Genomic DNA, 288,358 nt, shown 5'->3' on the forward strand with positions numbered 1-288,358 from the left:
GTACACAGAAAGAACACTTTAGGAGCCTGGCACGATCCGCATGCATCCTTTGACTGCTTACTTCTCCTGTATGTACAGAGGCATAGACAGGGCTGTTTTATTCTAGAACCTTCTTCTCAAAAGATATTTTGATTGCCAACTCTGGTGGTCAGACTTTTAAAAATATCATTTTATTAGGGGCTCATACAACTCTTATCACAATCCATACATACATCAATTGTGAAAGCACATTTGTACATTCATTACCCTCATCGTTCTCAAAACATTTGCTCTCCACTAAGCCCCTGGCATCAGCGCCTCATTTTTCCCCTCCTTCCCCTCTCCCCCCTCCCTCATGAGCCCTTGATAATTAATAAATTTTTTTTTTTTGGTCACATCTTGCACTGTCCAATGTCTCCCTTCCTGGTGGTTAGATTTTATGTCAACTTGATGACACCTGTGTGGAGGTGGGGGTGGGATCTACCCTGTCCATCAGGTGGTAGCTAAGCTGGAGATGCCTTCTGGGGGTGTGACCTTTTTCATAAGAGAGTTGGTGCGAACCTCTTTCTCTTGCCCTTCACCTTCCTGCTTACTCGGATTCTGCATCGGCCTCCAGGAGGGGACCGTTTGGGCCACCGACCCCGGGAGCTCTTGGTATCCTGCATGCTCCCATGGACCTTGGATCCAGGTGACTCTGTGCCCACCAGCTTGCGATCTCCCTACTTCTCGCTTTACCTATCTGCTTCAACACTGGAACGTGTCCAGGGTTAGTTAACTGTTTCTGTATGTTGGTATTTCATCTCTCTCCTTTTCAGAAATGGAATATTTCTGATTAATTAATAATCTTCCTTATGTTTGCATTTCCCCCTGTCTTCTCGCTCACATTAAAACACATTAAAAATTTTAATATTAACTAAATGCCCTATTTGTTTCCTTGATTTCTGTAATTTGTTCCCAAGCCCTAGGTTTAAAGCTGTCCTTGACCCCTGAACTTGTACTGAGTTCCCATGGTCACTTCATCAGCTTGGCTCCCCAGCACTATCTGTGAAACATTCCTAGAATTGCTTCTTGCTGAAACCAAAACCCTTGTACACACCTTCCTCTGTACTTATCTGGACAGTTCCAATTTTTCCATTTATGGTCCACAGAATTCCCTATTGTCTGAAGGTCTACCAATGAAAATCTCCTGTCTGTTCCTCATCCAAGAAGGACAGACATCACTTCCTTGGTTGTTGTCACTGCCTGGTTCCTTTGGGGACTTCTCTGGGCACTTCTTCCGCCTTCTAATCTGGTACTGGTCTTCAAGGAACTGCATTCGAATGCAGGGTCGTATGTGGAGACTCGAGGTTTTTTTGTTTGTTTGTTTAGTTTAGTTTTGCATCAGGTTGGAGTTCCCCTAACTTCTCTATAACTATAAAGCAAAGATGTAAAATGCTTGGCGTATGTCCAACTTTGTAGGGCAGCTGTAAAGATGAATGAATCTATATCCAGACAAAAGAATTTATGATTATGGGTCTGTCTTAGCAGTGCTATAATTTCACTGGTGATGGTAATGGATTCATAATAACATAAGGAAATCTATTAACGGGCAGGGAAGCTCAAGAAAGCTCAGCTTTCATATCCTGATCTTGAAGGGCTCGCTCCCTTCTCAGAGCCTGTACTAGAATTCTTAATGAATTGTCTAACTGCCTGGTGAGTAATGTTCCCTTCCTGTTTTCTACGGGTCTGCGTTGTCCTTGGCGAGATGATAAGACTCTTGGGAACAGGATCCTCGCTTATCTTTCTCCCAGACCTCTGCAGTCCTACCTCCAGGGGAGTCACCTGAGAAGCCTAAATGCCTCTTTGTTAGTGTCAATATCATTTCATCCTTTGAATTCCCAATTCCTAGCGAATATAAGAAGGCTCTACGGCTTCTAACAAGACTCCAAAGTTAAATAATAATATTAATACTAAGTCCGATGCCTTCTAAAAAATACCCCTGAAAAAGAAATCGCTCCAAGCCCTGGATACAGGCTAACCTCTGACCTTCCCTGCCCACTCACAATATAATTTCCCAGCAGGCCTTCCTGTTCGAATCCCACGCTCAGGAGTTGATGCCCACCAGGAACACAGTTCTCTTTAGGTCACCAATACTTCCTGGCTACATTCCCCTCCGACCTCCACACAGATGTCTGCCCAACTCTGAACATCTTGCCTTCTCAGAGACACTGGCTCGCTCTCTCAGTGGCAGTGGGTTTGTTTGGGGGGTGTTTAAGCACATGGTGGAACGTGACACCATCATGATCCACCTGCACCACCCATGATCCACCTACTCCAGCCTCTGGGGAGAGTCGCTCCAGTGCATCACTCGGCATGAGGTCAGGAATGTGAGCTCTGCCAATCCCCCCTCTGTCCCAAGGTTTCCGAGCAGCCAATTCACCAAGAGTCAGGATATATTAGGCTTCTTTGTTTTGGCAACTCGCTTTGGAAAATTGGACTTCGCTTCCTTGTGAATGGTGGAGGGACCAACTCTTTATCCTGTCTGACCCCGGTCTATTAGAGAAGACGGTTTGCCTCAGCTTGTGAAAAGCATTTTTCTTCCATTTCTTCCTTTCAAAGCATGCTGGGTCATTTTCATGAGAAGCACTTAATAAAAACTAAATGGTACCTTAAGACCGTTCATGCCACCGACATCCTGACAGGGACTGGAAGTGCCGACCGGCCCAGGAGCTAATTACCCTATACATTTCCTCTTCTTCCCTGTGTTGGAGGTGAAATCAAATTTGAAAGATTAAAATCTTTGCAAGATTGCAGTATATGATAATTGTTAAGCTCTGTAGTTACATGCTCAATAGCTCCTAACTAAGTGCAAGGAATTACAGAGTGATTTGTGTCTGTAAGATAAATTCCAAGAATTCTGCTTTTTTTTTTTTTTTTTACAAAAGGCAAGGAAGTGGAGGTGGCAGAATAACAGATGGGCTGGTAGAGTAAGTCATTGTGAATTTCAGGCAAAGGGGATTTAGGAGGCTGGGCATTAACGGACAGGCCAAGTCCCAGAATGCCTTCCTCAGCGTTTCTCTGGTGGTATTTAACTTTGCTCATCTCAAAGCACTGCTCCTGGTTCTTGCAGAAATGTGGGCGAGTTTGAGAATGCTCTGCTGAGTGAAATACATGTTATAAAAGGATAATTATGGTACGATACCACTTATATGAAATAGGCAAAGAGAGAGAGAACAAATGTTATCTGAGGCTCCCAGGGTGTACAGAACGGGGACAGGAGACGCTTGGCTGAGTGGGCACTGCACCTGTGTTTCATGGTGGTGGCATCATCTGGGATGGGCACCCCCTAAATGAGCATCACCAATGTCATTCAGCTGCACGTGCCAAAATAAAGAAAAGTGGGGCTAGCAAATGTCTGACTACCTATGTGTCTGAAACCACAGTGAAACCACTTTTTCAGAATGAGAAACCACAGCTCAAGTACATAAAGTTAACTACGGAGCATTTGGCTATAGCTGTGCTAGGCTGCTAGCCTAAGGGTTGGTGGTTCGAACACCCTCGGTGGCTCCGTGAAGAAAGACCTCGCTGTTGAGAATGTGGGTCAGAGCAGAGACCCAAAGCCCACCTGTAGACAAGGGGACATCCCCTCACAAAGGGGTCACAGGGAGGGGCTGAGTCAACCAGGGCGCAGTAAAGCACCAATGAAACGCACAATACTCCTTTGGTTCCTTGAGGCTTCCCACCACCCACTAGCATGACCCCAGCCCTGCCTTTCATTTCAGGTGAGGCCGGAGCATATACACAGGTACAGATAAGAACTCAGGACACACGGAATCCAAGAACAGGGATGAGATTAGCGATGCCAGAGGGGTAGGGGAAGGTAGGGACCAGAGGATAAGAAGGGGGGAACTGATCACAATAATCAACACATCACCACCACCCCCTCCAGGGGGACAAACAATAGAAACCATGGGGGAAGGGAGACAGCGGTCAGTGTGAGATATGAAAATAATAATAATAATTTATCAAGGGGTCACGAGGGTGGGGAGTGGAGAGGGAGGGAAAAAGGAGGAGCTAATACCAAGGGCTCAATAGAACATAAATGTCTAGAAAATAATGATGACAACATATTACAAATATGCTTGATACAGTTGATGCATGGATTGTAATAAGAGTTTTAAGAGCCCCCAATAAAATGATCTTTTGATAATCTTTTTTTTAAGAGAGTCCTGGTGTCCGCTGAGATCACAGTTAGGAAACCCCCCTGGAGCAGTTTGACTTGGTAACAGATGAGTCACCAAGAGCCAGGAGTCACCGGGAGGATTCGAGACCTTGAGGTCGCTAGCAACAAAGACCACTGCACCAACACTTTAGAATCAACCAAATCCCATACTTAGCCAATACAGAGGGGCCCACCAAAGGACGTGCCCCTCCCTTTCAAACACAAAAAGTCAAGTCTAATCATCTAAGGTGGGCCCGATCCAACCCATGGCATTTTTAATCGCCTCACAGGCATGTGAAAGATGGTCACTGAATAAGGAAGACCGAAGAAGAACCCATGTGTTTGAACTGGGGTGCTGGCAGTGAGCAGGGAAGGCTCCACGGACTGTCAAAGGGACAGACAGGTCTGTCTCACAAGAGGTCTGACCAGCGTGCTCCTTAGAGGCCAGGGTGGCGGGACTTGGTCTGACTGCTTTGCGCAGGCTGCCAGGGGAGGCGAGCCCCTGGAGAAGAACGCCATGCTTAGGAAAGGGGAGGGGCCACAATAAAGAGGAAAGCCCTCAAGGAGATGGCGTGAGGCCGTGGCTGTAACAAGGGGCCCCAGCGTGCGGACAGTGGGGGGATGCGCACGACGGGCAGAGCTTTGTTCCGTCGTGAAGAGGGTGCCTATGGGGCGGCACCGACGCCAGGACACCTAACAGCAGCAATCATCTGCAGCTCAGTACGGGAGCAAGAATATAAGAACACCAACTAACAACCAAAGAAATGAGATGGCATATTTTATACAAAATAATTCCTTTTTTTTTTTTAAGAGAGATAGAAAGTAAAAGAGCATTCTGCAGTTTCACTTCCGATTTCAACCCTTTGGTTTTCGGCCAAGAGTCCTTCCTCTGCCTGCCTAGATCACACCGGAAAATGCATTCCTTAAGCAAATGTTTGTTCCGCACCCAATACATACCGGGCTCCTGTTCTTGGCACCGATGACGTGATGATAAATAAGACAGACAAGGTCTCTGCTCTTGTGGAGTCCACAGGACAGCAGGAAAGGCAAGTTTAGACATAAGTACTGGTAGAGTCCCCGGAAGGAGAAAGGAGAGCATGAAGGCGGTCCAAGGAAGCAGCGCTGAAGCTGAGACCCTAAGGATAGCCAGCCGTGCTGTCGGTAAATGCCACCAAATCAGTTCCAGTTCATTGCAACCACCTGCCTGGCCCACGAGCCACACACTGCCCAGCCCTACACTCTCCACAACTGTTCGGTTTGAGCCCATGATGGCAGTCCCTGTGCCGATCTGACTCACTGAGGGGCGCCTCTGTTTTTGCTGAGCATCTATGGAACCAAGCATGAGATCCCTTCCAGGGAGCAGTGTCTCCCAATGACAAACCTGCCCAAAGTACCTGGGGCAGAGTCTTGCCATCCTCCTTTCTAAGGCCTATGCTGGATGCACTTCATCTGAGACAAATTTGTTTTTCTGGCAGTCCATGCTAAAGATCTTTGCCAACACCTTAATTTGAATGCATCCATTCTTCTTTGCTCTGCTTCATTCATCAGCCAGCTTCCACGTGCATATGGGGCGGTTGAAGACACCAGGGCTTGAGTCAGTTCACCTGAGTCCTAAAGTGCGACCCTGGATCTTGGACACTGAATCGTTTGGGGAAGCAGATTCGTCCATATGCACTGCCTCAGCCAGCACTCTATTCTGTTGGGACTCAACGCATGTTCATTGGCTCATTTTCAGAAGTAGATCACCCGGCCATTCTCTGTTCTGTCTTATCCTGGAAGTTCTGCTCAAAACACTCCACCTGAGTTGATCCCACTGGTTTTCTAAATACCAAGTTAACATAGCTTCCAGAATGATAACGTATACAAGCCACCACTAAACAACAACAACAAAATCCCTCACTCACAGCGACCCTATAGGGCAGGGTAGAACTGTCCCGGTGAGTTTCAGAGACTGTAACTCTATGGGAGTAGAAAGCCTCCTCTTCTTCCCATCGAGCAGCTGGCGGTTTTGAACTGCCGACCCAATGGTTAGAAGCTCAGATCACAAACACTACACCACCAGGGCTCCTTGCAGACTTTGGACGTCTGTTCAGGAGAGACCAGTTCCTGGAGCAGGATATCAGACTTGGTAAAATAGAGGGACACGGAGGAGAGGAAGGCCCTCAACCAGATGGACTGACACGGTGGCTGCAGCAACAGGCTCCCGCACAGCGCCGGTGCAACGGCTGTGCTGCCACATCACTGGCCAGTCTTCTCCCCGTGACACTTGGGGCTTCTGTGAGCACCTTTCAGGCACCGGGGTTCTTCCATGGTAGTGGAAGTGACCTACCTAACTGGTCACGGGCATAATGCGTGTAAAGGTTCCCCAAAACGTACACTCCTGTTGTATTTTCAGGTATCGTACAATGCACACTCTCACTGACAATACAAGGAAGTATTCAAGGCAACTTCACCAGCTCGGGGTGGTCTCTTTCCGTCCTAACTTGTTAGGCTACCAAAAAAAAAAGTTATCTTGTTCTCATTTGTATTCCTATGATGTTGCTCATTTTCCATATGCTTTAATCGTTTTGTTTCCTCTTTGATATATTGCCTAAGTATTAGCAATTTTGGTCCATTTTCAATTAGCCCATTCCTTGTTATCAAAAAATAATTTCTCAATATTTGCCTTAAATTTTGTCAGCATACTGGAGCTTTTACTCTCTCGGTGTGAATGCTGGCCTGTGACCACAGCGTAGGTAATGCAACTTTCGTCGATACTATTTAAACACAATTGACTTTTTGGTTGCCAGTTAACTCAACGACTCTGAGGCTGATCCAAATATGACTTTTTACTGGGTAGCATGTATTCTCTGATGTATAGTCTTCTACATGAGACTTCTAGCTGGCTTCCCCAATGCAGTGGGGCTATCAACTGAACCAGGCACATTAACCTGAGGCTCCTCGCGTGGGCTCCTGTGCTAAGCTCTGAGGCCCAAACTCTATTTTGAATCAAAAGCAGCCTCTGCATGCATCAGAATACAGCCTGTCATTCTTCATAATGCTCCGCTGTAACCCGAGAAAACCCATCAGTGAGCAGTTTTAGAGAAGAATGTGATTTTGCTTACTGAACAATTCTGCTTCCTTGAACAGGCAAACCACTGGGAGATTTTGATAAGTTGCTTAAGTTGTTGAATGCAAAAAAGATGGTCTGATATGTAAGCCCTCACCCCATTCCCAGTAAAAAAAGGTTTCTTTTAAAAAAAGAATTTTGCTTACTTAAGAATACATACTGCTCACAAAAAACGAGCACCCAACAATTCTCAGAACAAATGCCTACTTAAGCTAAACCTTCGAACAATGCCTGAAGTGTCTCCAGATGGTTTCATAGCCAGATGTAAACCCCCCTCGGAACCCACCTTCTCTTGTCGGTGCTGAAGGACCGCTAACGAGACTAAGACAGTGCATTAATGAGAGAACTTGTCTGCAGCCATCCACTCTCACAGAGCCGTGTTGAAACAAGACCTGTTTCGAATAAACCAGTGCGTGGATGAACTGGATCCCAATTCTGCCATCTAGTTGACTCTGACTCACTGTGACCCTTTAGGATAAAGGAACACTGCCCCGGTGGGCTTCTGAGGTTACATATATTGATGGGAAATAACGTCTCATCTTTTTCCCCAAGAACAGTTGGTGGTTCAAATCACAGACATTGCAGTGAGCAGCCCAAGACTAAGCCACCAGGGCCACTCTTAACTCTAGCAGCAATATTCTAGCTAATAACTCTAGTAGCTAGGACACAGATAGATAGATAGATAGATAGATAGATAGATAGATAGATAGATAGATAGATATTCACAACATGGGCTGAGACAAAAATGGAGATAACGTTTGATTTCCTCCCCCCCCCCCCCCCAAGAAGCCCTTGTGGTGTGGTGAGTGACGCACTGTATTGTTAACAGCCGGGCAGTCATTCAACTCTATCGGCCACTGTGGGAGAAAGAAGAGGCTGTCTGTTCCTGTAGAGATCCGTGGCTTCGGAAATCCAAAGGGACCTTTTTAATCTGCTCCATTGGGTCACTCAGCAGTGGGTTTGTTTCAGTCTGGAGTCAATAAAAGAGGTGGGGGTCAGAGATGTTTCCTGATATAGGAGATTGACAGGCAGGCCAGTTAGATCCAGGGCCAGGGGGAAGGGGAACAATGGAAGGGATTCCTAGCAGCCAAGAGAGGCGAAGACACATTTCCCTTATCAATACATTTCCAGCCCAACGGGATGGGGAGGGCGGGGAAGGTCTGGGCTGTGAGTAGTAGGATGTGTCCCACACCCACCCATGAAGGAACTGACCCTGGGGGTGACAGGAAGAACACAGCCAGGGTCCTGGCCAGGCCACAGAGACACAGCTTAAACTTGGGGTGTAGGCACACCATCTGTAAAGGGGGGGTGTGCCCTACAAAAACTAGTGAATGGTAGAAGGTCTGCCAGAAGGCCATCAAATTACCGAAGTTTCATCTCCCGTCTGCATGATCGTATGAGATATTATTCTTTAATAAACTCACTCATCCCGTTCAAACATTCTTTCTCTCTCTTCTCAGAATATTTTCTTGCAAGCGAGACAAAAGCCCAGCAAGGAGGGAGGGGCCTGAAGCATCCAGCTCCCTCCAGTAACAATATTCATATCCGCAAAAGCACAAGGAATCAAGGCTAGGTGTAAAATTGAGATATTGATGAAGAAGAACCTTTTCTCTTCATCAAGCAAACACGTGGCTTAATTTAAATAATCATCAGAATAGCAACACCTGGGAAAGTCACACTCTCATCTTGATTTCCCTGCGGACAAGGTTTTAGAATCCCTCTTTGGAATTGCCCTCAGAAGTAGCTCGGGAGCCTCTTTGGCTCTGACCCCAAATGACATTCCTTGGTTGGTCAAGACTCGGGTCCCCCTGTTTGGGCTGAGAGCGGACTTTGGGAGGGTCCAGCGAGACAGCTGCTCTCACCGTGGACTCAGGCAGACAGGCAATCCATCTCCAACACTCCAGCTTCCATGGGCAAAACGACCAAGCCAAGTTCAGAAGCTGTTTGGGACCGTGCGGTCTCCTTGGGGTCTGGAGAGGGCGTCAGAAAGTGCCCACTTTGGAGGAGTTCCAGTTCAGCTGCTCCGTGAGCTGTCTTGCTCACGTTGGCTGTGATGGCCCATCTTCTGGAAGAGACTTTTGAAAAACCCATTTGGAGCCAGGCGGCGTGATCCTTGGCGTGTAGCCTGATTCGTGTGTCAAAATGTACATTTGTTCGGAAATCCCTAAGATGCTCATTTTCTGAGGTGGGATCGGCATGGAGATTGATTATTCATTTAAAAAGCACTCCTGGGCATCTTCGCCACAGCCAACTAATGTCTCTGGAAGATCAATAATTTTTCACTCTAATCACAAGCAGCAGCCCAGTGCTTCAGAAGAGCCATCAGTGAACCATTAAGACAGAAGCCAGCTGTTTTCTGGTAATGCCGCCAAGAGGGGACCGAATCTAACAGTAAGAAATGTGGTGGTGGAAGGGGCGGTAATGGGGAATATTCATAAACAAATGACTAACACATATGTTTGGCATTCAGGTGGGCAGATAAAAGACATTCATCTCCATAGCATCTCCTCTTCTGAGTGCAAATTGCTTCAGACTCAGGTGGTCCCGGCATTTTGAAACTCCTCCAGCAAAAGGAACCCTCTCTGGTGGCAGTACCTTTGTGGCAGAAGCACTTTCAAGTGAGATGCTGCCATGACAAGAAGCTCAACTCACAGCGGAGGCATGCCTTTCCCGGTTTCAACTTGGCCCTGCTTTTGTCTGACTATCTTTGGCATCACCTCGGGAGTGCCTCCCTCTGCTCTCCACTTTCCCTATTCTTGGTTCTGAGAGGGTCTCATCACTGCGGGCAGGTGGGCTACTCCCACCGCGTTTTTGAGAGCCTGCAGTCTGTGATGTTGGGGGAGGAGTCCATGGCGTCGGGGCCCACGGATGCCGTCCCTGGTTGGTGCCAATGGCTCACACACCCCACTACTAACGGAAGGACTGGTAGTTCACATCCACCCCAAGATGCCGCAGAAGAAAAGCCTGATGATCTACTTTGGAACAATCAGGCACTGAAAGCCCGTGGAGTCCTTCTACCCTGATGCCCATGGGGCCGCCGCCAGCTGGAGTGAGCAGCAACTGGTGCACCATTTATTCACCCCAGGTTATGCATTGGACCTGTAGTGTAGTGGTAATGCACTGGGCTCCGATCCGCACGGTCGACCGTTCTAAACCACCAACAGCTTCTTGGGAGAAACGTTGAGTTTTCTACTTCTGTACAGTCACAGTCTCAGAAACCCCACAGGGTTTCTGAACAGGGTTCTGAACCAGGATAAACTTGTTGGCAGTCAGTTTGGTTTACATTAGGCTGCAAACCTCAGTGTCAGCACTTCAAAACCACCAGCTGCTCTGTGGGTCCAGGATGAGGCTTTCTGCTCTCATGGGGATTTACAGCCTTGGAAACAGGGGCAGTCCTACTGTATCCACAAGGCGGCTTAGAAATCAGATTAGAGTCGATGGCTGTGAGTTTACTGACCATGCGCTCTGGTGGTACTTTGGCCTAGCCATATTGGGCTGCTAATTACAAGATTGGGGGTGTAAGCCCACCACAATTTCTCAGCAGGAGAAAGATGAGGCTGTCTGCTCTTGTAAAGAATTAGCGCCTTGGAAACCCTATATAGATAGGGTCATGATGAATCGGAATCAATTTAATGAGAGTGGGTTTTCAGTGGGCTTGCTGATAGAGGCTTGACCTCTATTAAGGTTTCCATGAATCAGATGGCAACTAACAATTCTCGCTCAAAAAAAATATTTAAACTCCATCCCCATCCAGTCAGTTCTGAATCATAGTGCCTCTATACCAACTGTATAGAATAGAACATCACACACGTTTTTGAAGCACACTGCCTGTCACATCTCCCTCCACAGAGTGGCTGGTGGGTTTGAACTGCTGACCCTTGTATTATTAGTAACCAAGTGTTTTGCCACTGGGCCTACAACTCAGGGTTCCTACAACTCCTAGTAACACTGGTCAAATGAAGCTCTTATGAAATCAACCACCCCCCTACGCATTTCAGCAGATAGGTTAAATGTCTTTCCCCCAACAATCTACTATCTTCTGAAATCTGAGCTCCATGTGACTCCAGCTTGGCGGGAAGATGAGCAGACCCAATGAATAAATGAGGGCCCAAGAAACACACAGGCAGCCCATGCCAGCCATTAGTTAGTGCGGGAGGTAGTCATCAATAACCCAGATGTGATTTGGTAACCTAGTTGGGGTTTAAACACCTGAAGTAGAGCAAGCAGTCAACGGTCCAGTCATGGGATCCCAGGTGTAGCTTGGGTTTTGACTGTGTGGGCAGGTGACCAAGCAGGCTGTGTAATCGGGACTATTATTGTTAAGTGCCTTCAAGTCGTTCCAATTCATATGACGTACATACAACAGAAACAAAGCACGGGTCAGCCCTACGTCATCCTCCCCATCATTGCTATTTGAGCACATTGCTCAGCCTCTGTGCCACGCAGCTTCTGAGGACCTTCCTCGGTTTCCTCTGAGCTCGCTAAGTGTGATGTCCATCTCCAGGGGCAGATCCCTCCTCATGGAAAGTCCGAAGTAGGAAAGCCAAATTCTCCTTCTCCTCGCGTGTCAGGATCATTCGAGGTACGTTTCTTCTAAGGCAGTGTGTTAGTTCTTCTTGATATTTCCACTGGCACCATAAGCCAAAGGCATCCGTGCTTCTTCCGTCTCCCTTGTTCACTGAGCAGCGTAAAAGGGCTCTGAAATGTCATGGCCTGGTCAGGCACACCTTAGTCCTCAAAGTGACAGCCTTGCTCTTCAACACATATGCTTACAAATATATACTTGAAAGATATCTTCTCTTCTCTTTGGGAAGAGAAAACTGTACTGTTTAGAAGGTAGACAAAAGTAGAGTGGGGAGCTCGGTTCTCCAAGGAAGTGTCCAAGGAGGCGTGTGAGCATATTTTGGCTCTCCCACTGCTTGGAGGTATCACTAGCATCAGTGGGTGGGGCCAGGAGCGGTACACCCATTGCAAAGTGTAGGCTGTGGCGCTCTGACAAAGAATTAACCCTACCCCACCCAAATTTCACATGTCTAGACAATTACACAAATCTGATGTAATCATCTGAGTTAATATCCAACTCCACTGGACATTTAAATTCAGAGTCCTCTTTCACAGTTTTAATAAACATTGAAACTTGAAGACTGCAATTGCTAGGTGTCGATTCTTTACTTAGGGATTTTTCCGAGAATTGTTCACCCTTTCAGAAAATCACTAATGACAACCGCTCCATGCAGAGGTGGGTGAGTACGAATACACTTACACGAACACTCTCGTTTCAAAATGTCAACTAGAAAGATGTGTCCACACGATTGCATTGAATATGGCTTTACTTCTTTCAACCCCAAACTTATTCGTGAACACCTGCGAGGGAGTGACCTGCTTAATGTGGTTCTTCTCGTCACAGTCTTTGTCACTGTCACCCAACGACTGAGTGGGACCCTGAAAATAGGGGACGTGAAACTATAACCTTGGGACCGGCCTGTGTTGCCATCTACCGGCTAGCAAATGAGCCGTCTCAGAAGCAGGAAGGGAGATCTCGTTGTCGTCAAGAAAGAAGAACCAAGAGTGGAGCATGTCCTTTGAGGCTGGGTCCTGAACCTCGTCGTTCCTGTAGAGAGGGCTGTGCCACAGAGCAAGGGAGGGGAAGCAAGGGCAGGAGCTGGAACACGGGCGGAGCGCCGAGCTTCCCAGCCCTTGGAGCAAGTAAATCGGATTACTCTGCGCACTTAGGTGGTGACCCGCTGGAGCTAGAGCCCAGTGCCTTTAGCCTGAGACTTCAGGCAGAGCAGAGTACTCTTGGGGCATTTTGGGGCAGTGCTAAGGGCGCTCTGTAACCCTGCCCAGCAGCATAGAGAGGTCAAGGAGAGACCACGTGGCGGAGAGGCTGAGGACCAGAAAGAAGCTTGCCTGCAAGCATGGCTGAGAAGAGATGCGCTGGACCAAGGAGCTGTATACTGAACATTCATGATCCCAATCTGTAACCTGATAGCTTCCCTACTAACTGCCACACTCATGAAGGTGGCCTGCGAGCTCTGCGTGGCCACTGCAATGGGTTATCAGAGCCAGCCGAGAAGGAGAGTGCATGCGAAGGACAGTCGGTGTCAGAATTGATCAAGGAGGGAAAAGGGTGTCATCATTCTGAGCTCTGCCTCCAGCAGTCACCCTTGGGCTGGTGTTGAGTTGGATTCTCCTTCCCCTCCTAAAGCCATGGGCGGTCCATGTGGCCTCCATCCTACCGCTACCGCGGCTCCTCGCACCGTCGCTTGGTTTAGCCTCAAGCTAACGTGGAGTGCTCTTATCCTATTACTTCTCATCTTATTAATTTTGTTCTATTTTTCTGTATTACACTTTGTGCTGGACCCTCTGGTGCCCTCACAGGACTTGCACTTGAGGGTGGAAGCCCTTGTTGCCTGTTTGCTGGGAGAGGTGCCCACTGTGACAGCTTGCAGAGCCCCCTCCCACCCAGACCACCTCAGCCACCGCTCCAACTCTCTTCTAAGATTCTGCTTCCAGGCTCCTTGCTGTGGACAAACTGGTCCCTGAGGCCCCACAGGGGAGAGGAATAAGGCTCTGATTAGCAGTCCGACAAGGGGGTTGCCAATAGTTGCTAACCTAAAGATTGGCAGTGTGTTTCCGAGGAAGAAAGGCCTGACCAACAGCTTCCACCAAGATGGCTATTGTTGCGATTGCACTGGGCCTCCCTCATGGCACCACCAGGGATGCCAGAGTAGAACTGAGCTCCGTGGAGTTTTCAAAAGCACATCACCAAGCCCATCATCCAGGGCATCTCTCGGTGGGCTCTGTATCATCAACCTTTCAGCCAGTAGCTGAGCGATGAAACCTGCGCATGACCCATGTAGATGTTAGTCAAGAAAGCGCAGTGGAACCGTTGTGCTCTCTAACACATGGAGTCTCCGGGAGCCGGGTGTCTATCTGAAGGCAGCTGACTGCACCGGCAGGCACTATGCCGTACGCACACCCAGCTCCAGAACCCCAGCGGGATCTGCGAGGCCTGCTGAGATTGCACGGCAGGAATGTCCAGCTTCTCCCTTTGCTCCATGCTGCTGGCCCCCCTCCCTCACCAGGGTGGCTCCTGGGAATATGACCTATAAACTTCCCGCCCGCTGACACCACCTTAGCCCATTTCCTGGGCAGCCTGCCCTGTGACTTCGAGCAAGATACTGGATTTTGGACACTGGGTATTAGATGATCTAGCTACTTAAATTGAGGATGACAAATTTAGGTGGGAGGGGCATGTGGTGCTGGTGAAGAATACTGAAAGTCCCGTGGACTGCCAAGAGGAAAAAGCAAATCTGTCTCCGTAGAAGTACGGCCAGAATGCCCCTTAGAGGAAAGACTAACGAGGCTTCATCTCCCGTACTTTGGACATGTTATCAGAGGAGACCAGTCTCTCGAGAAGGACATCATCTGGGTAAAGAAGAGGGGCAGCGAAAGAGCGGGAGGCCCTCAGCGAGATGGACTGACACCATGGCCGCATGGGCGTGAGGGTAGCACAAGCCCGGGCAGCATTCTGTGCTGTGGAACCTCGGAGTGCTGAGTCAGAACCAACTCGCCAGCACCCAGCAACGACCAAGGGGGTGGCAGGAAATATCTGGCATGAAAAGAGGCCCTCAGGTGGGAAACAGCTGGGGACTTCCTCAGAAAGTTGAACCTTGAACTACTCTGTCACCCTGCCACCCCAGTCCCAGGCCTATATCCAGAGGGAGTAAGCACAGAACCCTACACATCAGGGGTCCCGGAGGCACTCTTCCCCACAGCCAAAAAGTGGAGGCAACCACCGTGTTCATCAGCAAACGACCGGGGGAAACAAAATGTGGGCTCTGCATACCATGCATGGTGAAGTACTATGACTTTGGGGGGGAGGGGTCCTCTGTCCCTATCTCTGTAACTCCCACCAAAAAAATTCCATAGGACCTGTGTTAGTCCGGGTGGACTAGAGAAACGAATTCATAGATGCTCTTATTTGTATAAGGAAGAGCTTTATATAAAAGAGTAATTGTATATTAAGAAAGCATCCCAGCCCAGTCCACATCAAGTACATAAATCTGATATTAGCCCCTATGTCTGATACCAGTCTATACATTTTTCTTCAGGCTCACCCAACACATGCAATGACAGTGAGTGCAGGAAGATCACAGGTCAGAGGGTAGAGAGTCTTATGGATCCAGTGGTGGTGGAAGCATCTTGGCACTGGCATGGTTCTCGATGTGGCTCCTCCAGCTCCAAGGCTATGGCTGCCATCAGCATAGCTCCATGTGGCTTGTCAACAGAATGTCTCACAAGAGTGTATCTGGCCTCCAGTGAGCTATTTATCTCCTTCGTGCCTCCAAATAAGGTCATCAAACTGCGACCTGATTAACAGGCTGGATGCCACCCCTTCACAAGTTGACAGATTATGTAACTGCCGCACAGTCTGGCCAACAGGGTGTGTGAAACACTAGTGGAAGGGATTGGTCAGTTTTGCCCTGGGTATGTACGTGAGTCATCTGAGAAGCAGGAAGATGAGAAGCCCCTGACTATCAAGAAAGAAGAGCTACCAGCAAAGTGTGTGTGAGATCACTGTCGGAAGTGGTGGGAGCAGCAGAGGCTGAAGCACCAAGTTCATGAGCCAGAGCAAAGAAGCTGCACTGAGACCACGATCCAGAGCGGAGGAGCCTCTGAATGCTGATACCGTGAGGCAGGGCAGAGGGGTGGCACCAAGATTATGGGGCAGAGCAACAGGCTCTCTGGCCCATGGCACAAGGCAGAAGTCAAGGAATCACACAACTGAGAGTCCAAGAACCAGAACGAGGCATGCCTACCTGCATGACTGAGAGGAAATGTTGCAGATGAACAAACTAGATCCTTAACGTTGTGTAACCTGTTCACTCCCCCAAGGAGCCAGATCATCGCTGAGTATTGTCTGTGAGCTTTGTGTGGCCACTGCAATGAATTAGTGAACCCAGCAGAGAAGGGGAGTGCTATGGGAGGATTAACGGGGCATTAACCATTTGTACCACCTGGTGACACAGTGGTGACACTCTGGACTGTTGGCCCCAAGGTCAGCCATTCTAAACCACCAGCTGCTCTGCAGGAGACCGGCGAGGCTTTCTACTCCCGTAAAGAGTGAGTCTCAGAAATCCACAGGGGCAGTTCAACCCTGACATATAGGGTCACCATACATCAGCATTGACCCGATGGCAGTGAGTGAGTGAGTGAGTGAGTGAGTGAGTGGAGGTGGTGGTGACAGCCAGTGAACTGGGTGCTCTAGTCAGTGTCCTCCTCCTTCAGAGCTTCTCCTTCAGGGCAGGAGCATGGCTGGACCTAGACAGGGCCATAATTAACCCAGACTCCAAATGACACCTTAGGCCTCTGTTTTCCACACACTTGGGCAAAATAAGGGGCCCTGTGCAGCATCACTGCGCATCGACACTTTTTGTCCAGGTCCCGCCCACCAGCTAATGTCCCCTTTGGTGAGTGATAGGGGGGCCATGTGCCTCAGCCGAGCAAAACCAGCAGTGTAGCTACTATTTCTTCTAAGAGACAGCATGATCTCACATCAAAATATCCAGGAACACCCTCTAGCTCTCTTTGAAAAAACATTGAAACCCAACCCGTGCCCATACTACAGGTTCATCGTGCCCTGGACAGGCTTCCCAAGACTGTTGTTCTACACCAGGAGCCGCCAGTCTCATCTCTCTTCCAAGGAGCAGCAGGTAGGTTTGAACCACTGACCTTGCAGTTAGCAGCCCAAGGCCTAAGCCACAGTGCAACCAGGGCTTCTCTGAGAGACACTTAGGTGGCCAATAGGAGAATAAACTGGCTTAAGAACACCAGGCAGTTATTAAATATGAGGTTTATTTGTTTTTGTATTTTTAATCATTTTATTGGGGGCTCATACAACTTTTATCACAATCCATACATCCCTCCATTGTGTCAAGCACATTTATACATTTGTTGCCATTATCATTCTCAAAACATTTGGTTTCTGCTTGAGCCCTTGATATCAGCTCCTCATTTCTACCCTCCCTCTCCCCTCTCCTTCCCTCATGAACCCCTGATAATTTATAATTTATTATTTTGTCATATCTTACACTGCCCGATGTCTCCCTTCGCCCACTTTTCTGTTGTCCATCCCCTGGGGGGAGGAGGTTATATGTAGATCCTTATAATCAGTTCCCCTTTCTACCCCACCCTCCCTCCAGTAAACCTGAGGTTTTGTGGGCGAAATACAGTTTTCATTTAAGTCTTTAAGTCACAGCTCTATTTTAAAGTGTCCATTGAAAAAAGCTGTACAAGACTGGAGCAGAGCTGAAGCCTCTGTGGATGTATGCCTAAGTATGTGTGCACGTGTGTTTGTGTACATGTACACATGTATATGTGTGCTTATGTGTTTGAGTGCACATGTGACTACATGCTTTGTATGTGTGTGTGTGAGCGCATGTGTGTGCTCTGTGTGTGCTCAGTGGCCTACAAAGGAGCAGAGGAGGAGAATCTAAAAGCCAGGAGAGAGACAACAAAAGTCAGACCCAAAAACTTGGCCACAATTGCTGATCCTTTGATCGAACCTTCTGACTCAAACCCAACCCATCACCCCCCAGCCCTTTCCTACTCACGGTGACCGGAGACGACACCAGAGAATTGCCCTGTGGGGTTCCGAGACTGGACTGCTTGTCCTTACTCACCCAGTGCACCTCTTTATGGGAGTCGAAGGCCCAGGCTGACTGCCTCAGACTGGCTGGCGGTTTGGAGCCAGGCTGCGGTTAGCAGTCCAACGTGCAGCCACTGCGCCACCAAGGAGCCTTCGCCGTCTGGACCGAGAAGAACTGAAAAACGCCTTCAAAGGGCTTTGAACCACTGGTTTGGAGCGGCCTGCGTTTCTGACTCCGCTGCTCCAGACCAATAGCTCACACCCCTTCAAAGGTGCTTCATTTCTCCTCTACCCATCAAAGAGTCCTTTATACTCATTAAATCCGAGTGAGGATGAAGGGCCTGGCCCTGGCACTCATCTCAGAGCCTTGGATGAGGCAAATGGTTAACCTGCCTGGCCGCTAACTGAAGGGCGGAAGGTTCGAGTCTATGCAGAGGTGCATGAAAGGCCTGTCAAGCAGCTGCGGAAACATCAGCCAGCGAAACCCCTGGGCGCACAGGTCTGCTGCGGCGTACGTGGGTCACCATGAGTCAGAACCAGCGCCTGGCAGCTGCGAGGGGGTTGGTTCATCTGCTTGCTTGCTTGCTCTTCTTGCTTCCCTCCCGCCTTCCTCTCTTGCTCTTTCTTCCTTTCAAGTCCATTCGCTCCATTCAAATCCATAGCTGATGTCCTAATCCCACGCCCCTGACAGACAGCACAGTCCAGGGCCTGAGCTTGAACCCATGCCCCTGCTGCTGGCATTCTGCCCCGGGCTGTCTGGGTATTCCAGCACTGTCTAGCCCCCAGGTTTCTCCCGCAACTCCACCTGGCACCCTGGGATGCCGCTCAGAGCTTCACCAGCGCTCTTCTCCTCAGGGTGTGGTGGTGACGAGGCTGTACTGTTTTTCAGGTATGGAGACATTCCAGATTAGAGACACCGTCCTTCACTGCCCACCTGATGCTTCCAGTGGTGGGGTGTTATGTAATTGCAAGCCAGGAGAAGAAGAGGAAGCCAGGTGTCCCAACAGCAAGAATGCCCTTGACCTTCTTCACACGATGCAGAGCCTGGCTTCATGTCAGAGAAGCCTTTATCCCCAGGAGGGGCAACACCAGGTTGAGAAAGATGTTTTCACTCTCTAAACTTTCCGTTCACCAGTAAGCCGATGTGTGCACTTTCTGGTCCACAGGCACTGTGTTCTAGGTTCTTCTAGCAGGTGGCCCACATCGCTGGTTACGGTGCCAAGTGTAAGTTCTGAGAGCGTCCCTGTGCCTTTATACTAATGTTGCTTTTAGAGTCGGGGAGGCTAGGCCAAGTCCACCAGTAAACCTGGGCAAGTGCTTTGCATTTCCATTTTCTTACTGAGGCCGCCTCTTCTTTCCTCACAATCGCCACACTATCCTGCTGCCCCAGTGCATCAGCCCCTAACTGAACATGCTCCCTGGTGATTGGCAGAGATGCCAGCACATGGCTTTGAGAGGTGCAGCAGTGCCAGGCCTACAAGCCCCAAAGATGGTGCCAAGTGCATTGCCAAGGTAGCATGAGGGGTGATCTGGAGACTTGAAGTCTTCGCCAACAGACCCGCCTTCTGTAAAATCATGCTCCTGGGAGATGGTACTGAGAAGTAGGGCCCCTCCCCCAGTCAACAAAGACACTTCTCTAGTTCCATCCATTGAGATACATTTGAAGTCTTGAGCCTACAGACCCCACACCGGCAAAGAGCCCAAACCCCAAACCAAACCAAACCAAACTCACTGCCATTGGGTCAATTCGGACTCACGTGACCGTCTGGGTAGGTGAGAGCTCCCCCAGAGGGTCCTGAGACTGTACTCTTCACAGGGGTAGAAGGCCTCAGCTTTCTTCTGAGGAGTGGCTGGTGGCTTTGAATTACTGACCTTGCAGATCGCAGGCCAACATGGAACCACTATGCCACCACGGCTCCTAAAGAAACTAGAGGAGGCAGTTAAAAGGGAAGCACGGGCATCGACTAGGCAGCCTGAATCACGCAGGCGGAAAGAATCCAGGAAAGAATGACTGCCTTTGGGTGGATGTGTCTGGTGATCACGGTGAAATAGCAACTTGGCCACGGGGCCTACATCCACCCAAAGCCCGGAGGTAGAACCACTTCCCAGAGGAAACTAAAACAAGATAAGAAAATGTTCACATGGAAAGAACTCGGAGACACGTGAAAAGAAAAAGACGCCTTGCTTATGGGTGAGTATATTATGGTTGGTAATATACTTTCTTCACTTAGTGATGAAATGGACTGGTGCTGAGAATTTAAGCAAGTATGACATGGTGGATAAACTGAACTTGGAGAGTTATGGCGGGTACTTCGCCTGTTCCATGGAAAGACTGTCCCAAGTTGTAAACAAAACAATTTTTAAAAATTTGCTCAGAAACATGTTTTTCTTAAAGGTGGGGACTGACTCTAATTGTGCAGGGACATCCATGAGTACATTAAGAACACCGTGTGATAGTTAAGATTTTGCCTCAACTTGTGTGGATCAGGATTCTCAGTGGTGTGGTGATTACTCCCTAGTAATCGCCCATTACATGGTCTTAACACAATGTAATCACTCTATTCAGGTGGGATGCAGTGCTCTTACTCATATCACAGCCTGATCAAATCCATTGGATGGAAGTTTCCTCAGGGCTGTGGCCTCATCAGTGGACGCTGTGGGAAAGCTTGCTTGCTTTTTACTAGAACTGGATCTTGCATCTAGCGTGTCATCAGACCTCCGGTTCTTTGGACTTGAGTCAACAGCCTGTCGTCTTGCACGCTGACCCTGAGAACCAGCAGCAGCCTGCCATCACCTGGATGCTTGCCTCTGGAGGCACAACCTGCTGCCTTCTTGCCAGTCTTGGGTTCATTAATCCCCCACAGTCATTCGAGTCAGGAGAAGCCTCCAGCCTCACATCTGACTCATGGACTTGGAACAAGGAGAGGAAAATACTTTTTTTAAGTAGTTAAAACTAAAATAGATAAATAAATAGGAGAAGAAATTCTAGTTCTGAATCCCAAACATAAGGGGGAACAAGGGAAATAATTGCATTTTAAAGCCCCTCCTTAGATATGTATAGTAGAATCACTTCAATCAGACCTCTACTGCCTTTAAACGGTGGAAAATTAGTTTTCCAAAGAGCCAATCCTTGAGTGGCACAGTATAGAGACATAGACCGGAGGAAGCGTATCACCACAACCCTCAAAGGGTAGCACACACAGTTTACACTCAGTTTCTAACCTAAAGGCTGACAGTCCGAGCCTACCCAGGGCACCGTGGAAGAAAAGCAATCCGCCCGGCCCCCAGCTTCCCGAGACTCGAGCCCAGAGCACCCTCTCAGACAGCTCTGCTATGTGACTGTGGAGTTGCCATGCGTGCAGATTGGCTTCCAGGCAATGGATTTCGATTCTCTGTTCCCTTCACCACCATCCATCCCCTTTCTAGCACACGCACACATGTGCAAGCACACACACATGCACGCATAGTTGACATCAACTAGCAAGTTGATTTTTTTATTAATGTTTCAATAAATACAGTTTTACTCACAGCACTATCAACTGAACAACCCAGTTACTCAGAAATCTCCGTTTGGGTTTTTAACAAAGAAAAAGACGTTTGAAATTATTTTTACGAAGCTGAAAGGCGAAAACCTCCCCAGCCAACTTTTTCTGGATTCAAAACAAAATAAATTTCTAAAAATTGTATTATTTGGAGGAGGTGCCAAGGCAGGCTGTGGGAGGAGCCATCTCCCGCCCCGCCCCTCTGCCTATTTAGGGCCCCGGGGGCGTGACCGCCGAGGAGCCACCCTGGGCCAACCTGGAGCCGCTACCCTGTAACCGCCCGAGGTCTCTTCTCTCCAGGGACGGTGAAGTCAGGCCAGGCCTCCTTTAACCCTCCTCCAGGATGAACCAAACGGACAAGGCTCTCAGTGGGAGCCAGCGCTCTCAGTCTTCTCCATGGGACGTCCATTCCATCAACCCCGCTCAGCTCGTGGCCAGGATCGAACCCTATGAAGGAAGGGAAAGGAGGGCATAACCGCCGTTAGGAGGACTCTCTGTTTGTCACTTTTGACCTCTTATGGGTGACGTTACTGCGGATAATAGAGTTGAATGTGAACGGAGGCATTGGAAACACACTGGAGAAGGAAGTCGTGCACTATGACTACTGCTCTTCGCATTTTGAGATATAGCTTGGCAGGTTTGGGATTTAAAGTTTTACTTCCTGCCTATGCTGTGTGTGTGCAGCCTGCGCCATCGGTGGGCGATGGCGCTGATGACTGCAGTGACCACTGCCTTTTTCTTAGCAAAAGCCCTCCTCCCAAAGCTTTTCTCAGGGGCGGGGGCTTTGGCTATGTGCCGCCCATCATTTCATTCATCCTCGCAGCTGCATCGAGACCTGGTTCCTGGGTTTCAAAGTGTTCCCTTAAGAAGCCGACGAAGAAAACAGCCTCCTGATAGTTCACGATGCCTCCGAGAGGGCAGCACTTCTACCTGGTGGTCTCTCTGATGGTCAGTTTTATTCCCATCCTGAGTCGGAAGCAGGATCTGATGAAGAAGCTGAAGAAAAGCAAGACCGTGAGAAGCCCCTTGATCTATGAGAGGCACCTTTTGCTCAATGTGAAAATCCCTCCTGGAAGTCTGCAGCTGGGGGGCTCTCTCAGGACAGTTGAAGGGGCGACATCCCCCTGCTGACTTGGTTGGACGACTCATGGAGAACTTATTTATGGTAATACCTCACAGGCGTTTAGTAGCCTGCCTGGGGCTCGTAAGATCGCTTGATGACCCCTTGAGTGTCCAGTGAGAATGAGTCTGATCTGTTCGTGGAATCGGTGCAGAAAAATCGTGTGCCATGCTCCTAATCCAAACATTTCTTCATATATCAACAGAACGTGTTTTCAGTAACTGAGGCACCTTTGTGTTCCGATTCACAGAATGGAATCTTAGTTTTAGGTCTCAGCCTTATTCTATATTTCTTCTTTTCACACCCTGTAGTTCCCTGTGTTTTAACTCATGCACTCTGTGTGCAGTTTTAAAACATTAATAAATCTGCCCTATGAAAATGGTTACTTTTTTCTGTTTTACCTCATGTAACTGACCTAAAGTGTTACAATTATAGATATTTCAAAGGGAACAAGAGGGACTGTGAATCAATGTAAGGTGTTACTTGACATTTTATACTATTTTATCACAAAACACTGTCTTTCTCTTCTTTTGGACCCACACTCTGAAACTGCTGTTTTTCCTTTGTGTTTGGCTAATTGTAATTAAAATGAACCAACTCATATTGTGAACATTTTTCCAAACATGGAAGCTTTGCAACATGCTTGTTCGTTTTCCTCATCTTTCATTCTGGCGGTCAGTAAAGACTTCGATGTGTAAAAAAAAGTGTATAATTCATCATCTGTCACCTCTCCTTCAATCAGATTCAAAGACTGAGTTAGCACCGAGACACGCGGCCACCAGGAATTCCATTTTCCATCTTCAAGAACATGTCAGCCTGATGAAGGACAACAACTCTGATTCGGTGCCACGGGCAGCTCTGACTTATCACTGTCACCGAAGGGGCTCTAGATGGAAGCCACTTCAGAACTCTCAAATTGCAAATAATTTCATGAGATGGAGAGGCCTCAGACTTCTGGGGTGTGTGTTTGTTTTTTATTGGGGGTTCACATCCTTCCATCCATTGTGTCAAGCACATCTGTACACTTGTTGACCTCATCATTCTCAAAACATTTGCTTTCTACTCGAGCCCTTGGTATCAGCGCCTCGTTTCTTCTCCTTCCCTCATTCCTGTAAATGACTCCCACAGACAAAGAGAAGCTTGAAATCAGTGTGCCAGCTTCTTCGTGAGCTTTTACTGTCACCACAGAGACAGGCTGCGAGTCAGGACCGAGGGCCAGCTAGGATTCCTAGAATGGTCACCAGACCTAACCCTATAGCAACAGGTTCTCATCCTGTGGGTTGCGACCCCTTTGGGGGGTCGACAATGACCCTTTCACAGGGGTCGCCCAATTCATAACAGTAGAAAAATTACAGTTATGAAATAGCAACAAAAATAATTTTGTGGTTGGGGGTCACCAGAACATATGAAAGGGTCCCTGGTAACAGGGAGTCTTGGATTTCTTATGAAGAGCAGGGTCCCAGGTGCTGGTCTGGTCAAACCTGCAGGAGCACTGAACCAGAGTTCTCATAGACTGAACCTCACTCACTGCCATCGAGCCATGCCCACGATCGTCACCCTATTACACTTACCGGTGTCATTAGAAAATAAGTCCCAAACCCCGATGTCCTTGTTTGGAATAAGGTCCTTCAAGATGTTAACAGCTAGGTTACCATGAGACCATTGCAGCACAGACCATGCCCTAGCCCCCTCTAACTGGGCTCCTTAAAAGAAAGGAGGACAGAGCCACCAGAGGTTTGCACTGGGAGGAGTATCTACAAGCCAAGGAATGCCTGAGGCAACCTTACACTCCCGGGATAAGAAAGCCGCTTCCCCTGGAGCAGGGATGGGGCATCCTTTGTCCTGCCAAGGGCATGTAGGGATTTAGAACATCATTCAGGGCCTTCCAAACCTTTCAACTTAAAAATTAGCCAGCTCTATTTGATCAAACGAGTCATTAACTCAGCCTTAATGTCACGGCAAGGAGCCCTGGTAGCTTAGTGGTTACGCACTGGGCTGCCAACCGCAAGGTCAGCAGTTCAAAACCACCAGCTGCTCTGTGGGAGAAAGACAGGGCTTTTCTAGGCCTGTAGGATTACGGTCTCAGAAACTCACAGAGGCAGTTCTACCCTGCCCTTTAGGGCCACTAAGAGCCGGCATCTACTCCGTGGCATGAGTCCTGGTGGTGTAGTGGGTTATACATCGGGCTGCTAACCACAAGGTCAGCAGTTTGAAACCACCAACCCGTTCATGGGAGAACGATTTGAGGCCTTCTACTCCCATAAAGAGTAATTGTCTTGGAAACCCACAGGGGCTGTTCTGCTCTGTCCAACAGGGTTGCTTATGAGTCAGAATCTACTCAGTGCCCATGAGGTTTTTTTATGGTTCAAATTTGCTCAGGAAGCCTCATGGCATTGCCTGCCAGTGTTGGCCAGCTAACGGAAAGGTCTGTAGCTCAAATCTACCATCCACTCCTCTGGAGAAAGATGAGGCTGTGTCCTCCTATAGAGAGAGATTGACAGCTTCAGCAACACTGGGTAATTGCAGTGGCTCTCAACCTTCCTCATGCCAGGACCCTTTCATACAGTTCCTCGTGTTGTGGTGACCCTCCCCCCCCCCAAACCATAACATTCGTTTCATTGCTACTTCACAACTGTAATTTTGCTACTATTAGGAATCTGGTGACCTGTGAAAGGGTCATTCAACCCCAAAGGGGTTCAGACCCACAGGTTAAGAACCGCTTCTGTATAGGGTCACTGGGAGCCAGAATCAACTCGATGGCAATGGATTTGGTTTGAGTTTCAGTCCAAGGTTGATCAAGGAGTTTCCAGGCAACACAGCTGCAGCCTGCAGCACCAACAGCATTAAGCTTTCGGGGTCGGTGTGTGGTCTTCTGCAAGGCCTTGCCCTCTGGTCAGCTTCCAATACTGCACACAAAAATAGAAAACTGACCTTGAAGAGAGACCTGCTAGCGGCCAGGATGTCCCATCAAAGGGAGGGAGGTCTTGGCACGGGGAGTCCCTCAGCACATGGCACCCCCAGCAGGTGGGGAAGCACGGACTGTCCGAGAAAGGACAGAGACGCTCGGTGGGCTGGGAGTCTCTACCACAGCACTGCTCCAGGGCTGCCGCAGCGGCACTCGGCACTCGGCATGGAGAAGAGCACGTCTGAGCAACAAGGAAGAAACATGACGGTTTTGTTTGTGTCTCACTCTGGCACTACCTGAAGCTGTGCCGCAGGCAGCCTGTCACAAGGGAAGAGGGGGACGAACGGGTGGTGCGGGCTGCTGCTCTTCGACAGTGTTCTGACTGGCTGCTAGCCCGTGGAAGGGGCAGACTCAGGAAGAGTTTTGCCCAGGTGACTAGTAACAAAATGGAGGCAGCACCTGTTAGGGCCCTGAAGAGAAGCGCCAAGTTGCCATGAATTGTTAGACGCTGAGAAGCTCTGAAAATCCTGCCCACAAGGGCAGCCTGGTTGTGAACAGAGCAGTCATATAACCGTCCTCCAGCAGCTTGTGCCAAATGCCGCAAAGCCTTCAGAAACAGCCGGCATCGCCCCAAAGAGAAGCCGGAAGTGACGACATGATCCCTCTGAAAGTGGGGTGTAAGAGCCAGCCATGTGGAGGGGGAGGGGGGTGGCTCTCGCCTCTCTTTAAAAACAAATCTGGACTCTCTCTCTCTCTCTCTCTCTCTCTCTCTCACACACACACACACACACACACACACACACATTCTCTCACTCACTCTCACTCTCTCTCCCACTCACTCACTCTCTCACTCACTCACTCTCTCACTCACTCTCCCACTCACTCTCACACTCTCTCACTCGCTCTCCCACTCACTCACTCCCTCACTCATTCACTCACTCTCTCACTCACTGTCTCACTCACTCTCTCGCTCTCCCACTCACTCTCACACTCTCTCTCATTCGCTCTCCCACTCACTCCCTCACTCATTCACTCACTCTCTCACTCACTGTCTCACTCACTCTCCCACTCACTCTCTCTCCCACTCACTCTCACTCTCACTCACTCCCTCACACTCCCACTCTCTCTCTCACTCACTCTCCCATTCACTCACTCTCTCACTCACTCACTCACTCACTCTCTCACTCACTCACTCACTCACTCTCTCACTCTCCCACTCTCTCTCACTCACTCTCCCACTTTCTCACTCTCTCTCACTCTCACTAACTCACTCACTCACCCACTCACTCACTCACTCACTCACTCACTCTCTCCCACTCACTCTCACTCACTGACTCACTCACTCAAAAAGAAACACCTGTCCTCACCTAGGCCTGCTCCTGCCTTGCTCATGCATGGCGTCGCGAGGCCAGAGGGCACGCTGATACACAGGCAACTGATTTGCCATTGTAACTGGGTGAGGCGGTACCCTCCAAGAGGCACATACAAAGATGGGATATGAGGAGGAGAGGCTGGAGAAAAAGAGACCCCTGGCAAGAGAACTAAAGCAGGCAGGCAGAGTGTTTAGACAGCAATACAGGTCTGAGCCCGGGCAGGAGAAGGGGGAGGCTAGAGAGCACATTCTAAACACCCATGCAATCCTCCAGGTGCTGCTGGGACGCATGTGTGGGGCCCGAGCTGCTCCGTCGACTCTGCCCCTTGCCCTTCCCTTCCTGGCAGTGCCACCATTTATAGAAACCAGTTTCTATGCCCATCAAAGACTCTCTGACTTCTATGGCCCGTCTGTGAGTATTCACGGGGCAGGCTGGTCCCAGGGAGATGGGAAGGGGCAGGTCTTTCCTCTCTTTGCTTCTGACTCTTCCCCGAGCTTCCCACGGAGAGAGAAAGCGTCTGCCTGGTCGGGCAGCCCTTCGCACCCCGAGGAGTGCCCTGCTGCTGGTTCTGAGTTAAGTGCCATGAGTCACTGTGCATGGCTTTGTCAGCCACCGTCTTGTAGCTCCCACAAAGTGACTGGCTGGGCCACACCCTTGCCAGGGAGTGGCTGACTGAATATGCCAATAGTAAACTAAATGGTGTAGTGCATGGTCCATCTGGGGTAGTGGTTGGCTTTGCCGTCATGCTTGGTTTATACAGGGGCAGTCCCGCCAAGGATCGGGGCTACCTAGCCATCAAGAAGAGCCTGGCAGAGAACACAGGTTTCAGAGCCCCAGGTCCCTGTGCTGAGAACCCGCTGGACCAGCAGAGAAAGCTGTCACACTGAAGATGGAGAGGCAGCTGCTCCGGTTTGCTGCCCCACAGAGAGGATTGATTGTCTTCAGGCAGAGGGCTACTAACGGAGATGGGATAAGCCCCAAACAAAACCAGACTATCTGCCTGTCTGAGATGTGGTCTATCTGTATGTGCAATGTGGACCCACGAAAACCAGTCGATCCTGACTCCTAGTTGACCCTATAGGGCAGGGAAGCACTGCCCCTGTGGGTTTCCAAGATGCTAACTCTTTATAGGAATGCAAAGCCTCATCCTTCTTCTCAAAGAGCAGCAAGTGGTTTCAAACCACTAACCTTTGGGTTAGCAGCCCAAGGCATAACCAACTCAACCGCCAGTGCTCCTGGCGTAAGCATGGCTACGGATACTCCACTGTTGCTATTTATCATTTACTTTGTACAAATAAATGTCGTGGCTTTCACTTTGCTACCACTGTGTGTGTGTGTGTTGTGTCGGGCTGGAGCACAGATAACCAAAGCACCCATAGACTGGTGGATGCCAATGGGTGCAAGCGTCTCCCGCCTACTGGTTTGAGGTGTAGCCTGTCTGCATGTGCAATGTAGACCCAGGAAAACCAAATCCATTGCCATAGGGTCTGCTCCGATTCACAGTGATCCTGATTGGGAGACTGGAAACCTTCTCAGGAACAGACAGCCTTGTCTCTCTCCCAAGGAGCAGCTGGTGGGTATCGACTGCCAACCTTGTGGTCAGCAGCTGCGTGTCTTGTCCATCACTGGGCCACCATGGCCCCTTTGCAATGCAGATGGAGAGAAACAAAACAAGGCAGCGCCTCCAAGGTTCTCAGAAGCCCAGCGGGAGAAACCACACCCACCGCAGGTTTTCAGCATCCAAAACAAAAGCACAACCTACTTCTATCAAGTCAATGCCAACTCATCTAGCAAAGGCACCCAAACTTAAAGGGGCCACTTTTTCGGGCGGGGGGAATTACTCAGTGCCTCCCCACCCCTCCCTAGCCATTAAAACCTTCTGGACCATAGTCCATGCTCCAGGATCAAGTGTTGTTGTGAGATGCCATTGGGTCCATCCCAATCCCTGCCTCTTCCCATGAGTCTTAGAGGGTAGGAGAAGTGGGACTGCCTTTCTGCAGATTGAACAGGCGTCCTCCTCACAGCCTCTCACTGCCCAAGCCAGAAGGCAAAACTGAACTAAAAATCAAGCTCACTGCCATTGAGATGGTGCCGACTCACCGCAGCCCTGGAGGACTGGGTAGAACTCGCTCGTTCCCCTGCCCAGAAGAGTGACTGGTGTTTCCAATTGCTGGCCTTGTGGTTAGCAGCCCAAGAAAGAGTAACCACTAAGCCACGAGTGCTCCTCCTACTGCCATCCAAGTTCAATGTCCTGCTTCCTCCCAGCTATCTGGTGTCAGCTCAAGTAGAACTTTGGAAAACGCCACTCTTCTTCCAAAATGGTTTGGTTTCACTCCCATGGACATTTCTACATTTTCACCCGTGATTATTATCTACCCTGATGGTTTTTAAAATGTATTATCTCTCCAGCAGATAAACAAATGGATGTTAAACATTGGAATTACTCGTCTCCAATAAACATTTGTAACTCAAGCAAACAAAAAACTCACTGCCATCGAGATGTTGCCAACTCAAAGCGACCCTGCAGGACAGGGTAAAACTGCACCCTGTGAGTTTCTGAGACTGTAACTCAGCGGTTCTCAACCTGTGGGTTGAGACCCCTTTGGGGGTCAAAGGACCCTTTCACAGGGTCGCCTGATTGATAGCAGTAGCAAAATTAGTTACGAAGTAGCAACAAAAGTAATTGTATCGTTGGGGGGGCGGGTCACTGCAACAAAGATGAACTATATGAAAGGGCTGCGGCATGAGGAAGGTTGAGCGCCACTACTGTAGCTCTTCAGAGGAGTAGAAAGATCTGTCTTTCTCCTGAGGAGCCGCTGGTAGTTTTGAACTAAAGACCTTGTGGTTAGCAGCCCGACTCATAACCAGCACGCCACCAGGACCGAAATACAGACTGCCATTCACTTCTGGGCAAGTTCGTTCTAACAGTGCGAGTTGTGCGTTGGTTTCTTGGAATGTGGGGTGCAAATCCACCCAGCAGCAAGCATATAATTGGTGGCTACATTTTCTGGTTAGCCGACTTGACCCATTTTCCCAAGCCTGCATTGGTGCCGGCTTGACTCTGGAACCTGGGAGGAGGAGGAGAAAAATGTCTTTTCTGCCCCAGGACAGGAAACCCCGCTGGGTAACATTCTGGGGTAAAATTGGCTACTCCCACCCCATCCTGGGTGTCTCCTCTCTCCTACAGATCTCTTACGTAGGCACCAGGGCGCTGGAGCCCCACTCAGGCAAGGACCCCTCCCACAGGCACAGCCCTCTGGCAGCGTCAGGACTGACCGTGCAATACCCCTGACTTTTAGATCACCTTGATTGGCATGCATGTGTGAATGACTAATTGACTCCACAACCTAGCTCTGATATTTCCATTTTAGCCAAGGGGCACTGGTTGATCCCCTCTTCCCACCTGTCTCCTAAAGGTGACCTGTTCACCAAGGGTAAAATGCAGGGCCGACTAAAATGAGGGGACCGGACCATGAGGGGTGGATTCCAAAGCCACAACCTTGGGCTCAAAGTTCCAAAGGCCCTGAGCGGGGCGTAAGACTGCGGTGAGTGCTGCTTAGTTACACTCGGGGACCCAGGGGTTGGATCAGTAGCGCAAAACAAAGGGGATGGAGGGTCCCGGACAATCCCTCTTCCCTTGGGAACACTCATTATCTCAGTATTCCAAGACGCATGCTCTCCAAATCCTGGAAGCATTGCTTTGGCCAGAATGTCTGTGGGTGGGTGAGTGGGGCAAAGGCATTGACAATTTAAAGGTCAACGATGGTTCAGTTCCAGGTCCCTGGTAGGTTGCAAATGGTTTTGTGCCCAGTTACTGAACAGGAGGTTGGCAGTCCCAGTCAGAAGAAAGAGCTGGTGGTCTATTCCTACAAAACAAACTTCTTGCCAGTTGGGTTTGGTCCCAGCTCTCAGTGACCCACCATTCGGGGCAGAGTAGAACTGCCCCATGGGAACTCCAAGGGTGCCATCTCATAGAAGCAGAATGCGGGTGGATCTTCAGCGTGGTGAGTTCCTAGCACACAACTGTCGGTTGGCAGCGGAGCGTGAACCCACTGTGCGATTGACATCTACTCTGACCACGCGGTAGTCACTCTGGGTCGGAACCAACTCTACAGCCACGAGTTGTACAAGTAAAAGCCTCAGAACAGAGGCAGTTCTGCTCTCACTTCACAGGCGCTGCTGGTCTGTTCCCACCAAGAGATTGGTGTGGTTTCTTTGATGGTTGCAGTGCTAGGCTATTTTCTGGGGAGGGGAGCCCCCCAAACCAAACTCGCTTCTATTGAGTCGGTATTGACCCATAGCCACCCTAAAAGACAATGTAGAAGTGCTTCTTGTTTCTGAGACTAATTATAGTCAGGAGTAGAAAACACTGTCTTTCTCCCAGGGAGCGACTGGCTGGTGGTTTCAAACTGCCAACCTTTAGGATTAGAGCCCAATGCATAACCGAGACATCACCAGGCCTCCTGGGGAGAGGAGAGCGACTAAGAAAACCTCTCTGTTCTTCTCAAACTCACTGTCAGCGAGTCACTGCTGACTCATAGTCACACACACACACACACACACACACACACACACAGTTTCGGAAACTGTAACTACAGGAAGAGAAAGCCCAGCGCTGCTTTCTCCCAAGGAGCTACTGGTGGTTTTGAACTGCCAACCATGAGGAGCGCAGCCCAACACGTAACGGTGACACCACCAGGGCCTCCATTTTTCTAGGCTATCCATTAAACACTCACAGCACCATCAGAGGAGTGGGTGTAAAGTCACTTGACATAGCAAAACAAACCATGGGATAGCACAAGGACAGGATTAGAACGATACTTGGCTGGAAGTTCCCACTGCCTTTTCCTCTACCACAGCCCCCCATCTTTGCAGAGATAAAGATTATGGTTACCAAGGAAACAGGACCAGGGAGACGGAAAGTTTGTCTCATTTGCTTGCCTCCAAACTCTTCAAGCAAGCTGGCTGCCAGCAGAGCTGGGTGAGCGAGGTTAGAGTCGATTTATAATTGACTTAGTCAAATTGCTTTTAATTCAGAGTCACGCCTCGTGTCCCTCCCCACCACCCCTCTGCCACCAAAAGGTGGGTCTTCCACCTGGTTGTCCAGTGCCTGACAAATAACAGGGCTTCAACGTTCATTGTCTACGATTAAACTCAAATACAGGACAGATGGCTTGTCTGAGTATGTGTCAGACAGGCAAAGCACTTAAGATTTGTGACAGGCGAGGCCAGGAATGAGCTGCTAAGTTTGTGTATGTATTCATCCATGTGCACTGTGGAAATGGCTGTGAACCTCAGGGCGGGGCGAGCGTTTTGGCCACGGTGTCCCTACATAAAGCGACTGCTCTCCTCTGGGCAAGCCAGGTGCCCTAAGCCCAACGCCAGGAACTCGAAGCCCATTTTTCTCAAGCTGTAGGTAGGTGTCGTGTACGTCTCATCTGACTCAGACATTCAGGACGCAGACAGCATCTTTTGGGAAGAAACCCAGCTTGTCCCAGACGCGCAACATTGGCTCTGGCCACATTTTGTACGAAGCTCTGTATTTGAAAGATTCCATTCTGTTGTCAGACAAGCAGTTGCCAATGACCATTTTACACACAGGACGGTCGACAGAGCAGTAGACTGTACAACCCAATGAAGAGTCGTCAAGTGTGACTACCATCACCCCAATTCATTTTGAAATTTCCCTCCAACCTTAACCCCAGAAACGCCTTTTCAAAGAGCAGGATGAGTCCGTTTGCTTCCTGACTCCTCGTCTCCGGGGAGTGGGGCTCACCAAGCACTCACACTCCTTCTCCAACTAAAAAAACTCACTGCCCTAGAGGCGATTCTGACTCGCAGTGACCCTGTAGAACTGCCTCTGTGGGTTTCCGAGACAGTCCCTCTTTGGGGAGTAGAAAGCCTCTTTCTCCCTTGGACCGGCTCATGGTTTCTAACCGGTCCTTGTGGTTAGAAGCCCAACACACAGCTGCTAGGGCCACCAAGACACTTTTTCATATCGCCTCCCAAGTCAAACTGTCCTGAACACAGCGATCCAGGCAGCCCTGGATTCCCAGCCAAGCTCAGCCCGTGACTCACCTTCGACCACATTCCTGAATCAAGAGGAAGCACTCAGAGGCTGTGCCTTGAGAGCCAGTCTCCCCCACCCTCTCGGACAAGTTATGCAATCTCCACGTGCAAAGGGGGTGTCAAGCGGCTGGCCGTCCTCCTAGCCTAGTACCACTAAGAGGATGGGTGGGGATGTTTGCTGTTCTTGTCAGGGGCCAGCCGGTGGTCGGTTCGCAACCATAGGGACCCTGTGCAAAACCAGGGTAAACTCTTTCATCTGTTTGATAATTCACCAGCTGCCGTTGAGTTGATTGCATGCAACACCACGTGCGTCTTTATAGGGATTTGTTTTAATGACTTGTCTTTCAGAAGCCGGTTGGTTACCAGGTCTTTCTCCTGAGGTGCCTCTGGGCACACTCGAACTGCCACCCTTCCTTCCCTTCAGCTGCCAAACACGTGACCTGTCTGCACTATCCAGGGACTGCTTGATTTTGACAGATCTTCTGATGGAAGAAGCCCAGAACCAAAACCAAATGCACTACCACGGAGTTGATGCTGTGGGTTTCCAAGACTGTAACTATTTAGCGGGAGTAGAAAGCCCAGTCTTTCTCCTGTGGAGCTGCTGGTGGTTTTGAACTGCTGACCCTAGACCATGTGGGTCGCAGGCTAATGCATAACGCGTATACCTCTGGGACTCCCGATGGAAGAAGTACCACAAATGCGAAGGATTACTTAAATAAAATGGCTTCAAAGCACATCCTTAGCACAACCCCCAGTCTGTTCCACTGCCACTGAGTCCATTCTGACGCATGGTGACTCTGCTGGACAGAGAGTAGAACTGTTCCCGAGGATTCCGGAGGCCATACATCTATCTCTTTGGGAGCAGACTGCCTCATCTTTGTCCCCCAGAGCAGCTGGTGGATTTGAAAGGTTGGAAGGTTATGGAGAGAGGGGGTGGTCTCCACCGAATGCCTCTGCTAAACAAATATTAGCTGCCATGACACCACAAAGTGGGGTTAAAGGAATCAGGAGCACATTAGACACCGATGGGGACAATCCAAAGCATACCATGCTCAAACCCAGGTCACCTAGACACAGGTGAAGGTCAACCTGGACACACATGCTCTAGGTACAAGCATTACACCATACGTGCACCTGAACTGAGCCACTCAAGATGGGCCAATGCCTTCCACCACACCTCCCACCCCAAGTGGGGATAGGGAGAGGAGGAGATGACTAGCAGAAACTGGGGGGCTGGCCTCTTTCAGGTCAGAGGGGGGGGCACTTCCTGTTTGCTTCCCCCGCATGCTTGAACCCTCTCCCTATTTCAGTTCCGCCGCTCCTCTTTGGTTCTGTGGGCTCCTCTACCTGGACTTTTCTGACGTGGCTTCCCGTGCTCGTCCAAAGAAGCCATTGTTGGTCACCAACTCTCCCGTGCCCCACCCCACCCCACCCCCGCCATGTGGCTTTGCACGTTCCAGGGACAGCAAAACTCCCCTTTCTCTCATAAAAGTTCCTTGGATTTACAAAAGTGCTTCTGCTATGGGAATTCTTTCAGTGTCAAGAAGCAAAAACCGGGGAAAACCAGCCCAGAAACCTAACAGATACAATCCATAGTCACTAACCTTGTGGTTAACAGCCCCAATGTCACTTCCCAGGTCGCCAGTCTCCCTTCTCTATTTTCCTTGGTGCTGTTAGGTTCCAACTCATCCCGACCTTGACCCTGAGCACAATGGAAGGAAACACGGTCCAGGGGTGCAAATGACTCACAACTGCTCTATTTGAATGCTTTGTCCCAGCCTATGGGTGGATCCCTCTCATCAGTGACCCTCTACTCTATCCAGCACGATGTCCTTCCCACGGAGTGGTTCTCCTGAAAATACGTTCAAAGTACATGAGATGGGCTCGCCTTCCTGGATTCTAAGGAGCATTCTGGTTCTACGTCTTCCAAGAGGGAGTGCTCTGCTCTCTGGCCGCCCACACTACTGTTAATACTCTTCGCCAACACCATAATTCAAATGCACCAATTCTGTGCCTTTACGGGAGTCATTGAGTAGCTGAGACTACGATTTAAAACAACCGTTGAACTCCCTGCTATAACTGGGTGGTTGCCTAAGATCTCTTGCCCTATTTTTTTCTCACTTAAAAAAACACAAACTCATCACTTTTTAAAATTTAATCATCTTATTGGGGGTTCATACAACTCTTATCACATTCCATATACCGTATATACTCGAGTATAAGCTGACCCAAATACCAGCGGAGGCACCTAATTTTACCACAAAAACTGCATAAAATGTGCTGAAAAACTCGGCTTATACTCGAGTATACATGGCATACATCCATTGTGTCAAGCACATTTGTTGCCATCATCATTCTCAAAACATTTGCTTTCTACTTGAGCCTTGGTGTCAGCTCATTTTACTCCCTCCCTCCCCTCATGAACCCTTGACCATTTATAAATTATTATTACTTTGTCATATCTTACACTATCCGACATCTCCCTTCACCCACTTTTCTGTTGTCCATCCCCCAGGAAGGAAGTTATATGTAGATCCTTGTAGTCGGTTCCCCCTTGTCATCCCACCCTCCCGGTATCACCACTCTCACCACTGGTCCTGGAGGGATCATCTGTCCTGGATTCTCTGTGACAAAACCATCATTGTTTTGGCCAACAGAGGGCCCAGTTAAAACTACTTCCCCTCCCACTCCCCCTGGCCCTAGTGGTGCTGCCCATTCAGTTTTGGATTGCGAACCACAAAGTGGAGGGCTCAAACCCACTGGCTGCTCCCTGGGAGAAAGATGAGGCTGTCCTGCTCCCATGAAGATATGCGACGTTGTAAACTTTTCATAGCGTCTGAGTCAGAATCAACTCAACCGCAGGGGGGTTGGGTGACGACCTAGTTATGGTCAACCAGCAAGAAATTATAGACTCCCAAGTGGGGTCTTTAGAAAAACGATTGCTGTCCTAAGAAGGACGTGTTTCAAATGGCAAATGCCTCTTCCCATGTATGTCTCTATCTTTGCTGTTTGGGGACTCTATCGCGACCACCTTAAATCATGAGGAGCAAGGCCCTCTGCCCAGGATGGCTAAGCAGAGACCCTGATGGTCTTTTAGGATGCTGTGCCAGTCCTGGGCTGCTGACCTCAAGACATTTCCACAGATCGGAAGCAGGCAAAGTAACACAGCCAGTTTCACATGATCTTTGCTATTATCTGAATGAACAGTAGGCATCTAAAAGGCCTTCTCTGTGCCGCAGTGGTTAAGTGTTCAGCTGTGAACCAAAAGGAAGGCTATTCAAACCCCCACTCCTCCCCAGAGGAGAAAGAGGAGGCAATCCACTTCTTTAGATTACAGCCTTGGAAGCCCTGTGGGTCAGCTTCACTCAGCCCTGTAGGGGCACTGAGAGTTGAAAGCAACTCCCCAGCAATGGATGGTAGGTTTTTTTTATGCTGACCTAAGAATCCCTGAATGCTGTTAAATCCTTGGAGTGGTTTGAGCCCCCCGGCAGCTCTGCAGGTGAAAGATGTGGCTAGTCTGTCTCTAGATTCACAGCCTTGGACACCCAGCGGGGCAGTTTTATTTACTGTCTTAGGGTACCCGTCAGTCGGACATAATGTTTTGGGGTGTTTTATCTATATATATATATTGAGACAGACACACAACCACCAGAGAACAGAAAGTTACCTCTGTGTAAATTATCCCCCAGCTTCTGAAGATGACCGAGCTTTTCTAAGAGTGGAAGCAGCCCATGTGTTGACCCTAACAGCATTCCCTCCTTCTCGATCCGTAATGTCAGCCAGATTTTCACGTGGAATTGGAGGACAAAGACACTTGTTCCCAAAGGCTTGGCTACGGACCAGCCTCGGCCAGTATGGAGCACGGTAAAAATGGAGGCATCTGCTCCGGCATCTTGTCAAAGTCCAAAGGCTGTAATTGCATTCTGCCGACGTGTGAGCTGTCCCAGAGTTCTCATTAGGTAGCGTTCACTCGTTTGGCTCCACATCGCTCTGCTTGTTCAAACACTGGGGGGCTCTGGGCGAGCGTGGAAGGACCATCTCGTGGACACTGGAAGCCGCTAACTGCAGGTGGAGGCGGGGCCTCCATCTGGGCTGACACTGAGGCTGCGCAGTCTGCACCCAATTTGGAAGCAGCTTACCTGAGTGTACACACCTGAGGGGTTAAACTCGTGCTCAGTGCCCTGATAGGGAAATCATGTGCATCTATCTCCACTTGAAGTGATTTTGAATGTTACTGGCTGAAAAGGATCTTACTGCAGCTGCACGAGGAATACAAACCTTACATTTCTTCTTATGCAGAGTATGGGGTCTGGTGACGTGAAATCTTCACTGAAAGATAATTGTGAGTTTTTAAACTGGTCTCTCCACGAAATTCTAAACTTGTTGGTAACCCATCAGTGAATCGCTTTCCTTTGCTTAATACCTTAACAAGGTATGAGGGTGGGACAGGAGAGCCCTTTTTCCTATTTTTCATTTACCTTGGAAAAGCTGTTCAGCTGCATGGTGAAACACTGAGACAACATTGGAAACACCCTCCTCCTCCATAACTAGAAAGGTCACGCGTGTTCTGTCCCTGAAACCAAGTCATACGCAAATAAAGACACGAACCGCACAAACTGCTAAGAGAAAACCTCTAATAATTTATTGACCTTCAGTTTCACATTGTGAAAAAAAAAAGTAACAGTTTTACAAAACTTCAAAAATGTAGTAGTAGCAAACAAGTACATATGAACAGACGCTTTTACTTCAAGACATATACAGAGTTCTGTCTGCAGGCCCACATCCTCACTCGCCTGGGGAGGCGATTCATTCAGCTCGAATCACTCTTATTCAGACAGGTGTCAAGCCGGAGAAAGGGGCTGCGCAGCTCCGCCACAAGTGGAAGGCTGCCCTTTGTTAGCCGTTTCTACAGCAACCAGCCCACAAAATAAGAAGAACCTTCTCGGTCTTAAGCCCAAGTTTTTTTGTGTGTGCACTGTGCTGTGAATTGTATTTGCTTCAAAGTCGGGGCCGTTTCACAGGGTGAGAACGGTCAAGTAGTGAGCCCAAATGCCTACATCAATTCAAAGAGCCAGCAGTCCAGAAAGTTCCCTGCAGGCTGGGGGCCCACCCTTAGCGGGGCTCCCTTGGCTCGCACGCCGTCATTAATAAGAGGATTCAAGGGCAGACCACAACTCTGGAACAGCTGCAGGAAATCCATCCTGCTTTCAGAAGCCAGCAGCGAGACACACACACACATGCACACATTTCTGCCAATTTGCATCATAAACTACAGAGCCCGGGCTGCTACAATATCAAGACACAGACCAACGCTCGCCTGCGAGGAGAGCCATTTGCATTGCCGGTGCACATTGAATCTGCTGGGAAAGCACGATTCTTTTCTTCCAATGGCTCATTTATTTTGGTCCAAGGCTCACCCGCGTATATTCATGGCATGGGCAGACAGTGTGATTCATGTACATTATCCAGAAGTCTGCAGGTGGAGAGGACTGGGAAGGATTTATCTGCCATTAGGCAATGCGCGTGCACACACACACACACACACACATTTATCTGCCATTAGGCAATGCGCGTGCATACACACACACACAATTAAAAAGGTGGTTATCAGCCTTAAAGTCTATTTTCTAAGCTACAGGGAACGTGAGAAACACTGACAGAAGCGGTGCGAGTGGCAAACCTGGGTCTCCCCCCACACCTCTGGGGAAGCACGATTTGGGTCTAACACTAACACGTATCACAGCACATGGTTTAGTAAACAAGCGCTCAAACCAGCAAAGAATGTATTCACAACCCGCTCCCAATGGGACCGGAAAAACACCTCTCCACGGGGGCAATCGCTTACAACTCTTTGGTGGCTCAGGGCCCAAAGTGTCACCTTTTATGGGCCAAAGTGTTCTCGGAGAAGTGTTCTCGGAGGCTTACCTCGGGGTGACTATTGCGTGGATGCTGGGCCGAGGGGACTATTGTCTGAGAGGACTCCTGATACTTGCTGGATGGCACGGAGAAGCTATGGAACAAAGGGTCCAGGAACAAGGGAATCTCGCCAATGTATTAATTTGCATCTGCGGTATTTCCATTCCACAACCCTGCCCCACCCTAGCCTTAACAGTGGTCATGGCGAAGCATTCTGACAAGGCAATAAATAGATAAATAAATAAACTTTGGACGATGCCTGCCTCTGCCCGTGCCCTATACACAGAACTACTTGACAAGGACTTCCAGGACTTCAGGATCTTGCTAAGAACAAAAGCAAAAAGTAAAGCAGTTTGGTCTTTTCCAAATTTCTGTGGCTGAGTTGGAATGGGGTGAGTGAGGAGGGAGGGAGGGCGGTGGGCAGACATGGATCTCCCCTCACCCCACCGTCCGGCCATCAGCATAACCACACTTCGGGAACCCCCACTGACCGTTGATGCGTAGGAAAACTGACCTCGCGAGAGTATCCTGTTCGCTACCTTTCATGTCATCCAAATTCCCTTCTTACAATTTTTCCTTGTCTTTGACATTTTGAAACAAACCCACCCAGCCCCCGCCCCCATCCCATCCCACCCTCCAGTTATACTCCCAATTGTAACTTGCTGACTTCTCATCTCCGTGCAGCTATGCACACCCCGACAGCCACAAAATGTGCAAAACATACAACCATTCACACACGTCTGTACACGTGAAGACAACTGTGGCATTGTTTCAGCATGCAACCATCAAACAATAAATAGCTAAATCTAGAACAACTTGAACAGCCAAGGAAAAGTTTAGTCACTTATAAATAGGAAAAAATTTTTTTAAAAGTCTACTAATAATCTCCCCATAGTTCGAGAACTTTCCCGGGGAATACAACCCCTTAGAGATGAAGGGAGAGTCCAAGAGGTCCTCTTCTCCAGCCAGCTCCCCTCCTGGTCCCTGGGCTGGCCAGTGGGGCTCCTCTGAATCCCAGCAGCCTCCCAGCAGCAGCTGGTGCAGAGGCTTCAAGCCCCGCTCTGCAGAGGTTGACAACCATCTCGAATTTTACACATTAACGGCGGAGCCCGTGGAAATCCAATGCTGAATATGGTACAGCAAGGGGAAAGCTCCAGCTTCTCGCTCCCTTTGAGGGGCTGATTAACGCTGACATTAATCCACAATTACAAGACAAGGACTAGATCACAGGTTCATTCATTCATATTTAAACCATGTGCTGCTCGCATGGGAAACCCCCCACCCCCCACCCCACCCTCCCCTCTTCCTTCATGTCCAGCGAGAGCATTTACAAGGTGCAGCCGACTCTATTCACGTTGTCTCACAACTGCGTTTCCCTTGTTTTCTCTTCATTAAATTCAGCTTCTCCAAAGCAGAAATCTCATGGGGTCTTCTTATGTTGACAGAGAGCTGAAACAGAATTTAAAAGAAGATAAAGGTTTTTATTAGCAGCCTCAAAAATAAAAATTAAAAAAAAAACCCAAATACTTTTTTTTTTTGGTTTTTAAAAAAAATTAAATTCAGAGTGGGATATATGGCATGCCCATGAATGTATACATGTGTGTGTGTATGTGTGTGTGGTAGTATGTATGTGCACAGGGTTGGTTCCCTAAGAATAGGACTTTCACTGCTGTTCCACACACCCATGTGCCCCAGGCCAGGCCTCTGTCCAGCTCAGCGCTGGACCAGTTGTCCTAGTCAGGGCCCTATATTCCCAAGGATGATGTGCTCTCGATGGCTAACCATGGGGCCAACATCCAATGATCACTTGAGAGTTCAAATTCATGGCCGCTGAGCCAATTCTGACTCAGTGACCCTAGGGGGGAAAGTAGAACTAATTGTAGGTTTCCCATTCCTGTGCAAGCCCTGTTAGGCCCAGTGTGCTATAAAGCAGGCTCCAGATGACATGGATTTGCCATACAGAAGGCAGATAGGCTAACCCCCCCGCACCCCAACTTAAATGCAGCTGTTATTGTTGATGGCCGCACTCACTCTGGAGTCCTATCACGTGACATAGAAGTTTATTCTCCAAAGGCATCAGCCCACCCTTGGGTGATACCAATGTGACAATATGACCATGCCCTTCTCTGCAGCGTCTCCCGACATGGGAGTGTGAACATGAGTACTGAAAGTATCTCCTCAATCCCAGGTGGCTTTTAATCTGATCTCACTCAGTGCTGACTCACAGTGATATGCTTGTGGGTTTCTGAGACTCTGTTTGCGGGAGTAGAGAGCCCAGGGTCTTTTTCGCCTTGGGAGCTACTGTTGGTTTTGAACTGCCAGCCATGCTGATGGCAGCCCAACTCAACCACTACACCACCCGGCCTGCCTCTCCATAGAAAAGGTTATTTTGCGGAGGCCTTTTGTCTTTTAAAACATCTCCTCTTATCCATTTGGGAAGCACCTTGACTAGCTTTAATTTAAGAATCTGTATCCCTGAGCAAAAAAAAAAAAAAAGATAATGGAAACAAGGGAAGGCATTGGGAGGTTTGAGAAGTTGTTGAGTTAAAAAAAAAAAAAAAGACCATCCGCTTTGTAAATCTAATTCATCATATAACATTAAACAAACAACCAGAAAAAAGCTGTATCCCTTTGGTTATAACCCTAGGTTAAACAAAGGGACTTTGGGAGGGGCGACTCATTCCTTGCACTAAATTCTTCTGGCTAGAGTGTATTCACAAGTCTGATTCATTCCATTAGCTTCCCCAGTTCATAACCACGATTCAAGCTTCCAAGAAGTCCCTTAGACTCCTGTCATCTCTCCCACTCTTCCGGCTCCGGTAATGTACGAATCTACAAATCAACAGGGCGCCTAAGGAACATCCTAGGTGACAGGAAAGTCCAAGGGGTAGTGTATTCAAATGGAAAAAGGGACATCCAAAAGGATTTCATTTGCACAAAGCAGATGAGGGGCCTGTGCTGGCAGGTTGGGGCCACACAGAGCCAAAAAGGAGGATAATCAAAACCAATTTCCTTCCAGCCCCTCCTACCCACTGATAAAGCAGCAGGAGGCAGTTAGTGCCTCCTTGGGGGATGGGCTGTGAGACCTAGGAAAATTTGGGGTTGACACTGGATTAATTGGGCTAGCACATACGATTGGAGAGCTGGGGGGGGGGGGGGGAGGCGGGGCAGAAGTGCAGGCTGGGAGGTTTCTGCAGCCCAAACCGGCACCTTCCTTTTAGATGCCATTCCACCAGCTTCAATGTTTTAACACTATCTCCCACGTAGTAAACTTCAGATATTTACACCGACATCCTCCCTTAGTATGGCTTTGATCAAATACTTCCACCGCCCTTTAAAAAGCAGGGAAGTCTCGTCTGTCAAATTCCCAGTGGGTGGACTTTGGGCCCTCTTATGGGCAGCACCGTGGATGGAGAGGATGCCGGTTCACATACAACCTAGCACTTTATTTGGTCTGTGTCTCAAGGACCGGAAGTGTGTGCTTAGGCGCAAATGCCCAGGATGGGTTGAATTCAATTGTTTGCAAACATACTCAGGGGTCAAAAATGAAGTACAGAGGGGGCAGGTTGAAATATATGTTTATAGAGACACCTTGGTAGAGTACTGGTTATGCATGGGGCGGCTAACTGCAAAGGCAACACTTTGAAACCACCAGGCAGGGGCTCCTGGGGAAAAAGCTGGGCCTTCCAACTCCCACAAAGAGTGAAGAGACTTGGAAACGCACAAAGGCACATGAAAACCCTGTCCTACAGGGTCACTATGAATCTGCATTGATTTGATGGTAGTGAAGTGACCGGCCAAGAATATACTATACTAGACAAGTATACAGGGGTCAGAGGAGTCTGGTCTTCCCACCACAAACAGGACTGGTTCTACTGCTCCAGGACTGGACTGGCCAAGCTCGAAATTAGAGGAAGAAAACAAGAGTGTTGAATATTTAACATGTGCCAGGCACTGAAGTTGGTATCCCCACCCCCATTTGGCCAATTCTAGGACCCCTTGTGAGGTAGGTCAGCTGGCCCCAGTCAGCAGTTCAATCCCACCAGCCACTTGATGAACTTTCTGCTCCAGTCACCAACTTGATGGGAACTAACCCTGGCACCTAACATCAATGATGACAACACTAAAGATTTACAGCTTCCAAAAACTCACAGGGGCAGCTCTCCTCTGCCCGAGGGCTGCTGTGGGTCAGAATCAACTCTATGGCACTTTTAGTTGTCTATTTCTCATCTATTCTACCCAAGTCGGAATTAGTTGGACAGATCTTTGAGGAACTATGGTTGGCCCAAGCCACTCATGAGAAGATAAAATGATCTGAAGTTCATAAAGGTCCAGAGTCCACAGTTCAAAACTACAGCCCACTGGCGTCCTCTCTCCTTGCTGTCCCTATTCCCTCTTTTACTCCAAGGATGCCAGCTGGTCTACCAGCTACTATTTGAATGTGTCCGCCACCCTCACGGGCAATTTTTATGGCTTTCCTGTGCAAATAAGTAGTCTATGCTGGCCCAGCACCTGACTCGGTGTGCTGTTAATTGAGGCTTTCACCTAGGCGGTTCTTTTAACCTGCTTTAGTGTTGAATCATGCATTCATATCGCAAATGAAATAACCACTTTCAGAGCAATTGTTTACTTAGGATTATGTAGATACCAGTGAGGCTGCAAAAACCAGTTTGGTGTGTGACGGCTGTTGGCCCAGTCACTCCCCCAGAGGATGTGTCTGACTGCTCTCGCTCCTTGGAAGGGGATTTTCGGTCCAAGAAAACATTTGCTAACTGTAATAGGCTGGAGGAGAGATCACTGAAGACCTGGGGGAAGGGGGGGTGAAGGGGGGCGAAACAGATTAAGATTAAAATGGAAAGCAAAGCCCATTGTAATGGTGTTTTATAATGAGCTGTGAGTGAGGAGGCAAGGGAAGATAAATGAGAGGAAACCCCTTTCTGTTTAGGCTAACTACCCAGAGATTTCCTTCACTCCCCCTTGGAAGTCTCCTTCAGAGGTGTCAGGAGCCGGGGCGCAGGTTTATTGGGGTGCTAACCACCAAGTCAGTAGTTTGAAACCACTAGCCACTATGTAGAATAAAGACGAGGTGAGGCTTTCTATTCCTGCAAAGGTGTAATCTCAGAAACCCACAGAGACAGTCCAATCTTGTCCTACAAGGTCACTGAGTCAGGATGAACTCAAGGGTAATGAGTTTGGTTTGGGGTTTACAAAGTTGCAAGTGTGTCTTCACGGTGGTCCTCCAAACTGAAGGGGGGTTTTATTTCCTCCTGTCACTGCCAGCTGCCAGACCATGAATCCCCCAAACAAACCACAACTGGGCTGTGTGCTCTGGCCCTCTATTTCCCGGTTTAAGTGTTCCCTGGGGCAGATCCCCAGGACACCAAGCAGCAGCGGGTCTGTCCCAGAGAAGCGTGGCTGGTGGACAACAGTGAACTCTACAGGCCTATGCACTATTGGAGCCCAGAGTATGATATCCAGGTGCCTAAGACAACCATTTTGAACGCAGATATATGGCACAGACAGAGCAGCCCAACTTTTGTTAGCCCCAACAATGAGGTCCGCCAGACTCATTAACGCTGAAAGGCTGCAGTAGTTCGGGCCGGTTAGGCGGCCCTGGCAGACAAATGTAGACTAGGCAGGTACAACCTTTAATAAGCCCCCACCTAGACTATACTCTCAGGTTCACAAACAACCAAAAGAGGGCTGGTTTTCCCCACCCTGCCCCAAGAAAAAATCATTAACAATAAGTTAATGAATGAGGGTGAATAATTATGGGATCAATTTAAAGCATTCCGTGGTTTAAATCCTACTTCATTCTAACAAGAACACCCGAGGAGAGGGAGGGGCAGCAAACAGTTAAGCATTTGCCTACCAACTAGAAGGCTGGTGGTTTGAATCTACCCAGAGTATGGGTACCTTGGAAGAAAGGCCTGAGAATCTATTTCCCAAAGATCACAGCTTTGGAGAAAAAAAAACGCTGAAATGCATGTTCTCTCCATGCGTCTGTCCCTCCACAGGCAACTGTGTGTGTTTTGTTTTTGTTTTCCATTCCAAAAGCGATTGGAAAGGCTTAATTTAAATATTAACACAGCACCTCCTGGTATAACATGGGCAGGAAGCCTAAGTTAATTTTTTTTAAATGGCAGTGTGGCATGATGGTCCAATACTTATCTTCTGGAGCCAGACTGCCAGGGTTCAATTCTTACCAATTTTGCCTCTTAGTAAGCTCTTCACCCTCGGGCAATGGGCTTAATCTCTGTGGGCTCCAGGGCTTTTTTACCCACAGGACATGGAGGGTAATCATCTCTCACAAGGTGTTGGTGGGGCTCAAATGGGAGGATGCGAACATTTGGCCCACTGCCAGGTTCCCAGTGAACACTGGTCACATTTCACTGGGATCACCTGAGTCTTTAAAAAAAAAAAAAAAAAAGGCTAATGCTTTTGACCCTCCACAGCCCGAACAAAACCATGTGTGGTAAAGGCACCTTTGGGAGAACCTAAGGGCTGGGAGAGTTGGCTCCCCCATCGCCCCCCTTACGTTATGGAGGAATAGGGACTACAACTGTGGTTAGCAGAAGCCCCTCAGTTCTGGTGTGCAAGATGTTTTTATTTTTAATGTTGTATTTGAAATAGGGAGGGGTTTGCATGCCTGATCATGTTTGTATTCATCAACTTAAATCAACCCTGCTCTCTCCCCTCCCCCATTCCTTTTGCCCGCCCTGTCGCTCTTTTAGGATATGGTCTCCCCTGGTGGTGTACCGGTTAAGCATTGGGCTGCGATCCCCAAGGCCAGCCGCAGGAAAAAGAAGAGGCTTTCTACTCCAGGGCAATTCTCCCCTGCCCTACAGAGTTCCTCAAGAGTCGGCATGGGCAGGGTAGCAGTGAGTTCGGTTTGGGTTCTGGTGCAAGAAGGTCGTTTGCTTTTCCAGTTTGGGCAGCGCTGCCACACCAAAGGCTACCTACCGCCACACAACCGCTGTATTCATCAGGTACACCCTGCGACCTCGGTCAAGAGACTCACCTCAGCTGCCTCCGGGTGCTTAGGATGGCAGGTGTTTCCAGGTGCTGACAAACGCGGTGGGGATGAGCGAGTAGGGAACGGTGGTGATGCTGTTCCACACATCCAACGTGGGATCGTAGCAGTCCAGCGTCTTGCACCGCTGGATGCCGAAGTAGCCTCCCACCACGTACAGCTTGTTCCCAGAGGCGACTGCGTGACAGCTCATGCGCTTGGCCGTCACATCGCCCACCTTGGTCCACTGGTACGTCTCACTATTGAACTTGTAAGCAGAGCAGGCGGAGAACTCGGTGTCCCCGCCCATGATAAAGATCTGGTTGCCTAGCACGGCCGCCGCCGTGTAACGCCAGGGCTGGGGGCAGGTGGCTGGCACCGTCCACCTGTTTTCACACTGGTCGTAGCACTGAACCTTGGGGAGCTTGTCGTGGCTGACACTGGTGCCTCCGAACGCAAACAGCTTGAGTTTGGCGCTCACCACGGCGGCGTTGCTGACGCCTTCTCGGAGCGGGGCCACCATGGTCCACTTGTTGGTCGTGGGATCATACTGCTCGACTTGCTTGAGTGAGACCGAAGGGGAGGCGGGCAGGCAGCCGGTGGCGGCCGTGTGCCCCCCGACCACATAGAGGCAGTGCTTGAGTTCGGCCGAGCCGTGGCCGAACCTGGCCACCAGCATGGGGGCGGCTTTGGACCACTCCTCATGCAGGGTATCGTACACCCAGACATCTTTCGAGACCCCATTCTCGGAGCCCCGCCCCCCGGTGATGTACACCTTGCAGCCTATGGCGCATGCGCTGAACTCTTTCCTGGGGCTGGGGATGTCGGCCTTGGGGATGATTTCCTTGGCCTTCTGGTCGACCAGGTAGAGTTTGTCACACATGAACGTCTGGCCGCCCAGCAGGAAGAGGGCGTGGCCGGTCTTGCGGGGGCGGGCACAGAGGCTGGTGACCACGCCATCGTTCTGCAGGATCTTCAGTTTGCACCGGATGGCCTCCTCCACGATCTCCTTGCTCTTCCGCTGCTTGGTGATGAGCTCCTCCATAGCCACGTTCTCCATGAGGTAGATGGCGGGCAGGAGCGCCAGGCGCACGGTCTGCAGCAGCTCCGGCAGGTGGCAGGAGCGCTTCTTCAGGTCGTAGCTGATCCAGTTCATGGCGGACTCGTACACGAGCCTTTCGTCCTCCGTCTCCAGCTCTTCGCTGGACAGGAGCTGCACCACCATGTCCTGGGGCAGCTGCAGGAAGTCTTCGTTCTTCCGGATGGTCTGGAAGTGGCTGAGGCACATGCGCCAGGAGAGCTCGTACAGCTTGGTGCACTGGTGCGCGTCGGACAGCAGCAGCATGCCCAGGCAGTTGGTGGGGTGCAGGTTCCTCTCCAGGAACTCGGCGCACGCGTCCCGGATATCCTGGAACTCCAGCATGTCGCCGGCCTCCAGGAGCGACTCGGCGTTCTCCTCGTTGATGATGACCCGTGAGGAGTAGGCGTAGTCGAGCAGCAGCTCCAGCACCTCGGGGTGGATGGAGTTGTCGAAGTTGACCTCGCTGTCCTGGCTCTCTTTCAGGCCGCCGCTGAACATGGCTTCGAAGTAGCGGCTGCACGCGGCCAGCACGGCCCGGTGGCAGGGGAAGGTCCGGTTCCCCGCGTGGAGGAGCACATCGGTGAAGAGGCGCTGCTGGCGGAGAAGGTTCAAGTGCGTGAGGACGCTGTCGGCGTAGGAGGTCTTATGGAACAGGTAGATGTTAATGGAGCCGGTGCTGGCCCTGGACTTGCGGTTCTCGTGCACACTGACTGACATTTTGTTTCCACGACTAAAGAGAAAGGAAACAAAAAAAGAAACCGTGAACGGGATTGCTGGCTGACGGACTGTCGCTTGGGATAGCAGAACAAAAGGAACCGGCCTTTGCGACCAGGGCAACACCACAACCCTTTGCAGTCCTTCGCCCAGCAGACCTACTGTCCTGAAGAGGAGATGACAGTGACCTAAGAGAAAAGGCGTTCATTGGGACACTGATAAGCTATCTGAATTATACCCTACTATTGAAAGAAAGAAAAAGAACAAATGAAAGGAAGAAAAATCACTGCTCTTAGAGAGAAAGAAAGAAAAGAAATAAAAGAAATAAAAAGAAAGCAGGTTCATCTTGGAAAACCTGATTGCCAGCTTTCGGGATCCTGAAGCCAGTGAGAATAAGTCAGCAAAAGCCATGTGAAGCAAGGTCTCCCTTCCCTTCTCACACCTCCCATCCTGGGCCAGCTGTTTCACTGCAGGTCACCTGCAATGCCAGGCCTCCTGCTCTCATAATGCCAGGATGGGCACCTGCTTTCATGCCCTGTGCAACATAAAGCCATGTGTAAAACAAACACCTACTAATTAATTCCATTAAGAATTCCTTTGGTAAGTGCCAGCCTCCCCGGGTGTTCAGTCAATGGGAAATGGGAGGTTAAAATCACAGGTTTAGGCCACTTCAGCAAGGATCCAGACCTTCCTTCGGATGTTAGGTCATCTCTAACCTGACAGCTTTACCACCCCGGGGTTTTGGAAGCACCCATAATATAAATGTTACCATATATAGGCCAGCAGGCTTTGGTTTAAAAACAAACGAGTAGATTGTGGCCACAATCCCCCACTGATTTTTCTTTCAGAATGAGGATCAGGGCACAAAAGGCGGTGGGGGGGGGGGCGGTTGGAGTAGCATACTAATGGGTACTGTTTTTCTATTCTCCGGGCTTTCTTCCCATTCTTGGAAAGCTAGTTGCAAGAACAAAGGAGCCATGCACCCATTCCTTTGGATTAAATAGTGCATCACCAGGGATCTCTTTGCATACCTGCAAATGCTGACACCTGCGCAGAGAAGTTTAAAACTGGAGTGCTGCTTGCTTCAAGCTCTTGCTCCCTCTCTCACACACAAACACACACAAAATATTTTGCCAAATATATGTTACGTCCGGGCCCAGCCACAACTGATTTCTGGACTAAGGTGATCTCTTCAGAAACTCAAGTGAAATGACAGCCAGAATGCTAAAGCTATCTTTGGACTTGCTTCAGTAAAGAAATTAGGGGATAAAACCACAAGAGGAAGCTCCCCTGCCTTTCCCTCAATCTTCAAAACTTGAATCATTCCTTCCTGTTGTTCCACAGGAATAAAGCCCCCAAGCGTCTGCCTGTCAAAGGAAGTTGTTTATCCCAGGAGGGGAAGCTGTATGGATACAGTATCTGTTCCAACCCCCCTCACAGCAGAGCTGAAACTGATGGCCTCAGTGTTTCCTTCGGCATCCGGTTATTTACTGTCTAATGTCTATTCTAGACATGTTAATACATGCAAATGAATTATTAACCACAAACTCATGCGCTTCCAATACTAAGTGGTGCCTCTCTGGGCCAGCCTTAGAGACTGAGGAGAACAACAAAGGCGTGGGAGGGAGCTGCTGGTCTTTGACACACGGTCACATACCATTAGGTAATGCAATTTGTTTTCTTTTTCTTTTTAGAATGTATCTTCTGGTCTAGGGTAAATACCGCTTAGTGGAAGACAGTAAACAAGAACATCCCTTGTCTCTGGTGTCTGGAAAACTTCTAGACAGAGCACCTGAGTCTGCTTTAGTCTTCACAACAACTTGGGATATGAGGAAAAAAGATGAGCAGTCAACCAGGACCCTCCCACATCTCAGAGGCTCCCCTGCCCAGTTCAGTTCAATCCTCATTTGATGGTTCTGGACCATGTAAATGGATGCACCAGGCTTCCAAAGTGGTAGGATATGCATTAGCAGCTAGGATGTGCTGCCTGGATAGCTGTCATTTTGATGAATCCATTCAACTGGAGATACTTTGAGACAGATGTTAGCCTCCATCCCAAAATGGTGTAAAAATGTGCCCATATCTCATCCAGAAACTTACAGAAATCAATGGACAAGAGTAGCTATGCAAGGCTGATGCGTGCAAGGCAATGTCAAGGCTGCATCCCCCAGGCAGGTGGAGAGCTAGTGCGCGCTCACAGACAAATGGGTTTTACAGCGGCTACCAGATGAGCCAAGTACCAAAGTGCTTGCAGACGGAGTGAGCACCAGCACACACTGAGTCCAGCACACAGGAGGGTTTTTCCCTTTGTTTGTTTTGGGGGAGGAGGGTGGTGGTGAGAACCACCATCACAATCAGAACAAACACTTCAGAAAAAGAGTTTACAAGACTTTAGAAATCAGAACTCTGCAACACCCTGCATCCTGAGCCCCTGCATCTATGAACCCAGGTCAGAACGTCAAGGCCTAGCCTGCCATCTGGGGTACCACCCAGTCAATGGGGCAGCGGGGCCACTATGGTGCTTAAAATGTAAGGTCAGTGCGCAGACAGACCCCAGGGAAGACTACATGCTTTCTGGTGTAGCATGATGAACATATGAGCAGTCACATACACCACACACCTTCAACATTTAAAAAAAATCATCATTCTGGCACTTTTTAAGCCCCTAGAAAAATAACATTTACATGCCAAGGAAGTGGCCAAGAAAGCGCACACATATATTTAACCCGCAGAGGATGGAGCAACGGGTGCTATTATCATCAAGTGTCGGGAACTTCACCTCCCTGCAGGTTTCCTTGCACACGCCCTCTGCCTCCAACACTGAGTGTGGTGCCCACACATCCCCTCGGTACTGAATTCAAAGGAGAAGCTAGACATATCTTCACAGGCGCTTCTGTGGATAAAGATGCCACCCGATGAAGAGCGTGCCAACCACTCGAGCCATTTTCCCACAGAGTTCTATGTAACTCGGCAGGCAACACCGAACTGGATGTGGTCCAGGGTCAGCGTGTCACCCCAGCCTGCCTACCAGTTCCCATCCTTTGCAATTGAAGCACGTTACGCTCAAGGCCAAGTTCTTGCACCAGGATGGAGGTGGTTTGTTGTTTACTTTTCAGGAACCAGTTCTCATCCATTCCTTACCGGCATTTCACCGGTCAAAACGTGCCAGCACGTGGCCCCAACTCTTCTCCGAGCCGGGTAGGGAATGAGGTGGCACCCACCCTGAGCGCCCGGCCCCGGAGCCTGCGCGGAGCGAGGCAGCCACCCCGCCGGGAGGCACGGCCGGTCGTCCTCCCCTCGTAGCCGGCCGGGATGCCAGCCCTGCGCCCCCACCCCCCGCGACGCCCTCGGGAGGGCAGCGGCGGGCACCCCGGCTGGGCTCCGGGCGCGCGCTCCCCCAGCGGGCACACGCCTCGCGAACACACCCCCGCCTGCCCGGCCGCCGCGCGGGCAACAGGTCGGGCGCCGCGCGGAGGAACTTACAGCGGCGGCGACTGGCCTCCGTCCGGCTGGTTCTGGTGTCAGTGACCGGGCAGGGACGCGCCGGCGCGGGCGGCGCAGCCCGGGGAGCGGCCGCGACGGCGAGGGAGAGGGCAGCGCCGGGGGCCGGCCCCCGCTCGGGTCGCCTGGGCCGCACGGTCCCCACGCCGCGGACCTGCGGCTCGGCGCCCACAGCGAGTCTCGGGGGAGAGCAGGAGAGCGGCGCCGAGCGAGCTGCAGCCGCCGCCGGGCAGGAGGCGGGCCGCGCGGCCGGGGGAGGGCGCTGGGCAGCGCCGTGCGCGCCGGCAGCCGCCTGGCGTCTGGGCTCGGCCTCGGCGGCGCCGCGGGATCCGACCGGTCGGGCTGCCGGAGCGGAGTGCGGCTCGCCGCCGCGCGCGCCCGCTTATAAGCGGCCGGGCCGGGCGGGGGGGCGGGGAGGGGGCGGGGGCCCGGCGAGCGACACCTCCCGCGAGGGGAGGAAGCGCTTCAGTGCCGCCGGCGGCGGCGGCGGCGGGGCCGAGCGGGTCGGGGGAGTTCCGCCGGAGAGGAAGTGAGGCGGGGGCGGGGGCGGGGGCCGGCGTCCGAGGGGAGCCAGACAAAGCGCCAACCCGCGCGACCGCGAACAAAACGCGTGTTCTCGGGAGCCCAGTGTCTGTCCCTCGGGCCCCGCGGGCGGAGGCTGCTGCCCGCGGCCCGGCCAGCGACCCAGAAAGCGGGGTGAGAAGCGGGCCGAGCCCCCGCAGCACCGACCCCGGGCGCGCACAGAGGCCGGGGCAGGGCCCGAGTGCGGGCACTCCGGGGACACTAGCGTGGGCACGCCCGGACTTTGGGGTGTCGCGCCGCCAGCAAGCTTGCGCCCCAGGTGTGTCCCTAGGGTGCCCCTTCCCACGCTGCGGCCGGGCAGCCGGACTCTGCCCCACGCTGTCGGGAGCCGGGCGGCCGGGCACAGACCGCCGCCCGCGGGAGCGCCCCGCGCGCTGGGCAGCCAATCGCCGCGGCCGCTTGATTCAAAGCGAGCTCCTCAAAGGAGTGGCCTCGCCGCCTATTTCCCTGCAGATAAAGCCCGAGCACTCCCCCAGATTTTGTAGCTGGGCGGCGTGTGTGTCAGACTGTGTGTGTGTGTGTGTGTGTGTGTGTGTGTGTGTGTGTGTGTGTGTGTGTGTGTGTGTGTGTGTGTGTGTGTGTCAGAGACTGTGTGACAGACTGTGTCAGAGACAGTGTGTGACAGGCGTGTGTGTGTGTGTGTGTGTGTGTGTGTGTGTGTGTGTGACACAGAGAGACCAGAATGCAAGTTGCAAGGAGGAAGAAAGGCGATCACCGACTTCGAATCCTACCTTGTTCCTTTGCAGTCGGGGCGCATGGGAGCTAAGCAGCCTGTCTGTCTTCTCTCCACTATTTGTAATAAAGCATAAGTAAGACCCGTAGAGGGGCGGGTGGACCCCACTTTTACATCCCAGGGAAACGAGGCGTCTAGCTAGTGGCCACACCCGCGATTCCTGGTCGCCCACCCTAGTGGACTCCACATAGCGTTGTCTCCCACCAGGGACTGACAGACACGCAGGCTGACCTGTGCTTGTCTCCTAGTCATAAACCCAAACCAGACTTGCTGCTAAAATCCATGCTGACTCCTAGCCACCCGCAGTGGGTTTCTGAGACTCGAACCGTTTACCTGAGTAGACAGCCCAGCCCTTCTCTGCAGAGCTGCGGGTGGACAGCGAGCACAGCAAGAGCACAGCAAGCCCATGCGTATCTTGCTGACTGACTTCTCCACCCTCACTGTCCCACTATGCCGATTTTCTTTAAAATAATTAGCCCAGAAATGATTCAGACAGGCTAGGGACATCTCCCACCGGGTGCTCTCAGGAGATCCAGGCACTGCGGAAGCCAAGACCCTGTGGGTGCTTTTTTTGAACTCCGCTTTCCTCTACCAGAGTTCCCTGCCTGGCTGAGCATGTCAGTCCTTGCAAACAAAGAAAGACAGTGCCCTCTGAAGTCCTGTGTCTGCATTAGCTCGGCAGGCTCACCCAGAGTCTCTACAAATCTGTTTCATATTTTAACGTTTTTATGCAGAGTCTGGCCTCCAGACTGCTTCCCAAAGCCAGAGGCGAGCCCCCATCAGGTCCCGGTAAGATCCACGTGCGGTGCTTCCCAGTGTGGGGGGTGCAGCGGACTGCTCTGAGCGGGGCCCACTTGCTGCAGGACAGACGTGGACTGAGTCAACAGCGAGGAGGCTCGCTGGACACACTAGGACTGGGTGCTGTAAAGGTGGGGGCTGGACGTTTGTAACTGTTGCACTGTCTTTCGAGAACCTGGGGGGAGGGGCGGGAAGCATGGAGGCTGCGGGCCTCCCCAGCCAGGGTTTGTCTAAAGCAAACAATTTGGTTTTGAAGACCAAATATTAGCATGGGGAATTTTTCTGTTTAAGAGATTAAACTTTTTCTCATTAAGGAAAAGTGCTTCCTTCTTCCTTCAGTCAGTTCTTTCCAGATTGATGGAAATAGCTCAGGACACTGGGGGCACTGCTGCCGGAAGCCCCTGAACGAGGAGTGAACTGGCTGTTGTATCTGTTGTGACTCGATGCTGTCACATTGATTCCAATTCATGGTGACCTGTGTAGAACTGAACATACGGTTGCCTGTCCTCAGCTGTTTGAGCCCCTCTTACGGCCACGGTGTCAGTCCATCTCCCTCTTTTTCACGAGCCTCTACTTGACCAAGCATGAGGCCCTTCTCCCAGAACCGCTCCCTCCTAATAGCACGTCCAAAGTGCATGAGACAAAGTCTGGCCCTCCCTTTTGCTGGCTGTACATCTGCCAAGAGAAATGTGTTCTCTTTTCTCGCAGTCCATGGAATATGACATGTTCTTCCCTCGTCTCATGAGTCAAAGGCATCAGGTGATTTCTTCTTTGGGCCTCCTTTCTCATGGTCCCCTTTTTCTCGTGCGTAGGCAAAAATGGAAAAGCCTCCGGCGGAGGTCAGACACACATCAGACCTCAAAGGGACACCTTTGCTTTTTGGCAGCAGATCTGCCCAGCTCAACGTGTGTTTTGGTGTCATGGCTCCTGCTTCCATGGGCATCAACTGCGGATCCAAGGAAAAGGAAACCTGAGGCAACGTCAAGAGTATCCCCATTTATCCTGATGTTGCCTGTTAGACCAGTGGCAAGGGATGCATGGTCCATACCGCTGGCTTAGCATCGGCGGCAAGTGCTAAATGTTCATTTCAGCCAGCAGATTTGTCCCAGTTACACATCTAAGGTTGGTCAGGCATCTTCCTCCGCTCCGGATGCTGTTGCTTTTCAGGTAGCCCAGCTGCTCACGTTGCTCGCTCAGCATACAGATTAAAAATGTTTAATGGAAAGCTCAGCCCTGCTGCACAGCTTTCCTGATGTCAGATGACACAGGCTCCCCTTGTTCTGTTTCAGTGCCTGCCTCCCAGGGCCTGGACAGGCCCCGCAGGGGCACAAGGAAGCATGCTGGGATTCTTTACCATCGTCACCACCTGGGAAACCACAGAAAGTCCTTAACCAGGGGACAGTACCCTTTACTCGTCTTGACAAAGAGCTTTGCGGAGCAGGCAGGGCAGGAAAAGGTGGAAGCCTTCCGGCCAATGGCTCACCACCTACTGGTGCAGTTTTCCTGTGCCCGAGCATGCTGATGCTGCTACCGCTCCATGTTGTAAGGAAGAAAAAAGTCCATCGTTGGGAAATCTGGAAATGTACATTTAGTGACCATACACATGTGCTTCATCTGCCTCAGGGAGATAAGCAACATGAGGCAGAGAGAAACAATAGTTATGTGGATGATAAAAACTGGGAAACCTTTTCCTGCTGAAAGATGCAGGAAGGACTCTCGCCCTTTGGGGAGCGCCGGCGACCCTCATACCCTGGTTTGTGTGCACAAATGCATGAAACATTTGGAGGCCTGTGGGCAGTGTCTCGTGTTTCTCTCAAAGCAGAAAGTGATTTTCAAGTTAGCATATTTGTAATTAGAATGACTTTGAGTAAGTTCTCCCTTCAGCACTTCTCCCACCCAAACTCACTGCCTTCGAGTTGATGCCAACTAGATGTAGTGACCCAGGAGGACAGGGTAGAACTGACCCCACTGGTTTCTGAGACTGCAGCCCCTTAAGGGAGTAGGAGCCCCGTCTTTCTCCTGAGGAGCAGATGGTAATTTCAAACTGCTGACCTTGCAGTTAGCAACCCACCGCATAACCATGACATCACCAGAGCTAATCCTAAGGGAAGTCTGAGCTCCCCACTCTCGGGAGGGAAGGGAAGGCGTCCGAGATAGGCTGTGATTAGCTGGACAAGACACACGTGATACCTAGGTGTCTATTAATAATCTATGACAGCCTTATCCCTCATACACAATGCCGCCGCCTCAAGACACGTGTGGTTGGGTGCTGTCAAACCGGTTCCAATGCATAGTGACCAATGGACAACAGAGCCACACACCGCCCGGGTCTGTGCCTCCCTCACAATTATTGTCATGTTGGAGCTGAAGCACTGTGTCACCCATCTCTGATGAGCCTTCTTTCTTTCACTGCCCTCTGCTTTGCCAAGCATGATGTCCTTTTACAAGGACTGGTCTGTCCTAATAACAGACCCAGAGACTCAAAGATGTCGTCTCGCCATCCTCGCTCGCTTCCCATGAGCCTTCTGGCTGTACACCCGCCAAGACAGATTTGTTTGCTCTTCTGACCATCTACGGTACTGTCGGCATCCCTCCCCAACACCGTTTTCCTCTGGTCTTCCTTATTCATTGTCCAGCCTTCACGTGCCTGTTAGGTGATTAAAAATACCACGTCTTGGGTCAGGTGTGCCTTGGTCCGCAAAGTGACATCTCTCCTCTTAAACATGTGAAATGGGTCTTATGCAGCAGAGTTGCCCAAGGCAAGATGTCAAGACATTGGGCCAGTCCTACGGGCCTCTAAGCATTGGTCCTCGGCTTCACTTTGTGACACTACACCAGGCCTAATTGGTAATGCTATCAAAAAGCCTTGCCCAAGGCTGCAGCCGTGTTACCTCCCTTAGACGTTATTTTGTTAGGCTGCAAAAGAAACAGCATGGGGTTCAAAGTATTAGCTGCCTACCAACCCAATTTATCTTCATTTACACTCGGGCCAGGTGAATGAGCCTGCTCTCATGAACACACGCGCACTCGTGGTACCAGGGCAGGATCACTCGGGACCAGGATGAACCGTAGGCCGGGCCTTGGCAGCTGCCATCCTACCTCCTGTGGTCCAGTGAAGCCCACTCGAATTTCAGACAGTCCCTGCCAGTATTCCCCAAGCATCCCCTTTTCCATTTGATCATCTTGCCTCATCTGGGTGAGGAAGAGATCCCGCTCTCCACTGCTCAGGCCATCAGCAAGGTGAGCTTCAAGCCCATGCCCTGTGCAGTCAGACCAGAGACTGAGCCCCCACCAAAGCTGCTGCTGCTGCTGCGTCTGCTGCGTCTGCTGCGTCTATGCGGCCTGGTCACCTTAAGAAGCAAACATCCAGCCAGGGACTGTGTCTCAGGCCCACTGAAGTTTTGAGATCAACACTGGTGAAAGGGTGACCAAATACATTTGAAAACAAATGTTGGGAAGCAGAGGGACAGAGCGCAGACGTGGAGGTTGGACGTAGTTTGGGTCAAGGCCGCAGCCCGCCCTGCTGGGAGGACCCTGCAGGCTTCTCAGGTGAGCGAGTAGACTGCCAAGCCTTTATACCACCATGCCAACCAGCTGCAAGGTGTAAAGCGGCTCGTTTGGGGTTGGCAATTCTAAAGAGGATGGCAGCTGGGTGAATGGTGCCGCCAGCACCTCCCTTCCCCTGCGGCTGGGGGAGTAAGACCTTGAACCCACCACTCAGTGCTCCCTACAACCATCTGCACCCTGACACGGGAAAGGACACCTTGGTTCCCCTCTGCAGGGGTCTCCCTTTCAGACAGAGGGGAGATGCAACAGACAGACAAACACTAACCTGCTGCTTATTAAAAAGATAAAAAATGTTTAAGGTAATCAATAGAAGAAATTACCATCATTTTATAAGTCAGTTCTAATTTATCTCTGGAAGAACAGGGGATCTAAATTAGAGTGGGTTTTCCCAACATTTTTTTTCAAATGTATTTGATCATACTTTAAAATTACACCGTGTCCACCTTCTATGTATAGTTGAAAAATAAAGTGGGTTCTAGTATTTTTTTTAATGTCTTGTTCCAGTTGTTCACTGCTGAGATGTACGAGTCTGAGCAGAAGGCTGCATGGGAACGCATCTTGGCTCTCTCCAGGCTGGGTTCCACCAGCACTGGCCAACGCTCGCTGAAGGCTTGCCTTGCTGTGAAAGTCATTGTCTCTCTGAGATTTGGCCAAGGAGCCTGGTGGTGCTTTGGGTTAGGGGTCGGGCTGCTGACTGCGGTGAGGCAACAGTTCAAACCCACCAGCTGCTCCTAAGGAAAAAGATGAGGCCGTCTGCTTCCGTAAACATGCACACACAGGGTCACTGTACATGGGGATCCACCCAATGGCCGTGAATTTAGATTTTTTGGTTTGGAGTCTGTTGCCTTCTGCAACCTCAAGTGGCATTTCCAGGGGTGGACAGTTGATGGCCCACTTGTAGGACTACGGATTGAGTCCCTTTTTCTTGCCGTTCCTCTACAAAGTCTGGTTATTAGCCATTTGAGGCTGCATCCTCTGCTAACCAAGGGTTGGGGGTTCAAGCCCATCCAGAAATGCCCTGGGGAAAAGGCCTGGCAGTTTACTGCTGAGAAGCCAGCCATTGAAACCCTGCAAAGAGGCAGGGTTCTCTGACGCCCACAGTGGCCAGGGTAGGGGGCCGGTAGCAGCTATAGTAAGAAGGCTTGGCAGTCCTTGGTGATGGCCCTGATGGATGTCTATGCCAGCACCAGAGAAGAAGAGGGTACAGGTCCGGCACTTCCTTCTGTGGTGCCCGGGGTGACTATGAGCCACAGACGACGACAACTAACGATAACTCAGGAGTCCCCTCCAGACCTCTTTGAAGCAATGGCCTTCATTCACTGCCCGTTGTTGGTGACAGATTTTAGGGTCTGGGTTTTGTTTTTACTCTGATTCACCAAAAGATGCCTTGTAGAATTGGGGGATATAGAGACAAGAAAGAGAAAAATTAAAAAAAAAACTCTATAGTAAACCCACCACTTTGGAAATAATGACACCCACATTTAAATTGCAGTCGTTTAATGCCCACAGAACATTTTATTTTTAGCAGTTGAGTGGTTAAGGGCAGAGGCTGTGGAGCCCAGCTTGAGTCCCTGCCAGGCGCATGGGGCCAAGATCTGCCATCTCTTGGCGCCCCGGCTTCCTGCTCCGCAGTGTGCGGCGACACCAGGACCTGGCTCTGAGGGCTGTTTGCAGATGCCATGACTAACATATGTCAGGCACGTGAACCGTGCCGGAGACGGTCTGCTTCCAGGGAGATCCCTTAGTAAGCTGTTTAAGGAGCCTGGTGGTCCTGCAACCCTGTCTATAGTCTAGCTCAGCCCTCCTAATTCAAAGTGCCGGTTCCACCCCTGCCCAGTGGCACAGGCACCGGGTGGGGTGGACGGTAAGTGTGCAGTGACGACTATGAGTCAAGGTGGGTGGCTTGCACCCACCAGCCGCTCTGTGCGAGAGAATCTAGTTTTGCTCCGTCCTACAGGGTCGCGATGGGTAGGAATTGACTCGCTGGCAGTGGGTCCCATTAGCTTTGGGCCACCTGTCTGCAATGGGTTTACATCCTCTCTTGGAGTGTTGATGAGTCAGATGCCACTGGAAGGCGGCAACAGGTTTGTTTGTTTGTTTGTTTCTTCTTTTCCAGCCGGGAAGTTGACAGCTTGTACAATAAAAGCTCAAAGATACCACTGGTGTCTGCCTTGGGCTCCTTCCACTCATAATTGGCACAGCTTTTTGGTTTCACGTCGGGATCACTGGGCCGCAGAAACCACCCATTTAGATAAGTGGCCTCGGTCTAGCTATATTTAGGAGAAGCTTCAAAAAAAAAAAAAGAAAAACACCTCACTGCCCTAGAGTCTATTCTGACTCAGCGTGACCCTAGAGGACAGAGTGGAACTGCCCCCTGGGTTTCCAAGACCGGCACTCTTTAAGGGAGTTGACAGACTCTTTTTTCACCTGAAGGGCAGTGGGTGGTTTCAAACTGCTGACCCGACGGTTCACAACCCAGCATGTAACAACTCTGCCACCAGGGCTCCTAGGGAAGCATGCATCACACTGGGCTTCTGCTCTTTGGGCTGCCCTGAAGAGCCTGTAGGACCCAGGCTCAGTCTATCAGAATCATACCCACACGCTGTGGGCCGTGGCCTTTCTTTCTGAACCCCTTCCCCCCGATTTCCCACAGTATTTTGAGAGTTCCGCGGCGGCTGCGTGTGAACTCTGAACGTGTTCTAAGTAATGACATGAAAGAATTGACCGTTGTTGGAAGCCGTGAAAAGGAAGGCTTTGTTTGGCCTATCCTTCGCTTGCAGGGCAGGGCGCCAGGCATCTGAGCATGTCTGGGCATGAAGAAGGGACCCGAAGAAGGGAGCTTTGTGGTCCAAGAGCTTGTACCTTTGAGCGACTGTGAAAAAGGGTTTTAAGACACTCTGTGCACACAGCTCGGCTCACACAGGGCTCTGCAGGCAGGCAGGGTGTTCACATGCCTGGGGTGAAGAGAGGGGAGTCCGAGAGGAAGAGCGCCACCGGGGACTGTGTTGTCTTCCAAACACCCCACCCCCGCAACCACCACCACCATTGTTCTGTGTGATCTCAAAAAGAGTCCACGAGTGAGGAGCTGTGCTCCTGCACCAGGAGTCACAGATGTCTCTTAGCCTCACCAGTAATTTTAGAAGACTTTAAAGTGCCAAATAAAGTTGGATCTTATTATCAGGAGGCATTTGGGAATACCTAACTATCAGGAAAGAGTCCGGTGTCGTAGTGATTCCGAAGGTAGCAGAAAGGTGACAGCAAGGAAGACGCATGACAGTGCTGCTCGGTCATTCTGAGTTGAATCAAGTTGACTAGCAATGAGTTCAGTTGTGTGTGTGTGTGTGTGTGTGTGTGTGTGTGTGTCCTGACGGATAAACATGTGTGTATATGTGCCCACATATATATATGTACCAGGAGCAAATGGTAACTTGAATTATGTATATCCAAACAGCTGTAAGTCAATTTTCAGATGGACCATTATCTGGGAAGCCGTACTCATATCACTTCCTTTGGCTTGTCACCCAGCCATTCATCCAACAACTCTTTAGAAGGAATCACTTCGGTCTGTGGCGCACAGGCGGCCTTCCCCAGGTACACCAGGTTTGCCCAGGGGCTTCCACTGGGCCTCCCAGTGCACCTTGACTGTGTCTCCTCCCAACTCTGAAGGTCATGTGAAGTCATTCGAGTCCCCAGAACGCCCTGCGATGGATGCAGGCAAAGAGCGAGCTCTGTCTCTGCCCCCTTATGAGGCTGTTCATCTACATCAATCAGCCCATCGTGACCTTCTTTAAAATGGCCTGTTTCAAATATGGCCAAAGGACTCCAGAGCTCACTGATCAAGAACTGTTGTGTCAACACTTCACCTTCTGAACAGAGACTTCTGTTTTCCCGAGAGAGATTCTGAATTTGGCCACCGTGGGAGGGGCCGCCCCCAATATTCCACCGACTGTGCCCAAACTTCGGCTTTTCCCAGGGGCACCAAAAGGAAGCTGGAACACCAAGTCGCACTTTGAATTTAGTTTTTCCAGGCAGAACCTTGATTGGTTTCATCTGAATGGATTTTCTGTCTCACGTGTCTATTTTTTATTTAATTCCCCACATAATTTTCCATGACATCAAAACCAAATGTTATTTTCGTGTCCAGTCCCCATAACGCTTGCATATGTCTTGTCATAAACAAAAGGTGTTGACAGGCGCCCGGGTGGAGTGGTGGTCACAAGTTAGCCTGCTAACTTCAAGGTCAGCAGTTCTAAACCACCAGTTGCTCCTCGGGAGAAAGATGAGACTTTCCACTCCAGTCAAGAGTCACAGTCTCGGAAACCCACAGGACAATTGTACTCTGTCTGGATACAGTGAGAGAAGAAAGCAAATATGCCCTTTCAAACCAAGCCTGGCTGCACTCAGGACCGAGAAGCAGGAGGCCAGGAACCAGAATTTGGATAAAGCAACACTGCCCTCTTCTGGCGAGCACTGAGAACTGATTACAGAACGTAATCAGTTAAAAATAAAATGCAAAGCCCCAAGAGTAGAGCAGAAAGAAGAGGTAGGCAAACTCCCTGACATGTCTTCTGTGCAGCCCCTTTCACCCTGGTATCCCTAGGGCTCTGCGTCTGAATGAAGTATGCCAAGCATGGCTTGCTAGTCCACCAGTCTGAGTGATGTGGTGTTGGCCCACTTGGAGGAGACTGGGGAGCCGAGCTGGACCACGTCCCCAGCATGGTCAGAGCAGTTCCCAAGGCGCCAACTCAAGTGTTACTCCTTCTGCAGGTATGCTCATAGAAGGGGCCGGGGCAGGAGCCCATTGACCACTGGGGTAGTTTGAGAGCCAGGCACAGTGAGTAGGACCCTGAACATTTGTTCAATCTTACTGTGTGCTCACTGCCATACAAGCAAACTTGTTGCCATCGATGCAATTCTGACTCACAGGGAACCCAGGGGATAGAGAAGAACCCAGAGGATAGGGTTTCTGAGACGGTAAATCTTTTCGGGAGCAGATAGCCTCAACTTTCTCCAGCTGGTGGCTTTGAACTGTTATCCTTGCAGTTAACATCCCAATTCATGACTCACTACGCCACCAACGCTTTCTGCTGCCTGGCGTTTCTGAGACTGTAAATTTTGACAGGGCCAAACCGCTTCACCTGTCTTGCTGGGAGCAACTGGTGGATTTGAACTGCCCCCTTTGCAGTTATGCATCCCAACACGTAACCCACTGTGCCACCAGGGCTCTTTGTAAAAGCCCCTCACCACCACACACACAAAAAATCAAACCCAAACCCTCACAGGCATCAATTGAAACCGACTCATGGGAAGTCTAGCACAGAGTAGAAGTGTCCCTCGGGGTTTCTGAAACTACATCTTTACAGTGGACAGCCTCGTCTGTCTCTCTCAGGGCCACTGGGGGGTCACAGTCACCAACCTGGCGGCTGGCGGCTCAATTTACAGCCCACTATGCCACCAGGGTTCCGGTGCAGAAGTCCCCCAGCCCAAACCAAACTCTCTGCCATCAGGTAGATTCTGGCTCACAGCCACTAGGGCAGGTCAGAAACTGCCCCCAGGGGTTTTCAAGATGGCAATCAGCTGATGGTTTCAAACTGCTGAACTTGCAGGTAACAGCCCAATGCAAAGCCACGAGGCCACCACATGGTGCAAATGCCTAATGCACGTGGCTGCTCTCCAAATGGCTTCAGTCCGAGTCCACCCTGGAGGTTCCTGGGCCAGTGTCCCTGGTGCTGTAGTGGGTTATGTATAGGTTAGCAGTTTGAAGTCAGCAATCGTTCTGTGGGAGAAAGACGAGGCTTTCTATCCTGGGTAAAGAGTCACAGGCTCAGTTCTACCCTGTTCTATAGGCTCTCTGAGTGGTGGTGTGGTGGCCGCAGTGGTGTGATGGAGTCTGGTGGTGGTGGTGGAGGATGGTGATGGAGTATGATGTGCGTTGTGGTGCAGTGTGGTGTTACAATGTGGTGAAGTGAGCTGGTGGGTGGTGTGATGGGGTGTGGTGTGTGGTGTGGTGGAGTGAGGTGATGGAGTGGAGTGTGGTGGAATGGGGTGGTGGTGCAGTGTGGTGGAATGGGGTGGTGGAGTGGGGTGGTGGTGCAGTGTGGTGATAGAGTGTGGTGGAGTGGGATGGCGGTGCAGTGTGGTGATAGAGTGTGGTGGAGTGGGGTGGTGGTGCAGTGTGGTGATAGAGTGTGGTGGAATGGGGTGGTGGTGCAGTGTGGTGATAGAGTGTGGTGGAGTGTGGTGGTGGTGCAGTGTGCTCAGCACTCACCTTGCCCACCTCACTTAGTCCTCACATGAGTCACAACCTGTCTTTATCCCCACGGAGGTTGCTGCCCTCTCTCTCCTGATGAAGGAGGGCGCCCACTGTCCTGTCCCCTGGGCACCCAGCGGTGAAACCTGCCACCCGCACCGCTCACAGGAGGATGAGCATGCGTGACTGTGGCTTGTTTTCTCGTGGGTCAGTCAGATAAAGGTGTGGCCAATGAGGAGCTGCAATCAATTAACTAAAATGGGTTTTTTTTAAAATCAACTTTGAGCCTTTCACCGGGGTTGCTGCGGTGCCCTGCCAGACCCCTCTTTGGTTCTGGCTCACCCGCCTCACTGGAGACTGGCTCATCAGTTTCCAAGCAAAAGAATGTCCACATCAAATCGCTCCTTTGCATTCAGTTCAGACTGCGCGTCTTAGCTAGGGAACGAAGCCCTGTTTGCCCGGCTCTGATCGAACCCAAAATGCCAGGCGTGGGTCTACTGCCCCTGCATGTCTGTGGCCCAAATGTCTAGGGGAGCTCACTGCACCCTCCTGGAAGGATCCGGGAAAGAAAAAAAAAACATGGAAAGTAAAGGAAGCATTTAGGCTCTTGGCTGGATCTCACAATTGTGACACTGTATTTAAAAACCTGCGGTACTCAAGATTAGGCTCCAGTGGACAATGGTTTACAGATGCCGTCTGTGAGCGGCATGGCCGTGCGCTCTTGCTCCCTGAAGAATGACCCAGCAGTGAAGACTGCTGTCTGGACGCCTGCTCCCAGGGAGGACTAACACGACCTTGTTCCCGTACTGAAGTGTGAGGGGCAGGGGTGGTCAGCAAATGAAAAGAGGCCCCTGTGGAGTTTTCTTAGGGGGAGGTGGGGGGAAAGGTAGAGGTGTTAAGAACCCAGGGACAAGGGAACAACAAGTGACCCAAATCTCGGTGGTAAGAAGGGTGTGGGAGGCCTGGTAGGGCATGATCAAGGGTAATGTAATGAAGAGGTATTGGTGAAACCCAGGTGGGGACATGATAGTGGGACAGGAGGAAAGTCAAGGGAAATAGAGGAAAGACCTGGGAGGCAAAGGGCATTTATAGAGGTCTAGACAAAGCCATGTACATATGCAAATATATTTATATGAGGATGGGGAAATATACCTATGTGCCTATATTTATAGGTTTAGTGTTAAGGTAGCAGAAGGACATTGGGCCTCCACTCAAGAATTCCTTCAATGCAAGAATACTTTCTTCTGTTAAATTGGCATTCTATGATGCTCACCTTCCCAACACAATCCCTGAAGACAAAGCTGGTGAATAAGCAAATGTGGTGAAGAAAGTTGATGGTGCCCGGCTATCAAAAGATACAGCGTCTTGGGTCTTAAAGGTTTGAAGGTAAACAAGCGGCCATCTAGCTCAGAAGCAACAAAGACCACATGGAAGAAGCACACCAGCCTGTGCGATCACGAGGTGTCCAAGGGATCAGGTATCAGGCACCATCAGAACAAATGATCTTACCACAGTGAATGAGGTGGGGAGTGCAGAGTGAAGACCCAAAGCCCATTTGTAGGCCACTGGACATCCCCTTACAGAAGGGTCTCAGGGAGGAGACAAGGGTCTAGTCAGGGTGCAATGTAGCAACGATGAAAAGCACAACTTTCCTCTAGTTCCTAAGTGCTTTCCCCCAACCGCCCCCCCTATCATGATCCCAATTCTACCTTGAAAGTCTGGCTAGACCAGAGGATGTACACTAATACAGATAGGAAACTGGAAACATAGGGAATCCAGGGCGCATGATACCTTCAGGACCAGTAGTGGGAGTGGCAATACTGGGAGGGTAGAGGAAGAGTGGGTTGGAAAGGGGGGACCAATTACAAGGATTTACATGTGACCTCCTCCCTGGGGGACAGACAACAGAAAAGTGGGTGAAGAAAGACGTCGGACAGGTCAAGATATGACAAAATAATAATTTATAAAATATCAAGGGTTCATGAGGAAGGGGGAAGCGGGGAGGGAGGGTAAAAAATGAGGAGCTGATGCCAGGGGCTTAAGTGGAGAGCAAATGTTTTTGAGAATGATGAGGGCAATGAATATATAAATGTGCTTTACACAATTGATGTACATATAGATTGTGATAAGAGTTGTATGAGCCCCTAATAAAACGATTTTTTAAAAAGCGCCAATGATGTCTCCTCTAACAACAGACCCATGAGCGACACATCTCAGACGGAGAGGGCAGAGTCAGCAGCCTGTCAGCCTGGACGGAGCAGGCATCAGACTGAAGAGCAGAACGCAGAGAGGGGCGGATCCGGGTGCCACTGCTGAGCAGGCCCGAGGGAGGGAGGGCAGACGCAGGGCTCACCGCCCCAGACTCCCTGCCAGGAAGGCCATTAGTACCAATAGAAGCCCAATAGGGCAGGGTAGAACTGTCCCTGTGGGTTTCTGAGAAAGCCGCCTCGCTCTGCCTTCTCCCGCAGTGGCTGGTGGTTTTGATCTGCTGCCTAAGGAGTAACCACTACATGACTGGGGCTCCTCACCAGCACGCCAGAGGCAGGCCGGGGCATTTCCAGAGAGAATCCTGTAACTGTGGCTGGAAAGATGGATTCATTTCTCACAATTCTGGGGCTCCGCTGTGTGGGTTCCCCCTGCTTTCTGGTGACAACAGACGGCCCTTGGCTTGTCGAGAATACCTGCCAGGGGTGTGTGTGTGGGGTGTGTGTGTGGGGTGTGTGTGTGTGTGTGTGTCTGCTGTGGCTAGTGCCGTGAGTTGAATTTGACTCAGTGTGTGTGTGTGTGTGTGTGTGTGTGTGTGTGTGTGTGTGTGTGTTGATAGCTGCTGTGGCTAGGTGCCATGAGTTGAATTTGACTCTGTGTGTGTGTGTGTGTGTGTGTGTGTGTGTTCATAACTGCTGTGGCTAGGTGCCATGAGTTGAATTTGACTCATAGCCCCGCAGGTGACACGATAGAACTGCCGCATCAGGTATTAGAGGCTGTAGTCTTCGCAGGAGCAGATCATCCTGGGTTCATTTTCCTCCCGAGGACGCTCTGGGTGGATTCTTTCATCAAGTTTGGCTGCGATCAGATATCAATCCGCAAGGATTAGGTTTAGGGCTCACGCCACTCCAGGGGGAACCCTGGAGCCCAGTGGGTTACATGCTGGCTGGGCTGCTTATAGTAAGGACAGCAGTTCGTAACCACCAGTTGCTCCAAGGGAGAAAGCCAAGGCTTTCTGCTCCCGCAAAGATGGACAGCCTGGGAAACCCACAGAGGCCGTCCTTCTCTGTCCTATAGGGTCACTGTGACTCAGAGTGTACTCTATGGCAGGGAGTACATTTTATAAGTCTCATTAATCTTAATACCTTTGAAAATCCAGCTTAAAAAAAACTAAACAAAAAAAACCACTGAAACCAAGGGTAAAGGTCTTTTCCAAGACCGTGTATTTGGTAAGTGATGGGGTTGCAGCCAGAAACCAGGTTCCTGGGGTCTTAGGCAGGCAATCTGTGGGGTTTCCCCATGATATGCAATCCCCAAGCCCACCACACAGAAAGAGCACAGTAAGTATTTGTACAACTGAATAAATAAGTGATTCCATTAGGTCCCAAGTAAATATTCCAATGATGCCCATTGATATACAAGGGAGTAACTCCCCCCAAGTGAAGTTTTCCCCAAAGCTCTGTATTTAAATATTTTTTACAAAACAACCTTATCACCTGCAAAGTACGCTCCATTACACTTAATACATTTGTCAAGTCTGCGATTCCATTCTTGGAAACATTTTCAAACGCATCTGTTTGGATGCTGACAGTGCCTCTTCTATGTCCTCAAATCCCTGTCCTTTCATGTTCCTCTTCATTTGTGGGAACAAAAAGAACTCACACGGAAAGAGGTCAGTGAGTAAGGCGTGTAGGGCAAGAAGGACATGCTGTTTTTGCCAAAGACTGGCGCACTGAGATGGCTGTGTGAGCAGGTGCATTGTCGTGGTGGCAAAACCAGTCCCCTGACTCACAAATCAGGTCTTTGTGTCACACACTGTTACACTATCTTTTCAGAACCTCAAAATAAAAAAGCTTGATTAACAGTCTGACCTGGTGGAACAAACTCCAAATGCACTACAAGTCCACATTTTTGTCCTTTCAGTAAGTCAACAGACGTCCAGAAAGAGGTTTGTCATCAATCAGCATTTCACCTTTTTTTGAGTTTTTCCCATTGTACTCTCCTTGTAAGCTGTGCTCAACATCACAATAGCATCTACAGCATTTTTCCTGAGCAGGACACAAAATTTAAGAGCCACACGCTATTCTCTTAAATCAGTCATCACACACACACACAAAAGAAGTTCAAGGCAAACTGCTTTTATGAAACATTCACTGTGACCAGAGAGAACCTTCCCAGGTGATGCCACTGGGTGCACTGACGCAGAGTGAGTTGCTGGATGCTTGAGCAGCAGGGGAAATGTGTGCTATGAAAGCTCCTCAGAGTGGAGCTTTTTTTCTCTTTTTCTTGTGGGTGCCCCTCGTACACTTTCTGAGGCAAGAAAGTCTAACAAAGCCTTTAAAATAGACTTCCAGCGTGATTCAACCCAAGTGATTTGCCCTTTGTTATCTAGAAAATCTCACATCCAGACTGTTGTGCGTACTCTGATTTTCCCTGTATGTCTCCGGCAGTAGGTCCACGTTCAACATTGCCACTTAGAAGACGTCTTAGCTCCTCCAAACAAGTACATTCATCGGCCTAAGCAAAGCCTCTGCCCATAACTGGTGTCCCCTTTGAAGCCTGCACCATCGCAAATGGCATTCCCAGCCTCTCCGGGTTTTCCCTCTCCCAGTAAAGGGTGTGAGCATGCCCAAGGGGGAGTCACTCAAAGAGTGAGGGGCTTCCCTTCTCCTCGGCCTGTATTTCTGGGTGCTACAAAGAGGCCAAGCTAAGAAATAAGACATCCATCTTGGAAAACTTGGGAGAAAGATGAGGCTTTCTACTCCTGTGAAGAGTTACAGTATCTGAAACCCACAGGGGCAGTTCTACCTTGTCCTAGAGGGTCGCCAGGAGTCGGCATAGACTGGATGGGAGGGAAGGAGGGAGAGAGGGAGTTAGAAAACTCTGTCTCCCCAATGGGAAAGAATTAGAACAAGTTAAACGTGTGGAAAACCCCATTGACATGAAGTCGACTCTAACTCCTAGTGGGTGAGCCATGAGTTCAGAGGGGACCTGCACCCCACAGTGTTTCCAATGGCTGGAATCCCCGGCCAGTAGATCACCAGGCTGTCCTTTTGCTTGCAAAAGTAGTAGCCTATTAATTCTAGCACACCCGCACAAACCCCCGGACCTATTTGCCCACCGTCTCTGTAAAATTATCCTTATGCCAGACGATCATGGAATTACCTCAGCCGTCTAGCTCTAAGTTCTTGGTCTAACCCTTAACTGTGGTATGAGGAGACTACACAGAAATTAAACGGATGCTCCCTTTCACGGTCATTGGTCATACATAGAAGCATGTCGTCTATAAAAAAATGATTAGTGTCTGTTTCTGTCACCCTCTGGTTGACAGCGTGTGCTTGATTCTCCCACCAACCCTGTGAGGTGGCTACTATTATTATCCCTGTTTAGCTGACGAGGAAATCCAAATGATGATGCATTTTAACTGGCGTGAGAGTCCACGATGAGAATCCAGACTCCAGTCTTCTGGGTTCAGCACCCGTGTGTTCCTGAGGAGCCATTGATCTCTAGCTTGGGGGCCCCCCAGATCAGCAAAACCACTTGTGCATCAGGCAAGCACTAAACCAGCTGCTGTGGGGTCCATGCCAACTCCTGAAGGCTCCCTGTGAGTGCCAGAGCAGAAGTGTGCCCATAGGGTCGACTGTGGTTGGTTTTTCAGAAATAGATCACCAGATTCAAGGTGCTCCTGGGTGGGCTCAAACCAATAACCCTTTGGTGAGCAACCAAGCACGTTGTTCACCTGCATCAGCCAGGCACTGTGGGGCAGCAAGTAAGCAACTCCTAAACACAGAGCAAGTAGTGCATTGCCTTTATGTAGCTCTTCAACCAACGGACGCTCAAATTACACTATCACCCACTGCCATCCAGTCCATTCCGACTCCCAGAATGGTAGGGCAGGGCAGGACGGCCCCTGTGGGTTGACGAGACTGTGACTCCTTAGAGGAGTAGAAAGTCCCATCTTTCTCCCAAGGAGTGGCTGCTGTGTCAAACTGCTCTCCTTGCAGTTACCAGCCCAAGGTGCCAACAGGACTAAAACCAGAGGAAGTGCTGAGTGTGGGGTGAGTCCCACTTTCCCAGTGCCTGCCTTTGAAGAAGAGACATGTATTCTCTCAGAGTTCAGGAGGCTAAAGGTCTGAATTCAGCATCTGGGGATGGAAGAAGGCCTTCTTTGTCCATTTCAGCTTCTAGTAACTGCCAGCAAACCTTCTAGCTAGAGGCATCTGTCTCTTCTCCCTGGTGGTGTCTGTGCCCGATCTCCTCTTTCTATAACCAAGGGATGATGAGATTTCCAACTTACCCCGACCTGGGTATACCCTAGTCAACAGAACAAAGACAACTATTTCCAAGAAGGACCACATTGACAGGTGTGGTTGTTAAGGAGCCACAGAGCGGTTCTAACCCATAGACACCACATGCACAACAGAACCAAACACTGCCCAGTCCTGCACTAGCTTCAGAATTGTGTTTCTGTTTGAGCCCATAGTTGCAGCCACTGTGTCTATCCGTCTTGTTGAGGGTCTTCCTCGTGGTAGCTGTCCCTCCTCTTTCCCAGGCATGATGTCTTTCTCCAGAGACCACTCTCTCCTGAAACAGATCCAAAGAATGTGAGGTTAAGTCTACTATCTGCGCTTCCAAGGAGCATTCTGGCTGTACTTCTTCCACGTGGTAGTCCACGGCACTCTCAATATTCTTAGCCAATACCTTAATTCAATCATAAAAACTCGTCTCTGGCCTTCCCTGTTCAGTGTCAAGCTTCCACATGCATATGAGGCAATTGAAAACACCCTGACTTGGGTCAGGCATACTTGACATTTACAGCGCTAGAGATCAGGATTTAGTACATAACTTTGGGGACACAATTCAACCCCTAACAGGGAGGCTACAGGGAAGAGCTATGAGATTTGTTTTTCCATTGAAAGGGGTACTTATCTTTAGATAATAATTTTAATTCTTAGGATACATACTTAGCAATATGCTTAAGAATGTAAATTTATTTTTCTATAACAGAACTTCATTTTTATTATTCAATCATTAATTTGCTGGTGTGTTAGTCTGGTTGACTAGATAAAACAATTCATAGACAATTCATATGTATATAAGAAAAAGCTTTATATAAAGAGTAATTGTACATGAATAAAGCATCAGTCCAGTTCAAGGCCAGTTCAAATCTGATATTATCCCCATGTCCAATACCAGTCTATAAAGTCATCTTCAGATCCACGCAACACATGCAATGATTCCAAATGCAGGAAGTTCACAGGCCATTGGGTGGAAAATCTTGTGGATCCAGTCTTGGTGGAAGCATTTCAGCAGTGCAGGGTTCTCCACGTGGCTACTCCAACTCCAGGGCTCTAGTGTAGCTCCATGTGTCTTGTCAGAAGGAATGTCTCACAGGGAGTGCCTGTGTGTCCCACATCCACCAAGCTATTTATCTCTATAGTGCCTCCAAATGAGGTCATCAAGCTGAGACCTGATAGATTAAACTCCACCCCTTAAGTCTTAAGTCTCAAATTGACAACAGATTATGCAACTACCACACAAAAACATGTAGCACAACAAAAAATAATAATGAAGTTAAAAAAAACAGCTTAAGTGGAGAGCAAATGCTTTGAGAGTGATTAGGGCAAAGAATGTACAGATGTGCTTTACACAATTGATGTATGTATTTGTGTATATGTGTGGATTGTGATAAGAGTTGTATGAGCCCCTAATAAAATGTAAAAAAAGAAAGGGAAAAAAAAGAAAATGATTAGGGCAAAGAATGTACAGATGGCTTTATACAATTGATGTATGCATATGCATGGATTGTGATAAGAGTTGTATGAGCCCCTAATAAAATGTTTTTTAAAAAACAACAAACAAACAAGCGGCCATCTAGCTCAGAAGCAACAAAGTCCACATGGAAGAACACACCAGCCTGAGTGAGCGAGTGGTCCCAAAGGGATCAGTTACCAGGCATCAAAGAACAAAAAATCATATCATTGACTGCACACCTCCATGATAGGATCGCTGAAGACAAATGGGTGCATAAGCAAATGTGGTGAAGAAAGCTGATGGTGCCCGGCTATCAAAAGAGATAGTGTCTGGGGTCTTAAAGGCTTGAAGGTGAACAAGCGGCCATCTAGCTCAGAAGCAAATAAGCCCACATGGAAGAAGCACACCGGCCAGTGCGATCACGAGGTGCCCAAGGGACCAGGTATAAGGCATCATGCAAAAAAAAAAAAAGATGTAAGTGTGTGTATGTATGTGTATATATGTGTATATGTATATATGTATGTATATATATGTATATATATATCATATTAAATGAAGGGGGAAGTGCAGAGTGGAGACCCAAGGCCCAAGTGTCGACCAATGGAGATCCCCTCATAGAGGGGTTTAGGAGAGGAGATGGGTTAATTAGGGTGTGAGGTAGTATCGATGAAGAACACAGCTTTCCCCCGGATCCTGGATGCTTCCTCCCCCCAACTACCATGATCCGAATTCTACCTTGCAGGGCTGGATAGGACAGAGGCTGTACACTGGTGCATATGAGGGTTGGAGGTACAGGGAATCCAGGGTGGATGATACCTTCAGGACCAAGGGTGTGAGGGACGATGCTGGGAGAGTGGAGGGTGAGTGGGTTGGAAAGGGGGAACTGATTACAAGGATCCACATGTGACCTCTTCCCTGGGAGAGGGACAGCAGAGAAGGGGGGAAGGGAGACTCCGGATAGGGCAAGATATGACAAAACAACGATGTATAAATTACCAAGGGCATATGAGGGAGGGGGGAATGGGGAGGGAGGAGGGGAAAAAAAAGAGGACCTGATGCAAGGGGCTTAAGTGGAGAGCAAATGCCTTGAGAATGATTGGGGCAGGGAATGTATGGATGTGCTTTATACAATTGATGTATGTATATGTATGGATTGTGGTAAGAGTTGTATGAGTCCTTAATAAAATGTAAAAGAAGAAAAGAGAAAAAAATGATTAGGGCAAAGAATGTACAGATGTGCTTTATACAATTGATGTATGTATATATATGAACTGTGAAAAGAATTGTATGAGCCCCAATAAATTGTTAAAATTAAAAAAAAAATTAGCCCTTAGACTAGTGTTGCTTTAGGAAAGAAGTATGGTCAGAATGCTCCCTGGAAGTGAGGTTGGTGAGAATTTGTCTCATGTGATTTGGGCATGTTATTAGGAAGGACAAGGCCCTGCAGAAGGTCATAATGCATAGTCAAATGGAGAACCAACAAAGAAAAAGAGGAAAGCCGTCAATGAGACAGTTTATCACCGTGGCTGCAACAACAGGCTCAAGCGCAGCAATGACTGTGAGGCTGACCCTGGACCAGGACGTCCTTGTTGTACAGAGTCACCATGCACTGGGTCCCACTCAATGACACCTGAGGACAACAACAAAGGCTGCTCCGTGTTCCTCTAAAAACCTTAAACCAAGACCCAAAGGGATCAAGTCGTTTCTGAGTAACTTAACCTCAACCGAAGCCAAGGCTCAAAACTATTTTTAGAAATAGAAAACCTCCAGCCCCTGACAAAGTGAAGTTCACATGGCCAGAAAGGAAAAGAAGTAGAGTAAGACAGCCCATCATGAAAAGAAAAATCAAATTTTACCCAGAAATTACAGAACTGGTAGACAAAGACATAAAAGTATTTACTACAACTATAAGCAAAATGGAACCAGACTGTTGTTTGCGACAAGAGACAGATTTTTCACACACACTGTATTTTTGACAATCGTAATATGCACTTTGGGTGCTTGTTGGCCAACCACTCCTTCCCACTGGGAGATATTTTCATAAGTACCACTATGCCAGTTTGGGTGGGGGTGGGGTTCTATTTTTTACATGTTTGGGAGTTTGTTTGTTTATAGAATGTGAATGGAAAAAAAGGGTATCACTGCTGCTATCAAATGGGTCTTGGCTGAAAGCGAAGGTTGTCGGAAAGCTGTTCTACCTGTGTTTTCATGATAACACACACAGAGGTAGAAGGCTGGTGCTGTTTGTGAAAGACTCTGGTGTGTGTCTTATGGAATGCCCCAAAGTCCTCAGGAGACAATGGATTGCAGGGTTTCCTTTTTTAATTGTCTGGGACCGTCCCACTCTGCAGTGTAAGACACAGCATTCTGGAGTCTTCTTCCACTAGAGGTCAGCCCTACTCCCTCATCCACTGTGGCTTAGGTGGCTGTTAGGTGCCATCAACTTGGTTCAGACTCGCAGCCCCTCTGCTCCACAGCATGACACACTACCCCGTGCTGTGCCAGCCCCACAGCCTCTTTCTCTTCAAGCCTGTTGTTGCAAACAAGGGTCAATTCATCTCCTTGAAGAGCTTCCTTTTCCCCTGGCCCTCTACTTTCCCAAGCATTCTGTCCCTCGCTAGGGGCTGTGTCTCCTGATGACATGCCACAAAGGCTCACCATCCTCACTTCTGAGGAGCAACCTGGCTTTGCTTCTCCCAGCACAGATGTGCTCTTGCTTCTAGGGTCTCAGAAGCATCCCTCTCCAACACCGCAACTCAGTATTCAAATCAACTCTTCATCCGTCTTCCTTATTCATGGTCCAGATGCTACATACAGAGGGGATTTTTGAAAATACCAGCATATCGGGTGTTCGCTTTGTTTTCAACACTTAAAGGGGATCTTCTGCAGTGGATTTGCCCAGTGCAGAAGGTCATCTGACTTCCGGACTGCTGCTTCCACAGGAGTTAACTGTGAATCCAGTCACTGGGACTATCAAAAGCACCTCATTAAACTTCCAGTGTCCCCAAGACCCAGTCCTCCACCTGTGGACCATGGACCACCTGTGTACACACTCCTCTCCCTCCAGTTTCCTTTGGGGAATCTTGATCTAGTCTCCAAAGTCTGGCTCTCACACAGTGACGTCACTAGGCCTGGTGTCTCCCAGTGTACTAGCAAACAGAACTCCTCTTTTACTACAAAAACCATTGTGGTCTTTATTATTCATTTTAACCACATGCTAGATACAGTGAGAAATTGCTTAACTGTTTTATTTCTTACATTATATGAATGCGAAGAACACAACGTTAGTGTAACAAGGAATACCCTTGCTGAAGCCTGGTGGGTCTGGCTGAAAGCAGAGAATGCCAGAGAGATGTTGACTTGCAGTTTACTGATTATGCAAAGACTTTTGACTGCACGGATCATAATAGCTTATGAATATCATTGCCAAGAGTGGGAATTCTGGAGCATTTAATTGTGCTCTTGTGGACCTTGTGCTTAGATAGACTGAGAGTACTCATTTGCATACAATAAGGTATACGGCCTGGTTTCAAGTCAGCAAGGGTATGTATCCAGGGATGTATCTCCTCCCCAGATTCATTTAATCTGTATGCTAAGTGAGTTAGTTAGTTTATTATGCCAACCTGGCCAATAAGCACATGTGGAGTTAATTGAAGGGCGGAGGGATAAATGGCTTGGTGAGCCTTGCCTTCCTAGTTCTCAGTTCTCTGTGGTCGGACCAAGGTGCAGCTGCCTTAGCCAGTTCCCTGCTTCAGCTTGCAAGGCTCACTTCCTGCAAGACATCCCTGAAGAGAAGCTGTATGGACCTACCCCGATGCAGTCCTGGGTGCTGGAGCAGCCGTGTGGAGACCCTTGCCAGCGCTGAGATGCTTACACATTCACTGATTCGGCTTTCCTCCTGCAGTCGGAGTCATTGCTTGTCTTTTGTGAGATGGAGGAGGACTTTGTGGATTGGTGTTGACCATATGGGTTAATGGACCATGGGCTAGGGCAGCACTGGGTTGGGATGTTTTCTTGATGTGCACTTACCCTTTATATAAAACTCTCTCTTACACACGAGTTTCTGTGGATTTGTTTCTCTATAGTACCCAGACTAACACACTAAGCAAATCATCTGGAAGCTGTACTCCATGGAGAAGAATACACCATGAGAACTAGAGAAAGATTGGGAGCAGCATGCAATACACCGATGGCATAGCCATGCTTACTGAAAGCACAGAGGACTCAAAGCTCTTCCTGCTGAAGATCAAAGACGACAGAGTCCGTACGGATTACAGCTCAATGTAAAGAAAACGAAAATCCTCACAGCTGAGCCTGTAAGCAACATCTTCGCAGAGCAAAGACTGACAGCGCTCTCAAGGGTTTCATTTTACATGGCTCCATCAGCAACACCCATGAAAGTAAACAGTTGAGAAATCAGAGGACGGATTGCCTGGGGCAAATCTGCTACCCAAGACCTCTTTCAAGTGTTAAAAAGGAAAATGTCAGCTTGAGGCACGTCTGTACACTTGACTCAAACCACTGTATTTTTAGTTGGGACATTCGTTAATATTTAAAGCATATTTTACTGCCATACCTGAAGAGATTAGGGGCCACATCCCTCTCTCACGGTCTGGTGGCAGAAAGTTTCCAGAGATCTCCAGTTAAGAGAAAAGCACATGCTTTCCAACAGAATAAAAAAATAAAAATGAAAAGGAGTTCAAAGAATTGGTGGAAAGTGGAGGATACTTTTCAAAACTACATAGTTTTACTGAGATATGATTAACACATTATCCAGGTCAATCGACTGTTCCTGTGAGGACGAAGGTGCACTTGACCATGGTGTTTCTCCATGGCATCATAGGCATGTGGAAGCTGGGCACTGAATAAGGAAGACCATAGATGAATGGACGCACTTGAACTGTGGTGCTGGAGAAGAAAATTGAAAGTACCACGGACTGCCAAAAGAACAAATCTAGCTGTCTTGGAAGGAAGTCAGGCTAGAGTGCTCCTTAGAGGCAAAGATGGCGAGACTTTGTTGCATATACTTTGGACATATTGTCAAGAGAGACCAGCCCCTGCAGAAGGACACTAGGCAAAAAAGAGGCGGAACCTCGATGAGATGGACTGACCCAGTGGCTGCCTCCATGGGCTCAGGCATAGGAACAATTGTGAGGATGGCGCAGGACTGTGCAGTGTTCTGTTTGGTTGTGGGTAGAATTGCTATGGGGCGGAGTCAACCCAATGGTACCTAACAACCACCACCACAACAGTTCAATAATATTAAGAAGGTGTGTGTTTCAGTTCTGTCTACATTCAGAACGGACACACCCAACTGCTTTCTATGTCAACTTTCTCATCAAAGCTCTATCTGTTAGACCAGAACATGTACACGGATGGGTACAGGTAAGAGCTGGAAACACAGGGAATCCAGGGCAGATAAACCGCTCAGGACCAATAATGAGACTAACCATAGCCGGAGGGTAAGGGAAAGGTGGGGGGAGAAAGAGAGAACCAGTCACAATGATCTACATATAACCCCCTCCCAGGGGGATGAACAACAAAAAAATTGGATGAAGGGAGACATCGGTCAGTGTAAGACATGAAAAAGTAACAATAATTTATAAATGATCAAGGGTTCATGAGGGAGCGAGAGGTAGGGAGGGAAGGGGGAAAATGAGGGGCTGATACCAAGGGCTCAAGTAGAAGGAAAATGTGTTGAGAATGAGGATGGCAACAAATGTACAAATGTGCTTGACACAATGGATGCATGTATGGATTACGATAAGAGTAGTATGAGCCCCCAATAAAATGATTTTAAATAAATAAATAAAATCTAGCTTTTTAGTCCCCTGACTTTGTACAAGTTCTTCCGGAGAAGGGCAGCGTCCATGGCCCTCGAATCTCTGTGGAGGCTCTCTGCTGCCACAGGCACTACCCAGTGACAGTTTGGGCCCCTCCGCGCCCACAAGGAACCCACCATTGGAGCTCTCCCTGGTCCCTCTCCACTCTCGGGGACACTGGTTGCCGCCCCTCTATCACTACATACCAAAGGGGCAGTTATATCCTGCCCTATAGGGTCACGATGAGTCCAACCCGACTTGATGGCAGTGATTTATAAGCACTGTGATAAAAGCATAAAACTTTAAAGAATCGTCTAACCCAGAGCCCGTAGAGTCTGTTCTGATTCAGAGTGATGCTCTGGACAGAGTAGACGGCTTTATAAGGTGTCCAGAGTTGTAATCTTTACTGAGGAAGCAAATGGTCACCTCTTTCTACCACCAAACAGCTGGTGGGTTCAAACCGCTGACCTTTCAGTTAGCAGCCACATGCTAACCCCTCTGCCCCCAAGGATCTTCAGCATGGAGGTCTGGGTGGTGTTTCTTGCCAGTGTGTGCCCATATTGACCCTATAGGAGCAAGCAGAACTGCTTCATGGTGTTTTCCAGGCTGTAAATCTTTTCAGGATTAGACGGCCCCACCTCCCTCCCTCAGAAGGGGCTCCTGTGTTTGAGACAGCCAATATTTTCTGTTGTGCTTTTAACTGGAATACGGCTTTTGACCGTTAACCATTGACGCTAAGAGCTGCATTCACTATGGTGTGGCAAAGCCAGTTAAGACAGAGAACAAGCAGACTTTTATGTCACGCGGTTATGCTAATTCACACAATTAGGTACTGCACTGTTATTAAATGCAAATGACTTTCAGCAATAAAAAAAACCCATTCAGTCTATTTTCTTTAAGAGAAAGCCAAATTTGTACCAACAATCCTTCCTGCTGTTTCATAGGTTCTTTTCCAGAATTGTGGCATAATAGAGGGACGGCCCCCCAATGACACCTCTTGCAGGTGTTTCTTTTTGAGTTATAATTTAGCAGTTGTTATAGCACATGGGATTTAGAAGTTACAGTTGCCCACAATTTATTCTGATTATTAGCAAGGGAGGTTTAAATTTAATTGCAGGACTGCACCTGCTAAAATATGAAGGCACAGTAACATTTTCTGCCTTTCCTTTCTCGTGTAGGGTAAGCAAAAAAGAGAGCGATTCAGTAATTTATAAAATGGATACTGATGTGGACCGACTGCCAACAGTTATGCCCAATTCCATTGGCATTGGGGTCCTCAGACGGTGCAAATGGTTAACGCACTCCCTGCTATCCTCATGGTCGGCAGTTCCAATCCACCCAGTGGGGCACCTCCCGAAGAAAGATGGTAAGTCCATGGCCCTTGGTCACCCTTCAGGTCTACAAAGAGCTCACCTCCATGGCTCAATTTCCAGCCAAACAATAGACAAGCCTAGAAGGGGGGCGAAGTAGGCGGTGTGCTGGTACATCGATCAGATGCAACAAAACGATGGGGCAATGAATGAGATGGAACGAAGGCTGTATGCCTTGTAGAATGTGAAACGTGATCTGCTCCTGCACATTCACCTAATTCACAGTAAGTCTGCTGGTTTGTTTTTAAAGGCGTCGAAAGCCCTGAAGAACCCAGTCCTGCTTTAACTGCCACGGAGTCACGAGTCAGAATGAATCGGTTTCCTTTTCCTTTAAGCTGACAATGTCCAGTCATTCGTGTGAATGGTTTCTTATGTGTATTCCACGTCTATCTGGCATACAGCTATTAATACCCAGATTAGAGAAATGTGTTTATAAACTAGCTCCGTATTGCAGATAAGAAGATTAGACTTAGTCTGGGGTCTTAAAAGCTTGTGAGGCCATCAATGACTCTTCCTGCTGGGAACAAAAGACAGTAAAAACAACCAGACACTCAAGGCAGAAATTAGTCCACAAAACTAATGGCCCACGTGAAGCACAGTCTCCTCCAGGCTGAAGCAAGAAGTAGATGGTGCCCCACTACTACCACTGACCACTCTGATCAGGGACACAATAAAAATACCCTCCCCTCCTATCATCAAGTCTACTCTAATTCTTAGTCACCCCAGAGGGCACTGTAGAGCTGCTCTCTAGGGTTTCCCAGGCTGTCACTCTTTACAAAGCAGGCTGACTGATCTCTCCCCTGAGGAGCTGCGAGTGGATTAGAATCATGACCTTTCAAAGAGCAGCCCCTTGCTTACGCCAGCATGGCACCAGGGCTCCTTAGCTCCTGGTAGTTGTTAGGTGCCATCCAGTTGGTTCTGACTCACGGAGACTCTAGGAGTGTAGCACAGGGAAACATCACGGAATCCTGCACCGCAGTTACATTGGCTGTGTTACAGGAGCCCGCTGTGTCCTGTCCATGTTGTGCTTAGGAAGACAGCATTCTGATTCAATTATTTCATTTTTTAAATTTTATTTATTTATTTTTAATAATTTTATTAGGGGCTCATACAACTCTTATCACAATCCATACATACACCAATTGTGTCAAGCACATTTGTACATTCATTGCCCTCATCATTCTCAAAATATTTGCAATCTCCACTTAATATAACGCGAATATTTTCTCAGGATCTGAAGCTTCCCTTACTGTCATTTTTGTATGATTGCACACTATAATTTACTTAATCACTCCTAATAACCAAGATGCTTCTTTGCCCATTTTTTTTGAAATTACCCATGCCAATGTCGTTTAGGCAAACATCCAGGGGACTTATGCCATGATAAATTCCAGTGAGCTAATTTCCCGCCCCCTTGTTGAAACATGTTTCTCAATCCATCACTGTCTGGTGAATGAATGAATGCCTTTGTGTATGAATCATGTTCTATCGTAAGGGTGATTTTTCTGGGGTACGTTTCCAGAGATGGTACTAGTGGTCCCCGAGGAATGAATATTTCAAGTTTCTTGATTGGAAATGGCTTCCCCAAAGGGCTGGGCCATAGCGGACCCGCAGTCACGGAGACAGTACGCACCTGACCAGCATGGGTGGGGGGGCATGCTTTAAAGACAGTTGCTTTTATTCAGGGGTTTTCTGTTCTTTTTCTTCTTTCATTTTTCATATCTTTCTCTAACACTGAAGTTGAACATCTAGAAATTGGTTAGCCAGTTCTATTTCATCTTTCATGAAGAATTAGTTCATAGAATAGATATTTTTAATCCTCATTTTACTGCCGAGAGTGCACAAAATCGAGTAGAAGTGAAACCATTTCCTCAAGGCCTCACCATTCTGAAATGGAGAAGTGAGAAAACCCACCTGGAACATTTCGGCTCCTATTCAAACAATCTCCCCTCCTCATCCCTGCCACTTGGTTTTAAACACCTCAGCCCTACCTACGCTATTTAAAATAAGAAAGGAAAACACCTTTCGTCAGCATACACTTCAAGCCCAGCATCCATTTCCAGCGGACTGAAAGGAGGCCCATGGCACGTGTTAGAGACCGAGGGTTCGATGCCCAACGAGAAAGATGGCCAGCCTTCTCTGAGGATTGAGAATGCAGGTGCTGACACCATAGAGAACGGCAGCATGTTGGGACGCAAGTTTAGTAGGCAACTCTGCGCCAAGGCAAGCAAAGTTGAGTTGATGCAAAATTGATAGGAGCCACTGGTTACAAAGCCTGGCAAAACTGTGGCTTGAATCAGTGGCTGACATTACAGAACGAGGGGGATCGCTCCTATTTCCAGGCAAAAGAGGCTGAGCAAGGAAAGACATGGGTGACCAAGAATTATCCAGGCGAGTGGACAGAGGTAGCCTAGACTTCTAAGGAGAAATCACACGGCCTCTACTTTGCCATTTTTTAAGGATGAATTATTCAGAATGGACTGTTGAGTCCATGATGTTCAACTTGGAAAAGAACACATTCAATCCCCCCCCCATGTCTCTCCACGCAGTGTGCCAACACAACTTCTGGAGGGATACACATGAAATAGCAAATGGGTATCATTGGAAGACTAGAAAATGAAACAAAACCACAACAATGAAAACAAATTTAGATAAACCAAAACAGGTCATGTGATTTCATGTTAGGAAAGCATAACAGGGAAAAAAGGATTACTTTATTAAAAACTTCTGAACAAGAGGGAAGGGAGGAGGAAAACCTGGCAAGCATGTTGAATGTTTCCAGCCCATTGGCCAAGTAAAAAGGCAAATCTCAAACGGGGGATCAGGGGCCACGGACAGGGCAGGTGAAGCATTAAGCGCTTCGCTGGAGAACTCTTGCCAAAGAGAGGACTGGGCGGTGAGTGGGAAGGGAGCCTGCTCCTGGACTGCTGGTGGGCGGGAATGACAGACACAATTACACTCTTCTGAGAAGCCAGCAGGATAGGACACCGTCCAAGAAAGTCTTTGATCTAGTCATTCCACTTCGAGGGCAGAAGCAATGGCCCAAAGATAGCTATTTTTAATGATCCTGAAACTTTAAAATGCCCCACCCTCACTAACAGGTAGCATCGAAACAGAACCTCCATCGAGGCCCCTGTGTTATAGGAAAGGTCCATAGCAGGAATGGTAGCGATGCATTTGAAGCAGTAAACGCAGGTGATGAAGCCATAGATGGGCCATGATGGTGGCTTATCCAGGGAACCAGACCAAAGCCAAACTCACTGCTATTGAGTCGATGCCGACTCACCGCGACCTCAAAGGTCAGGGTAGAGCTGCGGGGAGGAACACCATAGTTATAACTGGATGGTAGAATGCCAGATCGTTTTTAAAAATTGTGTGTCTGTGCTTTTCTTTGGGTCCCAATTTTTTAAAAATTAATGTTGTGCATGAGTGCATGGGAAGAGAGGAGATAGCTGGACGGGGGACTCAGTGGACAGTGCTCTGAATGCCACCCCCCCCCACCTCCACACACATGCTAAACCCATCTTGTTGGAACGCCACAAAGGACTATAAAAAGGGAGACAACACAGGTGGGTCCCCAGCAAAGCCTTCTTAATGAGAAATTGGGAAGCACTGAATAGCAAGTTCCATGAAATCATTTCTTCATAAATCTTACAGAGGACAGATAAGACCATAAACAAGTGCAAGATCAAAGGCTCGGTGGAACAAACTCAGTAGGAGGGAAGGGAAAATTTATAGATGGACCTCTTCTCAAGCCAGTCCCCTGTGCACGTCCAGTTTAACGAGTGTTTAAATTATATCTACAGTTTTCCGAGCGGCTCGCTTACTTTTCAAGTTTTTAGACGGACACATCAACAATTCCCAATCAATGGGATCGCATTTCTCCGGGGATCGCGGAAAATATAGCTTGCATTTTAAATGCAATAAAAAGCATGACTAAACATGCCTCTGTTCTTCATAACACAGGGGTACCACATCTGGTCATAAAAAAGTGCATTATACAGAGCTGTACGGATGCCAAATACTCATTACATGGAACTGTTTTATCCATTTTGCCCAATTTCCAGATGTTTTATTACTCAGAAACAGGAGGATTGTTGAAACGAGTGATTGAGGCCCGTTTATTTTAAGGGGCTCGCCCCATGAAGCATTTGAGGGACAAGTAATTTACGACAGGCCACAGGGTACTGTTTGAGGAGACCTGTCATCTCACCGGGTCACAAATTATTCCAACAAAAGGCAAACACACCCCGTGTAAGTGTCACCCGGCTTCATTTGCAAAAATTGCCTCTGAAGCAAGTACTGAGCAGCCACTTCAGATGCAAATGTGTATGCATGTAATTGGAGCCATTTTCATAATAGCAGGTCAAGTTGGCCGTGACATTGGAAATGGTGCGGGTTGGCTCATGACATTACTCGTCCTTTTTCTTTTTTTAATCATTTCATTGGGGACTCATACAATTCTTATCACAATCCATACATACATCCATTGTGTCAAGCACATTTGTACATTTGTTGCCATCATCATTCTCAAAACATTTGCCTTCTACTTGAGCCCTTAATATCAGCTCCTCATTTTTCTCCCTCCCTTCCCACTTCCCCCTCCCTCATGAACCCTTCATAATTCATAAATTATTATTTTGTCATATTTTACACTGTCTGACATCTCCCCTCACCCACTTCTCTGTTGTCCATCCCACAGGGAGGAGGTTATACGTAGATTCTTGTCATCGGTTCCCCTTTCCACCCCACCTTCTCTCCACCCTCCAGGCATCACCACTCTCACCACTGGTCCTGAAGGGGTCATCTGTCCTGGATTCCCTGTGTTTCCAGTTGCTATCTATACCAGTGTACATCCTCTGGTCTAGCCAGATTTGTAAGGTAGAATTGGGATCATAATAGTGGGGTGGGGGGTGGGGAAGGAAGCATTTAGGAACTAGAGGAAAGTTATATGTTTCATCATTTCTATCCTGCACCCTGACTGGCTCATCTCCTCCCCACAACCCTTCAGTAAGGGGGTGTCCACCGATGGACTTTGAGTCTCCACTCCACTCTGCACATTATTGCTTAGAAACCAGGACAGCAGACGAGCTGCTGTCAAGGTTTCCCAACTCACGCTATCATTTGTTGGTGACACCCCCACCCCCACTGGAACACTGTCCAGGCCCCACTGTCCTCCCATCCATTGTTAGGTTTGAGCCTGGTGTTGCAGCCACTGGGTCAGTCCATCTTCCTCTCTGTCGCTGCCCCTCTCCTTTATCGAACATGACATCCTTCTCTAGGGATGGGTCTCTCCTGCCTTCCTGTCATAATGACCCTGTAGGCCGGAGGACAACCGCCCCACGGGCTTTGCAGGGATTCGGTCTTGGCAGAAGCAAACTGCCACATCTTCCCCGGGCCAAGTGGCTGCCATTAGTCCAGGGGTCCAATCACTGACCCCCACGCCACCAGGCCTCCCCTTTTGTCTGTAAGCCAGCAAAATTCTCACTCGGGATGGGTGGAAGTCTTGTCTGGGTAAGGACAAAGGGATCAGGTCCGACAGGAGCAGGTGTAGCTCCAGCACCCTTTCCCCTAAAAGGTCTTTCCTTGTGGTCCGCGTCTGCTGGGCACCAGCCTTGGGCCATTAGGGGCCCTGCCAGTGTTCTTGCTGCTCATTAGTCAGCACCCCACTGCGTTCTGTTCTCTCTGCCCATCAATCAACTGAAGCGGGGTGGCAGCCTGCTCGGAGCAGAAGCCGGGGTGCTGGCTGTCCAGGAACTCTGAAGTTCGCCTCTGTCTGCAGCACGCAGCGATTCCAGCACGGGCTCACCTGGCTTCATGCTGTGTCTTTGGGTTCAAATCTTCACCCTGGAAACTGACCTGAGCCCGCTGGTTTTTGTTCCTATTGGAAACGCATGAGAAACAACAGTCTGTCCTCTCTCGCACCACTCTTGCTCCCCCAGCTTGTGCAAGATACTGAAAGCCAGGCCGAGGCCGCTTTTGTCAAAGTTGGTCAGCAGAAAAGGAGACGCCCTCGGCGAGAGGAGCTGGCCGCAGTGGCGGCAGCACGGAGCTCAGACATCACTGTGAGGATGGCGCCGGCCCCGGCAGAGTGTCCTTCTGTCGTACACAGGGTCGCTACGAGTCAGAACCGGCTTGACAGCCCCTCCCAGCGACAACAGTCTGCAGGGCCAGGGGTCCCTGGTGGTGAAAACGGTAAGCACGTTTGGCTACTAACCGAAAGGCTGGAAGTTCCATTCCAGTCCACTCCTTCGGCTTGTGGAAAGCCAGCCACGAAAACCGGTGAAGCGCAGCTTGGCTCCGACCCGACACTCGCCGGCTCTTACGGAGTCGGGTCAGACTGGGTTGCAATTGGCTTTTTCTCCACCGGGAACCATAACCTTGCCATGTGGCTCCACCAGGGCCCGGTGCCCGGGCAGGGGAGCTGATGGCAGGAGCCGCAGCCCGGCCTCTCCCAGCAGCCAGGATTTCTTCTTTTCCCCTGACTTTTCAAATTTGGCTTTTGGCCTCTCAGCGCTTATTCTGCTCTCCGAGATCTCGCAGGGCTGGTCCTGGAGCGCCCCAGCAGAGGGAGTCTCTCCAAGAAGCGAATCTCGCGCCTGCAGGGGGCAGGGAGGGGGGTGTTTCTAGGGGCGACAACAGTTACGGTTACAGTAGACTGCAGCGCGTTCAATGTGCCACAGCCTTATGGAAAAGTCCGAAGCGGGGCGCGAATGACCCCAATGTGACAGCGACGTGAAGCGAGCGCCGGAAAACCCGCAGCTGCTGCGCTCCAGTCTGTGCTGACTCGTGGCAATGGGACAGGACAGAGTAGAATCACTCCCTCTGTGTCCTGAGCGAAATCTTGTCTTTCTTTCTTTTTTGGTAAAGTTCACTTTATTGGGGGCTCTTACAGCTCTTATAACAATCCATACATCCATTGTGTCAACCATATTGGTACATATGTTGCCATCATTATTTTGAAAACATTTTCTACTTGAGCTCTTGGTCTAAGCTCCTTGTTCACACCATTTCTAACCTCTATTGATGGCAACATATGTACAAGAGACCTTAATACAATTGAATGATGGATTGTTATAATATTTGTAAGAGCCCCTCCCAATAAAATGATTCATAAAAATAAATAAATCAGTAAAAACATTCTTTTCCTCCTTGAACTCTTTGACATCAGCTCCCCTTTACCACTGTACCCCGTAGCACTGTACCCCAGAACCCTTATTGTACTTGATGTCCCTAGAGCTTCATCAGTCCTGGGTCTCATAAACAGAAAAACATATAACAATGACATAGCACATCTGAGATAAACCCCAATATGAACAAATTAATATTTCTAAAATTGAAGAAAAATGTTGAAAACCAGATCAGGTCTAACTTGCATCACAGGGGTGGGGATCAACTAGCAAGGTTTTAACCGTTCAAGTCAGTTTTAGACCTTCTAGAGTCATCTCTCTGTCCCGTCCCACGGGACATCAACAACGTGGGTACCTGAAAGAGGGACTGGGAATGAAGATGGGCAAGGGCGCGAGAAATGGAGGCAAGACAGGAATCTGATCAAGCCTCATTTATTGAGTTGAGAGCAGAGGTTTAAATAGCCAGCGAATGGCTGGCACTATTACGTCACATGTAAAATAAGGTACAGCTGAGGTAGCCAATAGTCATGCATCTCTAAATAAGGAAAAATGGTGGGCAACTGATCAAACAGGTAAGTATGCTAATGAGCATACCTTACGCCTGGGGGGAGATGCCACCAGTCATGTATTGACTAATGAGCATAGCAGCTGCTAGTGAAAGAGCACCAATCCTAGCAAGGGTCAAGGCAGCCACCGTCTGGCGGGAATTGAGAAAAAGGGCAGTAAAATCTCAGGGCAGTTTGTATGGCAGGAAACTGAGAGTAAATTCATAAAGGTCGTACATGGCTTAAATCCAGGGTGGGGGGACACGCAGTTCCTTACATCTCTCCAGTGCACTCTCTTTCGTAACCACTTTCCTCCCATGCCTCTACTATGGAGAGGGGAATCACTAGAGGCTTCTTTCCCATGTAGTCCCCACAAATGCACCGTGGCTCCCACTGCCATCCATAGCCCTCTGCAAACCAGATGCTCACAATTTAGGCCGTGATACGACTCCCTCAGATTATAGGATTCATAATCCTCCAGTCACTGATGATGGTGGGTTTCTTCCATGTGGACTTAGTTGACATCTCATTTAGACGGCTGCTTGCTTAGAAACAAGCCTTTAAAACCTCAGAAGCTATTTTATCTGATAGCCGGACACCACACTGTGCTACAGCACCCTTGTCTTCTATGATCCCTTCCTGAGGACGAGTATCGAGCAGGGCCCTGATGTAAGAATTATTGATCTTAAATTGGATCTAGGATTTAGTGCAAGCCTTAAACCCATTCCTGGGCCTATGTTTATTTGTTTTTATCTGCCTTTGACTCCCTTTCAAAACCTCTTGATTAATTTATGGTAGAGACTTCTCTATCATCCCTCTGGGGCATAATGATCTTCCATTAATATTGCCTTTGATTTGCCCCTGGAACTAATTTTTTAAAGCCCTGTTGTGAGAGGCATAATGGGCCAATGTAAGCTAACTCCATATTGCAATACCTGAATTATTCATTTGTACAAAATCAATGCTTTCTTGGCTGGACTATTTACACAAACAATGGGAGGTGATTGTCAGGGAAATGAACAATAATATTCACTGAGAATGTCAGTCACAGGTTTTCCAGAGTAATATATATATATATATCTTAATATAACATATTAACATATTAATCAATTAATGCACCGATGTAGCAAGACCATGTTTGTCCACCTACCAGCAGTGCAACAATCCTGGTACTGCTGTCTTCTGCTTCCTCAGATACCATGAATTTTCTGTCTTAAGTCTCAGGCTACAAGTGTGTGTCTGAGGTAGAGTCCAGTTCACCCAATGTGGTTTCCACATGGGATCTCACTGATGCAGCCTCTGGAGCGCCCCATGGTCCGTGAAGGTCCAGGATTCAGCATTCCATGGCATCTGCCCTTTGACCCCAGGATGCATGCAGAAGCCCTAGTCAATGTAGCCCATTCGGTGCATACCCAGGGATAGTCCCCAGCTAGGGTCCCCCAAGGCATTTTTGTTCATTCTTTACCCCACTGGAGGCCCGGCCTCCTGCTTTCCCTACCATCAGTCATGCATTCACACTCCCCCAGACGTGTGTGCTCCCTTTCCTCTCCTGACTTGACGTTCCCATCAGTTTCCCTCATCCCCCTGCCAGGGCTCTCTGCCTGTCCCGGGACCGTACGCGCTGTGCACGGCAGCTACTCCGCAAGAAAGCATTTGTTCCAGACTCGGGCTACAAAGGCAGAAGTTGCCACTTTCTTCGTCATTTAAGAGAAGTTCAGAAGCAGCCTCGCCTAGTTAGAAGAGATGAGGGTAGTTATGTCAAGCCTTGTTCAAATCCTGACTCCCCAAATCCGCCGGCAGTCTTTTCCCGAGCCTCACTGCAGTGCCGTGAATTGCTTAATAGGCTCCTTCTCGCTGCAGTCTGCGGCTCCCACGTCATGAATCTGTGGAAGTAAGAGTGTGCGGTGAAGGGAACCTGTGATGGTTAAGGCGGTGGTCAACATGGCCAGTGGTTTGTGATGATGCATCATCCTTCATTTTGTGATAGGCCAAAATGATCCTCCATGAGGTAGCCTTTCTGCCTCTGCTGATGGTTCCTGTGGGGAATGGGCTGTCTGTGATGTTAATGAAGCAGGATTGGGATGTATCGTGTTTCACTGTCTTATTACCTAGAGAGTACAGCTTAGATTCAGCACCTGAACTTGAGTCTACCTTTACTCTAGTCATCCCTCTTACCGTCTTCACTCGCCACACTACTGCACCGCCTTGGGAGCTCTGCTTGCAGGCAAGCTCTGCATCCAGTAATGCCTGTGACTGGTCTCTTGTGCGCGGGAGCCTGCTTTTAGCTCATTGTCATCTGACCTCCAATTCTCGAGCCTCTGCAGTCTCACGAGGCAGCAGCCTTTAATGTGACCAACCAAAGTGGGGTCATCATCGTCCCCTGCCACCGCATGGGTCAGAAAAGTCTCCAGCTTGATCCTTGACCGTTGGATTTCGCATTCGCAGCCTCCGCAACGGGATGAGCCATCACTTTGACCTGAGGGAGTTCCGTGAGACGGAGCAGCAAATTACAGAGCCCGAGAATGGGAGGGCCCTGAGGAGAGGCGGCTTGGCTGTTGTTAGAGATAAAAAAGTGGCACAGCAGTTTGACAAATTTGGTCATTTCTGACATCGTTAGCCTTTGCTTCATCGAAGAATGTATTCATTCACTTACCTTCTTCACCTGTGCTACATACCTTGTAGGCTTGTCAAAGATAAGGTGTCTGACAGGTAGAAGGGCCTTTAAAAATGATAGCTTTTACTAGTCCCTTGAGACTTCTGCTTTGAGCAGAGTACACCCCGCCCCCAGAGATGCAACGACACACACACGCCAGGCATAGGTGACCATAGCAGGCTCATTAAGAATCCTAATTTTCCTTAATGTTGAGCAATCCACAAAAAATTGCATCTCATTCTTTTTTCTTTTAATTATACACGTCTCTAACGCACAATACTAAGGTCACACCGTTCTCCACATGTTGGTTAAATGATTGCATTCCTTATTTGGATGGACATCTTCTTCCAATTAAGCTAGTCTGTGTGAGTGCTCTCGATAGTACGTCCACTCTGCCACTAGTAACTGCATTTACTACAGCATTTTCCAAAGCTCAAAGATACATTTTAATTTGGGTTAATTTTTTTGACATGCAAAAGTTTAATCAATTTTTAAAAACATTCGATATGTATATGCGTATGTATATAATGTTTCCCCTCTGTGGGAAGACATCCAAATTTACACCAAAGGGAGGCAGTTCTCCTTCTATTGAAGATTTAATAGATATTCAGTTTCCATTTTTCCACTAGGCTATTCATGGATTTTTTTTAACTTACATCATCAATAAATCTGGAATTTATTTTGGGAGGCTGAGAGATAATGATCTAACTTGATTTTCTCCCAAGGAGCTCATGAATTACTCTTATGCCACTTGACAATCTTTCTCTTCTTCCCTGATCTGTGAGGTCTCTTCAGCATATTTTAAATCCTTACAGCTAATGGGATTTGTATCAGGGATATCAATTCTAGGCCATCGGTGTGCCTCCTCTGAGACTAGCGCCAGGCTAAATGTAGAATGTTGATTAGCAGAGTTGGGGGAAGGAGGTGCCCACAGACTGACAGAGAAGAAACAAAAGAGTGTAGTCTGAGCACCAAAGGGCAAGTTGAAGGCTTGTGAGAGCAAGGACAGTGGATTTCAGTCTCTGTTTGGCTGAAACTGGGAGTCTGCATATAGAACTGGTATGATTGGGGAGTTAGCAGGAGATATGGAGTGTGATGAGTCATGAACTCAGGTTGACGAGAACCTGCTCTTGGCAATGCTACTGGGCATGTAGAGCTGAGTAGATACCGTAGAGCAAACCAATCTGTCTTAAAGGAAAAGCAGCCAGAATGCTCCTTGGAAGTGAGAATGGAGAGTCTTGACCTCACGCATTGGCACACATCACCAGGAAAGATAAAAAATCAAATCAAGCTCATTGCCATGGAGTCAATTCTGAATCACAGTGACCCTATAGAACAGGGTAGAATGGTCCCTTTGGGGTTTCTGAGGTGGAAAATCTTTCTGAAAGCGGAAGCCTCATCTTTCTCCCACGAAGCATGGGGTGGGTTTGAGCTATCGGTTTTGTGGAGAGCAGCCCAGTGGGCACCCACGGAGCTCCTTCAGGAGAGATGTCTCCGGAAAGACCACCAACCGTGATAAAGTAGGACAGTGAAGAAGAGGCAGGGTCTCCATGAGAAGGATTGCCAAAGCGACTGCAGCAATGTTCCCAAACACAGCAGCCATGGTGAGGGTGGCCCCAGACGTGCCCTTGCTCACTTCCTTTGTGCGTCTGCTGTGAATTGGAGCAGACTCCACAGCACCTAACTACAGCAGACATGCGCGGGGTACCCAAAATAAATGGGGGGGAAAGCTCCGTGGGGCACAGTTTTTATAGTATGCATTTTTCCCACTAGGTGAGCTTCCAGCAACTCACTCTGAGTTAGTGCACCCAGTGGCGTCACCTGGGAAGGTTCTGTCTGGTCACGGTGAATATTTTCCTAAAAGCAGTTTGGCTCGAACAACATTTTTTGTAATGACTGATTTAAGAGGACAGTGTGCTGCTGTGAAACTTTGTTTCCTGTCCTGGGCATGATGGGGGGATACCACAGAAACTGATGTGATGTTGAACACAGATTACAAGGACAGCGCTATGGGAACAACTCAAACATCTGAGTGGTTTTCTCATTTCAAAAAAGGTGAAGTGTCGATTGATAACAAACCTTGTTCTGGATATCCACCAACTTCACTGTTAATCAAACTTTCTATTTAGAGGTTCTGAAAAGACTGTGTAACAGTGTGCGACAAAAAATGCTGATTTGAGGCTGACAGGGGCTTTTGCCATCACAACAAAGCACCTGCGCATGCAGCCATCTCAGTGCACCGCTTTTTGGCAAAAAACAGCATGCCTCTCTTGCCCCAGTACCTTACGCACTTGACCTTGTTCCCTGAGACTTCAAAGGACAGTGATTTGATGAGGTAGAAGAAGTGTCAGTTATCCAGACAGATGAGTTTGAAAAATGTTTCCAAGAATGGAACTGCAGATTTGACAAATGTATTAAGTGTAATGGAGAGTGCTTTGAAGGTGATAAGGTTGTCGGGGGGTGGGAATTATAAATACATAGCCTTGAAAAAAATTCTGGGTTTTTTTTTGGTGGGGGAGTACTGTCTCATGTATGTATAAAGTTGCTGCCAAATCATGGTGGTCCCATGTGCATCAGGGTAGAACTGTGCCCCAGGAGGTTTTCAGGGGCTGCTTTATCAGACGATATCACCAGGCCTTTCTTCCAGTGTCTTGCTAGAACCCAGGTCAGTCTGGTTTTAGCTGAGTACATGAGCTATTTCCACCACCCAGGGACTCCTGGCAAAAAGAAAAGCTAATGGAGAATTGATATGCATGACAACATGGCTGAGTCTCAAAATAAGTATGTTGAGTGTGACAGCTGGTTTTTTTGTGTGCCAGCCTGGCTCCCATAGGAACATGTGGGTGGAGCCTAGCCTGTCAATCATGTTGCAGTTTGATTGGAGGGATACTGAGATAAATAACTCTCTGGGGCAGGCCTCTTCCTCTGTCTCCCTGGAATTGGGCCAGGGAATTGGGCCACTCTCTCTCTATCTTCACCTTCCTGTTTGACCAGCCACGCTGAGACCTGTGCCAGCCCTGTTACAGCCACCGGCCTGGGATCTTCCTGTATTCTGCATCACTGCGTGTGACTGTGTGAGCCTGAGGAGAGACGGATGGACTTGAACTGGACCGGGCTGCGATGTTTTCCTGAGACACAATTACCTCTAAATTTAAAGCTCTCCCCCTCCCCCATCCTCATATATAAATATATTTGCATATGTACATGTCTTCATCTAGACCTCTATAAATGCCCTTTGCCTCCCAGCTCTTTCCTCTATTTCCTTTGACTTTCCTCCTGTCCCACTACCATGCTCAGTCCCCACCAGGGTTTCAGCAATTCCTCTTGGTTACATTATCCTTGAACATGCCCTACCAGGATTCCCACACCCTCCTCACCATCTATTTGGATCACTTGTTGTTCCCTTGTGCCTGAGTTTGTTAACACCACTACCTTTCCCACCACCTCCTCCTCTCCCATGTCCCCGTGGAACTGTCGGTTGGTCCCATTATTTTCTCCTCCAGATTATTAATCCAGCCTATCTTATTTAGACGGGGCTCTGGAGATAATAACATGCACAAAAACAAGACAGAGCAAAACCAAGCAACAATATACAACAAAACAACATAAATGAGTGTCTCTGGATTAGTTTCTCTAGTTAATCTGGCCTAACACACAGAGTAAAAGAAACCAGAGCCCCCCGCCCCCCAAAAATGAATATCTATTGTATGACTCCATTTATATAAAACTCTAGGAAATTCAAGCTAAGCTATAGCAACCCAAAACAGATTATCGGCTGCCTAGAGACGAGGTGGAGTGGGGGTCATGTGAGGAAGGGGATGCCAGGGGCCCACAGAAACTTTTGAGGGTGATGGCCATGCCTGTCATCGGGGTGGTGCGCTGATCCCGTTGGCGTATGCTGTTGTCATTGTTATTGTTGCTGTTACTAGGTGCCATTGAGTTGGTTCTGACTCATAGTGAACCTGAACTTGAACACAACAGAGGGAAACGCTGCCGGGTCCTATCTAGCCCCACGGTCATTCCTATGCTTCAGCCATTGCTGAAGCCGCTTGGTCAATCCAGCTTGCCAGGTCTGAGGTACCACTGCCATTTACATTTCCTTCTTTTTTTAAAAAATCATTTTATTGGGGCTCATACAACTCTTACCACACTCCATACATGCATCCATTGTGTCAAGCACATTTGTACATTTGTTGCAATCATCATACTCAAAACATTTGCTTTCTGCTTGAGCCCTTGGTATCAGCTCCTCAATTCTCCCCTCCCTCCCCGCTCCCCCTCCTTCATGAACCTTTGATAATTTATAAATTATCTTGTCATATCTCACATTGTCCAATGTCTTCCTTCACCCACTCTTCTGTTGTCCATCCCCCAGGGAGGAGGTTAGACATATGCATATCTTTAAGTTCACCAAATAGTACCTTTCAAATGTGTGTGATTGAGTCTATGTCAGATATACTCAGTAAAGCCATAAGACATGTCCGCCATGTCTGACACCTGTGGAGTCTTACTGAACGGATCTGCACAGGACCTCAGGGAGCCCTGGAGGTGCCTGCTGTTGGGCTGCTCACTACAAGGTCCGCGGTTGGAACCCACCAGGGAGAAAGATGAGGCTTTCCAAGGCTGTAAGCTGGGGCAGTTCTCCCCAGTCTTATCGGTCCTTGATATGTCAGAATTGACTTGATGGCAGTGAGTTTGGACCTCAGTTTCAGTAGAACTTTGTCAAAGCTGCCACAGTGTACCTGGCGCATGAGAGAGGAGCGCTCAGGGCTCGGGATATTGGAGATGCCTCCTGGTCCCTAGATGCTCCGATGTGGGGCTTGGAGAGGTGATGCTAACAGAGTCCTTTCATGGAGGCCTAGTGGTTACTCACTGCACTGTTCACCCTGCAAGGTCAGCAATTCCAAACCACCAGTGGCTCCACGGGAGAAAGAGAAGTCTTTCTACTCCTGTAGAGAGTTGCAGTGAGAAATCCACACGGGGCAATTCTACCCTGTCCTATAGGGTCACAGTGAATCAGCATTAAGAGCTCCTTTGTGAGAATAGGAAATAGCTAGCCCTTTGCCGCTGGTGAGTCCTGCCTCCTGTCGGACGCCGGCTGCACGGTGTGCCTGATGAGATCTGTGTGGTTTGTTCTCAGTATTACCTGCAGCACTTGGGCAAACGTAGGTGAGAGGTGAACCCTCATTCCATGTCCCAAAGTTAACCTAAGCGAGACAACCAGAGCGAGTGCCCAAACACATTCAATCCCTAACCTCCAAGGACTTCACTCTCCCCATAGCACAGCAGACTGGTCTCAGGACGAGGGTGAGGCTGGGTTAACTTCTGGCTGGCGGGATGCCTTGTTAGTAAACCCGGCAGTGGGCATTTCCTGCCATGTCTTCCCGGGAAGAACATTGCTGATGCTGTGAATCGCCGGATAGGCTCTTCTCGCCAGTCTTTGTAACTCCTGCCAACTGACCTGGTAGCTGTTTGCAAAATGACTTTTCCTGCGGGGCCTGGGTCAGAGAAGTGGAGAGAAGATGCTGATAGGACGGCAGGGTTCCGCTGTGAGGGACTTTCAGCAGGCCTAGCTGTGATTGTAAGCACTTGGAACTCTCACAAGCAGGTTGGTCAGTTTTGCCATTCTGCTGGGCTATGGCAGGGGGCAGCTCAGAAGCGGGAGAGGGGATTTCACTACCATCGGGAAAGAAGAGCCAGAGCAGAAGCTGAGGGAGCTCCTTTGGACCCCCACACCCTGCGCCCTCCTGGAGTCAGGCGTCAGAGTGGAGATACCAAAGGGGTGGCAGGAGCAGAACCAGAGACTAGGGTGAAAACAGAGCTGTGGGCTTCCTGGCCCAGCACGGAGTAGGAGTAGAACGAGCAGGAGGCTCGCCCGCTGGGGGAACTAGGTTGCTGACCCGTGGATCCAGAGCTGAGTGCCTTTGGGCCGAGGCTTACAGCAGAAGGGAGTGCCCTTTGGCCAGTGATGGGCAGCACTCTGTACAACTGCCCGAGGAGCCCAGAGGCCACAGACCTCTCGTGCCAGGACCAGAGGAAGAAAGAGACGCGCCTGCAGGCATGCATGAAAAGAAGCTGCTGTGATCAAAGAACTGCTTCTGGAACACCCTTCTGACCTGAAATTGTAGCCTCTTCATGAGTAGAGTCTGTGATTCTGGGTGGCCACTGGGACGGATTAATGAGGCCCGCAGAGCAGCGAGTGCCTGGGAGGGGTGCCTGGTGTCAGAATTGATGGCGAAGGGTGGGAGGTGGGGGCCATGTCTGACCTCTGCTTCACAGGCATCAGCCTTGGGCTGGTGTGGGGTCTGATGCTCCTTCCCCTTTGTAAGACCCCACCCCAGGCCCTCTTTACAGACATCAAGTAGAGCCCATTTCCCACCCTCCCCAGGCCACAGTCCTCCGGGTAACAACTCACAGCCCAAGACAAACTGGAGGTCGGGATGGCAAAGAAGGTGCACTTTCCAGAGGGGAGGAGACGAGCAGTTGCTGACACCATCACCTTGGCCCCAGTGTGAGGTTTTTGGTTTAGGAGTCTCATCTAGTAGCTGCGATTCTTGGGGACTTTTGCATTTTGTGGCATTACAGATGCCTCTTGTATTCAAATTATTTCTGTGTGGAATTGGGCATTATTTTTCAGCCTCTTGGAATTTGGTCTGTTTGCTTTTATCAGTAGGTCCTCAGGTGGCACAATCAGCTTGTCCTTCACGGTGAACCTGAACGGAGCACTGGAACACTGTCGGGTAGACACTGGGCTGCTAATGGTCACGTCAGCGGTTCAAAGCCACCAACTGCTCAGTGGAAGAAAGATGAGACTGGATGCACTCACTAGTAAAGGTCTGTCACCTCAGAAACCATAAATGCAGGGACACTATGTTAGTGCGCACAGGGCACAAGGATCCACCAGGTGGCGCTGCTTGCTAAAGAAGGCAGAGTGAGCTGGATAACCTAGCAAAACCAAACCAAAAAAAAAAACAACAAACCACCAAACACTGCCATCATGTCCATTCCGATTCACAGAGACCCTATAAGACAGGGTAGAAGGGCCCCTGTCGAGGAAACATAACTCGTTCTGACAGTAGAAAGGCTCATCTTTCTCCTCACGAGCAGCTGGTGAATTACAAGGCCCGCCCTGCCATTAGAGATCCAATGCTTAAGCCACTCTGGGCTTCCAAATCAATGGCCGGAGCTGGTTCAGTTTCACACTCTCGTGCAGAGAGAGAATGCACGAACATCTCAGGGTTGCTTTTTGATGTGCTGAGACCAGACAAAAGTCAGGGGAAAGATCCACATTCAAGGCTCTCGGCACTTGCCCTGGGTGGACCTCCCTCTCATTTAGATTGAACGCTGAGCCGAAGGCTCAGGCAGTAACTATCTCAATCTCTAATGTGTCCACATTGTGTTTCTTTGAGGACTCAGGTGCACCTGACCCAAGCCATGCTACTTCCCATTGCCTCATCTGCATGTGAGAGTTGGGCATTGACTAAGTAAGGCCCTAGAAGAATCCCTGCCTTTCAATTGTGGTGCTGGAGGAGAGTATTGACGGGGTCATGGCCTGCTAAACGGGCAGATCAAGCTATGTTGGAAGAAGTCAGGCTTGAGTGCTCCTCAGAATGAGGATGGCGAGACCTCATCTTGCATATTTGGAGACTGTCAGAAGAGACCAGTCCCTGGAGAAGCGCACCAGGCTTGGTAAAGTGAAGAGGCAGAAAAAAAGAGGGAGGCCCTCAACGAGATGGACTGACGCCGTGGGTTGGCCATAGGGAAAATGGTGTGGATGGTGCAGGGCTGGGCAGTGTTTCGTTCTGTTACGCATCAGGTTGCTATGGGTCAGCACCAACAAGATAGCACCTAACAGCAATAGTGTGCCCAAGAAGCCCTGGTTAAGTGGTTAAGTGATCGGTTTCTAACTGTACAGTCAGAGGTTCACACGCCACGGGCACGCGGACAGAAACCCAGTGGTGTGCTTCATAATGATTATGGTCTGGGGAGCCCTGGGGAGCAGTTCTATTATCTTATCGATTGGGTCAGTGGGAGATGGGGTCTGAGGGAATATGGCTCCCAGGTAAAAAGCGACGAAAAACCTCCTCAGCATCCACTGGAGAGGGCCCCCCCGTGAAAGAAGCATGGCGCACACTGGAATCCCGAAAAACAACTGGAAAGCAAGCTTTCCGAAAGTTGGAGATCAGCAACACCTGCTGATTGTTACTGACTCGATTTACCACTGACCGACAGCCACGTCGGTTCTGTGCATTCCTCTCCTGCAGAGTTCATCCTTCCCTGCCCCTGTTCTAACCCACGCAGGCAAACCTCTTGCCTTCTTGGTCTCTGGAGGCCCTGCCTGGGCAGCAGGTGGCATGGGCAGCTTGGTGCGGACATCCTCCCTACTCAGGCAACACCTTTCCCCGTTCACAATTATTCCCACCCCCACCCCCATGTCATCCTTCTCCCACTCCCTTCCCCTCACACGAACCCTGCTCCCCAGCACAGGGGACACGTGTGCACGTGAACTCTGCCAGAGGATCTGCTTGACTTTGGGTTTTTGTGCTTTTGTTTTATTTTCCTTTTTTCTATTCTTCTTCCCTTAAGGGAGCCCTGGTAGCATAGTGGTTACAAGTTGGCCTGTGATTTGAAGGGTCAACAGTTCAAAACTACCAGTTGCTCCTGAGGAGAAAGATGAGGCTTTCTAATCCCGGAACAGTTGCAGTCTTGAGGTAGAACTCACAGGGGCAGTTCTGCCCTGACCTATAGTGCCCCTGTGAGTCCGCACTGACCCGGTGGCAGTGAGGTTGCTTTGGTTTGACTCCTTTTCCCTGCCGCAGCCCCTCTGGAAATACCTACCTCCCAGGCGGGCACAGCGCAAGCCCTACGGTCTGGGCACGCCCACCAGACGAGTTTTTTGTTTGTTTGCTCTTGATTTAAATAACAGCAAAAATAGGTGGATGGTTTTCCTTCTCTCCTGAGGGCTCGGGTCCCTCCATGCCGTCATCTTTGTTTTCCTCGTCTCTTCTTTGCACATTAAACTTTTTCCTTCTTTGTCTAGTTCCCCTTATTGTTTTTTAATCTTTTTTTCCAACAGTTTTATTGGAGCGTATCATTGGATGAAATGGTTCAATCGTTCAAATACTTCAAGCCCACTTTCTTTTTCCTTAATTTGACTTCTTCTAGATGTATAAATGCTCCTTTTATGGTCTGATTATTTGCTTGTACTTTTCTCCTACCCCACTCGCTAGCTCTTTCCGCTCTCTTTCTCCATGTCCTAGTGAAATAGTTCCACATGTGTTAAGTCTTATTACCCTTCTTAAAACCTATTGGTTTTACAAACCTTTGGGTCTGTCCCAAGGTTGTCAGACTTTGAGACGAAAGAGCCAATCCTGTCTCTCACAACAATTTAAAAATTATTTGAGAGTCATAAGTATATTTTTACAAACAAATCACCATTATCTAAATATACTTTAGGTTTTAAAATTTTACTTCAGAGCTACATGTACATGCCACAAGAGCCGTATATGGATTGCAAGCTGCAGTTTGCTGACCCCCAATCTATCATCACTGCCCCATACTATTATTATTATCATTACTGTGGTAGTTACATAATTTGATATAAACATGATGTGTCCAAGTGAAGGGGTGGAGTCTAGGCTGTCAATCAGGTCACCACCTAATGGTACCTCCTTGTGGGTGTGCCCTTCTCAGCAGGAGGATCTGGGAACCTCCCCCGCTCTCTCTATGCCTTCACCTTCCTGTTGACAGCCACTCTGCAACCTGCAGACCTATCATGCGGTCACCACCACTGGTACCACACAACTCTGCACCCACCAGCCTGTGATCTTCCTTCATGCTGCATCATCACATGCAGCTGTGTGTTAGTCCAGGCTGACTAGAGAAACAAATCGAGAGACACTTATATATATGTAAGAGAGAACTTTATATCAAGAAGTAATCATTCATCAATAAAACATCCCAGTCCATAGCAATGATGAAACATACAACTTTCCTCTAATTCCCAAATGCTTCCTCTCCCCCCACCCCCAACTATCATGATCCCAATTCTATATTACAAGTCTGGCTAGACCAGAGGATATACACTGGTACAGATAGGAACTGGAAACACAGGGAATCCAGGGTGGATGATCCCTTCAGGACCAGTGGTGAGAGTGGCAATACTGGGAAGATGGAAGGAGAGTGGGGTGGTAAGGGGGAACCAATTACAAGGATCTACATATAACCTCTTCCCTGGGGGATGGACAACAGAAAAGTGAGTGAAGGGAGACATTGGACAGTGTAAGATATAACAAAATAATAATTTATAAATTATCAAGGGTTCATGAGGGAGGGGGGACCAGGAAGGAAGGGGGAAAATGAGGAGCTGATACCAGGGCTCAAGCAGAAAGCAAATGTTTTGAGAATGATGATAGCAACAAATGTGCTTGACACAATGGATGTACGGATGGATTGTTATAAGAGTTGTACGAGCCCCCAATAAAATGATTTAAAAAAACAAATATCCCAGACCAGTCCAGATCAAATCCTTAAGTTCAATATTAGCCCATAAGTCTGATATTAGCCCATGAATTCCTCTTCAGACTCATGAAGCACATGAAATGATGCCAAATGCAAGAAGATCACAGGACAGTGGGTGGAAATTCCTGTGGGTCCAATGGCTGTGGAAACATCTCCAGGGCTCTGACTGCCATCCAGGGTGGGGCTCCATGTGGCTTGTCAACAGGAACGCAATGCAGAGAGAGAGAGAGAGAGAGAGAGAGAGAGAGAGAGAGAGAGAGAGAGCGAGACCCACCTCTTCTGATGACAGAATCGAGAGGAAGTTTCCAGAATCCTCATGAGAAGGCCACGCCCACAAGGAGGGATCATCAGGCTGTCACCTGATTGACAGGCTAGACTCCACCCCTTCATTCTAGTCATTAAGTTGACATGGAATTGTGTAACTACCAGTGGCCGCGTTGAGTCTGAAGGATTTATGGACTAGTATCCGACTTACGGACTTGAATTGGGCTGTGTGGATGCTTGCTTGATATATAATTACTTCTTGACATATAGTTTCGCTTACATCTATATGAGTGCCACTGGATGGGCTTCTCTAGGCAACCGGCCCTAACACAATTGGTATTGCCTTTATTTTATTCTTTCTTCTCCCTGCCGCCTGCACTTGCCATATGTGCCCATCTCTCTTTGTTCTCCATTTTCCCATCATGTGATCTCCAGTTCCTATTAGATTTCTCCCCCATCACTAGACAGAGCCAACTACACGACCAAGCAGCACGCACACCACTGGACCGCACTGCTGTGGAAACAGCAGTCAACCACAATACACCCCCCAAAATTCAAGAAGCACCGAAAATCACCCGAACCCAATGGCGTGCTTTCTAAAGGAGCCCCTGGAACTACCAGGAGTAGATTTCAAAAGACTTGTGGCTAGGCGCCTTAAGAATGTGGAGAATGCTCATGGAAACAACAAAAGGACTTGAACAACAATATGCCATACGCCCAAAGGAATGCAGGAGATAAACAGTACGATCACAGAATCAGACAACACCGCAAAAGAGCCACGTACCAGAGGGACGAAACGGAAAATGAATCAGTGAGTTCAAAGACCATCACTCTGACTGTAGCCAATGAGAGCAATGATCAGCCAACCAAACACACGGGAACTCAGAGAAAGCCTCATGGTCACATCCTTCTTCCGTGCTGGGTCTTTTGGTCAGCAGTACAGTGGGTTAGTTGCCGTGTCACTGTGACCTCTGACAAGGAGGAGCAGAGCCAAATGTACCCGCTCCACGCTAGCGACAAGAGAGGTGTTATTCGAAGGTGACCCCAGTGGGGAGCCTGAAAGTCAAGCAGGCTTGTGGTCAGAATACATAGAGGTTGTAGTTTCACACCAGAGTGCACACGCTGAGCACGGGCTCAGTTTCAGGTGTTTTCCATTACTCAAGTCACAGGGTGTTACGCGGTAAGAGTAGCATTTGTGATGCATATGCAATCTCTAGGAAGAGCTATTCAGAGGGGCCTGCAGGCCAAGTCATCCAGACGATTACATGTCAGTTATTCATATTTTTGAGATATGGAAAGTTATAAAAATTCCAGAGGCTGAGGTTCAAGGACAGGGTGGCAAACTACACATAAGAAATACGTTTAAATTCATACTGGGGGGGGGTAATAGAATAGGCTACATGCCCAGGACACATTGCCCTGCCAGATATCAAAGCCTACTTCAAAACAATCATGTTTTAAAGAGTGTAATGCTGAGAGGAACGGAACCATTTGGGATATGGTGCTGGTGAGAAATATTGAAAGTAGCATGGACACATCTTAGAAGAAGTACAGCCATGGATGCTTCTCAGAAGGAAGAATTGCGAGACTTTGTCTCATTGTCCCAGGAGAAGGACATCACACTTGACCCTGTCGAGGTGCAGAGAAAAAGAGGAAGGCCCTCAACGTGACAGATGGACACAGCGGCTGCAGCGATGGGCTCAGACACAAGGCCAACAGTGAGAATGGCGCAAGACTAGACAGTGTCTCCTCATGTGTACATGTGAGTCAGAGCTGACACCAACACAGAGAGCAGAGTCATCCGTCCAGGTAGAAAGATCTAGACCTCAAAGCAGAACTATACATCTTTATGAAGATTTAGAATAATGTATAAAGGCTGTGGTGGCTGCTAGCCATCGGCAGGTCCATCAGCATTTTAGATTATTTCAGAAAGAGCCTGGATTATCTGAGTCTCTGGCATTTGGGTAAATGGCCGTCCATTTTGTATGTATGTCAGAGCCTCACCTACACTTTCCGCCCACATTGTTTCCCAATCTTCTGTAGTATCCCTAAGGGCTGGCCACCTATCACAAAGAAACATTTAGTAAGTTGTTCTTACTAATTGATTATTCAGGGAGATTCTTGGGGGTGCCAGGGGTGGGGGTGTCAGACTCAAGTTTAGAGAGCTGAGTTCCTAGGACATTAATCTGTACACCAATTCATCACTCATTTGAACATCCCACATTCAATGGTCTTTCAGCCACGCTAATAAATCACGAAGCTGAATGAAAGCGTTGCCACATTTTCATTCTATTTGGTCATCGATCAGGTGGTAACTTTCTTTTTAAATTACACTCGGACAGTATTAATCACTGGAAGCCTTTTGGCTGGTGAGAATGCCTCGACCTTGTCTTGCCGAGATAGTCTCTCTCTGCATAATTGTTTAACTTCCCACGCGTTCATATGGGAAGGTTCTATTACTTGCAGCTAAATCAGCGTTGGTTTAAAGTCTGGACTTAGGATCAGACAAACCCAATCACCATCTGTACTGGGGACGGGGGCGGGGGCGGGATGAGCTGCCTGCTTGACTTTTGCTGTTTCACCAACGCCAACGCGGTAGTTGCTAGGGGCCGCCATGGGCTCCTGCACAGTGACCCGGGCACGACAGAACCCAACACCGCCCCCGTATTGTTGCTATGTGTGAGCCCGCTGCTGCAGCCACTGTTTTGTCAATCCATCTCTCTGAGGGTCGTCCTCTTTTGCACTGCCCCTCTGCCAAGCGTGACGTCCTCTTCCAGGGACCGGTCCTTCCAGATTACACGTGTTCCAAGGACGAGAGATCAAGTCTCGCCGCGCCGAGGAACATTCTGGCTTCTCGTCACCTCTTCCGACCGGGGTCACACACATGCAGTCACTCAGCGCCATTCCAGGCGACAGTGACTCCATGGGGCCCGAGGAGAAGTGCCCCATAGGCCCGGGTCAGGGGGATGCAAACAGGACACGCAGGAGCGAGAACTGGCCGAGCGAGGGCGTCTCCAAGCTTTGATACTCGAATTTGTCCGGCCTGCTGCGCTCGCAGTCGGTGCCCGGCTTCTGCGGGCAGGGGTCAATTCCCCTGCCGAGACCGGGCTCCCGGGGGCCGGGCGGAGGCTGCGCGCCCCGTGCGTCCGCGGCGGGGAGGCGGAGTCGGGGGCGGGCCCGGGCGCGCCGTCACCTGACTGGGGCGGGGCGGAGGCGAGAAGTGGGGCGCCGGCGGCGGGCGCAGGGCACTCAGCGCGCAGCAGCCAGCGGGATGGTGCGGTGGCCGCCGTCGCCGCGCCGCCGGGGCGCCCCGGTGCTGTTCGCCTTGCTGGCGCTGGCGGCGGCGCAGCTGGTGGCGCAGGCGTCGCGCGTCCCCGCCCTGTGGCCCCTGCCGCTCTCCATGAGGATTACGCCGCGCCAGCTCCTCGTGTCCCCCGAGAGCTTCTACTTCGCCCACGGCCCCAATTCCACGGCCGGCCCCTCGTGTGCCATCCTGCAGGAGGCTTTCCGGCGGTGAGCGCTCGCCAAGGGGGGCCGGGGTACCGGGGGGCGGGCGCGGGGGAGCAGGGCCGGGCGCACCTGGAGACCTCGCAGCCAGCCAGCTAGCTGCTCGGGTGCGACCAGCCCCGGGTCACGGACGAGGAAGTCCCAGGGCGCCCCGACCGAAGTCACAGGTCAGAAGCACGTCCGGGCTGGTTCCAGCCCACGCCCACTGCCGGGGCCCATGCCCGCCTGCCCGGCCCCCGCCCTCTCCACGCCCTCGGCGACCGCCTGGTTCGCGGGCAGGACACCGAGTGGAATGACTAGGTTGTTCACGATCGCGGCCTTGTCCCCTTGATTGAGACCGATGGAGGGGGCGCCCGCTCTCCCCAGAGTTGGGGAGGGAGCCCGCGGGGACTGCGCCTTCCAGGACGTTCACAAAGTAAGATGAGTGCGATACACTAAACTGGGATGGCGTAGACAAGCCCCTCCCAGAGGACCCGGGACCCCAAAGTTGTCAACTGTCATGTATAGGTCACTGTCGTGCTCTCTACCTCGCTTCCAAATCTGGTGGCAATTCAGAGGGAAAGCCCTGCCTAAAACACCCCTTCGTTTCCAAATCTCTACTCCGGGTTGTGTCACAGTTGCCGTCTAACTGTGTTGGTCTGGTCAGTGTCGGTGAGCACTCGGCACCCCCCATCCGCCCCGTCATGTGCCTGCACTCTGCTTCCTGTTTTACAGATCCCGACAGTCTTGGTGGCAAGTGGTTACTGGTTCCCTAAAATTAGCGGTTTGAAACCACCAGCCTCTTTTAGCAAAAGATGGTACTTTCTACTCCCATAAAGTTATTATAGTCTCAGAAAAACACAGGGACAGTTCTACCCTGTCCTAGAGGGTCGCTATGAGTCGTCCGACTCGATGCACGTGAGGGCAAAACTCTGGTGGTGTAGTGGTTAGGAGTGGGGCCGCTACCTGCCAGGTTAGCAGTTTGGGACCACCAGCTGCTCCTCGAGAGAAAGAAAAGGGAGGCTTTCCACTCCCATAACAGTGAGCCTGGGAAACCCACGGGGACTGTTCTCTCCGACAGGTTCCCCGAGAGTCAGTGTGGGCTCAGCATCAGTGAGGAAGAAAACCTTTAAAGAATCAACTCCTTGGCCGTGAGTTAAGTTTTGCTTTGAAAGCCCCAGTTACTTAGCACTTTTTATTTTCAAAGTTCTCTTAACCTCTCGGACCCCTTTTCCCCACCACAAAACCAGCTCATGGCACCCCAAACAAAACACCAACACGGGACCTATGGCCGTCAAATCGATTCCAACTCTTACTGGCCCCGTCTGACTGCGTACACCTGCTCCCCAGCATTTCTGGGGCTGTAGATCTTCATGGGGAGCAGAAAGCCTTGTGCTCTCCCACTGAGTAGCTAGCTGGTGGGCTCAAACAGCTAACCTTGTGGTTAGCAGCCCAATCGGTTACCACAGCTCTGCTGTATAGTGGGGAGGAGGCCACCACTCTAGCATTGTGAAACACATGGTATTGGAGGAAGGTAGCATTTGGGGAGATAGTTACGCATTTTTACACTTGGTGTCCTCCCGGGGGGAGACCTGTGTCAGCAGGCTGGTCCTCAGGAAGGTGATGTCAAACAGCTGGGGGTCTTGCAAAAGGAGCCCTGGGCTCCAGGATATGCCTAGCACTGAAGCTTGGCTGAAGAAACTCAAGATGTGGATGGTGGGCAGGGTTCGCTCCTGATTCGCACAGTGGATTGTTAGCCCCTGTCTTAGACGCAAACTCTAAGGATCCTTTGGTCTTAAATCTACGGGCAAACCTCAAAGCAGTGGTTCTCAACCTGTGGGTCGTGACCCCTTTGGGAGTCGAATGATCCTTTCAAAGGGGTAACCCAACTCATAGCAGTAGCAAAATGACAGTTATGAAGTAGCAACTGAAATCATTTTATGGTTGGGTCACCACAACCTGAGGAACCGTATGAAAGGGTCTCGGCATGAGGAAGGCGGAGAAGCACTGCCCCCAAGGCTAGTGTTGGGGTGGAGCTAAAGCAGAGTGACTAGTTGCTTTAGGACCCGGTCGGCAAACTTCGAGACGTAAATGCCTGCCCTGCCCCTCACAACAATTTAGAAATTATTTGAGAGCTGTAGCTGTATTTTTACACACAAATGCAATCACCAGTATCTGAATAATGCCCTTTAAAACATGTCAGTTTTACTCCAGAGCCACAGGCATGTCCCCAAAGAGCTGCGTGTGGCTCGAGAGCTGCAGTTGGCCAACCACGGCTCTAAGCCACGGAGAAGAATTTCTACGGAAAGGGATTAAAATGGGTACTTGTAGGCGACCCATCTAAAGGAATACGAAGGCTAGTGGGGTGGGGGTGAGAGTGGGGTAGGAGGGGGACTCTTGGCTAAACCAGCAAGCACACTGACCAAGGATGCTTTGGGACTCTGCTTGTAAAACAAGTTTCCTGCTGTGCTGTACTGCTAGAGAAAAACAAAAACCCCAGGACTTGGTGATCTGCTGAAGAGGTGTGAGCAGGCATGGAAGCTCCCTAGACAACAAGGGTAGACAATCAGGGTGAGGTGGTGCTAAGACAAGGCCCAGCATCGTGTAAGTGTAATTGCAGGCCCTTAGGAAGAGTTGGCCTGGTGGCAGATGTGTTAAGAATCTTCTAATTGCAGCCTGCATTGTTAGGAAGCGGGTCATAAAACACTCTGGCCTGATGACTGAGGCTTGAACGCATGTAGGTGAGTCTTCTAGGAACTCCAGCGAGGGGGCGTTCACCTCATAGTAAAAGCACTCCTATAGGTGTGACAGGAGTGTTTGGGAAACTCCAGGTTTGGGGAACCCACAGTCTAAGCTTCAGGTGGCTCTTCCCTCTGAAGAGCCTAACTTGTGTCACAAGGTCCCGTGTGTGACTGATATGGGTTAGTTATGTGCTCAGCTCCTACCATGGCTTCTAGAACAGGGTCCACCTCATGCTCATCACTTCCTCGGTGGCGGAATTAACTAGGACAGCCTGGCCATCACTGCTGTCGAGGCCTTTGAGTTTTGTCAGGACTTTAATACATAGGGCTCAGAGCTTCTTTATTTGGGATAAGCCAGCACCTAAATAGGCCTCCAAGCTACCCGGCCACCCTGCCGCTTTCCTCAGAGAACTCCCAGCCAGCTCTCCCTTTCACAGATGAACTCCCGTGTGTTCCTAGGAGCTCTCTTCCCTCTCTTTGCTTCTCTGGTAAAACACAAGACCCTCTTGCACATTACTAGCAGACACAAACTTCTGCCTTTCCAAAAATCTAGAAAAATAATAGTTTAAAGAGTTGTGTGAGTCTATCTGGTCTTTTTTTTTATCGCATAATACCTTAACATTTTCATTTAGCTTTCTTGTTCTCTGGTATTCGGGGACCCATGGAGGGTAACTTTTAAAGACTTTTGAGAATTCTATGGGTAGATGGTGTTTGGGGGTGGGATGGGCTCGGTGTATCCACAGGTGTGGTGACGTGCAATTTCTTCCTGTGGCTCCTTTCTCCATGTCTCTGTACCTCCCACCACTGGTGTGTGTGTGTGTGTGTGTGTGTGTGTGTGTGTGTGTGTGTGTGTGTGTGTGTGTGTGTGTGAAAGACTAACAGAAGGCACTGGTCAGGTTGGGTTGCCATTCCTCTGTGTATATGAGAGCCGTCTCCGAAGCAAAAAGTGGGATGTCCCAAGACCATTGTGGAAGAGGAGATGCTAGTGGAATATGTTTGAGATCCCTGCCTGAAGCAGTGGGGACCGCAGATGCCATGCCAAGCCAACACCAGAGAGACTCAGGCAATGAGACCATGAGACAGGGCAGAGGCAACCGAGCCTGTGGGGCACTGCAGCAGGTGGGCTTCCTGACCCTCAGACAGAGGCCGAGGCCAAGAGATCCTGTGGTTGAAAGGCTGAGGGCCAGCTAAGAGAGAGGCTTGGCTGCTGACCAAGGAGACTTATCGCTGTGCTAGTGATGGTACCCTTAATGTTGTCTGCCCCTGGCCTGTTGTAATCACTTCCCTTGCCTCACAACCCCCCACGACGGCGCGTGTTGTTTGTGCTATCTTGGTGGCATCGCAGCAGGTCATGAGACCCGGCAGAAACGTAGAGTGTCGTGGGAGGCCCGCTTGATGCCAGGATAGGATCGAGAAAGACAGTGTGTGGAGATGCGTTGGCCCTTGACCTTGTGGTAGCCAGGCTCGGGTTGGTGTGGAGATGACTGCTCCCTGGTCCAGCCAGAGGAGAGCAGCAGGGATGCTTCTGGTGGCCAGCAACAAGAACTCGGACTCAGTCTGGTGAAGCAATGGTTTCCCCCATCAGGAAGTAGGATGGCGGGAAGAGCGAGCGCCTCCCTAGGGCATGCTGACCGTGTGGGTCACCACCTCACATGAAGGGCGTTCCTTCATAGCTGCGTGGTCCTATTCCGTGTGGCTGCCACTGCTCCAAGTGTCCCAGAGAAAACAGATACGGTCTCTTCCTGCGAGTCTCTTGGAGAGTGATTAAAAAAAGACCCAGGCTGGTTTGACTGTCCCACGTCTGGGTCCACTCCCAGAGAGTCTGGTGGTGCTGTCGGCCTGGACATCAGGGTTTGCCCAAAGGTCCCCCGACAGTTCTAATCTGCAGTGCGGGCTGCAAGGCCCTGAACAGGCTGATGGCGCTAGGTGGCAGGGAGCCGTGCGTCCCCTCCAACGTCCACTAAGCACAGCCACTAAGTCCATCCTACTACCCAGTGGGGCGAGAGGCGACAGGCCCCATGGGTTTCCCAGGCCGAAATCCTCGGATCTTTCTCCTGCAGAGAAGCGGGAAGGTTTTGAACCGTCAACCTTTGCGCTTAGCAGCTGAGCGCTTCCCCAACGCCCCACCTTCCAACGTCCACTGCCACGACTCATTTCAAACGTGGCCTGAGAAGGTGCTGCTGCTGACATTTCGTGTGAATTCATTTCTCACACAGGTACTACGAATATAGTTTTGGTTTCTACAAGTGGTACCACGGGCCGAATAAGTTTCGTGCTGGAGCAGAGTTGCAGAAACTGCTTGTCATCGTTGTCCAGGACTCGGAGTGTGACACTTTCCCCAGCATCTCTTCAGATGAGTCCTGTGAGTATCCACTTCAGGCCCGCAGACCATGCTCCGAACTCTTCATGACAGCCCCGAGGGCCAGGAGTCGGCTCCCGGCCTCCAACTCTTAGAAGGTTCTGATCAGTGAGTTCCTAAGCCATTCGAGTGAGATTACAAAAGCAAGGCCTCACAGCCTAACCACAAGAACAACAACAACCGTTTTTCCCGGTGTCTTGGTTTTGGGGCCCGTGCCTTGGGTGACTTGGGGGTTGTCTCCGAAGATTGCAGGGGGGCAGACTGCATCAGCTCTAGTTTCTAGGTTTATGAATATCCAGTGACGAGAGAGTTTGTATCAGAAGATCTGTGCGTTTGCTATGCAGTAAGCAGATTTCATGTAGTATGCTTTTCTTTTCATTGTTAATGTGTTTCCTTCATGCTTAAGCGAGACTCATTAAATGCTACCTTAAAATAGCCTGAGTTGGGTGGGTGAGTGGAATGAGTGGTATGCACACCGTCGGTCACTGTGACCTCGAAACCGAGCCTGACGGGGCACCGGGAGGCACACCCTGAACTAACTAGATGCCAGATGGCATCAGGCCTGGGGGAAACATGGAAGGAAATGAAAACACAAAAATACCACCTATTCAACATGAAGGAACGCAGATCCTCAGACCCAGAAACAGACGGAACTGACTGCAGAGAAACGGATCCATAAATCAAGGTTATCTGATGCGGTTTGTGTGTAGTAGTAGAAAATTAGAAGCAAAACAAAATAGTCACCAGAAGGAAAAAGGCCAAACCAGTGTTGTCTGTGCAGGTTCCAGAGGACCGCGTGACAGCTAAGACTAATGGTATCGCTGACCAAGAGGGGCTGGGCTGGACAAACACCGCGATCACGTCAACCGCTTGACACGACTTCTCTATCAACACAGGACATGCACATGCCCGCAAAACTACTGCCCTCTCCTGCTCCGTCCACGTGGGCATATGTACTTGTGAGGCTGGTACAGGACCAAACGGTGTCTCGTGAGGCCGGGAGCGGGTGGGCACCGCTGCAGCAGCACAAATGGCATGGATAAGTGTCCGCCTAGAAGTAGGGCCTGAGACGGTGTTTCTTCTGCAGAGGCAGCTAGCTGGACAAGCATCTCAAAGGGGCGTCTGGCTTTAGCTATACTTTATCATTCACTCTTAGAAACCATGTTTCTGGCATATAAATTGCATATCATGCCATTCAGTGGTTTGATTGTATTAAAAAGAGTTGTGCTGTCATCACCACAATCAACATAAGAACACTTCCTTCCGTCTGGTGCTCACCATGATGAGCTGCCTTCCCCATCAGCCTCCCCGGCCACAACACTAAGAAACGCGTGTACCAGTTACAGCCTATCCTAGATCCCTACACGGAAAAACAGATTAAGAGCAAAGACCAAATAAAACCGCAATCAGAAAGAAAGCAGAAAATACTGAAACACAGAACAAATTGTAAATGGAACCAAAGGGAGAACAAATGATAAGGTGTTAAGTTTTAACCGAAGTACAGTTCCATCAATCCACTTTCCACGGCACTGACTATTCACATCCCTGGCCAATGGTCAGAGGGGAGTCACCATAATCCACATGGGGACCCTGAAAATGGAGTCGGGCTGTCACTGTCATCCATAGCCGTCTCTGGGTGCTCAGAATTTAAGCTCTACTACCATACCCTCCTATGGCTTCAGATTTTATTAGTGAAAATCTTTGAATTACACGGGCAAGTATCCATCTACCGTGTGGGCTTAGCTGGCTTAGCACTTAAAGAGCTGCTTGCTTTAAGACAAGTCTTTCAGAGCCTGGATGCTCTGATTTCCGACAGCTGGACACCATCCGATTTCTTCACCACGCTTTGCTATAGCACCCACATGTTCAGTGATTTCTTCATGAGGGCAAGTATCCAGTAGGCCCACGTTATAAGAACCAGTTCGTCCCAGATTAGAGCTAATTAAGTTCAAGATCAAAGTCGTTCTTCTCTCTGTGGTTTATATAATGTTTCTGGTTTATGTAAGAGATGCCGTTATTTTATTGGAGAATGGCATGGCATACAAAATACTGTTGAGAAGAGAAAAGCAAACATGTAATTTAGACTAAAATACATGGATTATTGACTTGTACAGGCTAAAAACACGAGTGACTGGACACTGTTTCCACACGCGGGGGTTGCAGATAGGACTAGACCTCCAATAACACTCATTCACGAAGGCAGGAGTAATGACTGTGGGGCAGTCTTCACTGGCCAGTTAGTGGGCAACTTCAAGGCAAGGTTTTTGAACCACAGACTTGGGATTGTAATCATCGGCTGATTCTCACACTAGGGCAGCGGTTCTCAACCTGTAGGTCACAACCCCTTTGGGGATCGAACGACCCTTTCACAGGGGTTGCCCGATGCATAACAGTAGCAAAAGTACAGTGATGAAGTAGCAATGAAAATAATGTTATGGTTGGGGAGTCACCACACATAAGGAACTGTGTTAAAGAATCATTAGGCAGGTTGAGAACCACTGCACCAGGACATTTCCGAATCAAGTCAAAGAGAGTATTTCAGATCCTTTCGTGTACTTAGGTGTTCAATGTCAAGTACAGTTTGCTTACTGCGTCAGATTTTGACATTGGGTGTACAAGGCCTCTTACTTTGTGCCTCTTTTTCAGTTTGCTTATCCTAGGTCCCCTTACTCTCCATATGAAGTTGGTAATTAGGTTTTCCATTTCTTTAAGTAGTCAAGTGGGGATTTGTGTTCTGCTGGTGAATGGTGACCGGGAGTCCGGAGCAGCCAGCTGGTGTTGCTTTAAGAACCGTTGGTAGCTCTCAGTGGTGGTTCTGGCTTCCACGGAGCAGACCTTCCCTCCCCTCAGCGGCCTCTCTGGTCACTGCTGAGCTCTTCCCGTGCTGGTTCCCAGGCCTCTCTTTCCCCTGAGGGCACTGTTATTATTTTTGAAGGCGAGTGTATTGATACATTATTTGCAGCTCATACACCCTTCATACAGACAGAGATCATTGACAAGTCAGTGACCCGCCCCAGGGCCACTCCTGCTTTATGTCAGGGAGGTAATGGTTCCATAGTTTGTGCGTCCATACATTTGGAAAAAACATCTTCTTATTTTACTGTATTTTTTATTTTTTCCCTTGAGTCAGAAGCCTTGTTCATCTCAGCCAGTTCTCAGCTCTACCAGAAAGTGATCGTTGGCAAATGGCTGCAACCTTGTTCACATTCTTGGATGAGTCTTACTGCTGTGTTATGGCCGAGTGCGAAATGTATATTGTTCGCACAGTGACCTCTGGAACCATGAGGTTTTGGGAGTGGATTAGAAAGCTGACGGAGATGCAGAGGAAGCCCCACTAGATGGTGCCACTAGAACACTGCGCTAACCCACCACACTTGGCTTCTGCTGGACAAGGCTGCCCGTCAGATGCCGCTCACCCACGATGGCCACGTGACTGGCTGCTTTTTCCTCCCCCGCCTGCCCCAGCTATCCTGTCACAGGGTCGGTGCCCCTGGTGGTAAAGGGCACCATCAGTAATTAAGTCATTCGCGTCTAGCCCTTGAGCGTTTCTTTGTGCAAAGTCCACATCTGTGACACCCTCTAGCTCTCTCTGTTGCTCCCGCCACCCGTCTGGGGCTTGACTTCATCTGCGGTTGACATCGCCGCAAGCCTCTGTAAAGGACGGAGAAGGCAGCGGACGCAGGCTTCTGCAGAGTATGGCTCCAAAGACTGAAACGTGTCCCCTGCTGGGCCCAGGGCTTCAATGGGAGGGGCCAGAGGCTGGGGACCTTTTGGATTAAGCTGCAGGCGGTTCAGGTTGAAGGCAGATTGAGGAAGCTGTTAGGGGAAGGCGGGTGTAGGCAGGAGGAGGAACACCCAAGGAGGTGGGGGGATGAGCTACACTGGGTCTCGGGGTAGGAGACCGGGCCTTCGCCAATGTCTTTCGGGCACCTGAGGAATGCTGGCGCTGTGGACCTCCCTCCATCTTGGCCAAACTTGAGCCCGACTGTTGAGAGGCAGCCGGAGAGAATCAATCGTCCAGAGGGAGGGCAAAACGACGGCGATGACCTGAATCACTCAGCTGGCCGGGTGGGGGCGCTCACCGCACTGCGGCTGGAGGACGGGCAGCCGGAGGGCCGGGCGTCGGAAGGTGGGAGAGTCCAGTGTGGAGTGAAAGGGGCACAGAGCATCTCCGTGGAGGTGGACGGTCAGCTGGAGAGACGGCTGAATGACTCTCGGGAGGCAAAATCGGTTCCGGAGACACCCATTAATTACATGGTCAGGACATTGATTGCGAGTCACTGACTGTCCAAAATCTGCCCTTTTTTTCCACCACAGACACCTTACTTGTGCAAGGACCAGTGGCTGTGCTCAAGGCCCACAGAGTGTGGGGGGCGTTACGAGGTACGTGCTTCGTGGCTCGTCGTTCCTTTTCAGTCGGTGCTTTCTGGAACCAACCGCAGTAAAACGCTGCTCGCGTGGACCCTTAGATAGCGCCGGGTTTGTCCAGCGGTTCTGCTCACATGGCCACCTGGCTCCAATCTGTCTGTACACTCGAGGCTGCCCTGAGCGCTGGACCTGGCCTGTTCGGATTAGGGAGGTTTCTATCGTGGCCTTCACGAGCGAGACGCTCTTCCCCGGTGTTAGGCTCCCATGGATTCAGAAACACCCCTTCAAAAGCAGGACGGGGAAGTGTAAAGACGCCCGGCGTGTGTTGGGCGCAGTGGGCTGAGAAGAACGTCAGGAGCTTTCCCTGTGACTCCCTGGGTGTGAGCATCACTGTGGGCACCCGGGCATTTCTCTCTGCCCATCAACAGTATGTTGTGCCACTTCTGGAAAGATAGCTGTCTTCCAAATAACAGCTTCAAAAGGATAATATTTTTAACCATATGTACTCGAATATAGGCCAAGGTCTTCAGCACATTTTAATGCCTTTTTTATGGTAAAATTAGGTGCCTCGGCTGATATTTGGTCAGCTTATACTTGTGTATATACAGTAAATAGAAGTTGTAATTATCAATTAAAAAACACTTTGGATTTGGCTCAGGTTAAGCATTGTCTGAAACATTTTGAAACAAAAACGTTTTGTTTTTGAATTAGGTGAGGTTCACATTCCAGATGATCTTGTTTTTAATTCAACTTAACGACCTATCAAACCTCCCAAGAGCTTGCCTCTTCTCTCTGGCCCCCCTCCCTTTTCTTTCTCTTCTCCTCCTTGTAGGTGACACCCTTCACACAAGGTAACTAACACCTGTCTACCCACCCACTGCTTCCCTCCCATCCCTGGCAGTCTTTTTTATTTACTTTTTTATGGGTGTGGCCGCCTCTGTTCTTTGTCTGGTTAAGGTAGGGTACAGCTCATGGAGGCATTGCGGGGCCATGTGGTATCTCCCCCTCTCAGTTTGAGGCAGCACCACACCACTTTCCATGGCGGTCACCGTCTTACTGTCCCACCAGCAGTGCGTGAGCACACCAACCTCCCCGCCTGCCTCTCCAGCACAATGGCTTTTATGCTCAATATTTTTAAAAGGCATAAAAGATGGTATGGTTAGGTGCCATCGAGTTAGTGCGGATGGCAGGCTTCCAGTGGCCCTGTGTGCAGTGAATGAAGCACTCCTGGTGCTGCGCCCCCTCGCTGTGGGCCATGCTGTCTGGGGGGCGGAGGGGGGAGAGGGGAATGAGGAGCTGATGCAAAGGGCTTAAGTGGAGAGCAAATGTTTTGAGAATGATGAGGGCAATGAATGTACAGATGTGCTTTCCACGATTGATGGATGGATGGATGGTGATAAGAGTTGTATGAGCCCCTAATAGAGTTTATCATTCATATGAAACCCAGGATGTGCAAACAAATGAAGTAGAGCATTTAATATTAGTAAGAGGAAGCAACAAAGTTTTTCAAAAATTAATTTCAGGGAATATGTTGGAGTAGGTTTAATATTGTACTGAATTTTATTGTTTATAGGTGTGTATGAAATTGAAACAGTTTTATAAGTTGATGTTTTATTTTCTTCAGGTTTAGAGACCTTTAGCCAGTTAATTTATCAAGATCCTTTTGGGACTGTGAGTATGATTAATCACTGCCTACAGCTGATACCCCGTGAATTAAAAAGATAAGTTGTGTAACTATTGCTCCCTAGTGCTCTTTCCCCAAATATTCCTCTTGGTTGGTATTATTTTACCTTTGGGGGGGGCTTCTCGATAGTTTATCCAGTATTTGCATAGCTAGGTGGTTTCTATTGAGTACAAGACAAATACCTAAGAAGCAATCAAACTTTTGTTTTGTTCTTCTAGTTCACCGTCAACGAATCCACCATTATTGACATACCAAGGTTTCCTCATAGAGGAATTTTAATCGATACATCCAGACACTATCTGCCAGTTAAGACTATTCTTAAAACTCTGGTAGGTATCATATTGAACAGAATCCAATGTCTGTTCTGAAACTGTGTCCTCTGTATGCTGTGACTGACGATTGGGCAGGGGTCTTCAGTTTTCATGTGTTGGACAAGGGTTGGGCCTCCTCCGTGCCCCTCTCCATGCCTCCTGGGGTGTGTGGGTGGAGGGGGGCAGTGTATTTTCTCAGCATGGAGAGGTTCTCCTTAAGGGAGAATCTATGTACGACACACATTCAGGCATGATTGTTAAAGGAACGTTTATGTTGTGAAAGCAAGTCCTGATGGCTGTTCAAAGCTCCCAGCTGCCCTGCGAGACACAGAGGCAGCAGTCTGCTTCTGATCTGGAAACCCTGTGGCGTTTCCGTCCTGTCGGGCCGCCATGACCTGGAGGCGAATGGACGGTGGGGGTGTTTTGCTGTCTGGGTTCTGACTCGGGTGGCCCTGTAGGACAGCAGAGCTGCTCCGTGGCAGGTCTCCTGGGCGAGACTTTCCTGCCGGGCTGCCGGTGAGTCCACCCACCCACCAGCTGTCCAGTTTGCAGCCCAGTGCTTACCATTGCACACTGGCTGGACCTTGGTCAAATCAGGCATTTGGGTTTGGGGTTAGGACTACTCACCAACTGTATGCCTACATGATACCGTCCTTGGATTTAATAAGCTCGACTGATGTTTGTAAATGCAGGCACAGAAAGGGGCTGGGAGGTGTTTCGCACCTCTGGGAGCACAGATCCTTGTGTGGCCAGGGAGTGGGAGCCCATGGCCCCTTTCTCCTAAGAACCTTTGATTGATTCACCCCATCACCTGCCTCACCAAACTGTACACATGGGAGGTTTTCTTCTTACCTCCACCTGCTCACTTAGGAACACACATACTGTGTCCAAAAAGAATTTCCATATGACATGACCTGATTTTTTTTGCTCCAAAAGACATTACTGTCCATTTTATGCATGGAATAAATGCTCAGTGTATGAAGCTCACCTGTAGATCGCATCTAATAGGCAATCATCTCGATTTTATTTACTGAAAGCTTGAATTCGTCTCATTTATTCGCTTTAGATGTGTAACACAAATCACGGTGATGTGACTTTTTAAAAGTTTAAATAGGATTGTGCTTTAAAAAAACCAAACGCACGCTACATTATAGACATCTTTCTAGGTCTGTATCGAAATTCTAACAGTTGAGTCCTCCATGCTGTGTCCCGTAATCTATTTAGTCTGTGCTCGTGTTATTGTCACAAATGGTGGTAAGAGTCAGTGTAACCCGTGTTTCCAGATTGGCCAAGATTATTTCCTGGGGACTTACTCTTGGAAGTGAACTGCCTGGCTTAAGGATGTTTGTGTACTAGGGTGAGTCAGATGTTTACCACTAGCGTACCAGTTCGTACATGCACATGCCTGTGATCCGTGGAGTGGCTGCAGATAGGGTCCCCAGGTAGTATATTTAGCTTAGCCTTGGTGGGCCGGACGCTTTCAAAGTAAGGTTCAATCAAAAGCAGTGGCTTCTGAGGCAGCGAAGTCAGCTCAGAAGATTGTGGCACCTGTTATATTTTTTCATTCCATGGGGGTAATCTTGATAGATTTTTTCTTCTCAAAGAACACAGGATAATCACCAGGGGCTTAAGGACAGGAGGGCATTGAACGCTGCACTGGTGGTCAAAAGGCCGGGAAAGTTAGGCCAAGGAATCTTTCTCCATGAAAACACGGTTGCTTATTTTCAAGGGTAGCAAGGTCTGTCCAATAAAAATTATGTTGGGAACTTTGATCCCTCATGCATCCTACAGCCAAGATCTTGCCCCTTTCGGACATCGTTTTACTCCATGAAGCCAAAGAGCATTTCAACTGGAGTATTTTTTCAATCCCTTGAGGAGGTGATGCCAAGATCACTGCTTTGAACTGGCATAAACTGAAGGGCGCAGAATCCTTTGAGGAAGGGGTTAAATACCCACACACACCACCACCACCACCACCACCACCACCACCACCACCACCACCACCCTCCCACCCTCTCTGGGAAATGGAAGCGCACCACCTTCAGACGCGGATAGACCTAGATGGGGGATATGTCCAGGACTAATGTGTCGCACTTGGAATGTTTTTTTTTTAATAAACCAAGAAAACCAAACCTACTACCACTGAGTCAATTCTGATTCATAGGCATTTAGAAATATTTTGCTTACGTTTTTTTGTCAGTACCATCCTGTTTGTTCCTCCAGATAAGAGGTAAAACCAACATCGATTCCCCTCGGAAGTTTTCCTTGGGAACTTTTATTGGAAGTGTCTTATGTTTGGACTGAGTCTCTTTCCGTAACAAGGGCTCTTAGAATTCTTGGAAGTGTGTGAATTAAAAGCCCGGATACTTAAAAGGCCTGACCTCCTCGACTCCGCTCCCAGTCTGTGGGGTCACCGCAGCAGGGGACTCCTTTCCACGCTTGGACAAACTCGAAATGCCCATGAGGACCTACTAGCCCCGTGTTCCTCCCACGAAGCAGTTACAGCTCCCCATCTAGGACATGTGAATTCTGCATAGGCTTTTTGAATAGCGACTTACCATGTGAGGCCTAAAAGATGACTCCATCTTTCTTCCGTCTTTGCTGAAAAAACAAAACATTTTTTAAAAAGTGGAAGCCTTGGAAGGCACCCTGGTGGCCTTGCGGGCTTCTCGGTGGGCTGCTGATCGCCAGTCTGCAGTTCAAAACCACCAGCCGCTCCGCAGGTGGAGGAGGAGGCTTTCTACTCTGGTAAAGATTCACAGCCTGGGAAACGCACGCACGGGGGCAGTTACTCTGTCACGTAGGGTCGCCATGAGTCAGGACTGACCCCGGGAGAGGGAGGGAAGTACTGGAGCCCTCTGAACACACAGGTGTAATACAGACTGAGTATGACATCTGCAGTATCTAATTTGCTAACATGTTTGTTTGCAGGAGGCCATGGCTATGAACAAGTTTAATGTTCTCCACTGGCACCTGGTTGACGACCAGTCTTTCCCTTTCCAAAGCATCACTTTTCCAGAGCTAAGCAAAAAAGTGAGTCATGCATGTTATTGTTGTCTCTATCGAAAAATGGGTGTCACTACACGGGAAGGGTGTAGCTCGGCTGCTGCAGCTTCTGAGTGGAATTGAAGCGTAACAATTGGATGGCTTCATGAGGCTCATGCCTTAGCATTTTGGACCCATAACTCTCGCTTTTGCATTTAGGATGTGATTTTAAATCATGTCTAGGGAGAGTACAAATGTCATTTTCAAAAACGTATGCACGTGTGAGACCCGAGGCATGCGTGAGGAATCTGAGATCGAGCCTGTATTTATCGCATGGACCAGCTGAGTATGAGCTTTCAGTAGAACAGGTGTGAATTGCATAGGTGGCCATTTCCTCTCCTCCCCCTGGTGGTCTCAGTGGGCCCTGGTGCATGTGGTGAGTGCTGCAGAGAGCCGACTTCTGGACAAGGGGCACCTTGCCCAAAGCTGCGCCATCAGCGGCTCTCCGACCACGGCTCGAACCCTTCCCCAGGGCCGCGCACGAGCACTGCGGTCACTGCCAGTGTCGTCTGTGCTTGTATTTATTATGCAAACTCATACTGATCGGTATTGCCCAGCACATGCCCAGTACTGTACCACCTAGACGCTCACCGACTCCCCCTGTTATTCTGAAACAAACCCCAGGCCTATCTTATCCTGTAAAAAAGGTTGTTTTTTGGTTTGTGTTTAAAAAAACCTGCACTACCATCTCATCTCAAACCACTGCCATGTGTCAAGTCCAATTCAGGGTGACCCTATTGGATGGAGCAGAACCGCCCCTTAGGATTTCTGAGACTGCAGTTCCCTCATGGAGGAGAAATCCCCATCTTTCTCCAGTGGAGCCCAGGTGGTTTTGAACTGCTGACGTTGTCGTCAGCAGCCCAACTGGTACCGACTGGAACACCTGGGGTCCTCATAAAATCACACAGAAAAGTTATTTATTCCTTAGTATCATCCAGCAGCCAATCAGCATTCACACACCTCCATTTGTCTTTTCCTCATTTTTAAAATTAAATCTTATTTGACTGGAGATGTCAGTAAGACCCACCACACCTTATGATCAGTTGATAACTATTCTTTTTTGGTTGGTACATCCTCCCTCTGTGTCTTGGCAAAAACTAAGTCCCCCTCCCTGCCATTTGTTGTAATGGAGGACCGCAGTCCCTTGTCCTATAGGCAGGGTTGGCCGCCCGCGGCCCCGCGTGCCACGTGCCTTCCGTCTGCTGTATTGTTTCCCCTAAGTTAGGAGTAGCGCCCGCCCTCACCAGACACAGCTTTAACTCGGCGGCAGGAGGAGCGGAAGAGACCGTTCCCAGGAGTTGAACACGCCTGTGAGAAACGTGTTACCGTAACTCCACTAGTGGACCTTTGTCTTCGGTTACAGCCAGTATCGAGTTCTGTACTGCTTTTAAAAAGGGGAGGAGGCAATCATTTTTTAATGGATACAGTTATTATAGGGCCTGAGGAGCTTTTAGTCTGTAAAGTTCAACCGCACAGTGACCTTGAAAGATGACCTCGATGCTTTGTAATGGAATGTGCATTTGGATTCTACAACGTCATTTTCACAGGTTTTGCTTTAGCGACAAGCATTTTATTTCCATTTTGTTGTACAATACAGCGAGGTAGCATCATGGTAGGCACTCTTAAAATAAGCATCTGAGATGAACCACAGGGTGGTGAGAGCTTACTGATACAAGGTGGTCAAGATCCATTCCAGCAATCCAGACTGGCATGTTCTCCTTTGGGTGTGTCTGACGTGGTGGACACGTGCTCTGTTCAACAGCCTTTCGCTGCCCGAGCTGCGGGCTGGCTGTGGTTTTCAAGGAGTCACTCGGCGTCATGCTGAGACTGCTTAAAACACTGCTTACAGGGCATCTGTTACCAGATGGCACAAACAGAATTGTTGGCATTTCCCAGGACAGAGCCCAGCGTGCAGCTTTTAGCCTGACTGTGTGTGCTTTTCACAGGGAAGTTATTCTTTGTCGCATGTGTACACACCGAACGACGTCCGCAGGGTGCTTGAACACGCTCGGTTACGAGGAATCCGGGTCATCCCGGAGTTTGACAGCCCCGGACATACGAGGTCCTGGGGGAAAGGTATGCACTGTGTTTCTGAAGTTACAGCAAGTGAACATTTGAGGCCGCACGTCTCCTATGCCATGACTTGGCATTTGCTCAGTTTGCTCGCAGCTGTCATTTACACCAAGGGAACGCTAGTGACAAGGGTAGTTCCGTAAGTGCACGTAGCTACCAGGGCCTGGGTGCTGGCCTAAGTACCAGTACCGAAGAGGAGGGTGCTGGGAGGGACGGCGGGGTCAGGATGGGGAAAGGACGATGGAGTGCAGACGGTGCAGCCAGCCAAGCGGTAACCCACTAGAACAGCCAGGGCCCTCACGCACTCAGCGAGGAGGCGTGTCTGAGGTCGCCCGGCCGGGGCAGATGTGGAGATGGAGTTTCCTTCTTACGTAGCAGAGGAGGTCAGCCAGGGCCCCACGACTTGCCCTCCCCTCGTAAGCCTGCTTATCTTTCTGTGTAAAATGTTTGTACCGCCCATAAAATGTAGTTAGTATGATCCTGGGCAAAATGGCCTTTGTGATTTAAAAGCTTCCTTAAAATCCGTCATGTTTTCCCAGGTCAGAAAGACCTTCTTACACCATGTTACCGAGGAGAGCAGCTCTCTGGGACCTTTGGACCTATAAACCCTAGTGTGAACACAACTTACAACTTCCTGTATAGGCTTTTCAAGGAGATCAGTGAAGTGTTTCCAGACCAATTCATTCATTTGGGAGGAGACGAAGTGGACTTCACCTGCTGGTATGATTCTTTTCAAATCCCATTTTGGGTTGTTGTTGAAAATGGTCCATTTGAAACAGCGAGGGCTATTGCCGCAGAGAAATAAAGGCGTCGAAGTCACACCGCTGTTTGGCAAACAGCTCCTCAGAGGGTAGATTGCGCTGGGAATGTACACATTGACGGCATACCAAGTGACTGCGCAAGGACAAAGAACCAAGATGCAAATGGAAATGGCGATGTAAGAGAAAAATAAGAAGAAAAGGGATTAGTCAGAGTAAAGCTTTAGGGAAAATGGAGCAATGCTTTTAAGAGAGAATTTTTCAAACAAGAATCTTTTTTGCAAGTAGCCTTAGATGAGGTAGGGAGCAAAACACGTTTTATGGGAAATCACTCCTGGGGGCGAGGGGTGGGAGACGGTTGCAATGGGAAACTAACTTACTAAAACCTTCCGTGTGCAGGTTTAGGCCAGTCCCTACAAACCTTAGCAGTGGTGAATCTGACAGCTGACGTTAGAGTGCTAGGAGAGTTGTGTTGCTTTAACTGATAAATTGAACATAGAGAAGAGTGACACTTACTGTTTCTTTTGAAGGATGTCAAATCCAGATATCAAGAATTTCATGAAGCAGAAAGGCTTTGGCCAAGATTATAAAAAACTCGAATCTTTCTACGTTCAGCAGTAAGTTACTCATCTTTTGACTATTGTTGAGTACTTTTGTTTGTCCATTTTCTCCCTGGCTAAAGCAGAGATGCTATAAAAGTTCCTAAGGAGGAATACAATGCAAGGTCCACTACTTCCTTTAGGCCATTAGCACTCTAAATCTTCAACAATCATTGCTGGCATCTAGGATAAGGTGATCAGAAATTCAACATTGGTAAAGCGGGACACCAGCGGGACACCGTTGATAAAACTCATGTCCTGGCGATATAGCCACATGGCAGCCGAAAACCGGATACCCTAGCTTGTCGTGCATTCTTTCCAAAAATCGGGACTTTTTTCAAACGCCAGGGGATGCAGGAAAAATTGTTAAAAATCAGGACTGTCCCGCCAAAAGCGGGGCATCTGGTCACCTTAATTTAGGAGCCCCTCATCCTAGCTACCCTGTGAAGTCTTCACCACCACATACCTCCTGGTGTCTACTCCCTTTGTCAACCTTGGGAGCAGTTTTACTGGACGCCCGTGATGTCCAAAACGGAGGCCATGGCCACTCTCTGGCTGTTTACACTAAACGGACTGAGGCTTAAAAATTGTGTTCTGCAGTTCCAGTTGCTTAGTCAGCTGCTGATGTGGCTGGTGGCCACCATAGTGGACAGTGCCACTCTAGCCCAAGGTCAGCAAACCTTTTCTCTAGAGTCCCATGCAGGTGCACATGCTTCTCTAAGTAATTGTTTAAAAACCCTTCTGAGCACACGGGGCATACAAACATAGGCCGTGAGCTAGAGCTGGTCAACTACCCACTCCATCATGCATGATAAGTCTAGAGTCTAGCCGTTTCCTACTTAGCTTTCTTGTGTCTACTGCATTCTTGTTCTTTTAGAAAATCTTACAGAGCCTCTGGCCTTTTATGAAGGCCTACAAATGGCTGTGGATTGGCTGGAACGATAGAATCTTCGAAGGTGACCTGGCAGGCTAGATCATGGTGTCCGTGATCCTGAGCAATCCCTGGAATTCCTGGAGATGGCTGTCTGCATTCCGCCCTAGGATGTACTGACAGTCAGAGGCCATTCCTTCCTATCTGAGGGGCACGCTCAGCTTACGCATCAGGAAATGACGATCAAATCCCTATATTGAGTTAGGTTCCTAGCAGAATGTTAGAATGAAGGAACTACTAGGTCACTTGATTTTAGTGTCTATAAAGCTTTACTGAAAGACACCTCTCAGCATGACAAGTTGCCCTGGGTAGGGTATGTGGGGGCTTTATATCGCTAAGCTTGTGATCTGAAATACTTTGTTTTCATTACTAGGGTTGTGAACATGATTGCAAACATAAAAAAGAGATCCATTGTCTGGCAAGAGGTTTTTGATGATAACGTGAAGGTGAGACACATGAGGGCTATGTCTGATTCTATAACACAAGTATCTTAATGTTCTCACACCTGGAGTGGGAGAAGCCCACCTGAATCTGCCCCCAGCGTTCTGTCAATGAACCTACTCTTCAGGCAGCAGCAACGTATAGTCTCGTGGTTGTAGAACACTCAACAGTTTCCTAAAAGGAGGTTTTGGAATGATCGGGGTGGGGTGGAGGGATATAAAAGTAGACACCTACATGCTATTCTGGTTTAAGAGCATAGCACAAAAAATGTTTAATGCCATGGGAACGTTGAGTCGTTTTTTTTCCTGAAAAGGGTTGGCAGGCCAAGAAGGCGTGGGGGCCTCTGCTCTGGGGCAGCGATAAGGGAACCTGCTTCTTTTCTTGCATGCGCTTTACTGCTCAGTGTCTCTTCCTTTCCCCTCGCTTATTATTGAGCACAGCCGAGACACTGAGATTAACTGTAAAGATGAACCGCAGTTCATTGCCCCGGCTCAGCACCACGTGCCAACCCAAGTCGACTCCCTGACCTTACGGTTGATGAAGCTTTCAATTTCAATCCCTAGTGCAGTTGGTACTAGCTCTGAGAGACCCACAGGAAAATGTCATATTGTTTCCTAGCTCTGATACCTTGGACTTCCAGTGTCAGCTACTGTATCTGCTACATCTACTAACGTGTATTGTAATTTGCAACTTGAATAGCTTAAGCCAGGCACAGTTGTTGAAGTATGGAAATCAGAAAACTTTCCTGAGGAACTGGCGCGAGTCACAGCGGCTGGATTCCCTGTACTTCTTGCTGCTCCTTGGTACTTAGATTGGATTTCTTATGGACAAGACTGGACAAAGTACTATGAAGCAGAACCTTTTGACTTTCATGGTAAGCAGAAGCAACCACCATGAACTTGGCTTGTTTATTTTCTTCTGTACCCTCCCGCTAGGGAGCTCCTTACTCAGATAGTACTTTCAGCTACTCCCCTTTTATGCTTGATTCTTGATTTTGAGATGCTTTGGGTATGTGTGTACCTATTTTTTTTAAAAAGGCAGCATCAGAAAAGCTTTAGAGGTCAGAGTCATCTCGTTGCTCGCCACACTTTGAAGGGGTTTTATTACTCTTGCCATTTCCTCATCTGAACTAAAGACACAATCTAGTTCCATGGCCTTGGTCCTTGGGGAGAAAGAGTGTGAGTGACAGAGTGTTAGGCCCTCACACCCCTGCATTAAGCACAGTTTACTTCATCTTCTGCAAAAAGGCCAGGTGAAAATGGTACCTAAAATAGAAATGAATGGTTCCTCTGGAGCAGGGGCCTCAAACTTTTTAAACAGAGACCAGTTTACTGCCCCTCAGACCCGTTAGAGGGCCAGACTATAGTTAAAAAAAAACAAAACAAACCTATGAACAAATTCCTATGCACACTACACATCTTATTTTGAAGTAAAAAAACCAAACGGGGCAAAAACACCTGGGGGGCTGGATAAATGTTGTGGCCTGCGGGCCGCAGTTTGAGGACCCCTGCCCTAGAGCAAGAGTGTCAGACTGGCATGTGGGCCACCAGTCTGACACCCCTGCTCTAGAGCAATGGTTCTCAACCTTCCTAATGCTGTGACCCTTTAATACAGTTACTCATGTTGTGTTGATGCCCCCAACCATAAAATTTTTTGTGTTGCTACTTCGTAACTAATTTTGCTACTGTTATGAATCGGATGACCCCTGTGAAAGGGTTGTTCATCTCCAAAGGGGTCGCGACCCACAGGTTGAGAACTGCTGCTCTAGAGTCCACTTTCTAAAGATCAAAATGGTCACTACTATTAAAAAAGAGTATTAGGTAGTCAGTCTTTTAAGTATTAATTGAAATGGAAAGCAGGACTAGTGGTCAGAGCCCATTGGTTTTTTTTAAAAAACATTTTATTAGGGGCTCTTACAACTCTTATCACAATTCATACATATACATACATCAATTGTATAAAGCACATCTGTACATTCTTTGCCCTAATCATTTTCTTTCTTTCTTTAACATTTTATTAGGGGCTCGTACAACTCTTATCACAATCCATACATATACATCCATCAATTGTATAAAGCACATCCTCCATACATTCTTTGCCCTAATCATTTTCAAAGCATTTGCTTTCCACTTAAGCCCTCCGCATCAGGTCCTCTTTTTTTCCCCCCCTCCCTCCTCCTTCATGAGCCCTTGATAATTTATAGATTGTTATTTTGTCATATCTTGCTCTATCCGGAGTCTCCCTTTCCCCCCTTCTCTGCCGCCCATCTCCCAGGGAGGAGGTCACATATGGATCCTTGTAATCAGTTCCCTCTTTCCAACCTACTCACCCTCCACTCTCCCAGCATCACCCCTCACACCCCTGGTCCTGAAGGTATCGTCCACCCTGGATTCCCTGTGCCTCCAGCTCCCATATGCACCAGTGTACAACCTCTGCCCTATCCAGTCCTGCAAGGTAGAATTCGGATCATGGTAGTTGGGGGGAGGAAGCATCCAGGATCTGGGGGAAAGCTGTGTTCTTCATCGGTACTACCTCGCACCCTGATTGACCCATCTCCTCTCCTAAACCCCTCTATGAGGGGATCTCCAGTGGCTGACAAATGGGCCTTGGGTCTCCACTCTGCACTTCCCCCTTCATTCACTATGGTGTGTGTGTGTGAATATATGTATATATATATTTTTTTGCATGATGCCTTATACCTGGTCCCTTTGGCACCTTGTAATCGCATAGGCTGGTGTGCTTCTTCCATGTGGGCTTTATTGCTTCTGAGCTAGATGGCTGCTTGTTCACCTTCAAGTCTTTAAGACCCCAGACACTATCTCTTTCGATAGCCGGGCACCATCAGCTTTCTTCGCCACATTTGCTTATGTACCCGTTTGTCCTTGGCGATCGTATCATGGAGGTGTGCACCCAATATGATTTTTTGTTCTTTGATGCCTGATAACTGATCCCTTCGGGACCATGTGATCACACAGGCTGGTGTGTTCTTCCATGTGGGCTTTGTTGCTTCTGAGCTAGATGGCCGTTTGTTTATCTTCAAGCCTTTAAGACCCCAGACACTATCTCTTTTGATAGCCGAGCACCATCAGCTTTCTTCACCACATTTACTTGTTCACCCGCTTTGGCTTCAGCAGTTGTGTCAGGAGGGTGAGCATCATAGAGTGCCAATTTAATAAAAGAAAGTATTCATGCATTGAGGGAGTGCTTGAGTAGAGGCCCAAGGTCCTTCCGCCACCTTAATACTACACCTATAAATAGACACACATAGATCTATTTCCCCATCCTCATATATATATTTGCATGTACATGTCTTTGTCTAGACCTCCATAAATGCCCCTTGACTCCTAGCTCTTTCCTCCATCTCCCTTGACTTTCCTCCTGCCCCACTACCATGCTCCGTTCCGACCTGGGCTACAGCTATACCTCTTCTCTACGCAACCTTACCCTTGATCATTCCCCACCAGGCCTGCCACTCCCTCCTCTCTACCATTTTGGGTCCCATGTTGTTCCCTTGTCCCTGTGTTTGTTAACACCACTTCCTTAGCCCCCCCACCTCCCCCCACCCCAAGTCCCCCTGGAACTGTCGGTCCCATTGTTTTTCCTCCAGATAGTTCATCCAGCCTGTCCTATTCAGACAGACCTATGGATACAATAACATGCACAAAAACAAGACAGAGGAAAACTAAGCAGCAGTATACAACCAGTCAACAAAACAACAAAAACAAACCACTGACAAAGCACAAAACAGTTCACAAAGGAAAGCTTGTAGTTAGTTCAAGGATCGTTTGTTGGCCCTTAGGAGTGTTTTCCAGTCCAGTCTGTTGGGGCACCATGCCCTGGCTCCAAAGTCCACTTTCAGCATTCCCTGGGGACCTTGCCGCTCCATTCCCTTGCTGTTCTGCTGCACTCCCCCAGTGCTTTGCCTCGGTGTGGTGGGATCAGGTCAGGTGCAGTTCCCACACTGTGTCTCCTGTGCTGTCCCCTGTATCGCCCTTAGTCACTGAGGGGCATCATGTCTCATAGTGGGGCCAGCCATGTTGTTTTCTCTGTGGACTGGCTGCTCTACTCAGGAACATCAACCTCACGGCCTGGTTGGCCAGGCTGTGCTCCACTCTCTCCTCCTGCCCCTTCATCTGCTCCCGTGTGTAGAGCCCATTGTTAATGACAGTGCTCCCACTTTACAGTCCCTGGTGCACCATTACAAGTATATGGGAGAGTGGGGGGCATGTTCTTGTAGTTCTGTGAGGGAGGTGTTAGACTGCTGGAACACATGGTCAGTGCCTCAAATCCACCAGCCCTTCCTGGGAGAAAGAGGAGACGTTATGGCCCTGTAAAGATTTATAACCTCAGAAACCCTATGTGGGTCACTATGAGTCAAACTACCCACTGGGTGGCAATGAAGAAACCCACTCAGACACTTGAATTTTCCCATGGCGCTGTCCTTATGAGCTGTCTTCAACATCACAGCAGCTTCTGTGGCCTTTCCCCAAGCAGGGAGCACACATCACAGCCTCACACTGTTTCCTTATACCGACCGCAACGCAAAAAATGAGGTTCCAGTGAAACTGCTTTCGTGAAAAAATGTACTGTGACCAGAGAGCACCTTCCCAGGCAATGCCACTGGGTGCACTAACTTAAGAGTGAGTTGCTTGATTCTCACCTAGCAGGGAAAATTTGTACTAAGAAGACTCCACACAGTGGAGCTTTTCCATTTTTTGGGGGGGTACCCCCTCGTATGCTTTTTAAAAGCTACTCTTAAAAAAGCATATAAGCTTTTTTTCAAACTATCAACTGTGCGGCAGTGGGTCTGGTTTTGGAGAGAATGTGTGTGTGTGTGTGTGTGTGTGTGTGTGTGTGTGTGTGTGTGTGTGTGTGTTGGTGGCAGTGGCGGCAGTATTTTTGGTGTCTAAATAATTTTGTATTGAACCAAATAAAAGGCTATCGTTGATACTAGCTTGGCACATTTAGTTTTCATATGCCATAAACTGCGGATGACAGGCCAGGGCTGAGGAGAAAGCTCGACTCTTGCAGCCGCCTTAAACTTCACCTGCTTACATCAAGTCACCGCTCTCCGTGCAGGTACTCCACAGCAGCAGGAGCTCATTATTGGTGGAGAAGCGTGCCTATGGGGAGAATACGTGGATTCAACTAACCTCACTCCAAGACTATGGTATGCAAGTTATTAACATTTGAGTTAAGAAATAACTTCAATTTTCCTCCTCCATCCCAGAATTTCTCCAAGCCTATGACTTGGATCCTCGATGGAGGAAAAACTGTTTTAATATGCTGTGGGTTCTGTGTGGCTTAAATTGTAGGCCTCGGGCAAGTGCTGTTGGCGAGAGACTCTGGAGTAACAGAAACGTCAGAAATGTACGTGACGCTTACGAGAGGCTAGCAATACACCGCTGCCGAATGGTCAGGTAAGACAGTTCTTTCCCAAGCCACTGTTCACTCCCCTGTGGTTTCTAACTCTGTTACTAGGAATGAACGTTTGCTTGTTTTGCTGGAAGAGAAATGCATGTCTCTGGAGAAGTTGTGATTTCATTCAGAGGAACTGGGAACTAGGCTTACCCTGCTTTGTAGGCAGAGAGAGCAGCAACTTTAAGGAGATCTATTTGGGCACACCACTGTGTTACAGACATGTGAAATTCTGCTGTAACTTTTGAGTGCCATCTCTAATCACTGGAACATACTGGCCCCATCTGAAGTGACCCTCCCTCCACCCTCAATAAGCACGCCAATTTCATGGTTCTGATGGAAGCTACCAAGTTCTTTCAGATGGTTGATGAATTCAATAAGCTAAACATCTTTTCATCGTCCTTGATGTGTTCTCCAGGCGTGGAATAGCTGCAGAGCCTCTTTTTACTGGATTCTGCAGTCCCATGTAGACTATTTAAAAGGAGCGTACGCCAAGAAGAAAAATGGGGCGTTCTGAGAAACACCACAGGAATCAGTGCTACAATCAAGTGGGTTTTAAAACCACGGAAATGAAGATTTGCTTGACTGTTTTAGGAATAAAGTATATCTTTTAATTAATTGAACCTTTAGCTTTTGTTTTCATTAAACCCTTAAACCAAACTGACTGCCATCCAGTTGATTCTGAGGGAGAGCATCCTAGAGCCACCAACCCTGCAGTTCGCAGTCCAATGCCCAACCTACCACGCCACCAGGGCGCTAGAAATCAGGGATAGAAAGATGGAATCTAACTTGCCAGAAGCTTAAAGCAAAAACATACTGTGCTACTATGCACTGTTTTCAAGGGCTGTTTTTACTACTGATTAATTTACAGTGAAATGTTAACAGTGCATCCCATTTCTTTTTGTTTCTTCATATAATACTTCATTATTTTTACATTTAAAAAGTAGTACATAAAAGTCCCATAATTTCGTAATCATAATTAAGGATTCAGTGACTTAGACGTTTTATATTTTCTATGCCATTCACAAATATTAATTCAAGATACTTTAAAATGCTTATTTAGTTTCTCTCATCCCAAGAACAGTTCTTAGTTGTTGTTGTTTTTTAAATCATTTTATTGGGGACTCGTACAATTCTTATCACATTCCATACATCCATTGTGTCGAGCACATATGTACATTTGTTGTCATCATCCTCAAAACATTTGCCTTCTACTTGAGCCCTTAATATTGGCTCATTTTCCCTCTCCCTCCCCACTCCCTCCTCGCTAATGAACCCTTCAAAATTCATAAATTATTATTTTGTCATATGTTACACTCTCCGGCGTCTTCCCCCGCCCTCTTCCCCCCCCACCCCCCAGAGGAGGCTATACGTAGACTCTTGTAATCGGTTTCCAACAGTGCATTACATTCCAAAGCAGAGTTCACAATATGGGCATTAGAATGGGCGGCTCCACAAACACTGCCAGTCAGTCTTCAGGTTGCATCTTTCACCTAGTTCTCTGTTAGTCAGGCAATGCATTTACCCCACAAATAAAGCGATAAAAATCTTTCTTACTGAAAATGAAGTAGGTAGACGCTACAGAGTCTCTCTCAGGTCTTAAGCCAAGCCACTTCTCCGGTTGAGCAGTGCCTGCTGGTCCTGAGGGTTCATGGCTTGATAATTAGACAGTTCTAAGGCAAAAGTAGCCGAGCCTGACGTTAGCGTCCGAAGCACAGTGGAATAGCCCTGATGAAAAGAAATAATTTCAGCTGATTATTTCATCCAATTTCCGCTCCCACTTTCTCCTCCTGCTGCTTTAGCAGGGAAAGGTGATGTTACTCATCTGGCTTAGCTCATTATTTCTTCAGACCACTGAATCATTTCCCCCAGAAGTACACACATTGTGGAGGACCGAAGACACGAGGAGCAGAGGTGTTCTTCAGTTGTATTAGTCCTGGCAAGGAGCAGGGTGACCTGTCCTGAAGGCTCTGGGTCTCGGCTGCCTGCCCCAAAGTCGGCAAGGCTGATGGAGAGTGACATGCACTTTCAAATGGCAGTGGTTGTGGTGGGGCACGTGTTGAGAAGGGAGGAATGGGCGTTTCCGCTGATGCCACACTGGTACAGCACACCACAACGTTGCTGGCCCTCGGCTTGGAACCCACCCCTTACTGGGCTGCAATCCACAGGACTGTCCTCATTCCTCCCCCCCCCCAACCCACGCAAACCGTAAGCTGTTCCATCTGATGGCTGAAACTTGCCAGCCCCATTCTTTTCAGGCCAAATGGGTGGGCTCTTTCGACTCGGCTTGTATCCCTCCCACATCGAGAACCTGCACTTGGCAGTCACAAAGCACCTACCATCATTTCTGCCAGGGGAACCAATCCAATAACCACTTTGTTGTCGTGGCGAGCCTGGATTTCCTGAATGTTCCCTCTTCTTTGTGCCAGGTCTGCCAGGACAGGGCTGAGGTGGTCTTCTGCCACTGCCACCTCGAGGCTCATCAGAGGCTCTAGCACTTGCTTCTCCGCTTTCTTCAGTGCCTACAGACATGACAGAGAAGGCTAACCCCACTGCTGCAATGGGAAATCTAATTTCTCTTTGCGGGGGGGAAGGGTGGAGGTGCAGGGGGGCTGTGATTCATACAAACTTTCAAATACTGCCTAGACTCAAGTCTAGGGCTCTAACCCAAGCAGACGAAAGTGTACTTGAATGTTCTTCATGAGCACCAACGAGAATGTCAAATCGGATAAACGTCAGCACTTGCCCGTGCGACACAGCATGTCTCGGGGCTCGGCAGGGCAGGCTGCAAAGGGTGAGGCTGGATTGTAGAACACTGAACACGGGCCCAGAGAACCACAAAATGGTTTTCCCTTGCACGTCGACTCATTTTCTCAATATTTCAACCTCTCGTTTCTTTTCCTGCCACATGTCACGGGAGGGAGGCATGAAGGGGAGAGGCTTTTAAAACACAATACTGAGCATACTGAAGATAGTAGAAATACTTTCTCGATTTAAAACACACCGTCTTGCCAAACGACTGACTGAGACTGTAGCTTTCAAATGCTCAGTCCATGCCCACAGAGAAACCAGAGAGCTAGCACGGCATCGGGGGAGGGGAGAGGAGTACCACTGGGAAGTCATGCTGACATACAACATTTCCATTGAAGGCACCAGTCGGACATCCTTCTTTAATAGCATAATTGCATCAGACAAACTGGTCAAGTCATTTTTGGATGAACCTTGCAAACACCATTAATACGAGCAGGTTTGATTTTAAAATTGACCCTGCTTCTTCAGTCTGCTGGAGTTCAAAGGCAGTATGATATTTTCCTCTAATTCGAACCCACTGTTTGGCAGTCAAATCAGGTAGGATGTAGCCAATGTCAGACAGGTCAATGGGAGTCAGGGTGCGAGAGCGGGCTCGATGATTTGCCCTCTGTTCTCCTTGCATGGAGTGGGCCTGCTCTTTCTGTGCCCCCCAGAACTTCTAAGGTCTTAAACCAAACAAACCGGTTGCTGGGCGACCCGGTGTATCAGAATAGGATGGTGCTCCACATGGTTTCAATGGCTGTTTCTCGGTTGCGGATCCCCAGGCCTTTCTTCTGAGCCTTGGTGGGTGTCTCAGAGCCTCACTTAGCAGTGAGCACGTGAATCCACTAAGGCCTTAAGAAAGGGCAATGCCATCGTCTACATTAAGCCAAGTAACCATTCTGGGAGACCCTTCCATCACGAATGACTGTAGGCCAAATCTCACATCTTTAACAATTGCTGGAGTTGGGAAAGGTAAACTGAGGAGGAAGTCCTGCTACAATTAAGAAACAGACAGGATGCTGTGTCCAACCTGGGTGTGCTGAGGGCAAGGGGCTGCCCTCTCCCCTCTTTCCTTTATACTCTTCACAGCCTTCCCCTTGGCAACATTATCTAAGGCAGAGTTTCAAAAATCTTCTGAGTCACGGAAGTGTCACATTCTGTCTGGCCCACGGCCGGTGCTCCAGCCCAGCACTTCGCCGGCCTGCTCTGGGACAGTATCTGAGTATCCTAAAACTTCCAATATGCTCCAAGCTGAGCTCATCATTACCTTTTCCAAACCCTTGGCTCTTCCCTTCCCCCATTCCTGCTGATGGAGCCACCAGTCCTCAGTTCTTGACCTGTTCCTAGTCCCCAGTCAGCTGAAGATTTCCATTCCTGTTGCTGGTACCTGGTTTAGACCTAGTTCATTTCCTGGCCTGCACTGTCTCTTCCCTATTCCAAACCTACATGCTAATGATTAGACTTCCCTTTCCAACACTGTGACTCACTCCCATTCTCAGATCATGGTTCAAACTTCTTCATGTAGTCTTTTTTTCCATTCCAATATTTTTAATCATTTTATTAGGGGCTTATACAACTCTTATCACAATCCATACATACATCAATTGTGTAAAGCACATCTGTACATTCATTGCCCTCATCATTCTCAAAACATTTGCTCTCCACTTAAGCCCCTGGCATCAGCTCTTCATTTTGCCCCCTCCCTCCCTGCTCCCCACTCCCTCATGAGCCCTTGATAATTTATAAATTATTATTTTGTCATATCTTGCCCTGTCAACGTCTCCCTTCAGCCACTTTTCTGTTGTCCATCCCCCAGGGAGGAGGTCACATGTAGATCCTTGTAATCGGTTCCCTCTTTCCAACCCCCTCTCCCTCTACCTTCCCAATATCGCCCCTCATACCCCTGGTCCTGAAGGTACCATCCACCCTGGATTCCCTGTGCCTCCAGCTCCTCCTATCTGTACCAGTGTACATCCTCTGGTCTAGCCAGACTTGTAAGGTAGAATTTGGATTATGATAGTGGGGGTCGGGGGGGGGGAGAGGGGGAAGTATTTAGGAACTAGAGGAAAGTTGTATTTTTCGCACCTTGACTGGCTTGTCTCCTCCCTTAGACCCCTCTGCAAGGGGATCTCCAGTGGCCGGCAAATGAGCTTTGGGTCTCCACTCTGTACTCTCCACCTCATTCACTATAGCAAGATTTTTCTGTTCTGATGAGATGCCTTATACCTGATCCCTTTGACACCTCGTGATCACACAGGCTGATGTGCTTCTTCTATGTGGGCTTTGTTGCTTCTGAGCTAGATGGCCACTTGTTTACCTTCAAACCTTTAAGACCCAGACGCTATACCTTTTGATAGCTGGGCACCATCAGCTTTCTTTGCCACATTTCCTTATGCACCCATTTGTCCTCAGCGATCGTATCATGGAGGTATGCACCCAATGATATGATTTTTGTTCTTTGATGCCTGATAACTGATCCCTTCGGCACCTTGTGATCACACAGGTTGGTGTGTTCTTCCATGTGGAGTTTGTTGCTTCTGAGCTAGACAGCTTCTTGTTTACCCTCAAGCTTTTAAGGCCTCAGACTATATCTTTTGATAGTTGGGCACCATCAGCTTTCTTCACCACATTTGTTTATGCACCCGCTTTGTCTTCAGCGGAAGGCGAGCATCATAGAATGCCAATTTAATAGAAGAAAGTATTCTTGCACTGAGGGAGTACTTGAGTGGAGATCCAATATCCTTCTACTACCTTAATACTAAACCTAAATATAGGCACATAGATCTATTTCCTCCTGTCTCACTATGATGCTCAGCCCCCTCCTGGTTTTCAGCAATTCCTCTTGGTTACATTACCCTTGATCATGCCCCACCAGGCCTCCCACACCCACCTCACCAATTTGGATCACTTGTTGAGGGGGGAAATGAGGAGCTGACACCAAGGGCTCAAGTTGAAAGCTAATGTTTTGAGAATGATGATGGCCACAAATGTACAAATGTGCTTGACACAATGGATGTATGTATGGATTGTGATAAGGGATATAAGAGCCCCCAATAAAATGATTTTTTAAAAAAGAAAGTAAAAAAAGATTTAACAAGATAGGGAAGGTGAGGGGACTTTGGGAGCAAAAAAATGAAAGCAGGAGGGGAGAGGGAGCACTAGAACTGACTGTGATGATGTATACAACTCACTCTAAAAGCATTCTAACCAGCAATCGAGAAAGAGAACAGGACGGCTGGGTCAGACACAACTTAGTCTTCCAGGTGATACCCGTGCTTTTTAAAAGGAGTCTGCAAGGGAGGTGGGGAAACGGGGAGCCAATAATAATGAGTACAAAATATCCTAAAACTGATGGTGGTGGTGACTGTACGACTCTGCTTGAAGTGGTTGAACTACTGAAGTGTATTATATGCAAATTATATGGCAATGAAATTATTTTGGGGAAAAAAAACAATCAGTGTGGGTACCCTGGCAGGACAGGTCAGGAGTTCGGACAGTTCCGTACCTTCTGAACGCATCTTGAGACACAGGCCGAAATCATAGTTGTGGAGGTACCGGGATGAACCCTGAGCGAATGTAAAGTAATGGCCACATCTTGAACTGGGAACCCAAGCAATGGTCCTAGGCAATGAAAAGGAAACGTGTTAAGGCTTCGATGCGCGGTGAGGAGGATCTAAGAAGTGACAGCAGAGAGGGGAAGCACTAACCAAGTTGGGAAGTGGGCTGAAATAATGCCTAACATAGGGAGCAGGTGGCACAGCCATCTCAGTGCTTTCCAGAACGATGGCAGCAGAGTGGTTGCGCGTTGGGCTGTTAACTGTAAGGTCAGTAGTTCAAAACCAGCAGCCACTCCGCGGGAGAAAGACTAGGCTTTCTACTCCCATCCAGATCTAGAGTCTCAGGAACTCACGCGGCAGATCTACCCGGACAGGGAGTTTAGTGTTTGATTTACCTTGGAGACATGCACCGTGGATTCCATTTTCAATAGCCTCTCGGGAGACCTTCAAAAGGTCTTCACTGACATCTTGAGCATACTCAATAACGGGTCTAACAGATGACGTTTCAACCGGATTTGCTTCTAGTTCTGCAGTCACAAGGTGCCGCTTGTCTCCTAAAGTTCTATCTAAGGTATCTGTAACCAGACAAAGTGAGTATCAGTGCCTCGGGGACTTGTTCCAGGCAGACAGCAGGGCGCCGCCCGAGGGCTCACAGGAGGCATGGCGGGGAAATGCCAACAATGGCAGCGACTGCGGTATTCTACAAAGACAGCAGCTACTTTCACGTTCATCGGTGTTAGAAAACTGCTTCGAGTGGCCTGCTAACACTGCCGGACAGGCAGTCAGTCACTGGGTTACAGACATCAGACTTGCAATAAGTGTGTGCAAAGTGTTATATTATAAATACTAAATATTCAGGGTCCATAACAATGATTCATAACAGTGGTGCTACTGCTGTTGTGCAATGCACTCTAAATCGTTACTATTACTCCGTGTATCTGGAAGTGGTGCTTGAATGTTTTCTGTTTGGTAAAGTACACTACAGACCCGACCAGCGGCTCTCAGCCTGTGCAGGTCGAATGGCCCTTTCACAGGGGCGCCCGATTCCTAACAGGAGCAAAATGACAGTGAGGAAGGAGCAACGAAAATAATGTTGTGGTTGGGGTCGCCACACGTGATGAACTGTATTAAAGGGTCGAGGCATTAGGAAGGTTGAGAACCACTGTACTACACTAAAACAAACATTTGACTACGGAAGATAGATTCGAACCTAGTACGTGTGAATAATGAAGCCACTGCTTCCTCACCAGTTCCCCCACCCCCACCCCTTTAACAAAATGCTCCTCCATTTGGTTTGATATTCTCAGCAGGAATTCTACAGAAGCACTGGTGAGGCCCTTCTGTGTAACTGGCTATCCAGTCAAGATGGTGTCTGCTTGCTATAGTGTCTTATAACTGTTCCACCCGCCCCACCCCTGCCCTCCCCACTGGAGCTAGTTAAGTATCTGTATGGAGACACTTTTATGGCCATGCAAGAATTCTGGATACGACTTCTTATACCTAGCATCCATGATGGTTACAAAATGATCACACTCCAACTCTAACCCCTGCCCTCGGCCCTCGCAGTCTTAGGAGCTGAACCTTGCCCCATTACTGTCTGCGTATTATCAGTATGAACTCTCACAGGCCTGTTTTTATCTTAATGGCCTACAGCTCATTATTTCATTATTGTGTTGTTAAAATTGCTTTAGATTTGGCCAGTGGAGCCTCTTCATGCTGGCTCCTCTATCCTTAGGGCACATCCCATCTTTTTTTGGGGAGGAGCATTTTCTTTCTCACATAGCAATAATTCCTTGGTGTTTGTGAGAATCTCTTGTTTCTTAATAATCCTTTCCATCCCCTCTTATTTCCTCAAATATAAGAGTCATCCCTCTTTTTATATTCGGTATCAGATCATTCTAATTCTCTGAAGCCTCGGCTGGTCTGAATCTGGAGTCTGTGGTTTCTCCTGACGTGGGCTTACTGTGCATTAACTCACGGCTTCAGGTTTACAAGCTCATTCTTTACTTGTCTACTTGCGGTGAGGATTTCTGTGAAGCCTAAGCTTCTCTAGGATTCCTTACGTTGATTTGTTCCCCAGGTTCCTTGAGACACACCAATCCATGAGCACCTAACACTTGGAATTTCTCAAGTCATAGTGCACATATAAAGTTAGGCTAAAACATGCATCAGGCAACTATGGTAACATGTCTGAGCGCAGAAGTGTCTGAGAGACCTCAGCACCCACAGCCTGGCAGACACATTTCCTAGGTCTTTCCCTTTGTGGAGAATCTTTCTGTCCCTCGTTACCTTTCCATGAGGATGGGGCCCCCCTAAAGCATGAGGTTAGAATTAGCCGGCGGATTCCTACTAAACAGCTGCTGGATTCAAGGCCGATTCCTCTTCCTAGATTCCTGTTCCTCTTCCCTTTTAACCTTGGAGAATTCCCCATCTGTTGGCAATTTCCATTATGTTCTAATTACCTCATATATTAATTTAAAAGATGGTCATTATTTTTTCCCCTAGCATCTTTCAGTTTTTCCATTTGTATTGTCCAGAAGCAGAAGCTCTCATGTTACTTGCTCCTATGTTTTATTTAATATTTAAAGATCCAGTGAAGCATAAATACCTAGCCTTTCACAAATTAGTGGTGTACATAAAGTACTTGAACATCTTTTCTCTACAAGGGGGCCTCAAAAATTTAGTGAAACAATTCCATTATCATGTCATTTCTTCCAAGAACGTGTTCAAGCCCCCGCACACATAATTTTCACCAGCCTGCCCACCTTGGAGGTGAGCATTGGTAACTATCCTATTCTTTACTTAAGAGAGCCAAACGCAAACTCTCATACGTAGAAAACTCATGCATGCGAAGTCTGGGGACAGAAACATGCTACCCGTACGTGCTCAGAAATGCCATCAGCACAGCACCCCCTACTGATTACACAGGGAACTCATTTCCCACTCACGGTAGAGGGAAACTAACGCATCACCTACAAACTCCTCCGATCGGTCTGGCAGTCAGAGTTAAACAAGCCGTCCGCTTTGGACCCCTTGCCCACTGAGCAGAAAGCTTGGGGGCTAAGTGGCTTTTGTAGAGGATATTATGATGGCAATGTCACAGGGCTTTCTGAGCTTAAAACAAACCAAAAAAGCATTCCAAAGAGCAAAAGCTAAGAATACAGTCTACTCTGAAGGCAGCACAGCCGTGAGCCTGGCATTAAGCAACGAAACGAGCAGAGAACACAGGAGCCAGTCCGAGCCCTCTCAGGTCCGACTTGTACTTTTTACCTGTGGCACGGACTGCGTTTAGGATGGTTTCACGGTACGCTACCTGGAGAGGCCCCAGATAGGTCTCCAGCCCATATTCTCTCTTGATTCGGTCATGAATAATCTCAATGTGTAACTCCCCCATGCCACACAGGACTGTCTGGTTGAAAGAGGAAGCAAACAGGAAAGAAAAATTACATTAATTATAAAACATTGTGTGAAAGTATGACGTTAATATGTTACTTTTCATTCATTACAAGCCAAGTTTCTTGTAATATTTTTCACTCTTAATCTACTGGTTTTTTGTTTGTTTTTCACTTTCCTGATTATGAGATTAAAAAAATATTTTTAAGGAATTATCTGCCATAAGACTGCTACACTTCAATCATTGCTATCATTTATCCCTTGCTCTTTCCTCCTCCCTCTATCCCCATGGTATCACTACTCCCGTTACTGCTCCTGAGGGGTTTCTCTGTCCTGGATTCTGTGTGACGAGAACTCTTAATTGTACTAGTGCACATGCTCTGGTCTAGCCAGATTGGTATGGTAGAACTGGGGTCATGATAGTGGGGGGAGGAAATGATAAAGGAGTGGGGAGGGAGGGAAAGGGGAAAAAGGAAAATGAGCTGATTCCAGGAACCCAAGCAGACAGCAAATTTTGAGAATGATGAGGGCAATGAATGTGTAAGTGTACATTACACAATTGATGTATGTATGGATTGTGATAAGAGTTGTATGAGCCCCAGTAAAATGATTTCAAAAAAAAAAAAAAAGACTGCTACACTTCAATAAAAAAATTTAAAGCAAATTATTTAGAGGTGGGAAAGCTTCAGAATAATATAAAGAGAATCGCTTGTCAATACCTTCTCTGTACAAACGTACACAGACCAACACCTGAAAGGCTCTTCTGCCAGTTTCCCCACTGGCCATCTTTGTTGAAGGGCATGAAAAAGCAGCTTAATTCTTCATTTTTTAAAAAGAAAGTAAACAGTAAAGTTTCTTTTCATTACTGCTGTTGTAGACTTTACAACCCATTAAATCAAATTACTACTTCATTTATCTGCCATATTAGAAAAAATAAAATCTTGCTAATTTTCTAGGTTAACTAGTTTGTCCCCTTTAAAGGTAAAATTACAATGATAAAAAAGGGGGCATCCCTTCTGAAAACGTTAAATCAGCTGTAGCCAAGCATCCTGAAGGCAATGTGGAATGTAATTGGATCTTTTCTCGAAAGTCGAGAGCACCCGTTCTTTGCCAGGCCCCTACTTTAGAACTTGGCCCCTCCCAGGGGGAGGCTGCCCCACTTCTCACCGTGTGATGTGTGCCTGCCATAAAAGGTGCCCTCCCTCCTTCCCTCCAACGCACTTTTCCCAAGTCTGCACAAAAGGCTTAAGGCTTTCCCTGTGGGTTGAACCTTATTTCACAATGTCAGAAACACTGTCTTCTGGAAGGTTAAAAGTTGGGGGAATAGTTTATATAACACAGTGAGATGTAATTATATTAAGGAGTTAAAGAGAATCTGTTTCTGTAACTTACCAGGCAACAAAATAATTGGACATGTATATTGAGGGACCCAAAATAAAAAGGTCATGTTTCCGTGGAATAAATGCTTCAGAAACATGCATGATGATCAGTGTGAGTAGGCTGAGATCCCGAGTGGTTTGGCAGCTGTGCAATGATATGATTATTGGCCACTTTGCAACCTGATGCCAACAGCCTGTTATGTAATTTGATATGAATGGCCAATCCGTTGAAAAGGGGATTTCCTTGGGAATGTGGCCCCATCGCGCGCGCGCGCACACACACACACACACACACACACTAACCACACAAATGCTTTTATTGAAAGCCTTCTGAGATTAAGGATGATTGAGCCTACTTGTCCAGAGTCAGGATCTAGCTTCACTTTCAAACTGGGATCTTCACGCTGAAGGCACTTCAGTGCATGATCCAAATCTAAGGGATAAACAATAATTGTTATGTTTCTTTGTTAAAATAACTCATTCAATCATTCCACGCCTTTCCTAAGACTGACAAGTTCACTGTTCTTAAGAACTTAAACTCTAGCAGCGGAGAGAAATTTCAAGCCACTAGAAGGCTTTGTAACGAGCACAGCAAAGGGACCCGAGAGTGACGGGAGGCTATGGGAGTGGGTGATCCAGCCAAGTCTCTCTGGACTGACTTTGGCAAAGCCACAAGTAGTAGAGAAAGCAAAATCCTGAGGAAAACGTGCCCCAGGCCCTGGCACGGCTGTGTACGGAACAGATTGCGGATGGAAAATGGCCAGACAGAGGTGGGTAGATCCGGACAAGCAAGGGAAGGTTAGTGGAGAGGAGCAGGGGGGCAGGTGGCAAGGACATACTGGGAAGCCCCTGGAAGGGTTTAAGCAGGACAGTCTGATGGTCGGATTATGTTTTGAAAAGATCACTTTAGAAGGTAATACAGTAGCAAGGTAACACTTTCAGAAACAAAGGCAATAGTGAGAAATGTGCAAAAGGAGTTTACGACCACAACCAAAGAGAAAAGACCATACACATTGCAATGACAAGTGCATTTGCATGCATATGCAAATGATCCTTTAAATCAATTAACTATACTCTCTTTATAAAGGTGCTAAAATGTGTCATAAACTACAGCTCAAGAGATGAGCAATGAATTAACGAGCTAAGCGTTACCAGTACCAGACATAGGATGTTCTTAGGGATATAAACCAGGGATCCCAGACCTGTGTTCTCCAACAAGATAGCCACTAGTCTGGAAACGAATCGTCTGTAGCTATTTTTACTAATTTGAATTGAGATGTGCTGCCCATGTAAAATACACACCATGTTGCAAAGATTTGCTAGGAAGACGCGAATGTAAACTGCCTCATTAAGAGCGTTTCTTATTGATCACGTGTGCAAAGGCGTTCCTGGAGGGTGCCAATGGCAAGCACACAACTATGAGCGGAAAGGTCAGGGGTTCGAACCCACTCAGCTGTGACTCAGCTGAGAAGCCTGGCCATGTGCTTCCCAAAACTCTCAGCCGTGCGAACCCCCGGAGCAGTTGCACTCTGCACACGTGGGGTCGCCACGAGTCAGAGCGGACACAGCAGCGACTTGCAGCAGTAGCAGCACGTGTCCAAAGAGCACTTTCAGCAGCAGCTGTGCAGATGAACCATTTGCAACCCCTCGGGACAGCTCAAGGAGCCTGCTGGGGTGAAACATTGACACAGCATTGTACCACGGGGTGCCAATAGAAGGAAAGGGGGGAGTACCCCAGCAGATAAAAAGGAACTGCTGGGAAGTGTTCTCCTCTGCATGGCCCACGTCCACCTAGCTACCTCACAGGAAGGGGGCCTCCTTTGATCACAAAGCCATTTCCTCTAATATACAGGTTTGTGGCCTTGGATTTTAATTGGCTGATCCAATTTGCAACAGCACTATTTGAATTTAGGTGCCCACAGAATGCTTAAAATATAGACTTTCACAAGTAATATTTAAATAAAGAGCTCTTCAGTTGTTTTCTGTGGGCAGTCTCTGCCCTTAAGCATGTGGCTCCTCTTCATTGACACCAGGAAGCCACTGGTGGATTTTAAGTGGGCAGTAACATGACCTGATTATGCTTGGCACGTGGTCAGCTTGGATGTCATTGGGCACCCAGAGTCATGTGACCCCATCCTTCTCTAGCAGAGCAAGGACTGCGCCTAGCTGGTCTGCGTGTTACAAGGTAACAGGAAACTGCAGCAAAACCCACCGCGACTTAACTGCCCTTCCTCTGCCAAATGGACAACACCCAGTTTACTTCACCCTTCCAGCCTCACACCTGCAAGCAGCTTTCTTTCACGTCAGCATTCAGGGAATGCCATCGAGACGGTCAAGACAGGGAACCCTCCCTCTCTCTTTCCCCCTGGGTCTTCAGGAAGACGTGGGAGGCAACACCATCAGTTGTGTTTGTATCTACACTCTGAGTCTCCCTTTCTTCCAAGGGCAAAATGGCGCCTAAACCCACTGCTAGAACTGGAACGTTCGTCCTTGAACAGATGAATATAGAAATTCAGTGCAGAGCAAAGAGGGAGGTCACACGAGGTGACGCTTGAGCTGAGGCCTCCGGAAGAGTAATCATTTCCATGCAGACACATTCAGGAGGTCGCTTTAGCAGGCTGGGGGGACAGGTGTGAAGAAAGGGCAATGCGGGAAGCACGGCCCAGGTAAGCAATCTGCACCCCATGACTGAGTATCAGCTGTTTTCATCTGTATGAACGAGGCGGCTGGTTCAGAAAAAGGAGAAAGAAGTTTCAAGAGATGAGATCAGGCAAGAAGGCTGGCTGCTACTGCAGGGGCTGCTAGCTGCCCATCATTCTCTTTGTTGCAGTCTAGCTACAAGACGGCATCTTCCAGACTCACTTGTAATTGGGTAGCCATATTTCTATGTCTTGACCAATGACACGTGAACAAGACCTATAGGAAGTCTTCTTATAAGAGAAGGGGCACATCTTCTCCCCTTATTCCTTCCAGTGCTCAGGAATTCCAACCTGAGGCCCCAGGTGCCAGCAGCCAACAGGGCATGAGGCTGACATGGATGCCCACTCACCAGACCCTGGATTACCAACTCAAGGCTTCTTGTACAAAAAAGAGAAACTTCTGTCTCATTAAAGCAACTCTTATCTGGGAATTTTCTGTTATATGTTACCAAATCTAATTGTAGAGTTCAAATCATGGGCTTTATATAGTGTATTGAAGAGTTTGGTTTTTACGTGATTAGTAATGAGAAATCACTTAAGAATTTTGAGCTAAAATGTTAAAGAATATGTAATGTAATACTCAGAAAGTTAAATGTGAGTGGCCAGAGTATATAAAAATATTCACTGGATTCTAGAAATTGAGCTGAGGAAAAATGGAGAAATGATGGCGAGGAACTCAATTGTGTACATTAGAGGAAATGGTCTCTTTGGTGATCAAAGGAGGTTTCGTTCCTGGGAGGTAGCTCGGTGGACGTGGACCTTGCAGAGAACACTTCCCAGCAGTCCCTGACTCAGTCTTACCAGCAGATCTGTGTGTGCCTTTTTGTCTGCTGTGGTACTCACCCCGTGCTTCTTTTCTTGGCACCCCATGTTACAAAGCTGTGTCAATGGTTTTACCCCAGCAGGTTCCTTGAGCTGTCCCTAGGGGGTGCTAGTCTACCTACTAACTATAGTGAAAGACTGAATGGTCCAGGGACCAATTACTTAAGACTCCCATAGACTGAACCACAGCATAAGGAGGGAGAAGGCATGAGACAAACAGTCAAGATCTAATCAAAGAAACAGATTTAGAAAGATCCAAACACTGGAAATAATGGAGACCAACTACAGTAAATTGGGATAAAACTTAACTCAATGACATCAGAATTATTTTCTGGGAATACTACAACTATGTCCAATCAACGACCAGGGCACTAATTGACTGAAACAGCAGGCCTGTTTGTACCTGGTTGCTTGGCCACTGAAGGGGGTTCTATGGTACAGAAGAAAACAGGCTCTGGAACCTCGACGCCAGCCAGCAACAGTCTCTGTGCTTCATGGTCGTGTCTGGGTATCTCAGCTCCGTCCCGTTCGGCTCGACGCGCAGCAGCTAAGGCAGAAGACTTGGATGACACGATGGTGTCTCCGGTGGCTGTCTGGAAGCGAACAAGGTGGCATGGAACAAAACAGGCTGGTGGTAAGCATTCCACTTGCAACGAGAATTACAAACTTAGAGGAAGTTTGACATGGCCTCTTCCTCTCACTTTAACTTGAGAGACAAATTCCAAAGTTAAACATAACTTTTTAGAAGTAAAGCTGATTTATATTCTAAAGTATGAATATTATCCAAAACAATGCTGAGAAAAATCCTTCAGAATAAACCATAACACACACACACACACACACACACACGACATCCAATATTTATTTAGTAAAACAAATAAAACCCCTCCCTAAATTTCCAATCTTCAGACAGGTTAGCTAGAAATGTACAGTATTTTTCTTTTTTTTTTTTAGGGCTGAATGATTTGGTTTATATTCTCTTCAGTTTAAAAACTTCATTTTTTTAAAGAAATGCTTGTATTTCTTATTTTATGTATTCTCTCTACACAAAGAGATGTATGTGTGTTTTAATAGGTTCCCTGGGTTTTTAAAAAATAATTTTATTGGGGGCTCATACAACTCTTATCATAATCCATCCATCCATCCATTGTGTCATGCACATTTGTACATTTGTTGCCATCATCATTCTCAAAACATTTGCTTTCTACTTGAGCCCTTGGTATCAGCTCCTCATTTTCCCCTCTCCCACCCTGCTCCCCTTCCCTCATGAACCCTTGATAATTTATAAATTATTATTATTTTGTCATGTCTTACACTGTCTGACATCTCCCTTCACCCACTTTTCTGTTGTCCATCTCCCAGGGAGGTTATATGTAGATCCTTGTAATCGGCTCCCTTTCTACCCCTCTGTCCTGAAGGGATCATCTGTCCTGGATTCCATGTTTCCAGTTCCTATCTATATACAGTATTTTTCTATCAATAAGGCTCATTTACTACTTTACAGAATCCTCGAAAACATACAATTAACCAAGTGCCCCAACTATGCAAAATCGGTAACTTGCTCTTGGAGACACCAGTTATGGCTTAAACGTTGACGCTGTTCCCTCCATAGACAGGCGCCCGGTTTCTGGGAGGACAAACCCTAAAGAAAAAACCCCTTCCTGCTGTTGATTCTGACTCGTAGTGGCCCTGAGGGACAGGGCAGGACTGCCCCTGTGGGTTTCCCAGAGGGTAACCCGTCTTGCTCCCACCACGGGGTTGCCCTTGCGAATCACAGCCCAACGCAGAACCACTGCACCACCAGGGCTGCGGGGACACTTCCATGCAGAAGCCCAATATCCCGGCCGTGGGAAGTTTCTACTAAAGGATGTTGAAACTTACCATTCGTCATGAAGAGCTTAGGAGTAACACCAGGAGTAACAAGGCGGACCCTAACTGCCGCATAATGCCAATATCCCATTTAGAAAGAAAATCCATTAAATCTGACCCCTTCAAAACACACAAAATTTAACTTGCACAACAACAGAAAAGGTCAAGGGGCCCCTGAGGAGGCAGTGGGCCTCATCAATAATGCCAGGACGGACACAGAGACAGACGGAGGGCGAGAGGGGCTGTGCAGGTTGAAGAATGTGCTCAGTGGCACTGAGATGGACGTGGGGCAACCGTGGACTGGTGAGTGGTCTGCCATGTGCATTCTCAACAGCACCAACCAAGCAGATATGATTCAAAAGGAAGTGAAGCATTCCTTCCTCCCATGCATCCATCCTTCCCGTGTCTAAGGAGTGTCCACTGTGTGCAATGCTGGGATCCAGGGCCGGAGGGCAGAGCAGTAATCAAAACAGACCAAAGCCTCATCCTCTTGAAGCCCTCATTGGCAAATTCTCCCTAGTTATTACATGAACCATTATAAGGCTAGGTGAAATTATTTCCCATGATCAAAGCAGGAAGGAAACCTAAATGGGGTCATCTTTCCTATGACAACGCGCATGGTGTTCTCGTAATGCGGTTGAGCCAGCTCCCACTCAGTGACCTTCCGTTTCACAGCCCCAAACAGTGCCCAGCCCTGTGCCAGCTTCATGAAGCACGTATCTGTATCTATACAGCGTGTCTTATTTAACTTGGATTTGAACTGTAGTCCACACTGTTTGTATTCTTCTCAGTGGCTTTTCTGCTGCTACAAAGTGACTAATTTCAAGGAAAAGTTTAAATAGTGATCTCCTAGAGACACCACGTGGTCACTTACCTGTTTACACCCAACAGTCAAAGCAATGTTACCAGCAGTCAGTGAAGGGATTTCTACATGTTGGTCGGCAAATGGCAAAAGCAGACGGCTTATTCTTTCCCTGTAAAGCCACAACGGACATTAGTAAAAGTGCTTGTAAAGAAGTAATGCATTCTTAGGAAACAACCCAAGTGTCTACTTACGTGCAGTTTCCATTAATATTGTGGACGGCTGACTGGGGTTTGAGTGAGCCCGAGTAGATGCGCATAAACACCAACGGCCCTCGATGCTGGTCGTGCAGAACTTTAAATGCCAGTGCACATAAGTCTCCCTCATACCACTGCCTACGAGGTAAAGAAGGCATTCCAGAGAGGCTCTAAAACACCACTGCTACCATCTGTACAGACTGTGACATCAGTTACTGCAGGAACATACACTTGCTGTCCGACAAAGCCCCCTCTTCTGTCTCCCAAGTTAGCCAGCCCATTATGTACTGTCACTATGCACCCCTCCCTCTTCCTCCACGGAGCTCACGCTTCAAGAGACATAACCATTCCTTCCGCAAACGGAAAGTCATGGATTCGGTCCTCTTGCAAATCGTCCCATTATCAAAGAACAGACCTGGACACATCACACCACTTCTGAAAATGACTGTAAACAAATAGGTATTTTCCAGTGATCACTATCATGCTCTCCTCTCATCTGTCTAGTTGCATACATACATACATCTAAATGATAAACTTGAAATGGTTTACCCACCCAATATTCTTCTAGAATGATGTTCTAAACTGGCATTCTTTGATAGGTTTCAGAATGTTTGGAGCCTTGTGCATATGTAAGCTCCATTTTTTATTAACTCCCAAAGAGTCCATGATTTGATTGTACAATTCTTCTTAATAGGGGTGAACTACTGAAGTCAACTCCTATGTGAGCTATATGCAATAAAATTGTTTTAAAGAAACAGAGTCCATGGCCCACAGTAGGTTGGCTATGTTGTTAGGTGCCAGGTGTCAAGTCGGTTCCAACTCACAGTGCCCCAGTGCACAACACGACGACACGCTGCTTCGTCCTGCCCCATCCTGACAACCCTAGCTGCTTGGGCCCACTGCTGCAGCCGCTGCTTCAATCTGGCTGAAGAGGGCCTTCTGCTCTGTAGCTTTTTACTTTACCAAGACCGATGTCCTTCTGGACCTGGCTCCTCGTGATAATACGTCCAAGAACGTGAGATAAAGTCTTGCCAACCTCGCTCCTAAGGTGTATTCTGTCCACACTTCTTCCAAGACAGATTTGTTCTTTCTTCTGAAGGTCCAGAGCTAGACACCTCCATCACAGTATTTCTCCAATCTTGCTCCTCTTCTCTCCCACTTTCAATTTTATCAAACAAATCAAATACTGCATTCCACACTATTCCATTTGCTTTATTATCGTTAACTTGTTTAATCCTTATAACAACCCTACAAGATAGATCCTATTATTCTCTGCATTTTACAAATGAGAGCCTAATCAACCTGCCCAAAGTCTCACATCACGTAGATGGAAGAACAGAGATGTACGGCCAGGATGTACAGAGTCCACATGAATCACTCTTTCACCATGAGGTCTCTCCAGTTTAGATATGGAGCAGGGTGATCATAGCCTCCTTACCAGAAGTAAAGCTTCGGGTCCCTGCCAATTTGCACAACAGTCACTCAGGTAAGAGGACTGCTCACTGAGTGCAAAGCCATTAGCGGCCACCGGAGGCAAACCTGGACCTGTCTGTCCAGCCACAAAATAGTTTGAGCTGATGAAAATCTTGAAATCTCAATGAGTATAAACACATCTCCAGAATATTTTTCAAACATCCCTATATACTAGCAGCCAGCATGTTTCCTTCCTTCCTTCACTAAGATGGTAAGGGTAAGACAGCCATCTGTTCTTAGCGTCATCAGTGAACATGGCAGCTGTCCGTTTCAAGTACAGACGGTCGTAGTTCTGTACGATTTTCAGTGGCATTCATTCGTCACCTGTCCTAGGGTTCCAGAATGGCGATTTCACTTCTCTTCCTACAGCAGGGTCTCTCGTTCCCAAGGCTGTCGTGTGACTCAATGTGCCTGTGTACTTACAGGAACTCACAGCTGCGCTCTTCAGGGGACGGCAAGTACAGAGTAACAGCATCTAGCAAGGGCTGTATCCCTTTGTTTCTCAGGGCGCTTCCACACAGCACTGGCACCGCCGTCTGAGCCACGGTAACTCTGTGTATTGCAGCCTGTAGCTGTGAAGCAGAGAGAGAAGCATTGCATTTGTAGTCTCCCGGTCTCTGGCAAAGACTCCGAGCCCTTCCCTAACCGCCTACCCAAAGTAGCATTCCCGAGCACACACCCGCCTCTCTATCGCCAGGGTGGTGCTGGGTGGCAATGAATCGGGTTTCAAGGCACAGTGACCCCACATGGCAGCACAGAATGGCCTCCGAAGGTTCCCGAGGCTGCGTCCTTATGGCAAAACTTTCTCCTGTGCAGCCACTGGATGGGTTCGAACTGGTAATCTTCAGTTAGCGGCAAGCGCTTAACCATTGAGCCACAAGAGCTCCTTTAGAATATATCAAATACTAAAAAATTTTTCGTGAATAAATGAACAGATATACTTGTGATTTAACACTGTCTAATGGAAGAACTAGTCAGGCATTGAATCTGCAGCTCTGGGAGAGGAACATATCTGATTGGAGCACACGGGAGCAGATGAATGAGGTTGGAAGGAGAGAGTGGAGCACATCCTGGCCCACCAGGCCTTGAGGACGATGTTCCCGATTAGAGCAGCCAGTCCACAGAGAGGACCACATGGCCAGCGCCACTATGAGACGACGTCCCTCACTGACCCATAGCCCTACAGGGGACAACACTGGAAACAGTGTGGGAATTGCGCCCAAACTGATGCCACCACACCGAGGCAAAACACTAAGGGCATGCAACAGAACAGCAAGGGAATGGAGTGGCCAGGTCCCCAGGGAATGCTGAAGGTGGACTTCGGGGCCAGGGCCAGGTGCCCCAACAGACCAGACTGGAAAACACTCCTAAAGGCCAACAAACAGTCCTTGAACTAACTACAAGCTTTTCTTTCTTACTGTGTTTTGTTTTTTGTCATTAGTTTGTTATTGTTGTTGTTTTGTTTTATATTGTTGCTTGGTTTTGCTCTGTCTTGTTTTTGTGCATGTTATTATCTCTGCAGGTCTATCTAAATAAGATAGGCTGGATGAACAATCTGAAGGAGAAAACATCAGGACCGACAGTTCCGGGGGACATGGGAGAGAGGAAGGTAGGGGCAAAGGAAGTGGTGTTAACAAACCCAGGGACAAGGGAACAACAAGTGATCCAAATCAGTGGTGAGGAAGGTATAGGAGGCCTGGTAGGGCGTGATCAAGGGTAATGTAACCAAGATGAATTACTGAAACCCAAATGATGACTGAGCATGATAATGGGACAAGAGGAAAGTCAAAGGAAATAGAGGAAAGAGCTAGGAGGCAAAGGGCATTTATACAGGTCTAAATAAAGGCATATACATATGCAAATATATTTATATATGAAGATGGGAAAATAGATCTATGTGCATATATTTTTAGGTTTAGTATTAAGGTAGCAGAAGGACATTGGGCCTCCACTCAAGTACTCCCTCAATGCAAGAATACTTTCTCCTGTTAAATTGGCATTCTATGATGCTCACCTTCCCGACACAACCACTGAAGACAAAGCAGGTGAATAAGCAAATGTGGTGAAGAAAGCTGATGGTGCCTAACTATCAAAAGATATAGCATGTGGGGTCTTAAATGTTTGGAGGTAAATAAGTGACCATGTAGCTCAGAGGCAACAAAGCCCACATGGAAGAAGCACACCAGCCTGTGTGATCACGAAGTGTCGAAAGGATCAGGTATCAGGCATCATCAGAACAAATAATCTACCATAGTAAATGAGGAGGGGAGTAGAGAGTGGAGACCCAAAGCCCACTTGCAGGACACTGGAGATACCCTTGCAGAGGGGTCTCGGGGAGGAGACAGCCAGTCAGGGTGCAATGTAGCAATAATGAAACAATACAATTTTCCTCTAGTTCCTAAATGCTTCCTCCTCCCCCACTACCATGATCCCAATTCTACCTTACAAATCTGGCTAGACCAGAGGATGTACACTGGTACAGAAAGGAGCTGGAGACAGAGGGAATCCAGGGAGGATGATACCTTCAGGACCAGTGGTGTGAGTGGCGACACTGGGAGAGTGGAGGGAGGGTGGGGTAGAAAGGGGGAACCGATTACAAGGATCTACATGTGACCTCCTCCCTGGGGGACGGACAACAGAAAAGTGGGTGAAGGGTGACGTGGGACAGGGCAAGCTATGACAAAATAATAATTTATAAATTATCAAGGGTTCATGAGGGAGAGGGGAGTGGGGAGGGAGAGGAAAAATGAGGACCTGATGCCAAGGGCTTAAGTGGAGAGCAAATGTTTTGAGAATGATGAGGGCAATGAATGTACAGATGTGCTTTACACAATTGATGTATGTATGGATTATGTTAAGAGCTGTATGAGCCCTTAATAAAGTGATTTTTAAAAAAACAATATAGCATCTGGGGTCTTAAAGGCTTGAAGGTAAACAAGTGGCCATCTAACAGAGATGCCCACACAGAAGCAGCACATCAGCCTGTGTGATCATGAGGTGTCAAGGGGATCAGGTAACAGGTATCAGAAGACCACAAACAAACAAAAAACCAAATGAACATACAGTTGAGAACAGCAGAGCTTGGAGGAAACACCCAAAACCCATCTGTAGACAATGGGACATTCTCTCACAGAAGGATCGCAAGGAAGGGAGGAGTCAACCAGCGTGAACTATAGCACTGTTGAAACACACAATATTCCTCTGGTTCCTTGAGGCTTCCTCACCCTCTACTATCCTGACCCCAATCCTGCCTTTCACTGTGGGCTAGACTGGAACATTTACAAGGTACAGATAAGAGCTCAGGACACATGGAATCCAGGTCAGATGAACTCCTCAGGAAGAGAAATGGAAGTAGTGATACCAGTGGGGGAAGAAACTGGGGGAAAGGAGACAGCAGTCAGTATAAAGTTAAAAAATTAATAATAATTTATAATTTTTCAAGGAGTCACAAGGGAGGGAGAAGGAGGGTAAAAGAGCTGATACCAAGGGCTTAAATGAAATGTAAATATTTAGAAAATAATGATGGCAACATATGTACAAATGTGTTTGATACAATTGATACATGTATTGTTATAAGAGCTTTAAAAAAAAAGACCTCAGACACAAAGTAAAGCTTGGGGATGCTTATGACATTGTTAAAGATGGTCGGCTCTTTTTTAAACTGTGAGTTCTTTGGAAACAGAACACATGTGACATCACTATAAAACCTAATAGTGATCGCCGCTAAGCACTCAACTGCTCAGCAGTAAGAAATTCCAAGGATGATGGCATTCCATTCAGTTTTTCCCAGGGCTCATTTCAAGTCACTTAAAAATAATCTCTCCATCTTCCATGCTCTTGTATTGAATAATAAATAGTTGGATTTGGTGAGGTTAGTTCTAGTCTCATTTAACACTTAGAAACACCTACTTAGCAACGCATATGTTTCAAAGAATCTCCATGCCATCAGTGTTGTACTTGCCAACTCTCTGATTGGATGCATCACACAAGAAAACAGAAACACAAAGACCTGTAGTAAATTGTCGATCAAGATTTAAACCAACTGGGAAGGAGGGAGGGACAGAGAGAGAGAGAAGAAGAGAGAGAAATGATCACTGTAATAGTAATGATTTCATTTTAATGTTCTTATCATTTTTGTTTAAGCCAGCATTTTCTACCAGTTGCAAAGTTAAACAAAGCACACAAGACAAAGAAATTGAACCACATCTAAATATTTGATCAAAGTGATTGAAAAACTAAAATTTACCTTTTCAGCTGGTAACAAATCAAAATTTTCACTGAACTCTCCTAATACCAAGTCAGCAAATTCATCATCCAAATCTGCAACCTGTCAAGAAAAGCTGAGTTGTATAACTTGCATTTACTCTCATGGTTATTAACTTAAGTCTAAATATCATAAATATGCATAATCCAAATAGGTCCAGCCAGCTACATGATCTACCTTGTCCAAGCCAAGCAACAAAAAGGAAAAGGGAAAGGGCTTTATTATTACTATTTTCCGAGACTGAAAATGAAAGCTATGCTATTATCAATGTGGCTGTAACTCTTCACAGGAGTAGAAAGCCTCATCCTTCTCCCACGTAGGGGCCAGTGGGTTCGAGCAGCTTACCTTGAGGGTAGTAACCCAAGGCATAACCCAGTACACCACCAGGGTTCACAAGACAGCCATACTGAGAAAAACCATAAGGCTTATCGGATTATAATTGTGCACTGCAGGAATCTATTTAATTGGGGAAAAGGAATCATTTCAACAATAAAAGTGCCCTTATATAGTTCATGTTCTTTTCAGCTGAAAGTATAACTGGCAATTTCACGTTACAGCAGTGCACGGATGCACAATGTTCCGGCCTCGTGAAAGAGATACTTTGACCAGAGCTAACCACTGCAGAAACAACCCCGAGCGTAGTTTAGAGCTTCACTGTGGCTACTCTATGTCACAAAGACGATGACGACTACAAAAATAATCATCAACTAAAGATGAGGGGAAACACTCATCAGGAAAGAATCTGGGCCAGTTTAGTTTTAGAAGTAAAAAGCCAAGTTTTAGGTTCCAATAGTTTTCTCTACCATTAAGATTTAGGAAGGTTATTTAAGGTGTGTTGAACATATTGCTCTACATACAAACAGTATGAATTCCCATACCTGTGGCCATCAATGCTAACTCCTACGGACCCTACAGGATAGAGCAGGCGTCCTCAAACTGCGGCCTGCAGGCCACATGCGACCCGCTGAGGACATTTATCCGGCCTGCTGGGTGTTTTGGCCCCATGTGGTTTTTCACTTCAAAATAAGATATGTGCAGTGTGCATAGGAATTTGTTCATAGGGTTTTTTTAAACTATAGTCCGGCCCTCCAACAGGTCTGAGGGACAGTGAACTGGCCCGTTTAAAAAGTTTGAGGACCCCTGGAATAGAGTATCGATTCCCCAGTGTTTCCTCGGCTGTGAATTGTTAAGGGACGAGCTGCCAGGCCTCTGCTGCTGCGAAGCCACTTCCCACTGCCCACCGTCCGTGAGCACTCGAGTGCTGAGCCACGGTGCCTTCAGGATTCCTCACTCTAAATAGGAACAATGCGTTTCCCACTAAAAACGTCGGGGTGAATGAGATCCAGAGCTACCTGGATTAAAACACACACACAAAAACCAAACTGATTTTCCCTGGGGCCACGCTGACTCACAGGACAGGGCAGAACTGCCCCTCTGCAATTCTGAGACCGTGACTCCTCCTGACGGCGAAAGTCTCGTCGTTCTTCCACAGAGCTGCCGGAGCTGAACAGCTCAGCACATGACCACGATGCCACCAGAGCTCCTGACAGCCTTCCACCCACTCGTACAGCGAATGGTTTTAACATGGCCATGCGAAAAATAATTTGACTTCTGGTAGTGTAAAAGAGGAACATACCTTTTGACTCAGAAATTAGGTTTAATTCTTAAAACAAAAAAAACTTGTGTATTTTTACAGGAGATGTGTGCAAAGATGTTTCCAGTATCACTATTTATAACAGGGAACAAACTCAAAGTCCACAACAAGAGAAAAGGCAAAATCTTATGCTAGAACCTAAAAGACTGAATCTAAATGAACTACACAGCTACACATACCAGTATAAATGCATCTTCAACATAATGTTGACAAAGGAATAAAATGCTAGGGTAAGTCAGAAAGAATTGCCAGAAGGTTCTAGTTCAGAAACGCATGGGTTTACTAAAAATATGTTTAAACAAGTGTCCCTGTGATGGGCCAAGGGCTGAAGACAAGTTCTCTCGGTCATACACTTGTCTGCGTCTCATGGTGATGCCTTCAAAGAGAAGGTCCCATCAAAACAGGGCCTCTGAGCTGATCTGCTGGACCGAGTCAACTCGGCACAGCTGAACTAAGGGTATGTCACCTGCTTGGGGTTCAGAGAGGTCATTTTGATCGGTTTCCTGGAAGGACACAGACAATCACGGGCGCTCATTCTGAAACCCGCGCTGACGAGGAAAGGGCAGGAAAGTTGCCAAGGAGGTTTTGGGTTTTTTCCTGGCAGGAACATGCCCCTCCTCATCCCGAGGGCCGCCAGAGAGAAGGAAATTTCGTTGGGAGACTTTCCGCTGTACACCCTACAGCTCTGATCTTGCCTATTCGGACTTCTTTTTGTTCCCCAAAGTCAAGGAACGTTTAAAAGGTAAAAAATCCCGAGTCCCTTGAGGATGCTCAAACCAACACTTTGATGATAGGAACGGCAGAGCACAGAGCAGGGTTGTTGGTGTTAAGTACCACTGACTGGTTCCAAAACAACAGAATAAACACTGCCCCTTCCTGGGTCATCCTCACAACCGTTCCCGTGCCCAAGCCCGAGCCCGAGCCCGCTGTAACAGCCGTGCTTTCAGTCCAGCTCGCTGAGGGTCTGCCTCTTTTGTGCTGCTGCTCAACTTCTGCTGCATGATGTCCTTTTCCAGGGACGGTCGCTCTTGGCAATATGAGAAGGGTTAGAAAGATGGAAATGCTGCCGCCTGCAGGAATGCACAGCCCTGGATGGTGAACACAGCAGACTTCAAAAGCCCGTGGGAAACGGGACGAGGAGATAATGAAGTTTGCCAATGCACTCTCTGAAGCTCCCTCGTACAGCAAAAAGCAACACCTTTACACTTTGGTTTACTACGCCAAGAGTGGCAAATTCAAGTGGCGCGGTGTTGCATTTGTCATCATAAAGGATATTCCAAGATCTACTTGAAGTACAATGTTTGTTATCTGTGATCAGAGAATATCTACCCAAATAAAAGGAAGTGCAATCATTACAAATACTATTCAAATTAAAGTACCAACCACAACAGTAATGACATTGAAGAATTTCACCAATGTCTTTAGTCTGATATTGATGGAATATACATCAAGATGCATTATTAATTATTGTTGATTGGAATGCAAAGCTTGGGAACAAAAAGGAACGGTAGTTGGAAAACATGGCCGTGGCGGTACGACAAAGCTGGAGATCACAGGATAGACTTGTGCAAGGCCAAGGACATCTTCAGATCAAATGGCTTTTCTCAACAAAACACGCGGTGTCTGTGCGTGTGGGCTTCTCCAGAGAGTACTCAGAAATCCACTTACCTGAATCTGTGGGCGAGATGGCAGAGAAACTCAGTATCGCAGCTAACAAATGAAGCCAGGGGCTGATTGTGGAACAGACCATCAATTGCTCATATGTTATTTCAGGTTGAAAATTATTAAAATAAGTCCAAGGAGAACCAAAATAAGACCTTGAGTCTATCCCACCTGAATTTTGAGGACATCTCAAGAACAGATTAAACTAATTAACACGAAGAACACAAGACCCGATGAGCTGTGGGATGACAGCAGGAGCATCACACAGGAAGAGAGCTAAAGGCCTTTAAAAGCACATGAAAGAAAAGGTCAAAGTGTACGTCAGAAGAGACTGTGAAGCTTACTCATAATCAAAGAGTCGCTAAAGCAAATAACATGGAAAAAATGGTGATGTCAAAGAGGCGAACAGAAAATTGTAAAGGGCAGTTGGAGGAGACACTGTCAAGTATTAAAATGAAATATGCAAAGTCCTAAAGTTAGGAAACCAAAATGATCATACTTAGCATAGCCTAGACTGAAAGAACTAAAGAAGAAATTCTAGCCTTGAGCTGAGATACTGAAAGAGTCTATGGGCAAAATATTGACCGATGCAGGAAGTATAGCAAAAGAGGATGGAAAGAACACACAGTCACTGTACCAAGAAGAATTCGTCGACATTTAACCATTGCGAGAGGTACCATATGATGAAGAACTAATGGTACTGGAGGAAGAAGTTCAGGCTGCAGTGAAAGCATCAGCCAAAAACAAGGCTCCAGGAATTGAGGGAATATCAATTAAAAGTTTCAGAAAGGTGACAAGCACTGTATTTGGCCAACTGACCAGAAGAGATACTCATTTGTACCATTCCAAAGAAAAGTGACCCACCAGAAGGCTCAAGTCATAGAGCAGCATCATTTCTATCACTTGCAAGTAAAATTTTGCTGAGAATCATCCAACAATGACTGTAGCAGTACACTGATAGAGAGCTATAAGATATTCAGGCTGGATTCACAAAAGCACACCAAACAAGGGATGTCACTGCCAATGTCAGATGACCTTGGCTGAAAGCAAAGACTATCAAGAAAGATGCTTACTTGTGTTTTACTGACTATGCCAAGGCACAGTCAATAAACTATGGGTAACCCTGAGAAGAAAGAGAATTCCCAAACCCTTTGTTGTGCTGATACAGAAACTCTATATGGATCAGGAGGCAGTTATGGGAACAGAACAAGGGAACAGTGCATGGTTTACATCAGGAAAGGTAAGAAAGGTGTGCGTCAGGGTTGCATCCTCCAACCACAAGCACTGAAATCTGGACACAGAGCAAATAATCAGAGAAGCCACATGTTGATCAGAATTTCAAAACGACCAGAAGCTCCACAAAAGAAAGATGAGGATTTCTGCTTCTGTGGGGAGTTAGTTTCGTAAACCCACGGGGGTTGTGGAGTTGGAGTCGATTCGATAGCAGTGAGTTTTAATGAGTATAACCAGTATCATTCCATTTACGTAAAGTTCAAACACATGTAAAATAATTCTTTAGGGATATAAACACTTCCGGTAAACCATAAAAAAAGGAAATGAAGGATGGAAAATAAAATCGAGAAGGCAGTTAGGAGGAGGAAGAGATGAGACTGAAAAGAAAGACCATAAAAAGGCATACAAAATCTGAAGGTCATTGCTAATACTCTTTAACCTCAGTAGCATATACGTGTTTATTCTATTATTCACTATATTTACATATTTCATATATAAGGGGGCTTCCAAAAAGTTTATGCAAAGATAGAATTGAAAGATGCTTATCTTTTTTCCTTTTTGAAGTCCCTTTTATATAATCTTATATACAATTTCATGCTACTTTTTAAGATTCCAAATTATTATAAAGGGGCCACAGCTCAGCTGCTAATCCCTATGCTGGTGGTTCAAGCCCAGCGAGTCATTCTGTGCAAGGAAGACCTGAGATCTGCTCCTCTATAGAGTCGTTTCAACAGCCCAGGGATGGTCCCACTCTGTCACAGGCGCTGTTAGGCATTGAAAGTGACTTTGAGAGCACTTAACAAAAAGCTGTAAGCGGCCACTGCCCTGACCCAGTTCATTGGGTCGTGGAATCCACCCAGGAGTTCTTTCCCTGCCTTAATAAAGCCTTTCTCAACTTCAAAAAAAAACAAAAACAAAAAAGCTTTAAGCAATTTCAAACTCAAAGTACTTATTTTACTTGTTCAATCAAGGCATTCCTTGCTTCTGTGGTCTCCTTTAGCAACTCCGGGTCGCTCACTTCCAAGAGAGGCTTTCTCTCAAACTCTTTTCCATCATCTGAATTGGGATTCCAGAGCAGTTTTTCCTTATTTACTACATCCACCATTCCTTTGAACGTTTTGGCTTCACCAATTGGTAACTATAAGTCAAAATAAGATTAGCATCATCAACGGATCACTCAATTAGAACTGCGTAGTTGATAAATCTACTTTGCACTCAAAGACCTCTATGAACTGTATTCTAAGACTCTAGAGCTATTTTTGTGTCCCAAGTTCTTCCACAAAAAAGAATTGAGATTCAGAAATTTATGTCACGGTAAAATAAATGGATAAGCAAGAGATACTGTATCAATCAACCAATTTACCTGTAAAAGCAATGGGTTTGCCTTCAACTTCTCTCTGATACTTTCAACCGCATAGCTGAAGCTGCAGAAAGCAAAATCACCACATGTAAAAGCGCCATCATCCGGGTTGTATAGCATTCTCTAAAGCTGTATCTCTTTTTAGCCTCCCTACCATCCAGTATTTAACATTCTCGCAAAGGACAGTATCTGGAATAATGATGGAGTGTAGACGACAATTCTGCCACACAGGGTGTCAGGGTATTATTATAGCACATTTCACAAAACTACAGTCAGAGGCCATGGTTAAATGAATTGAGCAAGGTTGCATATCTGATTTATTAGACAGGTAGTAAATTATAGCTAGGATTCAATGGCCACATCTGTCATTTTAAGTCTAGGGTTCATTCTTCTACAACCAGATTGACTACCATAGAAGGCTTTCAGCTTCCAAGAGCCAACCTGACCACTTTTTCTGTACTTTGATCTTAAAAATCCATTGCCACCTTGATAAACAAGCGGCCATGTAGCTCAGAAACAACAAAGCCCACATGGAAGCACACCAGCCTGTGTGATCATGAAGTGTCCATGGGATCAGGTATCAGGCATCTAAGACCGAGAACAAAATCATACCCAATCTGAATGAGGGGGTGGCAAGGAATGGAGACCCAATGCCCATCTACAGATAATTGGACATCCCCTCACAGAGGGGTCACAGGGAAGAGATGAGTCAGAGTGCAGTACAGCACTGATGAAACACACAACTTCCCTCTAGTTCTTTGGTGCTTCCTTCCCCCCACTATCATGACCTCAATTCTGCCTTACAATGCAGGGTAGATAAACCCCTCGGGCCAACAATGAGAGTAGACACACCAGGAGGATAAGGGGAGGGTGAGGGGAGGAAGGGGGAATCAATCACAAGGGTCAACTATAACTCCCTCCCAGGGGCCAAATAACAGAAAAGTGGGTGAGGGGCAACGGAGGACGATGGAAGATATGAAAATAATAATCTAAAACTTATCAAGGATTTGTGAGGGAAGGGGAAGAAACGGGGAGCTAATATCAGGGGCTCAAGTGGGAAGAGAACACTTTGAAAATGATGATGGCAGCATATGTGCAAATGTGCTTGACACACTGGATGAATGTATGGATTGTGATGAGATGTAAGAGCCCCCAATAAAAAGAAAAAAAAGACGTAAATACTGACACTATGTATGTATATATTGTGATTAGAGCTGTGAGTCCCCAATAAAAAATCCATTTCCACCAAATCAACTGTGATTCAGTGACCCCACGTGGGTGAGAGCATAACTGCACTCAGGAAGGCTTCCCGGCCGCCGTCTGGGACGCAGACGTTCTCCTGCAGTGCCTCGGAGAGCCAAGCTCAGCCTCCAGAGCCTCAGTGAACAGCTCAGGGCATAACCACTGGACCCCCGGCCTCCACTTCCTCTGAGGCGCTCTCTGAGCCACACGCCACGCTGTGCACTTCTGGGCTGAGGTGGGGCTGACTAGCGTTCTAGCCTCTAGGGGTCGGCAAGCTCCTGTGCCAGAAGAGTCACTCCTATGCCTCACAATTTAAAAATTGTTTGAGAGCTGTACCGTTTTAAAAAACAAATGAAATTATCATTATCTGAAATTATCTTTTAAGTGAAACTATGGTTTTATTTGTGATTTTACGTCAGAGCCATGAGTCCGTACCAAAAGAGCCACATGGGGCTCTCGAGCCACAGTGTGCCGACCCTGGCCCAGTCTATGAGAAACTCAACTGTATTCTCACTTGATTAACTTTAAATACCTTGCTCCAGTTTTGTCCATCTTGTTTAAAAAACAGATTCGAGGAATATTGTGTTTATCAGCTTGCCTCCACACTGTGAGAGTTTGTGCCTAAATGGGGAAAAACATGTATATTGGACAAAAATAACTATGACATGGGACATGAAACAAACAGACCTGACCATCTATTGTAATATGGGACCGGGCCTGTGTTGGTGCCACTGTCCTAGACTTGCAGCTTCACTCTTTCGCTGTGAGCTGAACCGGGTGGGGATGAGGTGAAGCGTGGGCCTCAAACGGTTCCAGAGTAACAGACTGAGCGAACAAGGTGGCCACATCCAAAGAAGTGATACTGGGAGGTCCTGAGAGGCATGGAAGGGGACTTCAGAATTAGAAGACCCCGTTTTCGTTTGATTTCACCTTTCTTAGTACAGGTCACAAAATTCAGAACACAGTTATCGATTTCCTAATCTGTCAAAGATGGACTGACCTTTGCCTTAATTCAGGCTTGTAAATAAGAACATATGAACGTGAAACAAAACACCACCAACAAACTCACTGCCATTCAGTCGATTCCAACTCATAGTGATCCCACGGGTCAGACTACAGCGGCCCCTTTGGGTTTCCAAGGCTGCAAACCTTTCTTTCTCGGAGGAGCTGAGGGGCTCGGGGCGTTCACTCGGTGCTTGGCAGCTCACTGAGCAGCGCACTAGGCCACCAGAGCCGCTAGGACATGTTAAATGACACGACCAAAGGGCACAGGATAAAAGGCACACATTTCCATGATGAGCAACTGTTCATATAAAATACAGGAAATTTAAGTGGTAAAGAAGCAGACAATACCTGTAATTGTAAGTTTCAACTTTCATACACTTTTCTTCTACTTGATTTCCTTTTAATTTCATTTTTGCACACATTATGTATGTAATAGTTCGAGTTTTACAATATCTGTGCATAGTAGAATCCAATAACCCGGAAGCAAGGCATAAAAAGCTTAAAGTTCTGACATTAGTTAGAAGCGAAGTCAGTTTACGTTTGGCTTTGCTTTGTGAAGGATGGTTGTAAAATGTATATGCAACAAAATACAGCTCACGAATTTTGATAAAAGCATCCACTTGTGTAACTACTACTCCAGTCAACATACAGAACATCCTACTGCTCCAGAAACTGTGTGCCCAGTGTCTCATAAGCAACCTACTTTGATTTCTAGCATCATGAAACCACTCTGCTTCCTCAACCTTCACCTAGATGGCATGGCTTCTTTGACTTGAAATAATGCTTTTTACCTTCACCCACATGGTTAGGTATGTAGGTTTTTTTTTGTAGGTGTCTTTCTTTGCACACAGGTACCAATATTTCCAAGCACCTGTGTTGAAAAACGCACTACTTCTGTTGTTTCTAGATTGGGGTCATTATGCATTTAGTGGCTATAAACATTCTGAACAAGTCTTCTGAGAATAAATGCTTTATTTTCTTGAGTGAAGATATGGAAGTAGAATTGCCGGTGTATAGGTTATATGCACGTGTAACTTTACAAGAATGCCACAGTGGCTGTACTGTTTTCTATGTGTACTGCCCGGCAGTACTGTTGGTTATGTGTTAGACTGCTAACCGTGTCTGCTCCGTCGTAATTTAGTCTCGGAAACCTTAAACAGAGGTGCAATGAGTTGCAATCGATTCAATGGCAGTGGGTTGGTGGTTTTTCCCTCCACAATGTGTAAGTATGTGTCACAAAATGCCCATTACAAATCCCACAGTCCTCAGCACTGTGTAGCTATCACTAATGGGGCTTAGGAAAAAGCACGAAAAATACTGCTACTCCAGCTGCTGTAACTTCCGTGAGTCATAATATGCAGAAATGTGCAGACCGACTCCGGAGGTTTATAGCTTCAGCCAGAAGTCACTAAATTACAGCAGGCACGATCGCTGCTCGATAGGAGCACACAACTCCAGGCCATTTCATGGTGTGCAACATATTTTCTGCAGAAAAACACACTTTACTTTCTTTTCACTATAAAAAACCAGAGATCATGTGTTGATCACATCTCAATATAAAATTCCAAATTAGTAGCCATAACATGCTTAATAGAAACTTGACAAATAAAGGGTGGTAGCTATCCATGTCTATTATTCTGTTTCTTAAAAATAAGCACATCCTGACATCTTTACTTGGCAATTTTTTGTTTGTCATTTACCTCTACACCAGCAGAGGCATCAAATACAGCCACTGCCCCATCCAACACTCTGAGGCAGCGCTCAACCTCCAAGGTAAAGTCCACGTGACCTAGAAAAAGATGATGTACATGGCACGTAAGGTCTTTCATATCAAACACACACATACACACACACACACACACACACACACACACACAGGACCCCGGAATCATGCAGCCGCTGCAATGCCCAAAGAGCACCATACCTGGTGTATCAATCAGATTGACTCTATAGCCCTTCCAGTCACATGTAACTGCGGCCGACTGAATGGTAATGCCTCTTTCTCGCTCTTGAGCCATGAAATCTGTCACTGTGTCTCCATCATCAACATCTAGTCATGAAAAAGACGACATATTTAGTCTCAACAGCAAGTATTCCGTGTGCACCTGACACAGGGCTAATTTCATTCAGAAGAGTCCTTCCTAAGACATTAGGCCTGATATTTAGAGCCCTCAGGCTTCCTCCGAGTAAACCCTGATCTAGGACGGCTCTTCCAGTAGGATTCCTAATTGTGCCATCTTTACCAGCTGAGAGTGACAACTGTTTAACCTTTCAACTTCACAGGACCACGCAGAACGTCTCTTTCCTTTCCCTCCCCCGTTGCCCTGGCCTTCTCCAGCAGACGGCCCTGGTCCTGGCCTCTTGGCGCAGCAGGGACAGCAATGCGTTCAGGGAGCACACAGGCTTTCAGGGGCAGGCAGACCTCGACTGAAATCCCAACGCCACTGCTTACTACTCTATGTTCTTGAGCAGGTTACTTAACCTACTTTGTAAAATTAAGGCTAGTTAAGTCAGCCTTTCCGAGTTGTAATAAAGATAAAATGAGGTAATATATAAAAGGGGGACTTCAAAATGTGAGAAAATAGAATTTTTCCAGACTTTTGAACCCCCCTCATATAAATTACCTCTAGTTCCGTAGATAGTAAATAAATGGTATCTAGGTTAAGAACAGAGTAGGGGGAAAATTATTCTAAAGTTAAAGTTATCCCTTACAAATCCTTATCTTTACTAAATTTTCCAAAGAAAAGTAATTTATTTGTGATGATTTTGAGGAGCTGAAGGATGGCTTCTCATCAGATCCGTGAGATAGACAGGAAGCCAACCGGTGCTCCCGCGGTGCTGTCAGCTACTATCTCCATCTAGGGAGCAGCAACTCTAGGAGAAATCCAAGCACTTAGATGTTGGGGAACTTATCACCATCAAGATTTTCATCCTGGGTGTTCGCGTCCTCTATAAAGGTGATATTATAGTCAATTCCAGGTATCTAGAGCAATGGTTCTCAACTGGGGTACATAGAAAAACCAAAGTTGAGCTTTTGAAAATTACAGGGACCCATTTCCAAATTACTGGGGATCTGATGACCTCCCTGCAAATTTCAAAGTACACTGGTTTTACCAGAAATAAAGAGGGAGACTTCATAATAATAGTAGAAGATATAACAATCATATCTGTGTAAGTATCCACTAACAGAGTTTAAAAAACATGATACAAAAATACAGACATCTAGTCCAACTTCAGTTCCAGAATGAAGCTAGAGTTTCCTTGTTTAAAAACAAAAGCCTGGGCAAGAATCAGACATCCTGGCACATTATCACTAAAAATACATTCAAAACTAAAGATCCTGCCACTGTAGGTTAAAAACGAATAAAATGTTATCTTTTTTATTTTACAAGAAATTGACTTGAGGCTAACTTTCTAGTTCTATTCTCCTAGAAAGCTAAGAACAGAGAGATGCCAACTAATTTCTGACCGGTTAATCACATCTGAAATGGGACAAAGAATACATGAATTATAAAATGGCAGATGAAAACGGAAAGCGTGGGCTTCCTTGAGCTGGGTGTGGCATGTCTTTCGGAGGAACCTAGAAGGAAGGCCTTTGGAGCTCGAACAAGAGATATTTGCTCCTCTGGGGCGTAAGTGTGCTGAGCCAGGGTAGCTTCTGCACCCACCTCATGTGAATCTGGATGCCTTGCACTTCAAGTATCACTTTGGGGGGAGAAGAAGGCAAAGAAGATAGTTCCCAGGTATAAGAACACTTTAGAAAAGAAGCCCCTAAGGCTAACCTGGTGGAGCTGTGGGACATTGGACTATGAGCTACAAAGCAGGTCAAACTCACCAGCCACTCCAAGAGAGCGGGATGAGGCTGCCTGCTCCCATAATGGTGTGCGGTCTCAGAGACCCTATTTAAGGGTCATTACACGTTGGAAACAACTCAATGGCAGTGAGTTTTTGGCATAGCAGTCTCCTCATAAGTCACGTATCCTTTAACACCACCAAATTAGACATATGAACATATATCATATATTCTCCTGGTACCAAATGTGGCCTATGATAATCTGCCTAAGGTGAATCTACTGGGGGTGCTGCAGCAGCCTATCTTCTTTGCCTTCTTCTCCCCCCAAAGTGATACTTAAGGTGCAAGGCATCCAGGGCTTAGACATCAATACCACCACATCATACTCAAGGTCTGTCGTCTAATGACTACATCAAGGTATTTCCCAAGGCAGCTCTTATTAACGGGACCCAGGGAGAGGAGGAAGCCACGCTAACCTCCCAGGGACCGTGTGTAGCCAGAATAGTACAGAATTCTTTCAGTCGTCGTCGTTTTCCCTGCATCAATATGAGCCATAATCCCAATGTTACGGATTCTGTTTAAAGGGAAGAAAAGCATGTATTATGAGGTGGACATTACTAAAATCACAAAACCAGTGCCGTGCACATTTCAAAATGTATCCCGTCTCTGTAACTTATACGATGGTGATAAAGCTTGGAAAACAGAGCATTTCAGGGCCTACCCTACTGCATTACTCTGCCAAAGCAGCTAAATAACAAAAGAACTGCGATCTCGGGATTATCTGACATTGATTCCCACGGAACCTCATAGTGTTGCTACGTTTAAAACTGTTAGCGATGAGTTAAGAGAAAAAGAGCTTTGAGACACATGCCAACATCTATCCAAAACCAGCTAGCACGGAGGGGCACAGAAATGACAGTATCCTCTCCTAATTAGCTACATGCACTAAACCTTGTAACTTTCCAAACAGTCAATGGAAAAAGATAGCAATGATAGTACTCACTTAGCTGCAGGAGGGTTGATGATGGAGCGGAGAGATTTGATATCATTCCCTACTACACCTAATGAAGAGAGGTTAAAATCAAATGGTTAAACTTAAGAAATACTCCTCTAACTTAAAAATAAAAGAAAGTAAAGTTATTTTAAGTAAATACTATCATTCCCAACTGAGGGAAAAAATGTAAGCTAAACAAAATACATAATAAATATTTAACTACAACTTCTTGTCCATTATTCTACAAAGAAATGGGTGTAAATGATAACAGAAGCAAGCTACACCTTAAGCATCAATTTCTAGATCATAGCTTTAGAAAAATATAGATTTATCCCAATCTCCTACAAATTCTGTACCTCTATTTACAGAACTATAGAATTAAAATTGCTCATCAATGGCAGATGATGAATCAGAGAAAAAAAATAAACAATGCGAAGAAAATAAACCTGCATCTCTCCAAGGCTTGGGGAGCCGGATTGCCTGCCCCTCAGCCGGTCATTTCTCTACTATGTGGAACGTGTTTCCCTCAGCAATCCCAGGGCTCACACGCCGCCATCATGTGATGCTTCTCAAAGACCAGGCAGTAGTTCTGCAGTATGCAAAGTCCAGAATGACTTATTCTAGTACTGCAGCACATTCTATCTTTAAAAATTATAGTAAAGCAATTTAAAATGTTAAGCAGTAACAGTTTTAAGTTCAATTTATATCCTCCTGCTATTTTGATGAATTCTCCCAGACTTCTATAACAAAACAGGAGTTTTATGCTTTAAAAATCCCATGGCAATTTGGGAAGTGAAAGAGAATCTGAACAGTTAAGATTCATAGTGGGAAAAACCAGAAGCCTAGGTACACACTGAATTCACTTGCACATTAATAGTCACTCAGTGTGTCTACACAACTGTTCTTACACTGCACAGTAGAGCGAGTACTTCTACTCCTAGGTAGACACGGACCCCACCGACTGGCGAGCACGCGCTCCCACACATACTTGCATAGCAAGGCTTCCTGCCGCACCGACTACTCAATGCACCCCAGGGTCCTTCGATAAACACAACGTGGGAAACATACACCGTGAAACATTATGCAGCCCTTGAGAAAAATAAAGTTCAGGTAGACACTGCAACATGATTAAACCTGGGAAGCATTATGCTGAGTGAACTGAGTCAGACTCAAGGGACAAATACTGCCCTGCCTGCAGAGCCCACATAGATGAAGTATCTACAGTAGGGAAATGCACAGAGACAAGAGGTGATTAGTGGTCACCAGAGATTAAGGGAGGACTTTTGTTTAAAGGTTATTTAATTTCTATCTGAGATAATAAAAAAATTCCCTTTGAAACAGTGGTGACAATTACACATTATGAATGCAATTAATGTCACGGAGCTGTATACACTTGAAAATGTTTCAAATGGCAGCAGTTTTGATACTTTATCTCACAATAAAGTTTACCAGCACAACAGAAATAAACTAGCTTCACAGAGTCTGCCATAGGCTTGCTTACTTCAAATACCAATCCTCAAAACCAAAGCCACTGCCATCAAGTCAATCCCGACTCATCTCCACCCTCGACAGGGTTCTGGAGGCTGTGAATCTTCACAGGAGCAGGTGGCTTGACACTCTCCCTCGGAGCAGCTGGTGGGTTCGAACTGCCGGCCTTGTGGTTAACAGTCTAACGTTTACCCGGCAGCGCCACCAAGGCCCCTCTCTGCACACAGGCCATTGAAAATCAAGAGTATGAAGCTTCTAGCTCTTCCAGCATTTCATAGTCAAATACCTCACCTCCACCCGCCAGATGAATAGATATAATTTTAGGAACCTTCAACAAGGCTCCTGACAGAAAGTCTTTTGTGCAAATACCTGAAGTGGACCAGAAAGTCATTTGCAGCAGGAGCCCCCTGCAAGCAGACACGAGTTAAGCTTCTGGGCCAGCTACGGGGCCGCCAAGCCCCGCTTCACTCAGCTCAGCAGCAGGTGACTCTGCTGACCTTGCTCAGGACTGGCTCAGCCTGAGCAGCCTCAAGGCGACACTCAAGCAGTGGAAAGGGGCTTTACGAGACAGAAACAAGAAAGGGAACAGGCGGTGTGCTGAAACGAGAAGAATCTAGCTGTGTACCTGTACCTGGTAGGGAACTGTAACTTCTTCGAAGGGCTGTCTGGGACTTTAATCCCTTGGTTCTTTGGCAGCAGCATATATTCTAGTGAGAAAAAGAAGTCAATTTTTGGTTTATTACTGTTTTAACAACGTAATTGTTTTCTCAGAGAACAAAAAATACTTTGCAACTTCTTAAAAGTATTAATATAAAATCTCCTAATTTAGTAACTCCAAATGTTAAAAACTGACAACCCCAAATTACAAGACAGGGAAGAAAGAGAATAAACGTAATAATAGCTTAATAGTTTGAATCAATCCTAAAGTAATGCTTCTCCACTGACAGCAGCATTGGCATGAGGAGTAAACTTGATTGAAAATGTAAGTGTCAGGCCTCAGCTGCCTCCTGGATCAGAAACCATAGTGATGGGGCCTGGCAATTGATGCTTCAACAACCTCCCAGGTGTGTGTGCAGGCTACCGAGTAAGAACCAAGGTACTAACTTAGGTCAGGGAATCAGGAAGGGAAAGGAAGGTGTACCACCTGGACATTCCTCAGGTCTCTTTAAGGGTTGCAAAAAACTGGTGAGGGTCCTGAGCTCTGAAATTACAAGGTGCTTTCAGAAATGTGGAACACTGGCTACAAATTAAAATCAGCTGACGATTTTGTAAAACTTCGTGTATGGCATTAAAAAGTTCCCAAATATGGTCCAAACATACTTTAGTTTGACTTAGCTACAAATATAAATGAAGGGCAAACCCAACCTACCCCCCTTCCCCCAAAAGCAGATGGTTTTATTTGAGAATTGCACTCTCTAAAGTGACGGTTTACAAAGTAGCTTACAATGTTTTGAAGGGGACGCTGGAGGCAGACCAGAGTTTAGAGACTAAGAAAACATCCCCAAGGGCCAGGCTGCTCAGTGAGTATTCCAGAGTTACCCAAAAGAAAATGAGGAGTAGTTGACATTAGAAAACAACAACAACGACAAAAACTTTATTTTACAGGAACCTCAAACTATGGGCATTTAGATTATACAGAGGGGGGTCTAAAATTATGTGGGGGGGAAACCCCACTATCTTTTAATTCGATTTTCCCACAGACTTTTGAAGACTCCTCATGCAAGTACAAAGCATGTTCTTCGTAACCCGCTCAGAGTTGCATGAAGTGCTTCTGTTCTTAGAGGGCCCTTGTCAGTGGTGCAGCTGGCCCCACTGGGTAAGCACGGGACTACTACTCACAGGTCCACAAAGGGGAAATAGGCAGCCCACTTCAAGAACAGACTTGATGCATAGAACACTAAGGACCAAAGACCAGAGGAGCTGCGGAATGACACCAAGGCTCTCACACATGAAGAAAGCAAAGTTATTAAAAAAAAAAAGTATTCGACCAAAATGGACATCAGAGGAGACTCTTAAATGTGATCTTGAACAAAGAATAGCTAAAGAAAGGCTGAAGAGCTGAACAGATTTCAAACAGCAGCTCGTGAAGACAAAATGTTTAATAATATGTGCAAAGGCCCGACATAAAGGAGAAAACACTCAGCACTTCTCAAGCTGAAAGAACTGGGAAAACAACAAATTCAAGCCTCAGGTTGCCAGAATGAAGGAAGCTATAGGCAAACAATGAAAGGCACAAGCACCAATACATGCTGAAAGGAACACAGAGTCACGGAACCAAAAGACCTAGTTTACATTCAATTATTCCAGGAGGTGGCATACGATCAAGAACCAATGGTACCAAAGGAAGAAATCTAAGCTACGCTGAAGCCCAGGGTGAAAAACAAAACTGCAGGAATTGTTGGAATGCCACTTGAGATGTTTCAACAAATGGCTGCAACACTGGAAAAACTCACTTATCTCTACCTAGAAATTTGTCAGAGAGCTAACCAGCCAACTGATGAGAAGAGATCCATCTGTGTTGTGCCCATTCCAAAGAAAGGTGGCCTAATAGAATGCAAAAAGTATCTAATAATAGCACATGCATGTAAAATTTTGCTGAAGATAAGTGAAAAACATACTTTGACATGGGACTACCAGAAATTTAAGCTGGACTCAGAAGAGGATGTGAAATCAGGAATATCTTCCCGAATGTCATGTAGATCCTGGTTAAGAACAAAGAATGCCAGAAAGATGTGTACTTGTCTTGTCTCTTGAAGACTATGCATAAGCATCTAACTGTCTGGATAATGACAAATGAAGATAAAATTGTGAACAATGGGAACTCTGGAACACTTCATTGTACTTATGTGGACCCAGACTAAGATGCAGTCATCATGGTTTAAAATCAGGAAAGGTGTACATCAGGTTGTATCCTTTCATCGTACTTTCTCAGTGCGAGTAATTCAAGAAGCTGGCATGAAGAACACAGCATCAAGACTGGAGCAAGATTCATGCAGAGGACACAACTTTGCCTACAGACAAAAAGGATTCGAAGCACTTACTGATGAAGATCAAACACTACAGCCTTCAGTATCAATCAAACCTCAAGATATAACAAAAATCTCAAGAGTGCACCGATAGACAGTATCGTGATAAATGGCAAAAAGGCTGAAATTTCCTTTTACGTGGACACACAATCAATGCCCATGGAAGTGGTATTCAGGAAATCAAACCATGCCTTGCACGGGGCAAATCTGCACAAAAGATCTCTTTTGGGTTAAAAAGCAGAGATGTCCCTTTGAAGACAAAGTGAAGACTGATGTACACCTGTACCAAGCCACAGTATTTCTAATCACTTCATATGCATGTGAGAGCTAGACAGTGACTAGGAAGATACGATTTGAATATGATGTTGACAAAGACTACTGAATACACCAGACGGCCAGAAGAAGGAGTAGTTCTATACTGTAAAAAGTACAAGTAGAAAGTCCTAAGAAGCATGAATATGGAGACCTCACTCCAAGTGCTTTGGACATGTTATCAGGAGGGATTAGTCCCTGGAGCAGGACATCATTCTTGGCAATGTAGGAATGTCAGCAAACAAAGAGGAAGACCCTTAATGAGACAGATTTACTACAGGGGCTGCAACAATGCGATTAAATAGCAAGAATTAATTGTGAGGGTAGGGCGGGCCAGACGGTGTTTCGTTCCATGGTATGTAGAGTTCTTATGAGTCGGTACCAACTCGTTGGCGCCTAGTAAAAGTTTAAAATCCAAAGCTAACGTGATATAATAGTAGGCTGTTTGGGGAAAGTCAGGTCACTGAGGTTGTTGAAGTACATTTATTTTTAAAATCCTTACTTTCATGTGCAAACTGGATATTTTTTGATGGTTTGCTGCAAATATCCTCCAGTTGAACAACATCTTGACTATGAAAACTGCTGATCTGTGAAGAAACGAATACGTAAAATTAGAAAACTGGATTTATAAAACATCTGTAATAAAGGCCTATGCAGCACATATGATAAAATACATTACGTTTAAAAAGTAGAAACAGGACAAATATCGTTTGACCTCACTTATATTAAAAAGATATGAAAATGCAAAATGCATAGACATGAAAGCTTATTCCTGGATACCAGAATGGGAGGGAGGGAAAAGGAAGAGAAAAAAATGATAAACAACAGTCAAATCAACCACACATGATGCACCCTGTATTTTGTACAAATCAAAGTGGGACCATTGCCGTGGGACCAAAGTGGTTTCTTTCCCTTCCTATTTCTGACTCAGAAAGGGGACGTCACTGATGGCTCTGAGAATTAAAAATTTAAAAAATAACACCTCAATGAGTTCCAAATTTAAACCACACTATTAAAAATTCCCACAAAGTGAAAGATGAATACCTGTCAGCAACAGTAAGACTGCATCTCCCAAAGAAACCTTCCCAACAGTCTACAGTGCGGTATTCCAAACTAATCTAGTCAGCACATGTTAGGAAAGCGGTGGCTCCTGGTGACCTGGTTGTGAGGGAAAGAGGCATGAGGCAGCTTTCTCAGGTGCATGCTACTGTGGTTTCTTGATCCGAGTGCTCACATGGGTGGGGTCGGCTTCGGAAGACCCACAGAAATGGACATCTACAGCCTATGCATTTTTGCATGTATGTTATACGTCAATAAAAATTTTTTTTAGAACTTTCTATAAACTGTTGCTTAAAGAGAGGTGTCACTGGGCACTTCTCCTGCGAAAGCTTCAGCTTTAGAATCCGAGGACTCAGAGGAGTCCCAAGTCTTCAGTGATCGTGAGTAAATCCTTAAAATCCCTGAGCCGAAGTCCTTCTAGCCTCATGTCATCACATCACAGATGGCGTGAGAATTAAATGCAGTTATTTATTCCCTCAACAAAAACCTCTTGAATGTCTTTGGTTCACAGCTGTGAACAAAAGCCAATACTACCCTCATCCCGGGCAGAGGGTACAGACAGCAGACAAAATGATAGGTAAAGCACATCCATGTCCTATGTTGATAGTGCTACGGAGAACAATTAAGCGCTTTTCATGGTAAGGAAGGGCATCAAGGAAGGTCTCACACCAAGTAAAAACCTAGAGCAGGGGTGGGGGGGGGCGTGTAAGGGGGGTAGCAAAACCTGGAAGAAGTGTATTCCAGGAAGAGGCATGACACTGAATTTGGTAGGCCTGAAAATAAATGCTTTGTTGTTGTTGTTAGATACAAATGCTAGCTTGCATTATTTCTTGTTTCACAGAAAACTCTTAAATTGCATTAAAAGATGGAAGCAACAATGGTTCCAATCTGAGCCCTCAGGGCTTAGGGACATACAGTGGCTTTTAGTGCTGCTAAGGGACCCTTTCGGCTTGGGAGCCCTGCTGGAGTAGTGGTTACGCTCTGGGCTTCGAACGGCAGTTTGAAACAACCAGCTGCTCCCCAAGAAAGAGAGAACGCCTTCTACTCCCGTACAAGGCGACAGTCCAGGACACCCACAGGGGCAGTTCTGCCCTGAGCTATAGGGTCATTATGAGATGGCAGTGAGTTTTAAGAACACAGGTGGCTTCACACGCTAGCTGATGACTGCTAATTCCAGCCCACCAGCCACTCTGCTCCTGGAAAGATGTCCAGACTTGGAAACCCTTCGGAGTTCTACTCTATCCCAAAGGGTTAGAATTGACTTGATGACAGTTGATGGGGTGGGTACCTCTATTTGGTTCCACCACAACTGAATCACATTCTAACCAGCATTTAACGAGGGGACTTTTGAGAATGCACAATAAAAGGCATTTTATTGTACAAAAGCCCCAATCCCAAATATAAATGAAGGAGTGCATTTATTAAGTCTTAGAAAGTGGCCTAAGACAACACAAAGATTCGGACACGTCACCCAAAGAGGAGGCCCATTAGCACAAGCTAGTGGGGTTTATCAGATGATTCAGCCAGGATGCTAGTTAAATAAACCATGGAAAAGAAACTGTCACAACTTCATGATTGGTGGCAGATCAATACATCACAGTTATAGGGACCTACAGAAGTGAGAACCGGGCATGATTGGGGCATGTCTGTCCACTATGCTAGACGGAAAACTTGCAAGATTGGTCCAGGGACTTCCCACCAAGACAGTCAGCTCCGACTAATGATTATTCACCCCTGGACTGTTCATGGAGGCACTCAGGGCGTCTGGGCCGGCCTTAAAGATCAAAGGGAATTCAATGAAGGCTTCATCCACCTGGGGCCTCTGCAGATGGATTTTGGGTTCTCTGTCATCCATCGCCTCCGGCAAACGGGGTGCTCTGAATTTAATCTAACACCAAAGAACATCTGACACGGTTTCCTAGTCAGATGCGCTTTCTGGCATTGTGATTTCTTTCATGGCCACTGCACACTGCCAGCGCTAGGAGATGCCTCGCGGTTTTCTGACATTAACCAACCTCTCGGAAAACAAAACGCTCTTGCTTTCTTTCCTGCCACTTGTCAATGCCGAGGAGCGCGGGTGCATGCTTTGTTGAGCCCCATACAGAAAACTTGAACGCTCTGTGTCCTTCTCAATTGTGCACACCTTACGGCGACGCCGGGTCCTACGTGCAGGAGACGCGTCCACCGTGTGGGCGGTCACTAAGGGGCCCAGGCTCGGACGCCGCCGTCCACCCCCAGCTCTCACTGACTGTGTCGCTGGCTCGAAGGTCGGCGGTGCCCAGCGCGGGGCACGGTCGTGGAGCGTGCGAGCGTCGCTCGGCGCGGCCCGGAACCCACCTGGCACTCGGCCGTGTGCCCAGAGCTGGCTTTGATCCGACCGGCTGCAGAGGGAGCCGCGGGTCGCGCCAAAGTCCGCGGCAGCCTCCCGCCTCGCGTGACTGCTCGGTTCACTAGCGCCTCGGCTGGGACGGCAGGGACCGCGACGCCGTTCAGCAGCCGCGCCAGGCCTGCCTTTCACAACTTCCGGCGGTGCTCACGCCTAATGCCCCCTCCCAGCAACTTCCGGCCAGCTAGCTGAAGGCGGGGAAGGGAGGCTCGGAACCAGTGTGCGGCGCTTGCTGGACTCGGTCGTTTGGGAGGGTGACCCTTTCCTGTCGCGGGCGGCTTGGAGTCGGCTCGCGGCCTCCGGGACCGGAGTATTGAGTGGTTCGTCGCGCCCCCGGGACTGCGTCCGGTGGCGTTGCTGCCGTCACCATGGTGAGCACGTTGCCGCGGGCCCTGGCGGTGCAGGGCGTTCGACTTGGCGGGCCCTGGGCGCCGTGGGGCCGCTAGGGCTGAGGGTAGGGGGTGGCAGGCGGAAGTGAAGTCTTCCTCTCACCTGAAGGGAAGAGAGTAGGCTGGAGTGAAAACAAAAACCGCGTGCGGAAGACCGCGTGAAATAGTAGCCAGAGCAGCGCCTTGGAGGCGAACTGATTGCACCCTCTAAATCCCGGGCTTGGCCACGTTTCACGTTGTCCTCAGAGCCGATGCGCTGTATACGGCAGGCATTCCTACCGCTCCTCTCACGTGCGGTTGGCGAAGCCCGAAGCCCACGTTGTTGAGACGTGCGCTCCCGGGCTGTCTACCTGCCACATCCCTTTCAACGTTTTCCCCCTGGTGGATCATCTGTTTCCCTGCAGAATGCCATTTTGTATACCTTTCAAGTGGCTCTTAATTAGATGTAATAACGATGGCAGACAGCACACACAGCAGCCCCGCCGAGTGTAATGTAGCATTAACGGTTATGCCTGCTTGGGTTTGGAGTATTTAGTTGGATCTTTGCAGTATTAAAATACAAATGGATTCATTTAAGACAGATCAGGCCATTAAACAAGAAGGATCCCATATACTGCTGGTGGAAAAGGACAAAGAACTCTGCAAATATTAATTGCAGCTTTGCTCACAATCACCAGGAAGTAGAAACAACTTGTATTCATCAGATGGATGGTGGTATAGCCCACAGTGTAATACTGCTGAGCAATAGTGAAGAGGGGATTCATGGGACAGCAAAGCGACTTTCAAAGGCCTCTGCCAGGTTAAAGAAACCAGACTGAAAAGGTTACACATGTCAGGTCTAGTTACATTTCATTCTGGAAAAGGCCCAACTATAGGGACAGGTTGGGGGTAGGGAAAAGGTTGACTTAAAAGTAGCATTACAAACGTTTGGCCATGATGGAAATATTGTTATTAAATTTTGTTAAAACTCGAACTATACACAAAGGACTGGTTTTATATTTAAATCATATGCCAATAAAACTGACTTCGTTTTAAATGTAGGAAAGAGTGATATTAGGGAAAAACATATTTGTTTAGGGAGAAGCAAAAGGAATTGTAGCATTGGTTCTCTTTTATAGCCCAGTGGATTTAGGGCCTTACCATGAAACCAATCCCTTTGATATAAAAGGTATCTCACAATCCATACATACATTGTGTCAAGAACATATGTACATTTGTTGCCATCATCATTCTCAAAACATTTGCCTTCTACTTGAGCCCTTAATATCTGCTGCTCATTTTCTCCCTCCCCACTACCCCTACCTCATGTACCCTTCATCATTCATAGATTATTATTATTAGTCATATATTACACTGACGTCTCCCCCTGCCTAAAAGGTATCTCTTTAACAGTACATATATAGTTATTTTTACTGAGATTAGTGTAGATGTCAACTTTGATGTTTCTTATCTTCTGGGATGAAATGTATTTAACTTACAGCATGCGCTTAATAGTATTATTTAAGTGAGCATTTGGTTTAGGGTCTTTTGAACTTTATGTAATGTGTAAAGGGGTGCATTTTAGAATTATTCTTAGTATTTATTAAAATTCAATAAATTGTTTTTGTATTGTTCTAGCCACAAAATGAACATATCGAGTTACACCGTAAGCGCTATGGGTATCGTTTGGATTACCATGAGAGAAAGAGGAAGAAGGAAAGTCGAGAGGCTCATGAGCGTTCAAAGAAGGCAAAAAAGATGATTGGTCTGAAGGCTAAGCTCTACCATAAGCAGCGTCACGCTGAGAAAATACAAATGAAAAAGACGTAAGTGGTCAAAGTTATTTGCCCTAACAAAGCTAATGACACGAGGAAGACTCACTCACTCTTCAATCTTCTTCCTTGTTGGTAGTATCAAGATGCATGAAAAGAGAAACACCAAACAAAAGAATGACGAGAAGACTCCACAAGGCGCAGTGCCTGCCTATCTGCTGGACAGGGAGGGGCAGTCTCGCGCTAAAGTACTTTCCAATATGATCAAACAAAAACGAAAAGAGAAAGCGGTAAGCAGCCCCAAACGAACTCTTTTTTCTTTTCTGCTAAGATGACTTAAATTCAAGCTTGAGGTTCTTAGTTGGTTTCGTGAGTTCCAAGTGGAACAGGAAATCCAACTATCATTTCCATTTTTAAGTGTTTGGAAGCTTTGTAATAACTCTTTATTTGATATGAAATGGTTAAGTAAAAATATTCGAGTTTGGGGGTTTTTTTCATCACCAGATTTTAACATTTAACAGTGTTTTGATTCTGCTTCGTTTGAGAATGCCAACTATCTTTACATTAAAAAAATTTTTAAACAAAATTGATCAACTGAATTCCAAACACCTATGTCCTGGCTGGTTTCTATGACAAGCACTATGGTATATGGAGAACTTAGTTTTGCCACCCTGCCATGCTAAATAAGATTGGTTTAAAAGATTTCCCACTGTTCTAAATTATTTGACTAAGTGATTTAAACAAAAATTCACCAGTTTTTATTCTTATATGCCTATGGTTAACGCTTGGTACTAAATTGGTTTACTCGCTTATTAAAAATTAGAAGGGGCTGTAGTTATTTTAAAGCCATATAGATGAACAGAAATGCAGGTGGCAGCAGAATTTATATTAGCTATAATTAAGAAGGGTAACCATAGAATTGCAATGAGTCAGCATCGACTCGATGGCAGTCTGTCTTTTTTATACTTAGAAAAGTTACCCATTGCCATCAAGTCCGTTCCATCTCATAGTGACTATCGCAGGGGTGGAGAACCTTCTTTCTGCCAAGGGCCATTGAATATAGTAGTTTTATAGCAAAAACTCATTGGTTAGTTTGGAGCTTATGAGGCAGTTAATGCTGTTGCTCTCTAGAATAAGCAAATGAGTCAAAATTATGTTGAAATGGTTAGTTAAAAGTCAATGTGCTACTCTCAATCTAAAGGATATTAACATTGAATTTTAACTGTGATCTGTTTTTAGGGGAAATGGGAAGTCCCTCTGCCCAAAGTCCGTGCCCAGGGAGAAACTGAAGTCCTTAAAGTTATTCGAACAGGAAAGAGGAAAAAGAAGGCATGGAAAAGGATGGTTACTAAAGTTTGCTTTGTTGGGGATGGCTTTACACGGAAACCACCGAAGTATGAACGATTCATCAGACCAATGGTGAGGCATTTTTTAAAGTGCATAAATGTTAGTTCCCGTGGACCCCTTTAGGTAACGGTGTCATAGGGCTGTTCATGAGACTGCTACAACCACAAGGTCAGCAGTTCAAACCCTCCGCCTGCTGCATAGGAGAAAGCTGAGGCGTTCTGCTATCACAAAGATTTATAGCCTAAGAAATTCCAGGGGTCGCAATGAGTCAAATTGACTGGATGGCTGTTTCAAGATTAGAGAGCCTCAACTTTTCTCCTACTGAGTGGCTGGTGGGTTTGAACCACTGACCTTTCAGTTAGCAGTTCAATGTTTACCAACGTAGCACTTTTTCCAATAAGGTAAAGAAACTTGTTTTCAGCTTCATAAGAAAGTCTAGAAGAAAAACAAATTTTATAGCATTGTCAATGAATCATGACAGGTTAAAATCTTCATTTTTTTTTTGCACATGAGCTAATATTTTACTCTTTCTACAAATGAATGCTTACTACAAGGTAAGGAGCTTCAAAGAGTTCATGGGAAGCAGAAACAAGAATATTTCTACCAGCTTTATATTGGAGGCTCTTACAACTCATAACAATCCAGACATCAATTGAATCAAGGATATTTGTACATATATTGCCATCATTCTTTTCTAGACATGAACTTTCTATTGAGCCCTTGGTGTCAGCTCGTTTTCTGCCAGAGTTTGGAGCACACTCCCCTTCCCCAGTGTGCCTGGCATTGTTCTCCGCCTTGAGCACTTCTTTCTGAGGGAACAGCTTGCCCAAGCACCTGAGAACTCAGGTTTGATAGGGGAAGCATCATTATTTTAAAAGCATTCCGTGTATAATCATTAAAAGCAATTTAATAGGAAAGACAATTTAAGTTTTATTGAGCAGTGATCATAACGTGCAGTGATTGCAAGATGCCCCAAAAGTATTAACCTCTACCCGAAATTGAAGATTTTTTCCCCCCTTTAAAGAGGCTGAATTGCCCTGTAAGGAAACGGACTTATTCTCCTAAATCGTAATCTAGCTTGGTTAGAAAAGCAAAGTTGCAGAGAAACATTGGCACTATGAATCTGGTGCTCAAACCAGGTAATTTCTAAGGGATTTAATTGCCCATAAACTACCCGATTTTTTGTTTTTGTTAAAGCCATGCTCATTCATTTACATAATCTTTATCCAGCCCTTTGCCAAAATGTTTGCCCAAGATCACATTATGGACACCCCTTGTTTTTATTTCATGTTTATAATCTTCTGAATATTTTTTAGTGACCAAATTCTACAGAGCAAAAAATAGGAGTCAAACTTACCATATATACTTGTATATAAGCTGAGTTTTTCGTTACATTTATAATGCCGTTTATGTGGTAAAATTAGGTGCCTTGGCTGATATTTGGTTCTGCATACTCGAGTATATACGGTAACTGATTCACTGCAACTTGGCAGAGTCCTTGTGAATTAGTCAGGTGTCATCCCGAATGCCATCTTTCTTGTAAACTTGATTAATGTGTCCATTACTAAGAAACTGGTTTAAGCCCACCTTTCTACATAGGGCCAAAAAATGAATTTAATAGATTACAAAACGCTGTGGCTTTTTTAAAAATCATTTTGAGGGTGCATACAATTCTTAGCACAATCTATACATCCATCGTGTCAAGCATATTTGTACATTCGTTGCTCTCATTCTCAACATTTGCTCTCCACTTAAGTCCATGGTATCAGCTAATTTTACCCCCTCCCTCCCTGCTACCCCCCCTTATGAACCCTTGATAATTTATAAATTATTATTTTGTCATGTCTTACACTGTCCAATGTCTCCCTCCCTTCACCCACTTTTCTGTTGTCCGTCCCCCAGGGAGGAGGTTATATGTAGATCCTTATAATTGTCCGTCTTTCTTCCCCACCTCTCCACCCTCTGGTATTACCTCTCTCACCACTGGTCATGAAGGGATCATCTACCCTGGATTCCCTGTTTCCAGTTCCTATCTGTACCAGTGTACATGCTCTGGTCTAGCCGGATTTGTAAGGTGGAACTGGTCTCATGATAGGGGGGAGGGAGGGGAAGCATTTAAGAATTAGAGGAAAGTTGTGTGCTTCATCGTTGCTACCCTGCACCGATTGGCTTGTCTCCTCCCTGCAACCCTTCTATAAAGGGATGTCCCATTACCTACAGATAGGCTTTGGGTCCCCAATCTACACTCCCCCTTTTTTGTTCTTAGATGCCTGATCCCATCGGCACCTCATTGTCACACAGGCTGGTGTGCTTCTTCCATGTGGGCTTTGTTGCTTGTGAGCTAGATGGACGCTTGTTTACCTTCAAGCCTTTAAGACCCAGATGCTATGTCTTTTGAAAGCTGGGGATCATCAGCTTTCTTCACATTTGCTTATGCACCCATTTGTTTTCAGTGATCGTATCATGTAGGTGAGCACACAATGATTTTTTGTTCTTTGATGCCTGATAACTGATCCCTTCAGCACCTTGTGATCACACAGGCTGGTGTGCTTCTTCCATTGGGCTTTCTTGTTTTTGATCTAGATGCCTGCTTGTTTATCTTCAATCCTTTAAAACCCTAGATGCTATATCTTTTGATAGCTGGGCACCATCATTGCTGTGACTTCTAGTGTTACACCCCAAAAGCACATTTCTAGAGGACTGGTCTCTGTAACAGAACTCTGGCCACTCCGCAATCTCTGACCAAACCAACCAACCAGACTCACTGCCAGAGTCCGTTCCTACTCATAGTGACCCTATAGGGCAGGGTAGAACTGTCCCAGTGGGTTTTTGAGACCATAACTCTACCTATGGGAGTAGAAAGCTTCATCTTTTCCCTGCAGAGCAGCTGGTGGTTTTGAACTGTCTTCCGTGTGGCTAGCAGCCCAGCGTGTAACTCACTACAACCAGCAGGGCTTCTCAGTCTTTGACCAGCAGTACCATCGGTGAAAAGACAGTGTGCAGTCCACCTTTTTCATCAGGCAGTGCGGCTGAGGAACCTAAAGACCTAGGGATGGGCTCCCATAGCCAAATTGCATTTAACTCAGACGCTCATCTGATATGCCAAGTCCTTGTTTCATCACTAATGTGTGTTTTTAGGACTGTAGGTTGGACCGTACTTTGAACGTGGGTGGCCCTCCATAGCCCTGTCAGTAGTCACCCAGTCTCACACATCAAGCTGCTGAAAAGGCCCGCTAAGCCTTTCTGGAGATTTCCCTGGCCTTTGACCAGGCATTTTTCCCATGCTGTTTACTGTGACGGGTCATCCAAATGTTTACAGTTGTTTTCTGTTCCTGTTTCACTGTGTCATGAATTGGCTTAGTGCCCTGCAATTAAGGGCCAAGTTGAAGCTGTCAGTGAATTTGACAAATAGGATCAGTACCCATCATCGTGTTGAACATTTTGGACACAAACATTCTCTTATGTTACTAGGGCTTACGTTTCAAGAAGGCACATGTTACGCACCCTGAACTCAAAGCCACCTTTTGCTTACCAATACTTGGTGTCAAGAAGAACCCCTCATCCCCACTGTACACAACGCTGGGTGTTATTACCAAAGGGACCGTCATTGAAGTGAATGTGAGCGAGCTGGGCCTGGTGACGCAAGGAGGCAAGGTGATTTGGGGTAAGTAAACACGTACATTGGGGACCTTCTGCTATCCTGCCGCCCCACTCCACACATGCTTTGGAAACACGTAAAACAAGCCATTCTTTTTCATGTAAAACTAAATGAGCTAAAACTTGAAAGCCAGATCTAAATCTCTTTAAGAGTATTTTATTTTACACATTGTAATGAGGAATGTAGTGCTGTCTTTTTGGCTTAGTGGCTTGAGTTTTGTTCGTTTCAGTGGAGGGGAATTTATTATGAGGGAATAAATACAGGGTGTGATTTTTAAAAAAGGAATACAATTAATAAACAGTGGGGGAAGGCTTGTAACATAATTGTACTACTTCAGTGATGATTAAAATGAAAATGGGTCAGGCAGCAATTAAAATATTTTTTCCTCATTTGCAGTTTTGAGTGTCCCAGTAGTTCTCATTTCCATGGTTAGCATTTGGCCGCTGATCAAGTAGGCAGTTGAAACCACCAGCCATTGCACGGGGAGATGTGGCAGCCTGCTCTCGCAGCGCGCACAGCCTTGCCCAGAGCCCTCGGGGACAGTTCTACTCTCGCTGAGTCCAGATGCACTTAGGGTGGTTTTGTTTGATTTGGGGAACTACCATTAAGAATCATAGAAAAGCAGCAATGGTGGGTCCACCCACCAAGGGTAATGTTTCAGTGGTGGAATGGACCATTTGTAAAAACAGTATTTATTTTTAAAATTATATTTAGAATTGAAGTGTGGTCTTGGTAATATCATTTATCCTTTTATGGTTCATTTTCAGTCTCTCAAATGTCATTACAAATATAGTAGGCAAATGATGTACTACTTAAAATTAATTTGATCAGTTAATATCCTTGTTTATGTTTTCCCTAGGAAAATATGCCCAGGTTACCAACAATCCTGAAAACGATGGTTGCATAAACGCAGTCCTGCTGGTTTGATGGCACTCTCTACAAGGGACCCCTTTATTTGTGAGGATGACAATGAATCAGAAAACCCACCATTATTACCCAGTTTACATGTCTGACTGACATCAGCAGAACTATTTATAAGAAAAGCAAACCATTAAAATGACCCCGTCGTACAAATGGTCTTTTATTTTTACACCTCTGGCGCTTAGGTGTTCATAAGACTGCATGTTAGCAGAGCCCCGTAGAAATGAACTTCTGCACAGACCTAACTTAACTATCCATGGGATGAGCAGGTACTCGGCAATGCAAATGTGCCGTGACTTGGAAAAAGGACCACTGTTATTTCATACATGCTGGTAACTAAGGAGCTCCCAATCATGGAAACCCATGTCAATAGAAGTGTGCTCCAAGGGGTGTTTTTAGAAGTAATCACTAGGCTGGTCTTCCAAAGCGCCTCTAGGCGGCCTCAGCAGGGGGGTGTTTAACTACACCACCCCAGGGTTTCACTAAAGTACTAAAAGACAGGGCGGAGAATTCTGACTTACATCTTCCTCTCCCTGGTTAATCCTCCTTTATATAACCAGCTACCAGTCGGCATTTTAAGTTTTTCCCCTTTTCATTTACAGAGAAATGGAGCTATATTTTTATCTGTGTATGGTACTATGCTTCTAACTACAAGTAAAAAAGAGAAGGAAAAAAATATTGAAATGTTTGTACACAAAGAAATTTTTATCCAGATTTTGGGTGTAGTACATTTTCCAGAATGTTAATTGATTTAAATAGTTCCAGTTGAAATAGTTTCCCCAAACCTTTCATTGCAGTTCGGTAATATGGAACAGGCCAGATTTTAGGGTTATAGCCTGAGGGAACGCTTGTGATCTGAATAGATAGGGTTCATTACACTGAGATTCAAGGGTGTCTGCATATGAACCTGCGATCACGACATCTGTTTCAAGTTGTTTATTTTTTAAAATCTGTCTTCAAAGTACAACCAATGTGATTATGCCTTGAACAAAATCATTCCATGTCTACGCAAATTCAGTATTTAAACACATCTTCAATTAAATTAGGGGAACAAATTTCAGAACACAGACCAGGAAACAATCACAAAATAGTTTTAATTAGTACTGAAACAAAAAAGACAAGTACTCCAGTAAGACTTGCCACTGTGGAAGTTTACCAATCACCTCAGACAACTTAGAGGCAAGGCTAGCGCCTTGGAAATGATACCCAGTAAGATAAAACAAGCACTTTAGGATGATACAGGAGCTGAACCTTTCTTCACAATTAGGTTTTAACAAATTATTTTGTCACTATATTTGAATTGGGTGGCGTGAATGAGTTAAGATTTAGAAGATGAAAGAAGAAAATTTCGGGTAAGCAAGTACTATAGAACTGAGGCTTGCCACTTTTTAGAACCAGTATTTAAAAAGCAAATTACCTTCTTTGTGTTCAAAAACCTCGAAAGTAAGTAGGCAAACCTAAGCATAACACTTGTAACTAGCTGCACTCATGAAAGACGGGACCACTCCGTAAACACCATATTGCCACAGGAGGACATGAAATGCAGAATTTCTAGAAGGCTGTTTCACAGATGAATAGTCGTAGTATAAATTATTTACATCAATAGCTCTGTTTGCTGGTGTGACCAAACCTTAGGGTGGTAGTGCCAAAAGGTAAAGCAGAGTATAAGAACCGATTGCTTACATATTGGGGAAATGCTTATTTGATGCAAACAAATCTTCATAAATAAACTTTTTAAAGTCATGAGACCACTTTTAAGTTACTCCTCTGGTAGTCTGCTAAAAGGGAACCTTAGTCACTAGCAATTGTTCATCTTTGCCATAATTTTCTACCTTGAGTAGAAACACCTTAATTGAATATGTTTTTTGAGTAGTAGAAGGTGGACAACCTAAGTCATGCTGCTTGGTTTTATAATAAACTTGTACTAGACTCAGACCTTTAAAATTTGTAGAAGGAATCATTCAGCTCTTTATACTAGCTTCTGGATGTCTAGCAATTAAAACTTGAAAGTAGAACTAAAATTTTGCCATTAACTTCTGTTTTATATATTGCACAAAGAAATTAAGATCTTATATACACAAACTTATATACACAAAGGAGTACTAAACAGAAAAAACAGTTCACATAGGCCTAGAATGTGACCACTGAACAACTAGATTAGCTAGTTAAAATTAAATTCCACTCATCTGTAATACTGAGAGTTTAATAGCCTGCAAACCAACAAAAGTATCTGATGAAGTTTGTTTAGACTACTTATGGTAGGTTTCGTTAATTAAATATCACTAACATGAAGTTTTTCATGTGACCTCACTTTTCTCCTGTACTATCTTTACATTACAAAACATTTTCTTGTCAGATATAATGAGAGCGTTGTGTGCGTGAGTGCTGAATAAGTTCACATTGTTTAAAATTCACTTACAGTTTTAAGAATAAGGGTCCTGCTTAACCCCCCAGTGGTCACATAAATGAATAGCTGTTGGTTTCTGTAAACTGAAGGACTATATAATTGAAACTCAATCTTTAAAAAAATAATTTTTAAAGAAAACATTAAAAAAAAGCAATCTAAGTAAAAAGTAAATAATCTAAAGGTGTTTGAACAGGTTTTTTCAATCTCTTCCAAGAACTGGAAAGCTTAAGAATTTACTGAAGCAAAATAACAGAATCGTTAGACCCCTTTGATACAAACGAATCTCAAAATGAGTAAAAATAGCATCAACATTCGACAAGACTTTCCTTCCACTTAGCATTTGCTTAGAAACCAACTGGCCAGATGACATTTACTATTCCTTTGAAGTAACCTGACTCATCTCTAACCAATAACAAACCCAGGACTCAAAACCTTAGGGTTGCTACTTTGAATTGCGTCTTACAAAATGTTAAAACTAGGCATTATCAAAAGACCAAACTCCAAAAATAAAATCTGATGTGACATCACCTAGCTGTCTCGAATAATGCCACAACTCACCATTAATCTGCATTACCTCCAATGACACAAAACCATATATATATATATGAAAGACCAAGCTGTTTTAAAACAATATAAATGGGATCAAAGCATTCTACAACTTCAGTGCAAATATAAATATACTTACTACTTCCAAAGAGTAGGATTGTGGAGTCTCCTTGGAATCATGGGTAACCATTCGGTTCATTTTTTTTTTAATTACAAAAAGCTGACAGCTGGATTTTTTTCTTACATTCCCTAGGAACGGGCCTCTGCGATCGCAGCACAGGGGCACACACAGAGGCTAGGTCACCACACGAATCAAGCCGCCAACTTCAATAGAAGCACTTGTGATTGACTATGCCTCCTAGGGCCGCATTACTCCTGCAAAGCCCAAACTTCCCCCAACAACGGAGGCTAAGGGCGTAGTCTGGAAGCCCTCCTGAGAAAGCCGATCCTAGAGGGGAGATGAAGAAGCTGCCTTAGGAGGGGCCCTCACTCTCCAATAGAGGTGTTAGCTGGGCGTGGACAGGCTCAATAGATCTATCTTTGTGATCAGGATCAGCTAGTCCAATTTACAGCACTTTAGATTCCAAAGCTTTATTCACTGGGATGTTTACCAGGTAGAGTCAAGATGTACTCAGCATCTGAATATGCAGAGATCAAAGTTTTTAAATTCAAATTAATATTGAAAATAAAACTAAATTATATTGCCTACGTACCAGATGTCCGTCCCAGCAGTACTATTAATATCAGATAACATGAAGTGAATCGGAAACACTGGATGCCTGCCCGCAGACACTGAAATACAAGAGGAAACCACTTCCGACTCCAATCAGTCTCACCTGTTAACAGCCTCTTACTTGAAGTTGTACTGACTCTAACTGAGGCGTGCACGCCTCATGGTTACCATAAAACCAATCACCAAGTTTGCTAAGAAAACCCTTAGGAAAGATTTCTGTGATATTTCCACATAACGGGAAGCCCACCTGCACAGGATTTTTCTAATGGGTATTTTTGTCAAATATGAGTGGTCAGATGCCCCCACCGGCTAAAGATAAAAATAAAGTCTGATCTGACTTCCCTAAATTGAAGTCTGGTTAACAAAAATAAAATACTGTGTTTACAACAAAAGAGCCTGAAAAAAAATTTAAAAGAACGGAGAACCCTACCTATGTTCTAAGAGTGGAGAAGTTCACACTGACGTTTGGGAAATTCCATCCTGTGCCGGGTGCATTTATTAATTACCTTATTTTAAAAAACAACCATTCTATGTTACAAAGGAGGGAAGTGCTCATCCACCTTTCTTCCCTCAAGTTAGTTTGGCTTTCTTCTTCGCGGGTCCTTTATGCCCTTTGGCCTTCCTTCGTAGGCTGCGCCGGTCCACCACAGGCACTTCCAGTTCTGTCTCCTCGGAGCTGCTATCCACAGCTTTGTCTGCTGACGGGGGACACGGATCCAGGTGCTCCGAAGACGCTTCCGACTGCTCCTCCGACTGGCTCTTCTGTCCTGCAGTCTGTGAACATGGCACATCTTCAAGTTCAACCTCCATCAACGAGCTCTGCTGAAGAGCAAGAGAGGTTTCCTGGGGCTCCGAGACACCCTCCTCGCCCGGGTCTTCCACTGAGGAAGCAGTGTTGGGGGATACATTTTCAGATATCGACTCCTCAGAAAACTCCGTTACCACAGAATTTGGGAAACCACTGTCAGATCTCTCTTCATTTGGGGTAGTGGCCGCATCGTCTGAACTCCCTAAATGGGCTTTCTTTCGGGAGGCTAGTGGCAGTTTCTCTTCAGCGTGCCCTTTGTCCTCAGATGCACTTTCTTCTGCCAACGGTGCCGAATCGGTTATATGTGGGCTCTGAAAATAAAAAAGCTGGTCAGCAAATAAGCGTCTCACACAGACACCAATGTGTAATGGATGATCCTGAACTTCAAGAGAAAAACTTCAGTACGTGCTGTAACCTGCGGGACTGGATGAGAATGCCATGCAGCTCAATCACCCATGCTCATAAGCCCAGGTCTAGAAAGCTGACTCAGGGCCAGGGAACACTTTCACGGTTACGAGATAGAAATAAGTCTTGATATACAGTCTCATGATTGAACACGGTCCCTCCAATAACCCCTTCATAACATAAATGTCATAAAGGAGCTACCATATAAGATGAGGCATTTCTGTGTCCGAAAGGTTATCTGTAGATAAAAGCAATCGGATTCTACAGCCAACCCACAAGGGATGTAGCAAAACTCTCTTGCTGATACTGATCAGAGATAGCTAAATCTGGGGAGGGCTCAGGGTTATGAGGTCAACTAGCACTAGGTCAGGACAATGACTCACCTCATTGGTTGCTGATGTTACCCGCTTATGACATTACCTAGTGATTACATTACAGTAGCTGTATGAGGGGTATGCCTTATGAAAGAGCTGTACGCCCCATCATATATACCCATTGGAAAACACTCGCTCTCATTCCTGACACGGGACGAGGACACCCTGTGTACCACTGTCTGTATGTCAGTCTTTAATATTTTCCACAGTCGCAAAGTTGCTCCTGAGGACCCGTTCAAATGTTGGGGACACCCTCGCCCCGACAAGTACGTGTTACTTTTTGTTAGGTATATATGTATTGTGTGTACAACCAAATTTCTGCAAAATTATTGTCTCATGTGACTATTGGGCTTTGCCTTATATATATATATATAATTATTTTACCTAAAATAGTACTTATGACATTTTAACTTGGTATCAAGATTCTTCAAAATCATCAATCAACATTTTTTAGGCCTTGAAGAATCCTGGAGCCAAAGAGGACTTGGGACTGGGCCCTAGACCCCTGCACTTAGTTACAATGTCATTGTTTCTTGGTTTAATTGGAATAGCCAAAAGTAATAAAACATTTTAAAGTAATCCAGTGGTTTCTCACTATTCACCCTAATTAAAACGAGCTAAAATGATTGTATCAGTAATAGTTTCCAGAAGCAATGGGTAATCAAATATTTGGTAAGCATCCTATGTACAGTTTTCTATGTCCACAAAACAGAACAATACTGTTATCAAATAACTAAAATCATGAAGATGTGAATTTTTGGAATATTACTCATTTTCTTAAAAATACCACATCGAGATGAACGTGTTTCCCTGAAAGGTTTCCACGTTAAAACGAGGGAAGAACATAGGCATCAACTCAGCACACACCCCGATGCCTGTTCCATGCAAGTTCTTTGAGTATAAAAAGTTAGGTGCTTCCCCTTGCCTTATCTTGCACAACTGCTTCCGAAGGTTTGGACGCGTCTACCACCAGTGGAACAAGATTCAGAGAGTCTTCACTGGAGTCTAAGGACTGCAATTTTAATTCTTCATCCAAAACATCAATAGTGGAGTCATCTTCTTCGGTTACAAGCGAGGTCTTAAGAGTATCCTCCATTACCTCACCATTCATTGGCTCTAATTCAGATTCCTACGGCATTGAAGAGAAAATCACAACACAATTACACACCGACTTCTTGGTCATCAAAGGTCAGGTCCCTTCTCAGTGCCTACTCATCTGCACCAGGACTCAAAATGAAATCACAAAGGCATATGGCATGGGTTAAACAGTCTTACTTGACAAGATAGGAAGCTTAGAGTCATGAAAAGGAAGTTCATGCCGAGCTCAGACCCCTGCTGCTCTGGAGCGTGCGCTTTGGGGATGCACAGTGTGTCTGGTTGTGACAGAGGAGGGATGGACTGCGCCCTGCCTGCAATTGGTTACACTCTTAGGGCAACCATGAGAAGGACATGCACAGCAAACTGCCACCAGAGATCGGCTAGCCTCGTTGCCACTCTTTCCAGAGCACCAGCTAGCTGACCCTGACATCTCTGGGAACTTTAGGAAGTTGCGGTTAACCTTACCAGAAGAGGGGGCACTGTTTCCTCTCAGAAAGTTGAGTTTGGTACAGTTCCTCTTGCTGGAAAGAGAGACCCTGGTCTCAGCTAGGCCACTGTCCAGTCAACTTAGGGTCATAGTTGAACAATCCTGCTCCTTGCAACACATTATTAAAATATGGAAATGTTGGTGGCGTTGTGGTTATGAGTTGGGCTGCTAATTGCAAGGTCAGCAGTTTGAACCCACCAGTTGCTACCAGGCAGAACGATGAGGCTTTCGACTCCTGTAAAGAATTACAGTCTAAGAAACTCACAGGGCAGTTCTACCCTGCCCTACTGGGTCGCAATGAGTCTGAGTCAATTCAATGGTAGTGAGACTTTGATCTGATGATAACAAACACCACCAAATTCTTGAAACTATGAGGGGTACACCTCCCCCAACCCCCCCCCCCCAAAAAAGAAAAATGCTCCTCTAGGCAAAGTTTTCTGGTCACATTTTTCCCATTAGACCAGCATCTGGCAACTCACTCTGGGTCAGTGCACCCAGTGGTGTCGCCTGGGAAGGTTCTCTCTGGTCACAGTGAATTTTTTTTGTAAACGCCATTTTGCTTGAACCTCGTTTTTTTGTGATGGCTGATTTAACAGAACAGCATGTGGCTATGAAAGTTTGTTTCCTACTCAGGGAAAAATGCCACAGAAACTTGTGATGTTGAACACAGACAGCGTAAAAGGACAGCACTATGAGAAAAACTCAATTGATGACAAACCTCATTCAGATATCCATCAACTTCCTGAAGGGACAAAAAGGTCGACTCATAGTGCACGTGGAGATTGTTCCACCAGGTCAGACTGTTAATCGAGCTTTCATTTAGAGGTTCTGAAAAGAGTGCAGTGTGCTGCAAAAAAGGCCCGAATTGTGGCAGACGGCACTGGTTTTGCCACCATGACAATGTAACTGCCTGCTGATACAGCCATCTCAGTGTGCCAGTTTGGGGCAAAAACAGCATAACCCACACACCTTACTCACCTGACCTCACTCCATGCAACTTCTTTTAATTTCCACAAATGAAGAGGGACAAGAAAGGACAATGAGTTGACACCAAAGAAGAGGTGAAGAAAAAAACGAGGGAGGTGCTGTCAGCATATGCAAACAGATGGATTTGAAAAAACGTTTCCAAGAATGGAATCAAAGATTTGGCAGTGTATTAAGTGTAATAGAGAGTACCTTCACGGTGATAATGTTTGTTTTGTAAATAAAATTAAATACACAGCATGTTGGGAAACAAAGGGGTAAAAAATGCCATTTTTTGGGGGGGAGGGGCGGGGTTACCCTCTCACATTCTTTGAATGTTTGCCTATTTACAAGACTCCTAGGTAACATGAAATATGATGAGGCCTCCAAAAATTTGCGGGGAAATTCTATTATCTTTGGGTTGAATTTTTCCATGAATTTTTGGAAGCTTCTTTGCATTTCTAGTTATTTCTAGTAATGGTCTAATAACTAGAAAGGATGCAGACGTATTCAGAAATACTGGACTGGATTGTATGGGACCACTGAGGACACACAGAAGAAAAATTCCCAAGACAAATTTTGATACCAGAGATTTAGACATTTAATCTGTCTATATATACAGACTAGACTGCACACTGAAGGCAATTATAACAAAACTCATCAGAAGCCCAACAAGGGTGGGAGAAATTTTAAAAGGTAGAATATAAGAGAAAAAAAAAAAGAAAAAATATGCAGAATGTTGGTGAGTTACTAGAAATGAGAGCCGTGACACTCCCTTGAGTTTTAGGTTGGAGAATAAATGAAAAATGTGAAACACAGATCCCATCCAGAAACAGTAAAAACAGAATGATTTTTACTTTAAGATGCTACAAAGCCATCTGTCTAAGGAGAAATTTCGTATGGAACTGACATCGAGGATAACAGTCACCCAGTGTTTCAGTTGAAGCCATGAGATGCATTTTCAAGAGAGAGACCATGACCCACAGATCAGAACGTCCAGAACTGGCTCTTCCACAATGAGGGAACAAGGAGGAGAAGAGTGAACAAAAGGAAGTAACACACACACTGTGGGAAACAGAAGGATTTCTCCCAAGTTGTCTCCCCCAAATATAAGCCAAAGTTAGCTGCTTGCAAATGACTATACACTTGGAGGTCATTGGAAGTAGGTCAGGGTCATTCTCCCTAAAGGTTATCAGCCATCTAGATCAAGCAGACACCACTGTTTATCCCACAATAAGAAGGGCCCACTCCCTTCTGATAAGGACAGTGTTTCCTTGTAGAAGACACCAGACAGGTGAAACCTGCCCAAGGGTGACCAAGGTTAGGCCACCATCATGAATCTAGGGTCCACTCATCTTGTCACATGTATACCCCTAAGTCCCTCCCATTCCGATGGGCACACCCCTCGCTCACCCCTTCCTGACACGCTTATGCCTATCATACATCCCCTTCTTACAATGTGTATGCCTGTTGTACTGCCCCTTCCTGTGATGTGTGGTCACCTGTAACCACGCTTCCCGAAGGATATAGAACCGTTGGTTAGCAATAAAGTTGAGGCTCTCTCCAGCTCTCATGGCTGGGCTCCCCCCATGAGGACCACCAAGCGGGGCTGAGGTGACCATGAACTGTGTCTGACTCCATTAATTCAATCTCTCCTCTATCTCTCATGCTCTCTATGGCTTTACTATAATCTTTACTTATTATTGGTATACAATTGCACCTACCGGACCTCCTCGCCCAACACACACATTCGGCAACGGGAAAACCAAGAATCCAAAATATGGTGGTGTTATGAAGCCAAAAACTAGATAATTTTGAAGAAGAAAGCGTAGTCAATCAAGGTAAGAAGCCATAGAAGTTGAAATGGGAGTTATCCCTGATGATCTACAAAGGTATATTCTCTATGTATTACTGAATGCTCGGAGGTCTTTTCAGTATCTTACAATGTTTCCATGCTATTCTTAAGGTTTTCAGTGGTTCTTAGTCTGGAAGCTCTGCTGAAACCTGTCCACGTTTGGTGGCCTTCTGGTATTTGAAACACCAGTGACATAGCTTTCAGCATCACAGCCACACACAAGCCACTGCAGTACACAAACCGACAGACTGGCGGTGCTGTCCAAGAGCCACCTGTGTTAGTCTGGGTAGACTAGAGAAACAAATCCAGAGACACTCATATATGTATCAGAGAGCTTTATATCAAAGAGTAATTGTACATTAAGAAAACATCCTAACCAATCACAGTGATCTACATATAACCCCCTCTGAGGGGACAGACAACAGAAAAGTGGGTGAAGGGAGACAGTGGTCGGTGTAAGACATGAAAATATAACCTCAGAGGGGGTTATATATAATATATACCAAGGGTTCATGTAGAAAGAAAATGTTTTGAGAATGATGATGGCAACATATGTACAAATGTGCTTGACACAATAGATGGATGTATGAATTGTGCCAGGAGTTTTAAGAGCCCCCAATAAAATAATTTTAAAAAGAAAACAACCCAGCCTAGGCAAGATCAAGTCCCTAAGTCCAATATTAGCTCATCTGTCCGATACCAATCCATAAATTCCTCTTCAGATTCACACAACACACGCAATGATGCCCAATGCAGGAAGCTCACAGGCCAGTGGTTGCAAAGTCTTGTGGATCCAGTGCTGGTGGAAGCATCTCAGTGCTGGTATGGGTCTCCACATGGCTCCTCCAATTCCAGTTCTGTGGCTGCCATCAGCATAGCTCCATGTGGCTAGTCAACAGGAATGTGTAGCAGAGGGAAGAAGACAGGAATTCCCCAAATCCTCAGGTAAAGGCCATGCACACACAGAGGTATCATTGGCTATGATGTAACTGACAGGCTAGACTCCACCCCTTTGCTCAAGTTGACAGAAGAGTATGTAACTGCCACACTGCCAGAGATTCGGGCCAGAATCAGAAGAGGGCTATCATGGTTAGTGTCAGATGGATCTTGGATCAAAGCAGAGGACACTTGAAAGATGTTTGTTTTACTGACAGTGCCAAGGCATCTGTGTGGGTCCAAACAGACTCTGGGTAACTGAGAAGAATGGGAATTCAGAACACTTCATTGTGCTCCTGCTGAACTTGTACATGGATCTAAAGGCAGTATTCTAATAGAACAAGAGACCACGGCATGCTTTAAAAACCAAGAAAGATGTGCAGCAGGCTTATATCCTCTCACCATACTTATTCCATCCAAATGCTCCGCAAATGATCAGAGAAATTGGATTATATGAAGAAGATTGTGGCATCAGGGTTGGAGGAAGGCTTATTAACATCCTGTGATGTGCAGATAACACAACCCTGCTTGCTGAAAGCGAGGACTTGAAGCCCTTGCTGATGCCGATCAAGGACTGCAGCCTTCCATATGCAGTACAACTCAATGTCAAGAAAACCAAAATCCTCACTGATAGACCAATAGGTAACATCACGACAAATGCAGAAAAGGCTGATGTTGAAGCTGTCAAGGATTTCACCTTGCTTGGATCCAAACACAAAGCTAATGGAAGTGGCAGTCACGTGATTCAGCAAAGGCCTGCTTTGGGTAAATCTTCTGTACAAGACTCCTGAAAGTTTGAAAAACAAGGATGTGAATCTGAAGACTAAGGTCTGCCTGAGCCAAGTCAAAGTATTTCCAAGGGCCTCAGACAGATTTGAGAGTGGGCACTGCATGAGGAAGGCTTAAGAAGAGTAAGTGCATCTGAATGATGGCGCTGGGGAGAGGATATTGAAGCACCATGGACCAACTAACTCCCAAGAGAACCAACGGATCTGCCTCAGAAGGACAGCCAAAATGTTTCTTAGAGACAAGGATGGCAAATTTAGTCTCATGTGCCTTGGACTTGTCAAGAAAGACCAGTCCCTGGAGAAGGACATCATGCTGGGTAGAGGAATGGTGAAAAAGAGGAAGGCGCTCAGCAAGGTGGATGGACATAGTGGTTGCAACAATGGGCTTGAACACAAGAACAATTGTGAAGATGCCACAGGCCAGCTAGGCTCGTGTTTCCTTCTGTGTTACACAGAAGGTGGCGATGAGTGGGGAATGACTTGACAGCTCGCAAGAACAACATTGTTGAATGACTGACACAGCTACCCGAAGGGATGTACAGTATAATCTGAGAGAAACAGACCGCAAATATATATTTACATACACTAAAGGACATCGTATTTTATACGAGTAACACATGCTTTTACTTAAGTTTGTTTGCCAACCACTCCCTCCCTGAGGAGGTGTTTTTCTAATGCCGGCTCTGCTGGTGGGTTCAGCCACCACACCCCCAGGGTTCCTTCCGCATGGAAGTACACCTCAATGAGAACCACTGCACCTCCTCTAACTTACTGGAGATTCCTAAAGACACAGTTCGGCAGGGGTTGTGTTTGTGACAACGGAAATCCCGGGACTTACATCATATCCAATGTCTGAAAAAATTAGCTTATACACAAGTATATACGGAACTTCATATACGTGAAATCATACATCTGTACCTCTGTGGCTGACTTATTTCACTGGGAATGTGTTCAAGGTTCATCCACGTTGTTACATGGGTCAGGACTTCCATTCTCTGGATGGCTGAGGCAAAGTTCATGGTATCCATGTACCACATTTTACCTGCCCACTCAGAAGATCTATCCTTTTTTCAGGACTAAATAGCATTTCTACTAAGACTGAAATCGACGGTGCACGTTCTAAGAGCCTGTGCTTTACAAGCCCCACACGCACGTTTACCTTGATGCAGCTGGCTGCACCGGTGCTCACGTACCTTTCCCCCAGCTTGCTTTTCGAGGCGTGGCTGGCCTTCTGGTGCTGGCTGTGTGTCCTTATCACCGCTCTCATCCTCCAACTCAGCCACGCTCTCTTCCGGCTCCTCCAGGGAGTCGTCTGAACTCTCCGATGTACGTGCAGCAGACTCGAACCTGAAACACGGCCATTCATCAGCCATTCCAACTGGTTAGAGTGAGGATGAATATAAAATTCCTAAAACGCTTTCTTCAAAGATAACACTTTGGAGAATCACAGAGTGTTGTTTGGTGAACAACTTGTTCCCGACTTTCCAGGTCTAAAACCAACCTGATGATCCTTGTACAAATTTGCTCCCTCTTCCCAGCTTGTTCTCCAGTCCGACCAGTAACATCAACAATTTCTCATTGTGTGAAAGCTACACCCTTCTTCCAAGCTACTCCTGTCTTCCCAGAACTGGCACTTCCCAGGTGACCCGGCACAGCATGGGTTTCCAGCCAGTACCTCAGCACTGGCATAATCATTTAATATGGTCCTTGTCAGTTCGAATAAGAACAAACTACATGGTTGAGTTTTACCTCTGAAATGTCTTTCAAACATATCCTCATCCATCATCAATGTTCTCTGGACACCGTAATCACCTCCCAACTCATCTTGACTTCCTGCACATCCTTGAGCAGTTTGGGACACCTGTGCCTGTTGGCCCCGCTCAGAAACTCGATAGTTGTCTGCGCTTCTCTCTCACCTCTGACATCAGGCCTCCTTAGCATGTCTCAGCTCTGGGCCTTTGCTCATGATACTCCTTCGTCTGGCTCTGCGCGGCCCAGCACGGCAACCACGATGAGCATTGCCCTTTACATTTCAATTACGTAAAAGGAAAATTAAGCTAAAACTTCACGAGCCACATCTCGAGAGCTCAAGAGCCTCACTGGCTATTGACTCGCATACTGAGCTGTGGGAAGCTATGCTGGACAGGGCTAGTTTAGATCAGGGGTAAGCAACTTTTTCCATAAAGGGTCAGATAAGTTAGCTGTTGCAGGTCATTCAATTTCAACTACTCAACTTCCCTATTGTAACATAGGAGCAACCTACACAATATATAATAAGCTTATGTATTTTATTCACAGTAAAATTATATTTAGAAAAATAGGCAGTGGGCCTACAAAGTCTTCTATCCCATCTCTCCTTGTTGAATTTCTACTTCTCTTTGTGGTTCTGATCCAAATGCAACCTCCAAACTGAACTTCCCCAATTAGACTGAACCTAATCACCAGCATTCACAGAACTTTGGACTATCCCAAATCACACAACACTCTTTACTTGTCTTGTTTTGTTCCCAATAGTGTCTTGTATACCATAGTGGGTTACACATTGGGCTGCCAGTTGCAAGGTCAGCAGTTCAAAACTACCAGCTGCTCCACGGGAGAAAGATGAGGCTTTCTGCTCCCATGAGGATTTGCGGGAGACAGTTCTTCTATGTCCTATCGGGTTGTTGAGTCAGAATGGAATTCATGAGAGCTTTCAAGCACCTGAGTAAGCATTCAAGCATGGCGTCTTAAGAAAAGCAAACAGTCACAATATTTCTAGGATGTTCCATTTAAAATATTTGACGACATTTTCTTCTGAAAAGGGTATGTGTCAAATTGTTGCTCACTGAGCAGCTGAGCTATCTAAACTCTTGTTCTCTTCACAACTTCCTGGACTTAAATATTTACCAGTTCTTGCCTTTAGCCAAGGAGCCCCAGTGGCAATGTCAGGTAATCATTACGACTGCTAACCACAAGGCTGTGGGTTCAAATTCACCAGCTACCCCACGGAGGAGCATCGAGACTGTCTTCTCCAATAACGACGTACAGCTGACCCTAAACGGGATCACTAAGAGCAGGGACTGACTCAATGGCAATGGTGTTGATGTATTTTCAGGAGCACGCATTTTCATCAAAACATTTACATAATAAAATCTAGGTAATTAACTCTCTCCCTGTGCAAATTAATTTGATAACTAACATAGTAGAGCTACATATTAACTAAAGGGTAACTTAGGAACAATTTATAGGACAACTGGGATAAAGATCTAATTTTATTTAAAATGTGAAGATCTTGCCTTCTTTGAGCTTCAGAGGAAGATAGGATAAAGGGCTGACCCAAACGCTCTCCAGGTCCAATTAGCTCCCAAGTTCCTGGAGGAACTGGCGGCACTGGGTATTGTGACCACTAATTTGAAAATACTATCTATCCCAGAGCCTAGCCAAGTGAGTCCGCAATAAAGTCACAACCAGGGGATCTAAAACTTAACTAAACCTTAGCATGACCAAAAACCACAGCAGCTACCACTGAACTCAAAGTTCACAATGGGTGATAAGGACTTAGTGTGGACAATAAAACCATTAGAATCGTTTCCCTCACCACCAGGATGAGAGATTAATCTATGGATTTCTTCGGCCCGTTCACTAGCTGCTCTCCCTGTAACGCTGCCAGAGTTCTCTGACACCCTGACCCCACACTGCTCAGTGGCACCGGTGACCCCGTAGGAGGCTGCAAATACAATCTTCCACACCCAAGGGCATTGCTACATCAAAGGCTTCCACCCGCACACTCAACACCGATAACACGACAATAAGAATACGTAAACGAGAGTAAAAGAAAATCTAAAACATTTACTTGTTTATTGCAGCTGCAGGTGATGTCTGGGGAGTCTTTTCTTCATCTCCTTGAGAAGTACTAAATTCAGGATCCTGAAACCTCTTCCCAATCTTTGGCCGCTTGAGATGACCGCTTCGACTACGAGTGGAAACAGGAGCCTTACTACTGTGACCTGAGGGGAAGAACAGCAAAACCGCCCTGAAGCAAAAGCCCTTTAAATGCGCCACCGACTCCACACAGAGAACCCCCCAGACTGTGGCAGCGTACATGTACCCCAGCATCAGGAAGATCCACCCTTTCCCTCACAGACGCCCAGCTACAGAAACACATCAGTGTGTTTCGAAAATATGAAGTAACTCTGTCGAGAGTCATTCTTCACAATCCCATGCTTTGCAAAGCCCTTCTCACACATGTTCTCTCCCCGTAATACGAGGTTGATAAGGTGGGCATGACTGTCCCTATGTGACAGGTGAAGACACAGGGAGACAGAGGTACCACAGCTTCCTTAGGGTTCCCAAAACAAAATCTGTGGGAGTGGTGCCAGGAGAACTCACAACGAGATTTTTCAGCAGGAAACGTCCTCACTTAGGACACTGACTTGCTGGCTGTCTCTCTCTCTCTCTCTCTCTCACTGCTCATACTGTCTCAGACACTTACGGAGAGATTTGATGAATGTCTTACCTTCAGAAGTGCTGGCAAAGGTATCTTTTAGGGAGTCAATCTAAAACAAGAGATAGAGATCAAAATCCAATGATTTAAACACATCCCCGGCACCAAGAATCTAATTCATTCACAGGTTAAAATGTTTTCAAATAGCATTTGTATATTCTTTGCTACATCCATTTAAACAAAAGTCACAGTATGAAAAAGATTATACTGTTGCCTCGGTGGATGTATGAGAGCATTTCTAGGTCTGACATACTGCAGACTCCTAGTATTGAGTCCTCTGCGGCCTTCCCTTCTCGTGCACAAGCCCTCCTGGTATAATTCTACCTTCTCTCTTGGCTTCACATCTATTCGCTGATGAAGTCAATACATAATTTAAAACTCTCCAAACTTTTTCCTGACTTCCAAAGCTCGGTTTCTAACGAGTCTCATCTCCTAGTGGATGTTCCCCCGATTTCACATCCAACACAACCAGACGGAACTCTGCACCTTTTCCCTCACATCACTCTCGATCTTGCCTGATGGCCAGCAATTCTACCCAGAAGCCAGTGAGGCAGTCATGACTTCTTCTTACCCTTCATTCAGCCAGTCACAAAGCCTGCCAAGTTTAACTCTGAAAACTCTCGTATTCTGTGGGCTGAGCATTGCTTTCGTACATCCCTATATCATCAACAAGGCGCATTCCAAGAGTTTTCTCGCTGGTGGCCTTCCTTCTAACCCCATCCGCCTACTCTCCTCCAACTTTCTGACAGTGATGTTTCTAAATCCCAAGTCATGCGGCTCCTGTGCCTGGGCCCCAGAGCCTTTGTGGTTGACCAGTGCACAGAACACCAACTCTCGTCTTCTTCAAATGGCCTCTTATAATGGGATCTCTTCTCTTTCGGTTCTTCTACCGGACCGGACTGCTTGCAGTTCCCCAAACATGCCATTTTCTCCTACACTCCGTGGGTTTCTGCGTGCCATAACTGTGCAGAATATCCTAACAACTCGACAGAGAACTCCTGCTCTGCCTTCAAAGTCCACTCAGTGACTACTTCGTACATTCCCGAGAGAGCTGGTCAGGCTCAGCGCTGTGCCTCCAGTTAACATGCTCAGCTGAAATATGAAAAAACATGTAGATAAGAATTTCTATAATAAAATTTTTTTTTAATGTTATCTGCCAACCTTACCCTACGAAGCCTTCCCTGGTGGCATGGTGGGTTATGCGCAGGCTGCTATGAGCAGTTCAAAGCCACCAGCCACTCCCCAGGACAAAGATGAGGTTTTCCACTCCCGAAAAAGATTGAAAGCCTTGGAAACCCCAGAGGCCATTCTATCCTGTTCTATACGGTCAGTATAAGGTAGAAACGACTTAATGACTGTGAATTTGAGCTCGTTTATTTGGTTTTTTGAGCTTTAACCTTAGAAAGCAGCTCCAGTATAATATATTCTAATATGCCATTTGGGGTCCATGAGTGATACAAACATTTTAAGAGGTTAAAATCTACCCAGAAGCACCTTGAAAGGAAGGCCTGATGATCTACAAATGAAAAATCAGCCATTAAGAACTCACATCTATGAAGAAAGCTGATGGTGCCCAGCTATCAAAAGATAGAACCTAGGGTCTTAAGGGCTTGAAGATAAACAAGTGGCCATCTAGCTCAGAAGCAACAAAGTCCACATGGAAGAAGCACACCAGCCTATGCGATCACGAGGTGTTGAAGGGATCGGGTATCAGGCATCAAAGAACAAAAAATCATATCATTGTGAATGAGGGGAAGTGTGGAGTGGGGACCCAAAGCCCATCTGTAGGCAACTGGACATCCCCTTACGGAAGGATCGCAGGGAGTAGATGAGCCAGTCAGGGTGCAGTGTAGCAACGATGAAACACATAACATTGCTCTAGTTCTTAAATGCTCCCCCCTACACCCCCCCCCCACTATCATGATCCCAATTCTACCTTACAAATCCGGCTAGACCAGAGGGTGTACACTGGTACAGATTAGAACTGGAAATCCAGGGTGGATGATCCCTTCAGGATCAGTGGTGAGAGTGGCGATACCAGGAGGGTGGCGGGTGAGGTGGAAAGGGAGAACCGATTACAAAGAACTACATAAAACCTCCTCCCTAGGGGACGGACAACAGAAAAGTGGTTGATGGGTGACATGGGACAGTGTAAGATATGACAAAATAATAATTTATAAATTATCAAGGGTTTATGAAGGAGGCGGGAGCAGGGAGAGAGAGGGAAAATGAAGAGCTGATGTCAGGGGCTTAAGTGGAGAGCAAAAGTTTTGAGAATGATGAGGGCAATGAATGTACAAATGTGCTTTACACAATTGATGTACATATGGATTGTGGTAAGAGTTGTATGAGCCCTTAATAAAATGATTTTTTAAATGCTTGATCAGTCTCTAAACAGTTTTTCATGGGGCCCATTCCCCATCAAACTTGTTGCAATAATTAAAAAACCCTCAGATCTACTCTGACATGCAAGAGTTGGAGTGACTTGATGACAGCTGGCTTTTCAAACACCACTGTGAGACAAAGCACTAGGCTCGGGCTTTCTTTTCCTGTTTTTGAAAAGCGCTTGAACAACTAAGGTGCGCTGTGTTATTTTAGAATAGCCTGCCAGGTAGGAGCCACGCAGTCCCACCTAGCAGGCCTATGACCTTCAGAAGGGAGGGAGCACGATGCAGGCATGCCTATGCACTGATCCTAACTATGCAGGAAGATCCTAAACAGACGGGGTAGTAGCACCACCCCCCAAAGGAATTTTTTTCCAAAGCTATGTATTTAAATTTTTTTACAAGACAACCATCTCACTGTCAAAGTACTCTCCATTACACTTGATACATTTGTCAAATCTCCAATTCCACTTCTGGAAGTATTTTTCAAACCCATCTGTTTGGACAACTGACAAGTCCCTTGGTTTGTTTTTTTCACTTCCTCTGTGTCGTCAAATCGCTGTCCTGTCATGTCCCTCTTTATTCGCAGAAACAAAAAGAAGTCTCACAGAACAAGGTCAGGTGAGTAAGGTGGCTGTTTTTTACCAAAAACTGGCACACTCAAGTGGCTGTGTGAACAGGTGCATTGTCGTGATGGCAAAAACAGTCCCGTCTGCCACAAACTAGGCCTTTTTTATCGCACACCATTATGCAATTTTTCAGATTCTACTCTCTAAATAGAAAGCTTGATTAACAGTCTGACCTGGTGGAACAAACTCCAAATGCACTATGAGTTGACATTTTTGTCTGTTCGGGACGCTGACAGATGTCGAGAATGAAGTTTGTCATCAATCGACACTTCACCTTTTTTGAAATGAGAAACCATTCGTACACTTGAGTTTTTCCCATAGCCCTATCCTTATAAGCTGTGTTCAACATCACATTTTTCCCCGAGCAGAAGCAAAATTTCACAGCCACACTCTTCTGTTAAATTTGCCATCACAAAAAATGAGGTTTAAGCAAAACTGCTTTTATGAAAAAAATTCACTATGACCAGGGATGCCCTTCCCAGGTGATGTCACTGGGTGCACTAACTCAGAGCTGGACGGGCGCATATCAGGAAAAATGTGTACTACGGCAGCGTGGCCCGGTGCAGCTTTTCCCCGGGCTTTTTAGGTACCCTCTCGTATTCGAGTTCCCAAATGACGGGGGACTCTAGCCTCAGAGCTCTCTCTGGGAGCTGCTGTCTCAGAGAGAAGGTCTATGCATAGGACAGTGAAGCAGGTACCTGTGTCCAACGGGAGCCTCACGCTGGGACCTCTCCCTGACCTGGCCTGATGGGTCTTTCTAAGTTGTATCCTTTCTGGCTATAAGTGGTTTATTTAAAGTCTAAGTAGGTGGCATGTAACTATTTTGAGCTGTTCTAGAGGATTAATGAACCTCCTGGAGGAATGGGACATTAGAGGCTGACAGAGTCGGTTAGTGCTGACCTAGGTCTGTGTGTCTGGGTGATAAGGACATGGCTACATAGGAAGTAGATGAAAAAAGTAGGGCTTTCTTCTAGTGAGTGACACAGACAGACGAGACATGAGAGAAGCAGACAGACACACACACACCAATGCAGACTCCTGCACCTCTCGCTAGCTGTTCTCTGATGACCTGGCCTCAGCACTGTTTGCTCAGGAGAGCCGAGAATGAGGTCTGACCTCACTTTGGTGGCTAGGATCTGAAAGAGCTTTTGGCCCTGAAGCAAGCAGGAGAGGAGGAACAGAAATGTGGACAGGTGAATCCTAGCTCCATTTCCAAGCGAGAACAGTTTTCACGCCGGTCCCAGTATTCATTCCGTGATAAATGTGGGGTTTGCCTCTTAGAGTGCAGTTGTAGCATTATACACATAGGTGTAAATTATGTGGCGACTTAATGTCAAAGTAAATAACTTGCTATCATTACATATATGGGAGGAGTACATTCTTCCACCTCCACAATATTCCCTTGATTTCTGGACTATAATAGAACATATGTTGAAGTTTGAAGCTCCACATGTAGATGAAAAATTCTAACTTCCCATAAGAAACTCATTGCCATCGAGTGGTGCCAACCCTAGCGACCCTACAGAAGAGGGTAGAACCAAAAAAACCTTTTTTTTTTTAAAACATTTTATTAGGGGCTCATACAACTCTTATCACAATCCACACATATACATACATCAATTGTATAAAGCACATCCGTACATTCTTTGCCCTAATCACTCTCAAAGCATTTGCTCTCCACTTAAGCCCTCTGCATCAGGTCCTCTTTTTTTTTACCCCTCCCTCCCCGCTCCCCCCTCCCTCATGAGCCCTTGATAATCCACAGATTGTTATTTTGTCATATCTTGCCCTATCCGGAGTCTCCCTTCCCCCCTTCTCTGCCATCCATCTCCCAGGGAGGAGGTCACATGTGGATCCTTGTAATCAGTTCCCCCTTTCCAACCCACTCACCCTCCACTCTCCCAGTATCGCCCCTCACATCCCTGGTCCTGAAGGTATCATCCACCCTGGATTCCCTGTGCCTCCAGCCCTCATATGTACCAGTATACAACATCTGCCCTATCCAGCCCTGCAAGGTAGAATTCGGATCCTGGTAGTTAGGGAGAGGAAGCATCCCAGGATCTGGGGGAAAGCTGTGTTCTTCATCGGTACTACCTCACACCCTGACTGACCCGTCTCCTCTCCTAAACCCCTCTATGAGGGGATTTCCAGTGGCCGACACTTGGGCTTTGGGTCTCCACTCTGCACTTCCCCCTTCATTCACTATGGTATATATATATATAAAACCTTTTTTAAAAAGAAGAAAAAGAGGATAGAACCACCCTGTGGTAGTTTCCAAGACTAAAACTCTTTACGGGAGTAGAAAGCCTTGTCTTTCTCCCTAGGAACTTGTGGTTTCGAACCGCTGACCTTAAAATGTGCAGCCCACTGGGTACTATTAATCATATCATCCTTTAAAAGTTTCCGAATGTTTCACTCAAGGTTTCTGCCTGTGGATGCCATGGTGGAAGAAGCATCCTTAGTGGTCCTCCGTGTCCGCCACCCCATGTCTAAGTCCTAAAGAGGCCGAGCAACTGCAGAGACTCTGCATGGAAGGGTGGAGCTTTGAAACGAGGAAGGAGCGTCTGCAGAGCCATTCTGAGCATTAGGGGGCGCTCAGACCATGTGGTCACCAGGGATCCAAACACCAAGGGCTCTGGAGGCTTTGGGTTTGCCACTAACTGGACTGTGGAGGAGGGGTACACAGCCATGAATGCAAGGCCAGCCAGGGAGATGGAAGAGCTTTGGAACCGCAGGGCTGGCTGTCTCAGGAGAAGCCTCTCAAAGACCAGGTGCCCCTTGAGCCGTGAAAAAGAGCTCTACTGGGGGCTTCAGAGAAGGCACTGAAGAGCACCACCCACAAGATGCTTTTGAGCAATACGGACAACTGAAGTAATTCAAATCATGAGCGATCAAGTCAGTGGCAAGAAGAGGGGCCTGGCTTTTGTGACACTTGATGACCAGGACTCTGTAGATGAGACTGTCCTACCGTGCAGGGCCACGACTGGGGAGTAAGGAAAGCCCTGCTGAAACAAGACATGGCCAGTGGCTCTTCCAGCCAAATAGGTCGAAGCAGTTCTGGAAATGTCAGTGGTGGCCATGGCGGTGGTTTTGGTGGGAATGACAACTTTGGTCAGGGGTGGAAACTTCAGTGGATGTGGTCGCTTGGGTGGCAGTGGTGGATATGGTGGCAGTGGGGATGGTTATAATGGATTTGGTCATGATGAATGCAATTTTGGAGGAGGAGGAAGTTACAATGATTTGGGCAATTGCAACAATCAATCTTCCAAGTTTGGACCAAAGAAGGAAGGAAACTTTGGAGGCAGAAACTCCGGCCCTTACGGTGATGGAGGTCAACACGTTGCCGAACCACAAAACCGAGGTGGCTACGGTGGTTCAAGCAGTGGCAGGAGCTATGGCAGTGGCAGGGATTTCAACGACTGCCAGAAAACAAGGGTTAGCAGGAGAGGAGAGCCAGCTAAGTGATGCGGAAACTGCAGGCTCCAGCAGATTTGTGAACTCACTCAAGCACGCACAGTGGGGCAGAGCCGAGCTGCTATAAAGAAGACACGTGTTAGGCAATACTTACGTGAATGAGCAAAAGCATCTGAGGACTGTATTTGTAACGAACTGTATAACAGGTTATCTTAACTTTGGTTCTGTGGAAAGTGTAGTCTTCCAACAAAGAGTTCTAATGTAGATTTTCTTTTTTTGTGTGGCCATGCTACTAACGGAATAAACGTATTTTTGTTTTGTTTTAATGTGCTGTGTAAAGTTAGTCTACCCTTAAGCCATCTTGACAAACTGCCCAACAGTGTGAAGGACAGCACTGCTGCAGGCTAATGCCAGGAGGGTTTGAAATATCCTTCGATGTGACCTTGGAAGCCTGCGTGGGCAGTGGAGCCATGGCTTTCAGAAAGTGTGGTTGTAGCTGAGCTGACAGGTACTGGGTGCAACCTGGAGTTCACCGTTGCAATGGTATGGTCACCCAAGCAAGTTACAGGGTTTATTTAATAATAAAAGATGGTTGTTGGTGCATCCTATGCTATGAATTGAAATTGAATAATGGTAGTGGCTAAAATTATAGGTGGAGTTGGAATTTAAGTATCACCCATTATCATGTGTAATCAATAAACAATTTAAAACTAAAAGCTGCACTCAAATAGTCAAGTCTTATACCAATCAAGGCAAGACATAAGCACAGATAAAGCCCTCAAAGTGCCTTCTGAAATGTAATTGCACATGAATGTACACACACTACCCAAGAGTCACTAAAAAATATATTCAGTCACATACAAAGAAGATATGACTACAATATATGCCATCAAATCAAAACTGCATTAAAATAACTTCCCCAGTATCATCGGCAGACCCATATTTTAAGTAATTATTTTAAGTAGCACAAAACATCAGTTCTTTAGAGAAATCAGTCCTCTGGAGTACAGTGTAATAGAACTATCCTTCCACTGTTAAGGATAACTAATGCCTGAAAAATGTATTACGTCTGTCAAAGACCCATTTTTTAGTCTGACACTTTCCACAATTTCACAAACTTTGAACTACTGATAATTCCACTTCAAGGAATTTATATGGACAACAAAATAGCTAGAAGGCACAAAAATTCACATACAAATGTGTCCAATTCAGGCCACTAATAAATGTGAATCTTTACGTAAATATTCTTTATTGATGAGCTAAATGATGGCATGCTGTTTAGCAAGCATGTGCTTCAACAGAAATGGCACGGAAAATGGTTACAATACTACAATAATGAAGAAGAGCAGACACAACAACATAACAAGATAAAAGCAAAGAAAGTATAGATACATTTAATATCTACTACTCAATACATACACCAAATGTTAATCGTGACTAATAACTAAGGGTAGGATTTCAGGTTTTCATTTTCTGGTATAATTATCTGTGGTTTCCAGATTACTGCAAGTGTCAGCAAACAGGTTAACATCATACTGGTAAGATGATTAAAAACAAAGAAAATTAAATCCTTTTTAAATTCTGAACTTTTGGATAGTATCACTGCAAATTATACAATTATCTTGAATAAATTAGTGCCTTCTTAGCACAACAGGCAACACGCCAGTCTCTTAATCTTGAATAAATTACACTTTCCTCCGACATCATCAACAGGCATATATATGGTACCAAGGAAAAGGAGGCGCAAAGAAGAAGGCCCCAGGGAGATGGACGGGCACAGTGGCTGCAGCAAGGCGCTCAAACATGAGAACAACGGTGGGGATGGCACAGGACTGGGCAGTGTGTCCTTTGGTAGGACACTGGTGGCTGTAAGTCGGACCCCACTGCATGGCCCCTAACCACCACCACCAAGGAAACAGAGACAGGGCAACAAAACAGCCTTCCCACAAAAGACAGGGGGTGTACCTACAGTCCGCTGCACATCACCAGATGGACGGTCTCCAATTTTGGCTTCATATCCTGGGACAGACGCAAGGCCATATTCTCCCAATGTTGGTCTTTTGGCTTCAGTTTGAGAAACTGCTGTATGCAGAAGAATTTTAAAAATTCTTAACCAATCAGTATCTACTGGGTTTTAATAGTCATCTTATCTGTACGGATGCTCGTAAGAGCCTGGAAAAGCAGCCTAGACAGATGGATGCTGAAAATCTAGGTATGGCAGTCTCCTCATCAATGTACGCAGCAGAATTGGGCAAATACAAACCACCTCAGAGTGACGTCAGGGGTGGGATGGGGTGGGGTGGGCTCGACACTGCCTTTGATCCCTTGCTTTTCTTGCCACTTTAACAATCACTCATTGCTTTTTAAGCTGAACTTGAATACGGGGAGCATTCTTACCTGTAAGTTTAAGTGATTCCCTCTGTAGTGCTCTAGTAACTGGTACTCTCTGGTACCAGTGTCCAACACCTTCAACTTCCCAAAGGAGTTCATGGTCTCCTGGATACTTTTCAAAGTACTGCTTGCAAGCTGAAAAACACAGGTTGAGTGTAACCTTGGGAGCCAGATGACACCAAGGCAACTCAAGAGAATGACACAGCAGCTTCACTTATGAATCAAAACCGTAAGAAATAGGTTCTTTTACTAATGTGGGTTTATAATGATTATTGAAAGCTGCTAGGACAAGTTCTTATCCTTATTTTTGCCTCATTAATGTTAAGGGGAAATTACTAAAACAATATTGAAAACACAAAATAACAAATTAAAAAAATGATTAGGCTCCAATGACAGCATGAATGAAGTCACAAATTCAGACCAAATTGACCTGTCAACTCTGGGCAATTTCAAACAGAATTCCAACAGAGGTGTTTTTTTTCCCATGGAAATCCACAAAGCTAATGCTGCACTTAAAAATAGAAGACATGTCAAGAAAGACATGTCAGGATCAGTCTGAGGATAAGGGAATTATCCTAACAGCTATCGGGAATCATTATCAAACCAACGTAATTAAAACAATCCATCATTGACATTAGGATATGTAAATAGCAAAGAAGAAAAAAACAGTAAAAATCCCAGGAGAAAAAGGAAAAACAACACAAGCTAAAATTTGCTAAATGTCAGAGGCAGTTGAGTTCAACAGCAAACGGATACACTTTTCAGTAAATGGTGTTAGAACAGAAATCATATAGAAAAAATATCACATTCAGATAGATTCTAAGATGTAATGTGAAAGGAATTCTTTTTTAAATATGTGAATTTAGAGTCAGATTTAAAATGTTTCCTTATTATTTTATTTTGAATTTCTATTACCCAGTCATTTTTTTTATTCAGTTATTTGTTCTTCCTATTGTTAATTTCTACTCTTATAGCACTGTGATTGCACAAGTCACTCTGCACCATCTCAATGACTTTAAGAAGGGTTTGAGGTTTGCTTTGTGGTCTACAATAGTCTATTCAGAAGGATGAGCCAGGTGTACTGTAGAAGAATGTCTACGGAATGGACTGCTGTTTGGTGGGAAGTTCTGTATATGCCTATGATGTCAAGTTGGTTGACTGTTGGATCATCTGTATCTCTGTTGAGTTTCTTTCTAGCTCATCTGTTCATCAAAAATGATGTGTTAAAGTATTATTTATTTTTTACCATTACAAGAGTATTACAAAACTATGAAAATAATAGTAAGGGACACTTCCCTCTATAGTCAATGAAAAAATAAAGAATCCAAGATTACTAATTTATTAGAATCCTATAAGATATTAAGATACTGTTTGCAATGAATCTCTCTGCAAACCTTCCCAAATTTGGTAAGGCATACTTTTCTTTTGAAGGTAGAGAAGAATTCCTACTAGGATTATCCAAGGGCATACAATGCTTATCCTATTCTCATGTGTAAATCCAGAAAGAGACCAATTTGAAATGAGCATGGACCAATTGGCTCCTGTTTTCTGGATCTGGTCAATGTCAAAAGACTGAGGAGCACTGGGCTATCCAAATGGCCAGCAAGCACATGAAATGATGCTCAGCATCACAGTAATCATCAGGGAAATGCACATCAAAAATGAGATACCAATTCTGGTGTAGGGTTTCAACGTTGGCCTGCGATTCGCATGGTCGGCAGTTCGAAACGACCAATATCTCCTTGGGACAAAGACTGGGCTTTCTACTCCTGTAAACAGTTATAGTCTCAGAAACCCACAGTGGGTCACTATGAGTCATAACTGACTTGCTGGCCTGAGTTTTTAGGATGGCTACAAATAGGAAAATGAATGGCTAAAGATGGAAAAGAGTAAATGTTAGCAAGGATAAAATAGTTTGACAGCTTCTCACAAAGTGAAAACATGGAATTAACCTGTGGGCTAAGAATTCAACTCCTAGGTATAAAACATGAAAGAGAATCAGGAACACAACAGAAACATGTATGCCAATGTTCGCTGGATTTTCAAATTGGCCAAATGGTGGAAACAACCTCGAAATTCATCAAAAGATAAACAAAATGTAGTATATATCCCTCCACACGACGAAGATTTACTCAGTCACTAAGAGAAATGAGATTCTGAAAAACGCTTAAGCCCTTAAAACAACGCGCTGAAACAAATCAGACAAAAAAGCAAATACTCGATGATCCACCTTCTCTGAAAAACCTACAAGAAGCAAATGTGTAGAACCCAACGTTCAGAAGTAGTTTTGGAGCGTGGGAGGGAGGCAGGGAAGGGGGGAACTCTGGCTGTAAGGTGCACCAAGTTTCTATCTTGGGCCGTGAGGAGGGCTGGCAAAGGGTGCGGGTGGGTGATAGTCCCCACCCTGGTGAACACGACGGACACTGTCACGCTGTACATGCAAAAGGCTGAGACAGAAGAGGTTTTCTTATTGCAATTTTACTACCAATTTTTTAAGAGACATAAGAGTAAAAATATCATCCCAAAGGAAATAAAAGATCTGGGAGACTAGAATCAATGGTAAATGATATCTCAGAATTTTCTAAACAAATTACTTTCCTCAAACACACCTTACTTTGTGAAGAACAGAGCAGCTGTGTGGGTTTCTCACACAAGTGGAAAGCAACTCCAGTAACGGCCTGTGAAGACACTGTCATTCCCACGGCCCGCACACCCGAATACTTCCCGCACACCGTTACAAATGAGCGCCGAGAGCTCCGCCCGCTCCCTGGATGGACTCTCACAACGTGGAGCAGATGGAAGGAAGAAACTCACAGAAGAGGTCGCCGGGTTCCATACTATTTATATAGCTTTTAAATATGCAAGGCACTGTTGGGAGAATGTTATCCAAAAATGTTTTTAATGTGTGGAAAAGATAAATGCCAAATTCAGGATAGTGCTTCCAGCAGGGAGGAAAGGATGTCACACAGGAAACCATAAGACGAGCTTCCATTCTGTTGGTGATGATGCGCTTTTCAAGCTGGATGAGACATGAGTATGCTTCACCTTACACTTGTATGTCTCAAATTTTTTTTCTTTTATTCATTTTTTAATTTAAAAAATATCACAAACACTATCCCCTACCAAAAAAAAAAAAAACCCTCAAAACTCTAAAACTAAAAAGAGAGGGAAAGGCTCTGAAAAATTTTTTCTCCAAAAATGCTCAACATCATTAGTCACTAAGGAAACAGATCAAAACTACAATGTGATACTACCTCTTATCTCTATATATATTTAATGATTTCATTACAGGATGTCTATAATAGAAAAATAATAGCAAATTCTAGTAAGGATGTAGAGATGTAAAATGGTGCTGGGGAATGTTAAACAGGACAGCACTTTGGAAAGTAGTTTGGCAGTTTCTCCAGGTGACCAGCAATTCAACTACTACTGTGTACCCAACAGAAATAAAACACGTGTCAACACAAAAACTTGAACACGGCACCATTATCTGTGAAGGCACAAAGGCAGAACCAACCTAAAAACCCATCAACTAATTAATGGATATAAAAATATTCACACAATGGAATATCACTCAGGCATAGGAATATTCAAAGTACTAATTCATACAAGGATGAACTTTGGAAACATCATTCTAATAAAAAGCCATACACAATGGGTCGCACATTATCCTGCTCCCTCACTTGCAATCTCCAGAAGAGGGCAATCTACAGATGCAGAAAAGCAGCTGCTGTGGTTACTAGCGGGGTAGGGGAGAGAAATGAACACCTACGAAAGGGGGAATGATAAAAAGGTTAGGGAATTAGATGGTGCTGGTGGTTGAATAACTGTAGGGGTAAGAAAAACTACTGAATCATACCGTTTAAAAGGGTGAATTTTACCTCAATTAAAACAAAACATTTACTTAAAAACCCAATTGTCTGAAATAGACACATTAAGCCTCTGAGAGCCAAGAAATCCAAATTCATTTGTTATCAATATGTGCACACGTATAGCAACATTTTAGAGAAACAGTGGCATTTGCAACAAGAGCTTAGCACTTTGTATGGTGGTCTGTTTACCTGTGGACATGAGCAAGGACAGCGGGTATCGTAAGCCAAGCGCGTCTTCTGTAAAGGAATCCACAAAATCCTCCAGCACATGGAGCCCAAAATCTTTGCCTCGGTATTTCTTTCTCACAAACATGGTGTCGAGAACTGGTAGTTGATAGCTTTGTGTAAGAAATGAGGCACACACACTTCCTGCCGGCATAAGAACAGAAACCAAATAATTCTTTACATTAGAAGATCGCACATATATATGACACATATAAATACAGGCATACATACTCTTGAAGGAGCTTCAAAATTTTGTGGGAAAATGGAATTAAAAGATAAAGAAATTTTTCCATAAATTTTACAGCCTCTTTGTGTATGTGTGTGAGAGAGGAAAAACAAACATTTTGTGAGAGAAAATGGCATTTTAAAAAATAATTAGCAGCTCAGACTTACCAGTTGGATAGATTGGTGGGACCTGCCCCCAATAGTATGACCTTATTCATGTTTCAGGCCGAGAACTAAAGTGAGATTTCACCCCTGTGGCTCAATTTTTCAGCCAAACACTACACAGGTGTTTAAGGGGAACCTAGGGCAGGATGCACCCCCCATAATAACCAACCATTTGAAATGAAACAGACCAATAGTTGCTTAAGGGCAAAGTTCAGAGGGGCTAGGAAAGAAAGATGAACCCAACCAGGGAACACAGGGAGGGAACAGAGTAAGTGATATTACATCGTGGTGGCTACAATCCATGTGGAACAACTTGGGTATGAATAGATAAATGGTACAGTGATTTACTTTGTAAACCTCTACCCACTGCACAATAGCTAAAAAAAAACACAAACACGTAAGTAAAGGGTTAGAACACTAAAGTTTTAAATACTGTATATACTCGTGTATAAGCCAAGTTTTTCAGCACCAAAAATGTGCTGAAAAACTGGGGTTCGGCTTATACATGGGTCAGTGGTACCCCAGCGAGGTGTAACATCTTGCGGGTGTTTGCCATTCCTCTGCTGTTTATTAAAAGCCCCACTGACCCTGCAGGGCTTTGAATGTTTGTGTACTCACATCTAACCAATCAGAGCCGTCCTATGACATGCACGGCTCCAATTCGCAGAAGCACCCGTAGTGATTCACTTAAACCAGCTGCTGAACTGGTAAGGATATGTCTGTGGCTGCGCTCCGTCTCTCCCCCCTGGTCTCTGTGTTAATTCACATCCTGCATTTCCCACCCTAGGCTTATACTCGAGTCAATCAGTTTTTCTGGTTTCCCAGGTAATAATTAGGTACCTGGCCTTATACTTGGGTCGGCTTATATTAGAGTATATACGGTACTTCAAGAAAAATGTTAAAGGCATTTATAAGCTCAATAATCCAAAATGATTTAAGATATATAGCTGCTGGTACACCTCGTGGTGTCTCCACATATTAATGAGAAGCATTATATGAATAAGTATCTGTACACTTGTACGGCTTAAAAACACACCAACTATCGAATTAAAAGATTATCTGATACATATACAGTTTATAATACAGGAAGTATCCAATTCAACCTTGATACCCAAATATTCATCTTTTCCCATTACTTCCTCCCTAGTGAGTCTCATTTTTATTTATTTTATAGCAAAGAATTAGTTCTCCAAATCTGAAAGGATTATGTGTCATAACTAATTGGAAATATTTTTGTCTTAAGAACGGCTGTGTCAGTAATCATTTTCTAGAGATACATTTGTAGTCCTAAATAAATCTTTATATTTAAACAAGAAAAATGGGTGTAGAGTGGTATTTAAATAAAGGGTTTTTTATAATACAGCTATGCTGACTCATATTTTAAAAGCTTGGCCATCCAAATACATGCGTTTGCTCCTTCCGTATGTCTTTTTAAGATGCTTACAAATTGAGGACATTATTGTAGAGATACTCATTTTTAAAATTAACTTTACTATTAACTCATATGCTATCAATCTTCTACTTCCTTTGTTACCACCAATAAAACAATTATTTTCAAACTATTCATACAACTGCCTAACTACACTGTACTTCAAAGAAACAAAATTTCAAGTAACACACATCTTACAAAATGACTTAGAAATCATTCCATTTGGTGAGCAAATACAATTTTATTTTATATATTTTGTTTTATATATAAATATATATCATTTTATTTGGGCCTCTTACAGCTCTTATAACAATCCATACATCAACTTTATCAAGTATATTTGCAAATATGTTATCATCACCATTTTCAAAACATTTTCTTTCTACTTGAGCCCTTGGTATCAGCTCCTTTTTTCCCTCCCTCCCTCATCTTCCCACCTTCATGAGCCCTTAATAAATAATAATAATAATTATTATTATAATTATTCTGTCTCCTTTCACCCGTTTCTGTTGTTCGTCCCCAGGGGAGAGGGGTGTTATACATCAATCGTGATTGGTTCCCCCCTTTCTTCATGGTATTGGTACCCCCATTACTGTTCCTGGGGGGTTTATCTGTCCTGTATTCTGTGTATCGAGAGTACTTATCTGTACCAGTGTACATGCTCCAGTCTGGCTGGATTTGTAAGGTAGAACTGGGGTCATATTAGGGAGGGAGCATTAAAGAACTAGAGGAAAGTTGTGTTTCTTCAGTGCTATACTGCACCCCAACTAGTTCGTCCCTTCCTTGTGACCCTTCTGTGAGGGGATGTCCAAGTGTCTACAAACAGGCTTTGGGTTTCCACTCTGATTCACATCAATATGATTGTGTGTTTTGAATCAGAACCAACCCAATGGCAGTGTTTTTGGTTTTTCTTCTTTTATGAATGTAAGAGAAGTCTCTTACCTAATTTAACATGCTAACTTAACTATTTACCATTTTTATACCTAGAAAGCAGGATTTCCTTATAGTAACTATTGGTGATAACTATAAAATTAAGAGATTATTTTCTAAATAGTAGTTCAAAAGCAAGCTTATATCTTAATTCTTAAATGTAAACTATTTGTAGTTTTCTTTAAATCAAACAATCCTTTATCTTGACTAGCAAAAACTGTCTGCCTTGAGTTTTGTGCTCTTTTAAAGAAGCACCTATGAGATCAAACTGTGCCATAACAGTTAAATAGGAGGCTTCGTGATGTGGGGGAGGAAGCGCTCAGAGGAGGCGGGTCCAAATGGTTGCACAATCCGGAGAATGGAGGCTACCGTTCAACTGACACGTGCTCTGCTACGTTATTTCCATTAAACAAATTAAAGTGGGAAGTCCCCCATTCCAAATATTAAGATTGATTGTGGAGCTCCACTTACATCTTATTTACAGTGAATTGATGTTTGACACAGGTGGCAATTAAAGAGGATAAAGAAATGTCTATTCAATAACTTGCTGTAACAACCGAATGTATACCTGAAAGAAAAATTATGCCAGCCCCGCTTCCTTATACCATAATCAAAAATTAACTCCAAATGGATCACTGTCATCCACAGCAGCAGTGCATACATTTGCATATCTACTACCAATAATTTCTATTATTATAGATAATAACGCACACAATTCTTTTAACAAAAGCAAATCTTTGTCACCTCGGGTTATGCAAAACCTTCTTAGATACAATAGCAAAAGTACAGTGACAAAAGGAAAAGTAGATAAATTGTTCTGTGGTCTGTTCTAATTGAGTCTGTTCTAACTCCTATGCAGTCCTATGTACAACAGAACCAAGTGCTGCCCAATTCTACGTCACAGTTCTGTTGAGTCTACTGCTGTAACCATTTTCTATGTTTGAGCTACTGTTACAGACACTGCATCAATTCATCTTGTTGAGGGTCTTGTTTTTCCACGGACAAGCTAGTATATCCTCACCAAGGATTGGTCTCTCTTGATAGCATGTCCAAAGCACACCAGACAACTCGCCATTTGCACTTCTCTTTTTAAAAATTTTATTATTTTTTAAAATCATTTTATTGGGTTGGTGCAACTCTTATCACAGTCCATACACACATCCATTGTGTCAAGCACATCTGTACATTGGTTGCCATCACATCTGTACTCTAAGGAGCATGCTGGCGATCCTTCTTCCAAGAGAGTTTGTTTGTTGGGGCAGCACACAGTGTGTCCAGTGTTCTTCGTCAACACCGTAATTCAAAGAAAGACATCAGCTCGCCTCTAGTCTTCCTGATTTATTGTCCTGTTCCCCCTTGTACACAGGGTGGCTGAAAATACTGAAAATGGCTTGAGTCAGGCCCATGTTAGTCCTCAAAATGACATCCTTGCTCTTCAACACTTTAAAAAGACCTTGAGCTGATGTGACAAATGCAGTATGTTATTTGATTTCTTCGCTGCTGCTTCCATGAGCAATGATTGTGGATCTAAATAAAATCAAATCCTTGACAATTTCCATCTTTTCTCGATTTATCATCATGTCATTGACTGGTCGGTCCAGTTGTGAGAATTTTTGTTTTCTTTACACTGAACTGTAATCCACACTGAAGGCTGGGGTCTGCAAGGGCTTCACATCCTCTTGGCTTTGAGTAAGCAAGGTTGTGTCATCTGCATATTGCAGACGGTTAATGAGCCTTCCTCCAATGAAATTATACAAGTGGCCGATAGATGAAAAGATATTCAGTAACATTAGCCATTAGCTAAAAACAAATCAAAACCACAATGAGATGCTGCTCTACATTAAGTAAGATAGCTAGAATTTTTTTTTAAGATGGTAAGTGCTGGGGAGGATGTAGAGAAATTGAGCCTCTCGTGCACTGCTACTTTGGAAACGAGTCGGGCAGTTTCTTCAAAAAGTTAACAGAGTTGCACTATGACTCAGCAATTCCACTCCTAGATATGCACCCAAGAGAAATGAAAGCACATGTCCATTCAGAAACAGGCAAAAAACCCTTTATAGTGACTATTATTCCTAAAAATAGCGAATCTACTCCATAACTAGATTTAGTTATTTTGTCACCCAGGCTACTAAAGCAGCTCTTTTAATTCACTTCGTTGGCCCCTGACATCAGTCTACAATTTTCTACCCACTAGTGCTACAAAAGAGCATTTTCCTGAAATATTTACTCATGTCATCGCTACACGAAATTCCTGGCAGCTTCCTTGAAATTCCACACCCTTCACACTGGGATCTTTGTTTCATTTCTTCCCACTCTACAACCCCTATCCTTTATTCCCATAAACCTGCTCAGGATGGAGTTCCAAATACAGTATGTACTTTCATGACTCTTTATCTTCCCTCATACACGATTTACATGCCAACTACTCACATACTGACGAAGAATGAGCTTTCCCTTCCTCTTTTCTCCATCTACTGAAGTCCTACTCATTCTTCAAAGCCACTTTTACATATACTTTTTCAGTGACATCTTCCTCCGAATAAAATTAAGAGCTCACTCCTCAATGATTAACATTCTTAATCAAATACATTACACGAGAGCCTAAATATGACCTTGAGTATTATTTCTCCTGAATTTTGAGAACATCTCAAGAACAAACTTGATCCACTGACAGAGGACCTGATGAGCTGTGGGATGATGTCAATAGCATCATGCATGAAAATAGCAAAGGGTCATGAAAAAGACAGGAAACATAAAAAATCCAAGTGGCTGTCAGCAGAGACTCTGAAACGTGCTCTAACTGTAGAACAGCTATCGCACATGGAAGAAGCAATGAAATCAGAGCTGAGGACAGCTCAAAAAGACAAAGTACTATAATAAAATATGCAAAGACCCTGTGTGTTAGAAAACCAAAAGGGAAAAACATGCTCAGACTATCTTGAAAGAACCCAAGAAAAACTCAGGCTTTGAGTCGTAATACTGAAAGATTCTATGAGCAAAACATTTAACAGCACAGAAAGAATCGAGGGGATGGTAAAAAATACAGTTATTGTATATGGACAAACGTGCTTGATACAATGAACATATGGATTGTCACAAGAGCTGTAAGAACCCCCCAATCAAATGATTCATTACAAAATAACAAGAGTCATTGTGCCAAAAACAACTAGTGAACATGTGTCCAGTTTGAGCTAGCATATGGGCAAAAACAAAGGGAGTGAAGGAAGACGTCTACATGGCACTGAAGCCATTCGCCAAAAGAAGGCTCCCGCAATTAATGGACTATCAACTGAAATGTCTCAACACTGCTGGAAGCCCTCAGCAGTCTATGTCAAGAAACAGGAAGACATCTGGCCAACTACTGGAAGAGATCCGTATTTGTATCCATTCCAAAGGAAGGTAATCTAACAATGCACAACTGATACAGCAAGAACATTAGCATTACAGATAAGTAAAATTTTTCTAAGGATCATCTAACAATGATTTCAGCAGTACCTTGACTGGGCGCTGCCAGAAAATCTGTGCGGAGTCAGAAGAAGGCATAGAACAAGGAGCCCTTGCTGAGAAAGACTAGGTACTGCAGCCTTCAGCATGGATTGCAACTCGATGCTGTTTGAATCCACAACCAATGCTGTGGAAACAACAGGCAAGAAGTCACAAACTGCACTGCACTGGGTAAATCTGCTGCGAAAAACTTCTCTAAAGTCAAGAAAAGCAAGGACATTACACGGAGAACTAAAGTGCGCTTGATGCAAGCCATGGTATTTTCCATCACCTCACATACATGTGAAGGTTGGACACGGACTACGTTAAGTCTAAAACAGAATTGATGCACATGACTTGTGGTGCTGTCAAAGTACACTGCATGTACCATGGACTGCCAAAGAACAAACTACTGTGTCTCAAAAGGAGTACAGCCAGAAGGGTCCTTGGAGCCAAGGCCATTGAGACTTCCTTCATTTCACATACTTTGGGCTTGTCAGGGAAGCCCAGTAACTGGAAAAGGACATCATGCAAGTAGAGAGGTAGTGTGAGTGGGAAGACCCTGCACAAGATGGATTGACATAGTGGCTGCAATAATGGGCTGGAACTGGACAGTTGTGAGGATGGTGCGGGGCTGAGAAGTGTGTTCTTCCGTTGTACAAACTACAGTTTTCTATCTTATCCTTGAGATTTTTAGTGCTTTGAGGACTCGATCCATGGCTAACTGTGCAGTCTCCACTATGAATGGAAGCATCTCTCATAGCAGAACCCTATTGAAAGCAGGTGCTTTTTGAGATAGCTAGAATGTCACTTGAACAAAGTAATCATCTTATTTCCCAGCAACACATTTCAGAGAGCCAGAGAGTAGAATGGAACTACCATTCTCCTAAGGAAAGAATTACACCCAGGCAGATTCAAGTCCTTAAAATATAACTTCAATCTTTCTCCAGTACAAGTGTCAGCTAACTTTAGTCTTTATCTATATGAGGAAAAACCTCCCCCTCCACTCACCCACCAAAAACCCCAGGAAAAAACTCCGCTGGGTGCTTTCGTAGTATGCATTTTTCTCACTAGGCAAGCATCCAGCAACTCACTCTGAGTTAGTGCACCCAGAGGCTTCACCTGGGAAAGGTCTCTCTGGTCACAGTGTATTTTTTCATGAAAGCAGCTTCCCTCAGATCTTGTTTTTTATGATGGCTGATTTAAGAAAACAACCTTTGTTTCCTGCTTGGGAAAAATGCCACAGAAACTGTTGTGATGTTGAACACAGCTTACAAGGACAGCACTATGGGAAAACCTCAAGTGTACAGGTGGTTTTCTCATTTCAAAAAAGGTGAAATGTTGATTGATGAAAACCTCGTTCTAGATGTCTGTCAATGTTCCGGAAAAAACGAAAATATTGGCAGTTGTGCTTGAAGACCAACAACGGACCATTGAAGAGATGGGGAAGTTACCTAGACTGTCTCAGAGCTCGATTCAGCTAATTTTAACAGATTTAGGAATGAGAAGGGTTGCTGGAAAATGTGTGCCTCGTGTTCTGACTGACCAGCAAAAACGGCATCGGTGGAAAGATGCCACAGAGCTTTGAAAGAACAGCTCCTCAGCAGCCCGGACTTTTTGTCCAATTTCATTACTGGTGACGAGACACTGTGCCATTCTGACAATCCCCAAAGCAAACATCAACCAAGCTAGTCGAAGACACCATCATCACCTCGCCCAATCAAAGGTCTGTCAAGTGAAATCAAAGATCAAGACGATGCTCATTTGTTTCTTTGATGTGAGGGGGACAGTGCATTTGGAGTTCATTCCACAGGCCAGACACTTAACCAAGCTTTCTATTTAGAGGTTGCGTAAGCGTGCAACAAAATAGGCCTGATCTGAGGCAGACGGGGGACTGGTTTTGCCACCAGGACAATGCGCCTGCTCTTGCAGCCATCTCAGTGTGCCAGTTTTGGGCAAAAAACAGCATGCCTCTCTTACCCAACACACATTACTCACCAGACCTCACACCATGCGACTTCTTTTTGTTTCCGAGAACGAATAGGGACATGAAAGGACAGTGCTTTGACAAGTAAAAGAGGTGAAGAAAAAAATGGAGGAGCTGTCAGCCATCCAAACAAGTGAGTTTGAAAAATGTTTCCAAGAATGGAATTGCAGATTTGACAAATGTATTAAGGATAATGGAGAGTACACTTTAAAGGTGATAAGTTGGTTTGTTAAAAAAAAATTTAAATACATAGCTTTGAAAAACTCCGGTTTATTTTGGGTACCCCTTGTACTATGAACCCAGATTCACTTTATATCACAGTGCTTTTTATTTCTTAAAATAATTTTTGAAAGCACAAGGGTCAAAAGATGAACTTTAACAAACAGGACCAAAGACACCTTACTGCCACTGCGTTGATTCTAACTCAAAGCAACCCCACAGTACAGGGATAACTACCACTGGGGTTTCCAAGCTGTGCAACCTTCTCACAGGAGCAGAAGGCCTCCGTCACCTCTCTCTCGCGGAGCAGCTGGCAGGTTCGAGCTGCTGACTTTAGCAGCCTAACTCATAACCCACTACACTACCAGAGCTCCCAGGTAATAAAAACTGCCCCCAAACTTGCATTTTCTCTCGGCTTATTTATACTAACATGTGCTATCTGGTTTAAACAAATTCATATGCTTCTATTTTATTCTTTCGCAAGTAAAAGTTTGCCAAAGCTCCATTGAATTAACCAGTGGTTTTAGGAAGGAGAGTTTTCTTCAACTCGAATCACAAATGCGTTGCCATCAAGCCTACATCGGCTCTTGGTGACCCTGTGGACAGAACAGGACTGCTTCACGGGCTGTCTGAGGCTGTAAATCGCTGCAGAAGCACACTGACTCATCTTGCCGCCGACGGGTTCAGGCCACTGACGGTTCCTTCCATTAGCAGCCCGATGCTTAACTATGGTATCAGCGCTCCCCTTCTCCTCTTCAACGGGTTCCAGCTACTGCAGTCCTTTTAGCAAGTGGCCCTAATCATTGTATGCCACATAACAGATCAATAAAAGTGCGTCTACTTGTTACAGGGATTACACTCCAGGCTTAATTTCACTTAAATAAAACAATTGTTAGAATAGTTCTCTAGGACTTATTTGTTGGAATAAAAGCAGTCCCAATAACTCTTCCCTGATCCACACGTACAAACACACTTTCAGCTCCCCAGAAATGACAACTCTAAAACCATTTACTTGGCATTTGCTTTCTCTTGATAGCTTACTACCTCTTAATTTCTATTTCTTGGTTTTTCCATTTCCATTTCAATCAAATGACTTGCCAAAACAGAAGATGAGAATGTATCTCCTACATGCATTCCTACATCCCAGTCCCATAAGTTCAGTTCCTATCGAGGACCCCAATATAATTTATCATTTTAGCTAGATCAGTATCAACATTCATTTCAGTACCTGCAGTATGACCATGTAATACGTCTGACCAAAACGGCCATGTATTGCATCATCAGTTCTTCTTCTTCTGTACTGTTTTTTTATTTACCTTAATAACTGTTGGTCACTAATGCTGGTGTATCCCCAGATTCTCCCAGAAGGATGTAAATCTGAACTTGAAAAGCTCAAACACACTAGGGATTCGATTCAATCCATGTTCTTGAATCACTGCCCCAGAGCTTTCTGACGTTGGCCACCTAGATCAGTCAGATCTACAAAAGATCAACAGAACTTTCTGCAATGATAGGTATGGTCTATATCTACTCCTCCCAAAGTGTAGCTACCTGCCATATGTGGCCAGCAAACTTTAAAAACATGCTGGTGCGCTTGAGAAATTGATTATTTAACCAGTTCTAGAACTATGGCATAATTATGATTTGGTATTTCCTTTCTCTTTAATTGTGTCCCTCTTTCCTGATCCTGTTTTTCTTGTTTTCGTAGAACAAGGGTCCATTAGGGGCTAAATTATTTGGGGTGATCATCTGAAAATATCGTTCTTTTATTTTCACACTCCGCAGATAACTTGGGCACAGAATTGCCTTGGAAAGCAGTTTCCCCTCAGGTACATCTAGCTTTCACTTTGTCATTGACATTGAGAAATCAAATATGCTCATCTTGGTCCTTGTCAATCTTTCACTCTTTGGAGGCAAGAAATTTCACAATATAATGGATCATACTGGGCCCAATTTTAGCGACTGGAATGAGTGCCCGGTGGGCCTTTCAATGTGGAAACACGCATTCTACAGTTCTGAGGCGCCCTGGTAACGTAGTGCGTTGAGTGGTAAGCAGGTGAAAGCACCAGCTGCCCTCAGTCCAGCATATGGAGCTAGAGAAGAAACTTCCCACCAGTCCCTCTCGTTAGCCTCGCCTTCCAGAATGCCCAGCATTACGACAACAAACATTTCCAAGGTTCTGTCATCTAAATGTGGTTGCTTCCTGCCTTTTCTCGTGGCATCCTTGGATCCAATGATCACATCTCTATCCATCTTCCGTGTCAACTTTTGTCACTGCTAGCTCCTCTCCTATTCATTTTGTCATTTGGGATGTATGTTTTTTAAAATGCCTATTTTGTAAATCTGGTGGGAGTGGAGGTGGACGCATGTGCAATATACTGTTTTAAATGAAAACATCAAAGCTGTCGCCACACCCCAAACTTGGCCAGTCTCAGCTCCTCCATGCCGGTCAGTACGAACCCGAGACGCCTGTACAAAAGGCTGCTATGACTTGATCCCAAATTGTGAATGAAATTTGTGCGGAACCTGAATGTACACTTTGCATGCGACTAAGGTGAATAAAAACACTGACTGGTGCCGTGAATGAACTAATTATATAAGACCGAGTAAAGGAATTACTGCAAAACTCTACCTAGAACAATTCCTCCCTTATTTATACTCTCAGATTTGTCATAAGAACTCTCTGCAATTCACACCCTTCTGTAAGCTATTTCTAGCAGTTACTTTTTTGCTACATGTACAGGACCCAGATGGAAAAGCTGCACCATCTGCTTTTGTAACCAAGCAAGTTTTCAATTATCTTTCACCTCGTGCTTTCCATTACATCTTTAAAGGTATGCCATAAAAACACGTATGCATTTGTACATTTAGTAGCTCTAATCTGAAGTGAATATAAACAACCATACAGACATAGAGCAGGCAATGATTTATAAGTTTCCTAACACATGAGAGAAAATAGGATTCCACTCCCGTAAAACGAGTTCGAGTTTCGGAAACCCTCACAGGCAGTTCTTCCCTGCCAACAGGGTGGCTGTGAGTCGGATTGGATGGATGGCAGTGAAGTGGTCTGGTTCTGTAAGACATGCGGCTGCTCCCTGTGCGGCCACGCCAACATCACTTCACAAATAAAGCTCTCTGCTTTCAGGGCAAGGCAAAGAAATAATGAGTTTTCCCTTAAATGAATAGAGAACTAAAACAACTGTCTGAACAAACTTGTAAGATAGGTAAAGCCATGTCCCTCAAAATTGTCTAAATAAAATCCTAAGGGCACATACAAAGGATATGAAGTCACAGAGTAAACAGATGAAGTATTGTATCTTCCCTTGCTAATATTTTACAGGGAAATGGCTCAAAAGACAGTAGTAGGCGGATCCGCATTCAAATTCTCATCATGAAAATAAGGTTATTTGGGATGGCTGTGTTTTCAAGGTCTAGAATTTTATCTGAAACACACAGAATATTAAGTTTTGTTGCTTTTTCCTGAAAAGATTGTTGTTTCTTTGAGGCAGAAGGCTGTCTTCCTTACTGAAAAGAGTATTAATTTTTGGTTGCTGGAGTTTCTTCAGGGTTTTGAGAATTTCACTTTAGTAGATAAAAAAATTTAAGATTGGAGAATTCTAATATAATTCTATCTTTGAAAAAATTTTCCAAGTGAGGAAAAGCTGCCATAAACAGTTTGCAAACTGCTTTGTTTAAAGAATAAAAGAAAAAATTATAATTTTATTGTACTTGTGAGTCACAGAATTTTTATTTTATTTTTTTATATGTCATCTTACTGAGAACTCTTATAGCTCTTACACCAATCCATTCAGTGAATTTCTGTGATACTTTTCTACTACTCAAAGGTTAAAGACTAAAAACTTTACAATAATAAAGAACTAATTAAATTACTTTATAATAAAGAAAAACAAAATTAGCAAACTCTTGTCTATTGAACGTGTTTTTAAAATTTAGAGCAGCAATACTTAACAATAAAGAATTTAAAACAGCAATTGTATGCTAGGTATAGTTTCCAAATATATCTATATTTGAAAAAATAGAGCCAAATAATGCCAAGGTTAAGCAATTATCTAAATAATAGTAATTATCGTTCTTACTTTTTTCCATTTTTGAACATTTAACTTCTGTACATGTTTTAAGTTTTCACTTGAATGTGGGTTATCAATCGTTAAAGGAGACATACATTCTCCTTTCTATATCCTGAGAAGAGGGAAAATAGTCTTAAGAAATGGCCTCTATCACAGGGAATCCAGGGTGGACGATACCTTCAGGACCAAGGGTGTGAGGGACGATGCTGGGAGAGTGGAGGGTGAGTGGGTTGGAAAGGGGGAACTGATTACAAGGATCCACACGTGAGCTCTTCCCTGGGAGAGGGACAGCAGAGAAGGGGGGAAGGGAGACTCCGGATAGGGCAAGATATGACAAAATAACGAGGTATAAATTACCAAGGGCACATGAGGGAGTGGGGAGCAGGGAGGGAGGGGAAAAAAAAAAAGAGGACCTGATGCAAAGGGCTTAAGTGGAGAGCAAATGCCTTGAGAATGATTGGGGCGGGGAATGTATGGATGTGCTTTATACAACTGATGTATGTATATGTATGGATGGTGATAAGAGTTGTATGAGTCCCTAATAAAATGTAAAAAAAGAAAAGAGGAGAAAAAAATGATTAGGGCAAAGACTGTACAGATGTGCTTTATACAATTGATGTATGTATATGTATGAACTGTGATAAGAGTTGTATGAGCCCCTAATAAATTGTTAAAATTTAAAAAAAAAAAGATTGCTCCCTTCAAGATATCAGTCAGTGTAAGACATGAAAAAATAATAGTAATTTATAAATTATCAAGAGTTTATCAGGGAGGGAAAGTGGGAGAGGGAGGGGTAAAAATGAGCCGATAGCAAAGGCTCAAGTGGAAAGAAAATGTTTTGTAAATGATGACAACATATGTACAAATTTGCTTGGCTCAACAGATGTATGTATGGATTGTGATAAGAGCTGTACGAGCCCCCAATAAAATGATTTTAAAAAATGACTGCTCCTCCACCTTCCAGTTTTAGGGAAAGCCCTATGCAGTTAACACTGAGGAGACCTCTTATATGAGCACTACTTACCAGACAACAAGAATCGCGTTGGGTTTACTATAACGATAAACACTTTGTCATGAACTGGCTCAGGAAAGTGGGTGGTGAAGAAAAAGAACATGTGTCCTGGGCCACAAAAATTTCCCAACTGTGTAAGAAGAGGGTGTGATTCTGTGACACTATACATTCCATGCACCTTTATTCACAGCGAGGACCCAACACAGAACGCCCCCAAGTGAGCTGGCCTACCACTGCCCCAATTAACACTAGAGCAGTGCTTCTCAACCTCCCACACGGCAACCCCCAACCATAAAACTATTCTCATTGCAACTTCATCACTGTAATTTTGCTACTGTTATGAATCCGGCGACCCCTGTGAAAGGATCGTTTGACACACACACCCACTGGTTGAGAACCGCTGCACTAGAGTAATCTTATTCAGCCACTGAGAAAACTGCACAGTGAAATCTTTTGTTGATTTCATAGGAAATCAACATGCATAGAGGTATTGATCCTGTTGAAATAATACAACACTGCCAGCCCTAAAAGAAATATGAAAGATAAATGCAAGATTGCTTTTTGCCCATTTACTTTTATTTTAAAAAATTTATTATTAATTGGGATTTAATAAATGTATCATTCCATAGTTCAGTCATGTTGAGTAAAATTGTACAATTGCTACCACAGTTTCCAGACATTCTTTTTCTACATGAACTCCTTGACATTGATTGTTTCCCTTTTAACAGAACCACCACCCCCACTCCCCACTATACATCCCATCCCGGACCCCTTCTTCTACTTGCTTTCCCTATAGGTTCACCAATCCTGGGTTGCATATACCAAAAAAAGGGAAAACATATGACGTAGCACCTCTGAGATACACCCTAACATAAACAAACAAAACAATACAAACCAGTAGTGTTCTGAGTGCTCTGTTCCCAAGAGGAAATGTCTTCAGCTTGACAATCTACTGGATCACTGGACAGGTAAGACGTACCGTATCAATAATTCTATTTACCAAGAGGTTAACAAGACAATCATGAAGAGAGGAGGAAATGTTCTTGGTATAATGTAACTCATAATTTATTTTTCAAAACAAATGATAAAGGAACCAGTGTGTAAACAATTATTTATCAATGCATAAAAACATTAATTCCACCAATAAAGTTTTTAAACAAATTATTTCCAGAAAGCCCTTTTTAATTACCAAATAAGCATGAATTTAATAGAGACCACTATGAAGTACCCAATTGTCTCACTTTGTTGTACTGTGGTGGCTTGTGTGTTGGCTGTGAAGCTAGCAGCTATGTCACTGGTATTTTTCAAATACCAGCAGGATTACCAAATGTGAACAGATTTCAGCAGAATGTCCAGACTAAGAGGAGACTACAAAGAAAGAAAAGACTGTCTAGGAATTGGTCTCTGAAAACTTCATGAATAGTAGCGCACATTGTCAGAGATTGTGCCAGAAGAGGAGCCCATTGGGTCAGAAGACACTCAGAATATGACTAAGGAAGAGCTGCCTTCTCAAAGTAGAGCTTACCCTAAAGACATGGAGAAAAGACATGGAATAAAGACTTAGAGACCTTCATTTGATGATGGGGAGTGACTCAAAATGAGAAAAAAGAGCTCTTAATCCTAGCTAAGGAAAATGGAAGAAATAATGAAGTTAAAGAGCAGAATAGAAAATTTGAAAGGGTAGCTGAAGGAGAAAAAGTAAAATATTATAATGAAATATGCCAAGTCCTAGAGTTGAAAACCAAAAAGGAAGAACATATTCTGCATATCTTAATATGAATGAACTAAAGAAATAATTCAAGCCTCAAGTTTTGGAGATAGTCCAGGGAGGGATTGTTTCTCGAAGAATTGTCCATGTCTTCCAACAAGCCTCAAGTTTCAATAATAAAAAATTTCTCTGGGCAAAACATTGAACAATGGAGGGAGCAACAATTAAAGATGGAAAGAATACACAATCACCATACCAAAAAGAACTAGTTAACATTCAACCATTTCAAGAGGTAGCATATGATCAAGAACCAACAGTACTGAAAGAAGACGTCCGAACTGCACTGAAGGCATCAGACAAAAACAAGGCTACAGGAATTGATGGAATACCAACTGAAATGCTTCAACACGCTGAAGCCCTGGAAGCCCTTACTAGTCTGTGCCATGACATTTGGAAGAAAGCTACTTGGCAAACTGATTGGGAGAGATCCCTATTTGTACCCATTCCAAAGGAAGGTAACCCAACAGAATGTTTAAATTATAGAGCAATACCATTGTTATCACATGCAAGTAAAATTTTGCTGAAGATCATCCAATAACAATGTCCATTTAACATCGTAAAAATTGGAAAAAAGAATGAAGTTGTCAAGGATTTCATCTTGCTTGGATCCATGATTAATGGTCATGGAAGCAGCAGTCAAGGGATCAAATGACACACTGCACTGGGTACATACGCTGCACAACAGACCTTTAAAGTGTTGAAAAGGACATTATTTTGAGGACTAAAGTGTACTTGACCTAAACCATGGTTATTCAATTGCCTCAAAAGTATGTGAAAGTGGAAATAAAGTACTAGAATAACACCACCCCCACCCCACCCCTCAAAAAAAAGGCAAAATTAATCTGTTCTGGAAGAAGTGCTGTCCGGTGGCTCCTCGGACTTCATCTCATTCTCATGTACAAGTTATCATCCACAGAGACTAGTCCCTGGAAAATGGCATCATGTCTGGCAAAGTGGAGGGTCTACAAAACAGGAAGACCTTTGGAAAGACGACTTGACACGGTGGCTGCAGCAATGGGCTCAAACGTAACAACGATCGTGAGGATGGAGCAGGAGCAGGTGGTGTTCGGTCTGTTGTATACAGGGTCACTATGCATCGAAATTGACTCAACAGCACCTAACAAGAACTACAAAGTGCAGTGTTTTGGGAGTATTTTGAAAGAATTAAAGATCATCCCAAAAGTAAAAAAAAAAAAAAATGGAGTATTACCTAAAGAGAATCAAATAGGACCTTAAAATAATACAGTAGAATAACCAAAAATTTAAAAATAAAACCAAATAGCTTTATAATAAAACAGACCTAATCACCCTCCAAGCAAAAACAAGACAAAAAAGCCCCAAACAAAGCAGCCAAACTAATTCTTATCAGAAAACTCTTTATTTCAGGCAAAAAATAATTTAGTGTCTAAACTTCATTGTACTGTAATAGTATTTGACCTCATAGTCTTTTATATGTCAAACCTATCATATTGATGACACTTAATAAAAACAATAGTAACTTACCAAGTCTCATTCAGTTACAAATTTATGTAAGGTTTTATCATCTTGCTATTGGTGTATATACGTATAGAGAAAGAGATCAGAAATACTTCTAGACAAAGTGTTTTAGTATTTGTCTTGGACATTTCTTCCAAAATAATTTATTCTACTTGGGTTTCCTTTGTAGAAAAAGCATTCCTGAGTGGAATCAAATGGTTTCTGACTCAAAACGCTATGTTGGTGTTGTGTCCTATCGAGCAGATTCTGACAGATAGCAACCCCATGAACACATCTACTTAGCGAAGAGCCAGAGCTTAAAGGAGCCAAAAACTAAAATGAATAAAGCCTTAGAAAGACAATTATCAGAGAAGTCTGAAAGGTACCAGGAGTGGTGGAAGCCTGAAGACATAAAACAGAATTGATGATCGGAACACACAGACATCGTTCGGCGTGGGTCCAAAGGAGAGAAACCAATCCAAACTCACTGCCATCGAGCTCATTCTGCTTCCTGGTGTCCACACAGCACAGAGTAAGGCTGGTGTATAAGGTTTCCAGGGCTGGAACTCTTTATTTAGCCAAGTAGACTGCCCCATCGCTTTCTGATGGAGCAGCTGTGGAGTCACACTGCCGACCTTTCTACTCGAAGCTTAATGTTTACTAGGAGAAAAAGTCTCCAAAATGCACAGGAAATGAAAAACAGCATACTCTTGGAATCACATATTGAGCATAAATAAAAAAGGGGAATTCTTTAACCACTGTGTCATTCATCAAAACCAAGTGCTTAATAAAAAGGGATTAAGAACTAGCATATCTTCTAAATGTCTTTGAGCTAGTCTCAGGACGGAAATTCCTCTGGAACCAATCTGAGAAGCAGCAAACCTCCAATTCCCATGGGAATTATCTTTAGCAGAAAAAAAAGTATAAGGCATTGAAATCACACTATCTCTTAAGTGTATTAAAACATTTTAAAACCCAGAATATTGCACAATACAGCAGAAAGTTTCCACTTAACAAGCACTATGGTTTCTTTCATATCAAATCATGAAATCTTTCCTGTTTTGTGTAAAATATTGTCCTATTTCGCATCTATATAAGAATGAGGTGGCATATTCAAAGAGGCCCAAAGAACAAGGAAGCTTCCAAAAGTTCATGGGAAAAGTGAAATGAAAAGGTAACACATTTTCCCACCAGCCTTTTGAAGTCTTATTATATTTACTATAAAGCAAGATCGCTTCACATTACACATCCACTTTGTAAATCAGGTAAACATTAATCTTCCTTCTTTGAACTTAACAGACTAATTCTCATCATGCATGTGTACTAATCATGTGATTAAGGCATCAGAAACAGCCGCTTTTCACACCGGCAGTAAATTCAGTGTGGCCAAGAGAAATATTTGGAAGCCATGAAATCTAACAAAGAAAAATAATGCTGTGTGTTCTTCAGGAAAGTTCTTTTGTTTGGGGTGTAAAACAAGGCAGGCGTTTCACTTGACGGCTGTGAGGGGCTGGGGGCTGCACAGAGGAAGCAGCTCAGAATCCGACAGGGGCCAGGACCTCTCTGGGCTGCAGAGCTCTCGGAGCTGAGAGAAGAGGAAAGCAGGCGCAGGGAGAGTGAAGACGCCGTGCGCCTCTCAGGGAAGGGCACCGCTGAGGCTTAGGATCAATTAATGCAAACAAACCGTTTCAAAATGTGTTTCAATTTCTCATAGTCAAGGGGGGTTTACAAAAGTGACGGGATGCATGGAATGAGAGATAAGAGAGTTCCCCCTATGAACTTTCCGAGGCCTCCCACACATATTAATTACTCTGCTTTTCTTGGAAATTTGCCAGTTTGTCCTTCAGCATGTCACAGCTTGCATCCACTGTGTGTGAAGCAGAAAAGAGCTATGCGTTTGGGCCACAGGTGGCTTTAAAAGGAGCCAACAATAGTGAGAGTAGTGGAATGAAGCTAAACATGTACAGAAAAGGAAGATGGAAAAATAGGAGGTCAATTGTACAACCATAGATTTCACCAATATATATGGAGCAAGGTGCTTTTTTAAAATACTTTTTCTGAAAGATTTTTTCAAGTTAAACTTTTTAACTTTCCTAACAATCATCACTTTTATAGAATGCCAGATCCAAAATACTTTGAAAGAAATGCTAAGTAAAATCACCTCAATTTACTCTCTGGAAGTTAATTGAACAAGGGTATTTATACAGTAGGGGTTCTAAATGGAGGATGTTATAGTAAAGAACTTTTAAACACTCACCTGTAGGCTTAACTGAATAAAACCCAATGGCTTCTCCTTTCTTCCACAGAATCTTAGCGTAATCAGTACTGCTATGACACAGAAATGGGATCTCATTTCTCTCCATTTCCTGTTTTCTATAAATAATTCGATTCAGAACATACAGAACCACTCTTTCCCCAAGAGTGCTCACCTACAAAGAGAGTCAAACACCAGGCACAGGAGTTAAAATGTGCATCGATCCCGGATGCTCCTACCTTGCTCCCTGCTCCCCCTCATTCTGGCATTCTAAGCAGCTCTAATATATTCAAAATGATTTGGAAAACATTTTACCACCACAGAGATAAGTCTAACCCTCAAACCAGTACCACTGCACTCCCAGAGACACATCACACGTGGAACCGTCCCTCTACACAAGGTGAAAGTGGCTCGCAGTGTCCCCGGCCACAATGCTCCTTTTCAACAGGGGTCTCTTTCTCTGTCTAGGTTGAGAAGCACTGCCTCAAGGCTTCTAGGACAATTACTTCACGTGATGAGCAAAGCCATAATTATGCTCCTGGGAAAGGAATCAGTTTCATCTTTTCCAAAAACACACACACACACACACACACACACACACACACACACACACACACACACACACACACACACACACCCTCCCTCTCTCCCACCCCCCATCAGATCAGCAAAAGAGGGCAGTAGTATCATAAAATCAAGTGAAAAGGTACTTGGGACAGTCATGGAATAAAAATAGCGTACCCTTCCTACACAGGATTACAAGACCGAAAGAAACCACTTTCCCCTCAAATTTTTAACATCAAATATTTCCCTTGTAGACTTTATTTACTGCTAAAAAAAGAGTGCTGGTCTGTTCTCCAATCACTTTTAAAGGAAGACATGTTTGCTCTTTGGTTAGCTGAATAGAAAGAGAAAAGATTAATCATAGTCACGTAACTCTTCCAGACACCCCACCACCACCACTACTACCACCACCCCCCACCACCATCACCCCCACGACAATGAGTTTAGGAGCTTGCCAGCTAACCCATTCCATTCACAGGTGTCTCTGACCATTATAAAACTCTTTCTCCTCTAACTGAGCTGAAATCTACTTCCCCAACACTGCACTCCTATCCTGGAGCAGTAGAGCCTACAAAGACTGGAAAGGAGCCATGAGGTTCCCCTACATTTCACACCAGCGCTGGCCATAGACACTCTGGGAAGGAAACTGGCTGTCCTGGCAATGGTGGGTGCTCCTCCATTCAAAACTGTCCCTTTGGCACGGCTCCGGAACATACCTCTCCTGTGTTTGGCATTCAGAGGACACAAATGCTGCTGGGTCTGGGCTACATAAACTCAAGGAAGGGTCTATTAGCTTTCCTTTTTTTCCCCTCCTTACTTTGATTTTACTTCTAATTAACTATAGTTCGCACTTTTTTAAAAAACTGCTGTTTTTACCCTTGGCTAGGGGCAAGAGACACCTGATTGGTAGTGGTGCTCTTATATCAGTCAAGGGCAGAGTAGACTGGCAGCCCTTTGTTCTTCCTAGCTTGATGCCTAAATCGTGGCCAGAGCTGTTTCATGCCTAGGACACATTAAAAAATAAAAAATAAAAAACTGCTGTTTCATTTTAGCCTTCATTATGTGCACATACAGTTAATTTGTTTGCACCTAGTTGTGTTACTGTACAATTACCCCTATTGAATTTCTTCATGTTAAGTTGCCCCCTCCAGCATTGTGCTGACTAAGACGCTCTGGTGGTGTATGGGCTAGATGCATCGAGCTGCTAATCACAGAGTCAGCAGTTCGGACCCAGCAGCTGCTCAATGAGAGGAAGATGAGGTCTACTCCCTGTAAAGACTTAAAATCTCAGAAACTCAAAGGGCCAGTTATACCCCGTCCTAAAGGATTGAAATCCACTCAGTGGAAGGTTGTTCTTCCAGCACTGCGCCATGCAGAATCTATCTGCCATTTCTGTGTTCATCAAAGTACAGATAAAATGGCAGCCAACCCCAAACCAAACCCATCTCTGGAGTCCATTCTCCTCAGAGCAATCCTATAGGACAGGCTGAACTGCCCCGTGGAGTTTCCAAGGCTGTCAACCTTTATGAAGCAGGCTGCCACATCCATCTCCTACGCAGCGGCTGGTGGGTTCAAAATGCCAACCTGTGAGTCCTCATGATGGGGACCAGCACAGAAAAAAGAACAACCTTCTACAGCAAGCTACTGAGAGTTCCTCTTGGTCTCCCCGAGCGCTACGTTTCAGGCACACGGTTAGGATCTGTAGTATCTTACCAGATTTTCACCACATTATAAGGTGGAGGGAAGTGAGGCTTCCACAAATAGCTATTCGAGGCCCTATGCCTGCGGGCTAGAGGAATGCTCCCTTCCTCCTGTAAATTCACCAACCAGCTCTTCTCCATGGGCCAGGGTTTGAACAGAAAAGCAGTCTCCTCCGGTTTTCCTATTTCTCAGGGGGATGTCACAAAGGTAATTCAGGCTAAGGGATACCTGTTGCAGGGGTCCACACGGTGGCCTGAGTTTGGGTTTTGGAGTCCACTCCCTCCTTGCTATCCCCCAGGACCCCCAAAGTTCCTTCACTTGTCGAAGACAAGCTACCATGGACTATCCACATAATACTGCCTTTCTCCATTCTTTAACACTTACATGCCAATGCCCTTCACAATCCATGAAACTCCAATCCTACTTACACACCCCAGGAGCTTCAGACAACTCATCATCTAGCAGATCTGTTCCACAACAAGTTACATAGACTCTTCCACTGCTGTTTACTTCTCCAATTTGAGGCTTTTAAGCAAGTTTTTGTAATTCGCTCCTGCCCTTGACTCTTCATCAAGCTGGCCAATTTCCAAGTGCAGACATTCTGCTTAGTCTTGACAGACAGGCCCATCGGGCTGGTATCTCCAGCACATTCCAAAGAATCAGTGCAGCACCAGAAGTGCGTATGCTCATGTCCATTTATCTCTTGCAAAGCTCCAAATTCAAGGGGAAGAAATGAAAACACCCTGATAATCTGCAAGTTTCTTACTTTACGCAGGGTTCCTTTAAAAATTAAATTCCATTTATTATTGTTGTTTTATAAATGGATGTTAACAGTGAATGAGGCTGGGGGTTACGGTCTCTGAAGGAGTGGCTCGTCGCTGGACAGGCTGTTCTTGTTTCTTCTGGTTGCTGCGACTTCCCACAAGAATGGGCACAAATGGCTGACACCTGCAGACTGGACCACGTTTTACGGCCTCGGCCGCTTGCAGTTGTCTAACGAAGAATATCAGGATATAGCCACATGTAATTTCTATCAACTCTACTCCCCTTAAAGAGTCTCTCTCTTCCTCTTGGGATGAATGCACAAGGTTTGCCATATGTGGATGTCTCTAGGAATTCGCTGCATGATGATGCAAAGAAGAGAGTAACGCTTTCTCCAAAAAGTCCATATTCTCCTTAAGGAGAGTCTAACGTATGACTCCCAAGTCAAATCTTCCTATCCCCTCACTTTTATTGCCACTCATATTCTTCCAAGCATCAAATAGTTCCACAGTTCTTAATTCTGCCCTGCCTCCTTGAATATTTCACCTCTTGGTTTTTCAGGGTCTTCTCCACCCTGTGCTATTTACCCTGTACAAGCCAGAACATCAGCGAAGTCTCTCAAAGCCCTTTCACCTCTAGCCTTAAGGCCAGCGACCCTCCTGCAACAGCCTCAGCCGGCTGCTTTCTCCCAGGGCCGTGCTGAGTGAGACTAGGAGGCTTGCTCTTGGAGAAGCCTGGCCGCTGTTTAGACCACAGCACAGACCTCGCCAGGAGGCCTCAAAGGGCACGTTTCCTGGTCAGTTTCCACGGAGCAGAGAATCTCAACATTTTCACTTAAGAGAGTCTACATTTTCTTCTTAGGTAAGAAAATCAGACGTTGAACTTGGTAAGGGTAGCTCAGCTAAGCCAAAAATCCCTTCTTCCTCATCCAATTCCCAAACACCTTTAGAACCCCATAAAACCAAAGAAGCCCACCTGGAATGCCAGTTCCTTTGTTAAGAGTGAGACTCTGAAGGTTGACTCTAACCTGGTCTCGTTAAAATGCAGATGAGATCAATAACTTCAAAAATCATCAGTGCTCATGGGACATACAATGTGAGTCAGGGAACTTTTAAAAATATAGAATCTTGTTTACCTGTTTAAGCCCCTCTCTAGAAGGGACAGATGTTTTCACAATATCATCAATAGCCCACCACTGATCAGCAAGGTAAAGTGCCACAGCTAAAACAAAGTAAACGGTTATTAACATTTAAGTCTTAAGTCTGAAAGCACACAGTCTTACTAGTCAGCATATCAGGGTCATATAAAAGATAAAAATGCACCCGGACCCTCTGCAGTCAATGGACCCTGTGCACAGGGGGTCCGAGCTGTGACCAGTACAGAGGCTGACTGCCTTACTGTGCTACAGAGCCGGCTGGGGGGTCCACTGCTCACCTTTTGTTCAGTTAGCAGACAAGTTGTTTTTTTTCCTTTTGACTTTTTATTTATTTTTAAGGGTTTTTATCTTTATCTATAAAAATTATTTTATTGGGGCTCTTACAGCACTTATTACAATCCATACATCAATTGTACCAAGCATATTTGTACATATGTTGCCAGCATAATTTTCAAAACATTTTCTTTTTTTTTTTAGCGAATGTTGGGTGGTACCGTCAGCCCTGTGATGCTCTCAGTAAGGGCTGCTCTCTCCACCCTTTTGTCTAGGAGGAGTGTATCAGCAGAGTCTTGCTTCATCAGACCCAGCCTTCTTAGTCCTCCAGTCAAAACATTTTCTTGTACTTGAGCCCTTAGTATCAGCTTTTTCCCCCTCCCTTCCCTACCCTCCCCCCTTGTGAACCCCTGAAAATTATAAATTATTATTTTCATATCTTACACCATCCTCTGTCTCCCTTCACCCATGTTTCTGTTGTTCATCCCCCCCCGCCCGGGGGGGGGTGGTTATATGTCAATCATTGTGATCAATTCCACTTTTCTCTCCTCACCTTCCCCATCCCTGCATGGTACTGCTACTCCCCTTATTGTTCCTGAGGGTTTGTCTATGCTGGATTCTGTGTTCAAGAGCTCTTATCTGTGCCAGTGTACATGCTTCAGTCTAGTCGGATTTGTAAGACAGAACTAGTCATGATAGTGGGGGAGGGGGAAGCATTAAAGAACCTGTGGGGGGAGCATTAAGAACTAGGGTGCTCTACTGCACCCTGGCTGCCTCATCCCTTCCTTGTGATCCTTCTGTGAGGGGAAGTCCAATTGTCTACAGATGGGCTTTGGGTCTCCACTCTGGCCCCCATCATTGGCATCGATATGATTGTTTGTTTTGGGCCTTCTGATGCCTGATCCTGTCGACACCAGTAGACCAATTCTTAAGGATTGCACCTTCCGAGCTCCTTCCGGTTCGTAGGAAACTCCAAATCCTCTGCCATAGGTGTCATTCCAACTCAGAGGGCCCACAGGACAGAGTAGAACTAACTGCCCCCGTTGGTTGCCTGGATTGGAGTATCTTCAAGGGAGCCGAAAGTCTTATCTTTCTATCAGTAGCTCAACTTTTCACCTACAACACCACCAGGCCTCTTTGGAGTTTTACGTAACAAGAAAAGACCCCCACAAATTCTCTGCCATTAAATCAATTCTCACTCACAGCAACCCGAAGGCATGTCTCCTGTGGGTTTCTGCAATCGTTAAATATACCCTTGTTTTCTAGTATAATATATCCCAGCTACACCCTTTGTCCACTGAAGCATTTAATGTTGGCAACCGAGAATTAGATTTACTTAACATTTCTAACAGAAGGAAAATTTCCCAGAGTACAAAAATGAACAGAAACCAGACCTGTGAGTGAGTCCTCGGGTGCAAACAGAGCAAGAACCTTCTGGGTCTGATCCCCACCATAAAGAGGTACAAAGCCTACAGTTGACAGGCTAACAGGAATCTGAAAGGGCAATTGGTTAAATATTAGTGTAGAGCCTTTTAAGAAAGCACATAATAAATTATTCTAATTATAATATGAGAGGCTATCAAAAAAAGGAATTTTTTTTCAAAGCTATGTATTTAATTTTCTTTTACAAAACATTATCACCTTCAACATACTCTCCATTACACTTACTACCTTTGTCAAATAGACAATTCCATTCTTTTCTTTCTTTTTCTTTTTTTTTTGACAATTCCATTCTTGGAAACATTTTTCAAACTTATCTCTTTGAATGGCTGACACTCCCTCATTTTTTTCTTCACCTCTTCATCATCAAATTGTCCTTTCATGTCCCTCTTCATTCATGGAAACAAAAAGAAGTTGCACTGAGCAATGTCAGGTGAGTAAGGTTCATGGGGCTAGGGAGTCATGCTGTTTTTTGCCCAAAACTGGCTCACTGAGATGGCTGTGTAAGCAGGTGCATTGTCATGGTGGCAAAACCAGCTGCCCATCTGCTACAAATTAGGCCTTTTTTGCAGCACATTGTTACGCAATCTTTTCAGAACCTCTAAATAGAAAGCTTGGACAATAGTCTGACTTAGTGGAACAAACCCCAAATGCACTATGGTCTCATATATATATATATATATATATATATATATATATATATATATATATATATATATATATATAGCAAATGAGCATCATCTTGACCTTTGATTTTACTTGATGGGCTTTTCTTGGCGAGGCGACAATGGTCTTCCTTCCACTGGCCTGAATGATGTTTGTTTGGGGGTCATAGGATTGGCACCATCTCTCATCACCAGTGATGAAAAAGTCTGGGTCACTTTGGAGCTGTTCTTTCAAAGCACAGCATGTTTCCACTCACGCTCTTTTACCTGGTCAGTCAGAACCCAAGGCACAAATTTCCCAACAACCCTTCCAAATCTTCCCATCAAAATGCACTGATCCAAGCCCAAGATGGTCCAGGTAACTTCCCCATCTCTTCAGTGGTCTGTTGTCAGTCTTCAAGCTCAAGTGCACGAATTTTAGAGACATTTCATCCATTCGGGAAGTTGATGGACATCCAGAACAATGTCATCAATCAACATTTTACCTTTTTCAAAACTATTCGTACACTTGAGTTTTTCCTATAGTGCTGTTCTTGTAAGCTGTGTTCAACATCATAAAATTTCACAGCCACATGCTGCTGTCTGAAATTGGCCATCAAAAAAAATGAGGTTTGAGCGAAATTGTTTTTACAAAAAAATTCACCGTGACCAGTGAGCCTTCCCAGGCAACACCACTGGGTGCACTAACACAGAGCGAGGTGTTGGATGCTCACCTAGCGGAAAAAGGCAGACTATGAAAGCTCCGCCCAACAGAGCATTTTTCCACTGGGGGGAGATACCCCCTTGTACATCATTCCATAGAGGAAACTAGTTCTAATCTCTGAAACAAACCTAGATAAACTTCCCTTTTCGAGAATAATATCTTGGAAAAAACAAAAGCTTCTTGCAATAAACCCTGCTGCATGTGGCCGCAGGGACAAATGAAAACAAAAGCTGGGACCAGGCCTGTGATGTCACTCAAATAGAGCCATACTGTCTCCACTTCTGTAGACCATCTCAGGATAACAACATTCTTCTACTGACTTACCGGGAAAATGCATTTTACTGAATTATTGAAAGATGCCAATTGAGAGTTTTTCCAGCAAGCTACATGCATCCTTTGTTTCTATCACTAAAACTGCTTTTTGTGTTTGTCTGCTTTCTCTAATTCAAAACTAAACTCCTTTTATAAACAATACTACAGGTTAGAAAATTATAAATTATTGGTGCTGGAGAAGACTTTTAAGGATCATTGCTTCAACCTCATATTGTAGGGAAAAAAATCTGAGGTCTCAAGAAGTTAAGAGAACTCATTCAGCCATCATCAATTCACAGTGAGCTGGGACTTGACAATGGCAAATCTAATGAGCTTGTTATCACTATACACACACACACACATCCCAGCTCCTAATTAGAAGTTTGATTTTACTCGTCTATAAGTGGAAGAAAAGACTGGTGACCAAAAAATTTAGTTTAGTATTTTGCTGATTTTTTTTAAACAAAAAAAAAATCCTAAGCTCCCAAATTCCAAGCCCGAAGTAAATTCCATTTGCATTAGCTACACTATAGTAACCATTCTAAGAAAAGGGGGTGGGGTAAGCATACATCATTTATATGTACACATAGCTTACGTACATACCACAAAGGTATAAAATGGATCATGAGCAATACCCTGTGGAGTCTTTGAAAAAACTGGTTGCGCTGCCTGTTACTTTACTAGTATTTTATCCATTTTACTGAATAGACTTCTGATGATTTCAAAAACGCATGATTAGCACTTAAAAATGGTAAAAATAAAGAAGCAATTCATTTCTCCAATACACTTGACTAACAAGACTGAATGAGATCACAAAGACGTCTTACCGTAATATTTAAAAATGAAAAAACCTCTGGATTTTCAGGGTCCCCACACCTTAGGTCTGCCATGTAATCCTCAGCAGAAGTTTCCAATTCCTCATGACTGCCATTTTCCAGCAGGTCTACCGGGAACACCATTGTCTTTAACAACAAAAGGAGAAAACCATTCAGGATATAAAAGGCCCGCTTTACTAACAGGAAAAAGTACTGATTGGAGTACTGCTGCGTTTAATTGTAAGGCAACTCCCCTACTCATCCTACAAAGACATACTTCAATCTGAGCCTGCTGATTTAACCAACTATGTCTAAAACCACCACCTCTTAAAACCACCACTTACTAAAATCAGCCACGAGCAAGTTTTCCAATGCATCAGATCAAGTCAATTCTGATTCATGGTGGCCCCTATAGGACAGAGTAGAACTGCCCCTGTGGGTTTCCAAGACTAACTCTTTACAAAAGGAGAGAGCCTCATCTTTCTCCCACAGGGCAGCGGGGGTTTTTGAACTGCTGACTTTGTGGTTTAGCAGACCAACATATATCCCATATATTTAACCAGATGGCTAAATTACTTATTTAATTTTTTTTCAACTCACTTTCTTGTGCTATTTAATTATTGTTATTTTCTATGAACAAGTCATTGGTCTGGCAAAATTCTATTATGTGATCTCCAGCTTTGTTTCTATCACCAAGCCCACATTTTCCAATACTGTCCCTTCCTTTGTTTCCAACTTTTGCATGCCAATCACCAATGATCATCAATGCATCTTAATTGTATGTTTGATCAATTTCTGAACGAAGGCATTATTAGAATTCTTCAATTTCTTCATAACTAGTTATAGTGGTTGGTGCATACATTTGAAAAATAGTTATATTAATTGGGTTTCCTTGAATGCAGATAAGACAACCTGTCACAGAGAGCATTGTACTTCGAGATATTGAAATGTCCATTTTGACTATGAATGCGACATCATTCCTCTTAAGTGTGTTATTTATTCCCAGCACAGTAAACCACGATTTTCTGAATGCCTAGAACATCGATCTTTATGTGTTTTATGTCATTTTTAATGACTTCCAATTTTCCTAGATCCATACTTTGTGCATTTCAAGGTCCAACTATTAGATTTTTTCCAGCTGTTTCTTCTCCTTTTGAGTCATGTCCCATCAACAAATGAAGGTCCCAAAGGCTTTACTCCTTCTGTGTCATTATGGTCAACTCTAGTCTTTAAAACTGTATTAAAAGATCATTTTATTGGGGACTCTTACAACTCTTTTTGTCACAATCCATACATTCTTCGCATCAGGCAAATTTGTACATGTTGCCTTCATACTATTCTAGACATTTACTTTCTATTGAGCCCTTGGTATCAGCTCCTCTTTTTTTCTTCTCCCTCCCTCCCCCGCCCACCCTCATAACCCCTTGATAGATTTTACATCGTTATTAGTTTCATATCTCACAGCACCACTGTCTCCCTTCCCCGATGTTTTCTGTTGTTCTTCCCCCTGGAGAGGAGTGTATGGTTACTTCCTCTGGTTCCTGAGGCTTCCTCACCCCCCACTATCATGACCCCAGTGCTGCTTCTCAGTTCAGATTAGACTGGAACATGTGCACAGGTGTAGGTAAGAGATGGGAGTTCACGACACACAGAATCCAGGAACAGGAGTGGGAACAGTGGTAGCAGAAGGGTCGGGGGAAGTGGGAGAGAGGATGGGAGAAAGGGGGAACCGATTGCAAATGATCAACACATTTTGAGTACCTTCCAACCTGAGGGCTGGCTCACCTTCTGGCGCTATCTCTGACAAAGCTCTGCTGTTGTTCGCTAGGTTTTCAGTAACTGCCTTAGTCTGGAAGCTCTGCTGACACCTGTTATCTTTGGATGTCCTTGTTGGCATGTGAAATACCAATGGCATGGCTTCTTTCAGCATCATAGCAACATACAAGCCACCACGGTACGACAGACATATTAGAAACCACAAATTCTCACACTAAAGACATTCGTGGAGTGAAAAGCCTCATTTAGTTAGAAGCTGTGAGCCCTGGATACATTGAACACGACACCATCATAACTTTTCATATGAAAAATATTAGAAAATATTTCCGCAATCCCAGAGGCCCAGCCTGTGTTTAGAGAGAGGATAGACAAACAGAGAGAAATACAAACATACCTAAGATGCTTTTGTTTGCAAACCTGTCTGTGAATCCTCTGCTTTTATTATCAACCACTTTCAGTGTTAAATGTTATCGGCTAAATAATCACCTATTAGAATCTAAAGGAAGATGAACGAGTTTGAAATTATTATGAATCAGTAACAGCAGCAGATAACTTTACCAGGCTCTAGGAGATTTACACACGAAATCCCTTTCATACATGAGCAAACAGGGAGCTTTAGAGATTTAGCTAGCAACACACGATGGCCGGCCCATGGCCGTGGAGTCCACTGCAATTCATAGCCACCCTGCAGGACAGAATATTCTGCCCCCTGGGGTCTCCGGGGATGTGACTGTTTACAGAAGCAAACTGCTCCGAAAGACTAGCTAGTGGGTTTGAACCACTAACCTTTCAGTCAGCAGCTCAGAGCGTAATGAGTGTAATACACCACTCTCAAACTCACTGCTATTGAGTCAATGCTGACTTATATGACCCTACACCACTAGAGGGACTACAAGAATGTGAACAGTCAGCTCAATCTTCCAACAGAGTAATTCTTAAAATGCAAAAATCAAATATCATTGTCTTCATCCCGGCTAGAGGAACTCTCGACGGCATTGAGTTTGGTTGGACCTGATTAAATATTCTATGAATGTACTACAAAGAGCGCTAGAATTAGAATTCTGTGACCTTGGTCGCTGGTTGCTTTACCACTAACGTGCAGTCTGCACCCAGGAAAGCTTCTTTAGGCCTTTGTGTTCACACTGATAACATGATGCAACTGGACAGGATAATCCCAAATCCTTTCACCACTAAACTGACACGAATGTTTGTTTTTCATTTAACTTCACTATGTTGGTGTTATTGTAGGTGCTAACTCACAAGAGTAAGAAGCGCTGCCCAGTACAGTTCTGTGCCATCCCACAATCAGTGACGTACGACCTCATCATTGTAGCCACGTAGCCAATCCATCTTGCAGAAGGTCTTCCAAGCACGATGTCCTTGTCTAGTGATTGATCCTTCTTAATAAACAGATCTAAAGTGTGTGAGATAGAGTCTTACCACCCTCGTTTCTACAGACCATTCTGACTATACTTCCTCCAAGACGGAGCCACTCATTGTTCTGGCAACACCTGATACCGTCTCTGCCAGCATTTAAAGGCACCAATACTTCTTCGACCTTCCTTATGCATTTTCCAGCTTCCACATGCAAATGAGGTGACTGAAAACACCACGGATTGGGTCAGGTGCATCTTAGGCCTGAACATAGCATCTGCATTTTTGTTGTTGTTGTTGGGTGCTGTCCAGTAGGTTCCAATTCAGTTACTCACAACAAAACGAAAATACTGCCCAGACCCGCACCATCTTCACAATTGCTGTGCGGTTTGAGCCCAGTGTTGCAGCCACTTTATCAGTACTTTTCAGTGAAGGTCTTCCTCTCAGAGGCACCTCCACTCTGCAAAGCGGGACGTTCTGCTGCAGGAATGGTCCCTCCTGGTAGCATGCCCAAAGTACAAGAAATGAAGTTTCACCATCTTCGCGCTTACACTGGATTGTGGCTGTCCTTCTTCCAAGAAAGACGTGTCTGTTCATATAGAAGTCCACGGTACTTTGAATACTCTTTGTCATCACCATGATTCAAACGTGCCGTTTCTTTTCCTGTCTTCATTGTTCATTGCACAGTACTCACATACAGAGGAGGTAAGTGAAAACACTCTGGCTGGGGTCAGTCAAAGGAGCCCTGGTGGTGTAGTGATTATACCTTGAGCTACTCGCCCCAGGGCCAGCAGCTCAAAACCACCAGCCACTCCATGGGAGAAAGACGGAGCTTTCTACTCCTGTAGAAACCCACGGAGGCAGCTCCACCCTGCCCTACAGCGTAGCTGAGAGTCAGAATTTACTTGACGGCACTGAGTTTGGTGAGAGTGTCAGGCACATCTCAGTAATCATAGTGACACACCTGCTCTTTTACGCCTTAGAGCGGCCGTCTGCACTAGATCTGCATTTGATTCCTATGAGCCTTGGTTCTGAGCCCAAGCAAAAGGAAGCCTGTGTGTGACAACTTCAATTCTCTCCACTGATACTACTGATTCATCTGTAAGCGTTTTTAACTTCATTAAGTTCTTCCCTTTCTGTTTTCTGACTCCGGGTCTCTGCACATTTCATTGCAATACTTTGTCTTTTCAAGCTGCCCTGTTAAATCTTCTATTCACACTTTCACTCCATCATTTCTTCAGTTCACTTTAGCTATTCTACATTCAAAAACAAGTTCAAGAGTCTCTTCTAATAACCCACTTTGTTCTTTTTCTTTCTTTCCTGTCATTTAAAAAAAACTTTTTATTGGGGGCTCTTACAGCTCTTGTCACCATCCATGGTGTCAAGCACATTGTATCTATGTTCCCATCATCATTCTGAACATTTACTTTCTACTGGAGCCCTTTTCCCCTCCCTCCTCCAGCCTCCCTCCCTATGAGCCCGATGATTTATAAAACATTTTTTTCATGTCATTAAACTGACTACTGTCTCCCTTCACCCACTCTTCTGTTGTTTGTCCCCGGGGGGGGTGGGAGTTCGGTGTCAATCACTGTGGTCGGTTTGCTTTTTCATATATAGTTGTCCTTGTTGTCGGCCCGTTTGTCTCGTCTTCAGTCATTAGAGTTCAATGTGCCACAGGCTTTTTTGAGAGGGCCTCTCCATTCAGATGAGATATACTCATGGCTGCACCATGGCTCTCAGAGGAAGCCCCACTGAAGTTCTGGTACAATGTAGAGAGGGAAAGGGTGAGCAGGTTCCAGAGAAGAAAACAGAGGTCAGTATATCACTAAGCTGTCCCTCTTTTCCGTTGTTTTTAAGCTCCTGTTATATAATCGTACAGCTGTCAGACCAAATTCTGTCAAATATCTTATGCTCTGTGCATGGAAAACCAAAAGCCTTCACTAGATTCTGCATGAATGAGAAAGAGTAACATAGCCTTAGGTGAAGTAACTCATCAAAAAATGTCTGCAGAGTGGACAGTGAAGTGTAAAGTGTCCCAATTAATTTGTAAATTATGCAAATGGTTTGCTCATTAATCCAGGCTCACGTGGATAAAAACATAATACCCAGACCTCTTACATAACAGCTAAAAAATAGCCAATTCACATCAGTTACAGTAAACCATCTTTTAATCATCTCGCCCCTTTATCCTGAAAAATTGAACAATTTTTTTAAATTGAGCTTCCTAACAAGAAAACTATATATGAAAAAGAGAAAGCAGAATCCCATGATTGTAACTTTTCCCAATCCAATGTTTATTGTGGGTGCCAACTGTGCTCTGAAAGAGGGGACCATGTTTTATAAGCACAGCTCCTAAGTTATTTCATGATTCTTTTTTTTATTTCATGATTCTTATAAGCTATTAGTATTGTTTAGGGGAGATTTTTCTAGGGGAGAGATGGGGAAAGCCAAAGAAAAAGTATGGAATTTGTAAGAGCTGAAAAAGTTCTTCGCAAAAAAATATTGACCTCAACCGATCCAAGTGCCAAGTGCTCTCTGTCACGGCTGTTTTCCAAACACCTGCAACAGGTGGACCCGAGCAACCTAAGGACCATGTGCCTAACCTTTCACACAAGCAGCAGCTTCTTCTGTCTTCTTTTCTCCCGAGCATCATTTCTTTCCGTAACGGCGGCTGGGTAGTACATGAGCGCAACTAAGCATTTGGTCTGATTCGTGTGTCCCTTCTGCCCAAACAGGCCCTGAACCTGCATCGATTCAACCATCCCCTGATCTGAGGTCGGCTGTCTGGTATGGTTGACAAAACTAAAAACAGAGGCAACAGTTCTCAAAACGTCAGGCAGGCCTCCCTCCATCTGCTCAGCCACCTTTGCTGTGTAAACGGCCTTTCCTACCTCCGGGCGAGGAGGCGCTATAAGTTTGTAAGCAACACCGCAGGGAACTCAAAGGGCTCACACACGTGGCCTCTGTTTTAAATAGGAAGCAAAACCATCTTTTGAAATACTAAGTCAATTTTACAGAAAATCCTGTTGCGTGAAGAAGGGGAAAAAAAGTACCAATAATTTCCAAATGGACAGTGACGACCGTATAACTACAGCCACTCATCATCCCGGGAGAATCACTAAGAGGAAAAGAATCCAGCCACATATTGTTTCCAGCCACCGGCTAACAAACCAGAACCGAGAGCAATACAAACCAAGTCACTTTCTCCAAATGACTTCCTCTGTGGTGCGTAGATATGTGCATGTACATCTATCTGTGGGTCAGCAGAGTGGCATAAATACAGAATGATGCAAGACTTCATCAAATAGTGGCAAATATTTCCATATAAATTGGTTGTGGTACTTTTGTAAAATTTAGTCACAATGCTATAGTCAACCCAATAAGGCATAAAATAGATGAACAAAGTATATGTACAGAAACCAAGAGAATAAAATTCTGTTCAAATTAATAAAAAATAGTAAAATGCTTTAACATAAAATAGTTTTAAATAACCATATAGTAATAGAAGTCAACACATACAAAAGCAATCTATCGGCTACCTACAGAGTCCTGGTAAGATAGTAGGTTAAGCAATGGACTGCAACTACAAGGTTGGCAGTTCAAACCCAGCAGCTGCTCTACAAGTGAAAGATCGGGCTGTCTGCTAACACCCTACAAAAACTCTACTCAGCTTATAGGGTTTCAGTGACTCAGAACTGACTTTGACTTTGAGGAAAATGGGTATTATTTAGATAAGGATATTGAAGGGTAGAAAAATTAATTAACTTATTCAAAGAAAAAAACATTCAAGCCACATTAAGGACAAAAAAACCTAGAAATTGTTCTCCGAGATCCAAAGACTGCCCAGTTTAGTAACAGGATTCGATTCCCACAGAACAGGTCAAATCTGAGCCTGTATGTGTGGCAAAGAACAAAAGCACCACACTGGAAAAGAAAGCAGAGGAAGGAAGGCAACGAGGGGAACCATGCCATCAGACAGTACGTAAACATTAACTCAGCAACAAAATGTAAAGTGACACTGATCAAAAGAAATGGTTCAAAATTAAATGAGTGGAACAAAAAGATTGCCTCCAAAGAGATCTCAGGATCTCTTCATGACACTAAGCAACCAATCAACTCATGAAGGGATGGACTACTCCTATACAGAGCTGAAGAAACCCATTTTAAAACTTTTTGTACATTTTTGTATGATTACAGTCTTTTAAACACCCCCAGTGTGTACAACTCAAGGTTAAGAATCATATTCTTTTTTTATCAAAAGAGCTATAGAAACATATAAAGGAAAATTATCTTTATGGAAGGAATAAATCAAAGGGGTAAAAACAAGTAACTTTGAATGTATGTGATCTTCATCTGGGAGCCATGGTGGTGTGGCGGTTACACATAGGTCTACTAACCACAAGGGCAATGGTTCAAACCCACCAGGCGCTCCTCGGGAGAAAGACTTTCTGGTCCAGTAAGATGCACAGCCCCGCAGTTCTGTTCTGCCCTACAGCGTCACAGAGCACGCGAGGCTCTCTACGCTACAAACAGCTAGTCTCAGAACCCCAGGGGCACTTCTACCCTGCCCCTGAGTCAGCATCGACTTGATGGGAGAGTTTTGAGATAGGGTCACAATGAACTGAACAGGCTTGGTAAATGTGTTTCTTGTCCTTATAGTTAGCGGATTCCACATTTGCAAGCTCCCTACTTGCTAAAATCTATTTGTGACCCCAAATTAAAACCTGTGGAATTCACGAGCATAGTCATTCTACTACGCGAAGGCTCCCAGCCGCAGCCGAACAAGGCAAAACTGTCTTATTTCAATCCTCTAAAGGCAAACGTGTCCGTTTTGCAGTCTACTTACTGCTCTACTTTTTGTACTTCTGCTTTTTGTCTGTGGGTTTAACGCTTACAGGGGCATGATGCTGCAGTGCTGACTCGTATCCTGGGCACAAGAAGGTTGCAATGTGCCTCAGCGAGAAAACACCACAGGATCCTCATTTTTCATAGCAGGCGCTGCATTTATTAACTCAGCTACTTGCTAAACTGTATTTGCAAAAATCCCCCTCGGTACTCAGGGCACATTTAGGGTCATCTTAGGCGTCAAGCATACAGAGCAGCACACGGTTCCCAGCAAAGATGGGGAAGGCAGGCTTGATAGGAATTCAGTCCACAGGGACATAGCTAACTGTGAACGATGAGCATTGACTACAGGCTCTTAAAGGATCAGGCGTGCATTACAGTGCCGCTGGACATGGGACCAGGATGAACCCACCAACAATGTATATTAAATCGTGTATCTTTTTTTTCTTCTTTAACAAACAGAAGTTTATGTTCTCACATTTTAGGAGGCCGACTTCAGAGTGCCAGTCCCAGGGCTTTGTTGGCTCTGAGGATGGGGGGGATGGTGCTTGCCCTTGCAATACCTTTCGACCTGGTGCTCCTGGGCGATCTTCCTATCTGGACATCCCATTTCTCGTGTACATCAGAAGTGCCCAGCCGCAGGGACCCTGGGTCTAAAAGATACACACTCTTTCCCAGCTCTCCTTTATTGGTAGTGGTAGAAACAAAACTCACTTCCATCGAGTCAATTCTGACTCATCACGATCCTTGTGGGACAGGACAGAACTTCCCCAATGAGTTTCCAAGCCCCTAACTCTTTGACAGGAGGAGAAAAAGCCTCATCTTGCTCCTGAGTAGCAGCTGGTGGTGTCCAACTGCTGGCCCTGTGGTTACCAACCCAGTTCCTAACCACTCTCAAAACACAAACTCCACCGGGGAGTCCATGCTGACTCATCTCAACCCTATAGGACAGGGTAGAACTTCCCCCTGAGTTTCCAGAACTGCCCCCCCCCCCTTTCTCCTGGGCAGCAGCTGGTACCCTCCTCACTGCTGTGCTTGCAGGTCGCAGCACCATGTGTACCTGTGACGCCACCAGGCTTTCATCACTGCTGTGCCCCTCCAATCTCTTCTCCTTTATCCCTTTCTCCTTTTTTTAAATCATTTTATTAGGGGCTCATACAACTCTTATCACAATCCATACATACATCAATTGTGTAAAGCACACTTGTACATTCATTGCCCTCAACAATCTCAAAACATTTGCTCTCCACTTAAGCCCTTGGTATCAGCTCATTTTCCTCCCTCCCGCCCTCCCTCCCCGTAAAGCATGTATCTTTAAAGAGAAGCACACACAAATGCTGCTATATACTGATGGGTTGATTAAAATATTGTGACCAGAGGCTCACAGAAACTTAACCACGTATTTCCCCTTGGAGCAATGGTTCAGTATTTACTAATTCGGTGTCCGTGTTGACTTTATCATGAATAACTATCATGAATAATCCAAATGAAATTGAGATGTAGTCAATTAATATGGCCCTTATGTGCTGTATTGTAACTTTGGATTCTAAACACAAGGCTATAGTCCCATGCTGGAGAGCGTTGTCTGCGATGCGAATGGCCGAGATTAAGGGGGACTAAGTCTTGACTTTAACAGAGGGTATCACCCACATCACACCCTTTGTTTCCTGGGGGTTACCTTTAAACTCTGCTTTCCTTCAGGGTAGGTGACCTCGAGGTACCGTGCGTAATGTGTTGTTGGCTTGAAACCACCAGCTGCTCCAAGGCTTCCTACTCCAATAAAGAGTGAACGTCTCAGAAACCCACAGGGGCAATTCTGTCCTGTACGGTCACTGAGTCAGAAACGAAATGATGGAAGTGACTTCGGTTTTTGGCTTTGCTAGAGGGCGTGCCTTAAGATACTATTCTTCATTTTCCTTGGGGGGGGTGGGGGGAGGGTATGGTCCACTAACAGTCAAAAGCTATACCACCATCAAAGCCGTTCCTCTGTGCATAAGAGCCATCTCTGACACACAGAGAAATCCCAGGACCATTGCAAGAACACATTCCAGATCTCTGTCTAGAGTGGAAGAGGTTGAAATCAGAGGCTCCAAAGACGGCGGCATGGAGACTATGGGACAGAGCGAGAGGGGCAGCCCTGAGACTTTGGCACTGTGAGGCAGAGGACACAAAGGCTTCCTGGTCCATGGAGGAGAGGCCAAGGGACCATGTGGCTGAGAGGCCCAGAGAGACTTGGCTGCTGGCTGAAGGGAGGTCTTATTGTAGACCATGGCGGTATCCTTTACTCTCTACTGATCCTGACTGTGATAACCTATTAACTCCCTTAACAAGCCCCCATAATCGTGAGGACTGTCTGTGAGTTGTGGCCACTGCAACTAGCGATCGAGCCCAGCAGAGAAGTGGAGTGCTGGGGGAGGAGCGGTTGGTGTCAGAATATAGAAAGATGGCTTGAAGATGCATTCCTGACCCCTGCCTCTAGACAATAGGGAAGCCAGAGAGGTCAAATAGCGTCCTACATCATTTACCGCAGAAATGCTTGTTAAAAGTTCTATACCTTAAAAACAAAAAAAATGGGAGAAAAACACAATTCATAGAGTTAAGATCCTTCATACGAACAACATTTATTTTTTAGGTAAGATGTCAATAGGCCAAGGGAATGAACAGACCATTCATTAAAAAGGAAAAACAAATCTCAAAAATGCTGACCTTGAGTAGCATTAGGGGTCTTTCAAGCTTGTGAGCAGTCTCTGAGATACAACTACCGGTTTCCTCTCACGGAGCGAAAGAGTAAGGAGGGAACCCAAAACACAGAGAAAACTCGAGTCTATATACATAACTGCTAGGCCCAGCTCAACCATGGGAGTTCAGAAGAAAAAGGTGGTGCCTGGCTGATCTGCCTGGGGACACAATAGATAATCCCCACCCCTGCAAGAATGACAGTCAAAGGCCCCACCAGAGTTCAGTCTCTAGAGTCCACTGCCTCAAGGTGCTCTCTAAACCTTGAATCAAAACTTACACCAAAGCAATGGAACAACCAGAACACAATGAAATAGAAACTCACATTGACACGGTGGGTGTGACCGCTGTAACTAACTTCATTGATGAACTTGTGTGGATACTGTCCAATGGAAATCTACCTTGCTGTGTACATTTTCACCCCTGGAAGGGCAAAATGCCAACAAAACTTAATAAAAAAGAAATCTTCTTATTTAAATGTTCAATGTGTAATCTTAAAAATCTAGCTGCAGTATCATTTTAAATAATTCAATTTGTGGATAATATTGGTGTATGCGTGTCTACACTGGGAAAGTCGTACAGACACACATCTGTTGTCTGGTTCACAGTAGTGACTCTGGGTGAGGGAGGGTGAGGAAGGACCTCTGGGTGAGGGAGGGTGGGGTAAGGAGGGAGTCACAGGGCGGGATGTAGATCAGATCAGATCCTCCTCCCTCCCAGTGCAGTGAACTCTCAAACCTAAAACTTAGATTACATGCCTGGCTCCCAGCGCCAAGGACGACAAAAGGCAAGGACAGAAAGAAGGACTCATCCAAGGCTGGGATCAACCCATAAGCAAAGTGTTCAAAGGTGCTGGACAGTAGAAACACAAAAAATTTTGCCCCAAATTGCCAGAGGAGTTCCTAAGGGGGGGGGGGGTGTCATCGTGGACCTCCGCAGCGGCTAACCAAATGAGTACAGAGGAAGCAGCTTATAAGAAAAACCTGGCAATTTATTTTCAAAATACCAGACAGACATGTGGGATTGGGTTGCCAGGAGTCAGAATCAACGCACTGGCCATTGGCTTGATTAGGTTTTCATGTCACGAACAGATGTGAAGTCCTTACCTTATGATCTTGTCACTCTATGCATGTAAAGCAAAAACAAAACAAAACAAATAAACAAAAACTATTGCCGCAGTTCCAATTAGATGTGCTCTTATTCCCCATAAAGGGTGTTTACACATGGCACCATGACTAGGGGGTGGCTACAGACAAGGTCTCTCAGCAATGTACTCTCATCAGGTTTCCCAGGAAAGTTTTCCTTCATGAAAACTTTTTGTACCATGGGACAAAAATCCATTTTGAGATCAAGGCTAACACCAAATGTCTAACAAAACTCTCGTGAACATCTGGCCAAATCATTTAAGCTTTGCCACAAGTTTACAGAAATGCTGCCCACCTATGAAACAACCGTGTTTAGATGGGTCAACACGTTAAGAAAGGTTGAGAAGACCTCAAAGATGAATTCAAGGCAGAGAGATCAGCTGAGAAGGTTATAGCAACCTGTTTCAGGTATTTACAAAAGGGTATCTTGATCGATTGTTCTCAAAGGACAAAGGACAATCGACCACGGGGATTTTTCTTTTTTTAATTAAAAGATCATTTTATTGGGGGCTCTTCCAACTATTAGAACAATCCATACATCAATTGTATCAAGCATATTTGTACATATGTTGCCCTCATTCTTTTCTAGACATTTATTTTCTATTGAGCCCTTGGTACCAGTTTTTTTTCTCCCTCTTCCTCGTGATCCTCTGATAAATTATAAATTATTATTATTTTCATAACTTACACCATCCTCTGTCTCCCTTTCCCCATGGTTTCTGTTGTTCTTCCCCCAGAAGGTGGGTGTGTGGTTATGTGTCAATCATTGCAATGGGTTCCACCCCTCCTTCCTCCCCTATTGTCTCCAGCTTCTCCCTACCCTTTTGGTATTGCTATTCCCATTCCTGCTCCTGGATTCTGTGTGTCGTGAGTCTTACCTGTTATCTGTACCTATGCACACGCTCCGGTCTAGCCCGCAGTGAGGCAGGACTGGGGTCATGACAGTGTGGGGTGAGGGAAGCCTCAAGGAACCAGAGAAACACTGTTTGTTTCATCGGTGCTTTCCTGCGTCCTGGCTGACTCATCTCTTCCTGCAACCCTCTGTGGGGGATGTCCCATTGTCTACAGATGGGTTTGGGATCTCTGCTCCCAGTCCCCACTCGTTCTCAACAATGTTTTTTTGTTTGGGGGGGGGGTTGTTTGTTTGGGGTCTTCTGATGCCTGTTTCCCAGTCCAGATGACACCTCTTGATCGCTCCAGCCGGTGTGCTTCATCCAGGTGGGCTTGCTGATTCCCTGCTAGATGTGACCGCTTGTCCAACTTCAAGGATCATGGGGCTTTTGAAGAAGTTTTAAAATGGTGCAGACTGAGTAAAGGGCTAAAAAGCTGTGCCAAGAAGCTCTATTCACCATGACAACACACCTGGCATTTGTGGAGGCTGCCCTACAAGAATATTCCCTGGGAAACTTACTCCTTCCACCCTACAGCCCTGAACTTGCCCCGGCTGACACCTTTCTGTTTCCTAAACTCAGGCACATTTCAAAAGAACGTGATTGAGTGCCTCGAGAATGTGCCACCCTGACCTCGTATGAATGGAAGAGAATTCTTCAGGGAAGGGTCCAAAGATGGAAACAATGCCTTCAGAAACACCACCTACAGACCCAGGTGAAGAAACAATGGTTTCACATCTTAATATTTTTGTTGAAGACAGGTTTTTAGAGACCAAAATGCAGTAGTCCTTCAAACAGAACAAGGGGGTGGTTACATGGTTCAACATCAGGAAAGGTGTGTGTCAAGATCGTATCCTTTGACCATACTTCTTCCATCTGTATGCTGAGCAAAGAATCCGAGAAGCAGGACGACATGTCGAAGATTACAGCATCAGGACTGCAGGAAGGTTCATTACCAAATCTGTGATATGCAGGTGACACTGTACTTGCTGAAAGTGAAGAGAACTTGCAGTCTTCCTGATGATGATCAGAGCCTATAGGCTTCAGTATAGATTATACATCGACAAAGATAACCCAAATCCTCACAACTAGATCAACAGACAATATCATGATTTTTTTTTAAAGTTGAAGTTTCCAAGAACTTCATTTTACTGAAATCCACAATCAACATTCAGATAAGCAGCAGTCAAGAAGTCAAATGATGTACTTAGATGGGCACTAGACATCTTTAAAGTGTTAAAGAGCAAAGATTTCATTTTGAGGACTCAGGTACATCTGACCCAAGCCATGGTATTTTCAATCGCCTCATCTGAATGTAAAAGTTGGACAATTAATAAGACGACTGAAGTATTGATTGATACATTTGAATTAAGGTGCTTTCCAAGAACACTGAAAGCACCCTGGGCTTTCAGAACAAACAAAACCCTGGCCAGAACAAACAGATCCGTCTGAGAGCCAGAATGCTCCTTAGCAGCGAGAATGGTGATCCTTCATCTATGTTCTGTGTACATGTTATAAGGAGAGACCTGTCCTTGAAAAAGAGCATCATGGTGAAACAGAGGGTCAGTGCAAACGAGGAAGATCCTAATGGGGTCGACTGGCTGTAACAGGGGGTTCAAACATAACAGGTGTGAGGATGGCACAGGACCAGACAGCAGTTCATTCTGCTGTACACAGGGCCCCTGTGTACAACACTAGCACTTAACAACCCAGAGCAATACTTTGACTCACTCTTGCATATACACTCCTCAATACATACGCAAAAACCTAAAATAAATTAGATATACAAGAGTGCTTGAAAAAGTTCATGAGACTCTATTTTCTACTACTCTCTTCTTTTGCAGTTATGAATTTCAATAAAACTTTTGGTTATTGAAAAAAATCAAAAGTTCGTGGAAAAATTCCACTATATTTTTTCAAGTTTAACTGTTTTACTGATATATAAATTACTCATAATACAATTCAATGGTTGGAAAAAAATTTTTTTTAAGTTGTCAAGTCATCACCACAATCAATTTTACAACATTTTCTTAATTTTAGTACTCATTATTAGCTCCCCATTTTCCCCCAGCCTCCCCTGCCATAAATAACCCTAAGAAACCATTAATGAAAATTTCATGCTCTTTGCATGCCATTTTCCCATGGAATTTTGGAAGCCCCCATGTATTTAAGAAACAAGAGCATGCCCGTAACTGAGGCTCGCACTGGCCCCTGCATAATCCACTGCTGATAAAGGACAGAGGGTGGGGTGTGTGCTTCCAGAACATACCAGCAGTGCATGCCCCAGATTACTGAGCATTCCAATCCTTCAAAAGCTGCTTATTCAGCTCAGACCACACAAACCAGTAACTATTAAACAAATGCACCATAAAATTGTGTCCTAAAATTCTTTTTCATACCTGACTTCAATCCTATGTATCTGACTTCATCATACTTTATCAACGTCAATAGGATTTAGACATATGAAGCCTTGAGATATAGATTATTTTTAATACAGATGTTTAACCAACATATAGGAACATTGGTGGCACAAGAGTCAGTGTTTGGTTGTTGACCAAAAGGTTAGCTGTTCAAAGCTGGTCAGCAGCTCCATGAGGGAAAGACCTGGAGATGGGCTCCTACAGAGATTGTTGTTCGGTGCCATCGAGTTGTTTCCAACTCATAGCAACCCTGCGCACAACAAACCCAAACACTGCCCGGTCCTCAGCTACCCTCACAACTGCCATGTTTGGGACACTGAAGCAGTCACGGTGTCGATCCATCTGCCCTCTACTTTACCAAGCATGACCTCCATCCCCAGGGACTGGTCTCTCCTGACGACATCTCCAGAGCACAGAGTCGCACCATCCTTGCCTCTAAGGAGCATTTTGGCTGTACTGCTTCCAGGGAAGATTTGTTTGTTCCTGAAATGTATCTGCTGCATGACTGAACTGCATCCGTTCTCCTTCAGGCTTCCACATGATCCTGTAGAGCACAGCCTAGGAGAGCTATGGTGCAGGTCCACTCCATGACGTGGGGACACTGGGGCCGAATCGGCTCTGAGGCACCTCACAACAACCAGCACATGCACTGTTCTAGATAAATGAAGGGCTTCAAAAAGTTTGTGGAAACATGGAATTAGAGATGATGGAATTTTTCCATGAACTTTTGGAAGTTCCCTCATAGTTAACATATAAAGTATCATAGAAATGTATTTCCACTGGAGCCATGAAAAAAAAAAAAACAACCTTCCTTTTGAAGAAACTAAGTCTAATTCCAAACAGAAGTTAAAAAATAAAATTGGGGCTAAAAGTGGCGTTTTTTTTAAAAAACATTTTATTATTAAGGGCTCATACAACTCTTATCACAGTCCACACATATACATACATCAATTGTATAAAGCACATCCGTACATTCTTTGCCCCAATCATTCTCATAGCATTTGCTCTCCACGTAAGCCCTCCGCAGTGGCGTGCTTTTTTATGAACTACACTGACCCACAATTACTGCCCTACGTCGGTCCCTGGTCGCCACTATCTGCAGTGCCTCACCCACCTGGAAAAGCAGCAGGCTGGCTGTTGTCCCACATCCTTTCCCCAGACCTTTCCCATTCCACTTTCCACCATGGCCCCCTCCACCTGCTCTTGTCAAGCCCACCGGCAAGGCATTCTCAGGTGAGCCTGCTTCCCCAGAGCCGCTAACACCTTTTCTTAACCCACTGACAACAGGCCCATGCAGAGAAAGGCTGCGAGTAGTAAGCTTTCCGTCTGCCCTCAGGACACACGTCCTAAACAAATGACTGGCTGGGTCACAGTATGAATAAAACAAGGCCAGGTGTGGGGAGGAAGGACAGCCACAGAACAGAGACACGTACGTACAGGCGTGTGAACCTTGAGAGGGGCTGGCAGGGAAAAGCAACAATGAGTTTTGAACAAGCAGAGAGAGAAGGGAAGGTCCTTTAAAAAGAGGGAAGGTGTTCAATGGAATACTGGCACACTTCAAAGCCCTCTGCTTAGAAGATGCATTCAAGCACTTTATCCAGCAGCACTGGACACGTTGGACTGACAGGAAGAAATATGAGACACATTAAGGCAAAGCTTTGTGCAGGCTGCATATGTTCCTTGCATGACAAAGGAGCTCTGGTGCCGCAGCGGGGAAGCGCTCAGCCGCTAACCAAAAGGTTGAGGCTTCCAACCCACCCACATGCTGGAGATTCCAGCTCTGGAAGCCCGTGGGGCAGTTCTACGCTGTTCTGTAAGGACACCGAGTTGGATCGACTCGAGAGCAGTGGGCGTATCACATGACAATATGATATCACATGACTTGCCTGATTTTGTTTTGTTTCTTCCATCATCTCTCTTATCCTAACAGGCTCAGAACTCCAGATACAAGAATCCTGGTCTTTCTATTTCTAACACCTAACAAAGCACTTAGTACAAGTTTCTCAGAGACTGACTGCAGACTCAAATTAGATCATGAGACCTAAGAATTAAATGAAGGCAAAAAACGCCAAAGTTGTTGCGCTCAGGCCTGTCGCCCCGATGGCAGCTCTAGACTCTTACACGTTTTAAACAGCCCCACAACATTGCAATGTCGATGCAAAATTGAAATTTTCCCTTCCTGTTTTTTCCCACTCTGCCCCCTTTTTTGTGTACTTCAAAATAGATGTTTTATTTTCCTGTCATCATAAGGGAAAGGAATCTCTGACAAATTGGGAGCCTGGATTTTCATCCCAGCAAAGGCACTGTAACTGTGACCTTGGGCAGGATTTCCCTCTCCAAGGCATTATTTCTCCATCTACCCAACTGGAACACAAATCATGCTGAGGATGACATGCGGTGACCGGTATACATGCATGGGACAGTTGTCAGGGTCTACATCGATCTGAGGCATCGATGGAGGTTCGGTAGTTAAGATTCTCCCCTCCTGCATTAATTAAGCTGGGTTGTCTAGAGAAACAAGTGCAGGGACAACATCATATATGTACAAGAAGAGCTTTAGATCAAGAAGTAATTTTATATCCAGAGGCAGCCCAGCCCAGTCCATCTCAAGTCCATATATGTGTATGTCCGATGCTAGCCAGGGCCTCTTTCAGACTCACACAGCTACAGGCCAATGGCGCAGAAAGGTGGAGTGGGAAGCAGGGAGATCACAGCCCGGGGTGGGGAGGGGGGGGCAGAGCTGCACAGATCCTAGGTCCAGGGAAACACGGCAGGGCTCCACCAGTTCCCCAAGTCTGTGACCTACATGGGGCTGACCTCAGAGGCAGGCACAGAGACCCAGCGAGGAGAAAGGCAGAGAGGAAGGGAATTTCTCACTGTCTCTCTTGGAGAAGGCCACACCTCCAATCAGACTGTGATCTGATTGACAGGCAGGCTCCACTGCTACACATTCATACAGGGTCAAGTTGATGTAAAATCTAACCATGACACCGCTAGCTACAGGAGACCCAGGTTCAATCCCAGGCTCATAGACCTCAGGTACAGCTATGGCCCATTTGCCAATGGAGGCTTGCATGTCGCCATGGTGCTGAACACATTAGCAGAGCTTCTTAACTCAGACACACTAAGCAATCTACCTGATGATAAAAGCCTGGGGACCACGTCTGTAAACCAACCACTGAGAGCCCCTGGATCACACCGGTCAGCTCTGTAACCACACGGGGATGGCACAGGACCAGGCAGGGTTCTGCTCCATTATGAATGGGGTTGCAGCGAGCAGGGGGCCAGTTCAGGTGGGGGACAGCAACATAGAAGAGTGCAGATTCCCAGCTGAGAGAGTAAGACTATATCTGAAAAACACGAAAGCTTTTTTCCAAACTATACTCTCTCTTCCCCAAAATTGGATCTGAGAATGCAAGGAGTCTTCCTTTGCGACACTCAGACTGGGGTGCTTTCACTGTCATCAACCTCTTGCCCCTAGCCCCATCACAGAACACCATCTTGCGCAGCCAGCCTCTACTTCTCTGGACTCCATTAAGCCTATCACAGTGACCCGCTCCCCTTCCCGGAGACCAGAGAACATCATGTACAAGGGAGTTGCTGGGGCAGGCCTCCTCTGAGTTTCTCCTCTGCCCTCTTTGAGCACCGCAGTGTGGAGGCTGCGGCCGCCAACTTCTGATCCAGTATGGCGACTGCTGAAAGGATGATGGAAACAACCCGGAGCTTAAATGGCACCTGAGCTCCGAACTCCAAGCTATATTATATGAGAGCATTAATCTTTCATATGTCTAACCTTTGAACTGGAGCCCTAGTGGGTGTAGTGGTTACGTATTGGGATGCAGTCTGAAAAGTCAGCAGTTCGAAACCACCAGCCGTTCCTCGGAAGAAAAACAGTCTTTCTACTGCTCCCATGAACAGTTACAGCCTCAGAAACTCATGGGGCAGCTCTACCCTGCCGTATAAAGTCTCTCTGAGTCGGCATCAACTCTGCGGCATTTAATTTAGTTTTGTGTTTGAAATGAATTTAGTGTCATTTGCAGTCAGCCCCAAAGCAAACCCAGTGCCATCCAGTCAACTCTGCCTTGGCACCGCCCCGTACAGGGTTCCTAAGACTCTAAATCTCTACAGAAGTGGACTGCCACATCTGTCTCCAACTGAGAAGCTGGTGGGTTCACACCCCTAACCTTTCGGTTAGCTGCTGGGTGCTTTAGCTGCCTTGTCACTGGGGTGTCTCCTTGTAGTCAAAATCATCCCTAAGTAAATAGGGGGCTAGAGGAGGAGAAAATTAGGTTGAAAATCATAACTGGGAACCAATCAAAAGTGGGAACTAAATCAAACCCTGTATGGTAGTTACATAAACTGTGGTCAATTTGAGACTTAAGAGTGAAAGAGTGGAGTTTAGCCTGTCAGTCAGGTCACAGCTTGATGACCTTATTTGGAGGCACTAAGCCTTATCAGCTAAAGAGATAAACAGCTCCAGCTCACAGGAGGCGGAACACACACACACTCACTCCCTGCAAGACATTACTAACCAAGAGCCTGACGAAGCTCCACTGATGCAGCCAGAGCCCGGAGCTGGGGAGCCACGTGGAGACTGGCACCACTGTCACTGGATCCACAAGACCAGGGCCCCCCAAACTTTTTAAACGGGGCCAGTTCACTGTCCCTCAGACCCGTTGGAGGGCCAGACTATAGTTTTAAGAAAAACTATGAACAAAGTCCTATACACACTGCATATATCTCATTTTGAAATAAGAAACAAAACGGGGCAAAAACAAACTCTCAGGCTGTAGTTTGAGGATGCCTGCACAAGACTTTCTACCCACTGGCCTGAGATCTTCCTGCATTCAGCGTCACTGCATGTTTTACATGAGTCTGAAGAGGAATTTACAGACTGGTAACAGACATATGGGCTAATATCAGACTTATAAACTTGATCTGGACTGGACTGGGAATGTTTTCTCAATATTCAATTGCTCTTGTATATAAAGCTCTTTCGTGTTAGCATGAATGTCTATGAATTTGTTTTTCTAGCCAACACAGACTAACACACCCTACTAATAAGTGACTGTGTCACCATAAAAATTAACTCTGTATCAGCTCTTTGGGCTTCAATTCACACACATGTGCAAACCAGATGTAAAGGTTACTGTACTCATCCGAGTCAATTTGGCTAGGTTATGATTCTCAGTGGTTTGCAAACAGTGGACTGATGGCTCTTTCATGATGTAATATAATCATCTTTCATTTTGCGATCTCATGTGACCAGCCAATCAGTGTGCATGGGGATGTGGCCTGCATCCAATACAGACGAATGTGCTGGCAAAGGTGGACCTCTCAATCCTGCATTCCACTTGTCATCCTAACATCTGGTCCTTGGGACAGGAGCCAGCAGTCTGTCATCCTGTCCTGTCAATGTTGAATTCTTTAGCCTCTACAACCATGAGTAAGGAGAAGCCTCCAACCTGGCACCGGATCTAAGGATTTGATACTTGCCAGCCTACACAGCCATAAAGCTAGTTACTTGAAATTAATCATTCTCTCTCCAGATATATGTAATCCACTGGCTTTGCTGCTCTAGAGACTCCAGCTTAAGATAGGCAAACAGTCTCTGGTGTCTCTTTTACCTAATAACATGTGTCAACCATTGATCACTTTCCTTCAAAATACTTACAGCTTACTTGGAGAGAAAGGAATATCTTAATTTACAAAGAAGTGTTGTCCTCAAAAATCGGAATGCATTTTCTAATACTAATGACCCCAGAATGACCACTCAAAATTGACTGCTTACTGTACACCAAGCATTGTGCTAAACAGCACACACACATCTTCTTTATTCTTCAAAAACTGCAGTCAGTATTCTCATTCACAGTTGTTAGATGAAAAGTCAGTTGTAGAGATGTTAAATAAATTGTACAAGACCACATATCTAGTACATGGAAGAGTCAGGCTCTGAAATGAGGTAATATGTCTCATAGTGATTTAATCTGGTGGCAAGGTAAACTACAAAAATATCAATATACAGGAGGGTGGAGGGAAGGTGGGGTGGAAAGGGGAAACCGATTACATGGATCTACATAGATCCTCCTCCCTGGGGGGCAGACAACAGTAAAGTGGGTGATGGGAGACGTCAGACAGTTCAAGATATGCCAAAATAATTATTTATAAATTATCAAGGGTTCATGAGGGAGGGGGGACTCGGGAGGGAGGGGTAAAAAGGAGGAGCTGATGTCAGGGGCTTAAGTGGAGAGCAAATGTTTTGAGAAAGATGAGAGCAATGATGTACAAATGTGCTTTACACAATTGATGTATGTATGGACTGTGATAAGAGTTGTATGAACCCCCAATAAAATGAATTTTTAAAAATCAATATAATCCATGATGTATCTAAGTGTAATACTATAATTACAGATAATAATGATATTGCTTAATCATGCAGTAGGAGGTTAGGTTTTTAAAAACTTGCAATAGAGCCTCTTCAGGCATCATAAACCTGTTTTTTTTATTAAATCATTTTATTGGAGCTTGTACAACTCTTATCACAATCCATACATCCATCCATTGTGTCAAGCACATTTGTTGTCATCATTCTCAAAACATATGCTTTCTACTTGAGCCCTTGATATCAGCTCATTTTCCTCCCTCCCTCTCCACTCCCCCATGAACCCTTGATAATTTATAAATTATTACTGTTTTGTATAAACCTGTTCTAATCACTAAGATCCATCTTCTGAATGTTTAAATGCTTACTAGGGCTTCAGACTAGTTCAGTGCAGTTTAACTCCCGATGAAAATTTGCCTGTTTAACCCCAGGCATGTTATTGCCATTGGTGTTGTTATTAGGAGCCATGAAGTCTGTTCCGATCCATAGTGACCCCGTGCACAACACAACCAAACACTGTCCAGTCCTGCACCGTCCTCACAATTGAATCATTAACTAACATCTCAACAAGACTGTCATAGGAACCTAGTTAAAATTCCCCGAGACACTCTTTAGGTTGTAGACAATGATTCAAATCAGCTGGAGTGGAAATGCCAATTCTCATCAGGGGTCAAATTGGAATAAACCAGGTCAAAGCCCTGGCAGTTACTATACAATAAATACAAACTCAAGTGCTTTAAGCTGAATGCAAAAGATAAATAAAAGTGAGTTATAGAAAGTGACAAAGTAAAATGCCTACCAATTTTTCTCAACGAATAACTCCAAAAACAAAACGAGCTACAAGACCGAAACAATGCGTCTGCTTTCTAATTACCTATTGCTGAAAGATGAACCAATATTAAGAACTTATTATACTAGATTCAATATGAACCATTCTGTTTTCACAATCTGCACAGATTTTTAAGAACTTTTAATGTTTTCAACCATAGCACTAAACCATAAACTTCATGGGGTTTTTTGCTTCTGTGTGTTTTTTGTTAACTTATGGTTTTTTCTTTATGTTTATGTTTCGGACATACAATAGACACTCAACATTTGTTGAATGAGCCCTGCTAATCAATAGGTTGGCAGTTCAAAGTCACTAGCTATTTTATAGGGGAAGAGATGAGGCAATCTTCTTCCATAAATTTTTACAGAATCAGAACTCCTACAGAGCAGTTGCTGAATAAATGAAATCTGTTTTGTGAATATTTGGGTATAGCTTAGAATGACCTACACTTTATCCTGAATTATGGGCTAAAATTTGGCTTCGAGTGATTTTTTTCCTGATAAAGGGGGTGGGGTGTAGGCCAAGTAAGCTGTGGACCTATGACTTCGTGGTAAATTTCACTAGAGCAGCTAGTAACCAAAATGAAATTCTTTAAAAAGCAAAGATTCTATGAGACCTGGGTAACTCACAAATTATGGGCACCAAAGAAGTTAGATCAGTCAACTCCCTGCTCTACAACAAGGCGGCCTGAATGGTAGGTACAGGTGGCTTGCAACTGGCTACTAACCTAAAGGTTGGGAGTTCAAACCCACCCAAAAGCTCTGCAGACTGGCCTGGTGGGCGGCTTGCAGACAGACATGGTGGTTGGCTATGGACCTCACGTCCATTCTCATCATGGCGGTGGGTGCACACCAAGTACAACTGTCCTGGAGGGTTCTGGGTCTGAAAACTCTTCTGTGAACGAACTCCAGGATATGACCAGCTTCCCTGTCTGGCAGTCATCACACCTTTCCCTTAATAAATTCCACCGTGAGGGACGTGTGATGGCGGAGGGTCCAACCACTGTGGGAAACTCTCAGGATCAAAGAGGCAGGAGCCCTGGTGGCACCACAGTGAAGCAGCCTCTACTGCTATCCAGAAGGCGGGGGCATTTGAAGCCGCCAGCTATGCCATAAGAGGGAGGGCCCGGTGAGGCACCCCAAAGCAGAGGAGGCCCAGAAACCCTGCAGCGCAATTCTATTGTCATTTAGGGGGCCTGCGCATCACAGCCAACTCCCTAGCACACAACTGCCACCAAAGCCATATACAGAACTTCTAATTAAAATCTACCAAGGATCACAAGCGAAACAATGGGCGAAGTGAACACCATCCTAAACACAGTAACCACGCCAATTCCTTTTATCAATTTATAATCAATAAATCTCCAAAATGGGAAGATGAAGATTTGTATTTAACTTCCTACCCAGCCTTTCTACAGAACCCCAAACCAAACTCACCACCCTGCAGGGCGTTCAGACTCATACTCTCCCGGAATACTCACATCTTTGATAGGCTAATTTCCTCTGGAGAGGAAGGTTGTGCATTCTTAAGCAGATGACTGAACACAAGCCTGAGGCTTTAGTTAGGTAGGCCTCAACAGTGAAAGTCTGTCAAAAACTTTTTCCATTTCCTTTTCACAATCATTGGTAAAACAAGGCTCAAAATCTCAAAACACTCCCAGATCACATCTAAGGGAAAGTAAATGAGACACAACAGGCCAATTCAGTGAGTTTCTGCGAAATGGCTTATTGAACTCAATGGTAAGCTGTGTTGAGTTGTGTGTGATTAAGCCCATTGTCCTGGTAGGATCCAGCCAGCTCCCCCCAATCCTACAAGGCAACCTTTTTACGGAGGGTTTTTTTAAAACAAGACCTATCTCAAAATGTCCAAAACTCTTTTCCCCCAGTTCTCTCCAGAGGATCATCGTGTCACGAAAGGGACGGATCGAGTCCATTTTGCCCTGGATGGTTCATGATACGCAATCACAGATTTCCAGAATTACTGGGAGAGACTATTTCATAAGCAGGGAAACTTTGAAATGTTTCCATTCAGTGGCATTTCATTGAATTTGTTTTTCTGCAAATCAGTCAAGCCTTCTGTTTGATGCAGACAAGCCTTTAGTAGAGAAAGGACACCATTTGTTAAGATTCGAGTATTATTTCCAAGGTCAGACTCTCATGAAAACGTCATTGAAATCCATAGGTAAAACACCTTAGGTTATTTATAAACACTGGTGCATAGGTCAATGTTGCTAGTCATCTAAATAATTCCGAAGTTCCCCACAAGGAATCCTCATTATAACTGTAAGGAGTTCACTATGACACCTACCGGCTCCCAGTGAAATACTGGGATATTCTATCTTTGTCTTGACACAATGGACGCTTTCCCACGTCCCTGGAAATCCCTACCCCTCATAAACAAACAGAAACCACGCAAATACATTAAAACCAGCCTGAGTCAATATGCTCACTGCCATGGAGTCTGTTCTGACTCACAGGGACCCTAAAGGACAAAGTAGAACTGCCACTGTGGGTTTCCAAGACTAACTCTTTATAGGAGCAGAGAGCCTCTTGTCACAGCTTCAACAGAAGGAAAACAAGGTAGGGTTTGCCAAGATCGCCTCTATAACTTATGATGTGAGAGAAAAAGGGGGGGGGGAAGAAAAATGATACAAACCCAGTCCTTGTGGGGATGAACCCACCCCACCCCAGGGACTACATGCATTATGCTGCAGCTACCATTTCAGATCTGAATCCGTCTGCGATGCAGTGATAAAACACAGACGACACAGGTACAATCCACTCAATACGCAAGTACCTTGTCGAGGAGGCAAATTCAGAGGAAATGATCAAATTCTAGGGAACCTTGAAAATGTCAAATTGTGCAATAATAGTTTAATGAGAATCGCAGGAAAACATGAGCTTTGGGTAATCTTTTAGCCAGGAGTCCCCGCCATCCCTCAAAAAATCCTCACGCCCTAGCAATTTTCATTTACGTAGGTTTTGCAAGGCACTCCCCAAGGGGGAAGCGGACCTGCATCAGGTGGTTGGTTCCCTTGGAATGGCTTCTGATCAAGAGACTTAAGGCAACTTCCAGAAGCTGAAAGCTACTGCGACGCTCGGCGTTACCCCCGCCCCCATCCAAGGACAATAGGATTAAATGCAATCCAGACGCCCCCCCCCTCCGGCCCCACTGCCAGACCGTCGGAGCTCAAGGCTTCGTCCATCAATCTCCTGCGTCCACCACCAAACCAACAGAAAAACAGAGAGACGATGACCTGAATTCTAGCGGGCTGGGGGCTGGGGGCTGGGGGGGGGGGGGTTGTGGTCTACCAAACCTCCAAATCCCGAAGTAGTGAAAGGCAGGGAGGCGAGGGAGGTGGTCGGGGCATCGTTGGAGATCACTTACTCGCTCGCACCCGAGCCCCAACGCGCAAATGCAGCCCCTGTGCCTGCAGCCCACCGCGTCCGCCTCCAGCAAGCGCGGGCAACCCGCAAGACTGGGGAGGGGGGAGGGGGGAGGGGGGGCTCCGCGAGCGGCCGCTGGGAAAGGGAAGCGGTCTGAAGGGAAGCAAGGTGAAGGAGGCATTCCCGCACTCAAAATGGTGGCGCGGCAGCGGAGCGCGGCGCACCTAGGGGCGCGCCACAAGCCCCTCCGGGGCCGGGGCCGGCCACCACGGCGAGACGGCGGCGCCCGGGCCCGGCAGGGCCGCAACGGCCGGAGCTGGGCCGCGTCCGCCGGGGTCGCGCACGGCTGGGGGCCGGGCCGGCGGGGTCTGGGACCCGGCGCACGGCCTCGCTCTCGGCCTCGCCCCGCCGCCCGGCCGGCACGCGCGGCGCACTCACCTCCGACGCGCCCGGGGCCGCCGGAGCCCGGGGAAGGAGGCGGGGCGCGGGAATGAATGAGCCGGGCGACGCTCGCTGCCTCGCTGGCTCGCTCGCGGGAGCCCGGGAGGCTGCGTCCGCCGCCCCGTCGCCGCGACGCCGTCTCCCGGCCGGCGGGGCGCGCAGCCCACCGTGCCCTCCGCCGGCGTGACGCACGGGCGCCGCAGCGCCTGCCGCCCGGGGCCGCGCCCACCGCGCTCCCCCTCCGCGGGCTGCCCGCCGGCGGCCAGGTGCTGCGGTCGCGGGCCGGGGCGTGCGGCGGCCCTCCGTGCACCTGGCCCGCGTCCCCGCGCAGCGCGGCGGCCCGCCCCGCGCAGGGCCGTGGCCTGGGCGTCAAGCGTGACCTTGGCTTAGACCCCAGGTAGAGGCGAGCGAGCGGCACGGACCACGACTCCGAATTTGCATACGCTTGTAAGGGCAGCCTTTGCGGGGGCCCCTCCTGACACGCCCCAACGGAGAGCCCCCCTCCCTGCCCGCCGCGCCCCACGGGCGACTCCCATTCCTTCCTCCTGGAGTGAATGCCGGCTGGACTTCCATCTTGAGCTAGCCCGCACCGCCACATTCCCGCCGGGACTTGTCCACCCACAGATCACCCTGACCAGCTCCCTCCACCACCACGGTTTGCTGATTCCACTCGCTGGGAAGAAAGAGGACGCTTGCAGCATTTAAAGCAGGCTTGAGAGGCTTAAAGGAGTAAGGCCCGCCATGATTTTTAAAATACATTTTATAAACGTGTTGTGCAACCCGGTGGTGGTTCTTGTGAAGTACCGTCAAGTCGGTTACTGCTCATAGGGACCGGGTACGTGTACTCAGAACAAACATCCCCGGTCCTGTACCATCCTCACAATTGCTGTGAGACCCTAGGATCTCGGGCCTAAGGCCTGGGTGATCAGATGGGGCAGAGGAGGCTGAAGAGCTAGTCCTGGTCCTCGCAGCAATTTAAAAATTATTTGAGAGTCATAAATATATTTTTACAAACAAATGAAATCACCGTTATCTGAATAATATCCGTTCATTTTGTTTCCATTTTACTTCAGAGCCACGTGTACGTGCTGGAAGAGCCAAAAATGGCTCCAGAGCGGCATGCAGTTTGCCGACCCCAGGATTAGAACCAAAGGCTAGCCCTTCATATCCCACAGCCCTTCTACGCCAGCTGCCCAGGGCGCGTGGTCAGTAGCGCCTGCAAGGTCACGGTGCTGGAAACGTGACGGAGCAGCTCTACCCTGCACACCTTGGGGTTGCTAAGAGTGAGACTCTACCAGAGGCCTACTAACACCTCGGAGGAAAAGAACTGTGTTCTTGGTAGCATAAAGGTTCAGAGCTCCACTGCACCCCAACCAAACCTACAGCCCTTCAGTCCCCTATGACTCATAGTGACCTTGACCCACCAACAGGGCAGAACAAGATTAAAGCCTAGGAGGTCACTATCAGGTCCCACACAACATGGTACTGAAGAGATTTTGACATCTGTTTATGCATAAACTCGGGGAAATAAACCTTAACAACCAAGAGTGCTGTCATTGTTTTCAGTTCACACACATAAATCTGAAATTGCTTTTTTCGTTCCTAGGAAATAATTTAGCAATTACGAATTTGTACATCTACACATTTACTGTGGGACAGTGGATCCATAAATACTTGTTGATGTTAGATAGATTTGATAGTATTTATTTTTCATATAAGATTTTCTGTCCACAGTTGCTTATAAGACTCCACCTTAATGGATGTATGGATTGTGATAAGAGTTGTACGAGCCCCCAATAAAATTATTTTTAAAAAAGAATCAACCGCACCTCTATAATTTTTCGCCTGTACTATTTTATTAGCTAGAATCTTAAATGATGCCCATCAAACATTTGCCATTCTTAGTAGAACTTAACAATGAATTTAAACTCATTGAGCAAACTTTTGAGTAGGTGGGTTCCATCCACAGCCAATCTTGAATAACTGAGTGAAATTATGTAAACTTTAATTTTATCATTGTCGAGCTATGTATAAGTAGGCGTTCCAGAGTAATTCAAAAGAATTACCGCTTTGTGAAGATGTTCTTTTTGTGTTCACAAACTATCCCCTACAGCTTTGAAGCCTTCAGGTCTTAGTGTAAACTTAGCCAATGGAACTTGTTTGTAATGTCAGTATACATCCGTTCAAGAGTCTGCGAGTACGTGTACCTGGGCAGCCTGACTCCCAAATGTCCAGCTACTCTGGAAAGAGTCAAAACTACTGGCTGAGGCAAGACCTGGCCCTCCTAAGATGCACAGAAACGACCACCATGTCCTCTAAAGGCAATACCATACCCTGGGTTAATAGCACACTCGTCACTCAACAAGAGAGGGCCATGAGCCATACTCCGGCAACTTAACGCGAGGAGCCTGTCTACTGACTCATTGAGGAAGTGATGGCCCCTGCCTGTAGGAACGAGGGCAGAAGGGCCCACTTCACTCGCGTGTGTTTACAGCAAAGAAAACTTTGCGTAAGTTAGTTGGTGCAGCCACAACGATGCAAAATGTCTGAAAGTGAACAATGCCCGTACAAGGGGACTCACAGCAAGATGCTACCCAAGCCCTGGAGCGGCAGTCTCTTAGGGCTGCAGCTGGAGTCTGATTGGCTAATACATCACTAGTCCTCGGCACATGCTCAGTCAGGAAGTGGTGGCACTCACAACGATGGTGTTTTGCTATGTCCGGGCCTTAAGATGGAGGTATGGTTCTGCCTTCTGATGTCAAAAGGTTAGGTAGAGGACATGGTGGTCAATTCTGTGCATCTTAGGAGGACCGGTCCTAGTCTTAGTGCGTTGTTCTCTGACTACAGCTTCCTGCTTTCTCAGTTATGCAGGCAGCTGGTAGTTTGCCTACCCAAAGAATCGCTTAAAACCAGAGCTAGTTCATGTTGACTAAAATGACATGTATAGAGACTCAGATTTGCACTCCATCACAAAATGATAAACCATGGCTAAAGGGGCATATTAAGAAATGACACCACAGCTACTTCCAGCAAGATCAAAAGCAGTCTTTTGACGGTACTTTCTTTGTTAACTATACTTCTGTCTACATATTTCAAACTTCTGAATTATGCTGTGCACTGGAGGGGAAAATGTTTTCAAAGAACCTGAGGAACAAGAGAAAAAACAGGTTTGAGAAGTCTGATTGCATTTGTTCTGCTCTGACTTGCTTTAGCATAAGGAAGTTTAAGGGCAGAGGATTTGGTAAGTTTAGGGTGTATTTAGGAGAAATAGAATGTAGTATTTTTTTAAAAACATTTTACTAGGGGCTCATACAACTCTTTATCACAATCCATACATATACATACATCAATTGTATAAAGCACGTCTGTACATTCTTTGCCCTAATCATTTTTTTTCTTTTCTTTTTTTACATTTTATTAGGGGCTCATACAACTCTTATCACAATCCATACATATACATACATCAATTGTATAAAGCACATCCGCACATTCCCTGCCCCAATCATTCTCAAAGCATTTGCTCTCCACTTAAGCCCTTTGCATCAGGTCCTCTTTTTTTTTCCCCTCCCTCCCCTCTCCCCCCTCCCTCATGTGCCCTTGGTAATTTATACCTCGTTGTTTTGTCATATCTTGCCCTATCCGGAGTCCAATGTAGTATTTTTTTTACTACTAATGAAAACCTACATACATATTTATATCCATCTGTAAGCTGTCTAGCCAATATCGATTCTCCACCTTTTTTTAATGACCCAATTTTGTAAAGGGTGGCAATGTGTCCAACTCAAATTATTTTCTTCTCCAGGATCCTCTTGCAGACAGGGAGGGTATCTGATCATTTTAGCCAATGAGCTATGAGCCAAATTTAATTAAGCGTGGTCCCCAGAAAGCTTTTCTTTTTATGATTTTTTTTAAGTACATACCTTGACCTTTTGTTGTTTGCATTTTGCTGTTGTTGTTCCTGCCTGGAAGGAGGCTTTAAGTCTGGGAATTTGCACTGACATCTTCTAAACATGAAATGGCCTTGAGAATGAAAGCTATGTATTACCTATGCGGAAGGTGAGGGGAGACTGGGACAGTGATGACATTATGCTGTATCAGTTCCAGAATGCTTAGCTCCAGTCTTCTCTTTTACTTGCGGTCAAATGCAATCCCTAACTCCCCAAACTCCAAACTCACTGTCATAGTCGGCCAACTCCCAGTGGTCCTGTAGGGCAGAGTAAGGCAGTCCCTGTGGGTTTCTGAGGCTATGAATCTTCATGGAAAGAGAAAGCCTCATTTTTCTCCTGTGGATGGACTGCTAACTTTGATCCACTGACCTTGTAGTTAGCAGCCCAATCTGTAACTCACAGCACCACCAGGGCTTCTCTCCCTAACGACAGTGAAGGGAAATTACTTGCTTCAGCTCTTCTGCTCATAGTCTTTATACCTCCCACCCAAAGAACAGTTCCCACTAACTGCCACAGAGCCCATGTTGACTCACGATGACCCTACAGGACAGGGTAGGACTGTCCCTGTGCGTTTCTAAGACTGAACCTCGCCGTGGTTTTCTTCTGTGGAGCAGCTGGTAGTTTCAGCTGTGAGCTCCTAGTTTGCAGCCTGTTGCTTAACCACAATGCCACCAGGGCTCCAGTAGTTACTGGGTGGGAACATGCAAATAGGTGTGGTTTTTATGCTTGGTAGGTGCAGTCAAAGCAAGTCCAACTCACAGCCACCCTATGAATAATATAATATTTTAAAAAATAAAATAAAATATTGCCTGGTCTCGTGAAGCACAATTGTTGTTCAAGCCCACTGTTACAAGCACTGTGGCAATTCATCTAGTTGATGACCTTCCTATTTTTCTCTGACTTCAGCTTTACTACACATGTTGTTCTTTTCCAGGGAACGATCTCTTCTGATAACATGTTCAAAGTACAGGGAGTTCCATTCTAAGGAGCATTCTGGCTACACTTCCTCCAAGACAGACTCTTTGGTTCTTCTAGCTGGCTACAGTCCTTTCAATCGTCTTCATAATATAGTGCATCAATTATTCTGTCGTCTTCCTTATTCAATGTCCAAATGTCGCATGCATTGAGGGAATTTGAAAGTATGGCTTGGGTCAGGCATTCCTCAACCCTCAGAGGAACATCCTTGTTCTTCAACCATTTAGAGCAGCCTCGTGCAGCAGATTTGCACACGACAGTCCATCATTCTGTTTCTGACTGCTGCTCTCAGGTTTCTGACTTGAGCTAGTGGGAAAATGGGAGTGTCTGTTTATTGAGATGGAAATTATTATAGAATGAGGAGTTGGGAGGTTAAATAAATTTTACTGACAACATTGTTGTTGTTGTTATTGTTGTTGTTGTTAGGTGTCATCAAGTCAGTTCAGCCAACAGAATGAAAAACTGCCTAATCTTTAAAATTGTTGCGTTTGAGCCCATTGTTGCAGCCACTGTGTCAATCTGTCTCCTTGAGAGTCTTCCTTTTTTACCTCCTTCTACTTTACCAAGCATAACGTCCTATTCTGATAATATATCCAAAGTATGTGAGACCAGATCTGACCATCTTTCATTCTAAGGAGTATTCTGCTTGTACTTCTTCCAAGACAGACTTATTTGTCCATCGGGAAGGCCATGCATGGAACTTTCAATATTCTTCTCCAGCACCATAGCTCAAATGCATCATTCTTCTTTGATTTTCCTTATTCAATGTCCACCTTTTCAAATGTCTTAGAGGTGATTGAAAACACCATCGACAGTGTTGAATTTACTAAACTTGTGCAACATCTAGGTGGAGACATCCTTAAATAGAGAGCTCAGAGCTCAAGGGACAGAACCTAAGGTATAGATTGGCCATCTCCAAAATAGAGATAGTAGCTGAAGACATAGTAATAGTGAGTTTATTCAATGAGGCTGGGTAGAACAAACCCAGACCCAGACATATTCCAACAGGGACATGGCTGAAGAGGAAGAGGCAAAGTAATCAGTAGAATTTAATGCTCCCTTCAGAATTTATCCAAAGAAATAACTAAAAGTGAACATGAAGATTTCCCCCATAGAACTTTATCACTATAATTTGTAATGGGTAAATATTGTGAAGGGGAAGACCAACAATAAGATGTTGTTGTCAGATTCTTTCAAGTTGGTTCTGATGGATAGTGGCTCTATGTACAACAGAACAAAACACTGCCTGATACCGCACTATCCTCACAAACTGTTTTAATGGTGAACTCATTGTTGCAGCCACTGTGTCAATCTATCTAGTTGAGGGCTGTGTTAGTCTGGGTGACTAGAGAAACAAATTGAGGGACACTCGTGTGTGTGAGAGAGAGCTTTATATCAAAGAGTAATTGTGTATTAGAAAACATCCCAACCTGGTCCAGAGCAAGTCTTTAAGTCTGATATTAGCCCATCTGCCTAATACCAGTCAATAAATTCTTCTACAGACTCATGCAACACATGCAATGATGCCAAAATGCAGGAAGATCACAGGCCAGTGGATGGAAAATCTTGGGGAAGCATCTCAATGCTGACGCTGCTCTCCAGGTGGCTCTTCCAGCTCCAGAGCTCTGGCTGCCATCAGCATAGCTCCACATAGCTTGTCAACAGGAATATGAAGCAGAGGGAGGAAGACAGGGGTTCCCAGAATCCTCAGGAGAAGGCCATTCCCACACAGAGTCATCATTGACTATGACCTAATTGACAGACTAGACTCCTCCTTTGCTCAAGTTGAGAGGAGGTTATGTAACTACCACAAGGGCCTTCTTCATTTTCGCTGTTCCTCTACTTTACCAAGCATGGTGCACTTTTCAAGGGACTGGTCTCTCCTGACAATACGAGGGGGAGCCCCCAAAAACAGGATTTTTTTCAAAGCTATGTATTTAAATTTCATTACAAAATAAACTTATCACCTGTTTGGATGGCTGACAGTACCTCCCTTGTGTTTTTCTTCACCTCTTCTATGTTATCAAATTGCTGTCCTTTCATGCCCCTCTTCAATCATGGAAACAAAAAGAAGTAGAGAGGCATGCTGTTTTTTGCCAAAAACTGGCTCACTGAGATGGCTGCATGAGCAGGTGCATTGTTGTGGTGGCAAAACCCAGTCCCCCATCTGCCACAAATCAGGTCTTTTTTGTCGCACACTGTTACACAATCTGTTCAGAACTTCTAAATAGAAAGCTTGATTAACAGTCTGACCTGGTGGAACAAACTCCAAATGTACTGAGTCGACTTTTTTGTTTGTTCAGGAAGTTGATGGATGTCCAGAACAATGTTTGTCATCAATCGACATTTCACCTCTTTTGAAATGAAAAATTCCCTCCTGCACTTGAGTTTTTCCCATGGCACTGTCCTTGTAAGCTGTGTTCAACACCACAACAGTTTCTGCAGCCTTTTCCTGAACAGGAAACACAATTTCACAGCCACACGCAGGTCTCTTAAATCGGCCATCACAAAAAATGAAATTGGAGCGAAACTGTTTTTACGAAAAAATTCACTGTAACCAGAGAACCTTCCTAGGCGAAGCACTAACTCAGTGTGAGTTGCTTGATGCTAAATAACCTAGTAGGGAAGATGCATACTACGAAAGCCCCACACAGCGCAATTCTGTTTGTTTTTTCAGGTACTCCTTTGCATGCCAAAGTACATGAGAAGAAATCGCCTAACCCTTGCTTCTAAGGAGCATTCTGGCTGCACTTCTTCCAAGACAGAGTTGTTTGTTCTTTTGGCAGTCCATGGTATTTTCAATATTGTTCTCCAGCATCACAATTCAAATGCATCTATTCTTTTTCAGTCTTCCTTATTCAATGTCCAACTTTCACGTGCCTATGAGGCAATTAAAAATACAATGGCAGATCTAGCCACAGGCAAGGGTCTTGAACAGCCTCACTATCAGAGAGAAATCCTATAATCTTGCTTATGCTGGATTGAACATGATACTGGGTCAGTTGACTTCCCTCTTAACCCAACCTGTATTTGTTCTAGCTGCAAGTATCTCTTGCTAGTTCCAGGACAAGAATTTCATCCCTGGCTTTTTAAATATCGATGGTGGTCTTTTTAAAATATTAATTATTTGTATTTTAATCTTTATGTTATTATTATTTTATCCTTACCACTTTTGTTTTTTATTGTTTCTCTTGGGTCTTCCAGTTTGTGAGACACGGGAGTGGTTGCACAGGGATAATAACTGAAGCAAGGGTTTCTAGGGGATGGAGGAGTGAGCGAGGGGAGATAGGAAGAGTGAGGGATTTCAGTAGCAAACAGTGAATGTGGGAGAGGGGAGGGAGCACTAGACTTGATTGTGATAACACAACTCATCTTACAGACAATTTAACCTGGGGGTGGGGAAAATGTTATAAAATTGATTTTGGTAATGATTGTGCAATTCTCCTTGATATGGTTGCAGGATTATATGCCAGTGAAACCATAAAAAAAAAAAGGAGAAAAATTAGAAAAAAAATACTATGGCTTGGGGCAGATGCACCTTAGTCCTAAAAGCATCATCCTTGCTTTTCAACACTTTAAAGAGGTCTTGTGCAGCAGATTTACCCAATGAAATGCTTCATTTGATCTTTGGACAGCTGCCTCCGTGAGCATTGATGGTAGATCCAAGCAAGAAAAAATTCTTGACAGCTTCAACCTTTTCTCCCTTTATCATGGTGTTACCTATTGGCCCAGTTATGAGGAATTTGATTTTCTTTACAATGAGTTATAATCCATACTGAAGGCTGCAATTATTGATCTTCATCAGCAAGTATTTCAAGTTCTCCTTACGCTCAGCAAACAAGGTTGCGTCATCTGCATATCACAGGTTGTTAATAAGCCTCTCTCCAATCCTGATATTACATTCTTCTTCATATAATCCAGCTTCTCCGATTATCTGCTGTGAATAAGTATGGTGAGAGGACAAAAGCTTGAAAGGCACCTCTCCTGATTTTAAACCATGCAGTGTTCCCTTGTTCTGTTCACACATCTGCCTCTTGATCCATGCACAGGTTCTGCATGAACACAAAGAAGTGTTCTGGAATTCCCATTCTTCTCAAGGCTGTCTATAGTTCATAATGGTCAACAGGCAAATGCTTGGCATAGTCAGTAACACGAAAGTGAACATCTCTCTGGGATTCTCTGCTTTCAGCCAGCACCTTACTGAAGCCATGGCATTTTCAGTCAACTCGTATGCATTTGCAAGTGAGAAAGAACTGACGCACTGGAATTTTGATCAAGAATATTGAAAGTCCCACAGACTGCCGGAAGAACAAACAAATCGGTCCTGGAGAAAGTATGGCCCAAATGCTCCTTAGAATTGCAGCAGAAGATTAGAGAAAAATAAGAAGACCCTCAATAAGACAGATTAACCCATCAGCTGCAACAATGGGCTAAAACATAACAAAAATTTGAGGATGAAATAGACTGGTGTGTGTGTGTTTACAGACAATTTAGACCAGAATGGTATAAATGTTGATGTTAAAATGTAGAAAATGGATTAGAAAGAGGTAAGACTGGGTAGTGGTATTGAAGAGGTACTTTTTCTTTTATTTTTTTCTCCTCATTTTCCATGATAAGCATGCATAGTTTTTATGATAAGAAAAAACTTCCTAAGATTTTTCATTAAGAAACCTAGGCACACAACACACCATATTCAGAAATTATTTGTAACATACACAAAAGCTAGGCAGCAACATGGAAATCTAGGTGCTGTACAACATTTCAATCTTACCAAGTTATATTACATTCTATAGCAAGAATCCCACAGACCCCTGGTGGCATAATGTTAACGTGTTGGGCTGCAATCTGCATGGTCAGCAGTTTGAAACCACCAGCAGCTCTACAGGAGAAAGACTGGGCTTTCTACTCCCGTAAACTGTTACAGTCTCAAATGCACCCGGGGTCGCTGTGTGTCAACACTGACTCCATGGCAGTGAGTTTTTGGTTTATAGCAAGAATCCAGGATTAACTGAGACGGGATTAAGGTGGCCAAGATCTGTGGGGTCAGATCCAGAAGATCATGAATGACACAACTGAGTAAAGTGAACTCACTGGTGAACTCATTGGCCCAGCTAGAAATGCACACCATGTTGTTCCTGGCCTTCCCACCAGTCGGCCGTGCAGAAGGCACAAGACAGGGGAAACACGGTCTTGGCTCTGCTGCTAAATCAAGCACTCCACTAGGCTCATCAGCCAGGGGGAGGGGCACATTTTCCTTCTTTCTCTACCCAGACGGACTGCCACTGTCCAACTGAGACACAGACTCCTTCTCTGCTAAGGTTAAGTTAGGACCTCCACTTCTGTTCTCTGGTAATTCTGTTAGAATCCACAGTGAACTGACAAACCGTTGCTGTTTCCCTTTGGAAATGAACTCGGCTAGCTACCTGCAGCTGGAATTTGGACATGACACCCCAGCAAAGAGACTGTCTGGGAACCAGTCTATCTCCGGAGGGCACCGTCCCTTAACCTGTTGTTCCAAGAGACAGGGTTTGAAGCAGGAGGTTCACTTGGTCTTCCTGGTACTAGCACTCAAAAAAACTCCTGATGTCACTGCCCCCCACCCCCCGCCCCGCCATCTTGTAAATTGGCTTACTTGCTTAAGACAGGCTGCCCAGATCTCCCTCAGAAGAGAGACAGGCTTTCCACTCCCGTGAAGAGTTACGGTCCGGAGACTCGCAGGAGCGGTTCTTCCCTGTCCTATCCGGTAGCTCGGAGTCAGGACTGACTTGATGGCAGTGAGTCTGGTTTGGTTTGGCCCGGCTCACCCACTTCACACAATCATCCTCGGGCAGATGTAGAGTTGGATTCTCCTTCCCCGTGGGGTAGCCAAAGGAAGTGAGATGCCATTTCTTCAGCTATACAAATGCGCTTTGAACCAAAGTGTGGATATTAGTTACCTCTATGCTTACCGAAATTGAGGTCCCTGGAGGTCACAGATGGTGTGTGCTCAACGGCTGATTCAGGGGTTCTGTTAGGCAGCTTAGCTTAGGGAATTGGGAAGTCCATTTACGCATGCCAGGAGAGCCAGCAAAGGACAAAGCTGGATTTTCCCGCCAGTGGGCGGAGATGGGCGTTACACCTGGAGCAGCCCACCTGGGCTAGGTGACTGCAATTCAGCCAATGGGATCAACCTGGGGTCGTTCACTACGCCTCCCCCCAGGAACCCTTAAGAAGGCAGGAACCGAGAGGGAGAGGGTCTTGCTTGGTGGTCTGGTCTTCTTCTTGGGAGGAGAGAGATCCTTGCGTGACCTGGGGCAGTCTCTGCCAGGCCGCATGGTCAAAGGAATCCTATGGGTGCCACGTAAAACCTGATGCTTCTTTGAACTCTCATTAAATTCACTTGGATCACGAGCCCGGCTTCGGCGTGAAATCTTTCTTGCGCGGAGCCAAGGACCGAGGCTGGAATCTAGTCCCGGAGAGAGAGACCTAACAGTTCCATGAAGAAAGACCTGGCCCCCTCAAAGATGATAGCCCATCTCCTCTGCCACACGCGGTGCTATGATTCGGAATCAACTCGCCTGCCCTTCACAGCAGTAGCAGTGACTAACCAGAAGGTTGGTGGTTTGAATCCACTCAGTGGCATTACCACAAGAGAGGCGTGGTGATCTAGTCTCATGAGGTTTTTGTTGTGTGCCATTGTCCTATTTCTGCCTCTGAGGATTCCCGAGGCTGTCACCTTTAGGGGAACAGGTCAGTCACTGAAATCCTGTGGAGCTCAGAGCCGCTCTACCACACATAGCCTCAGTGAGCAGAGTCTACTGCATATGGCAACAACAACAGGAGCAAATGTGGGGCACCAGCCTCCACGACCAAATGGGTCCAAGGCGCGACTGTGTAACTGAAGGGTAAATGAAGGAGACATCAGACAAGACATGCAAGGGCTCACCTCTTCCATGAATTCTGGAACAGGAGGGGATATATTCTCCTAACAGGCTTATATAATCTTGGGCTAGCAAGTCACGTCATAAACCTAGTAACAGAAAGGACTGTATCAGAAGCATACACACAGTAACAGGAAGGGGCTGTATTTGAGGCATATATGTAACAGGAGGGGGACATGCGAGGGGCATATACATAATAGGGATATGCAACAAGATGGGACGGTTCTAGAGTTAAGATGGCAGCTTAACCTTGGCATCTCTGAGCCGGCTTGATCTTAAGTGCCCTGAGCTCTTCTCCAGGGAACAATCTATGATACTTATCAGAAGGGAATGGGCCATACTTAGGGTGGGGTGGCGAGACTGCTTTCACAGGCAGGCAACCTTCAGGCAGGTAACCTTCAAGGGGATAGTAGCAAGCGTGAGCTTGCAAGCAGCACCTTAAAATTGGCGTTATTACGGAGGAGGGGTCACTGCGGGGAGTAACTTTTACTTAGGAGCATGTGTCTGTAATGCATCTCCCAACTCACGAGCACAAGGGCCTCCCTCCACCAGACTCTGCCTCCCAGACGCCTTACAATGTGGGCAGAGAGAATCTGTCCGCATACACTCTGTTCCTGGTCCTCAGTTTCCCACAGACAAACTCACTGCCCCGTATTCGGTTGCAACTCGTAGCAACCCTGTAAGACCTAGTAGAACTTCCCCCAGTTGGTTTGGTTTCCACACTATCGGAGTAGAAAGCCCGTGCAGCAACTAACTTGGTGCTACCTGCGGGCCTTGAGGTAGCAGCCCACAATATAACCCACTCTGCCACCAGGACTCCTCCCGAGTTTATCTGTGGGTTTACTAAATATGTGAAAAGCAAACAAACAAAAACACCAACTACCATCTAGTGGATCCTGACGCTTAGAGGCCCACATCCAGAGTAGAGCGGTTTCAGGGGGCTTCCCAGGCTGCTGTGCCAGAGAGAGGCGTGATCATCCCACCTCCTGCTGCAGCAGAGACCTGGCCGCCTTCCTTTAGCCCAGCCCAGAAACTACTGCAAACCAGAAGGCAGAAATGTTACTCATCAGCTTCCTTTGTGTTAGCTTAGTTACCTGAACAAGAGATTTGATCAATAGCTACATGCTGGCCTACAGACAATGTTGGACTTGCTTTCCAAGGAAAAATTTGCATATGGAAGGCATATGTACATGTTGTATAAAAATCAAACAAGCCGCTTCAAGAACAAAACAAACTGTGATACTCTGACCACAGAATCACTAGGAGGCGGGGAAGGGGCGGGGGGAGGGGGAGACCACAACACAGCCAAATACACACTGGGATTCTTTACAGCTGAAAAGATGCAAAGAAGAGAAGGTACAAAGATGGGCTTTCAGCTGGAACAGAGGCACACGCAGCTATCAAAGGCATATCTTGCCAAGGTTTGGGGGAGGAACTGTCCACTGCGCCCACGTTGATGCTGAAACAATACACGCCGTGTGTCAGCTGCTCAGCTCGGCCTTGGTCTGAAACTGCAACAGTAGAACTGACAAGAACTGGTGGGGGCTGCGCTGGAAGCGCCCTGCAATGTGGGGCTGGCTTCCTCGTGTTCTTCCTGCTGCAATGCCGGTAACCTCGAGCTGAATGTGCCGCGCGCTGAATGTGGGCTTTCTTCCCACTAAAGATTTCAACCCCGGGGATCCAGGCAGGCACTGATAAGTGCGAGTTTTAAATAAACACTGCAGACAGGTATAATACTGTCTTTACCAAAATTCTATGTAGCTCACGACACTGCTATCCTAACAGAGAAACCAAGCATAGACGTGTCAGATGGCAAAGAGATGGCATTGAAATGTTTGATTGAGCCAGCGGTCCTGGGAGGACTGAGTGGACACAGCCGTGTTGTGTCACTCAAGTCCCTCTCCCTGTTCCTGCTGCTGGGCATGCTCCAGCGGACAGCCCCAAGTTGTCTCCTCCGGGTCACGCTCCCTTCAGGGAGTTTGCATTTAGTGGCTGGTCAAGATGGATGTAGTCCTGTTGCCCCGCTTGGGGACCCGTCTAAAGGTTATACCAGCTTCAGAGCTGTCAGGGTGACTGTGACCTATATTGTGACTGCCTCACTGCCCAACTTGATGCGCTACCAAACACAGCGTCCTTTCCTTCCCCTACATCAGGTATGGGAATGTCCCACCCATGGGCCATATGCTGTTGTTGTTCTTGTTACAACTCATAGTGACCCTTGATACAACAGCACCTGCTCTCCCCAGCACCACCCTTTACACTTGCTCTTATGTTCGAGTTCCCTGTTGCAGCCACAGAGTCAAACCAGCTTGTCCAGGGCCCTCCCCGTTTTCGTTGCCTCTCTGCTTTACCAAGCACGGTGTCCTTCTCCAGGGACTGCTCTCTCCTGACAACATGTCCAAAGTAGGGGAGACGGTCTCCTCATCCTTCCTGGTAAGGAGCATTCTGGCCTCACTTCTTCCAAGGCAGATCTATTTGTTCTTTTAAAATTTTTATTTATTCAAATCATTTTATTGGGGCTTATACAGCTCTTATCACAATCCATACATCCATTGTGTCAAACACTTTTGCACATATGTTACCATCATCATTTTCAAAACATTTGCTTTACATTTGAGCCCTTGGTACCAGCTCATTTCTTTTTCCAAAAAATTTTGTAATTTCTAAAAATATTGTTAAATCATTTTATTGGGGGCTCATACAACTCTTATCACAATCCATACATACATCAAATGTGTAAAGCACATCTGTACATTCGTTACTCTCATCATTCTCAAAATACCCACTCTCCACATAAGCCCCTGACATCAGCTCCTCATTTCCCCCCTCCCTCCTCACATCCCCCACCCTCATGAACCCTTCATAATTTAGAAATTATTATTTTCTCATATCTTACACTGTCTGACGTCTCCCTTCACCCACTTTCCTATTGTCCGTCCCCCAGGGAGGAGGTTATATGTAGATCCTTGTAATCAGTTCCCCCTCTCTAACCCCCCCTACCTCCACCCTCCCAGTATTGCCATTCTCACCACTGATCCTGAAGTTATCATCTGTCCTGGATTCCCTGTGTTTCCAGTTCCCATATGTACCAGTGTACATCCTCTGGTCTAGCCAGATTTGTAAGGTAGAATTGGGATCATGGTAGTGGGTGGGGAGGAAGCATTTAAGAACTAGAGGAAAGTTGTATGTTTCATTGTTGCTACACTGCACCCTGACTGGCTCTTTTCCTCCCTGGAACCCTTCAGTAATGGATGTCCAATTGCCTACAGATGGGCTTTGGGTCCCCACTCCGCACTCCCCCTCAATCACAATGATATCGGGGAGGTGAGCACACAATGATACGATTTTTTGTTCTTTTTAAAATAAATCATTTTATTGGGGCTCATACAATTCATCACAATCCATACATACATCAATTGAGTAACGCACCCTCATACATTCGTTGCCCTCATCATTCCCAAAATTCGCCTTCCACTTGGGTTCCTGGAATCAGCTCATTTTCCTTTCCCCCCTCCCTCCCCGCTCCCCCCTCCCTCGCGAACCCTCAATAACTTATAAATTATCACTCTATCCTATCTTACACTGCCCGACATCTCCCCTCACCCACTTTCCTGTTGCCCATCCCCCAGAGAGGGGGTTACATGTAGATCCCTGAGATTGGTTCCCCCTTTCTACACCCCCTTCCCTCCCGGTGTCGCCACTCTCACCGCTGGTCCCAAGGGGTTCATCCGTCCTAGATTCCCTGTGTTTCCAGATCCCTACTGCACCGCTGTGCATCCTCTGGTCTAAGCAGGTCCGCAAGGTCGAATTGGGATCATGATAATTGGGGGAAGCAAAGGAAGGAGGAAGAACGGAGCTGAGCACACCTGGGCCCACCAAGCTCAGAGGATGATCGCCCGGCTCGAAGGGCCCATTGTACAAAGAGGACCATACAGCCGGCCCCACGCGAGATACGACATCTGCACTGACCCATGGCCCTACACGGGACAGCACCTGAGACACAGTGGGGGATGTGTGACTGAGCTGACCCCACCACACTGAGGCAAACACTGGGGGCGTGCAATGGAGCAATGGGGGAAGCAGAGCAAGGAGATCCCGAGGGAGTATAAAGGATGGACTTTGGGGCCAGGACGTGGCACCCCACCAGACTCATCTGGAAAACACTCCTAAAGGCCAACAAACAGACCTCGAACTACTAACAGAATTTTTTTTTTTGCTGTCTTTTTGTATTGTTTTCTTTCTCTCTCTTGTAAATTTTTTTATGTCAGTGGCTTTTTTGTTCGTCAGCGTGTCAGTGCCATGTTCCTATGTGCCACTTGGGTGCTGTCTAAGTCATCTGCATTTGGATGTACATATTACTATATCTGCAGGTCAACCTAGATAAGATAGGCTGGACAAATAATGAGAGAAGAAAGATTTTTTTGTTCTTTGATGCCTGATACCTGATCCCTTCGGCACCTCATGATCACACAGGCTGGTGTGCTTCTTCCATGTGGGCCTTGTTGCTTCTGAACTAGATGGCCGCTTATTTACCTTCAAGCCTTTAAGACCCCAGATGCCATATCTTTTGATAGCCGGGCACCATCAGCCTTCTTCACCACATTAGCTTATGCACCCGCTTTGCCTTCAGCGATCGTGTTGGGAAGGTGAGCATCTTGGAATGCCAGTTTAATAGAATAAAGTATTCTTGCATTGAGGGAGTACTTGAGTGAAGGCCCCATGTCCATCTCTTACCTTAATATTAAACCTATGAATATATGCATATAGATCTATTTCCACATCCTCATATATAATTATATTTACATATGTACATGCCTTTATTTAGTTCTCTATAAATGCCCTTTGCCTCCTAGCTCTTTCCTCTATTTCCTTTGACTTTCCTCCTGTTCCACTATCATGCTCAATCCCCACCTGGGTTTTAGCAATTCGTCTTGGTTACATTACCCTTGATCATGCCCCACCAGGCCTCCTACACCCTCCTCACCACCGATTTGAATCATTTGTTTTTCCTTTGTCCGTGGGTTTGTTAACACCCCTTCACTTCCCCCCACCTCCTCCTCTCCCATGTCCTCCCGGAACTGTTGGTCCCATTGTTTTCTCCTCCAGATTGTTCATCCAGCCTATCTTATTTAGACACACCTGTGGAGATAATAACATGCACAAAAATAAGACAGAGAAAAACCAAGCAAAACCGAACCTAACAAAAAGCCAATGACAAAACAAAACACAACAACAACCAAAAAAGAAAAGCTTGTAGTTAGTTCAAAGACTGTTTGTTAGCCTTTAAGAGCGTTTTTCAGTTGAGTATGATGGGGTGCCAAGCCCTGGCCCCAAAGTCTATTTTTGGTATTCCCTGGGTGTGGTGGGATCAGATCGGTCGCAATTCCCACGCTGTGTCTCCAGTGTTGTCCCTGTAGGACGATGGGTAAGTGAGGGATGTCGTGTCTCATAGTGGGGCCAGCCGTATGGTCTTCCCTAGAGATTGGCTGCTCTGAGTGGGAATATCATCCTCAGGGATTGGTGGGCCAGGATGGGCTCCCCTCGCGCTCCCCCCCCCCTTCATTTGCTCCCGTGTGCTCTGATGAGACATGTCCCTCTCCCTGAGCTGCAGCTTCAGTGCTGTCCTCTGAAATAAATTCTTCTGGGGGAGGGCCAGATCAGCTCCTCATTTTTTCTCCTCCCTCTTTGCCACCCCCTCCCTCAGATCTGTTTGTTCTTTTGACAGTCTATGTTACTTTCAATATTCTTCAACAACAACATAATTCAAATGCATCGATATTTCTTCAGTGTTCCTCATGCAATGTCCAACTTTCACACGCAAATGAGGCAGTTAAAAATACCCTGGCTAAGGTCAGCTGCACTTTAGTCCTCAAGTAAACGCCTTGCTTTTCAATACGTTACAGAGGTCTTCTGCAGCAGATTTACCCAATGGAATGATGGAATGCATCATTTCTTGACTGCTGCTTCCATGAGTATTGATGGTGGATCCAAGCAAGATGAAATCTTTGACAACTTCAACCTTTTCTCCGTTTATCCTATTTCCTATTAGCCCAATTGTGAGGAATTTGAATTGTATTTTACACTGAGTTGTAATCCACACTGAAGGCTACAATCCTTCATCTCCATCAGCAAGTGCTTCAAGCCCTGCTCACTCTCAGCAGGCAAGGTGTGTCATCTGCATATTACAGGTTGTTAGTAAGCCTTCCCCCAATCCTGATGCCGCGTTCTTCTCCATAGAATCCAGCTTCTCTGATGACACAGATTGAATAAGCAGGGTGAGATATACAAGCTGGAAGCACGCGCTTCCTCATTTTAAACCGTGCAGTATCATGCTCCTGTTCTGCTCCCACAACTGCCTCTTGATACGAGTTCCACATGGGCACAGTGAAGGGGCTGAAATTCCCACTCTTCTCAAGGCGATCCATAGTTGGCTTCTTAAAACAGTTTTATTGGCACGTAATCCACATATTGCACAATTCAATAGTTCAATCAAATCAAGAATTATACAATCATTACCACAATCAATTTTAGAACTATTTCTCCCTCACCCTACCCCCGTGGTTAAATCGCTTTTAAAATGTGTTGTGTAATCACCATCAGTTCTAGAGCTCCCTCCCCTTTCCCACATTAATTGCTTGCTCCCCCCCGCCCTCCCTATCTCCCCTCCTCCACCCCTACCTCCACTATAAACCCTTGTATCAGTTCTTATCTCTATGCATCTACTCTGCTACACAAACTGGAAAACTCAACCATAAAAAATCAAAACAAAATAAAATGATAAGAATATAATAATAATAATACAAAGATTAAAAAGACAAATAGTAAGAAAGAAGAGACCACCGTGAATATTTAAAAGGCCAGGGAAAAAATTTTTGTCATGGAACTAGCAAGAAATACTCACACCTAGAAAGAGGGAGGTCAACTGACCAAGTATTAAGTTCAATCCCAGTATAGTCACTATTATAATGATCCCTATCTGATAGTATAGCTTTTTTAGACCCTTGCCAATGACTAGCGGTTATCTGCCAGCGGCTTATTCTGACTAGAAACCCATCTGCAGAGTATCTAGTCAGATGAAGCCGCTGGCAGATCCCCACTATCCATTGTTTAGTTTGTTGTTGTTTTCAATGATTCACACAGTTGAATGTCTTTGCACAGTCAATGAAATACAAGCAAACATCCTTCTGGAATTCTCTGCTGTCAACCAAGATCCACCTGACATCAGCAATGATATCCCTTGCTCCACATCCTCTTCTGAATCTAGCCCGAACCGTTGGCAGCTCCCTGCTAATGTACTGCTGCAACCATTATGGGATGATCTTCAGCACAATCTTGCTTGAGTGTGGTATCAATGACATTGCTCCTTCACTTGAGCATTCTCCCGGGTCACCTTTCTTTACAATGGGCACAGATCTGGATCTCTTCGAGTCAGTTGGCCAAGGAGCGGTCTTACAAATTTCCTGGCATAGACAAGTAAGTGCTTCCAATGACTCATCAGCTTGTTGACACATTTCAATTGTGGTTCCATGAATTTCTCAAGCCTTGTTTTAGGCTTTTGCTTTCAGTGCAGCTTCAACTTCTTTCTTCAGTACCATTGATTCTTGCTCACATGTAACTCCTGCAATAGGCTAGTACAGTGGCTGTGTATTCTTCCATCTTTTTTTAAAAGAGATTTTATTGAGGGCTCTAACAATTCTTGTAACAATCCAGACATCACTTGTATCGAGCACATTTGTACTTATGTTGTCATCATTCTTTTTTTTTTTTTTAAACATTTTATTAGGGGCTCATACAACTCTTATCACAATCCATACATATACATACATCAATTGTATAAAGCACATCTGTACATTCTTTGCTCTAATCATTTTCTTTTTTTTCCTCTTCTTTTCTTTTTTTACATTTTATTAGGGGCTCATACAACTCTTATCACAATCCATACATATACATACATCAATTGTATAAAGCACATCCATACATTCCCTGCCCCAATCATTCTCAAAGCATTTGCTCTCCACTTAAGCCCTTTGCATCAGGTCCTCTTTTTCCCCCGTCCCTCCCCCCTCCCTCATGTGCCCTTGGTAATTTATACCTCGTTATTTTGTCATATCTTGCCCTATCCGGAGTCTCCCTTCCCCCCTTCTCTGCCGTCCGTCTCCCAGGGAGGAGGTCACATGTGGATCCTTGGCCATCATTCTTTTCTAGACATTTACTTTCTATTGAACCCTTGGTGTCAGCTCCTCTCCTCCCTCCTCCTTCCCCCCTCATGCCCCTGGATAAGTGATAAATCATTATTGTTTTCATATGTTACACCGACCACTGTCTCCCTTCCCCATGGCTTCTGTTCTTCTCGCGGGGGAGGGGCTTGTGTGTCAATCATAGCGACTGGTCCCCTCCATGTCCTTTTGATGCTTCCTTCATCATTCGATATTTTGCCTGTAGAATCTCTCAGTGTTGCAACTGAGGCTTGGTGATTTCCTTCAGTTTCTCAGTTTAGGGGATGCTGAGTGTGCCCTTCCTTGTTGGTGTCCTAATTCTAGGATTGTGCACATTTCTTTCTTTTTTAAGATAATTTTATTGGGGGCTCTTACAGCTCTTAGCACAATCCACGCATGCATCCTTTGTGTCGAGCACATTTGTGCATAGGTACATTTCATTTACTATTTGACTTTGTCTTCTGTGGCTGTCCTTTGAAGTTTCCTGTTGAGCTCTTTGACTTCACCATTTCTTCCATTTGCCTTAGCTACTCTGATGAAGAGAAAGCTTCAGAATCGCTTCTGATATCCATGTGATCATTTCTATTTTTCCTATCTATTTAATGGCCTTGTGTTGCCTTCATGAGGATGACCTTGAGGTCTTCCCACAGCTCATCAGGTCTTCTGTCATTAGTGTGAAATATAACAAATTAGTTCGTGGGGTATTCTCCAAATTTAGGTGGGATGTACTCAAAGTCTTATTTTGGCTCCCATGGACTTGTTTCTGACTTTACATATGCACCTTTGGTGGGCCTGTTTCAAAGTCAGCTCCTGGTTTAGCTGTTGATATTGAGCTTCTCCATCATCTTGCCCCACAGATATAGTCAATTTTATTTTTGTGTATTCCACCTGGAGAAATCCATGTGGATAGTCACTTTTTATGTTGTTGAAAACAGGTATTTGCTATGAACAAATCATTGATTTTGCAAAATTCTATTCTGAGATCTCCAGTTTCCTCTCTATCACCAAGATCATATTTTCCAACTACCGTCCCTTCAGTTTTTTTCCCAATTTCTGCAATACACTCACCAATAACTATCAATGCATTTTGATTGCATGTTTGAGCATTTTCACACTGAAGAAATTAGTGTAATTCTTCAATTTCTTCATCCCTAGCTTTTGTGGTTGGTGCATAAATTTAAATCCTATTGATTGGATTTATTTCTTCTTTTTAAGTTTTATTAGCACTTATCCACATGTCATACAATTCAATCATAAAAAGAAGTTGTACGATTGTCACCACATTCAATTCTAGAACATATTCTTCTTGCTCTTACTTTTGTTTTTATGTAAATTTTTTCTTATTGTGGCAAAAATATACACAACAAAACATTCTCCAATTCAACAACTTCTACATGTATAATTCATTGCCATTGATTATACTCTTCATGTTGTACAGCCATTATGGATAGCCTTTTCCAAATTATTCCACCACCATTAACATAAACTCAGTGGCCCCTAAGCAACAACTCTTTCTCCTTCTCCCATGGTCACCATTGGTCAAGTTCAGTTTCTTTTTTTTTTTTTTAGAAGTTTTCTTGATATAACATTCCCATATCATATACTTCGATGGCTAAATTGCTTTTAAAAAGAGTTGCATACACTGAGGCAAAACACTAAAGGAGTGCGACAGAACAGCAAGGGACTGGAGCGGCAAGGTCCCCAGGGAATTCTAAAGGTGGACTTTGGGGCCAGGGCGTGGTGCCCCAACAGACTGTACTGGAAAACACTCCTTAAGGCCAACAAACAATCCTTGAACTAACTACAAGCTTTTCTTTCTTGTTGTGTGTGGGTTGTTTTGTTTTTTTTTGTCATTGGTTTGTTGTTGTTATTTTGCTGTATATTTTTGCTTGGTTTTGCTCTGTCTTGTTTTTGTGCATGTTATTACCTCCGCAGGTCTGTCTAAATAAGATAGGCTGGATGAACAATCTGGAGGAGAAAATAATGGAACCAACACTTCTGCGGGGCCATGGGAGAGGGGGAGGGAGGGAGAAAGGTAGTGGTGTTAACAACCCAGGGACAAGGGAACAACAAGTGACCCAAATCGGTGATGAGGAGGGTGTGGGAGGCCTGGTAGGGCATGATCAAGGGTAATGTAAACGAGGCATTGCTGAAACCCTGGTGGGGACTGAGCATGATAGTGGGACAGGAGGAAAGTCCAAGGAAATAGAGGAAAGAGCTGGGAGGCAAAGGGCATTTATATAGGTTTAGATACAGACATGTACACATGTGAATATATTTATATATGAGTATGTGGAAATAGATTTTTGTGCCTATATTTATAGGTTTAGTATTAAGGTATCAGAAGGACATTGGGCCTCCACTCAAGTACTCCTTCAATGCAAGAATACTTGTTCCATTAAATTAGCATTCTATGATGCTCACCTTCCCAACACAACCTCTGAAGACAAAGCGGGTGAATAAACAAAGGTGGTGCAGGAAGCTGATGGTGCTTGGCTATCAAAAGAGATAGCATCTGGGGTCTTAAAGGCTTGAAGGCAAAGAAACGGCCATCTAGCTCAGAAGCAACAAAGCCCATATGGAACAAGCACACCAGCCTGTGTGATCATGAGGTGCCGAAGGGATCAGTTATCAGGCATCAAAAAATAAAAAATCATATCATTGTGTGCTCACCTCCATGATAGATCGCTGAAGACAAATGGGTGCATGAGCAAATGTGGCGAAGAAAGCTGATGGTACCCAGCTATCAAAAGATATAGTGTCTGGGGTCTTAAGACTTGAAGGCAAACAAGCGGCCTTCTAGCTCAGAAGCAACAAAGCCCCGATGGAACAAGCACACCAGCCTATGGTGTCAAGGAATCAGATATCAGGCATCATCAGAACAAAACATCTTACCATAATAAATGAAGGGAGGAGTGTGGAGTGGAGACCCAAAACCCATTTGTAGGCCACTGGACACCCCCTTACAGAAGGGTCTTGGGGAGGAGACGAGACAGTCAGGGTACGATGTAGCAACCATGAAAAATACAACTTTCCTCTAGTGCCTAAATGCTTCCCCCCCCGCCCCTCCCACTGTCATGATCCTAAACCTATCTTGCAAGTCTGACTAGACCAGAGGATGTACACTGGTACTGATGGGAACTGGAAACACAGGGAAGCCAGGGCAGATGATTCCCTCAGGACTAGTGGTGTGAATGGCGATACTGGGAGGGGAGAGGGAGGGTGGGTTTGAAAGGGGGAGCCGATTACATGGATCTACATGTGACCTCCTCCCTTGGGGGCATATAACAGAAAAGTGGGGGAAGGGAGACGTGGGACAGAGCAAGATATGACAAAATAATAATTTATAAATTATCAAGGGTTCATGAGGTAGGGAGGAGTGGGGATGGGGCAAAAAATGAGGACCTGATACCAGGGGTTTGGGTGGATAACAAATGTTTTGAGAATGATGAGGGCACCGAATGTACAAATGTGCTTTACACAATTGATGTATGTATGGATTGTGATAGGCATTGTATGAGCCCCTAATAAAATGATTTTTAAAAAATACAACTATTCTCTAGTTCCTAAATGCTGTCAGGGGAAGCCAGCCCCTAAAACATCATTACGGGTCCGGTAGGCGCAATTGCACAGCGATAATAAGTAAAGATCATAGTAAGGTTATAGAGAGCATGAGAGATAGAAGTGGAGTATTGAAATAAATGGAGTCAGACACAATTCATGGTAGCATGATCACCTCTGCCCCGCTAGATGATCCACGTGGAGGGAGAGTGAGAGCAAGAGCGAGAGCGAGAGAGAGAGAAAGAGAGAGAGAGAGAGAGAGGGATTTAATGCTAGCCCAGGCCTTTTATATCCTCTGGGGATGTGCAAGCCCCCTAATTACAGGTGAGGACATATGTCACTGGAAGGGGCTGTCCTATAGGTAATACAGTAATGAGAGGGGGGTGGTCTAGGGATATACACGCAATAGGAAGGGGAGGGATTGGGGTTATACATGTGACAAGATGGGCAGATCCTAGGTTTAGGATGGCGGCTTAACTTTGACCTATTCCCTAGGTCTCCATAGGAACCATTATCAGTAGGGTGTAAACCCCACCGACTGGAAACAAATAGATGACTGCAGTCATCCATTGTCTTTAACAGCAGGGAATGGGGCCTGCCATATAGTCTGGCAATTGATCGCCTTCTGGGAGGATGTCTGTGAGCATCTGGTCTCCCCCCACAAAATGCTTCCTTCCCCCCCTCCCCCCCGGAACTATCATGATTCCAATTCTACCTTTCAAGTGTGGCTAGACCAAAGGATGTACACTGGTACAGATAAGAACTGAAAACACAGGGAATCCAGAGCAGATAGTCCCTTCAGGACTAGAGGTGTGAGTGGCGATACCGGGAGGGTGGGTGGAAAGGGGGAACTGATTACAAGGATCTGCATGTGACCTCCTCCCTGGGGGACGGACAACAGAAAAGGGGGTGAAGGGAGACATCGGACAGGGCAAGATATGACAAAATAATGATTTATAAATTATCAAGGGTTCATGAGGGAGAGGAGAGGGAGGGGGAAAATGAGGAGCTGATGCCAGGGGCTTAAGTGGAGAGCAAATGTTTTAAGAATGATGAGGACAATGAATGTACAAGTGTGCTTTACACAATTGCTGTATGTATGGACTGTGATAAGAGTTGCATGAGCCCCTAATAAAACGATTTAAAAAAAGAGTTGCATATACATCATCAAAATCAGTTCTAGTGCTCCCTCCTCTCCCTCCTGGCATTCATTGATTGCTCCCCAAATCCCATTACCCTCTCCATCCTCTATTCTCCTTCCACATCCCCAATAAATCATTGCATAAATTAAAATATTTAGTTTCTGTGCTTCACACACTAGGAAACCCAACAGAAGCAATAAGAAACAAAATAAAATGACAAGAAAGAAAATAATAGTACAAAGATGAAAATACAAATAAAGTATAATAAATAAAAGAGCACCATCAACATTTAAAAAGCCAGAGAAGAAGTTTCTGTCCTGGAACAGGTGAGAAATACTTGAGCCTAGAGCAAATTCAGGTCAACTGACCAAGTATCATATGATACCATGGTTCAATCCACCAAAATCAAGTTGATAATAATCTCAGTCTGATAGTAAAGCTGTCCGAGGCCTTGCCTATGGCGAGTGGGGATCTGCCAGAGGTTAAACCTGGATAGATACTCCACAGATGCTTTTTGGGCTCCCAATGTCTTCCATAGCCTTCTACAAATTGGTGTTCACAATTTAAACTCTGATACTTTTCCCTTCATCATATTTGCGTTTTGTTATTGTCATCTTTGGATCATATAGGCTGATGTGCTTCTTTCATGTGGAATTGGTTGGTTGCTTGTTTGTATACAACCCTTTAAGACCCCAGACACTATTCCAATTGATAGCTGGGCACCATCTACTTTCTTCACCACACTTTGCTGTCACACCCTTATATTCAGTGATCTCTTCATGAAGGTGGGTATGAAGCAGGGCCATGTTATAAGAACAAATTGTTCTTGGCTTGGGGCTAGAGTTAAGTGTGAGCCCAGCATGCAGCTGTTTTCCCATGGGTTATGAACAACTCATTTACTTTGAAGGTCTTATTATGGAAAAACAAAAACCTACCACCATCACAACAAAACAAAACAAACGAATAAGCAAAAGGC

At 45.9% G+C, this 288,358-nt stretch overlaps 5 protein-coding genes, 2 non-coding genes and 1 pseudogene across 11 annotated transcripts; 4 read left to right on the forward strand and 4 right to left on the reverse strand.

Annotated features, from left to right (window-relative positions):
• Positions 1 to 21,828: 21,828 nt before the first annotated feature.
• Positions 21,829 to 22,522, forward strand: LOC142440014 (STARD3 N-terminal-like protein; annotated as a pseudogene).
• Positions 22,523 to 37,566: 15,044 nt separating this feature from the next.
• Positions 37,567 to 51,516, reverse strand: ENC1 (ectodermal-neural cortex 1). The gene is made up of 3 exons (XM_075541169.1): positions 51,159 to 51,516; positions 45,890 to 47,691; positions 37,567 to 40,317 (listed from the first exon to the last, which is right to left on the reverse strand). Exon 2 carries the CDS (start codon positions 47,676 to 47,678, stop codon positions 45,909 to 45,911), a length of 1,770 nt encoding a protein of 589 aa, XP_075397284.1. The 5' UTR covers positions 47,679 to 47,691; positions 51,159 to 51,516; the 3' UTR covers positions 37,567 to 40,317; positions 45,890 to 45,908.
• A 51,075-nt stretch (positions 51,517 to 102,591) lies between these two features.
• On the forward strand, positions 102,592 to 128,207 carry HEXB (hexosaminidase subunit beta). The gene is made up of 14 exons (XM_075541170.1): positions 102,592 to 102,883; positions 107,814 to 107,959; positions 112,274 to 112,339; positions 113,949 to 113,995; positions 114,227 to 114,337; positions 117,251 to 117,352; positions 119,311 to 119,440; positions 119,977 to 120,157; positions 120,726 to 120,812; positions 122,099 to 122,171; positions 122,866 to 123,040; positions 127,246 to 127,336; positions 127,482 to 127,586; positions 128,003 to 128,207. The coding sequence occupies exons 1-14, from the start codon at positions 102,642 to 102,644 to the stop codon at positions 128,052 to 128,054; spliced, it is 1,608 nt and encodes a 535-aa protein (XP_075397285.1). The 5' UTR covers positions 102,592 to 102,641; the 3' UTR covers positions 128,055 to 128,207.
• Positions 128,208 to 128,917: 710 nt separating this feature from the next.
• Positions 128,918 to 172,252, reverse strand: GFM2 (GTP dependent ribosome recycling factor mitochondrial 2). Of its 4 annotated transcripts, none has more exons than XM_075541171.1 (21): positions 172,058 to 172,252; positions 169,164 to 169,248; positions 165,949 to 166,030; positions 163,845 to 163,902; positions 163,318 to 163,415; positions 160,973 to 161,098; positions 160,749 to 160,837; positions 158,576 to 158,664; positions 156,805 to 156,865; positions 156,400 to 156,579; positions 150,875 to 150,955; positions 147,052 to 147,200; positions 145,153 to 145,293; positions 144,971 to 145,070; positions 142,631 to 142,820; positions 139,063 to 139,139; positions 137,205 to 137,343; positions 134,330 to 134,509; positions 133,883 to 133,998; positions 129,924 to 130,106; positions 128,918 to 129,312 (listed from the first exon to the last, which is right to left on the reverse strand). In XM_075541171.1, exons 2-21 carry the CDS (start codon positions 169,224 to 169,226, stop codon positions 129,184 to 129,186), a joined length of 2,331 nt encoding a protein of 776 aa, XP_075397286.1. In that variant the 5' UTR covers positions 169,227 to 169,248; positions 172,058 to 172,252; the 3' UTR covers positions 128,918 to 129,183. The 4 variants fall into 4 exon arrangements, with proteins under 4 accessions (XP_075397286.1, XP_075397288.1, XP_075397289.1 ...); XM_075541172.1 differs by having other exon boundaries at positions 128,919 to 129,312; positions 165,955 to 166,030; XM_075541173.1 differs by lacking the exons at positions 163,318 to 163,415; positions 172,058 to 172,252 and having other exon boundaries at positions 165,955 to 166,030; positions 169,164 to 169,226.
• A 68-nt stretch (positions 172,253 to 172,320) lies between these two features.
• NSA2 (NSA2 ribosome biogenesis factor) lies at positions 172,321 to 180,325 on the forward strand. The gene is made up of 6 exons (XM_075541175.1): positions 172,321 to 172,477; positions 174,113 to 174,300; positions 174,386 to 174,536; positions 175,486 to 175,665; positions 179,065 to 179,257; positions 180,111 to 180,325. Exons 1-6 carry the CDS (start codon positions 172,475 to 172,477, stop codon positions 180,176 to 180,178), a joined length of 783 nt encoding a protein of 260 aa, XP_075397290.1. The 5' UTR covers positions 172,321 to 172,474; the 3' UTR covers positions 180,179 to 180,325.
• Positions 180,326 to 184,341: 4,016 nt separating this feature from the next.
• On the reverse strand, positions 184,342 to 236,541 carry FAM169A (family with sequence similarity 169 member A). Of its 2 annotated transcripts, XM_075543044.1 has the most exons (12): positions 236,410 to 236,541; positions 233,857 to 233,956; positions 232,169 to 232,254; positions 228,010 to 228,181; positions 208,935 to 209,114; positions 204,880 to 205,008; positions 204,452 to 204,564; positions 196,068 to 196,107; positions 195,405 to 195,558; positions 192,766 to 192,919; positions 186,371 to 186,574; positions 184,342 to 184,977 (listed from the first exon to the last, which is right to left on the reverse strand). In XM_075543044.1, the coding sequence occupies exons 1-12, from the start codon at positions 236,539 to 236,541 to the stop codon at positions 184,429 to 184,431; spliced, it is 2,013 nt and encodes a 670-aa protein (XP_075399159.1). In that variant the 3' UTR covers positions 184,342 to 184,428. The 2 variants fall into 2 exon arrangements, with proteins under 2 accessions (XP_075399159.1, XP_075399160.1); XM_075543045.1 differs by lacking the exons at positions 228,010 to 228,181; positions 232,169 to 232,254.
• LOC142441632 (small nucleolar RNA SNORA48) lies at positions 229,444 to 229,586 on the forward strand. Its single transcript, XR_012782995.1, has one exon. It is a non-coding gene; the product is annotated as a small nucleolar RNA SNORA48 (small nucleolar RNA).
• Positions 232,668 to 232,794, reverse strand: LOC142441586 (small Cajal body-specific RNA 4). The gene has a single exon (XR_012782953.1).
• Positions 236,542 to 288,358: the final 51,817 nt, after the last annotated feature.

This window comes from Tenrec ecaudatus, chromosome 2 (genome assembly GCF_050624435.1).
Source record: "Tenrec ecaudatus isolate mTenEca1 chromosome 2, mTenEca1.hap1, whole genome shotgun sequence".
Lineage (NCBI taxonomy): Eukaryota > Metazoa > Chordata > Mammalia > Afrosoricida > Tenrecidae > Tenrec > Tenrec ecaudatus.

What these genes read in the sequence shown, in the direction of transcription:
- ENC1 (XM_075541169.1), bottom strand. Translation starts at nt 47,678, where the DNA reads ATGTCAGTCAGTGTGCACGAGAACCGCAAGTCCAGGGCCAGCACCGGC.
- HEXB (XM_075541170.1), top strand. Translation starts at nt 102,642, where the DNA reads ATGGTGCGGTGGCCGCCGTCGCCGCGCCGCCGGGGCGCCCCGGTGCTG. An exon ending in TACGAGGTCCTGGGGGAAAG is followed by an intron (nt 119,441 to 119,976) that starts GTATGCACTGTG and finishes ATGTTTTCCCAG; the next exon opens with GTCAGAAAGACCTTCTTACA. An exon ending in GAAGTGGACTTCACCTGCTG is followed by an intron (nt 120,158 to 120,725) that starts GTATGATTCTTT and finishes TTTCTTTTGAAG; the next exon opens with GATGTCAAATCCAGATATCA.
- GFM2 (XM_075541171.1), bottom strand. Translation starts at nt 169,226, where the DNA reads ATGTTGTTCAACTGGAGGATATTTGCAGCAAACCATCAAAAAATATCC. An exon ending in CTACACACGGTCCCTGGGAG is followed by an intron (nt 161,099 to 163,317) that starts GTTAGCGTGGCT and finishes TTTCATGACTAG; the next exon opens with ATGTTGATGATGGAGACACA. An exon ending in CCACGGTGCATGTCTCCAAG is followed by an intron (nt 133,999 to 134,329) that starts GTAAATCAAACA and finishes TTCATTGCCTAG; the next exon opens with GACCATTGCTTGGGTTCCCA.
- NSA2 (XM_075541175.1), top strand. An exon ending in AAAATACAAATGAAAAAGAC is followed by an intron (nt 174,301 to 174,385) that starts GTAAGTGGTCAA and finishes CCTTGTTGGTAG; the next exon opens with TATCAAGATGCATGAAAAGA. An exon ending in AAAAACGAAAAGAGAAAGCG is followed by an intron (nt 174,537 to 175,485) that starts GTAAGCAGCCCC and finishes ATCTGTTTTTAG; the next exon opens with GGGAAATGGGAAGTCCCTCT.
- FAM169A (XM_075543044.1), bottom strand. Translation starts at nt 236,541, where the DNA reads ATGGTGTTCCCGGTAGACCTGCTGGAAAATGGCAGTCATGAGGAATTG. An exon ending in GGAATCACTTAAACTTACAG is followed by an intron (nt 204,565 to 204,879) that starts GTAAGAATGCTC and finishes TTCTGCATACAG; the next exon opens with CAGTTTCTCAAACTGAAGCC. An exon ending in AAGCAGTTGTGCAAGATAAG is followed by an intron (nt 184,978 to 186,370) that starts GCAAGGGGAAGC and finishes TTTTATTTTCAG; the next exon opens with AGCCCACATATAACCGATTC.